General features: G+C 38.9%; 1 protein-coding gene and 1 long non-coding RNA gene across 2 annotated transcripts; one reads left to right on the forward strand and one right to left on the reverse strand.

Moving 5' to 3' along the window:
* Positions 1-5012: 5012 nt before the first annotated feature.
* On the reverse strand, positions 5013-172931 carry LOC136712643 (transmembrane protein 132C). Its single transcript, XM_066689323.1, has 9 exons — positions 171793-172931; positions 125626-126517; positions 87547-87690; positions 54660-54846; positions 33351-33494; positions 17556-17761; positions 13306-13579; positions 9595-9786; positions 5013-6657 (listed from the first exon to the last, which is right to left on the reverse strand). The coding sequence occupies exons 1-9, from the start codon at positions 171869-171871 to the stop codon at positions 5449-5451; spliced, it is 3327 nt and encodes a 1108-aa protein (XP_066545420.1). The 5' UTR covers positions 171872-172931; the 3' UTR covers positions 5013-5448.
* Positions 132806-147038, forward strand: LOC136712540 (uncharacterized). Its single transcript, XR_010804843.1, has 3 exons — positions 132806-132936; positions 133207-133249; positions 146869-147038. It is a non-coding gene; the product is annotated as an uncharacterized LOC136712540 (long non-coding RNA).
* Positions 172932-230387: the final 57456 nt, after the last annotated feature.

The raw sequence follows: 230387 nt of genomic DNA on the forward strand, positions 1-230387 counted from the left end.
AAGAACTGAGAGTCTGTGATCTTAACTTTAAATCTTTCGGATTTTTCTTCCATCTCACTTGATGCCATTCTGTTTAAATTGTGGCTATTATTGGGATATTGTTGTTTCCATTTCAGTAAATCTTTGTGATGTACAGTCTCCTCCAGAATTATTGGCACCCTTGGTATAGATGAGCTAAAAAGGCTATGTAAAAGCCCTCTCTCACATTCTCCTTCAATTTGGAGAGACTGAATCCTTTCCTGGGATAGGTGCCTCACATAGTGACATAACATTTTAAAGATGAGAACAAACCCTTTTCTTCATCAAACCGTAAGTAGGTCTTTTTCCAGGGGACCCAAGTGGATCTATTCAATTCACTCTCAAAGACCGCCTGATTAGTTTGTGGCATTTTGATGTGTACCACTGAACAGCACTTCACAGGATATAGATACCAACAAAGCCAGCCAGCCTGTGACCAAGACTGGATCCTGCTTAAGCAATTCATTTGAATAACTTGCCAGCTTAAAGTTTCATTAAAAGTATACAAAAGATTGCTTTCAACTCGAAGCTTGTTTACTTATGCGAAGATGCGATAAAATACAGTAAGTGTATAGAAATAGATTTGATTCCCTGACAGCCATACTTTTGGAACATTTATGCCATCACTGGGGTGTTTGTGCTGAAGGATCGAATCTTTGTGAAAATATCATCATTCCCATCTCCATCTAATGCTTCCTGTGAATGTGATCTGGAGGTTAATTAGAGGATAATTGCCATTGCAGTTGTAAATGGTTACAATAATTTTGCTTGAAGGGGCGATAGGAAAATGTCACATTAACATGTAGTAAAATCATTATTTAATTAATCTGCCCTTTCACCGTGGGAATTTATGTCGTTATCCCAAAAAGTACAACTAATTGTCTAAAGCGGCAGAAATCGTGCCAGATTTAACGCCTCAGAACAAATCTTTTGTGCGACTGTAGCTACTGTGTCAACATGTCATAGTTAATACACCATACGGTCCAATATCAACGGCAGACATTTATACACGGCCTTTACAAGCTGGGGCAACTCGAGGTAGATTTGGGCCACAACTGTCAAGAAGAAAATGAAATCTAATCATATTAATCTGAATGCAGCTGCCTAACTGTGATTGCCGGAATACGGGTTGTGATTTTTCCAAATTTCTAATTATGAAAACAAGCCAAATATGGTTACCAGTATTCCTACTTTGAACCGTTTTCTTCATAGGCCTGCTAGTAGTGAAAATTGTTTACTCATTTTTGTGCATTGATTGTATTTCCTTTTCTGTAACCATTTCCAGTGGGTTTTCTTTAACAATGCATATATTTATATATTAATTAGGTGAGCTCTGTTGCTGTGGGAAATCTCCTTCTTGCCTGCTCCAGCTGTAGCGCTAATTCAGAGCTGTTGGCTGGCTGTGCCACCAGGGGAAATATGCTGGATTTGGCATAACATGACATGCTTAAAGTACACAGGCGATATAATAGTAAAAAAAGGTGTATGGAAATATGAAGTGCATGTAATCTTGGGGGGGGCGGTTGACAGCATTAGAGAAAGATTGCTATCTTTTAATAAGCCTACCTCAACATCAAATTATTATATTAAAGAGGCTACATCACCTTTGTTCTTTTAAAATCCCCTCTTCCAGCACCGCCGCAGGAATGTCTTATTTATATCTTTCCCCGGCACAATGTAATTTCATAATTAAAATCGGGGGACTCTCCGGGGATTTAGGAGATAATTTCTTAACTTGCCAGCCTAATGAATTTGCACTTCTGTCAATTACAGTGACAGTCCGAAAACACGGCGGCACTTTGCGTCCCCCATACAATCAATCTTCCGTGCTCCTCATTTAAGTGAGTGCAAGTAAACCAGAGCTCGGGCACCAATCCGAAAGGTCAGAGGGATTGAGTTGGATTTACTTTACCAAGCGCATAATACAATTGAGTCTGCCAAGGCCCCGAATCACAGGCCTGGAAGTGTGAAACTGCTCTCCCTGTTTCAAATCAGGCTCTCTCTACATGTCTCTCCTGGACTGGCTGCTCGTACATGTGCTCTGGGAAATGCCTTGCGTTATACTGCTGTTTATTTGACCTCCCTCTGTTCTGACATTGTGGAGCATAGCTGGATTGATGCACAGTAGGTCTTATTACACAATAGGTGTTATTGCACTGCCAGCTCAGTAATAACAATGATCTAAGTCAGGTAGTCTTTCTTCTCGGCACTAGCAGTGGACCAAACTGCACACAAGACTGCACCTTTGTGTGTCTCGGGGATCCAGGATTCAGGGGCTCATGCGTTCCTGCTCTAAAGTGCCAGAGCTTATTTTGGGAGGCATAACTTTCATTGATTTGATTGCATCCTGAAATTCATTCCAGTTCCCTTTAGTGTTCTTTGCACAGCATTTGAATATGTCCTATATTTGCAGTTAATTAACATATCCCATTTGATGTGCCTTATCACTATAACATTTCATTTTGCAAGTCGACCACAGAGTTTAATTGTTAATGATGTGAAAACTTTTACGGTCAGATTATGAATGAAAACCTTTTCCAGCCCATGAATGCAAAATGCGATTGTGCACAAGATAAAAGTCTTTCCCCAGTGTATGCAAAACCCTGTTTAGATTCCCCAAATGAAAGAAAACAAATTAATTTCTGTAAGACAATGTTGACTATGCCGAGGAATATAAAGTAAGCCAGCAAATTAGAATTCAATGGAATGAAATGCCAGCAAGGGGGCAGCGACATTTTTAAAGACTCTTTAAAGCTATCAAGAGAACATTGTTCATTTCATGGAAGAAGGTACTTCTTTTTAATTATATCATAAGTTAGCCAGGATTAATCTGAACTCAGGGTTCATGGGGCTCAGATGTATTCATTCTACAACAATCTACAAGTTTTCAGCAGAAATAAGACTCGATCTTACCTACGGCCACAAGGCTTTAAACTGAAATACAGTCTAAAGTACTGGGAGGGATATAAAACCCAGTATAGCACAGTGTAGAGAAACATACTTTTCATAAAAATAAAAAAATAAAACGCTTTTTAGCATGCTGCGACCGAGTCAATTGTCAAAAACACTTCAACAATGTGCATTTTAAGTGTCTGAATAAGTTGCAGCTCTGGCAGTAGCACAATACACAGAACACCTCTGGGACAGAAACAGTGGACACATTTAACATTTAATCTAGTGGTACGTCTGGTGTATCCAGCACAGATCTGCTTCTTGTTAGTTCTGCTTTCCTTTATTACACTTTGAAACACAAAGTACTAGACTTGTGATTTGCTAGTTTCAGTTTCCACATTCAGAGATATGAAAGGATGAGTTCTTTAGTATAGAAAAGTACATTTTCTTCAAAACAACAAACACCTAGGTATAAACACAATTCACAACTGCCTGTGTTGCTCCACACATGTAATTAAAAAAAAGGGGGAAGAAAAAACACATTCACAATGTTACCTTTCTTTCATTATTTAAGACGTAGTATTAACAGCCGACTGAAAAAGAGAATTGATTCAAAGTTCATCGAATTCTGCACGGAGACGGCACAGATGGCTATTTTGGCATGTCTGGGTCTAATTATTACTTACAGGATCAAGCCCATTTCTCATTAAATTCTGCAATGGCAGCCAACAAAACTTGAGCGGTTGTTTACTTCTGTGGCGCTTCAGTACAAAGCAGTTTGATTTTCACATCGCAGCAAGGCAGCAGGGTTTTTTTTTTCCACTCACAACCCATAGGTCAGACAAAAACTTGTCAATTATCGTGACACACTTCAGTGTTAATGTTGTATCTGCTTTGTGAAAATAACAGCAGAAACCCAAACACTAGCTAAAGCTAAAGGAGAACAAACAAGAGCTTTATATCCCACACCCTCCAACTACATCTGAAATGGAGCAACTTTCTAAAACAAAGGGACTCAAATTGAAGTTGAAGGTTCATCAGTGATCTGGGATTCATGTATGTTTGTCTTAAGTGTTATTCAGTATGGAGTCATTGCATTACTTGACATGTTGTGCTATTCTTTTTATCTTACAAACTCCAAGTCACAAAACTATCAAGACACTTCACAAAATAAACATGACTTATTACATGGTCCTAAATACGTATTGATTATGTATAAGCGAGATGTTCTAGAAAACGTATGCTGATGGGCTTTTAAACGAATTGCGTTGTTTTGTGTTCACTGTCTAGTTGGTTGATATGTGCTTTCAATTTTGTGATTTTAATGACATCGATAGTCTTATTTAAATGGATTAGGCTAAAACTCTTCCTCGAATGATGTCTCCTGCTAAACAAGACTGCCGCTTGTTAGTCTTGAGCAGTTTGTCAGCCCGGGAAAATGGTTGATTTATTTTCGTTGTCATCAAGCATCAAAAGAACATACAGGGCACACATCTTAACAAAGGGCCACAGTATCTATGACTACGGCTACTGGAGATGCATTGCTATGAGTCTCCTCTCTTAATTTCAGACATACTAAGCATAGCCAACATTTTATTTTCTTGTTATGTATGATTTATTTTTTCTCAGCACCATATGGGGAAGGAAGACTTATTTTCTTTTACTGTGATGCATTCACACAGCATTAAAACAATGCTCCAGTAAAACATATAGGGCCTACTATATTTGTAAAAGACTCCATGTACTATGCTAGTCTGAGTAAATACTGTAAAGTGCCCTTCTGCTAAATGTAAGCACCCCTTACAGGCACATTGTATAAAACTGCCTAAAACATATATTTTCTTATGGGTTTAAGGATTAGGAGGATGTTATGGGACAGTAACAGAGAAGTACAAAACAACGGATCCCAAACAGAAATGTAATCTTGTCGAACCATTCTATGTGCATTTTATTTACAACTCGTATATTTATCAATATTACATTCTTAGAATCTACAATTCATCATCTGCATATTGTTTATAACATACTGTAATTGTATTCAGTAAATTTGCAAGGTGGAGGTGGGAGGGTCGGGTCAGGTCGGGGTGGGGTGGGGTGGGGTGGGGTGGGGTGGGGTGGGGGGGAACTGGAGATTTGATTTAAACTACAGCATGGACAGTAACAAAATAAAAACAAATGCTGCATGAAACTTAGGAGAAAATAACAAAAGCAAGGTCTTATTCAATAAATGATAAAAATAACAAATAAAAATGGAACAGACAACCGTATTTATTCACATGACCACAGTTCTCATATGCAGTTTTGTGTTTTCCACAGGCCGTCTGTGGCTCGTGATCTTTCTTCTTCATTTTTAGGTTATGATAAATGGCCCTTTGGCAGTTCCCATGGCAACAAGGTACCATTGACGTTCCACCATGTTGTCATGATGAGGCACCTCCTATTTCAGGTTCAGTATGACCCCTTTCAAATGGGCAACCAAGTCCACCTCCTCTTTCTGAAGGCAAAAGGGTGAGTTATTGTTTTTCCACCAACACAGAACTATGCGATGTCCTTGAGCGCATTGTCATTTAGCCTTTCCATGTAGTTTCTGAGTTCTTTGGAGTCGCCCAGCTCGATGTCCTGACAAACCCATTTAATGTCATCGTCTGGGCCCAAGATAATGGGGTTAATGGATGGACAGCTGTCGTCGGGCGGGATGGTGGTGAACGTTGTGAACTTCACACGCTTCCTTTTGGTTGTGGGGGAATTGAGAGATTCGTTTTTGTGGTCCTTCCCGTTGGTGCAGCAGCCGGAGTCCGCAGACCGGTGCACCTGGCCCTGGACGTTTTTCTGGATGGAGCCGCCGTTCAGGAGGTGGCTGCCTTCCTCAAAGCTGGCCCCCGTATCAATCATGGTCGTGTGCTCGTCTTCCTGAGGGGACAGGCCCGGGTGGTTCTCCAGCAGCTCGGCCTCGTTTCCCAGCCACACCCAGTCATGGGCGTGGTTCAGGGTCTCTTGGCCTTCCATGGGCATCTGTTTGTGCCTGTACTTGAGGGCGTAGGAGATGCAGTTAATGAGGAAAACCAGTATAGCCAGACAGAAGACCCCGAGGAGGGCGTACATCCCTATCTCCAGGTCTGTCAGGCCTCGGGGCGTCTGGACCAGATCGCTGTTCTCCATGTCCCTGTTCCGGGGGAGGTCCACCTGCGCGGGGAAGTTGGAGAAATCGATGGGGATATTCTGGATCTGGGTCCCGTCGTCTGAGAGCTTGTTGCCATCTGCCTTCCTGGTAATGGTGGTCCTGGTGGTGGTAATCTTCTTCATGATGCTGTCCTCCATGTCAGAGATGGAGCTCCCATAGTAATGAGCATCCATCCCGGTCCTGTCCTGCACTGAGGGTTTCTGCCTGCGGTCACTGGCATGGTTCTCAAGCTCCTCTCCGTCCACACCGTAGTCACTGACACCCGCTTTGGAGCTGCCATCGTTCTGGCCAAACTTCACTTTGACGTTCCCATTGCCAGACGCCAGCACGCTCCTGCGCTTGGACTTCTGGCAGGACTCGCAGATGGTCATTTCCACCTTGATCAGAAGCCCCTGCCCTTCCCCTTCAGTTAAAACCACAGGCCACTTCAGCAGTGAGTCCTGCTGGACAGACACCACGTCTTCATCCAGGGAGGTTGCCGTGAGGAGGAAGTAGTCTGAGTTGTAGATGTCCAGGGGTGCCATGGAGCCGTCGCTGAAGTGGATCCAGGCACTGATCACGGCCTCCTGTTGGAACATGAGCAAACAGATGTCATTCATTTCGGTTACAGAGTTCAGGTACCATCATTTGAAATTCTGATCAACAGAAAATATACACTGAAGAAATGAGTGAGTATTACATGGATTATGTGAAACAATGTATTTATAAAAATGCTGTAAATAACATTACCTGAGTTCTTTTGAGTACATTATTTTTAAGTACACTCTTGAGATATAGAGTATATAGGGCTTCACTTGCAGATTTTAGGTTTTATTGATATGAAAGAGAAATTGTTGTTGAAGTAGATGCTCACAATTAACTTTCTCAGCTAGTCACATTGCTATTAGCAGAGACAAACGTAAAGGAAAGAACGAAGGAATTAATTAATAAATAAGTATAAGAACAAATTAAAGCTGAAAGACTTTTTTTTTAGCAATAAATACAATAAAAATACAATAATTACACCACAATAAAATTGTAATAATTGCCAAAATCTCTGCAAAGTCCTTTTAAAAGCTTCAACATATGTTTGACAGACGTTAACAAATTCCCCAAGTGTCAGCTGTATGGTATTAGGTATAAATATGTATATATAGTGAAATGGAAAAGAGAAGCTATAGATCGAAGCAAGTGGAAACATCCTGGGGAGGCTTTCATCCAGCAGTGGGTCGATATAGGCTGATGGTGAAGATTATATATGATCTTTATTCCACCTTTCACTTTAGAAATATCCCCACATTTACTTATACATCGCTTCCTTTCCTTTTCTATGTGATTTGCAAACAACGATCTGTGAATATTGTACTTAAACACTGGTGGAGAATAAGCAATTCAGTAGGACGTACTTTTCATGTCACGTGTATATGATTAATCTCTGTATAATACATGTTAGTATTGGACTGAAAGTCTAGGTTTAGTGTCGGATTGTTTAAATGCTAATTTACTTAAATTATTTTCTCCCCCAACAGAAAGGAAATGTGGAGATGCAGTATAATCACTTTGTCAGAAACGTGTAACAACTGACACTGTCTGTGTGTGGTTCTGATGATGAGCAACAGGATGAATAGTGAAGGATAAAATGTGAATGTCTATAAGCATCAGGGTCGCTTACTACTGGAACTGTATCGTGCTTTCACTCACATTGGACTGGAAGCATAATAAACTCTTGGCACTGACAGAAACAATTGATGTCATATTTCTAAAAGGCTTGCTGTCCCCCTCTTTAACAGTCATGCCGGCTTTTCTTGGAATTGAACAACCAAAAACTTTCAAATCATATCCCATAATAAATGGTTTCATGCTTTGCCTTGATTTTATTTAAGGAATCTGTGAATGTTACACTGCTGCCAAAGACACACAGAAAAGAGGGTCCGTCAATTTGGGTTTGAAAGCGACCCATTCAGGGCAAGACACAAAGGGCATGCTGGGATTTCAGAAACAGTTAAGCTGCGACTCCGAGCAGTGGCATCAAAGTGATCTGCTTTTTTCAATCCTATCTCGAAAAGGACGAAGATTATAGATATGGTTAAAAAAAAAAATTGGACTCTTATTAGTTGAATTTTAATGCAAATAAGGATTTAAAAGTAAGCATCCTAAACCCTTCTCCATGTGATTTAGCAGTTTACTCTAATACACCATCACTACAAATCCTTAGGACTTCATCAAGAAATCCTCTCCATTCCCTGACACAGTCCTCTAATTACTAAGAAAGCGGGAGAATTAGTGCCTACTTAGGCGCACAGTGGACACTCTTCCCAGGGAGATTGTGGAGATAAATGGGGCTTTAGTCCTTCCTTCATTTTCAGACACACACACAAAAAAAGAGCAACATGGGTAACTTAAGCTGTAATTCTTGTTTTCTTCAAACTTCAGAAATGTCCTACTTATCCTCCAGATTAAACATTTCTTTCTCTCTGCCCGCCCTAAGAACACACATTCTGCCACACTTTGCCTTGACTTTGAAAGCTTTACTGTAAGTAGGTTAGAAAACCAGTGGAAGAACAAGACGAGAGTTTGACGGGTTTGAGGATCGATTTTAAGTCTCTGCTTGCAACTCCGCATTAAAACTTGATTTCATACTAGATTTTGACTTGTGTTGTTTAATAATAACAATGAAAACAATTGGAAATATAATGCAAGAACAGAACACAGACTGTCTGGGATTGTGTTTAATTTTTTCAGCTCTTGTTGTCCCAGGTGGCACATTAAGAAACACAAATCAAGGCCGTGCAGAAGAAATTTGCTGAACCCTACAGAAGTTGACAATTTTCTTCTCACAACACTTGCTTTGCTTAAATGCATTTTTAATTTTAAACTTTTCCCCACCATTTCATGAAATATGCATTAGATGAAACCAAGCATTACGGTTCTGAACAAAAAACAAAAGAGAACAAATAAAATGAGGTTACTCTGCCTATAAAATTGCTTTATTCTTGTACTACAGCAGAAATTACAAAAGAACCAGTAAACAACAACCCTGCATCGGAGGGAGCTTCGGGTTTATTGAACCATGTTTATTAAAAAAAAAGAATTAGAGTTATTCAAAATTATAGTGTACTCTGCACTCTTACGCATTATTGTATTTACAAATTATGGGCTTACAAAAGAGCATGTTAAAGATAAATGCACATAAAAGCTTGTGTTAATTTTAATTGTTTGTTCAACTAATTAAAACAAAGATTTCTGTATGTTAAAACCCTGCTATACAATTAGCCGAGATACAATCTTTTAAATGCACTCCCCTCGCCTTCAACTAAGAACACACTCTTGACCGCATAACCACTCAAAGAAAAGGCCTTAAATTCTTGACTCAATTGTTCAACAGGTTTCTGCTAATGCACACAATAGCCCTGTTGCATTACTTAGGAATGTGGACACATGATTTCACTTCTAGCGTGAATAGAGCTGTTTGTTGGCACTGAGGAATTTTAAAAGATGGGCTCTTTAATGCAGACGTTGCATACCTGTTTGGGGCTGTGCAGCAGCTCCTGGGTGGTTGTTGTGGCAACGATGGCCCTGTTGCTGCCCGGGCTGAGCTGGAGGGAGAGCGAGAGACCCGTCACCAGCTGCACCCCCAGCTCTGTGATCGCCACCTTGTCATCCAGCACCGTCACCGTCTTCTCCGCCAGGATCGAGTCTGACAGAGGGGACAGCACCTGCCAAGCAAGTCAAAGAAATCAGTGAAGATCAGACTCGAGGGTTAGTCCCATTCGGAGATAATGTGAAGTAAAGATGACATTTTAATATATAAAACAATATGAAGACACCACATATCAATAAGCTATTTAAAGAGTCTCAAAACCGCATGGAGCGCACAGTGTCTTCACAGTGTTCTTCCCAACACAGTTTTGAGGTGCTTAATGGAACCATGTTTTGGGTTACTTTGTCTAGATACACATGAACTTGATTGAAGGCAGTTAACCTGAAGAACTGTGGCGCCCCAGGATGATGGCTGGAGATCACTGAGCTACTCTGCAGTATCCTCAGGTGATGTTATCATTGTCTGGGCAGCTTCCGCCAATATTTAGACCAGTTCTGAATTATCATAATGAACCTGCTTGTTGTTTTACACATACAGTGAGAGCACATTAATTTATTCATAATTTTCAAATTACAATTTGTGTTAATGAAAACACAACTCCCCAAGACAATAAAGGGGATCATTTCAGCACCATCCTTGATGCTCTATTTGAGTAGATGGTGTTGAGGTGTTTTCTACACAAATCTTGCACACTATACTGTTAGCACACAATTGCATTGGTTACGCTTTAGTGTAGTGCAGTGGTTGCTATTCGCTATTATAAACACTAAGCTATTAACCGAAGGCTGCATTAACAAAGCCACTGTACATGAGGACAATTTACCTTTATTTAATAACATTAAGCTATGAATATATTGTTGGCCATGAGGAATGTACAAGCACAGATTGCAAAGCGCCATTTAAAGCGTTAGTATTTCATTAAATTATTTAAGTGCCTTTCAGATTTTCAGAGTTACAGCTACATGCTTGTCATTTCATCTGGAATATAAAAACCAGTAAAATTGTAACAGATTTCATTAATCAAGGCTTTGTCATAGCTGATGAATAGAACGATCCTGCTGCTGCTCAAAGGCCACAGAACCGCAGATGAACTCTCAATGGTCCTTTGAAATCCGAACAGCCAGCTCATGCACAAGGCCTCAAGGACTTATAGACTGGACCGCTGTACTGGGCTTGAACCCTAGTGACACATCTAAAATAAATACATTGATAAAGTCAAACAGAAGAAACAAGGCTCTGTTTGTGTACTTATGGTATTTATGTTATAGGATTTTAATTTGTGTCATTTGGATCTGATCTAGATTCATTCGTTCGGTGTGATTCATAACAGCTCCTAGGCCCGCCTCTCAATCAATATACAATTTTGCTATTAAATACATTTTTGATGCCTCTAACAGCATAGTCGATACTTTATCCTCACAGCGGAACAGGGTGAGAAGGACAGATATTGAGAGCTATAGTCCTTTTTAATAGTGGAAGATTACTGTTATTTAGTGCTGTCAATATTTCTTATATATATATAGAAGAGGGCAAAGTACTCTAAAACAATGGGAGACACGCTTTTATAAACCCCAACATTCAGACATATACAAATTTGCTGAGAGGCCTGGTAATGTCTTTGCAGCAGACAAATGAATGACTGCACAGTGTAGGAGATGCCAACTGGTCTCACACCGATGTTATTAAGGAGCTGCTATTTTTCCAGCCAGTCATAAGAGACAGGCAGATGAAAGATCCCTATTCATGAGCAATGACACGTTTTTTCATTCTCTCCTCAAGGGAAATCTTGCATATTCCGTCAAACTGCTCCTGTTAATGATAGAGGTGCATCGCTGTGGCCGTCATAGTGCGTGGCATTTTAAAGATGTCAAATCAATCCCTGCCTAAATAAAAGAGCCATTTTGTTTGCCTTCCTGTTAGCTTGGCTAACAAACACCATCGACATGCAATGAGTCATTTCAATGTGTATGTTTTTGTCACAACCTAAAGGGCTACACTAAAAGAAAGTGGAATCTCAAACAGGAGCATCTCGAGTCAGGAATGGTCTAACTCAGTGATACCCAACCTGTGGGCCGTAGAGGTACTGCAAGTGGGCCGCAAAAATATATTTTTAAATGCTTTTAAAATACGAATATATTTTTTGTTAAAAAAAATATAATAATTAGGCCTCTCTTGGAAGGTTCGAAGGTTCGTTTGGTCTCCAGACCTTCGGAGGTTTTGAAGGTTTGTCATGTGACAATCACATCATTTTTTTTCTCTTATTGATAGAAATTGGCTGTATTCGAAACCGCATACTACCCATACTACACGTACTACATACCACCATTTCAACATTACTGAAATGTTGGTATGTAGTACGTATAGTATGGGTAGTATGCGGTTTCAAATACAGTCATTGACTTCAGATGTCACTCGTAGTCTATCTATATTAAAACATTTGATTTGTATAATGCCCATTACTTAAATAAAAGTTGTAGAATATAACAAAGTTAAAAACCAGGTATTGGACCAGATTAAATTTAAACAATGTATTTTGAAAATGTACGATTACACTGATAATTTAACTATTTTTTTCTTCTGAAATAGTACTATCCCCCATCTATCAGCATACATGTGGACCACTCTGTGTTATTCTGCATTATTGTTTCTTTATCTGCCATTGTGCAAAGTGTTGTGCAATATAATGCAAATGTAAAAAAACTAAACAAATGTCTCGAAAAACATCTGCTGTTTGGGATTTTTTGCTAAATGCACAGAAGACACCCAAAAAGTTGAATGTAAGCTGTACAACTGAAAAGTGGTATATCACGGAGGAACTACCAATCTCCGGGATCATTTAATCAATGTAAATTTAAATTAGTATGCATAATTTATTAGGATAAATGGGTCAATTGCAACGAACTGAAAGCAGCGCACTAACTGGAGATGATCCTGTGGTTAATAAACCGCTCTGTACTAAGTTCATTGCAATTTACCCATTATTATTATTATTATTATTATTATTATTATTATTATTATTATTATTATATACTGAAAAATATATAATGTTGACACAAACTGTAGAAGGGAGTCTTTTTCTTTAGTTAACCCAACTATTAAGGTTACTGTGTTCCAGTGTCTTTCGTATTTACTACTTTCAGTATAGTTGTCTTTTTTTACACCGTTTTAATACCAATTTGTTATTTCTGACACTATTTTCTCTATTGAATAAAATACAAATGAAAGATAACAGGCATACGTCACCACACATACAGTTTATTAAGAGTAAAGTGCTTTTACTGGAAGGTTAACATGTTTCATGCAAGTTAAATCAATAGCCTACCTATATATAAACCGTGTGCTTGTAAAAATAAATAAAACACGATTACTGTTCGACATAACACATTTTAAACTAGGGGGATGTTTTATTTTGTTTATATGGATTAATTCAATTCTATACACTTACTAGCTAACTGTGACGCCATTGACAAATTATGCAAATGTATTTGATGTATTTAAATTTAATTAAAAATGAGTTTTCGAATAGATTTTGTGGGTAGTGGGCCTCAAAGATGTATGATGTTGATCAAGTGGGCCTTGGAATGGAAAAGGTTGGGAAGCCCTGTTCTAACTGTTTGGTCTCCCTCGGTCATACCTGGATGGTGGTCATGCCCACGTCCATCCCCATGAGGACCCTGCCATCCTGGAGCCTGGCTATCTGAGGGTCTTCCACCTTCAGGAAATCGGACACCAGATCTGTGATATCCATCTGCCAATCAGTGCCCAGCATGTGGGTCAGCTGACCCCCGGGGTCCGATGGCTCCGCTACAAAGTGCGTCAGGACGCGCACCATGGCATTCTGGTACTGCAGCATGCAGCCTCTTCCTCTCCGGTCGTCATCATCCTCATCATCACTGTCCCGCGCTGACCTGCAATACACGGGACAGTCAGGTACCAGAACACAGTAGACAGTAGAAGTATGAGATCATTATATGTAAATGTTAATATTTTATAAGCAAACTCATCTGTCCCTGCCAAAATCAAAATGGAGACCTTTCACATCATACAACCTCCCAGCCTCCACACCTGAGGATTTAGTTATTCGATTAACCAAATTATTTGCTCAATTGGACATTTTACTTCTCCACCACCCCCCACCCTCCCATTCCTGCCATTCCAGCCATTCCAAGTAATTAAATTATGAACAGATAGCTCTGAATACAAGTATTTAATTATTAACTCATAATCAGCTGGTTTCAACGGCCCTTGGACTACTCTACCTAAAATAACATTGGGTAGTCCAAAACAACTGCTAATCTGGGTCTGTAAAACCATCCCAATATGTTTTCATTTCATTCTTTATAGAATTCATTCATTCATTTTCACAATCTCAAATTTCTGGAAACGTATAGCCAACATTGTCCTTCAAATTTGGTTAACTCAAGTCCTGGAGAATATATTGATGCATATAGGTAGACTTAGCCTCACAAAAGAGTCCAGTTACAGAGTACAAAGTGCCTTCCATAAACATTGTGTTAGTTTTCAGATTTCAGCTGGGAGCCTCAATCATTTTAAGAAAGGCAACCCACTGGAGAGTCCAGGTATAAAAAGAAATTAAATTGACAGCCTCCATTACATTTAATGAGGAACAGCTAGTCACATAGAAAACAGAGGAAGGTTAATGCCACAGCTTCAGCTTGTGTAAAGACCATGTTACACAAAGGGTTGGGGCTAACAATTATGACATTTACTGCTTGTAAGTTCAAAAGGACACTAGCTGAACATATGAGACTGCCAGTGTTCATTTTCAACATAATGAAGCCTTTTCCACACAGGGGGAGCTTAGAAAGTTTGTCAGAAAAGCTCAATTTGGTTGACATAATCAGAACACATATTGCATTATAACAACCCAAAATATAAAGAGAGACTTAAGAAAAAGGATTTCTCTATGTGAGTCAGTCACAAATAAAACACGAGGCAGCAGGAGTCAGTGAGGGTGGCAGACATTTTCACTCGACTCATTATTGAGCCGCTCTGAGACCGGGCCTTTGAAGCAGGGACTCGGGGACAGAGCGCTAATGGAGTAGAGGCAGGAGGTTGAAGCAGGTTGATATGGTTCAGGAGGAGAAACAAAACGGGGGAGGAAGCACACACACAGTGTTGTGTCTGTGCCGAGGCGATGATGGGGTGGCGTCGGGTGATCGTGTCTGCATTCAGGGGATTTTCAAGGAAAGAGAGAATGGTTACAACCCTTTTCTATGAATTGGGGGAGAGAGATTTTTGATTTTTGATTAATCTCAGAAAGGTCTCCAAACCATCTCCCTTATGAGGGAATCCAGGAATTTGTATGTATTTACTTTCAATCTGCAATCAAGATTGCTTTCAACAGGGGATTTTAGCACACGTGGGATAAAGGGAATAAGGATCTACAGCAAGCAGATAAAATGAGAGTTTTGTACTCGCTCGGAAGTAAGAGGGTAGTGGTCATACAAGGTCACAGGGAAAAATAAATCAGCGGCCCCAGGGCAATGAGACTGTATCAAGATGCCCTAGAGGGGCTGGATAATAGAGCGAGCAGCACTTTCCGTGAAGCAGCTGATGTGTCTGAGATGCACTTCCGGCTGGAATCTTAGTTATTGCCCTGCTTTAATCTTTAGGACAACCACACGCAGAGATTTAAATCTAATGAAATTAAGGTAAATATTGCAGTTTAGTGGGTTTTCACATTCTTTGTATGCATTTATTTTTGTTACATGCATTCAAGTTCATACATAGCTAAATACTGTACTCTGTACTTTATAAATATTGATTGGTGCTATAGTAATGGATTTCAAACCCCATGAATGAATAAAAAAAAAAAAAATCTGGTTATACGACATCTCAGGGCAAGGTCAGTGCTGAAGTGTACATGTAATTTTAACATTTAAATTATACAAAATAACAAAAAAAAACATCGTTCATGTTTGTTATTGTGAACACTAAAACTATTTTCCCACGGCATAGTTACTTCGTCTCTCTCAGAAAAGCCTGCTAGAAAAACAAAAAGTAAAATTGTGTCAGGAAGTAAACCAAAAAATAATTTATGCCCATATCCCTTCAGTACAATAATTAATTCCAACAACTGCAAACACTTATCATGTCATTATACCAAGTGAAGGAATGAACACTACATAACAAGAAGAATCCTGGCTCTTTCCTCACTTAGTGGCTATGTTCCATGTTTTGCCTTCTGTTCAGATCGCTTGGCAATCCATAAAAAGAAACTGATTCTCCACACTGGCTATTGTAACAGCCTAAAGCAACACATTTGACTGTCATGTTCTCGGATTGATTGTCAGAATGTGGCGCACAATGGACTGTTGCCCACTGTCACTAGAGTTCTGCTGCTACTTGCAAGGGCACGCCTGTTATTCCCTGATAAATATTGTTGCGCAAAGAGAAGGAAAAAAAAACAACCGCCTGCTTTGCCTTTGCTGCCCAAGACAAACCAGATGCCAAAGAAAAACACAAATAGCTTTTCTTCATGTATTCTGCAAGAAGCTTTGCAAAACACACTATTCATATACAAAAAGATAAATAAATGCAGCTGTATCGCATCCAAACGGCACAGGAGCAGAAGGTATTTAAAAAAATGCCTTTAACTCCACGATGGAAATATATAAAAACATGACTAATTACACATTAGTGATTACTTGGGTCATGGGATTTCTTCTGAATTAACTGATGCTGTTAATAATTATACGGGTTTAATGAATCATAAACCACATTTCTAAAGAAATGGGAGAATGTAAATGGACTCACATGGCTGGATCAGGTGTTGGAATTCAATATCCTCAACAGCTATGTCAAATCTCAAACAACTATAATTATTCTAGTCCTGCCAAAGGGTTATATCACACGGATGAACAAGATGTATGGTACGGTATATGAGCCTGTCACAGTGATATATAGCACAGGTAGTAGTTTTATTGTAACTCTCATCTCAGCGCTCCTCCCTAATTTAGCCTGGTGGAGCGACAGGACTGATTCCAAAGGCAGAAGAGAGAGGATCTTTTTGTTTTGATGATTCTGAGGCATATATCTACTAGACCTCTGACAGCCCAGTGCTAAGAGCCTCACAAATGTCCCCCACACCTCTCGGGATGGCTCTCACAAGGTCAGGGGTGTTGCTCACCTGCAGAACCAGCACATTTTGAATTAGAATGAAAGACAAGTCATCTCAGTCCAACCACACTGGTGACACGGACACAGATTTTCATTTGTTTCATGGCATCCAACAAAATTAAGCCCAGATCACTACTCCAGACTCAGTTCAGACACCAAGTCTACCTTCATTGAAGGAAGGGGGTAGATGTTACACAGATACACATGAGGCACAAGTGGTTTATATTCTATGCACACTCAAGCTAGTTAATGGGTCTTGAGCGCTAATGTGGTCCATTGAACATTTTCTGTTGAGTTTGATGGCAGCCAGTGAAACTGAACACAATCCAGGTGAGGCATCCAGGCGCTGCTATCCTCCTGGCTGCCTGTGTGCTAAATCAGGGCTGGATAATCTGTCTCTCTCGGAGAGGATTTATCAGGATCTGGCTAAAACCACTCAGGTGTGTACAAATAATTGAACAAAACGATCATGTTCTTTAGAAGTGCACCCTTGGGGTGGGATACGTCCTAACATAACTCACCTGCTGCGAGGAGTTTGAGTGAATTAATGAAGCATGGGTTTAAATGTCCAGGCCTGCTCTTGGTTGATTATAGGATAAATGCCCCAAGTCAACAGACAAACTGTTAGAACAGAGGGGGGGAACAGCGAGGCGAAAAAGTAGTTCTGCACAGCTGAGTGTAATGGTCTCGTAATAGAACAAGAGTCGTGCAGACTGCATCATGAATGCACTGTTGCCCTACCTCTTATTGGTGGTGATGGGCACCCTCCAGCCCTTGACCTGGCTCAGCTCTGTGTCAGACACCTCTATCTGCAGAGGGAGGCGGGGGATCCACACCGTCATCTCCAGCTGGGCGCTGAGGTAGGCATAGGAGAAGTTCACTGCCATCCTCACCCGCCCCCTCATCTCCTTCCCGTTCACGAAGACATAGTCACACCTGTCGGACACCTGCGCAGGGAAGAGGGACAGAGTCTTATAAAGAGCTAATAATGAAGTCAACTGGGCATACATTTACATGTAGATTACTGACAAGATCTATATTCTAATTCAATTAAGAAACCAAGTCCAGAAATCATGGCTACATAAATATAAGTATTGTACATTCAGGACTGAGAATGGGAGGCAGTTTAAAAAAAAAAAACGCTGTGGGTGTGAAAGAAATGACTAACTGCAGCACAGAAGATGAATCACAGGATATTATCAATAAACACACTGAAGGTGTTCTTGGACACTAAGCTAGCAAGCAAACAAAAGGTGGGCAAAAGCTTTGTAGTTGGTCAGTTTTCATTTCTAAATACTTAAATTTTCATTGAACGAGTCATCTTTTTAATTTTCCAGCTCTTGTTTATGTAAAACCAATTTATGACACCACTGTTTGAGTGTCTGAGGTGCAGCATAGTGGGTGGCCAGAGTGATTGGTATTCCCAGCACAACAAGGGTACGACAAAACTATGCTGAAAACAAAACCCAACAAAGTGTTGTATTAAGCATCACTGACACTGGTAACAGTTAGGGGGCAAATAACTACAGTAAAACAAACACTGTCAGTAATTCATGCTAAACACCCGCGAGTCAACAGGAGGCCCACTCAACAGCCTTGTTACTCCACAGGCCATCGATGCATACAGCTCTAAACAGCTGACACGCAGGCAGAGTGATTACCAGGGAAGATCCCCTCCCAGTCCTAGAGCATGACCAGTCTGCACATTACCGATGTGGGGTGAGGAACATCGCCCGGGAAGACAGGCACTTGAAATTGTCATGACATTGTGAAGCAGTGTGTTCACATCGCACACATTTCTCAAGCAAAAACAAAAGCATGCTGCTCAGACCAGGCATCTTTAACAGATTTAACACTCTCATTCTCGCATTAAAACTGATTTAAAAAGCAATTCCACCCAGAGTGGGAATTACACCCAAGACTCCTGAGACCCATTTCCTTGGTGTAACCTCACAGTACTCCATCACACGAAAGCCATAACCGAGACACACGTAGAAAAAAATATTGCAAATGCTGGAAGCCTCCATGGCAAAGTAGTAATCTCTCCTGCAGATACTAAGCAGTTATGGACATTAAAATACCCAATCTCATATATTACTACATTTAATCATTATTTTATCAGTAGGGCCCTTTTCCCTTCCTTTATCAGTATTGGCAAACATTACATTTTCCTTGACATGTACGGACATGTAAAACATCATGCACAGCCTCTTCCATATTCAGACAGCCATTAGCTCTTCTAAAATCTAAGCATGGTATATATCAGATTAAAATAATAATAATTTAACAGTTGTTTTTGCATTAGTCAACAGCTGACATAATGTAATCAGTTGAGATGCCTGTTTACATGGCATCCATTTCTAAGGGGATTTGCTCATTGTGTCCATGCACCTGTGACGAGCTCTTCTCAGCGCTTGCAGGGGTATATTCATGAGCCTTGCCAAACAGGGGAGAAAGTTGGACATGTGGCATTTGTCAACCAGCATGGTTTCCTCAACACCCACTGCGCTTTCATCACTCTGTTTCTGGAGTCTTGTGATGGGTCAGTCATCACATTAATCCTCACTTTTTACATATGCATTCTTGATTTTTTTTCATGGGGGTGGGGAGGGGGCATGGCCTTATGTCCATCATCCCTTAAATATGAACATAAAGTAAATGAAGCATGAGAAAATATATTTCACCATAAGAAAGGGGCTAATTAAAGCTTTACCCTGTCGCAACTGGTGCCTGTAAGAATTTATTCAAAACTACAAAGGCAGGAGAAGAGTGGGAGGTTGCCTTTGAAATAAGAATCGGGCTTGTAGTTCTCCAGATTGGCGATGCTTGGCCCTAGAGCTAACAAGAAGCTCAACAGATGGGCTATAGCAAGAGCAAGGTCTCTTCACAGATAGAGATGCACTAACAAAATACTGAAAACCATCTGCTCTGCAAAAAATAGTAAGGTAACACGGCAGCGCTGGTTTGAGTTAAAAATGCAGGGATTCAAAGCACCTTCTGATATCTGAATGATTGATTTCCACGCAGTTCTTTTTAATCAGCCGCCATGATCCCTGTTCCGAAACCAGCTACACTTCCTTAGACTGGCACTACAGGTCCAGCATGAGCATGAGATGAAAAACCCAAACTCTTTCCTTCATACTGTAACCTTGCCTTTCAAGACAGACATGTTTAGTGTTACAGTTTCAAAAGTTGATGACAACCTTGTCATACACACACACATCTATAAACAAACATACATATATATAATCCAGCAGGCCTCCAGTCTCCTGAAGACTAGAAGCTGAAGCATGTTCAATCACAGAAGTAATTATGTATTTAACGACTCTGCCCATGTCCTGACCAGCATATCGCGTTGGGACTACATTTCCCAAACTTTATTGGCACTGCACTGCACTTCAGGCTCAATCTAAACTTTGCAGAACCCACAAAGCGCTCCATCAACAGCTTCCCCTCTATCTGTCGGGCAAATTGCAGGTTCACTGTCCTAGCGGGAATCTGAGATCCACCACCGAAATCTTGCTGTTACAACCACGTTTCAAACAAAACCTCTTTGGAGTGCTGCATTCTGGGTACTTGCTCCTCAGATCTGGAACACACTATAAATGTTGAACTCCATTTGACCTCCGAACTTCTCGCATTCCATTAGAAACTCAAAACATTTATATTCTCCATGATACACTAATTACACTGGCTTGGGTGTTCAATATTGCCTACTGATTTATCTCTTCCTCACAGTTTTTTCTTTTTCCTTTTCTTTTCTCTATACTTGCTTAATACTTTTATGATACATTTTGCTCTTTTCAGTTTCTATTTAACTTGTTCAGTGCTCTATATATATACAAAAAGCTGGTCTCTCTATCTATCTATCTATCTATCTATCTATCTATCTATCTATCTATCTTTCTCTCTATCTATCTATCTATCTATCTATCTATCTATCTAGGTATCTATTAACCTACCAAGGAAAACAGAAGTATTGTTCACAGTGGATGTTGAACAGGGAGAATCTCAGCATGACAGGAAATCATCTTTCCTACAAAATGGCACCATAGAATCTTTACCTTTCTCATGATGTACATATTGTATAATTACATTTTAATCAAATTGTATACCTTTATAACTGTTTCCTGATTTTATTGTCTTTAAATATTCAGTAAATTAATGTTCAACTTTGATTTCTTCCACTAGTGGAAGAAGACTTAACAGTGATTTGCAAGAAACAAATCTCAAAAAAGCCACTTGATTCAAGGAGAAAGAATGACAGGTACAATCCCGTGATTACTTTTATATCTGCAATGAAACGGCAACCTAGTGTTTTTTTAATCATTTTCAGGATGATATATTCAGAACAAGAGAACAAGCATCAGCTATGTTTGTTATCTTTCAGCATAACCAAGGGGAAATTCATGAGGATATTAAACAAGGTCAGAAATTAAATACTGCCTTAAGTCATCAAATAAGCTTTAACTATTATTGTCTATGAATATAAAACAAACACAATTTACTAATGTGGAGTGAAATCAATGTTCTGTACAGAGAGCTACTGAGTTGCAGATATAGGGTTTTGTTCACATTTATTAACCACTTCAAAAGACATTTGTTTCTGCAATAGTGCTACAACTTTTCCAATTCTATAATATTTTAGTAAGAGTGAAGATTTCACAATATTGTGGAACTCATAGAAGGCTTGGGCTGGATGTGGATCTAGTATGGATGTCAAAAAACAATAGTTTCTTGAAAGAGCCACCTTAAAAAAATAAAAATAAAGAAAATACCTTAATTTACTGCCCTCCTTCCAAACACAGCACTACATGGCATATCCCTTTATAACACCATTCAAGCCAACTTGCTTTTAACCCACTGGCTATCAAACACTGAATTTGCACTACAGGAAGATGGCTTTCGATGCTTTCGAACAGGGCAGGCTACACTTTCTTCAAACAGCAGTGGGAGAAACTGACAGATGCTATTTTTTTTCTTCTTGTTTTATACATGCCTTTCTTCCACAGCTGTGGCCAGATCTGAAGGGCTACTTAAGCTTTGTAAAGACTTATTATGGCTTTCTTCTGTCTACCACCAGTTAAAGTCTTTATCCTTTCCCATAAAGATTGCACTGCAACAAAAGCTGCCTGAAGCTAGCAATCATCACAGTGGACTGCTTCATAGAGATATCAGAAAGTCATTACTTAAGAGCAGATATTTAGTGTGTCCTTAAAAGTATTTTCCACTTATTATTGACCTCAGAAAGAAATTAGAGGGTTGTACAGTACTACATTTTCTAATGGACAACTGGAGTGACCGATAAATGTATGTCTTGCCAAGGGTGTTACAACAAGGGCGGCAATTGGCTACAATAGTGTAGTAGTGTAAATGGATGCACTCATTGCGCTTTAAAGCAGTTGAATCTTGGTTTTCCCACTTGAATGTTTGAATGTTGTTTTTTGGTGCATTTTAATAATGGGACTCAATACAATATCATTTAAGTGATATTGGTAGGAGACAAACTGCGTGGTATATCATTAAAGATCTATACTGTTCATACAGATTCTTAGGTATTTTTATTTAGTACTAATTCTTTGGATGGCAATCATCATTTTTATACCTTCCAGTTCAGAACCATTGATAATGAACTTGATTCATCACTGCAAGCCCAGAGCACATACAGTGAGGGAAAAAAGTATTTGATCCCCTGCTGATTTTGTATGTTTGCCCACTGACAAAGAAATGATCAGTCTATAATTTTAACGGTAGGTGTATTTTAACAGTGAGAGACAGAATAACAACAAAAAAATCCAGAAAAACGCATTTCAAAAAAGTTATAAATTGATTTGCATGTTAATGAGGGAAATAAGTATTTGATCCCCTATCAATCAGCAAGATTTCTGGCTCCCAGGTGTCTTTTATACAGGTAACGAGCTGAGATTAGGAGCGCTCTCTTAAAGGGAGTGCTCCTAATCTCAGCTCGTTACCTGTATAAAAGACACCTGTCCACAGAAGCAATCAATCAATCAGATTCCAAACTCTCCACCATGGCCAAGACCAAAGAGCTGTCCAAGGATGTCAGGGACAAGATTGTAGACCTACACAAGGCTGGAATGGGCTACAAGACCATCGCCAAGCAGCTTGGTGAGAAGGTGACAACAGTTGGTGCGATTATTCGCAAATGGAAGAAACACAAAATAACTGTCAGTCTCCCTAGGTCTGGGGCTCCATGCAAGATCTCACCTTGTGGAGTTTCAATGATCATGAGAACGGTGAGGAATCAGCCCAGAACTACACGGGAGGATCTTGTTAATGACCATAGTCAGCTGGGACCATAGTCACCAAGAAAACAATTGGTAACACACTATGCCGTGAAGGACTGAAATCCTGCAGCGCCCGCAAGGTCCCCCTGCTCAAGCACATGTACAGGCCCGTCTGAAGTTCGCCAATGAACATCTGAATGATTCAGAGGAGAACTGGATGAAAGTGTTGTGATCAAATGAGACCAAAATCGAGCTCTTTGGCATCAACTCAACTCGCCGTGTTTGGAGGAGGAGGAATGACCCCAAGAACACCATCCCCACCGTCAAACATGGAGGTGGAAACCTTATGCTTTGGGGGTGTTTTTCTGCTAAGGGGACAGGACAACTGCACCGCATCAAAGGGACGATGGACGGGGCCATGTACCGTCAAATCTTGGGTGAGAACCTCCTTCCCTCAGCCAGGGCATTGAAAATGGATCGTGGATGGGTATTCCAGCATGACAATGACCCAAAAACACAGCCAAGGCAACAAAGGAGTGGCTCAAGAAGAAGCACATTAAGGTCCTGGAGTGGCCTAGCCAGTCTACAGACCTTAATCCCATAGAAAATCTGTGGAGGGAGCTGAAGGTTCGAGTTGCCAAACGTCAGCCTCGAAACCTTAATGACTTTGAGAGGATCTGCAAAGAGGAGTGGGACAAAATCCCTCCTGAGATGTGTGCAAACCTGGTGGCCAACTACAAGAAACGTCTGACCTCTGTGATTGCCAACAAGGGTTTTGCCACCAAGTACTAAGTCGAAGGGGTCAAATACTTATTTCCCTCTTTAACATGCAAATCAATTTATAACTTTTTTGAAATGCATTTTTCTGGATTATTTTGTTGTTATTCTGTCTCTCACTGCTAAAATACACCTACCATTAAAATTATAGACTGATCATTTCTTTGTCAGTGGGCAAACGTACAAAATCAGCAGGGGATCAAATACTTTTTTCCCTCACTGTACAGCAGAGTAATTGTGTGGAAGGCATGAATAATGCATTGCAAGATCATGGGCACCATTCCTGGCAAACCAATCTAATACAACAAGTTGCCTTCAAAAATACAATGCCAAAATCACTAAGCTTTTGATATGGTCAGCATAATAAATTGGTCCATTACATTTGCATTTTACATTATGTTGATAGATTATTAATTTGATAAAATACAGATTTATAAATTAAGGTCAATATAGCCTAGTACACAATTTTCTTTTGCATTTAAAAGGAAAGCCAAGACCTGGCCAAGTGACAGCAGCGCCATCAAAAGGAAAACACCCGTGAAATCCCGGAAGTGTACAAATCTGTAATTAGAGGGTGGTAATGTGTGAGGAGTTGGTTTAGCAATTTAAGGCAATGGAAACCTAATTTTATCATGTAATGTGCATCAAGACTTCCCTCTCTTTTCCAGGCTGAGTTTAATTTATAGTGGGGAACACACTCTTGACAGAATGGAATAAATTTAAATCTTTAGGACTGATTAACAAGCCATAACTCATCGTGATGGTTTTCACAGCATTCATGCTGTGTTATCCTAATCTACTCAGAATACTTACATTTTCAATAAACCACACTGCAATAAAACAATAGCTAAGGGTCTCAAGACTAACTTGCTCCTACAATACGTGAGAGCTTACTTTAGCTTTGTGGGAGCTTTATTAATAATACTTTTGGATCAATTTACACAGACAGTCTATTGACTACCACGTTCACAGGAAAGGGAAAATCTGCTTTGATAAAAGCACAAGAAAGGATGGGAAAGGTATGAATCCACTCTGAGTTATAAACTCATTGTCACATCCATTCCTTAAGGTATCATAAATGTCTTGGAGAATCCTGTGTCACATTAATCAGACACATTAAGCGGCTAACAGGAGAATACTTACCAAAGACATTAAGGCTGTCTCTGGAGCTGCCCTGGAAATTAATGACACACCAGACAGATACAATCAACACAAGATATGAGAGATGGGATTATAAAGCATGAAGGTGGGCTGTCTATGTGTTAAACATAGAGTCAGCTTGACAGAAGCAATTAACCAGTCCACAGACCATATCAACCGAGCTAGTCATTTCAGTGGAGTAAACTTTCATCTCTCCTTCTGACACACGATTCTTCAGCCAAAGGATGAGCCTCAGTTTAAACACTCACATCTACATGTTGTTTGCGCTGATGCTTCTGTACATAATGCTCAGTACATGCACCTCGATGTTCATTACATATGGCTCCCAAGGGCAAGAACAAAACTAGGCAGGAAAAATATATAGTATTTTCTATGATTTCCCATCTGACTGGCTCAGAATGCCAGATACCTAGCAATGTATTCCATTTCTTTAAGTAATCTGGATGACGTGACAATACGTCCAGACTAGGCCATAATGTATTGTTCATCATCTTCATTTACAGCGAATTGATGTCAAATGTTCTTCCTTATTGTGTCCAAAGGGGTCAGTAGCAGGTCCAACAAAAGTATGTTATACATCACTACAACTAACCCTAAAGTGCTCGTTTCTTTTCACTGTTCACATCCTGACAAGTTCATAAACCCATAAGTTATAACATCGAATGCGCTCACTTCTATTCAGACCAGCAGAGCGTGTCCTCCGAGCTGCTGTCTGATTGATATGCAACTCATGGATCTAGCAACCCAGGGTGAAATTTGGCTTTTTGTTTTCTGAATAACCACTACTCACTCTCTTAAATGTATTCATTATTAAAAAACATTTTCTGAAGGTTTTAATACAAAGTTTGTATAGTCTAGCTTCTCTACTATCCATCTCTCCCAAAAGCGCTGTGTAAAGTGTGTCTTACCCTTTGCAAACACACCATAAAATGGACTTAAGTTCAATAAAGTAAAAAAAAAAACAATTCAAATTAGTGAATACTGGAATCCTGTTTGCAAAGCACCCCCAAAGGGACTGGTTGTCACGCATTGTAGGATTAGCAACGATAGAGTGCTTCATCTCTGACATGAAGCCAGTGAGCCTGAATCTTGTAAACACATCCCAAGGGGGCTCATGTAAATAGAAAAGTATTGTGTATTATAAGGAAAAACATCACAGGAATGTTGTAATGTAAAGAAATCTAAGACAAATTAAGTAAATAAAATAAAAGTTATATAAATAGTCTGCAGAGAAAGAGAGAGAGAGAGTGGGGTGGGGAGGCATTTTCATAAGAAAAATCTTCGATAATGAAGTCACATGCATTTTCTTATGACGTTTTCATGTAAACCAACAGTTTTTGCCAGTTTTATTCTTTGCAATTCAGTATAATTCAACTGGGTTTTTGGTGACTGCCAGACTATATATTAAAGTAGAAATAAACACACGTACTTATTCATTGCATAAGAAATACATTTTTTATTTCCAAATGGACAAAAAAATATACAATGTCGATGCCTAAATAGAAAACTAATATATGTATACTTTCAGTGCTTCCATGGGTGTCTGGAAGGTTGGAGAGAAATTATATTTTAGTTTATTACACATTGTTATCACAATTGATTTCCTCTTTGCGTTTCCTGTCTGGGTGGGGGGACTAAAAATATATATTCAGGTAATTTAAAAAAGGAAATTCAATGCTGAAAACCTGACTAGCTAACCATATATGTAGCATTCTGCTTATTGTTTCAGCTTCTATTAAAAAAAAAAAAAAAAGCATGATTTTTCGGATATCATAAATCATGTATATTGCTTTTTCCATTCTGTCTTAATGATGAACAATGGATTTGTTCTCCAAAAGCCTTGGTTATTAGTTAATAGCTCATTTTTAATATTTAACTACAGTGAAAGCTGAAATAGCCCACAATCTCTTGTATATATTAATCTCCCTTTTTAACAAATAAATACATATATTCAGCATAAAGCAAAAGATATACTTTCATTCTGATTAAAATTATATTGTTTTAAGACTGAGATCTATACTCATAGGCATCATTAAATGTGTATATATATATATATATATATATATATATATATATATATATATATATATATATAAAAAAAAACTGAGTTGATATGAACAACATACGATACGCAGACAACGTCATATTTGCATAAACACCTAAAAAACACAGCTGAACTTCAAATTCAAGAACTATCAAATGCCAGCAAATCTGAGAAAATTTAAGTAGATCAACGGATACTTTAAGAAGTCACAAAGGAAACCCCCCCATTTGCCTGAAGAGGAAAGTATTTGATCATTGCCTACTACCAGTGCCTACTTATGGCTCTGAAACCTGGTCACTAAAAGCTTACAAGAGTTATAGAAACTGGGATCGACACAGAAGAAAGAAGCATGGAAAGATGCCTGCTTGGAATAACAAGAAATAGAAAAATAAATGGATGGATCGAAGAACAAACAAAAATATTTGACATAATTGAAAGAGTGAAAATGTTAAAATGGGCCGAACACATAGGAAGAACAGATCAAAGCTGGATAAAGGAAGCTATCAAATGGATCCCAAGAGATGAAAAAATACCCAGACGATGAACACATAAAAGATAGGAACATGAAATAATACATTTTGCAGGCATGACATGGAAAAGAGAAGCTATAGATCAAAGCAAACATCTTGGGGAGGCCCTTATCGAGCAGTGGATCGATATGGGCTGATGATGATGGTGATGTTGAGATATACACTCACCTAAAGGATTATTAGGAACACCTGTTCAATTTCTCATTAATGCAATTATCTAACCAACCAATCACATGGCAGTTGCTTCAATGCATTTAGGGGTGTGGTCCTGGTCAAGACAATCTCCTGAACTCCAAACTGAATGTCTGAATGGGAAAGAAAGGTGATTTAAGCAATTTCGAGCGTGGCATGGTTGTTGGTGCCAGACGGGCCGGTCTGAGTAATTCACAATCTGCTCAGTTACTGGGATTTTCACGCACAACCATTTCTAGGGTTTACAAAGAATGGTGTGAAAAGGGAAAAACATCCAGTATGCGGCAGTCCTGTTGGCGAAAATGCCTTGTTGATGCTAGAGGTCAGAGGAGAATGGGCCGACTGATTCAAGCTGATAGAAGAGCAACTTTGACTGAAATAACCACTCGTTACAACCGAGGTATGCAGCAAAGCATTTGTGAAGCCACAACACGTACAACCTTGAGGCGGATGGGCTACAACAGCAGAAGACCCCACCGGGTACCACTCATCTCCACTACAAATAGGAAAAAGAGGCTACAATTTGCACAAGCTCACCAAAATTGGACAGTTGAAAACTGGAAAAATGTTGCCTGGTCTGATGAGTCTCGATTTCTGTTGAGACATTCAGATGGTAGAGTCAGAATTTGGCGTAAACAGAATGAGAACATGGATCCATCATGCCTTGTTACCACTGTGCAGGCTGGTGGTGGTGGTGTAATGGTGTGGGGGATGTTTTCTTGGCACACTTTAGGCCCCTTAGTGCCAATTGGGCATCGTTTAAATGCCACGGCCTACCTGAGCATTGTTTCTGACCATGTCCATCCCTTTATGACCACCATGTACCCATCCTCTGATGGCTACTTCCAGCAGGATAATGCACCATGTCACAAAGGTCGAATCATTTCAAATTGGTTTCTTGAACATGACAATGAGTTCACTGTACTAAACTGGCCCCCACAGTCACCAGATCTCAACCCAATAGAGCATCTTTGGGATGTGGTGGAACGGGAGCTTCGTGCCCTGGATGTGCATCCCACAAATCTCCATCAACTGCAAGATGCTATCCTATCAATATGGGCCAACATTTCTAAAGAATGCTTTCAGCACCTTGTTGAATCAATGCCATGTAGAATTAAGGCAGTTCTGAAGGCGAAAGGGGGTCAAACACAGTATTAGTATGGTGTTCCTAATAATCCTTTAGGTGAGTGTATATATTAATATATATATATATATATATATATATATATATATATATATATATATATATAGAGAGAGAGAGAGAGAGAGAGAGACATACACATCACTAAATATATATACACACATATAGTCCAGTATTTTCAACTCCAACCCTAACATTGATTCATGAGGGTTTTGAGTGGAAATGAAAACTGCAACCATCATAAATGTGTCCTAGAAATGGATGAAAAAGTAGACAACACAGCCAAAAGTTTGAACCTGTTTTGACAGCTGATATTAGTTGAAATAACTTCTTGCTAAGCACCCATCATTCTTAAAGAACAGCCTTATGATGCATTTAGCCTATAGAAAATCCTATTCCACAGACAACTCTTTCTGGGCATAGTACTGAAATGTGGGATTGAGTTTGAAAAGCCAGTTCTTTCAGCCTTTGTAGTTGAAAATGGAATTAATGTGGTCGCTAATCAAGTTACACTAAAACTTTACAACAACTTGATAAATCAGCCTCTTATTCTTATGAGAAACATGAATCAACAACAACAAAGTTCCTTAACATGGAAAACTAACAATCAAAGCTAACCTGGACCAAAGAATGGGGATTTACTCTCAATAGAATAGGGAAAATGCCAAGCAATGTGGTTTACTGTTTTTTACTTTAACTACTGTACCACACTTTTCTGAGACTTGGCCGTTTTACAAATCCTTCAATCCTCATTTCCAAGATGAAGTGCTTTAACACGCGTTTCAAACAGGAAATAAAAAAAGAAATAACCATTTTGTCCTGCAGAAATAGTCTTTCAGCGCCATATTCAAGATATCAAGAGTCCATTACTGTCCCTGAATCACCATTCCAAGCTGATAAAGAGAGACCTGGCTGCAGTTGTATAGAAAGCTTCAGCTTGAAAATTGTTCTGGGCCCCCGTCCAACTTCAGCAGTCTCTTCCTTAATTGCTCTCTCGTGTGAACAGTGTTGGGTCAATCAGAATATTCACAGCATGCAGAGCTGGCTGAATAAATAGGGCTTCCTTGGTGGGCAGAGGAATAACCATACAACCGAGCATAAATAATGGATGTGGGGTAATGTTCGGTGTTTAAAACGTTAAAGCTCAACAGCAGCGGGTAAGCATCAAGTGAAAGAATATACTGTATTAGTCTGTCTGTCACTGAATAATCAGTCACTGGTGGAATAGCAACAACCACTATAAATACTCTGTAATGGACAGCATTCGTGTGATGTGCACTAGTGTGGATGCGTGGCTACCTGGCCACTCAGGAGCTTCCTTTAAGAACATAAAGTTTACAAACGAGAGGAGGCCATTCGACCCATTGTGCTCGTTTGGTGTCCATTAATAACTAAGTGATCCAAGGATCCTATCCAGTCTATTTTTAAATGTTCAAAAAGTTTCAGCTTCAGCCACATCGCTGGGGAGTTTGTTCAGATTGTGACGCCTCTCTGTGTGAAGAAGTGTCTCCTGTTTTGAATGCCTTGAAGCCCAATTTCCATTTGTGTTCCCAGGTGCGTGTATCCCTGCTGATCTGGAAAAGCTCCTCTGGTTTGATGTGGTCGATGCCTTTCATGATTTTGAAGACTTGAATCAAGTCCCCATGTAGTCTCCTCTGTTCCAGGGTGAAAAGGTTCAGGTCCTCAGTCTCTCAGTAGGACATTCCCTTCAGACCAGGAATAAGTCTGGTTGCTCTCCTCTGAACTGCCTCTAGAGCATCTATTTCTTGAAGTGTTGAAGAGTCCACATAGACTCCTAGGTCTTTCTCATGCGTTACTTCATCTAGTTCTATTCCTCCCATAGTGTCATCTAGTTAAATTCCTCCCATAGTGATGGAGTCCTAACAGAATTATATACGCATCACTTAAAACAAGACCCTGTTTACGTCATGCAAAAATAGCTTTGTAATGGCATTTCGTTCCAATATTTTAGGATGACTGAATTAATACAGAAGCTAGCCATACAGTGTGAGAGACAAAACAGGCAGAATTACATTTAGAAAATACAAATAAATTAAAGTTAATACGGAAGAAACTCTGGAAAGGATGCTACATTAATAAATGCTATTTAAAGTAACAATTTGAGCTTCTTGTTTTTTTTTTAACCTTGATTCTGAATAATGAATCAAGTTGAAATTAGTTGGTACAATTAATTGTTCAGGCTAAACGCCAGTTGGTGTTTATTTAACAGGCAGTCTCCGAGCCCAAAGGATATTAATGTCAGTTTACCTCAATAATCTGAGCCTATGTCTTGTAAGAGAGACAGTCTGTGACAGCCATGCAAAGCTTATTTATTTGTTTCTGACTCTTCATCACCTTTCTCAGCGATGATCTTTAAAGAGTTGTCTCCCAAGAAGGACATATTCATTTACTTTAATCCCTGTCGATCATTATGGTTGTCAATGTGAAATCTGCTAAATAGGTTTGCATTTAAGTAGCCTGTTTTGTAATTCAAATGGAAAACTGAATGTTCAACTAGCCCTCTGAAATCTGAAATTCAATACCATATTCAAAAAGATTAAAGATACTTGCTAGTACTTGCTGAACTAAAATGACATTTGTATTTTTTTAGTGTGCTAAGGGCTGGTTTATGTTTTTATTTTTATATATTTTATCACTAGTCCTGGACTATGCAGTGTTATTTTAGGTAGGGTAATCCAAGACTAATGTAAATCAGGGCCAGTGAAAGCCACGGTTAAAGTATAACATTGTGACTTACAGTACTTAATACTACTTACAGAATTTCTGTCTACAGAAAATCTTTGAGTTTGTATTTGACATAAGAACATAAGAAAGTTTACAAACGAGAGGATGCAATTCAACCCATCGTGGGGTTCTGTAAGGACACTATACAGTCATTTTGCAAGTAGTCATTTGTATTATTTCAAGAATGTTCCAGGGGTCATGACCTTTTAAGGCACCAAAAATGTGCATGTCAGTCTAATCGAGGTTATCCTGTCTGAAGAATGCATGCAGAGCTATCGAATGATGCATGCGTACAATTGGTGGGGGCGGCGCTGGGGGCAGGATAGTCTAGCTGAGGGCTTCAATGGGGTGTGCAGAGTTCTGGAAGTATGCGATTAGCTGCAGGTGCTGGCTGTGTGAGTCTTAATACACCACGCATTCGAGCACAAACTATGTATTCTCATCATTACCAAGAGAACTCCAAAATGCTACAATACTCTTCACCAACTGCAAGGAGTTCAGCAATAGGCACAGTTTATTTTGTGTGTCACCTCTGTATAATACCAGCCTGGGAGCACGACTAGAACAGAACGGCTTTGAAATCCACTTGGAATCAATGCACGTCTCTAACAAGCAATGATCTCAGATGAAGTTCAGGTGGATAAACCGGAGGGGGAAAAAAATTGCAAACTCAAACGAATGTGATTGCTGTATATTCCTCACATTCTTTACTGTGTAAGACACATCGTCACAGACTGAGAAATGCAAATCAGAAGAGACAAAACAAAATTCTTTCCCTAAGTGTCAGCTCCATTTAGATGGCCTTTGCGTTCTCACTTCCATGGTAAATCACAATGCGCCCAGCTGACAGTGCAAAATGCCACACGGAAGCCCATCAACCCCTGCTTAGAGTATCAAATTACTGGAGGAGCTGGCACTTGATGTTTTTCCTTAACATTCAATTTGGGCTTAATTACAGAGGCGTGTTTCAATTACACAGAGGAATCTACCGCGCGACTGCATTTATCAGTATGTTTGTGACACACTAAGAGGGGAAAGTGAAAGAAAGACAGCGGAAAGCAAACCTCTCAATCAGCGATCTTATTCTTCAACAGCCGAAGTAAGTGTCACTAAATACTTAACTAGCTTTGTAGTTGTACCCAAAAAAAAAAAAAAAAAAAAGAAATCTGACAGATTCCAGAAAACCACCGAGGGAGTTTTCTTCTTATTCTTCCTTAAGACTGACACAGTATATGGAGATGTTCAGCGGATAATTAAACCCAGAAGGAATTAGAATAATCGTCTCCCTGAAACTGTCACTGGTTTTGAAGTGGGGGCAATGAGGCCAGCAAACTTTGTAAAGTCTTAATTCTATCTCTGTACATCATGTTTTTCCAATCTAGCTTGAGCACGTTATTTTGGAAAAAACTATTTCATAGGTATTTGAAATACCACTTCTTTTTATATATGTATATGTCGACTGAATGTTTTGTTTCCTGTTACTTTCAAATTAATACATAGCAGTAACTTGGGATAGATTAACTAGAGGGATTAAACCTTCACTATAAAATGCCAATTATGTAACAAAAAGAGCACCTTGAATGAAAATAATCTTTTCAACCCTCAACTATGAGAGCTCCAGGTCAGACCAGAAGACACTGTGGTTATCCAGGGACTGACCCTTGCCTGAGGGCATTCTGGGAACCAACGTCTACCCACCTTGACCACATCCTCGTCGGCTGAGCGACACTCCACAGACTCCGACACATCTGTCACAGCGCTGTCCTCGCCCACTGACACCACCTTCACCGGCACGGCCACAGTCTTGCCCGTCAGCACGGCCGTGTTCAGGATCTCTGTGTCCTGCAGAGAGAATTGCATAAAGCTCAGGATCAAGGGTGCAAACCTCTTCTGTATATGAATGCCAGATACGTAGGGTTATATAGATCAAGCAGCTTGCTTTTACTGAAGTTTAAATTCACAGCATTATTCTACTTGTGGCAAACACAATCACCTGTTTCAATTCACTGTAAATGGAAAACACAACATATTGAAATAAAGCAATCTGAATTAATAATCATAATTATAATAATACAGGCTTTGTACAGTTTGTGTAAAATAAAAGACACAGAGAACAATGACATGAATTATACTGGCCCAAATTCATGGATTACAGCATAACAAACTTTTTCAAAAACAAAACAAAAACAAACAACCTCCAAATGAGTGCTAATAAAACCACCCCCCCCCCAGCAATATATCACTGAATAAACAGGACAGAATAAGCAGACACACGAGAGTGTAACCCGTATTCAAACCAGAGTTAAATAAAGTTGAGATTTGCCCTAGAAACAGACAGGTCCATTAAGCAAACTGATTAAGCATACTATAATCAGCGAAGGGCACAAGCCGTGGTGAATGAGGAAATCACTACATTCAGGACCTCGATGTCCTCAGAAAGACCAACAAACATTAGCCTATTCAATAGCGACAGTCTCCCCCTGTCCATTAAAGCATGAAAACTGTTAATTCACTGCCCTGCCAATAGATGCACTGGCATTCCCATCAATAAACAGGATCCCTCATCATCCATTATGGCAGGCCACCAACCACTGTCGTCGTCACAAACAGGGAGTACGTGGAAGATTACGTGATTGACCTCGAAGGTTCTCTACACGGGCAGCCGAGCACACAAGATACACAGAGGATAAGAAATACGATTGGGGTGGCTGCGGCTTTTGGGAGATCATTCATGTTTTCTTCTGTCTCTCATTGGAAATAGATTCCAGCCACTCTGTGTTCACAATGACTTTAAAAGTCCAACCCATCACTTCCCAGTGTATCATGGAGCATCGAGCATACTGTTGGACCAGTAAATCCACAACAATCACTTCAATACCCCGTTCCCCACAAAAAGCTTTAGAAGTTTTAAAAGCAGAGCAAGAAATGCTTCACGTTGTGTTGATTGGCGTGCACGGCATACAGAGTGAGTCAGGGCTTTGCTGGGCCATCAACAGCTTTGTCCTTAATGAGGTATTTGGCTGGAGTGCTGTCTCCCTGGAGCTGTCTCACTGATTGATTGACTACCATGAGAATACAGTGAAACACCTCTCAAAGCCCGCACTGACCATCAGTCAAACAGACGCCAGCGGTAGACACTTGCCACTATTTAAGGCTGAGTACGGGGTCGTGTCCAATGAAATCAGACCAATGAAATCAGAGTGCCTCAGTGCCTGGTGCCTCAGTATTTTATTCATATCTGTAGTCCTGTACAATTTGAACCACTGTGCCTTATTTTGTTTTGCTCTCCTGAGTTCCCCAAAATCCTTCCATGGAAAAGTGTGTATTAATTTTATTGTTCAAATTAAACTCTCCACTATCTTTTTGATCCCCGCTTGGCTGAACCTGCCAAACAAGCACAGAGCTTCTCACAACACAATCTATGGCAGCAGAAACAAAAAACTAAGTAACACACTGCGTTAGAGAGGGAGGAAACAAATACACACACAAAAACCTGCGCAAAATGTGAGTACAAATCTGCCTTTCTTGGTTTGGAGAATAACGGCACGAGGGAATGAGTTTCCCTGCAGGGCAGTACATTTTCAAAGGGAGGCAAGACAATTCACACATATACACTTCCTTACCCATCTGCTTCCCAGAAAAGAAAAGAAAAGAAAAAAGTAGTCCCCTGGAGGGATGTGATTGGCTATACGTATTATATTCATATATCATCAGTGTGCTTTTAAATGAGTCAGAATCAGAAAGTTTGTCTTTCATATTACTGTCTAATGGATTCTTCTTTTGTGCTGGAGTGAAATGGTTTGGCTTTGTTAGCCCAGTGGGTAGACATGCCTGGGCCACTGCCACTACTGTGAGAGGTTCATTTCCAAAAGACGGTATAAGGGCATAGCCTCTCATTACAGTGACAGAACAGATAATTAGGACAATTAAGACAGGCATGAGTAAGTCCCCATTGTCCTGAAAATGAACACAGGATCATTTAATTATGCAGCCCGTTCTGTTCAATACTGCTCCTTTTCAATTAAACAGTTAATAAGGCTAAAACCCCATTATAGGTGGGAAGCGAAGACAGAGTCTGTCTTTTACCATTGTATAAGGTTTTTTTCTTCTTCTCCATTCTTTTGGAGAAACCCAGATAACATTATTTAATGCCATTAATATGAATAATGAAATTTCAAGCTCACTGATATAATTGCAGTTTATTATTATTATTATTATTATTATTATTATTATTATTATTTTGGTATATTCTACATGAAGTTTTAAGAATTTCAGTTAACTGTAAAGCTTTTCAATACGAGACAAAGGAGCTGTTTTGCAGTTTTCAGTTCATCATTTCAAATTTACGTTTCCTATGTTCCAGCGTTCCACTTACAATATTTTTCTTTTTTTTAATTCCCAAATTATGATAATGGCAGTGTACTGAATAGACCATGCTTTGAATGCCAATAACTAATTCTGACAGGTATTTTGACAAGGAGTAATCTTCAGTGTTTGATTCTGTCAAAGCTTTCACTTATCAAGCCAAGGAAGAAAATGACAAATATTTAGCACCATTCTTTCTAAAACGGAAAAAGAGAAGAAAAGATTTTAGTGCTAGCAATCTGAAAGTGTAACCCTTTATACCGTGTGAGACTTTCTTTCATCTACAGTTGAATCTACACAGATATAACATGGTGCCAATACATTTTCTGAGTATATTCTTTGATGTACATGCTCTATATCTAAATAATTTACTAAAATCTCAGCTATATGATCATGCTTCAAGTCAAACATTTAAGTGCATAAGTGTATTTTCATGTTTGTTTTTATATTATTATTGTTACATTGCTTTTTAAAGTTTTTTTTGTTCTCCTTTATTGAGAATTACTGTAGACTCATGTACAGTTTTTGTCTCCATTGAGAGTTCAGTATCACACAGAGTCTAAGAAAAGGATCTAGTTTAAAAAGAGCTTTTATTTTAATAGCATTAATTCTATTAAAAAATGTATGAGGGCAGTCTTAAAAGATTAGAAAACACGGTAAAAAAAAAATAATCTGAATCGTTTTGGAAGAAATTAATATTTAACCAGCACAAAGATACCTATGTATCAAGAAAACACATTACTTGAAATGCACTATGCCGAAATGTCTTTTCATTATATCTGTTTTTTTTACACGGAATCTGCTTTATAGGGTAAACCTTCTTAAGGGCATGGATTCAATTTCTCTAAAGAGGAACTGAAATAAATTAATTCCTACTCTGCTGGGATTTCCCATTCCAAAGGGTCTTTTACAATACACGTCAGGCTAAGTGGTTCAGGCCCACTGAAAAGCGAGGCCATGTTAGATTATGGAAGTTAGAAATGACCCAGCAGGCACAGAATTGCAGGATATTACAGATCGGGTTATGTCAGTAATAAGCCACATAGGGATACAGTTATAAGGTTTCTATGATCTTCACAGCCAGAGACACATACTGCAATTAAAGACAACGGCAGGATAGTTGGCAGACTACAGCGCAACAAACACTTCATTTGACAGAGGCCATGCTGGACAATTTTTGTGTGTCCAGGGGGAAGAGAAGGTTTGTATTACAATGCACAAAAGTTCTTATTCTCAATATACAACACTAGAGCCGTGCCTGGGTTAAATTTTCAAGGCAAGAGAGCACTTTTATTTATTTATTTTACCTTGATATTCATTACTGTAACTGGGCAAGTATTCAGTCCTGTGCTGGAACACATAGTTAGCATATCTCAGATTTCATATACATTACTAAAGAAAAAGTTACAAGCAAGCCAGGCTTGCTAGGATTACATGTGTTAGAAATGCCACAAATAGCTATATTCAAAGCGACTAATTCCCAGACAAAGTTTAAGCTCAGGACCCAGGGATGTTTAAGAGCTGTGCATAATTAACTCCCCCCTTCAAGTCCTGGAAGACAGGATAACCAGCTCAGTCTGCCTTATTTTTCTAATACTGGAAGTTAACATTCAAGACACACTAGGGAGTGATGTGGTCTAAAGCACAATCTCTTCCTGTGTCTGGCCCCAATCTAAAATTAAATAAGTTTTATTGTGTTAGCACAAGTGATGTGCTCTGCATTAATAGTCCCCAAAGCTAAGGGCAGGACCCCAGCCTCTGAGTATCTACATGCCCACCTATGACCCACACACTTGGCCCATGTTGGCATCAAGATATGGTCCTACTAGGTCAGTTCAAACTGGAGGAGCAGCGCCGGGCACCGACGCATTATTCATGTTGACAAACCCAGAGGCACAGTGGTGAAAATGCTAGTTTTACTTCTGTTTATTGTAAATGAAATGATTTCTTCCTTTTACTGTGAAGGCCTTGCCAATTGGCAAGATCAGAAGATTTACAACTGTGTACTTATGCAAACCCACGGAGCAGAAAAGAAAAAGAAAAACAATGAAACGGTTGTGGACACAAGCAGTCTGTGAGCTGCAGGGTCAACGATCCACCCATGTTGCCCTACTAAAGGTAAAAGTCCTCTTCACTGAGCCTTCCAGCTGGTATCTATTTTCCTGCTGATTGTGTAGCACGGTATTGATTGCTCTACCCATTTAACCATTAGAATCCATGCAAGAGAAAACCTTGTTAACACAAACCTTGCTTTTCCTGCATGACACCCTATAACACAGGTATACTACCAAGCAATGACTTACAGTACAGGCTAAGATATTCAATAATGTGGTTAATTTGTCATCTTTCACATTAGAAACTTTAAATCTTTATATTTAAACAGTTGCCATCACAGCAGGAACCTTGTTCAGCCTAAAAGTAAGGCTTCTAAAATTACAGCAGCAGATAAATACATAGACTGTAATGGTATTTTTCTTTCTTAATGCAAAGGTTATTATTGGGGTGCATATGTTTATTGCCAGAACGTTACCCCCCTGTGGATTTGTCCACCCACACTGAGAGGACACCACAGGTTAGCACTTAAACACACTGTAGAGTTATTAAAAACAAATTTCTAGCTTTCAGGATACACTGCATATCTAAGGGGGAATGTATAATATCTTTTTAAATGGTAATCCCAACATAACCTAGCTTTTGGCTGTATGTTTGTTTAAAACAACCCTTATAAGAGCTATCACAAAGAATTTTGAAATTACACTTAAGGATGTAGACCTAACTGGCAATTGTATATGATTGTAGTTATTTTAATACTGTATGCATTGTGGGGATTGGATTCAGTTGTTGCAAGAGGATAGAATTATGGAAACGATATGCAGGCAACATAATTGTATGTATTTATTTATTTTAAGAATGCATTACTTTATTAATGCACTAGACATTCATCTTTCTCAGGAGCGAAATACATTTAGTTTCGGCACCATGCATGGAGCTTAAACTTGTAGAATAGGACTTAGACTGTGTGAATAGAGCCTCTTGCCTGGTAAACAGAATATAGAGGGAATCTGTGGAAAACAGATTTGTTTGATACACAAACATCAACATAATAAATGCATACATATTTATATAAAACCCTGCACTTATACATCGGGGAGCTGCTGACTGGTTAAAAGGGTAAGTGGATACATTAACTCTAGAAACTATAAAGTTTTTTAAACCTTTTAATTTCACATCTATGGTGTTTTAATTTGGAGAAAAGGGGGACAGGAAGCAGGCTGACAGACATGGTAAGGCTATGGACAGTGATACATCATTGCATGACAGTGTGTGGAAATGCCAGGCAGTCAATGAGATTAATCCTTGGCCTTAATAGAGTACCCTCTCCCCTAAGAGTTCCTGCCCAGCTTAGGACCTTAATGGCCAAAGAAGAAGATTGTTCTGTGACAGCATTGCAGGTCGTTCGTAAAATAACTCCACTCGCCCCTGAGTGTGTCTTAAAGACCAATAAACACTGTCAAACACAATTAGTGGGACTCCAAGGCAAACGCAGGGGTCGGACACATGGTAAAGGTAATCCCTGCCAAGTAGAAAGTATAAGATATTGCCAAAGCTTACAGTAATACGGTAACCACATTCACTGAAGAAATGGGAGCCGTGGAGTATTTACTGAAGAAATAAAAGATTTGCTTAAATTACACAATCTGACAGCAGGGGCTTCACAACATTTAAATCATATGGAAAAGAGATAAATCAATAACATATTTTAATGCCGGCAGTTAAGTCATTAAGTCACTTGAACTGAAGGGACTCTGGGGTTTGCTAAACTGTGATAAAATAACACAGGCAGCATGAATCACTGTAATGAGAGAGAGAGAGAAGCAAATAAGGCTGTGACTTTATACACTTAACTGTTTTCCCAGATTCCAGGACAGATGTAGACCTATGCACTGTATATCATAACAGCCTTCATCACAGCCTGATCAGCACCAAACAATTGGACATAAGTTAACAAAGGCAGCCCAGCAAGACTCCTTTCTGAGACTGCGGCTGCTCAGAGGAAGGGGTCATGGGATGCGCGATGAGGCTTGTGCTGCTCAATTGGAGTTTGCAATTAACAACCTTAAAACCCACAGCTTTGCAGGGGGAAGTCATGTCTTAACCTCCATTTGCTCTTTCTAGCCGCTTATATCTGTCCTTGCCCTTGCACCCCCCTGCCCCAGCTTTAATATATTGCGTCTCTGAACGGCATCCGAGGACATTGAAAAACCAGACTAGACTAGACAGTTCTTTTTTAAAACATGTGGCTGGAGGCTCCTGTTTTGAGGCTTCCATAGCTTAGGAGACATTTTAATTATTTACTTTTCAAGCAAGCTTTTTTCTTGTTATAAGAATCCTCCACGTCCCTTTGTTGTTCCTTGTAAGTCTGTTATCAGACTTTCCAAGTACACATTAAATATCGATGAAAAACCAATTTAATTAAAAACAACAACTAACTAACAAACAAAAACATCTCAAGGTTTATACAGAGAGGGTGCAGAGGGAACTTAATTACTGTCAAACAAAGTTTATATTTTAGGCCAGCTGTACTACTAATAAACAGTGTGCCATTATTCCCACAATGTTCAGCAAGCATTGCAAATTGCCATCTAAGCAGAAACTACAACAGTGAATAAAAAAGTGCACCAATTAATACATCCAATAAGAAGTACAAATAGGCTATGATTGTACGTTTTTATTTTTACATACAAAAATTATGAAGGTTGTATTCTAAAAAGCTTTCAATATGAGTCTGACAACTTTATTTTTTCTTACTCAACAACATAGGGCATAAAATATAGAACAAGTCCTGAAAATGAAATACACTCTATATATATAAGTAAATACCCTTTACACTGTACCATTGCAGGTCTTTTTAAAGATGCATCAAAAAGATGGATAACTTTTTTTTTTTCTCCTAAGAAGCTTTCAATTTGCCATAATTAAGCAACAGAAGAATGAAGAACATTTTACAGAGAAAAAGCAGGAGATCTTCAAGGCCATTTCTGACTAGGCATTACATTTGTGTTTAAGATTGAAACCTTCATTATTTTATTTGTGAAATTGCCTCTGCAGGTGCAATATCTAGATAGCCTACTATGTCCCCAAAAGTAGAAAATAAAATATATAATAAAATAATAATAAAAAGCAGTACCTGTCATGGTCAGCTCTTGGGCAATTAAGTGTTATTTAATGTGACATGTCCCTGGCAATATTGATAAACCAGTCACATCAGAAAATATTGTAAACAATGCAGACTATACACTAGCTGCCTGTTTTTAGGTATTTCTGTATGGTTAATATTTTATGAATAAACCCTTCTCCTTCCCTGTGAGTTTGCCCTAAGCAGTCTTTTTATTATTTGTTTTAAAGGCAAGCTTATTACACAACCTTGAAAAAAGAAAACGGATATATAACAAGCAGCAGATGTTTCATTTACTTTACTGAAATGGAAAAAATAACACCATTTCTATCCATTTTGGGGGGCTAGAGTTATTAAAAGTGAATAATTAGTTCCTTTATTTACCCTAAAGTAGGCTACTCACTTTTGCGCTTTCTAAAATTCTCAGCCTTTAGGAGAATGAGCTCCCACATGAAAGTCATTTTCCTCTTCATGATAGTTAAATATACAAGTCTTCTGCCAGACATGGCTTTAATTAATGGTTCTCTAGGGTGCAGGGAGAAAGGAGAAGGCTAGCTACTTGCTTCAGCAATATTCAGATCCATATTTAGAATTATGCTCAAAAAGCCCTATTTATCTTGATGACAGGTATGATCTATTTTGACCTTTTCAAATTAAATTGAAATGTATTTTTCTGTACTTAGCAATCCTTATTTTATAACAGCTAATCATTAATTGGCCTTTTATCTGATTTTATTTTTGCAAGGAGTGTGAGGTATACATTTAAAGCTCATAAATAATACAACCTGTACTGAATTTATACACAACACATTTATATAGAAGTGTTTGTTGACAAATCTTCTGATGCATCAAATAGGAACATCAATAATAGCATTGAATAATGTTCATGGTTCACATGCAATGATTAGTCTGTAAAATAAATAAACAAATACATGTAAAAATACAAATATTCTGCATATTTCTGTTGCTTGGGAAAGGACAAAGTATGCTTATCCCATTATCAGAACAGATTGTTCCAAATCTTAGTCTTTAACTGACTATCCATAAGATACATGGTATTTTTATCTTTAAAATACAAACAAAAAATCTGCAATCAATACCAAAGTTAAAAAGAGATTTTTTAAATTACAACCAAATGCAATAATCCATATCTGAGGTTGACATACTGGTAGGTGCATATATCTAGACTATTTTCCCCTGAAGGATATACCTTTTAGTAGTTTTACTGATCAGTCTTAAGGAATTTTAAGCACAGCAACTTTTACATATTAATACATTCTTAGCCAAGCAGACACGGTTGAAATATTACAGTACACATGTGTAATTCTGCAGAATAATTGACTTTGTTGCATTGTTACAATGTTTATCTTGAAATCTGCAGAATAATTTAAGGTTGAAACAGATTGAGAGCCACCACGGAGTTGTCATATTATAGCAAAACTGGAGCTGAATTCAACTTCAATGCCATAATCTCCTTAAGGACAGGAAATCTGATTTTCTCAAACTTTAATAACATACAAGAAGATCTGAAATTATGCTTTGTAAACAGAGCCACACTTCACTATATTTATATCATAGAGTTTTTCAAATAAAGGTGTACAGACAGACAATAATATGCATAGATCTAAATCCTTTATATTACAAGAAAAGTCTTAGGTCAAGGTTTCACAGCCTCTACAAGACACAATACACAGGCATCTGGAGATAATTCATAAAAAGAGATCTACCATTTTCCTCTTGATGTGAAGGGAAATAAAATGATTCATAAACAGCACACAATTTGAAAATGCAATTAAAGCCTTAATAGAAGCCATAAAAGTAATTCTTTAGGCAAATCTGTAACAAAAAAAAGATTGAGTTGTTTTTTCCTCGCAGAAGAGTGGAATTAAATCGAGAATATAGAAGCAGGCAAGGAAGATTAAAAAAATGCTTTTGTTGGCCTATAAAGGCTAAACATTTAATAGTCTTTGACATCCAACTTTATCTGCTTTATAATGTCTAAACTAAGATTAATGGCTAATGGCATGGTTTCTGATATGGCACGCCAAAGAAGCAGCCATCTTGTCTCGTTCACTCAGAGCAAGAAAACAAAAAATACCTTAGTGAAATCAGTTGCAGCCTCTCATTGTACTGAAATCAAATCCAAAGAACTGTATTGCTTAAAAAAAGCACATTAGATGAAAAGTAACTTTTTATATTAGTTGTATGGTCTCTTGTCATTTCTGCATAGATTTGTACTGGATATATCTATAAGAAATAGCTTCTGAAAAAACTCCTCATCTCTGTCTACTAGAGTCGAGTTTTCCCTGAGATGGAAAGCTTTATAAAGAGGCATCATGTTCCCTCTTCCAATATATTTTCTCTAATTAGTTTTTATAAAGCATTGTAAGCATCACATTGGGGTTACCCAAACTCGGAGATATACAAAATCAGACAAAACTTTCCATCTAACATATATCCCTATGTAGTGTTTCAGGTTTTTTGCTTCTGGGTTCAGAACTTACAAAAACAACAAATAATAAGACAGAGTGTGGGTTCCGGCAACAAATTAATTTATCCGGCTTTTATGAAGCAACACTGTTCTGGGGCTCCCTCTAAACTACTTCTGCCCAGCAGGAACTGGGGCACCCCTATATATCTCCTTGTCCCCTGTGACTGGCTCCCCAAATCACAGTGTCCCCCCTGTACCCAAATGGTGTTAACTTTCAACCCTGGAAACTACAATAATTCCCCTCAATAATCAGATCCCCCAATGAACCACCAAAGCTCCCAACACACAGAACTGACAGACAGACACACAACACTGCAGTCCCTGCATATAACATGCCCAGATCAATACAATATACTTTTTATTCTTTCTCAAATAACAGGATAAGTATGACAAAATAACAGAAAATGACTGGGTATACATCAAATCATAAATTACATTCAAATTAATTTAAAAAATAAATTACTTTAAAGTTGGATCTACTAAATATAGTAGGAAAAAGGCAGTGAGTGAGTCCAATAAGTCCTAAAGTGAAGTGAAATTTAAATTACATTTACCTCATCATAAACCTGGGGAACACTTCAGTATAGATTGGATACAGGGTTTTTAAGCAGTTAAGCTTCAGCATGTAATATCCAAAAGTGATACTGACAGCCACTTAAGTGCTTCTGTGATTATTAGTGCAGACTTTAATGAAAGCAAAGGGAACCCCTTCATTACAGATGAATGTTCGCAAGTATGTGCGTCCGACAGAAGTAGAGCGATTGTGAATAAAAGATGTCAAAGAACTGATAGTATCTATTAACTTCATAAAATGGGACCCCCTGCGATGCTTGTGAATAGCATACCTGCAATTCAGTTTAGATCAATGGGTCAGGCGCAGAGGTGCAGCTGCCGCTGAATATCAACTAGAAAGAGGCTGTGGAGCTCGCTGAGGCACGCCAAGGTCAGGACGGAGGAACGTGAGGGACATTGCAGAACGTCTCCAGGGCGGGGGGATTCGGCTCCCACTGGGATTATAAATGCCAAACTGCAATATATCACATTTCAGCGCACACACAGAAGAAAGACATGCTGTCCATACTCTGAACTGCCTTTGAGCGAGGCAGAGGAGTCTCAGCTATATCAGCCATCAGATAGCGGCCTCTTATCCGCCCTCACATGATCGATAGTGGGATCCGAACCTGGTGCTAGGTAGACATTTGAGGGTTAAGGCGATAAACCTGGCAGTGATAGCTTGTGATCTGTCTTGCCAGTTTCCTGGTTTACTTTCATGGCATTTAGCCTGCACTCAGAGTCAGTCTTAGCCACTTGATGGCCGATAAGTGTACACTGTTTTTATGCAGTAAGGGCAATACAAATTCAGCACAGTTTTACTTTGAAGTTCTTTTGTATCTCCCTTTTGAATCACACTGGCATTAATAGAGCTTTTCTTTTCAGTCCTTGTGTTGCATATAGATCTTATTCACCCTCAGCCCAATGGGTTCTACTGAGTAGTGTGAATAGAAACCGATGTGGAGTGATCCCACAGTCAGGTACAATTTCAGGAGTGCAAGCATAACAATATTATAAAAGAAACAACCACAGGCAAACACGTAGGTTTCCAGCAGCTTCTATATGTTCAGCAGAAGGCTATCAGGTTGTCACCTTTGGCTTAGAACATTTCAAAATCATTGTGATCAATTATCTAAGAGGTAAAGCCCCCTGGGTGAGAGATTACTGTACACGAATTTTCCTAAATGTTGCATGGATGAATCATGCTCCACTATTTCATTTCCCCTCAAGCAACTGTCAACTCTTTTTCTTACAGAACTGTTCAAATACAGCACATTTCAAAAGATTTACTGAAAACAACACACACACACACAAACACACAAATATATATATATATATATATATGGTGTGTATGTGTGTGTGTGTGAGAGAGAGAGAGAGAGGGAGGGAGGAAGGGAGGGAGTGAGTGAGAGAGAGGGGAACAGAAAGAAATATTCCAATTCAGTAGGTATGGCAGCTTCAAAATAGGATTTTATTTACAACTGATATTCTGTCCCCACTTCCACACTCATTTATATAACAGCAAGCCATGGATCTGTGAGAGATGAAATGAGACTGGAGGCATCTTGCCCTGTGGGCTGACAATGACTTAATGAGGCCATGATGCACGGCTACAAATAAAGGTATCGGAATAAAGAAGGCTGTCGCGTGCAAGACAGATATGATACCGCTGACACTGTTGGCAAAACAACATGTCAGTCTGAATGCAGAATGGTGAAGTTGATCAAGGAGACATGGAGTTTTTATGCATTCTCAGAAATCTTGCAAACAGCAGCCTGAACCGCTACACGTTTTACCACACTATGACAGCTTAAGTGTTACTTATAGAATGTTATGGTTAGCAGCTCTATCGTAATTAAATCAACCATTGAATAAGGTATGGTGACTGTCACAGCGCAACTTGCGATCACATTCGTATGGAAGCTGTTGAAGTCTGCTGTACCTGTTAAAAAGGAAAATGTCTAGCTGAATGATAGTTTTCTTCTTTTAAGGGTGTCTTACATGATGCCATAGGCAAATGCCAGAATTCCCAGTCAATTTTTTTAATTCGGTTGGCCGGTCGATTCCCATGTGGGCCAGTCGGCCCGTGTGGAGACCTGGACTGCACATCGCCAACACCCCGCCCCTCGGACTGCACTTTATTGGGACTCAGACTTCAACAGCTGTTGCCCCCCTTGGTAAAAGTCCAGAGCTGATTTTTGGTCCCAGTCCGCCCCTGTATGACACTCTGATGACTTCAACTAACTGGTACAGTTTATAGTGCTAATTCAGCCCTTCAGCCATGCTTATGAAACTTAATTCATTAAACACGAGCTGTGTGCTACACTCATCTTTATAACTCTCACATAAGTGCGGCTCCATAAACCCTGATGTGTGAATCATACAACACATAGTATAATGTCACATTGATTTGCATAAAATAATAGAAACATAAACAACCTGTGCTGGATGTCAATTTTTTTACAATCTTACAAAAATCCTTTTAAAAATGGCAAAATCGTTCAACATAAACAATATCCTTACAATTGTATTAGACTGGGCGATGAGTTAGTTGGTTCATTTGTACAGAGTCTTACTGAGAGTATAGACAGGGTAATGAGTATATATATATATACACTCACCTAAAGGATTATTAGGAACACCTGTTCAATTTCTCATTAATGCAATTATCTAACCAACCAATCACATGGCAGTTGCTTCAATGCATTTAGGGGTGTGGTCCTGGTCAAGACAATCTCCTGAACTCCAAACTGAATGTCTGAATGGGAAAGAAAGGTGATTTAAGCAATTTTGAGCGTGGCATGGTTGTTGGTGCCAGACGGGCCGGTCTGAGTATTTCACAATCTGCTCAGTTACTGGGATTTTCACGCACAACCATTTCTAGGGTTTACAAAGAATGGTGTGAAAAGGGAAAAACATCCAGTATGCGGCAGTCCTGTGGGCGAAAATGCCTTGTTGATGCTAGAGGTCAGAGGAGAATGGGCCGACTGATTCAAGCTGATAGAAGAGCAACTTTGACTGAAATAACCACTCGTTACAACCGAGGTATGCAGCAAAGCATTTGTGAAGCCACAACACGTACAACCTTGAGGCGGATGGGCTACAACAGCAGAAGACCCCACCGGGTACCACTCATCTCCACTACAAATAGGAAAAAGAGGCTACAATTTGCACAAGCTCACCAAAATTGGACAGTTGAAGACTGGAAAAATGTTGCCTGGTCTGATGAGTCTCGATTTCTGTTGAGACATTCAGATGGTAGAGTCAGAATTTGGCGTAAACAGAATGAGAACATGGATCCATCATGCCTTGTTACCACTGTGCAGGCTGGTGGTGGTGGTGTAATGGTGTGGGGGATGTTTTCTTGGCACACTTTAGGCCCCTTAGTGCCAATTGGGCATCGTTTAAATGCCACGGCCTACCTGAGCATTGTTTCTGACCATGTCCATCCCTTTATGACCACCATGTACCCATCCTCTGATGGCTACTTCCAGCAGGATAATGCACCATGTCACAAAGGTCGAATCATTTCAAATTGGTTTCTTGAACATGACAATGAGTTCACTGTACTAAACTGGCCCCCACAGTCACCAGATCTCAACCCAATAGAGCATCTTTGGGATGTGGTGGAACGGGAGCTTCGTGCCCTGGATGTGCATCCCACAAATCTCCATCAACTGCAAGATGCTATCCTATCAATATGGGCCAACATTTCTAAAGAATGCTTTCAGCACCTTGTTGAATCAATGCCACGTAGAATTAAGGCAGTTCTGAAGGCGAAAGGGGGTCAAACACAGTATTAGTATGGTGTTCCTAATAATCCTTTAGGTGAGTGTATATATATATATATATATATATATATATATATATATATATATGTATGTATATATAAAATTAAATTGAACTTTGGAAATATTATGTGCTACCCGTTTAACAAAATCACCAAAAGAGCAAGTTTAGACATCACCACCCCGACAAAACCCTGATGTTTTGCACAATGAGCAAAGGTCTTGGATTGTACAGAGTGAACACAAACTAACTTCCATGCTGTGGATTAATCACATAGCTCTCCTGGATAGATTGGGGTTCGTGAGCTCCTTTTTAATGCTGGATATTCTAAATCATTTTTGCTGTGCAACATTAACTTTCACTTTAATTTGTCCTCAGGATCATAGCATGATTATTATACTTCAGAAGCACACAATGTTTTATTCATGTTTTTACTAAATTCTGCACATGGAAGCAAAATGCAGACCCATTTGACCTATCAGACCCATATGTTGTTTGACTGGAATAGTTTAAATGAGAGCCTTTAAAGAAATATGGCATATGAAAGAAACCGATGACATAAAAAAACTAAGTAATAAAACACCATAACTACAGAAATAGAGAAATAAGAAGAATAATATAATGGGTAATCCAGGTTTTGTTTTTTCAGGTTAATTTTCTCTGACTTCTTTCTGTCATGATTCCATTGATGATGATGATGATGATGATGATGATGATGATGATGATGATGATGATGATAATGTGGGGATCTCAGTGAACGGGTCAGAAATGTATCAATTCTGAATAGCGAAGATAATGGACAAACCCCCTACTAGGTTGAAAAATAATATCCAACATAAATTACAGGCATTACAATCCATCTACCTATGGCCTATAGATGTAGCAATATGCTGTACTGTGTGTTAAATAAGGTGAGAAATGTCTGAGAGAGAGTGATGGGGCTGAAAGAGCTGTCAACCATGTTGCTTTGCCCTCCAGGACTTCGCTAAGAGCTTAGTACTGATAGCAAACCCATTTTCCTGGATTAAACTAAGTTTGGGCCCAAGTTTGAGCCATTTGATCGAAATTGAGAAGATGTATTAATTAATGCTTAATTGATCAGTATGTCACTTTTATACCACACGGTCGGATTAGAGAGGCATTGTTTTCAAACAGTTTCTGCAAACAGAAAATAAAATACAATTACATAAAATATGTGCTCACAGGGATTGCTGATATACAAATAATGTCCCTTCCAAACTTATAAAGTAACATTTTCTCAGCTAATCTCTTGTTCTCAACTCAGAATTGTGCCAAAGATTTGATCAAAATCTTTGAAATCACAATCAACATGTAGTTGCTATGGTGAACTGATTTGCTACTGCAAGTACTTATTGTAACTGTTGTTTCTACTGCGTCTATTGTCTGAATATTAAGCATGAAAACAATCAAGATAATGAATCTACCTACTGTTAAAAGTACTCTTAATTGAACACCAGCCCTTCAGCCCCACAAGGTTGTTTGGCAGAATCCAGTATTTTTTCTCTTATATTCTTTCTTTACCTGTTTCTATTAATGTAAGCAATGCATTTGCAACACTGTGCTTCATTGCTCTGAATGAATTTAGCATACAAAATACTGCTAACTATTCATCCCGCAGAGAAGTGTGATGACAGACGGACACTCAGGGAGAGCTGGGATATTACAGTCTATAATGGGTCTGTTTTGGATGCAGTGGGTCTCTCAACTCATTTTCATTTAACCCTTGGTATTATAAATAAGGGATGAGTCTTCTAGTGTCCTCACACCTGCAGTATTCTCTGAAATCAAACAAAAGGAGACAGTGGGTTTGAAGTCTTCCTTGGCTAATAAACCATAAATGTGATCAACCCTGGAGCAGGCCCTGCAATATTAATTATCATTATGGTGATTATGTATAAGCCTATACACCGCCATAATGTATGGATTCTTCTCCCAATTTAAAAGGATTTTATTAGGCTTCAACTCAATTACCTTTTCAGTCAAGGCAAGAGACAATATGGCCTATTAGCCTAATTAGAACTAATTATACATGAAAGCTTATGCTTAACCAAAGCAATAATGCATTTGTTCCAGCAGATGTCTACCACCCGCCCGCCTGGCGAAGTCTGTTCTGTTCTTGAGGAAAGGACTAAAAGGAGCCCTCTGAGTATGACGTTTTTATGACGTCCTAGTCTCTTGGGTTACTGCTGCACTCTAACCTTTGCTTTCCTCATTTGGATTTCTCATACAAACCAAAACCATTGCATTGGACAGATCACCCATACCATAGTTTAGAATGTTTCTTATTTACCTAGTTTCTTATTTGTAGCACAGTAAAGCTCTCAAGTGTGTCTAAAGAAAAAATGCAGTAGTTCGACAAAGCAGAATGATAGATTGTAATAATGTTCTGGAACAGCATGTCAAACAATGTAAGGCACTAAAACTACTTAAAATACATACAATAGGATTTGCAACCATGTATTTACAAGCAAATTGTAGATCATTTAACTGTGCTTTTTCACTGCAATTATTAACATAAAATCTCCAGCATTTTGATTTTGATTGATTTCATTTTTATCTCAAATACACACGGATTGATTCCATAAAAAAATTACCTGCATCAAGAAATATTTTGTTAGATTGCTTTTTAGAATGATCTGTGTTCAGAATGAAGCTCTCCTCGTGACTAGACATTTCAGATCTATGCACAGTCAGACCACGAGTATGTCACTTATAAACTGTCGCCGGCCTCACAGATTAATGCCATTTTATTACACAAGCAATGAAATTATGGGAGGGAGGTCAAAGCATATCTTTTTTAAATAATTTTTATTTCACAGGCTAAGCCTCAAAGGTCACTAATTCCTTTTGAGATCTCAGGAAGCACAATAAGGAGATAATAAGGAGTCAACTGCACAAAGAAAAAGGCATAACACATTAAAGCCAGTAAGACTAACACGCAATGTGGGAGACTGCCTTGAATGCAATGAGGCAAGTGGACCTTACAGCTCTGAAAAGCAAAGCTGCTGGTGAACAGAGCATGTTCCCTAGTGCCAGCTAAAGGATGTCTCTTTGTACCTCTCTGAAAGGTGAAAATAAATAGTATAAGCAAAAGGGAGCCCCTTCACAATCATAGACAACAAAATAGGATAAGTTTGTTTTCTTTGTCCAAAGACATTAGCTAATAAATACATAGGGCTGCAGTGTTCAGTTACCTTATAAGGTCAACAGACCTGTGTTAAAGCTAGTTAACATCTCCCAGATCATGAGGACATATCTATAACACGGTAATTGTAAGAGTGGGATGGATCACACCTAAATATTTTCACTGCTGTGTAGTATCACATTGCAAATGTGGTCCAATATAGAATCCAGCTCTGGAAACCTGGATCTCAAAACCTAGACTTTGATCATCTAGACATCTGTGCACAAAATGTATTTATTTATTTGATAAGCTTTCTATGGTATGTTTACATTTCCAGTATATGCAGTGTACCCTATGAAAGAAAGAGAGGGCTTCCATCTATGTGAACTGATATTCTCTGTCTAGTAAACATGACTTCAATATGGAACAGCACCTATGCATCAAATATTATGAAAAGATACAAGACCTATTTAATATCGCTCTAGTGAGTCAGAAGGCTTTCAGTTCAAGGAGGAATATGATTTCCCCCTGACTCATATAAGCAGAGCAGCAAAGGCATGTAAGCTCTTTCAGTAACATATTTTTTCACCATCAGCACAGTGTAATTGGGGACTTCAATTTTTGACTTTTGCTCCAGTGGTTTAAACGGTTTAATCAGTTTCTACATCAGTGTACTTGTATGCATTGCTTATGCAAGTACATGTATACACGGGAACACGGGAGAATTGAAGCAGGGATTTATGGAGGGGTCAAGAATCCTACAGGGCAGGCCAATGCAAGTACAGGAACTGTTTGCTGTGAAACACAGACCCCGTGCTGGAATGGGACGTGTTGCTGGGAATTCTCAGATGAGTGGATTAACCATATGGCATGAGGGACATCCAGGGACTTTTCTGTGATATTTCTGTGCTTAAAGGTCAGTTTTAAATTATCAATGTGATTGATTTCAGAGGATCAAGAGTTATATTTCTTAAAATGTGAACGTGCCCTGCATTTTTGGTGTGAAAACAAAAAAGATGTATGTAAAATGTACAACCCCCTCTGAAAAAAGTTCAGTTATATTTAGTTTATTTAAAAGGACTAAATGGGACAGTTTGCAGCGAACAATTTCTCAATGTAGCAAAACTAGGCTAAAGACTTCTCAACCTAAAGCCCTAGTTGAGCTCAATTACTAATGGATATGGAAGGCCTGTGCTGAAAAAAATATTCTAGGTATAGAGTAATGATCAACCTATCATACCGATCCTATGAACATTATGATCATTTAAAGCTCTGCTTTCGATTTACAAGTGGCTTGGTTGTGCTATAAAAACAAATGATAATACTGATTTTGAAGGAATGTGAAGTCTTTTCTTAAGATTCTTTTTTAGTGAGGATTAGAGGCCTATAACACATTTCGAAATGCTATAAGCCTCAAAAACACTTTAGCAAATTTTAAATTGAACAGTTTGCAGCAACGAACTTGATTGACTGATTGAGTCACACGGCAGCAGGAGTTCTCTTAATCAGTCTTTTCTAGGCTAGAATAAACTGAACAGAGATGTGCTGTTTGAATGGAGTTTTCACTCACAGTATTTTAAGCTGCCACAGGGGGCTATATCTCCCAGCTCTGCACAGAGGGAAGTGTTTCCACAGTTCTTCAATGGATGGAAGGAGGCACAAGCAGACTCGTAATGAAGAGTCCCACAAATAGGGGCTCGAAACCATGATGATCGCAGCTCTGTGTCATCAGAGTGGAGAGCGTTTGCCAGACCTCAAGTTTAGAGAGCCCTGTCTATACAGCTTGGCTTTGTTTTTGCTTTATAGGTTTCCACAAATCATGTGTGCCTGTAGTCTGTAGAACATACATGATTACATCTGCTGCTGAGTGTGACCCAGGCACTTATAAGTCCATTTCCACTAAAAGCTATGATCTATTGTCATGGGATCATGGGAGGGAAGTAAGTATATAAAAGGAGGGGACAAAAAGTACAGCTGAAAGAAGTGAAACTGGCCTACAATATTTTTATAGGATATTTCTCAGGATGCACTATTAAACCAAAACATGCATCTCAAGGTCATGATATGAAAAAAGTACATATATGAAGTCAAGCATTATGAATATAAATAGATATAACATTTTTATTTCCCCAGTTTTGTTCAAACTGGTTTTACATTCTAAAGACAAGAACGGCAGAATTTTTATATAAAGTTTGGAAACTTTTTGAAGTTAAAAAAAAAAAACATATTATATCTACCTATTTAAACTTGATGTGACACATGGATTTAAGTCTTACTATTGTACTCCTAGGCTTTCTTTGTTCATGCCTCTGCCTTGTTATTATTCTATACCCTGGAGATAGCCTTTGCTTTTCCTCTCATTTCTGACTGTTCTGACAGGGATACTTTATCATTGATTGAATTAATGTTTTTCAATTGCAGGGAAAAGCTGTGGTGCACATGCAACATGAAAATTATTATTACCTCGGTATCCCGGAATTGCTCAATATTGGAAGATTTCTAAATCTGTTAATATTTCCTTGAGTTGCAATTAAAACCAATTTCACCAATTAAACTGACATTAAACACTTAAAATAGACATTGTTTATGGATGCCTGTATGCATGCATCTTGCAGAGGGAATGTTTAAATTTGTAATGTGATTTGTTCAACTTTGTAGAATTAATCTTACTGCAGTACTTCTTCCCTCAAAAAACTATTTTCAGAAAGTAATTTGTTTGAAAATACTGTGTGTATTCCATGCTTTACTACTAAATTAATTATTGTCTATCTTTATTGTTATTGAGCATACTCTTTACTAAATTTGCTTCCACTAAAAATCCATATTGTGAATGCAATATGCACGATGATTTCACCATTAAACCAAACACAATTAGAACTGATTTGAAAGTTCTGAGGTTGTGAGTAAATAATTTAGACTTTGATCATATAGTCTACTCTGCTGGGATTAATACTGACACAAAGATTTTGCTTTTAATGAAAATGCTTTTGGAGTCTTTGGGAGTGCAATAGAAAGGTATTGTTATTATTATTATTATTATTATTATTATTATTATTATTATTATTATTATTATTATAGATACATTGTGCTTTTTCATGATTAGTGTACTTCAAAATACACACCAATAAGGATAGGAAATAAACGTCTCACTTCCTCATTATTGTAAAGATCTGTGAATGGTTTGGGTAAATCGTGGCATGGCCTGAATCTTTTGAATGATTTAGCTTTTTCGATAAAAAAAAAAACAATGTCATCAGGATAAAACCAGCTCCTCAGAATCAAATCTTTGTTTGTGTCAGAGCTGGCCAATCCTAGTCTGGGTGGGGGGTCTTTGGCATTTGGTTCTACATAAGTACCTTACAAAAGAATCATACCCAATTAGTGTCGTTAGCTGGTGAAAATTCGTGTTTGTCGATTTGATTTGGCATGATGAGCATTGCCACTTTAGGTACAAGGGTAAACTGCACTGTTGTAAACCCGTGCTCTCACCATGGCCAGTGGCACAATGCCCCCCAGGTCTTTCTGTGCCAGGAGAATCTCCGTCTCTGCCTCCTCTGTTAGGGTCCTTGTGCTTGGGTACTCCACCTGCCACGTTATAGACTTGGTCCCCAGGGGGCCCAGGAAGCTGTCCACTTCCAGATCGACCTGCAACACCTTCTGTAAGCCACTTTCCACCCTGCAAATACAACCAGAGACAAGAGACAATGTCAGCTACAAATGGACTAAACACAGCCTGGTAAAGGGAGAACGTATTTTAAATGATGATCTTGGAGGCCAGCCAATATAAAGTCAATATTTATGAAATGTATCCTGTCAGAGGTCAATTCCTTCACAGTGACAGGTGAAGAGAGCTCCTTCAGTCCAGAATATAGGTCACATTTGCATACTTTGGAAAACGAGAAACCACAGGTACTTTAGTAACGGGTAGAATAATACCCCTGGGGTTTTTGCTTGGGGACTTCTCATTTAAAACTTTACAATGTTTATAGTAATATAATTAGACAACAGTACTGTTCGGTAGAACTGAATTAAACCTGACAAACGTACAGCATGGATAATAAAACACTCCATGGCAATATAACTCTCTTGAGTATTGAGTTTAAATATAGCCTGGAGGTAAGAAAGGTCACTATTACATGTAAGCTAAGGGAGATGCCAAATGGCATAAGATCTATCAGCTCAGTCTTGTACAGCGAGCACATAAGTCTCAACCAATAAAAGCTCATTGGCTGCTCCATGCCACACCGGTGTTAAAAAGCATCAAGTTGATAAGATGGAGGTTAGGGAGCTCTCGCAATAAGTCTAGGAACATACTCTCATTTCTTGCCTGTTGGAAGAGAATGGCTTTGGTTTGCTTGGAGATATTATTCCAGTGTAAAGTTCACACCTCACAAAGAAAAAAAAAAAAAAAACTATTTACTTTACTGTGCATTGAAGGGTTTACATTCCCAGTGGCTTGTTTTTCAAATAATACATGCTTTATTATTTGTATCATTTATTTGTAAACTGAAAGGATTTTCAAACCAATGGATAGAATTTCAAATTGTATCTGATATGAAAAGCAGATCCTAACGGTATGTGGATAAAATAAAAAATACAGTTGTTGAACATTGGTTTAGTTATTTTCTTCTGAAATTAATGTTACTTTTAAACTATTTTAGATATTGTAGAGCACAAGAAATCAATTTGTAGGTGAAAAAAATGTATATATTTTATAATATAAACACACAACCTTTAATTCATTTTATAACATACTACAAAACTCATTGGTTGTGAAACAAACATTTAAATACCCTTATATGACAGATGATCTATATCATTTTTCATCACAGCAGATGCCAGTTCAGTTTTGAGTAACTAGACATCTTCAAAGTAAGCAGCTGTACTTATATATAATCTGAAAGCTTTAGCAGTTTTCAGATCATGCGAGAGATTACAATAAAACCAATATATATATATATATTGCGTGTCCACCGAACGAGATGGCAGAGACTTCATTAATTCTTTATTTTAGGAAAACAAAGCAAATGCAGGCAGCTGAAAATAAGCAAGAGGTCACCTTAGGGTTTTGAACTACAAGTTATGGTTACTGAGAGTGTTTGTGTTTGTGTGCAGAAGCCTGTGTATGTGTTATGCCTCTGGCCTGTAGACAGTGCTTCTGAAATAAACAATATCAGTAAGACTGGGCTTCTAAATTATACCTCTAGGCTGCTGTCTTCCTTAGAGAGTGACCTTCTTTTCTTTAACTAATTTTTTTATCCCAAAGTAGTTTTATTTTTTTCCTTATAACACAAGTAGGTGGTTCTCAGATCTGTAGGGTTAGCATTTCATATTAAGGTAAAGGTAAAACTGTATTTATCATACAGAGACAAACAAGAGAATTGATAAAGAACGAAAACCTGTGAACAAACTAAAACCCAAGCACAATATGTTTCTAGATCTGTGCAACTGCATTCACATATTCTGTGTAAAGACCCACATAAAGGCAGTAAAGAGAAGATGTTCTGACTTAGTGAACACCTCGGGATGTCATCAGTTGGGTGTATGACTTACAGTGAAAGCTACACCATGTCCTGAATGCACCGTTCTTGGGAAAGTTCAGTGTAGAGGACAAGAGATATGCAAAAGGGCATATAGAGCTGAGAGTGCTACAACATACCAGGGCATTCTAGCCTATCTTCCACCAAAGCTACACACTTGTGAGGCCTGATGCTCTTGAACTTGAAATCAGGTAAGTGAGGTAATTTCAACCTTCAGGCGGCATGAGATTCAGAATGACATTTCCCAGGTCTCACAGGATTGTGTGTGTGAACTTCCTGACTACCTGTACTTCCAAACACATTAGAATCTAACCCACATCAACCGGCTTTGAATTGCAATTGCCTCCCAATGCGATGTGGGGGAAATTAGTAGCCTAGAGACTAGGTCATCTGGTGCATTCTGGACTGATGACAATCACAAAAGCATGGCCCTCTCCTCTAGGACTCAGAATACAACCTTCTAGTTTCAATAGAGTAGTGTAAAAGCAATGATCATTGTGGCAGAATGAACTTTATTTCACTGTATTTATCCATTTATTTGTTTTTTTGGGATCCAGACATATCAGCTAAGTACAGGCACCATTCTGCTGTCAGTATGAATCAATCTCTGCACTACAGGGAGGTTGGAAACGTAGGAAAGGTATGCTGGAAGGGAACTTGGAGCTTTGTCAAAGTGAAAATGTTCATAGGATTGAACCTTTTCTTAAAAAAATGTCTTCCTGGAAAAGTCTGATTGTTAAGGGGGAATCGTCTATTTTTAACTAAATTATACACAATGCCCAGATGTGCCGACACATGTCATGTCAATATAGTAACCTGGGCATTCCACAAGACAATGGACTCAAGTCAATGAGAATGAATAAATTGCAGATCATGTGATAAAACACCCCATTTGAAATCATTTAAGCTGATAGAACAGCATTGATTCAGACAAGTTAGATCTCTCACTGAGAATAAACCGCGTAAATAAGTATTGACACCAAAGCAGCTAATTGTTTTCTCAAGCGCCTTCCTTCATTTAACAAAAGCTATTGTATGCCTCCTCGGAGAATCGATATTCAGAAATATGCCAACTGTTTTCTGTATATTGTTTGTGACAGTTGTAAGGATAATATAACCTATTTCCTGTATGCAGCACCCCTGTATGCATCTGAAAATGAAGCTAAACAACAAACGCTGTGTTACATTAAAGATTGCATATCCTTTTGAAGCTGAATAACTTGTACACTCTCGCAGCATTTGCAAAACAAAGACCTTTGCCTGCAGTTGTTATTATACATGGTGTAGGATACCTGTTTACAGAACTCCGTGCCAGCTCTCATTAAGGATTCGCGAGCAGCATAAGCGAGATATCACAACGTTTTCTACCATATCTGAATCCTTTTAAAGGTGGCTAACTTAAATGCATGTTCATCCCTTATTATTTATTCAATGTTAAATGCGTGCCGTACTTGAGTTTACTTCAATGAAACACACAAAGCACTTGTTTGTATTGATTCAGCTATAAATATTGGTTGTCAGGATGTTTGTGTGATAAAAGCATGATGAGATTTCAAGAACAGTTACAGTGCAATCTGTGACCATACAGCTTGGAATTAGGTACATCGACAGCACCATAATAGCAAGCCTGACATTTCCTACCCCTAAGCTTCAAATATGGTCAAACATTAAACTATTAAAAATCTGATGAACATTCAACACTGCCCAGGACTGTGAGAGACTTCTCTGAGCATGTTTACACTTTAGAGATCATTGCTTTGTTGCATTATCTTATGAAAATGAAAATGATAGGCACCAGAGAGTACTGAGTGCAACAGAAATCACAGTGGGATGAATGACATTACGTTAGGGGCATTGTGGGTAATTCAATGTGCACAATATTATTGACTAACATGAGTCTCTTTCTGCACAAATTGGCCTTTTAGACAAAGTAATTATTGCCTAGCATTGTCTCATAATTTGTTTAAGCTCATAATTTATGTCTCGGTATGGGAATCTCTTAGGAGCACGGTGGCCCCCAATTAAGGTTTTAGGTGAAATCAAATAGGAGGCATAAGAGGTCACTGGAGCCATTTCGTGATTGGTTTCCATCCTCTGGGAGTCCTATTGACATTGTCTGCATTAACCCCGGTGACTCTATATTAGACACACATTATTAGCAATTATCAATCATCTAAGACAATCCAGCCCATCCTCCAGCAGTCTTGAGTCTGCTGATATATCCATGAAAGTCACAATCCTTAACCTCTCTCTATAACACTGAGCATAGGCACAGAAATAAATTATGAGTGCCAGTGGACAACACATGCTGAATAATGTAAATGACCCGAGCTCTGGCGTGGGCAGCCGTGATGTAATTGCATCAGTGTTTAACCATCTTGCAGCAAACATCCAGTGGAGGATGCATTGTAAGTGCTACAGAAACCAGTAAATAAACAAGAGCCTCCGCGCCTCCCTGCCTTTTACTTGTTGTTTCAGCAGAATTCCTCAATCATGAAAACAGAAACAAAGCCGCATTTGCATTCAAAGCTCTCCCACTCCACTGCCACCGAAGAACCCACCGGCATCAGCTCTGTAGTCTGACTGCCGCTATAGACCACTCTGAGTTATTGGTGCAGATTAAGGTTGAGATTTCCAGGTGCCGCAGAGGACTCCTGCCATCTTCCTCCAGGGTCCTTTGGGCTGCATTGCTATTCCGCTGGCTGAGTGCAACTTCTGCCACCTAGCAGCAGTGTTGTGCGTGCCGAGCTGGAGAGAGAGCGTGTGCTGGTGTGTGGGCAGCAGAGGGCACCATCCTGTTGCACTTCCCTCCCTCCCTCTCCCTGTGTCAGATACAGCAGCTGGCGCCAGGATTAGGGGTCTAATAAGACACTCCCTCCCAGCTGGCAACCAGCCAGTCACTCCTGCTTCACATGCAGTAGCCATCACTTGTAAATCTGCCTTGTTTGTGGAGAAGAAAAGAGTTATTAATATCTCGAGGGCATCTCCAGACTACTCATGGGCCTTGCACTTAGTTATCTTGTCAATTAGGTTTTATGTTTTTTTGAGGTAAACAAACCCATGATCCCACAGATGGGCCTAAGTGCAATGTGCCTGGATTTTAAGATCTCTGTCAGTCCGGCAAAAAATGAAAAAGTAAAAAGTAGATGATTCAGGTGTACTTAGTTAAAACCCGTACAGAGCAGTAATTCATCGGAAGGCCAGGAGTGACTCGTGGAGGTCATTGCTAATGAAGGCAGTCCTGTATAAGATGAACAAAAGCAAACAGGATAAATGGTTGGCTGTCAGATGTTAGGACTATGATGTGTAGTTTACATAACAGTGGATCAAAGGAACTCTAAGAGAAAGGAAAAACTGTGAGAAACACGTTGTTGCTGAACAATGCTTTACCCCGCCCTCCCATGCAGTGTTGCTCTACAACATGCATCACTCTGAAGCATTCGTGCAGCGCAGTTACAGAAGACTCACATAGATAAGTTTGAAACCTCCCGTCAAAGGACTTGCTTTTATATTACAGCCCAGCTTATACTGCCTGATCACCAAGGAAGCTCATGCTGTCTGACACACTCCAACAACAGCGCTGTAAGATGACAAACACCAAGTCAAGAGACATCTACCGTCTCTCCATGACGTCTATTAAAAACTTGAATAATAAATAAATAAACAAACAAACAAATAAATAAAATAGATGAATAGATATTTGAAGATAGCTGCCCTTGAAATGAGAACATCTCTTCTGATGTGTACTTTTGGAATAATTAAAAGACAAAATAATAACAATATCAATAATAAGAGTAAGTCCTTGATATGTCAACAAAAATGATGCAGTAGAAGATTAAGATATACAAGCTAGGAAGGACTCTTTGCATTTTTATTGGAATAGAAGAAAATTAATCGATTGGAAAGATTTAGAGGTTTATAAACAAGGACACTGCATAATACCCAAAGAATACCCCCCAAAATATACTATGCGATATTAATTTTTCAGTGCAATCTACCAAATTAAGTAAATCCATCAATGTCATTGACTCAGTACATTCATTTACACATCTGTCTTGTGACATGAGAAATAAATCAGTAGAAACCCAATCCCCGATCTTTATTTATTTATTCTGTAACGCTTTTCTCATATTGATAAATATGGACATGATTATTTCCCAAGCAAATGGTACAAGATTGATTGGATCATTAAGTGCAAACTCACTCAGGGTTACCACATGAGTCAAATCAAGTTTGTACCCCTCTCGACTCTAGGCTAATGACAATTACGAATGGGGAATAGCTGTGTGCCAAGTATCGTGACCACCGTACCGATTTCAGTGTCTTTCTCTTGGTTTTATTGTACCACAGTTGAAGACCTACAGGAGTAACTGGGCCCAGACCTGAGCTAGGTAGAGAGCAATCTTTAATGTTGGTTCTCTTCACTGTGGCTCTCAGTGGACACAAGGGAAATACAAGATCTCTGTTGCCATGGCTAATCAGGATCACAAAGATCGAGAGACTATAATTAAAGAGATGATTGATAAGGAGGACACACACTCTCTCTTGTCCTCTTGACTTCTGGTGGTACAACTGTATTCCAGTCCTCTTTCACTCATTTTTTCCTCCCATAATTTGAGGAAATTAGTTGTATCAAATGCATAGTCATACACAGAATGAATATATACATAGACTTTCCCACAGTATAATTTCTTAGCATGACATTTTGCTTAAGAATATACATATATTAATCTCCTAACACAGTTTCTGTATAATTTGGCTGTGTCCATGGAGAAGCTGTGCTAATCCAAGTTTATGTCCTCGTGTGGACTTTTGTCTTCTCCGGATGATGTTCAAAAAGAGCTTTCAGATTTTCTCAGCTGCTTTCTCAGCTGTTTAATTCCAACAATCTCTCACAGAAAATAAATCTCACCTGCTTGTTTATGCTTGTTATCAGTTTTACCTTAGATAGCAAAGTGGTGCGATTAAAGCCTGACAAGATGAAATAGGGCTCTGATAAGCATTTGTTCTTCAATTTGTGCAGAATTAGGCTGCATTCGACAAACCAACACAAAAATACAGAGACCAGTGCGTGGGTCTGGCCTCTGCACGGGCGCACCTAATTATGAAGCTGGCTTGTAATTAAATTTAACCACTATGCTAAAAACATTAACATTTACCTGAAATATATAAACCACCAGTCAAAATATGCCACGTCTGTGAGAGCAGTCTACACCTATTGAGTTTAAGCTGGCTATTTCCCCTCAAGGCTTCTTCAAGAGCTGGAATAAGAAAGATTTAAATGTCATGGAGAATAAACTGACAGAAAAAATAAACAATTTCACGACTGAGGTAATTTATTTCTTGCAGTCTTCTCCTGGGAAAGCCATAATTGAAACTGGCTCCATTGTCCTATTATCAGGCCCAATGTTTCACTGTGACACTTTCATTTAATCATACAGAAAGATCCGATATGGCTTCTTCTGCTTTCCATCTAACACCGCTGGGGTTCGTGTAGAGCTACGCAGGAGAGTTTTTTTGTGTGTTTTTTCCTCTGAAGCCTTGGCATTTGGACTGGTGCTATCTTCTCTCTCAGATCTTAAGGGCCCTACAAATACATTTCAATGTGTCTTCTCTTCGCAGCTCGGCATCTGCTTAAGTATGAGGCGTGCAGTGTCTGTAGAAAGACTCTTATCCTCCAGGAAATCACGTTAAGTGCTTCTTCTTTCTTTATCTTGGGTTAGTTTCCCTTGTTATTATTATTTTGTTTAAGTGTTTTTTTTCCCATTTCTTTTCATTCACAAACAATAAATCAAGCTCTATTAATAATGTGCTAAAAGAGAGCATTCATTGGGGGAGAACGTTGAGGCCACAAAACAAGTGCACGGACTGTACAGATTGTGTGTGCGTCTGAACCACACGTAATTTGTTTAGTAGAGAGCTGCAACCTTAGGAGCCAAGAAAAGAATACATCCCAAGTGTTGCAAAAATACTATCAGGCTAAAACCAATTGCGAAGAAAGAATAATCTAATTTTGAGCTCTAACAGAGCTTACCAACAACACCCATAGCAATTCTCGGCTTTTGCTTGATTGAGGGAGGTCATGTGGGAAAAGGAATAACACAGTAATGATATTCACCTCAATCTACATATAATTTTATTTTTTACCACTTAGCTGGAATGCAATCTATTTTTTGTTTGTTTGTTTTGGTAAGATGCAACTTTAAAATTCCCGCTGCCAACACATTCACACCATTTCCATCCGTTAAGTGAGATGCTAGCTTACTCTCCATGTAACTGGCTGTCTGAGTCTTTACAGAATAAAAATCGTGATTCATTTCTAATCTTCCCAATCAGGCGGCCAGTGAATAAGCCTTAATTATATTAACTGCAGTCTCGACATATACATATTGTAAAATGGAATGGCAACACATACCGCAGTATATTACATTCTTTGCATTTCCCATTAATTAAGATTTCAGTATATAGGTGCTTAATGTAATTACATTTTCTTTCTTTCTTTTTTTTCAATCAAATTTAGAAAATTGCAAGATATTATGATGTATTGCATGACATTAACTGGTGTGTAGTCTGGTCCAGGTATTTCATTGTTTGATAAAATTGGAGTACTGCAGTGCAATTTCAGCATTCCATCACTGAAGTCAGTTTTAAAGTACATGGGGAAATAAATCCTAAACATTGTTACATATTTGTTCCACATGTTTCTGCTTTGCTGTGAAAAGCTTTCATACTACAACCCAGAGTCTAAGCTTGTGTAGAGTATTCTTCTTCTTCTTCTTCTTCTTAATAATAATAATAATAATAATAATAATAATAATAATAATAATAATAATAATAATAATATCATTGTTATTATCATTATTATTAATTTGTATTCGTTAGCAGATGCCCTTGCCCAGGGTGTCTTTCATTTGTCACAAAATAAACACATTAAAATAAATGCAAAACAAATAAATTCACTTAATTTTCAAAGTAAAAGCAGAAATATGGTAATGGTAAAAACAGAGCTACAAGCAATGGGGACAAAGCTGGGATAATGACCAGTGTTAGAGAAGTTAGAATAAGTTGCTTTAAAATGCAAGAAAAAGTTAGAAAGTTAGTATGCAACTTGGTGGCTGGTGTATTGAGGTGCAGTAATACAAGTTAAAGAGAAAATGTGTGTTATGTATTTATATACACCAGTGGTTCTCAATCTTGGTCCTGGGGACCCAGTGTCCTGCTGTTATTTGGTATTTCAATTCAAGTTCAAGTAATAATTGGCCTACTTAGAGCTTAGTAAGAATTTTAAACCATTGGATACGTCAGGTTGAATACAAAAGTATATTAGGTTCCCAAATTCTCCAACTTTTACTCATTTACATTTCAAAAGTCAAATAATGCAAATTATTAGTTCAATTAAGGTTTGAGTTCATTGAGGGTGGATCAAAAACCAGCAGGACACTGGGTTCACAAAATCAGGATTAGGAACCACTGCCATACACAAAAGTAACATTTGGGTTTTTTATTTTTTTATCATCATCATCCACAAATACTTTCCATTAATGCTATATTTCAGCATTTCATTGCACCTCTTTTGGCTGGTGAAGGAACCAGGCCTGTCTTACTGCAAATCTTTTTGAGTTCATATATATGCAAACTACAGCTGAGTTGAAGGCCAGCAGTGATAAGAGCACACACACACACCTCCATGAAGTGGAAGCTGTTATTCATATAATAAGCTCTGTGTTTTTTAAACAGTTGAGATCCTGAAAACACTGGCCAACTTGACATATTGTAGAAAAGTTGAGGTTCTGCTGGAATTCTCCCTGCTCAACAGCCACTGTGTACAATCCTTGCATTTTCCTTGGTAGGTTAATAGGCAAATACATAGATAGATAGTGAGAGAGACAGATAGACAGACAGAAATCCTGTATCCTGCCTCACAAATATACACTCACTTAAAGGATTATTAGGAACACCATACTAATACTGTGTTTGACCCCCTTTCGCCTTCAGAACTGCCTTAATTCTACGTGGCATTGATTCAACAAGGTGCTGAAAGCATTCTTTAGAAATGTTGGCCCATATTGATAGGATAGCATCTTGCAGTTGATGGAGATTTGTGGGATGCACATCCAGGGCACGAAGCTCCCGTTCCACCACATCCCAAAGATGCTCTATTGGGTTGAGATCTGGTGACTGTGGGGGCCAGTTTAGTACAGTGAACTCATTGTCATGTTCAAGAAACCAATTTGAAATGATTCGACCTTTGTGACATGGTGCATTACCCTGCTGGAAGTAGCCATCAGAGGATGGGTACATGGTGGTCATAAAGGGATGGACATGGTCAGAAACAATGCTCAGGTAGGCCGTGGCATTTAAACGATGCCCAATTGGCACTAAGGGGCTAAAGTGTGTCAAGAAAACATCCCCCACACCATTACACCACCACCACCAGCCTGCACAGTGGTAACAAGGCATGATGGATCCATGTTCTCATTCTGTTTACGCCAAATTCTGACTCTACCATCTGAATGTCTCAACAGAAATCGAGACTCATCAGACCAGGCAACATTTTTCCAGTCTTCAACTGTCCAATTTTGGTGAGCTTGTGCAAATTGTAGCCTCTTTTTCCTATTTGTAGTGGAGATGAGTGGTACCCGGTGGGGTCTTCTGCTGTTGTAGCCCATCCGCCTCACGGTTGTACGTGTTGTGGCCTCACAAATGCTTTGCTGCATACCTCGGTTGTAACGAGTGGTTATTTCAGTCAAAGTTGCTCTTCTATCAGCTTGAATCAGTCGGCCCATTCTCCTCTGAAATCTAGCATCAACAAGGCATTTTCGCCCACAGGACTGCCGCATACTGGATGTTTTTCCCTTTTCACACCATTCTTTGTAAACCCTAGAAATGGTTGTGCGTGAAAATCCCAGTAACTGAGCAGATTGTGAAATACTCAGACCGGCCCGTCTGGCACCAACAACCATGCCACGCTCAAAATTGCTTAAATCACCTTTCTTTCCCATTCAGACATTCAGTTTGGAGTTCAGGAGATTGTCTTGACCAGGACCACACCCCTAAATGCATTGAAGCAACTGCCATGTGATTGGTTGGTTAGATAATTGCATTAATGAGAAATTGAACAGGTGTTCCTAATAATCCTTTAGGTGAGTGTAGCTCTTTGGATAAGAGACTAAACAACCTCAACATTACATTTATTCTTCCCTTTATGCATTCTTGAGTTTTTTTATTTTTTTATCTGTTTTCTTTTAATACTGGGTCTTTTCATGTACAGCTGCAATTTCGTTAGCTCCGACAACAATACTTTATCAGTGAAATTGAATCAGTTCTATACACAGGAGAGAAAATAGGACACAACTAAAAAAAGCACAGCACTGTGTGAAATGTGCAATTCTGATTGTTGAAACCCAGCTTAAATTTCACTAAGCTGTTGAGGAATTTAATTTTGCAGGCCTTTAGATGTCCATTACAGAAGGCCTTATTATGCAGGTTTTCAGCAATGCGGTGAAAGTCTCTGGTAACATACTGCATTGTGTAACAGGGCCCTTACAGTGCAGACATGAAATATAATAATGGAGTTAACATAGTGCCAAGGGCTGAGGGCACTTTTAAGAGTGCCACCTTCTGTTACTGTTGCAAGTACAAAATAACAAAGTAAACTAGAAACAGAATAGCATGCTTTTCAATGTCCTAATCCTGTGATTGTGGTTGTTTATATGAGAAGATACAGGGGTCCGAGAGAAAGAGAGAGAATGAAAGAAAGGAAGAAAAGAAAACAGAATCATATGTGAAAGGTTTGTTTCCTCTCATCACTTGGGAGAAGATCTGCTGATACAACAACAAAGGCGGAGGGCTGTGCGAGGAGCTTGGCGCAGCTCAAATCACACTCTGGTCTCCAGTGGCTTTTCTCTATTGACAGAACCATTTCGAACAGCTCTATCTTCCACCCAGCTTTAGCCATTGGGGAAAAAGGAGTGTCCTGCGCTTACTGTACCCCTTAGAGCACTTCAATAGGGTTGGACAAAACACGTGAGAACCAATACAAAAGTCAAAATGTAAAATCCCACGGAAACACTCTGATGTAAAAGGCAGACCATCTTAACATCCATTCTACAGATACAGTAAGGTAATGACTCAACAGCGAGGAGTTACAAGTGAAAGGATGGAGAAAACTCCAAAGTTACGGAAAATTGTGGTGAAGTTTAGCCTGCCTGTATCAAACCTCATCCCACACCACTTTGATTCCTTACACTGGTGCTGAATTACACACCCTTGGCAAAAAGGGTCAACCAGGCAATCTTATTTTTCCATCTAGTATATTAAAGCGCTGAGGTCAAACAGCCAGCCAACAGAAAAAGGAGTTTATTTATAAACACTTACATGTCAAATTGCTACCTGTTATTATATTGGACATGAATATCTGAATAAGAAAATTAAATAATTAACAACTGTGTTCTGAATTGCAATTTTGTTTTGGTTTTAACATATGCAAATGAGCCTGCAATTCAAATGAAAATGAAGTGTGTCACTTCAGAGAGACGTCAAAACGAACGTCTGGCAGGCATTGTCAGTGAATGATAAAATGAGTGCCAGCACAGCACACCTGCAGTGACAGTGTATTTATAAATTGTTCAAAATTGCAGCAACCTTTTGCCAAAGCGACATGGGTTATAATGACATGGAAGTATCCATCATTCAACTGCAGGTAACTATCAAATAAATGGTAAGTAGACCTCATAAAAATGCTAGACGTGTTATTATATTAACATATTGCAAAAAAATACATGTATTGTATGTGGACAGATCAGGCATCAATCTCTGAGAAATAATCTGTTAAGAATATGTATTTAAGAGTAAGATATCCATCCAAAACAGCCTTTTGTATTAAATTTGAGTATTAAGTTATTTGTTGCTTACAATTATTTATTTGCAAGTTACATAACTTGTGTGGTAGTTGAGGGATGGGGCTCCTCTTTGTTGAGCTTCAGATTACTTGTAAATGTTCTTCTGTGGTGTGTAGGAGGAGAGAACGTGCTTTCATGTTTGAATTTAACACAACACTGATGTTAAACTGAACACTTCACGCTTGAAAACTGACACATAACACACAAAAAGGCCTTTATGATCTCATCAACGTGCAAAGGAACAATAACAAAACATATATATTTTGGACTGTGTTATAGATATAGTAAACAACATGCAGATGTCTGGTTTTTTTTTGGCTGTGCTGCCTGCAACACAAGCTCAGCATTTTTTGTTCCTGCCGAGGAGAGGAGTGTGGTTTGGAAAATGAAAAGGTTTGGTCTTCTGGTCTCTGGATGACACTGATTTGAGGCATAGCTAATATTTCACCAAAATCAAAGTTAGAAGATGAAGTAGTGGGATGTGAGCTGTGATATCCTTCTTCCCAGCTATCATTTCCTCTGAGATGTTAAACTAATACGCATGATGGATGGCTTGTCTGGTGCCATTCATTTGGCCCACTTTTACACGAACAGCATTGCAAAAAAATAAAATAAAACAGAATATTGAATTGTAGCATCCAAATGGGCACGCTGCAATAACGGTTGCCTTGGTAAAACAGATGATGTGACGCAGCTGGCAAATAAAAATAACTTGTTAGAGGCACTGACTCGCTGAATGTACACCATACTACAGTGGACATCTCATCAAAGTGCTACCTGACACTGCTGAGTACATTTGCCGCCCTTGGCCACATTGGTCTACAAAGCATGTTTTCATTCCTATTTATTTGCATGCGTATTTTTCTTGAATTATGAATCATTGGATATCACTACCGGCTCGTTAACTGGTTTTCAACCCTGTATTTGTATGTGTGTGTCACACAACTTTAAGAACAACTTGTACGTCTGTTGAACACACAAGGCAAATGTATCCACTATCAGTTCTGCTATATTATTATTTATTATTATGTATTTCTTGGCGGACATACAGCTTAAAGTTTGCACAAGACATCTAAGTATATGAAGTTCATTAAGAATTGTTTGATCATTAATAAAGCTGACTCCAGTTATTACAACAGAGCTTTGTAGATCTCAGTAGATCTGTTTAAATTGCAACAACATGGTCATACTTCAGCTCTTAAGCATGCTGTAAATTAGGCATGCAAACTACAGACACTGTGCATTTATAGCATGCTGGATAAACACAAAGATCCCATCCTATGTCAGCAGCAAAGTGCCTTTGTCTGAGTTCTGTGATTATGTGCATGGCCACATAAAAAAATAAAAATAAGAAAATCCTCAGAGTCCTTCTATCCCAGTGTTAACCAGGCATAGTCTTTTCTTTGTTTATGAGATGTGACAGGATCAGGCCCCAAGGTGGCATGGTTGCAGGTATCACAGCCCTGAAATCACCATTATGAACTGCTGGTGTTCTTTTATGGGGACAGACTGAGGGAAGTGTGGTGTGTGAAATACAAAGAGGAGACCCCAGCCATGAGGAACAGAAGAATACCAAAGGGAAGCTGCAGGAGGTGTACAATTCAGTTTAAGCTTAAAGTGACTTCTGCATTATAGGCAAGGGTCAAGAGCTATAACCATTATTCATAATAACTGTATCCCATTGAAAATGGAAGATCGAGGAAGCAATGATGTATGAATGCAGGTGTCTCTGATCAACATATCAAATCAAAAAGAAAAACAGGTTTTGCGTTTACAATCTTTAAGAAAAGAACGTCAGGTCAGACGTTTAACTGGAAAAAAATAAAACATTTCTAGTGATATATGACGGACTTGACAGATGTTGATTAGAATCTCCTGCTGCTTACAGGGTGATACGTCTGGAAAGCAAAATATTACTCCTTAGCAATGAAAAGAGAAAAGTGCTTTGGTGAGTGAAAAAAAAACTAGTTTAATCTGGTTCCAAAATAACTTTAAAGAGGAACTGACTTATAAAGTGACGCTAAAGTAAACTATGGATAAATGTAATTTATATAGTCTTGATTTTAATTTTTAGTTTGAATTTTAGAACAAATGGCTCCAAAAATAGGATAATGACATACATATATAATGTGTGTATGTATGTCCAAACATTTGAATCTACAACAAATCTCTCATCTTAAAAGGATTCTTTAGATAAAAAAGAAAAGAAGATGAATTGAATTCCCATCTATCGTATTCTCCTGTTACATGTAAAATAGATCTGGCAATTAGATTCGGAATAAGTTACTGTAGTAGAATTAAACTGTTATATTAATATGCATTAGATTCTTCTAAATCAATCATTTATTTTTCATTCTTCTTTATTTCAGCTTATCAAGAAAAGCCTAAGAGGTATTAATTATACTATTATAATGAAGCTTGGGCACAAATCTAAAGGGTTTTAAACACAAATGGCACAGTGTATATTAAAAACAGGGAGGAAATTAGATTTTCTATTAAATTTGTCATGCAACACTGATCACCTAACACACACACTGATGCCTACGAAGTCTGGACAGCATGTCTGAGATTCAGCATGAGTTAGCGCATGACAAGAACGGCCGCACATGAAGTCCAGCGTAGGCTAATCTTGGCACTGTAAGTATGTACTTTGCAGTCAAGACATATGCAGTCTAGAACCACACAGGCTTGAGGGAAATTTGATTCAAGTCTTCTGAAGGGCACCGACAAAGTCATCATCCACATACTTCACACACAGACCAAAGAGCAGGACCGTAACTGGAATGTAGGTTAAGATCAAGGTCCAAAGGCAGCCCCCCCACCAGTTTATACTTCAACTATACTCAGGCCATGATACAAATTCAGCATCTCTAAAATCTTTTAAGAATCAGATTAATGATATCTCTATAACAGGGGTGTCACCCTGCATTCCTGGAGGGCCACAGTGTCTTCTGGTTTCTCACTGAGGCTTAGTGAAGATATTTTGATTTTATTTTTACTGCTGATAATGCTGGTGACTCAAGATGGAGCAACCACAGAACTTTATAAAGCCTGGAGAGATGTATTATGGTAAATGTACTTCAGCATTAGACCATTAGTAACCAAGAACTGGGCTGGAGCAAAAAACAGAAGGCCCTGTGGCCCTCTAGGACCAGAGTTTGACACCCCTGCTCTATATCAACCAGTTCTCAGACCATGGCTATCTGAATGGGATTTTGTTTCTGTCTGTGAAGGGTTACTATATTCCTATCTGGGAATGTGCTTGAAAAAAGAAAAAAGAAATCTTTACAGACACACATACATAAAACTCTAGGGAAACTCAACATTCAGGGCTGTGTGTTTTGTAAAACGAAATATCATATGCTTGTGATCAGTTTACCTGGTATTGGCTATGCCTCAGTCAGTGACTTGATTTATAAAAGTGACCAGGGATATTGTTCTTGTTCTCCCAGACTGTATGTTGGAAATACAGAGATTGCCACAAACTTTCATAGAAACACGCTATTGTACTCATTCAATATTCAAACACTCCTGATAACAACAACTGTTTATGTGAAGTTAAATGCACAAGTATTAATTTCCAAAGATAGAAGGGATACAGAATGACAATGGGAGTGCCACTGACCTCTGACCTTTGATTAGTGATGTCATTAGTACCTCAGGAATATATATACATTTTTTTGCACTACAACTGCATACATAAATATTCTGAAAGCTGACTGCGCTTCATCAATGCATATGTTTGTTGTATTTTCTTGTTTAACAATTGCTAATCACAGTTAAGACTGCATTGTGCCCCTAAAGGCTAATTCATCTATTTATAGATAGTAGATCTCATGTTAATGGTACATTATGAAAGAAGCATTGAAGGCAGCATGAAGAAATACCCTGAGAGAATATGTGAGGAAAAACTTTAGGACCTTTAAATATGAATGCCTTCCTCGGGCACACTGCCGATTTATTTGTTTTATTGCTTATTAATTTTGTACTTAGAAAATGAAAGGAGAATTTACATTTTCTTTTAAAGTCATTCCATTCATCCAAATTAGAGAAAGACATCTAGTGGTCTCTATCTTCTGCGGATTGTTGTTTTTCTGTGAGTGCAAATTATCCAAAGGCATCCACTGTGAAACTGCATGTACTTAATCATATTAAAATTCAACAAAGGATTACAAAACAGTATATAAAACCTATACAGCACTGGTTTATAAGAATTAAATCTTTATTTAGAACCACACTGATCTTTATTTTCCGTGGTAGACCGGTTTTTATCTCACTTAGTATTTTTAAACTGTAGGGACGGTTACTGTAACACATAAACCATTTCAATTATTTGACAAAGAACACTAACATGCACTTAGAAAACGAAACCCAGTGCCTGATTAAAGCATCAGAGCTGTCCACAAAGAACATTAAACGAGTACCTGGACCAAATCAAAACCCTCGATCCACGAATCAATGGCAAATTAAAAACAAATATTTGATTGTATCTGGTAGAAGGTAGAACCTTCCTGTGAAACTAAGCCACCATTGGGTCCTGTGATTATAATTTGCTATTTGCCAGTTGATTTGGTCTGGGCTCAAAATGAAATACTTAATTGCCTGATTAAATGGAAATAACATTGTTTCCAGGTCTAATTAGAAAATACATTGCTCTCAAAACAAAGGGAAAAAGAGGGAGATTGAAAAAGTAATTTCAAGTGGTACCTTCAGTCTCGGCAGACCAGAAACAAAAAGAAAATAAATAATGCTTTTAAATGTAAAGTCAGGTGTTAGGATGGGAGGCTCTTGCTGTACAATTGGCCTGGTGTCAACAAAACAGCTACAAACAATTGAAATGGCTACCGAAGTTGGATGACCTCCACTATTTTATATATTGTCATGCTGAAACCTAATAAAATCTGATACACAAGAACTAGGAACTGAACTCAAATGGTTTTAAAGCTTTTACACAAGTCTAACAAATATGGATATAGTAGATACAGGTAAACTCTTCTGTCACTAATAGGGGAAATAGACTAACACACAATCTCCCAACACTGATTGAGTTGATGGGAAGGAGAATGTACTGCTCAATCAAAAAACAAGAAAGTGTATAATAACTGTATGCACAAAATCAACCAGCATCTCTACCACCATCAAACTCAGTTTGTAACTAGCATGGGATTCAAGATTATAAACCCTCTTAAATGTATCTCTGCAATATTAAGGTACCTTTTCATTCTATAAAAAATGCCAAGGGATGAACAAAAACAAGATGAATCTTTGGCAGAATATATACTTTTAACAGGAATTGTGTTCCCATTACACACAAAAAAAAAAAAAAAAATTACACATTTTAGTAAAGGTTCTCTTCCTTCAAGCATATGTGCCTGTTTGAATGGCTGCATTACACCTACAGGATTACTATTCAGCTTCTTATAAAGATGTATTAACCCTTGAATGTTTTTGGTTCCAAAAGTTGAGAATAATGTTATTAAAAAAAAGAAAAAAGAAAACACATCTTTTATTTCCATTTTAATATAGCCTGGGTCCCTCTCCACTGATCACTGAAGCAGTGACATCAATTCCAGATTAAAGAGCCTTCTGGCTCCCAGCTCTCAAAAAATCTGCCGTCTGCCAGAGCGTAAAGTTAACAGCACTGTCTGTCGGTCACATCGCCAGCGAATGATGGCTGCTCCCAGATTGACATTGATTTGTGTCTGAGCTGCCTTGCAATATATATCACAGCTCCCAGTCCCATGCGCACAGTTCAGCCCAGTGACTGCCAATAACTCCGTGCCCCAGGATGCGGGATAGACTGACACAGCATAACTGGCCTGCCAGCTACGGTCCAGGGATTTGTTTGATCATTCAGTCGTGATAGATACTGTATAAGATACATTCAGTGTGAAAGTTCATCAATATCGTCCCCAGGGAGGGCATGGATGGGAAGGAACGGAATTCTACTTATTTCCTTTGTTAAGAGAAAAAAAAAAAAAAGATTTTTCTAGAGGCACACAGAGAATTGACAAGTGCCCTGAACTTTTCCTTCTCCCTGAGGAGTTGCACTTGTTTTTTTTTTATGTACACATCCTTATAAATTGTATCCCAAGGCTTAAAATCCATAAAACATCACCCAAGGACGTAGGGGGGACATACTGTAGATTACAGTACTCAAGTACAAAGATATTCTGTTTAGTTTAACATTACAGCAGCTATACAATATGGGTCAAAGGAAAGTTCCCAATAATGGCTTTTTGTTGCTGATTGCCAAATGGCATGTTCTGTATAGTCTGACTCATTTTGTGCAGAAAAAGAAAGAATAAGTCAATTGTGTCTGAGAGAGAGGAACGCCTTAGGACTGCTGACATAACCTGAAGTGTCCACCTCTTACAATCGTTTTTGTAGTTAACAAACATCACAGCAGCACTGGGCTTCTGCTGTCAAGCAATACAGCACTTTTCCTATAGGTGTCACTGAGGAAACCATAAGGCTCTGCTGGAAAATAACTTAACACCATGAAGGGGAGAGAATTTGTTGGCCATAAACATTACTCCATTTCTGAGAATGTCTGTAGTTTTGTCTCACATGGGGCGTGCCTGTCCAAGTGGTTAATGAGGCCTTTTGTTAAATGTTTATTGTTATCAACACTACAATGATTAGACTTTCATTAATTTGAGAGACACAGGAGGAACTAAAATCTATGGTATATATATATATATATATATATATATATATATATATATATATATATATATATATATATATATATATATATATAGAGAGAGAGAGAGAGAGAGAGAGAGAGAGAGCGAGAGAGAGAGAGAGAGAGAAAGAAAAAGAAAGAAAGAAAGTTCAGCAGGATAATTAGAATAAGAATTAAATCACTTTCAGTTCAGTTGAGGTTATCGCTCAGTCTGGATTGAGCCCTAGGGAAACGGACTCTGTTGTCTGATACAAGAAAACAGCAGAAAGAGACAATCAATAGCAACATCTAATATTAATTAAAAACGTTTGAAAAGTACACACTGGTCAAGGCAAAGGGAAATAAAAACAGTGCTGAACGAAAAAATATTTGAATGTAGCTTAAGCAACTGCTGTCTTTCTCTAAACATACAGTGTTTCTATTTTCTTTTCCCAATACAAGATGTTTGTGCCTTGGAATAGAACCAGCAGTTTTAAAATAACTTATTTTAATTTTGCTGCAAGGGGAAAACACAATACGAACCTGTACCAGCCTGGCATTTGCTGACATTCTTAAATACAACCTACGTAACCCACTGCATCCAAAATAATATCACTGTTTGTATAATGAGTCCAATCTGAATTCATATTCAAACTTTCCCAGTGCTTAAAATAGATCCTTCCTGCCTGGACAAAAAAAAAAGTGGAGAAAATGCAGAAATGTGTTATTGGTTTATAATCATTACAGTAATATAGCACTGTCAAGGCCCCAGCAATTCTCAGGCAATACCTCCTGGTCTTATTTTCTGTCAGTGTAGCTCACACACCCACACTGACTCGAGTGTCTGGACCTTATTCATCTTAGCTTCACTCTGACGCTACGTGATCCTCTAGAGTCTGGCGAGTTCTGCCGTTGCGTCTCTTTAAGCATCTAGACCAGACGCATCTTCAAGCTGGTTTCATTCAGGCACTGCATAGTATCTACCACATCAGATGAATATGTTTACCAATCTCCTCGTGTGGGGGGCATTTCAAACTATGTTAGGGAGAAACTTCAAATAAAATGTGTTTTTGCCTGAACTACGGGTCTAAATCAATTACCTCAAACATCAATCCTCAGTTCACTTCATATATCATTGCCTGATACTTTGAAATTCTGACTCATATGTGGTTTTATTCATATGTAACAGACACACATTTCGAATGAGCTATTCAGAAGCGGCATGTATTGAGCTGAATATTTTAGGTCACTGCTAAGGACTCCCTTTGCTATCATATCAACTGCTCTGCTCTGGTGTTTCAATAATAACATTATGTGTGTATATTTAACAGCATGACTGGCTGGGCAAATACAAACACACTGCATGTTCAATAGTCTTTCTACTCTCTCACAGCTGTGGTAAGCTCAGCTCTGCAGCACTCAGTAGCCTGCTGAGACTCAGACGGCTTAGACGTCTTTGTCGCCTGCCGCCCCTATAGCCGCAGAGAACTGACGCCTTTGCTCTGTCCCCTGTGGCAGTTTCAGTCTTCCCTGGAATACGTTGATTTCTCAGAAGACACTTGATGTATCATCAGTTTTATTCTTGTCTAAAACACGTCTTCCACCTTAACTAGAATTAATTCCTTATTTTACATAAAGGCAGTTAACCTTAATGGGTACAGATTGATGGTAAGAATGCACATTCCTCACATTTCATTGTTGTTCAGCAGAGAGAGCAGGAGTTCTGACAATGGTCTTGTGGAAATTATTCTGCTGTTATAATACTGGGAAGAGGAGGGGGAAGAAGAAAAAGAAACTAAAAAGAACAAGAACATGAAGAACAACAAGAAGAAGAAGAAACTAAAAAGAACAAGAAGAAGAAAAAACTAAAAAGAACAAGAAGAAAAAGAAAAGGGAGGAGAACTAGAAGAAGACAGCAAAGATGAGATAAGGAAGAACTAGAAGAAGAACAATGACAAGAACAGGAAGGACAAGAAGAACAGGGAGACCAAGAAAGAAGAAAATGGAGAAGAACTAAAAGAAGACAACAAAAAAAGGAGATAAGGAAGAATAAGAAGACATAAGAAGAAGAAGACAAAGTAGGAGATAAGGCAGAAGAAGACGACAAAGGATATATGGAAGAAGAAGATGACAAAAAAGGAGATGAGGAAGAAGACGAAACTAAAAAGAACAATAAAAGGAACAGGAAGAACAAGAAGAACAAGAAAGAAGAAAAGGGAGGAGAACAACTAGAAAAAGAGCAAAGATGAGATACGGAAGAACAAGAAGAACAACAACAAGGACAAGGACAGGAAGAACAAGAGTGCATAAAAACACTAAAACAACCAATTTAAATAAATGGCTATTATATCAATGGAAGGAAAACTTTCAGCACTAAAGCATCAGTATTTTAAATCTGTTTTTCTAGTAGAGAAGTCTAGCCAAGAAGTCTCATTACACTGTTTACTCTTCTTATGTGATAACGACTCCTCAGTAGAAGACAAACAGCTACAATAATACATATACATCATATTTGTGTATAACTGTAACCTTGCACAGAAAGGGAAGATAAAGTGTCCAGCCTCGCCTTCAAGAAATCTCTATAGTTTTCAAAATATTCCCATACAGAAGACATTAGACATTGAGCCATGGTGATATCCATTCAGTCATAACATCTGTGCACTAATAAAATAAACAAACAATGAGTTTGGTTTCTTATTCAGTGCTAACACACAGAACAAATGTCTAAATAAAAGACACTGTAGATGAATCATGACTCTACACACAAGACAGAGAACATCAAGCAAAGTTGTCTCTGGGGTACTCAATCCTCTGAAAAAGAAAAAGGAATGGAATAGGCCGCAAACAAATAATAATTTTGGGGGGATAAGATTGATTGTTTTCTTATAAAGCTACCATGGTATATTTAGAAATTACACAAGATTAATGTAATATTTAAAAACAAATACCCACAGAGTATTAAGAAGATCTAGAAACTGCCTGCAGGTATTAAAAAACGAATTCAAGATGGGGATCACCAGGGACGGCAGTTTGCAGTATTGTACAAAAATGGTTACAGGCGAGACTCTAACAAGGTAGGTCAATGCAATCTTTGATTAAAATAATGATTTGCATTATTAATTAAAGTAGTGATAATGTCTTGGAGATAAATGGCTTTGTTTATTTTTGGAGCGTTTTATATTTATTTAATTTGCATGACATTCGAACGAAGTAAGAATCCAATTTGGTGAGGGGCTTTTAATGATTAAGTGTTTTTTAGCCAGAATTATATACACAGCAATTTATAACTCATTTATATAAGATTGCACTGTGAAATTAGTTTTTGGATGAGAAGGAATCCTTTATGTTGAACAGGAGCCAAACATTCCCCCCACCCAAAATAAAATCCCCTTGGGTAACAAAATGGTCAATTAGACTGTCAAATGTTATTTATTTGTTTATTTATTTATTAATTCATTCATTTTTCTCATTTCATTTTTATTATGTTGACCTTCTCCAGTCTATTTTATATAACAGCAATTCTCTTTCGCTTCACATGACATCACTGTCAAAAATGGCTTCGGCTACTTGGCAGCTGTTGAGGCTTTACACAGAGCGGAGAGTGACATGTACAGTATGTGACATTTCATTTTGCACAGCCCTGCCTTAAGAGCAGACCCTCCAACCCCCACAGGAGGCAGCGCTCTAATGATGAAGCACGGTGCTCAGGAGTCAACACAGAAATGCAGTACACCTCCATCTCCTAAGTGATTAAACGCCAGGACCAGTAAATGGCTGTGAAATTGGTGCACGGTGGGAAATGAGAGGAACGTTTAGTGCTTGGGTATTTACTTTATTCCATCAGTGAGCCTCCAGTTCCATCGGTTAACCTCTGTAGCCAAAAGTAATAGGATGGGAATTCACTTTCTCTGACAGTGAATGAAGCTCTTTAACTCGGAGACAGAGCGAGAGTCAAAAGTTCACTTCCGAAACACTGAAAGAGCCTCCATATCTATTTCCAAGAGCCTCTTTGCAGTCTAGGAAGAGAAATAAAAAGCAAAGCGCCTGTGTGTGTGTTTTCTTTTTAGCAGTTTGGTTTTCGAAGTAGCGGCCAGGTACTGTAAACTGATGGCGGTCAACTCAGTAATCAAAAACAGGACACTCCTCTTGAGCAGCTTTCCAAATAAACATTTAATTTATGGAGAAATGTTTGTATGCTATACATGTCTTCCAGGCATGCACAGTCTTTCTGTAACCTCTGCTCTCGTAATCTCATAGTTTCACATATCCTTCTCCCAAAGCTCATGATTCAGTCCTTTGTTACTATGACATATTATTTGATATCCCTCTGCTTATTTTCTGTGAAATAAATGGCCTTCACTTAATAGATACTTGAATTTATCACTGGTTTATAGACCAGGTCAAATAAAGGGACTAAAAAGAAAAGAAAAAACAGCAAAAGCATGATTAATCAAGTGTAACATGAGAAATTCTGGGAATATATTAGATTGCACACGATTAACCAAATTGTAATAACTCATCTTTTGAGCTAGCTTCAAATGTACAAAATATTACTTGAGGTATTCTGAAATGAATTGAGAACTGTAAGATATAGAGAAATAATTTACATGGCAGGTTATTTCCTTTGCGGACTCAAAAGGTATATTAGCTGGTGAATTAATCTCAAGAGGAGCTTCAATATTTTTATTTCATGTGCACAACATCTGATTATTTAATTTAAATGAGTAATATTACTGATGCTGATGAGGTATACCTACACATTTTGAATTAATTTCATTTTAACCTAATTCAAAATGTGCGGATGCTTAGATATTGCATGTACCAGATACAATTACATTCAAATTGATGGATTGTACCTTTAATATGGTAATATTGCAGCCAGTGTTAAGGAAGCCTAAAGAATATAATCCTTTACAATGATGAAACATTCTTTGCTTTTTCTTGCCATAACAAAAGGCTAAAGGTCTATATGAAATATTTCCTTTTAACTAAAAAGCCCAGCATACACAAGGACTACATTCTTCATCTGTATTAATATCAGCCAATGCTAATTTTAAGTTTAAAACAATGAAAACAAAACCCACACTCAGGGCAACAACAAGATAGTATTCATATCCATATTATTATTATGATTATTATGATTATGATTATGATTATTATTATTATTATTATTATTATTATGATAGGAAATGTTAAAGGCAGAGTTTGTTTTATTAGCTTTCCCACCACCCTACACAATAAGCTCTTCTGTAGTATACATGTAAAATAAAAACTGTTATGCAACAACATACAGTGCTTTGAAAGCGTGACCATTAGGGTGTGATATGAGGTCTTTTCACTTACCAGCGGTTTGTAGCAGGGTCTGATTTCCTCTCACAAACCCCGAGCTACTGATACGTTGTGTAAAATGAGAACAGACTGTACAATTTCGATAATTTTATTTAAAAATAAATAAAGTCACCACGGGGCATTTTTGAACATTATGCATTGTATGTTGGCAGCTGTAAAGGAATGCCACAGGGGAATGGGCCACAATAAACCAATTTTTGTAATAAATATATTACAAATAAATCTTGGCAGGCAACTACATACCAATTTTGTAAGTAGTATTTGTTTAGTCAACAATAACTGTAAAAAGAACGAGGATATTGTCTTTACTTCCAGTCAGTGCAAAATGTATCTGGTGTCAGTGGAAGGAATTTATTTCTAAAGGGAAAATACAAAACACTTTACCTCTTCGTGACACAATACAGTACAAACCACTGGGAAAATCCTGCCAGGTCAAGAGATTACCCCGAAATGGGAGGATTTCCTGAATTCACTCTAGTTAACCTGATAAACCCTTGTAAACCTTTAAAACTGTTTATTATATCATACCTCCATAAGAAAACTATGAATAGATTACTGACAGAATTTGCTTTTTTCTTTTTTCAGTGAGGGCAGATTTGTATTTCGGGGATTTTTTATGGACCTCTGTGCTAGATAAACCATGCATCGGTCCTTTAGACAATACATCTCCCACTGCAATCTGAAACCCGCCCCCATATTACTTGAATGTGTCTGTGGTCACAGTAACCCATTGCTCATTGGCAATCAGGTATACCATTTCAAGGACACAGGTACGAGTAATTGCGTGTGATAGCTGTAATCAAATGCTGGGGATGGAAAATATCTTGTCTTACATTTTTGTGCTCCTTTCAGATTTTCTATTGACCTCAGCAAAGAAAAGAAATCACACATTACACACAGTTTTAAAGGTGGTTTACAGGCCTGCCCACTGTTATCTCTATGAAAACCAATGCACTAAGAAAAAGATGCACAATCTGCCCATTTTTAATATATTATTTCCATAGGACAATGAATTCCACTAACACTTATTAGACACACTGATCAGGCTTTATTTAAATGTTTGTAGATCACATGTGTAATTAACCATACCACGCACAAGCCAGTAAAGAAACACATACACTGTTCGGTAGTTGAATGAATAATGAATAACAATGAAAACTAACTGAAGTGAACAGATTTGTTTTTTACAGGCATTACTATAAATGAAGTCCAACAAATGTTCAACGAACCCGCTATTCAATAAATCCATTTATCAAATGATTTATAACATGTTTATAAGCAAAAACCCTGTGACTTCCATGACTAATTCATCTCCAATTCACTGTTTCTGCATCACTGAGTCAGTACAGGTAGCTGCGGGTGAACGAATATCATCTGGGACTTCAGAGAGGCTCTTGAACCTGTTTACAAGTGATCTGTTGTGAAATGACAGCATCAAACTGCTCTGCTTTCACAAAATTACAATAACAAATCCTACACAGTGTACACAGGCACTCACTCTTCAATTCTAGATAAAGTAGACTCTCTAACAGTCCCCTCATAGTGGGGGTATTCTAGGCTATTCTGCCACACAAGACCAGTCTACATACAGTTTGGTGTGTAGAATTACAGGATATATCCCCTCTATCTGTGACGCAGGTCCTGTCCCTATGAATTAATTTGCAATAAGTTCTGGGGTACAGACTCATTATAAAGTGAGTAACTTTCTAGATATCATACCACATACACTTGCGTTTGTACTTTTCACAACTTTGTGTCTTCATATTTGAATGTGCATATTAATATATAGAGGAATTACTGTTGCACACCTTAGTGCCTGAACAGGAATGAATTAAATCTCAGCTCCGCTCCATAACCTTTCACCATGAGTTGAGCATCTGATTGCACTGTTCTGAAAGGATTATTTCCACTCCATATAACGTTGACCTAACGGAATGTTTTTTTTTTTTAATAATAGCGGTGAGACTGTAGAAGTGGGGCTGGGTCCTTGGAAAGCCAGAAGGATTAATGAACTAATGCTTCTGAAGGAGGAGCATCAGGTCGCTGATCTTAACGAACCGCACCCGCAAGCATTGCTTTTATATTGGCAATAGGAGAAAGATCTGCTTCGAGAGGTTAATGACGGTGGGGGGGATCATTTTTAATGCCATGGTTTTAATGGCCATCTCCCTCCATTCTAATCCCACAAAGTGGTCTCTGAGTCACACAAGCTACAGGAGGAGTCACAGGCCAGGCATATGATTGGTGAAGGGCATGGGCTGCTATTGTATAATAATAATAATAATGTAATAATAATAATAATAATAATAATAATAATAATAATAATAATAATAATAATAATAATATTTCTACCTTTTAAAGAAGTAGTCATGATTTCACCAGAAGTAAAACAGTTCAGGCAGTAAGACTTGAATGTGATTGAAATCCAAGGAAAGAGCTGAAGGGCTGCTGAAAGCATATTAATTAAAACTTGACATCATCTTTGGAAGTCTCCTGGAATTTAGTGTTGTGTAGTATTTAAATTAAATCCTGTTTAATGAATAGATCTGGTTGTACAGCCATACCGAGAACATGCTGTGTGATCTGGGGAGTGTCTTTGGCAAACATACAGACCAAGGCGCAGACCAAGCACACTGCATTGTAAGTCCCACCTAAACTATGTGTTTCTTATTAAAGCTTCTTTTACTAACCATTGGTAACTGAAGTGTGTCTGGAAATGGGCTCAGTCCAGTTTAGTAAAGGCATAGAAATAAAATATAATTGCTAGTGTTTGATATCCGAGTGTCCCAATAAGGACAAATTATAAAGTTCCATAAAGGTCACAGTAATTCCTATTGCCAAAATATGGCTTTAAAGAATAAAAGCAATAACACACATTGTCAATAGCTGTTTCGGGTAAACTAATCTACTAATAAACTACTGCCAAAACTTGTATTGTTAAGCATTAGATAAGGCTCTTACATTACATATACATTACATTACAATACATTACAGATGTTTGCTTTGTTTTGTTTCCTCAGCAGACTCGCAGAAGATAATTTTCAGGTCAGTTCAGATGGCTAGGGGTTATGAAATAGTTTTTAGAGTCTAACTCTAAACGAGCAGGCATTATGTCTTCTACAAAACCATTCAGCTGTCGAAGCTGGAGGGAAAACAATCTTGAATACATAATAATAATAATAATAATAATAATAATAATAATAATAATAATAATACAAAAAACAGGATTAAAAAGAAAAAGTTGCATTGTTTATTATAATAACTGATTCAGCCTTTTGCTGAACAATTACAGTTTTATTATCATGGCTGTGATCAAAACTATGCATCATTGCTCTACTTTACAAGACTGCTTATATATCTGAACAATATAAAGCCTGGAGAAACTTTAATCATTGTATCTTCCCAAAGAGTAATGTTCACAGGAAAATTTGAGTACAAATCTGGCAGATTTCTAAGAAACTGAAAATAGCTGGCTTTTACCAGGACTCCAGCCACGGCTGTATCAGAGGTTAACTGATGTACCATTTCCGACATGGCATGGCTCAATAAACACTGTTTGCACTGTTGCAATCTTTTTTAAGGGTAAGATGTGTGTGTGTGAGGGGGGGAGGGACAATAACAGTTTTTTTGTGCTTTCAACAGCAGTGCAAAAGCAAAACCTTAATAAACCAAGGGTGAGCAGCAACACAGCGGAGGTAATAACCCCATTGAATTTCCCCTGGTAAAAAGATGTAATAAACCAGAACACATGAGCTACAGTACAACTTGACCGACCCGGGATCACAATCCTGTCTATTCACATGTGATCTCTCCTGTCTCCCCCAACAATGAAAAAGAGTAAGTAACAGAAACCAGAAAAAAGAGAGAGAAAGGAAACCTAAAAAAAGAGGAAAAGAGAAATGGATGACAGCACAACAGATGAGGCAGCTGAATCTAATCCCTCCAAAGGAGCTTCAATACAAAGAAGAAAAAAAGAGGAGGAAAAAATATATATCATGTATAGACTTAAGTTCAGCTTCTTAGGAGTCTTTATGAAGCCCCGATGACAGCTGGGGGGATTAGAAATGAGTCCAGCAACAGAGCCAAACAGGCCAGGATTAGATATAATATGTTGTCTCTGGAAGCCCCTTATTCCCACACTTAAATCAATAACAGAACCAAGGGTTTGATATACATGCAGTACATGCTGCAAATACCTCACTTGTATTTACAGCACATTATTTATCATTATTGTAGCAACAGGTTACCGTGTCAGTAAATGTCAGGAATTATGTCACTTTGTTGTGACATTTTCAATCTAATGCCTCGCCACACACTTTCTCAGGCATGTGAATTAATAAACTCTCAGGTGTTCTTGTGTGTGGCTTGTATTCATCAGCAGTATATCTCTTCAAGGGTGTGCCGCTGACTACAACTTGAAACTTTTTTTGGTGTTCAAACTACCTTCATATGATTTCAACAATCTTATACTTAGGCCTGTTATGCACTGACAACAGTGACAGCATCAAATTATAATAGTCATGAAAAAAGTTCATCCAACTGCAAATAATCATTCCATAATTCCACTGAGGAGTAATAAAGCCCCCTGTGCCAAGCAGAAACAATTTGTCATTGTCACGGGAATTTTCACTGTGGAATATCACCTATTGCGTGTGCACAACTGTGATGTATGGTGATTGTCACCAGACATGGTAGCACAATGAAAAGATTAGGGAAGCCTTTTTGTTGGAACAGCTACAGCCTCATTAAAAACACTTCTTATGGTAATCTGAAAACCCGTTTCTGTTGACATACATTAACAATTACACACAGATAATATTACTGTATTATTTGTGCAAACATGATAACCAGAGACCTGAAGTTTTGAATAAAAGCATGTGAAATAATTCTGCTAACAAATCAATAAGATGAAACGTTTATTTGAACATATTGTATTATTATATACAATGTTGAAATAAACATTTCATCTTATTGATTTGTTAGCAGAATTATTACAGGCACAAATTCGTATACTCATCAAACTAAGATATGCATTGCAATTTGAGTACTGGACTGTTTATTTCTTTGCTAAACTGTTTAATCTAAACCGCCTGTTAGTGTACAAAGCAGCTGCAGTAAAGACCCAATCATAAAGCCACGAAAAGCTGTCATCTGGGAAGGCAGTTATTTAATGCTGTCAGATACCCAAGGCTACACTAAACTGAAAATAATCACACATTGTGTCAAACAGAAAATTGACCACAAAATTAAAAATTAACACCCTGCTGGGGAAGATAATACTTGCACACAAATCTCATTATGATAAACAACTAACAAGATTCTGATTCCTACAGAATTAAAAAAAAAACAACAACAAACAAAAAGACTTAAAAAACCCACATAAGTGCATGGAAGCTCTGGGCTTTTGCGGAGAAAGTTTACTCGCCCTCATGCATGTTTCACTAATCCGTAAAATTACACCTGTCACTGGAAGTTAGATTTATTAACACTATTTCCTGATCCATAGAAAAACTATTAAAACACACAAAGGCACAGGATCTCCAGTTAATTAACATCACAACCCTCTTTCATTCCGGGAATCGGTTTCTTATTTATGAGATTAATTAAAGTATATAAATACCGTTAGGAAATGACCAAAAGATTTAAAAGTATTTGGCAGCAGGCAGTAAATATGTTAATAAAGGGACTGCGATTGATGGGCCGGTAACCCCTTTTTTACCAGGGCAAGAAATAAGATGCATGCCAAGAATAGGAAAAAAAAAACAGAGAAAAACAGAAAAAAAAACAGGTTTAGTACACCTTCCTAATCACAAGGGTTTTGTCAGGTTTTACTGATTTATTACAACTAAAAAATATATAACAAAATACTTCTCCATAAGTTGCTGTATGTGAGGAAGCAACATAACTGTGATTTTAATTTCCACATTCAACATCATGACTACAGAAGGGCTGAAATCTATCTGCAACTTCTCTCATTTACAGTGTTTTCAGTGCAGCCTGGGCAGATTAAGACGAAAATGTACTTTGCCTTTGCTGTTCCCAGTGATTTCATGGGTCATTGTCACTGTGTTACCAGTTCACAGACAGGGGCAAGAATAACAGAGTAAAGTACTTTCTCAGATTTTAATCTTTCTTCAGAAGGGAGTCAAAGGGCACACCAGAGGAGTCTGTCACACACCAATTTAGCAAAGACACAAAAATGAAATCTTGAAAACACAACTAAGTGGACTTTCATCATAGAACTAGCTGTAAGAATGGTGGATTTGAAAAATAAATATACGCATACATTATATTTGAACATATACAGGTTAATGTAATGCTGAACATTTCAGAATAGTACAAATTGCTAATACATAAACAGAACCACAAATATGAGAGAAGAAATTCCATCACTAACTCAGTGTACCTCTCCAGCATGTGTAATATATAATAGACCAATGATAAAATAGCTTTATGCTTTGCTGTTTTATAAATAAGGAATTGTTTAATGTAAATGTTTAAATCAACCAAAATAAGGCACGATATTGTAGAGCAAACTTAACATTCAGAAAAATAAACATGTACAATTTGCTCAGAGAAAACTTTAAAAAAAGCAATTACTTCTCTCACCAGACAAGGGGGGAGATGTCCATGAAGTACTGTAGCTTAAGGAACACAATTAACATGCTTCTAGATGAGTACTATTGACCGTTTTATTTCTCCTCCTTGAACAACAATCAACAAAAATATGTACAGCTCTTGTATGATTTTGAGTCTATAAAAGCAATTTTAAACAGACACGGCATTGGCGTGTTCTGCATTTTGAACAGAAATATGAAGGTTTGGATCTACAAGTAAACATCACTTTAGCTTCAACTCAAGTCTATATATCAGGAATCCAGGGAACGGAGAACGACAATTCTGTGCTCTCCTCTACTCAGTATGAACATCATATTGTGTTCCCAAACTTCTGACCTGCAGCATATCATAAAAGTTAAGTTTACTAACTTTTGCAGTTTCTTAGCACAAATCCTTCCTTTAAGTGTTTTTTCACTAGCAAATTGGGCCTCGCTTCCATACGCTCTTGTAATAGTTAGCAGGCTACAAACTCACCAAGATATCTTAAATTGGCTTCTTTATACCAATGAAATAAAAAAATACAATAAAAAAGAATTGGAAAAGACAGGACTGGCAGAAACCAGGTCAGTGAAAGAATATATTTATTTTATCCACATTCTGATTTGTTCAATACTGCTGGAAAAGCTGGATCATACCGTGTAACCTATATAGCAATGATTTGTGGCAAGCAAAGGAAATAATATTCAGACCCTTGCTAGTTAAAAGTTGCCTTTGGCAGGAGTTTGCCCCTGTGTTCGAGCTTCTTCAGACTTGTGCCTGTGAATCATGTATCCTGGGGGACTGCGGGGTGATTGCTTTAATGAGCAACACCAAACCTCGCTGACCCGAGGTTAAGTGGTCAGGCAAGCTTTTTGCTTCAGGAACGAGGCTTCATTGAAGCCACAGGAGGCAGTTAGATCACCTTGCAAAGCTGCTAATTATGACATCATCAGCACAATTTCTCATCATTTTCCCTTTTTCTCTGCTGTCTCTTCCGATGACCGTGTAGCTGGACTATATGGTTTCTGTTTAGGAGCTAAGGACGTGATACAGTCCAGCATTTATTTGACATTTCTACATCACTGGCAAAGAGAAGGTGCAGGGAAGATTCTAGCAACTACTCATAAACGACACTGCTATTGATCAGAAAGCGGCAAAATGGAAAGTACAGCTACAAAACAAATTTAAAAACAAATTTCCATATTCTGCCATGAACAAATGAATTTCTACCATTCGATCCAGAGTGCCTAAGAAGATTGGCAGCTGAGAACAATACAAAATACAGTTTTCCTTACTAGATGAGGGATTGTACAGATACCTACCTCTGAGTTGCACTTGATTCTTTCCTTCGGCAGTGGAGAGTAATCACTCTGTGCCCTTCACTCCTTGTGTCCTGGCTGACTGTCCACATGCCTGGATTACTGGGTCTTGCTCCCAGGAATGTTACCCCTTCTTTTAACTTCACCCTGTTCAAAGAAATATTGATACTCCATGTAAAACAAGTGTAATCCCCAACATGTGACATTTAAAAAAAAGCAGGACAGGTATTTCATCATGTCTGTGTATATATATATATATATACAGTGAGGAAAAAAAGTATTTGATCCCCTGCTGATTTTGTACGTTTGCCCACTGACAAAGAAATGATCAGTCTATAATTTTAATGGTAGGTGTATTTTAACAGTGAGAGACAGAATAACAACAAAAAAATCCAGAAAAACGCATTTCAAAAAAGTTTGAATTGATTTGCATGTTAATGAGGGAAATAAGTATTTGATCCCCTATCAATCAGCAAGATTTCTGGCTCCCAGGTGTCTTTTATACAGGTAACAAGCTGAGATTAGGAGCACTCTCTTAAAGGGAGTGCTCCTAATCTCAGCTCGTTACCTGTATAAAAGACACCTGTCCACAGAAGCAATCAATCAATCAGATTCCAAACTCTCCACCATGGCCAAGACCAAAGAGCTGTCCAAGGATGTCAGGGACAAGATTGTAGACCTACACAAGGCTGGAATGGGCTACAAGACCATCGCCAAGCAGCTTGGTGAGAAGGTGACAACAGCTGGTGCGATTATTCGCAAATGGAAAAAACACAAAATAACTGTCTCCCTCAGTCTGGGGCTCCATGCAAGATCTCATCTCGTGGAGTTTCAATAATCATGAGAACGGTGAGGAATCAGCCCAGAACTACACGGGAGGATCTTGTTAATGATCTCAAGGCAGCTGGGACCATAGTCACCAAGAAAACAATTGGTAACACACTACGCCGTGAAGGACTGAAATCCTGCAGCGCCCACAAGGTCCCCCTGCTCAAGAAAGCACATGTACAGGCCCGTCTGAAGTTTGCCAATGAACATCTGAATGATTCAGAGGAGAACTGGGTGAAAGTGTTGTGATCAAATGAGACCAAAATCGAGCTCTTTGGCATCAACTCAACTCACCATGTTTGGAGGAGGAGGAATGACCCCAAGAACACCATCCCCACCGTCAAACATGGAGGTGGAAACATTATGCTTTGGGGGGGTTTTTCTGCTAAGGGGACAGGACAACTGCACCGCATCAAAGGGACGATGGACAGGGTCATGTACCGTCAAATCTTGGGTGAGAACCTCCTTCCCTCAGCCAGGGCATTGAAAATGGGTCGTGGATGGGTATTCCAGCATGACATTGACCCAAAACACACAGCCAAGGCAACAAAGGAGTGGCTCAAGAAGAAGCACATTAAGGTCCTGGAGTGGCCTAGCCAGTCTCCAGACCTTAATCCCATAGAAAATCTGTGGAGGGAGCTGAAGGTTTGAGTTGCCAAACGTCAGCCTCGAAACCTTAATGACTTGGAGAGGATCTGCAAAGAGGAGTGGGACAAAATCCCTCCTGAGATGTGTGCAAACCTGGTGGCCAACTCCAAGAAACGTCTGACCTCTGTGATTGCCAACAAGGGTTTTGCCACCAAGTACTAAGTCGAAGGGGTCAAATACTTATTTCCCTCATTAACATGCAAATCAATTTATAACTTTTTTGAAATGCGTTTTTCTGGATTTTTTTGTTGTTATTCTGTCTCTCACTGTTAAAATACACCTACCATTAAAATTATAGACTGATCATTCCTTTGTCAGTGGGCAAACGTACAAAATCAGCAGGGGATCAAATACTTTTTTCCCCCACTGTATATATATATATATATATATATCTTCCAGAACTCCCCTTCTAATAGTTTTTTTAGTATTTCATGGTAAGTCCACAGTAAAGTGCAGGAAAATCACAGTTATATATAATAAAATCATGGTTATGCACATAGAAGTATAATAAAATATGACACACACCATTAAAAACCATGGCAAAGAAAACAAATGGGGAAACCACTGAAAAACGCCAAAATTATAATGGAAATGCTCATACTAACTGCTTATTACCCAGACGTTAAATTGTGAACTGCTATGATCAGTGCGCAAATTAAGGTGGAATTGCTTTATACTTGTTTGACTGTCAGGAATAGTTCTGAGAAGATTTTGAAAATACTGTGACTGCATTTTTACTTTTACTTTACTTTTCTTGTAATTTTTGATAAAAAAACCTATACTCTCCTTCAAAACATATTTCTGCTTAGGACCGTAAAGATTCATTTTAACTCAAAAGCACAAAGAAAACCTTTGTGGAGAGCACCAAAATGGTCTTGAACAGAAACTGACTTATTTCCCGGGTATTGGGGAATTGAATTGGTAAGTCATTTTTAGAGTTCACCTTGTTCACTTTTTACAATTCGAGCACTGGATACGATTCCCTGATAAAAATATGATATAAAATAAGTTAAAGTGAGAAACCATACTTAACCTAATATGTTATGTGCCTCTGCTCATATAGTAAATTAAGTGAAAGGTAAAGCATACGTCAATATCCATCATGGAGCAAATGTCTCTATCAATATTGTTAAGGATAAGGGTACAAAAGTAATAATACCAAAGTAGGAGGCAAAATTATATATATATTCGAAGGATTATGCTATTCATCTCTTGTTGTTTGTGTTTGTTTTTGATATTGTACTATTTTGGAAAAGAGCCCTAATCAAACAAACTGTAATTCAGCACCTACAAACATATCAGCTTGATCGTTCGGCTTATTTGGTTGTCTCTTGTTCATGTTCTTCTGAAACCCAAGACAGTACTTCACTGATGCTGCTGTTCTCATTATCTCAAAGGAAGTTCAGCTTCTGATACTGCTAAATTAAGCAAGCAGATGTGATGTATGAAAAAGCAAGGTTACAAACATCTGCCTTCTACTTCGGTTTTTACTGTGGCAGCAATAAAGAACTTGCATCACAGCAATATACAAAATGTCTGGTGGATGCCAGTAAATATAAACTGGAAATATAATAGCACCTGCTCTCTAGTGCATAGCTTGACAAGGTGGGCCAGTTGAAATATGAATATTACAAACAGTGCATTCCAAAATCAGCACATGGGCAAAATAAGTGTCAAAGATCAGCCAAGATTGAAAGACAGAAGCAGCCCATATCGATCTACTGCTGGATGAAGGCCTCCCCAAGATGTTTCTACTTGCTTCGATCTACAACTCTTTTCCATGTCACTTTTCTAGTTTATTATATATATATATATATATATATATATACACTCACCTAAAGGATTATTAGGAACACCATACTAATACTGTGTTTGACCCCCTTTCGCCTTCAGAACTGCCTTAATTCTACGTGGCATTGATTCAACAAGGTGCTGAAAGCATTCTTTAGAAATGTTGGCCCATATTGATAGGATAGCATCTTGCAGTTGATGGAGATTAGTGGGATGCACATCCAGGGCATGAAGCTCCCGTTCCACCACATCCCAAAGATGCTCTATTGGGTTGAGATCTGGTGACTGTGGGGGCCAGTTTAGTACAGTGAACTCATTGTCATGTTCAAGAAACCAATTTGAAATGATTCGACCTTTGTGACATGGTGCATTATCCTGCTGAAAGTAGCCATCAGAGGATGGGTACATGGTGGTCATAAAGGGATGGACATGGTCAGAAACAATGCTCAGGTAGGCCGTGGCATTTAAACGATGCCCAATTGGCACTAAGGGGCCTAAACTGTGCCAAGAAAACATCCCCCACACCATTACACCACCACCAGCAGCCTGCACAGTGGTAACAAGACATGATGGATCCATGTTCTCATTCTGTTTACGCCAAATTCTGACTCTACCATCTGAATGTCTCAACAGAAATCGAGACTCATCAGACCATCAGGCAACAGTTTTCCAGTCTTCAACTGTCCAATTTTGGTGAGTTTGTGCAAATTGTAGCCTCTTTTTCCTATTTGTAGTGGAGATGAGTGGTACCCGGTGGGGTCTTCTGCTGTTGTAGCCCATCCACCTCAAGGTTGTACATGTTGTGGCTTCACAAATGCTTTGCTGCATACCTCGGTTGTAACGAGTGGTTATTTCAGTCAAAGTTGCTCTTCTATCAGCTTGAATCAGTCGGCCCATTCTCCTCTGACCTCTAGCATCAACAAGGCATTTTCGCCCACAGGACTGCCGCATACTGGATGTTTTTCCCTTTTCACACCATTCTTTGTAAACCCTAGAAATGGTTGTGCGTGAAAATCCCAGTAACTGAGCAGATTGTGAAATACTCAGACCGACCTGTCTGGCACCAACAACCATGCCACGCTCAAAATTGCTTAAATCACCTTTCTTTCCCATTCAGACATTCAGTTTGGAGTTCAGGAGATTGTCTTGACCAGGACCACACCCCTAAATGCATTGAAGCAACTGCCATGTGATTGGTCGGTTAGATAATTGCATTAATGAGAAATTGAACAGGTGTTCCTAATAATCCTTTAGGTGAGTGTATATATATATATATATTATTATTATTTTTTTTTTTTTTTGAAAGACTGACATTTGGAATGGTCTTATCATAGAGAATGCTGGTAACTAAAGGGATCTTTTCACTTTAATGATTTCTTAGCCTTAGGCATTCCACCTGGTGCTTTTGAAAGTCAGTCATTAATTAATGCACATCTTGCTATTTTTTTGAAAGCACCTGATTAACAGAAGCACTCATCTAATTATTTTAGATCAAGTACATGCATTCTCTTGCTTATTCCTTCCAAGCAGAATTAAACAACAAAGAACATTTTTGACATGTCAGATGTGCACGGTTAATCCATTGACACTAGGACTTGAGCACTGCAGCCTTACACCCCAGCCTGGGCAGAGCGCGACACCTCATACAGGCTAAGGTAAATATTTAAGGGAATGCGGCTGGAATGCAGCAGGGAGTGGGGCCGGCTGACGTGTTGGCACTGCTGAAAGGTGTCATGCAATCTGACACTGCTGCTGTTTTGTGTGAAGTCAGCGAGGAATTTTGCATTGACACTCCTTTCACGGCACATCAAACGGCAGCTGGTGCTGGAGTACAGGAGAGGCTTTCAGCACTGCCTTGAGTTCACACTTGAACTCTGACCTCCTCACTTCACGGCACTAAAGGCATCATGTCCCTCTCGTTGGATACTTAATGAGATACTTGGACTCATGTTCAATTTTCTTTTCATGTTCTGAAACCACAGCACCCTGTTTATTTTCTCTCGGACAACTTTATTTAGTTTTTGGCTCGGCATAAATATAATGATAGTGTTTAAATGTCACAGAGTATCATGCCAATACGTCTCCGTCACAAATACTCACTCAAACTGATCATGTCTAGACAATTTACTATTTGAATAGCTCATTTCACACATAAAAGATCTAACAGCCTTTATGGTTAAGCTCTTGTAAAACTATCAAGAAATCAAATGCCCTCTAATTTGAAAGACGTGTGATGTCATAATGACTGCCATAGGAGTGAAAACTAATTTTCTCGCTAATAATACGCAAATGTAGTAGAGAAACAATTCAGTTCCAGTGATTGGCAATGGTAGCAGACATCTCTGGCATGTCAGCCAAATGAAGGCCATACTTCGCTAGACATAACATACAAGATACATAACATTGCAAATGAAAAAACACCTGCCACTGAGAAACAGCAAAACAAGAGGGATTTTTCGCTATATTGTCATTATCTTAATCTCGTGAAGGTTCACATCACACGGAGAAAACAAAAATACACATGGTGAGATGGATACTAGGGGTTAATTGAAGAGACGCTATACACAAAATTAGATTTTAGTGGTTAATATTTCTGAACAGTTAAGTCAAGTCACCTATGGCAGAAACCAATTTAACAAGAGGTCTGTCTTCCAATGCATCAGCACATGGATGTAATGTAATTCTTTCTTAAGTAACCTCCACATTAATTAAATTATTATTTACGATGCAGAATCCACAAGAGGGGTCAGCAGGCACACAAGCAATCAACCAAGATAAAAGAGGCTGATTTTCTGTAATTGATTTTAATAATATAGATGGACTAGTATATCCATCATTGTTTTACTTCCAATGGCCTTTGAATGCACTCAGCTCTGAAAGGAATGTTCTTCCTTTCATATCTTGCAATACACACCGGGATAACAATTTTCATTTCTTGGCCTAGGAATCTGGAGTGAGGTGCTTGGCCTACCAGTTAACTGTAAAATAGGACGGCATTGACTAAGTGTGTAAGAGAGCGTGTTTGTTTTGTTGTAGGTTAGATGAGAAGGCTTTGAATGATTCTTTTGAATTGGGTGGCTTAAGGTGTGGAGTGTCTTATCATTCTTGAATGGAAATAAAGAAAGCAAGGGGATTTGATTCAAGTGTTAAAACTCCTCAATGAGCCAACTAGGCTCACTAGGCCAACCCAAAGGGCTAATCCAAGCTCAGCAATGACACAAAAGTTTATGAACTGAAGAGGAATTTAAGTGCAGGTGCTTTTAGGTCTTAAGATAGGAGGCACTTCATTACACAAACAGTCTTGGGTATCAGGATAGAAAAACACAACAAAACACAGCCATGTTGTTGGTGAAGCCAACTCTCCAGCATCCCTCAAGACACTGGATGAGATTTTGGGATCAGGGAAGACAGGAGAAAGCCAGGCAAATTGTTTTCTTTCTTATGTTCTTAATTAAGAATGAAAAGGAACCTGTCATTATTTATGCAGCAATATTGGTACAGCATCCAAACCTGAACATCTGCCAGAACAAGGCAATCTTTTAACATGACATTCTTTATTTCAATTAGTCATTTAAATGAATGCTACACAAAGTGGTGGCTTCCTAAAATATCGGTCGGAATTAACAGCCACAAAGATGAAGTTGACTTAAATATAAAGATACAAATGAACTACACATTATTGTATGCATTATATGTATTTCTATAAATGCATTTCTTTCTTTATACAGATTGAGAAATCATTTTGAAATATCACCATTTAATGCAGTAATCCTTGATGCACAGTGAAGCATTGAGAATGGATGGGAATTTCACTGGGTATTCTTCAGATGTCCTTACAGAGTTTCAAGCTGTTTGTGCCAACTGTGTTACAGGCCCAAATCTGGAGGAACATTAAACGACAGTAGTCACAGAAACTGTACTGCAAACAGGCAGGGGAATTACAGAACCTCGAGCAGCACAAAATTAACAGGCCGTGAAGTTAGATGCAGAAAACTTGGTTTCCATTAAACAACGGTTTCAAAAACCTCCCCGAACAAGACACAGGCTGCAGCTGCACAGAGACAGACTTAAAATATGAATCACACACTGAACTCAATTCACTCCCCCTATGAAACCCCAAATTCTTCTATTATTCTAAATACAAAACAGTCTACATTACGATCATATTTTCACTGTCTGCTTCCACCTAGTTCAGTAGAATGTCAAGGTTCCATCTAAATAACTAACACATTGAGTCTATCAAAAGCCATGCAATGCATTTATCGGCAAAATATCTCCTCCAAGATTTTAATTGTACTGAGAAAAAGAAGACAAATTAATTTACCCTCTAAAACACAGTTAAAAATACTGAAATTACAGCTGCTGTCAAATATCCAACTAGGTGAAATGTTTACAATAAGAAATATTTACAATTTGCCCAGGGGGATGAAGTAGATTTTCCATGATCAATTTGTGTGGGTTTATTGTACAAAATCAGATCTCAGGGGTTTACCAACGTGCATTTTGTCCCCGTGTTACAAAATTCTCTATTTGAATTTGCAAGGAATAAGTATGTTTTATTCCATTGCACAGACTTAATTTACAGCCTCATTGAATTCTTCCAATATTGGTGCCGGTGACTATTAATAATTTCCTTGATTTTGCCGATTTCTTACTTGCTGCTGAAAGTATCCTCTGTATATCTGCCTTTCTTTTAATTCAAATTTCCCAAGCCACTTCAGGCTGCACATACATATCAGCATTTACAGTCCTAATTCCAAAAATAAGTAATTCCACGCTAATTCCAGGTTTAATGCACCGACACCATTACAGTGAAAAGCTGGCGACACCTTCATTAGCTGAGGTGAAAAGGCTGTGAACTGAATTTGACCACAAAATGCACTGCAAATGTTGTCCTTGTCTATAGAGACTGGCACTGCACCGCCACATGCAATTCCTGAATAAATAAAGACTAGATAACTGGAAATGGAAAGTTGTCTCTCAGTGGAGCTGTGAAAAATAAATATCTTCAGATGAAATCCAATAAGCTAGAGGCTCAGAGCATTCAAATCCTGAGCCGCAGTCCCCTGGCTGGGCTCAGACTTGCATCAGTTGAGAACAGAGGGTCGGGGCTCTGAGTTGCTGCGTTCCTGTTCATTAATCCATCAAGTCCAGCATCGCAAATCATCAGGCAGCTCCGGATGTGGGACGCATTTTCAGCAGGGCAGATTTAATATTCGTTGACTACAAATAAAATGAGATGTTACAAAATATTCAGTAGTGACTTTGAGGAAGAAAAGGAAAAAAAAAAGCATCTATATTGATTTTCATTAATATTTTTTGGCTGGATGTGTGTCATAGAATTAAAATTGTGCTCAGGCCTCCCCAAGGGCTGGAGCAGCTGCTGCCTTTCATACGTCTGTGGTACTGGCATTGCCCTTTTGATACAGTCAGAAAAATAACAACAGGCCACGCTGATTTGTATCATTTTCTGTTGTTTTGCTATCTGCAGGTCACCAAAGCTTTCTTCCTTATTCTTATTTTCCAATTTAAATGCACTTGAGGAGGGGGGTTAAAGACAACTGATATTTATTCTGCTTCAACAAGTGGCCTCACAGTATGACCACAACCCCAGGCAAATTGGAACTGGGCAGATTGTGCTTTGTGTGTGTGTGCTTGTTTGTGTGTGTGTCTGGAGGGGGGCAGAGGTTCCACACAAAGCAATTGAGGTGGAATAATTTATTTTAAGAAAAGAGGGCCTTAGAACAAAGCTCTTTAGGGCTGTGTAGTGTGACAGATCCAAAGAGTTCCCCTCCACCCGATGCCCAGCCTCAGAATTCATCTCTATCGACTGCGAGACAAGGCCGTGGCTCCTGCTCCCGTACTTTGGCATCTCAATCAGCAGCTTGTAAAATCAATTTGTCTCCCTGTTTGCCTCTTGTTTCTCTTTGCAAAACAAACCTTTTCACAGAACGTAACGACCAATAAGAAGCCAAGCCAACTGAACGAGAGGCAATCTCCATTTTGCATCACAACTTTCCGGTCTCAGCTTCTGCTGATAGCAGACGTATCCGCAACACTGTGTGCTTGTTTTCTGGTTTGTTTGTTTGTTTCTATTCCCAATGGTAGTTTAAAAGATGTTTTCTATTAATTTACAGGCATTCACACATGATCCTGTGGGGAACACAGAAGTAAAAGAGTATGGATTACTATGCAGTTTTAAAATGTTTAACACACACTTGGATTTATTTTGTGACTCAGAGTTTCAAAGTTGCAATGTTGGGTAAGTCCCAGTGGTCATAAGCAGTATTTTGCACACATCAAAAGGATATGAATTTAAGATTTCAGACCCAATTAAAATATGTGAGTGGATATACTTTTCTCCTTAAGCCACTGTATTACTCTCTCATATTTTGAACACCTGAAAAGGACCTATTTCAATATTCTACCCCTCTTAAAAAATAGAAGGCCCACGCACAGCAAATGAAAGTCAACATCTGCAATGAAATACACAAAACAGCATTCAAATAATTATTGGATGCTGAATCACACAAAAGGCACACAATAGAAAAGTTAATTAATTTAATTCTAACATATTAAAGTGACTGCAAGTCAGAAATGAAACTGGCTGTACTAATGTCTCGATAATTGACTTGCAGAGTGGCTAAATAAACTATATTAGACAAATGCAAATAAACAATCTAATCAGGCATGCTTTTGTATGAAACTGCTATTGTAATATGAAGCAGTGTTATGATTCTAAATAAACCTAAAGACACCATGATGCTTCGTATCATCCTCTTATCTTTAAAAATATGTGATGTTCTCCAGGTAATAGGTGGTTAAAATGTGTTCAGTGTAATTAAAGAAGTGTCCAGTGCTAAAGGAACACAGGACAAATACTGCATATCACACTACAATGTCTGTATTTGAATGCTATCATTAGATCTCTTTAGCAGTGTGGTAATGCACTGCAACAAGCTCTATGATTAAATGTGCTCTACAGGACTCATCAACAAAACATTCAATAAACACAACTGCAATAGCCTAAATGAAAATCTGTGTGGGGGGGAGCTATTATAAAGATGTCTACTGGCATGCAGCCCTGTTGAATTTAATGACCAACTTTATCAAAAGCAAAAAAAAAACAGGACTGTTAATATATAAACTTTCAATCGAAATAGGTCTTAAGTTTAATGTTTCATGTGGCTTTTTTCTGAGCTATTAAAAAACATATTTTCTGCTTTAATTATATTTAGATTCACAAAGTTGCCATGGACATAAAAGGGATTCATTAAAATAGTTTTTCATTAGTTGACTAAAATCTTAAAAATAATGCTTTGTACAAGCTAAATCGAGTTGCGTTTCTTTTTTTTTACAGAACACAGAATACAGAACAATTTAGTACAAAGATTCTTAAGTACTCTTGGGCCTGTGAATAATAGGGCCACTAAAGAAACATTGATTTATGTTTTTCTTTCTTTCTTTTTTTTCTTTCTCAGATCTGCAGCCTAAATACGGCCAATGAAGGAGACTTCTGTATTGCGAAGATGTTCCCATTGGCTGAGTCTGATCTTTGGCTCCACTACAGTGTCCCCCATTTACACAGCATTGGTAAGAGTTTGTAATAAAAAGCAGGAAAAGTAAAAGGCCATGCTGGAGATGAGCTTTACTTTACACTATTGTTTTTGCAGCAGCATTGGTTATCTCCGGATGACTCGGCAGGTGTCTTTCCAGCGAGTCCTCTGGCTCAGCGCAATGCGGTCAAATTCAAGATTCGGGGAACAATTAATATAGTCAATGCCACCTGATGGACTGCACTGGGTTTTGTTTTTGTTGGTTTTGTTTTGTTTAAAGTATAAAACAATTGTAAAAAGGGTTTGGTGGGAAGCACATGTGCATAGCTGTGACCTAACTCTCGTCTCTATGATAAGCCACTCTTGAGAAATAAAAACAAAGTATCTTGGTGTTAAGTGTTTTGTCTTCATCTCACACAATCAAAGACAGTGAGGTCATGAAGAAATACTATCCACCTCTTTTCATTTACACCTAGCATTTCTGACAAAGAAAGCACAGAAAACAGTGTAATTGTGGTACAAAAAGGTTGCCTTAAAAAGTCCTGTTTTGCGCTTTCCAAAAGACCTGCTTCAACATGTTGATTTGCAAATAATGTATTTATCTTCTGAATATGGGTAATCATAGCTGTCAAAATGTAGAATATGTCAGTTAAAGAATAGCTTGATGTTTTTGGATGAGATTATTTTTTAAATTAACCACTAGTAGAAGCAGTAAGTAGTCTTTTTAAAGTATATAGTTGTTTACACTTCCGTCTTCCATTACTGAATATCTGCCAGGGAATAAGCCTGAAATATGTCATTTTGCATTCAATTTACAGTCTTAAAGCAAAGATCCCATCTAGCAGGGCTATTGTTCATCTGAGTGTTTTAAAGGAAGAAGAGAAAGTTATTTTGTATGGATCAGTGTTCAAATTAAAATTACAAAGCCCTTTGTTAAAATGAAGTGTACACAACAAAAAGAAAGCTTTTAAAACCTTATTTAGAATTAATTTACATGCTTTTATAATGCACTTTGTTTTGTTGTGGAAAGGAGAACATGTTCTGTAATTAGATTTTGAAAGCTGAAAGGGCCAGACATTGTGTAGTGTAATTGTATTTAATATTCATATATATATATGTTGTCAAGGCATTTGCATAAAATTTCTGCTGAGCACATATTGTCTGATTTCAGGTTTTTCTCTCAAAATTAATTGTATGATCTACTGCCAGCTCAAAAACTGGAAGGATTTCTATAGTAGATAATACTGGTGGTGGTACAGTGTATCGAAGAGTAAATTATGTGCATCACATATATTCGTAAATAAAATGCAATGTAAGTTAGTATTTACTAAGGCATAGTAATGTTTGTATCAAGAAAATAAACAGATAGAGTCTTTCTTTCTTTCACTCTCTCTCTCAATGGTTAAATTCACAGGTATGGCTTGTACTTACTGAGCATTTTAAGATTAGCAGGTATAGAGAGAATTCTGCAGCCCATGTTTCAATGTTTTCCAGCAGATGCTGTTAATCTGCAGGTAATGTTTGCATACTGGTTACAGACCCATCAATTACAGCAGAGCCGGTGCAAGAGCGAATGTGGTGGCACTGAGCTGTGAACAGCAGATAATACCAAGAGATGAGAGAAACTCGGAAGCTAATTTGCTCCTGCAATTTATTTATTTTGCCCTTTTTCTTTTTCAAATGTCAGGCAGAGCCACACTCTTGATCAATTTGACGACAGAAAATGCTAGCCAGTCCTTTGGGGGGGAGAAACACGTACTTATTAATACATATATTTTATATTTACTTCTGACATATATCATCCTCCTTCCTGCTGATGAGGTAAGTGGTGGTTGTGTGGGGAGCAGAGTGGCGAGGGTTATGGACAGAAGTGATGCAGAATCTCAATGACAGCGCTGGAGAAGATGACACTTGGTATTCCACAGGGTTCCCGGCACTTTTCACTGCTGTCAGAGACTAGGTTTATTTATACCAATGGCTTCCTTTTAGCCGTATCGCTTCCCCTACAGATCCCCCCACCCCCACAAGCCCGGAGTGGCTGAGAATTTGTAAAAGATAAGCATTGTCTAATGGAGTTGAATACAGACGCTGCTCCAACAACAAGCCGAGGAACACTGCGCTAATGCTCAACACGTGATGAGAATCACAGATAAACATACAACAGTAATAAACAGGCCACTATGACATGGGAACCACAGGCCCGGGGTTTAGCTTAGTTTAATACTTGGAAAATTGCTTTTAATTGCTGGATAAGAATAAATCAATACAGACCATGCTCAGAAGCATGCAAAGAAACCAAAGCCTCTTGTACACTTCAGTCAGAGTGCACCCACAGTTTGGCAATGAGAATCATGCTTGATACTGGGTTTTTGTTACATGACATAACTTTTAAGAACAGTTTTTACAGTTTTGTACTGTTAGAAAACTGTTACTTAAATTAATTAATTTAATACACTACAACATAGATAAAGAGGATAAATGTGATAGAAGTATCGAGGTTTTGTTAAGTTATTGTTAAACAGATAACTGTTTAGAAAAGCGTCCTTTGATGCCAGCACTTCAGGATCCTGTGAAGAACGAGTGTGAAGTGTGAAAGAGCTGGCTGCCTTTCTCCTCATGACAGTAACCCCAGCTCCAAGGGGAAGCGAGGGAAGTCGGATTCTGCCTCGAAAGCCGAGGTGACTGTCAGAGTGACTTAGAGAGAGAAAGGTGCGGTGCAAGACAGGTGGGAGAGAAAAGATATGCTAAGCTGAAGTCACAAAATACACTTGTTCAGAAAGGACAGAATTAACACTCAGATAACTTGAGATGAAAAAGACGACACATTTTGAGTGGCAGGGTGAGGTTCTCCACTGCCTATGTGTGAGACTGATAATACCCAGCAGCCCATAGGGGAGGAAACCTCTGGGTACAACAGAACAACATCTCCTTGAAAGCACAGAGTCACAGGTTTGATATAAATCCCCAGTTTGGAGCGATCTCTGTGCCATTTTTAAAATACCAGACAACCTGACCTTTAAAAAAGACAAATGAAAGTAACCGAGACCACCTTCAGCAGAACTCAGAGCTGGCCTGTATATAAAATAAATCTCAGACACTAAAAATACAAACTGATGACAATGCAGGTTGTTCGGGATCATAGAAAAAAGTTCTACACTAACTTCGCATTGAATGAATATTGTACTGTGCCAAAAGAGCAAAATTCAGAGTCTAACATACATTAAGCTGGAATAATCATAAATAAAATAAAGTATTACTCTGTTTAAGAACATAAATAAGCCACAGCGATTATTTGTTTTTTAAAATAACAGCATTTCATTTCATTTAATGCCAGAAACTGTAATTTTTAGCAATCAGGTGCAAAGTAAAATCTATAAAGCCTAAACATTCTCTGTTATTGCATTTGCTGATTCCTGGTGGAAGAGATTTCTTATCCTCTATGCTAAGCAATGTAAGTTTCCTGACACTCCCTTTCTTTCCACAGGGCAAGTAGGATTAGAAGGAAAATAAAAGCACTACGATGTTGCCAGCACTTTTTAAATCATGTCAAACGGCTAATAGCCTAAATGTGAATGTATGTTTGAGTCAATTAAAGCCTGTTTAATCTTCTCAAAATGAGAAAGGTGAGCATTGGGAGGCAAACAACAAGAAAGTTAATTTAAGTAATGAATTCCATACATTTTTTTTTTCTCTCTCTTTCTTCCCCCCCTTATTATTATCCTTGGTAAATCCTCCGGCACTTTATCCATGCCATTTCATTACGGCATTCTTCTCAACATTAAAGCAGAAGAAGGGGAAGAAGAAAAACGTAAGAAAAAAGATTAACATTGTTAGATTCTTAATCCCTGCCGAACTAATCCAATCACTACCCAAGCATTCGGATTCTCTCCCCCTAAGCCTAACCATGAACCTTGACATGGATTAAAAGTGAAGTTGCAGTGCTTCATTTTACATGCTCCAGAAACACCCTCAGGCTAACTGTTACACATGGCTGTAATTAAGTCTCCCAGTGTACAAATATTTATCCAAAGTCATCATAAAAGTAGAAGGAGCCTTAGCAAAATAGCACATCTTAGCTTTCATAACAATGCGTTTTCAACGGTGCATCATTCACCCAGGGGTGGAAAGTTAATCAATGGACTTCACACTATGTCTATTAATTTCAATATTTATTTTTAAACAGTGGACCAGACCTGAGCTGCAAAATTAAAATAACATTTGTGATAAATTATACCGGAAGATAGATTGCAAAAGCATGTTATACAAGCATGAACAGATACTTTTAAATATACTGTAATTGAAAACATTCCTAACTAACTGACCATTAACACACCACGATATGGCAAGATCAGGGTCTGCAGGATATCCCCATTTAGATGGAATGCAAAGATTTTTGTAATGTCCAGTAATGTGATTTTTTGGGATATTTAACAACAAATACATAGTGATTAACAAATGTACAGGCAGTTTAAATAATAAACTATTTAGGCTACTCTGTGTATTTTATTAGTAATTGGCAGACTGTTGTGTTTTTCGGTACCTGACTGAAACCAGAAAATGATATAGCCCAAAAAAACTTGCACAGGCTTTGTTCAGTGTACCAAATCCTTATGGGCATACAAGTAACTGTAAACACCGTGTGTGGGTTTACCAGCACGGTGCCACCTCTGAGTTGGTTCAGTGCCAGAGTAAAGCGTGACTACATTTCAGCGTCATTTTCCCTTTCGCACTGAAAATCATAACGCATCAGTCCTGCCACAGATATGGAAATCTGCTTGTGCGTGAACATGCCTTAAGAGAGCATTCAATCGCAGCAGAACTGACACATGGCTACTTCAAACAGCTACAATGCGATAACTGAAAAGAAACAATATCACAAGAGGGCTATATTTTTGTAAAAAACAAAAACAGCTTTGAAGTTTTCATATTTCTTGTTTGTTTTGAAAGTTTCAGAGCTGTGTGATGTAAGGGACATCAGTGGATGTTTTGATGTGAAATCGGATTCATTTGCATTGACCAAATTGACATAAGGAAACGGTTTTATTTAAATGGAGACTAAGTATTTCAGTCATACCTTCTTTTAATGATTATTTATTTTAAAGCAGAATAATGTATGCTCTAATAAGCCATTACGGAGGTCTACCTATTCCCAGCAGCCCAATCCAGACTCAATAATAAGCTGGTACTGAGATCATTGGTCAAGGCTTTGAAGGACAGCCCATTGTTCCCGCTTCCTGGATACGAATCATTCCCTGCGCTTCGCTATAGGATCCGATACCACACAGCTGATATTGTTTTTTGTGTCAGTGGCTTGGATATGAGTACAAAGGCTTTTTATTTGAAGAGAAGAGATGTGTCTCCTTCTTTTCTCCCCCCCTCTCTCTTTGGAGCTATTCTGTGAGCTGAAACAATGAGGGCTTGATTAGTAATGGACCCCGCTGAAAGGAGAGGTGAACTCAATATCTGGGCTGAAAACGGTCTTCTACATTAAAGGATATATTACCTCTTTGAATAACCTGAAGTATTCCTACCATACAGATAAGCTGGGGAATGTGTGCAGGTTGTGTATGTGTTTGTGTTTTTAAATAAATATATTCACTCCAGACATGGGAGTATGCTCTAAATATGATCTCAGGAACTCTATTTTTCCACACTAAAGCTTTGTTGGGATCCAGTTTTCTGAAAACAATAATAACTATTATTATTATTATTATTACTACTACTAACTTGGAATTTGCCCTGTAACGTAGCTAGACACCCACCCACATATAAAAAAGCAAAAACATAAAAACAGAAGACTAGGAAAATATGTAGTCATGTTTAAAGGATATAGTAGCTGAGTAAGCCAGCCATGCTTGTTAATATTTATCAACCAGCAGAGATCACAAGGTTGCCGAGGAGCCAGTCCATGACATCTCCCCTGTCCCTTCCTCCGTACCTCAAACACAATATTCACACAGTGCTCTCATGCTTGAGTTCCTCTAGAAATGGTGAGAGATCAATGGCTACATTGACTGAGTTTATCTGATTCCCTTCTTCCTGCATTGAGAAAGTGCAATGTACTTACCAAGTACAGAAAAGAAAAAGAGGTGTATATTAAAACCTCTTGTATATAAAAAAACAAACCCAAAAAAACAAATACAGGCCTTCATCTAGCAGTGGATTGATCAATATAGGCTGATGGTGATGATGATGATATATATATATATATATCTAGATATATATATATATATACTCACCTAAAGGATTATTAGGAACACCTGTTCAATTTCTCATTAATGCAATTATCTAACCAACCAATCACATGGCAGTTGCTTCAATGCATTTAGGGGTGTGGTCCTGGTCAAGACAATCTCCTGAACTCCAAACTGAATGTCTGAATGGGAAAGAAAGGTGATTTAAGCAATTTTGAGCGTGGCATGGTTGTTGGTGCCAGACGGGCCGGTCTGAGCATTTCACAATCTGCTCAGTTACTGGGATTTTCACACACAACCATTTCTAGGGTTTACAAAGAATGGTGTGAAAAGGGAAAAACATCCAGTATGCGGCAGTCCTGTGGGCGAAAATGCCTTGTTGATGCTAGAGGTCAGAGGAGAATGGGCCGACTGATTCAAGCTGATAGAAGAGCAACTTTGACTGAAATAACCACTCGTTACAACCGAGGTATGCAGCAAAGCATTTGTGAAGCCACAACACGTACAACCTTGAGGCGGATGGGCTACAACAGCAGAAGACCCCACCGGGTACCACTCATCTCCACTACAAATAGGAAAAAGAGGCTACAATTTGCACAAGCTCACCAAAATTGGACAGTTGAAGACTGGAAAAATGTTGCCTGGTCTGATGAGTCTCGATTTCTGTTGAGACATTCAGATGGTAGAGTCAGAATTTGGCGTAAACAGAATGAGAACATGGATCCATCATGCCTTGTTACCAGTGTGCAGGCTGGTGGTGGTGGTGTAATGGTGTGGGGGATGTTTTCTTGGCACACTTTAGGCCCCTTATAGTGCCAATTGGGCATCGTTTAAATGCCACGGCCTACCTGAGCATTGTTTCTGACCATGTCCATCCCTTTATGACCACCATGTACCCATCCTCTGATGGCTACTTCCAGCAGGATAATGCACCATGTCACAAAGGTCGAATCATTTCAAATTGGTTTCTTGAACATGACAATGAGTTCACTGTACTAAACTGGCCCCCACAGTCGCCAGATCTCCACCCAATAGAGCATCTTTGGGATGTGGTGGAACGGGAGCTTCGTGCCCTGGATGTGCATCCCACAAATCTCCATCAACTGCAAGATGCTATCCTATCAATATGGGCCAACATTTCTAAAGAATGCTTTGAGCACCTTGTTGAATCAATGCCACGTAGAATTAAGGCAGTTCTGAAGGCGAAAGGGGGTCAAACACAGTATTAGTATGGTGTTCCTAATAATCCTTTAGGTGAGTGTGTATATATATATATATATATATATATATATATATATATATATATATATATATATATACGAACATTTTAAAAGCAAAAATAAACTATCAGGACTTTTTTAAATCAACATGCAGAAATGTGTCACTTTTTTTTCTTTCTTATTTCAGGCGTAAATATGTGGTAGTAAAGAAATATTTATCCAAGTTTGATCTATCATAGCCGCACTAAAAATTGCCCATGAAAAATCGAGAAGGCAGAGCTTTACATGAAAATCTATTTGAACGTAGTCCTTCGCACATGCTGTCTCTGGAGTCTGCTTAGAGATTCAATTATGGGTCTGATCTACAAATGCATTGGGGACTTTTTGATGGTGTAAAGTGAAATCATTACTGATGTAAGCCTGCCAGTAATACAGCCCAATACTCTGGGGTCTGATTATTTCTTTTAACTTTATATTATTTTATTTATTGAAATTTCTAGGTCAGTTTTATTGTGAGTTTTAATTGCTTTAAATATATGCTGAGAACAGTACGATTGTGTTCATAAGAAAATTTCATATAAATAACACCATTATAAATAAAAATTCACCTGTATTTACACACACATTATTTTGTTAAATATTTATGACTATACCTGTTCTTTTAACATTCTTCTTAATTCTGCATGCAAGTGACAAATACACAGCAGTCTTATGCCTAATAATGCAATGATCAGTTAAGGTGTGCTTCACTTTATCATACATGGTGTAAAGTCATTTGGCAACTTACCATTTGTAAAAATTTCCCTGACATTTTACTCAATATCTCTTTGAGTTCTCCCAAGAAGTGAAAACTCAAGGTTGTTCTCAAAATAGCATCTGTTTAAACTACATTAAAAAGTTCAGGCTTTATATCCTCATGAATCTTCGACACATCCGGCATCCTGCTTTGTAAGCGTTTTGTTTAACACTGTCATTCCGTTCAATGCATTTAATTAAAGACAGCATTTTTAAACAGACACCATCCATGGGTGCAGTTAACTCCAGACTATCCGATTGCTGGAGAAAAACAAAACATCATTAAACAAAACAAAAAACCTGGTTAAACAGAATTAAAAAAAAATGTTTGTCAGGCAGCAACTAGAGGGAGAATAAACATGAACTGCCTTCCTCTACTTTAGTTTAATCCATTCCTTTCCCCAGTACTCGTATTTGTTTCTAAGTACTATATAATGAACTATAAATATACATTTTGTTCAGGAATATAAAGACATGTATTCTTAATCTATTCCTAATACGGACTTTGCATTAAGGCTCTGAAACTGAAGTGTGGTGTCATGCGAAGTAATGCCAGCTCTCAGTCCCAGGGCTGTAGGTACTTTGTGAATGGACCAGGCCTCCAGTTGCAATGCATCACTGCGGTACCATGCAAGTGTTCATGGCAAAACTCCGTAGAGCTTTTTTGGGGGGCGGGGGAGGGCACAAGCCATGGCCTCCCAGAGACAAGAATACAATTAAAAGCATAAAAATACGGCCTCCCCTCTCACATCAATAAGTACATTTTTACAGTTCACTGATGCCATACTTCGCACACAGCTCACACTCCAGGGCACAGTTTGTCAATCTCTGACACAGCTAAAATGATTTCCTACCTAAGGGTGCTACTCATGACAGGCCACAGCAGCAGGGCGATTCAAGAAACAATTGGATGTCACCCAGGGGCGTAATGGTGTGCAAGCAAGGGAAAAACTACATTTGGTTTAACTTTTTTTATTTATCATTCTGTTTTATGTTTATTTTGTTTGATGTTTAAACTTTGTCTTGTATTCACAGCAGGTGTATCCAATGTAGTTGTCCTCTAGCAAAAAAAAAAAAAAAAAAAAAAAAAAAAAAAGTACTTCCTACAATTCAATCAGAACAGTGTTCCTCGTTGTAATTGCAAATTTCTCCTAGAGCCCTGATTCATAAGAAGATACAGAAAGGCTTACAGATGTGTAAACAGCATTTTATTCTGCATTTGTCAAAGTGACCTCCTATTAATAAAGCGAGCATTGCGATTTATTTGCATTTTCCCTGTACATATGCATATATGTATGAATATATGTGTGTATCATTATCATCATCAGCCTTTATCGATCCTACGCTGGATGAAGACTCCCCAAGATGTTTCCATTTGTTTTTATGTCTCGTGTCTCTTTTTCAGGTCACGGCGGCAAAGCTTCTCATTTTATCTTCCTATTTTTTTTAAAAGGCTCTGGGAAGCAAAATATAAATTGTTGCGTACCATGCCATGACTAGCTCTGATGTGGAAACCAAATTCAGAAAGGAATACTGCATCATGTTCAGTACAGCACATTCCCAGGCCGGTATAGTGAATGTATCAATATTAATATATATACATATATAGTTCACTATAGTGGTCCTGGGAAAGGGGTATACTAAACATGATGCAGTCCTCCTTTATGAATTTTGCTTCCACACCAGAGCTAGGCATGGCATGGTGCTATATGGAGCAATTTATATTTTGCTTCCCTGAGCCATTTCAAAGTGGAAAATCCTCAATGCATTTACAATTAACAAATCAAGCCATCCAGCCTCAGTCCTTCTTGCATCAGTGGTGTGGAAAGGGGCTTTCACAGCTGAGGCGAGGGCAATCATCTTGCCCACAGCTATTCTGAATATCTTAGCAGAAATTTCCTAGATTTATCTCTATTTTTTGCATCTGTCAAAAAATCACAAGAGGTCCCCATGTGGTGCGTTGAGTAATAGCTGAAACACACACGCAGACACGCAGACAGGCAGACACGCAGACAGGCAGACACGCAGACGCAACATTCTTTAATGAGGAAACATATAGTATCTCTGAATTAGGTTAGTGTGGTACTTTTCTTTCTTGAAATATAAAAGTGTTTCTTTTAAATTTGTTCCCCCCACCAAGAAGAAAAGGTTGAATAGATCAAGGTAAAGAGACAAATTCAAAAGGAAAACGCTATAAAAAGCATCAACTGAAACCTATGATTTAGTGTGTTTTTTTAACCAGATTCACATTTGCTTGTTTCCTGAAATGCTTTATCTCCCAAACATCTCACGGTGTCTCTGAAGAACATGTCTTTGACCCAAATTTCACAAACTAATGCTCACAAAGCATGTGAACACATTCTGTTGTTGTGTAAAAGCTTGTTTTTCAGAACTGTAACTCCCAAAACTCCAGAACAACAATGCCCACTGTGTCTTAACATTAAACTGATTTCACTGGATTCCTGGGGCTCTAGAACCTCTGGCATCCCCTTTTGGCTAAATCCCTTCTAATGTTTCCTTTGAAGTGTAAGGTAGAATGTTGAATCTCAGTACCAAAGTGGTGTGTGCGTGCGTGTGTGTGCGTGTGTGTGCGTGCGTGTGTGTGTGTGTGTGTGTGGCCGTGCGTGTGCACGTAGGTGTGTGCGTGTGTGAACAGAATGTAGGTAAGGAAAGTGGCAAAGCCCTGGTATCAGCATCAATATAAGATACCATTCTTCATAGCCTGGGAAATGTGCACAGGGTAAATTCAATGTAAATTATAGCCCAGGCTTAAGTAATTCAGCTACAAATAAAACAGAGCAGGAAGAAAAAAAAAATACTTTGCAATAAAAAAAATCAGGTTTTGTTAAGAAAAGCCATCATTACCGTTTACCTTGTTTTGGTTTAATTATATTTTTCTTTATAGGTATACACTGCAATTCATGTATTCAACAAAGCAAACTGTTAGTCGCAACAGTGCCTTTGCTTTTCAATGATGAGTGTGGTACTGTATGAAATGGCAATAGATTTCACGGCTCCGCTGCGGACAGACAAACCAACACAGTGCATGTTGTCCAAATGACGGCGCACGCTTCAACGAATTAGCAACATACTGGCTGTTGCTTTCACAGTAAGATAAGGCAGTGAACTGAGAGGTTCTGGCGGGGCAAGGGAGAAGGACCGTTCCTTCAGCTCAGGCTGGCGTCTGTTCTAGGATCACCTCTTGTTCCTCCTGCTTCCCTGCCGCTCACATGGCCATCTCCCGCGATCAGCAGAAAGTGTGATGGATGACGGGTGCAGTGTCTGCAAACAAGGCTCTTCAGAGGCTGTCAGCCACAGTCTCGTTGTCCATTTGTCTTCCATTTACTCAGCCCCAGGCCAGGCACCCCGCTCACAGATAGTTTTATTTTCTGGTCATTGATGAATCCTCAACCTTTCTCCTTAAGAGCAAGCCTACCATCCCCACCCCCCTATTGGAGATGGCTGAACTTGGACCATTTTCCTTTGTTGTTGACTTCTTTCTGACAGTAATGCCACCTGAGGAAAGTGTGGCGAGTTGTTACACATTGTTTGTGATGTGATATGCAATGCTGCAGACATGGCAAGAAGGTATTTTTGGATTAGATTAAATGTAATAACATTTTGTTAGGTGCAGAAGAAAGGTAAATTGCATACAATCAGGGCCTATATATAAGGGCCTAATTAAAGGGTTCTCTCTAACATCTCTTTAAAATAAAAGACTTCCTAGTAAGAGTTGTGAAACAAGAAATCTTTAGTTCAAGGCTTTCATGTGGATAGTTAACAATCTTTGTTTGGATTTGCAGACTGAAGTGGCAAATATTAATCAATGCATTTAAAAATAGTGAGATATATCTAGGCAAACTGTATTTTTTATTATGTGTTGTATAATTTCATTGTTTGTTTTTTTCAACTTTAAGTCTTGACATTTGTGTAATTAAGTTTCAGTATTGTTCTGAATCATTTAACGAATTCTGCTCTGCAAGTCAACATAGGTAACCTTTATATTTCAAAGATATTTCTGCGGTCTGTGTTTGATATGTTGTCTTCCAATTTAAGTCAATTTCTATATATATATATATATATATATATATATAGCACCACAAAAACAAACAATCCAAGTTCCAATCGACCGTCAAGTTAAAAAGGGTGCTGAAATACACCATAGACCCTCACGTCCTCACCAACCTGCCTTAAAGCTCAAACCACGCTGGAAAATTACATTAGCACAAGCTGATGCCAGACAAGGAAAAAGGGATCAAGGCACTGGAGGAAAAAATAAATTCTGAGGCAGCAAGCAGCAATCCATCTTTAAAAATGGACGGAAGGTTGCAAGGGTATAGGCAAATAATTCTGGTTGGTCAACATAATTTCAAATGTATCCGTTAGCTATTAATTGTGCCTGTCTGGTATAAATGTAGGACATGTTGCTGACCTTTTAATGTACATTTCAGAAATGTTAGTGACCGGCTGCAGAACAAATACCATTTAGAGTAGACCCAGCTTAGTACCCTAGAAGGATCCAATACACTTAAATGAAAAACTGCTGGAGCAGTAAAATACCTGTTCTCCAAAGGGAGATCCAAAAAATAAACAGACAGCTGTGTATTTCCTGGCAAGTGGGTTTGAAACTGTTCTCCTTTTCTTTCAAAATCGTTAATTCTATTTTCAACATCAAAACGTGTATTTTTGTTTTTATTTTTTTAAATTGAGACAAATATAGTAAAGGAAAGAAAATGTATAGGATCCTTCCCACCAAATCTCCACATTTTCTGGAAAATGACACATCTAAACGTTATAAAAGTAATGAGAAGCGAAGTAGTTAGAGAAGACAGAACCGAGCACACCACAAAATTAGTCACTGACTGTAAATTGCAAATTACCCCATGCCAACGTCCAGTCAGTTCGTATCTGGAGCAAGAATAAAAAAATCAATTAAAAAAATCTAAAAGCTAGCAAGTGAAATTCTAACCTGACAGAATCCCTTCATAAAATTAAGAAACATTCATAAAAGATTACCTTGCCACTAAGTGTGTGTGACTTCAAGCAGGAACGGTCATATTAAAGTTTCATGATCCTTACGTGTTGTTGAACTACTTTCAGAAAATGGACCCGATTTATGCTCTGAGATCAGATATAGATCTGCGTTATACACTACATTTGCTCTGGAATACCATAAAAATGCCATCGGAATCCAAAAAAACAGTAACATAATCTGTGACTGACTGCTGTGAAGAGGTATCTATGGAAACCAGAAATCTAATGACAGAAAATAAAGCAGCATCTGCTTGGGTTAAATATGAAAATAAATTATATATTTTTTAAAGGCCGCAAACCACTAGGCAAGCTGCTACAATGTCAATGCTAGTACACAATTGATTTTAATTATGGGCCGCACAAAGGGTACCACTTTCCATTTTCCAGCACAAAGTTATTAGATATGTTTGGCTTGACTGGTATTGCATGCTACACTTTGCATACTGTAAAGACAAAGAAAAAAGCATCCTGGTTTTGTATGTTGGTTAAAATCTTACACAAAAAAAACTGTTCAATAGTTTCCTTTTTTGTTAAATAATTTATTCTCAAACTGAGAAAGACCTCAATGTTTAGCAATATTTCTCAGAGGTTATAAGTGCCAAAGCTAGCCTTCATTCCTCTGTCATAGATATACCTGACATGCTGTTGCTTAACTTTAACTCTGTGCCATTAATATTCAGCTTCAGCCATCACTATGTGAAGGTTGATTCATGCCTCCCAATTAGCTTTCTCTTCCCTGCTATTTGTGCTGTATTTTCTCTTTTGAAGTTATTGTAAAACTGGGTGAGATGATTGATAGAGGAGAGATAGGCACCCAGCAGTGAGGGAGCACGGAAAATGACGGTGAATGTCTTTACATAAAGAAGCAGTGCACAAACAACAGGTATGTTCATCAACACACTAACACCAGCAAAACTAGTACTCAGTCTGGTGCATCATAATTCAGGATTTAAGAATTACTTTGTTCAAGTTTTGCAAAGCCATAGTAAATGAAACTACCTGAACCACTTATAAATATATTTTTTTGCATCAGACACTTTAATATTTAAAATTCCCTTACCCTTTAAGGTACCTTCATTCTTTAGAAATCTGAGGAAATTGTGTATAATTGATTCAATTACATTAGTAGATAAGAACAGAATACAAAATCACATACTTTTTCAATATGATAGCAATGTAATATGGAATGTAGGGATGTCTAAATAGGACAGCTTTCTGGAAGACTAATGTTTTATATAGTTTCAGTACATCCACAATTTTAAACTACAACTTTTAAAACCCATTTGATCCCATTTTTACTCTAGCCAAATTAAATATGAAATCTAAATTAATCTGTCCAGATCCTGCTCAAAACCCTGTTCATTAAAATCCCCAAATCCCGAACTCCTATACATATTCCTCAATTGAAAACTATTCGTAAACCTAATTACACTGATTGAGTTTGATGAACGACGTTCCAGCAAGACATGGTATAATCTACGCAAGATGATCCAGAACCAACAAATGTGTCAGTTGGTCACTCAAAACATAAAATGTAAAATTGTTTTATACGAAAAACAAAATTCAATCACAAGTGCTTAGTCGTTTAATGTGGCAAAACATTTGAAAAATAGGTCAGAGAAGAAGAGGAAGTTCCATATCATTGATAGCTTGTATATGCTTGGCTGGTTTTGCAGGATACACAAGGTAAAAGATAATACACGGATCAACATCTTTCATCATAGTATGGTAAGTCTTTCATGACCTTGGGCCAAAGCCCAGTTTAAAAATGGTGAATTTAGATCATACATTCTGGGCTAAGGTGGATCATCCTCAAAGATCTGATGTTTACATGGGGTTTCAAGAGGACTTTAGGGACCATAAGCTCCACAATTGAACAGATTATGTCTAAATCCAATGTCAGACAGGTCACACTGAACAGCAAAACATCAGATTGCAAAACATCAAAGCCAACATGGCCTCCACAGATCGATAGGAAATGGCACAGAAGATGATTAGTGATATCTGAAGCATGTAGTGACCTGGTCCATTTTGGAATTACATGTCATTAGCACGCCTCATTCTGTTAAGAACTAGAAAGGTCTTACAGCAGATTAAGAAGATAAAAGCTACTATGTAATTTGTTAATGCGCCTATATTATTAACGTGATTCATTCACCAATACAAAACACCAAGGATTTTCTCTTGATAATACTGTCGCAGGATGACATCCTATTTGGTTTAAAGAAATTAATCATACTATAAAGATTGCATAAGGGTTTCATTCAGTGGGGAGTGACAGAACATAGAAGTCCATCTCAGAAATCAGTATGCGTACAGAATTTCTTAAGGAGCTCAGGAGAAAAAGGAATCTCTTTGGCCCTCTACAGTATTACAGCTGGAAGTCATGGTGAGCTCACAGTAGATGTGATCAGTTCCCAGACTCGGTGAAGTCATCACATATAGAGTTTAACAGGGCACATTTTTAAAGGATGATCAAATTTGGAGGTATAAATGGAATAAATACATGAAAAGTTAATTAAAGGCATTACCGAAAGACACTTAATCAGTGTTTACATTATTCAAAGGTTGATTTATACTTTAATTTCAAAATTCAAAAAGTTACTTAGCAGAACTTATCAGTATGCTAATACAGAGCAACAGTCAGGTCAGTGCTGGGTAATGCTGATAAATCCTACTGACCTTGCTTAACTATACTCAAGGTCTGTTCCCAGTATTATTATACTGTTTTATGAAAGAACATCTGTCAGAGTTTCAGCACTGCCTGGACATCGAAGGCCTTTCAAAGAAAGCAATGTCTGTATCTTTAATTGACATGATTGATGCTGACAGAAAGCCATTTTTGGTGTTTTTATTGGTAAAGGTACAACAAATATTTTACTTTCAAGCTAATCAGGAATTCTCATACATCATGCAGTCTATTTGGCTTTGAACACAGATACACTGACCTGAATATGTTCCTCAGTATAAAGCTTTTCTTTAAATATGGAGATAATTAAAAGACCCAGTATGAGTCCCATATTTCAGTCCCATATTGCCTGTAACTTTTCATTCCTTTGGGAGACTGAGTAAGTTGAAAAGAAGTGCATGGCCAGAAACACAACAAGTAAACATGGTACAGGGAAAAATGGCAAAGACAGGTATAGAGCTGAAAAGGGAACATTATATAACTGATTTGACAGGAAAACACTAACAGATACTGGAATACTTTGCTATTAACATACTCTAATTAGGAGAACATTCACTGGCTTCTGTGACCCTGTAGGAGAAAGTTATCTGTGTTTGGAAAAAATCTAAAAGCTGTAATCAATCCCACTGATTGTAGCATATTGTTTTTTTTATGGATAGAACAATAGAGTATAATGTCTATCATATAACTGAACTAAGAAATAAAAATGTTGAAAATCCAATTTATTAAAGGGAATAATAAGTAATAGTGAGCAGCTTGATAAGTCACAAAGCTGTAGCTCCTATTGGTAGTACTTTCTTGTGAGAAGCACCTGAGATCGTAGTCAGTAGTTAAAGCCATGATTATTTGATAACAAGATCTCAATGGCATATTGGCCTGTGCATTGACTACACTGTGATCCAATATGCCATCTAAAAAAAAAGTTTAAGATCTTGTTAAGCTAAATTCCAATAGATGTGCTCAGCAGAAATCTCCAGAGTTTTGACACTTTATACTCTCTTTGTGCTGCCTTGTTATTGAATACGTGAGGGGAATCATGCCAATAAAAGAAGATAAATCCAAGCGAATTCTGAAAACTGTTACACTTGCACTTATTTAAAGAGCATTTTAAACATGAATCACTGCCCGAATATCCATTCAATATAGAAGAGGAAGAAAAAAAATTACATCAAATAAAACATGTTTCTCAAGAACAAGCAGAACCAAGCACCATCAGATAATGAAGTCGAAACATCTCCATTTACAAAACTCTATTTGACAATGAATCTCCTGGGTTAAACTCTGCCAGTAGCATAGTAAACAGACCCCTGTCTGTACACAAGTAGGATTGGGAGGTGTTCCAGATAATACAGATAAGAACCTTATTCAGCATTATTGTCCATCAAGAGTAAAGGAAAAACCAAACTGTGTTATTCTAAGACAAAACTGGTATCTTAAACCATCCCTCAAACATGCTCAAGAATGACGCAAGTAATGGAAAACGAATGACTTCATATTTGTAACACAAAAACTGCTGTAGCTAAGGTAGTTCTGCTGCTTTAACAGTGAAATTAAACCCAGACCTCTGAACTGGTGACCCCTTCCTCAAACAAGAGAATGGTAAATATTGAATGTCAAATCAAATTCAGTGTCTGGGGATCGAGAAAGGGTTTAAATGTCCTTAAAAAGAGTTTGTGTTAGAGCAGCACCAAGCCAGAGACCAATCTCCCTAGAATACAGACCAGTGGTGTTTAGTACAATTCGCTGTGAAGCTCAGCACAGGCTGTCCTTCAAAAACATGGTTTCATTTAGTCCCTGGAGAGACGTAACACCGAGAGAAACAGTTTAGCAAAGTGCCTTGTGTTGCGACACCTGGAGCGCAACATTTCCGTACTAATGATTTTTTGGTTGTGTAGTTAATTACTTCCAACATGTCCAAAACATAATTGTTTTTACTAATGGAAGTGACAGGTGCATTTTGTTTCTGTGCATCATGCTTCAATGAGTCTTCTACTGGTTAAGTCTTTCCAGACCTTGTCCTTGCTTATCTCTATAAGTCTTGATTAAGATATTATATTTTTTTTATTCATGCAGGGCTGCTTAAATACTCTGTTGAAAGGTACACTACAGCATGTCAGTAGCAAAGCATGCACAACTCAGAACAGGAAAGGTCGTGTTCAGACGATGTGTTACAGACAAGCTTATCAGGGGGTCCCTCACAGCCACACTGCAAAGGAGAAGCGACTATACCAATAATCGGCTAAAGATATTTCTGCTACTCGTCTACGCTAGACAGGACTGTCACACTGTTTTTAACCCGCTGGTTCCATAATGTGTTTATAATAAAAATAAAAATTGACCCTAGTTTCTCATCAATCACACACAGTACAATATTCTTACTATATTTATTTAAGTTAATTTGAAATGCCCACCTCCTTGAACTGCAATTTAGTCTTGTTTCCCTGAAAAGCTGAAAAAATATGCTCAGTGGTTTCAAATAAAGGCTGTACAGTAATCAATGATACAAAGCTTGATTAGATGCTTGTGGACTGCGCCACTTTCTGAAGGGTATAAGGGCCAAGAGGGTCTGATTAACTGCTGGGGCGAAATAACATGGTAAAAGGTATTATTTTCCTTCCACTGCAAATGACAAAGTTGTGTGAAATTAACTAGAAACAATAACCTTTTCCATTAAACAATGAGGAGGAAAACATAACAAATAAAAACAGCACTATCGCAAGACTTCTCGATTTCTGCACGGCTGAAGAGAACAGAACAGCGGCGCAACCACAGACAATGGACTTCGAATCATTAGAGAAGGCTAAAGCCATGAAAAAGGAGGTCTATGTACAACAAGGCAGACCGTGACTCTCTCAAGTGCTTTTCACAACAGGCCTCTCTCGGTGTCTGTGACCCCGAGGGCCAAAAACACACAACCTGTGGTTATTTGAGAAAGAAATGAAAGCCTTTAGAAGAATGGAAAACGCAAGACATCTAAAGGATTGAGCAAAGACCCAATACAGAGGGGAACGGTATTTAAGGAGATGAAAAAAATATATACAGATGAAAGGGGAAGCTGTGAAAGCGTGAACATTTAGGAAAGGGCACAAGCTGTGAATGAATATCATAAAAATAATGAGAAATACCAGGATTGAGAGGCATGACAGTGGTGGGGAAGACATAACAATACCCACAACCTCTGGGATCAGAGCCACTGCAGGGCTGTAAAGAGGTCACTAAAATTAGAAGAAACGCTGAACTGCATAGCTGTGCTGTTATTGACCGTGATCAACTGCCATTGAGGTTAATGAGATTTTAAATACAGGGGCCTACATGTAACTACTGATACATTTATCTGGTCTCCATATTGAGCTAGTGTCAGCGAAGTTCCCTTTTTTGGGAAAGAATTCTGCTTTTTATATTCGCGCTCTCTTTCTAAAATGGCACAAATGATGGGATCGTGAAAGGGAAAAATGGGGTTTCCTTTCACCCAATTTTGGAACTGAAAAAGCTCCACAGTTGGAAAAAAAAAAGATCAAGGCTGGTGGTTAGTCAATTCAGTTTCTAGCCTTTTTAAAACAAATGAAAAGGTGGAGAAAAACATTTGAAAAGAAGGAAAACTAAGTACGGTTGGAGGGCTGAAGATAATAGCGAGGAATAGAAGTGAAGCAGGGTGAACAAAGGTGAGGACAGATAAGAGTGTAGAAGTAAATAGGAGCGGATTCCTCCCAGGATCTTGGCACCGGGAGCCTGTCAGCAAAGACAAGAGGGATGACAGGCTACACTTACACAGAATCACCCTGTCTCAGGCTTAAACACGCTGGGATTACTCCAAGAGAAATAGGTGCCAGGCTGCTCCAACTTGCACCTGCTGTGTTGTCACCGCATTCTTCTGCGCATTAGTGCAGCCGTGTCCATCAGCTTGCATAATGAAGCGTATTAGCAGATAATGTGCTCACTGATGCACTGGCTTTTAAAGATGAAGCAAATTGATTTTTTAAGTCCTGATAAAGCATTATGACAATAAATATATGTGCAGTGTATATACATATAAACATTCATCCACTTTCAATTAGTGAAAGTGAAAGGCCTAGTGGGTTAGATGTATTTGGTTCTATGCAATGAAAAGAACATTAGTTAGTGAGTTTTGGGGAAGGAGAAAATTAAGTGATAATAAAATAAAGGTTTAAGCAACTGTAATGACTTTTTTTATAACTTAAAAATAGATCAACCAAATAGAAAGTTTTATAATTTTTCTTTTCTATTTCTCAGTATGATAGAGGGATTAAATGCATTTTTCAACAGTTTTTCCTTTTTTAATCTTTGTGGATCCACATTTGTAACTACCTGGTATGGAGTATGTGGATGTTTTCAAACGGGATTTGAAAAGACTCTTTGGAAAACTGGATTTCAATTCTCAACCTTTTTCATTGGTGTGTATTGAGGGACACTGCGTATGTTAACTTAAGAGTAGACTAGATACTGTATGAACAGCTGAACAAGCAAACAAGTTATAATTCAGGCTAGCAAACCGCTTTCATCCACCTTATGCAGGACATAAAATGGCTGCCGTATAACCTGCCTGTAAATTTAAGTGGCTCCTGCCATAAACATTGCATAGTGCTGGTCTTCCAAACAGAGCTCATAACACAATCGGTGACTTCTGAGAGAACTCAAGTTGTCATGGGAACCTAAGTGACAGTATGGTGGCATAGAAATGTCTAATTATAACCCATACTTATCTAGCCTGATTGCAAACCTGGGAAAGTGTCCCTGCAGAGGTTCCAAATGGCTCGTGATTTTTGATTTTTTTTTTTTACTCTAAGGGGGTAATCCTTTCAGAATCCTTTTTAAAATCATGCATATTATAGTAAGTGCCAAGGTTATGTTATGGCATGTCCTCTTCTCTCTGCCCACTGCAATATGTTCAGTCTGTAGTGAGTTACTTCCAACTGAAGGACCCAAAGATTGTGACCCAAACTGCTAAGAGCTGAACAAGACAGGAATGTTTATGAAATCCTGTTTATTATTGAAAGTTCAAACGAAGAGTTTTCTGACTTGGCTACGATCAATACTAATGGGAGGGTACCGCTTTATTGTCAAGGCCTTTCTGTATGTTAAAAAAACAAGTCAAACAATTGACCTTTGTCATGAGCTGAATCTGAAATGGTATGTGCACTAACAAACCAATTAGCAGATAATTCCCATCTCCATCCAATCGGCTGGCTTCCTGACAGAGACTAGGACATTCTGATTCAGGATGCACTTTCTTTTCTCCATGTCCTCCAGACAAAATATCATTTTACATCTGATTTCTAGCTTTCTTTATTATTTAATTTGCATATAAAACTGCCTAATTAGGAAGCATAATGAATTATCAAGGAGTTGTAGCAAGCCTAATTACAGTTTTTCAATGATGGCTAAAAAACAAATTATGTTAATGAGTTCAGATAAGTATTATTTGCATATAAAATATGTCGTAGTTCTCCATCTTTTAAAATTGAAATGCAACTTTACTATTGCTGTTTTTCTATTTTCTTAATTTTTCTTTTTCATTTTAGCACCATACAGCTCCTGTGGATATACAACAATACAAAGACACTTTTTAATGTTATTGTTTTTGAGGGGGATTTTTTACATAAGAAATGGCACACCCTTAATACTACAAGAAACCTAATTGGACATTCAGCTGTTGACTGCTGCAGTCATCGGTAACAGGCACACAGGTGTGCCCCCTGAACAGAGGGCATAACCGCATGTGCAAGAATGCAGTGTATTGTCGGCGACATCGTCTGAAGTTTACTTTGCTGGAGATGCAATGCACAGCTCAGATCTCTGTTTCCCATATTGCTGATGAAAGCTGTAAATGAAGCAACTGACGCAGGTCATCTATCCCCTTTGTTTAATGGGGTTTGTTTTAGGAGGGCGAGTTCAATTTGTGTTTCGTTTGTTTGCTGGCCTCAGTTTAACTCAGAGGGGAAGGCAGTCTGCAATGCATTGCCAACACATGATTTGGCAGAGCACTGGAGGATGGCTGGGAGCTATGAGACTAGGCTTCAGCAGCAGAGGAAAATGTATGTTCAGCACTGAAGTGCTCTATGAGAGGTTTTTTTTTTTTTTCACAACCTGTCTATTGGAATTGCATCTCCTGTCTCCATTTGTCCTTCTCCTAAGAGCTCTAAAAAGTACAATAAGAAATAAACACAATCATATAATATTATGCTTTCCCAGCCTTGTAGACTTCCTTCTCATCCCAGTGAACTCTATATCTTGAACTTTCAGCAAAAACAATTCACAAAAAAGTAGAAAGCCATTCTCTCAGTTTCATTCGTGGAGGGGGGGGTGTATTGTATTCTCTGTATACTATGTGTACAGCTCAGCATAGTGCCTACTATTCATGGAAATGCATACTGAATGATATAATCAGTGTTATTCTATTTGAAGTGCTGTTTAGAGGCTAGTACAGTGGTATAAAAATTGAAATCCATTTCACCCCGTACTTTACAAAGTACACTAAGGCACACCTTTATGAGAGGGAACAATCTGAACAACAGCCAGATTGTGCCTCAGCTGTTGCTTAAAAAAACACACATACAGGTGAAAACATAATATTCCCCATTGTCATACCGTACTCTAATGAGTTCACATAGTGCCCAGTTTCAATCCAACTCAAAGCCCTTAAGAAAACAATTAATGCTCTTTAACTGTTAAATGAGTTTGAAAACTGTCTCCGACACCCCTTTGTTCGCCCATCTTGCCAGTTAAGCCATGAAACAACAGAAAATGTATTTATCTCTATAAATCACAGTGCAGATGTTCCTAAACATTTATTCATAGGAGGTGCAGTATTTAAATGCGTTTGAGGAAAAATAAATACGATTGTTCTCCACAGGCGTCTTGTGTGACAAGCTGCATGGCCCCGAATTAAAGCAAGGTCTATGCATGAGATTCTCACTTTCCAGGAATGCTAATTATTTATTGATGAGTAGGTGAAGATAATCTTTTCCTTCAAAGCAAACATGGGCAATCAGTTCCAGGGGACTGAAATGAAACTGGGAACAAGCTCTTCAGTGAAAAGACTGCAATTCCAGTGAAGAATGTTTCATTCCAGTATAAAGCTCTATGAATATAGTGAGCTGTGATTTATGCATACATACTATTGCCAGCTTTATACATTCTGACATTTCATGACAAAAAAAAAAAGATTGATTTGATCACTTTAATTATCCAGGATACCAAAAATATACAGCAATGACTACAATCATTTATAACTACTTAATTTTAAATACAGTAACAGTAAGATGAATAGCCAACCAGGAGCTTGGTCTCAGTGCGTTTTGTCCCTTTGCAGCAGTTGAGTGCTGAACTGCCAATGTTGCACACTATTACAGTTGCTTGCTGTATAATGTGAACCCCTCTGGGGATATATTGCAATATGTATGATTGCTCTGTGAATATTGCTGAAACAGTAGATAGGCTTTTTCTTTTGAAGAAAACTCAGTGGAAGGTGTTCAATTTTAATTTGTATTTTTGAAGCTAACATATATATATTCATACACACACAGTGTTATTGCATCCCAGCAGGTAAACGAAGCCCATACCTTTGTGGCAGAGTTGTACATTTTAAAGGGGAATCTGAAGAGAAACAATGGATCAGAAGTCAAATCAGCTGAATTTAAACTGCCTGTATAGTCTTGCAAACTAACACACACACAAACAAATCTTGGTATATAGAGTGCCTCTCTCACAGAACTAATAGCACAATTATTTCATTCATGGGAATAAAAAGGCACTTTTTTGCAAACAGTGTTGGCAATCAGCTCTCCATTTGGCATATTGGTTATCCACTTTTGGCAGAGAGAGAAAAATCACAGAATTATTTTTAAATATGTTAGAGATGTGATCAGTTGAAATACTCGGAGAAGAGACATGATCAGATAGCTTAGCCAAAGAATCAGTAAGATAGAAACTCCTAAGAAGTCACTACAGTTTTCTTGTATGCATGTTTTTCTTCAAACTACCCCCATTTGTTGTAAGAGTTCATGAACATGCTCAGTTTAATTAAAGGTTAAAAACTGCCTATAAAAAGATTAGTCCGACTGCCTTGAATTAGTCAACTGATTTGAAATTATAATTAATGTATTTACTTAATGTGATGGCATATAATGTGTTCCTCCTTTTATAAGCACTAATGTGCATGTGCTTAGTCTTTTTCTCATGTCATGCATCTTTCTAAATACCTGCTCAGACAAACTCACGTCTAAAAAGATGCTGGGAATGAATGGCTGAGGTGTATCAGAGTCAGTGGGCCTTCACAACTGTATACGCTAAACTTTGTGGATTGCCTCCAGGAGATATTTTTTATGGCATATCTAGAAACATCAACAGAAAACACATGAAAGGGATATGTAGAAAAGTAAGAATGGGTGTATAATGCTACATGCCCACTCATAGCTCACGCAATCAAAATGTCCATTTCATTTCAATGTCTTCCCAGTCTGTTTTCAGTTAATAAGTTCATATGAAACCTACAACTTAGTATTCAAAGTGCAGTTATTCACACATTTTCCAAGGTCAAGGTTAACAGAGACAAGAAATTGTGCCTGATATTTCTATTCCCTCCTTTAGGGGCGGTTTGAAAGACACGGGTGCTGTGTTGATTCACTGAGTCAAACTCTGTTTATGCTCCTAACAAGTAGTCTAGCACAGAGAAGGAGCAGACAGAAGAAGATCACTAATTATTTCAGGTTGGAGAGATATTCTGTGCTCGTTTTTTTTTTTTTTTTTTTTCACTTTGATTTGCCAAAGCATAACTTGTTATTTTAAGGAAGAACATATCAATGCTGTATTAATGATGTAAGCCTGGATTTTTAAGCTGACCTTGTTGTGTTAATAACATTACTTTAAAAAAAAAAATGTACTTCCATATGGGCACTACTGAAATATTATTTTTTTATCACATTTTGAATAGATGAACAGCACTGTGTCATGGCTTTGATGGCAAAGGCCTATTTATTTATATTTTGCCTGCCAGGAAAAAAAAACATCAAATGCTCAAGATGCGTTTATCAAACCTGTGACAGTAGTGTTTTATTTTGATGGTATTAACTGTTATGTTATCTTACCTTTCTACCAACCAAAATCTGTTACTTTTAAATTATAACTGAACTATAACTGGAGCAAGGGTTATTCACGGTCTATTGATTTGCATGCACCTGGAGAAGTAGTTTGATCTTGATTAATCCATGCTGTTGAATGGAACACAGATTACACCTGTGTGAATTAAAAGATCCATTCCATCTGAAGTCTCATCACTTGAGCAAATCAGAACATCGCGACACACTTATCACCTGATCATAAGCTGGAACCTGAAATTACAGCCTTCTCCGTATCAGCAGAACTCAGCTGCCCAGCAAAACCATTGATCCTGAACCTACACACTGCAAAAAACTAAATCCAGCCTCTCTCTGGAGAGGAGAAAAGCGAGTTTTGAATTACGGTAAAAGTGTCGTTGCTGTGCTTGGCATTGGGGAGAAATCAAAACAGTGCAGTTTATTTTATACGATGCGTTGTGATTCTCTCCGGTCGATTTTAGAAATAGTCTAGGTGCAAGGGAACATCAAAGTTCAGAATGTACAGTTTCATACATAAATCCACACACTGCCATTCCCTGGAAATTAATGATAGGGCTTTAACACACTTTCCACAGCGCCGGATAGAGACAAAGGTTTCAGATAGGAAGCATGTGATTATGTGTGCTTAAGTGGCCCATGGATGTATTTATTATTCTATGACATGGGCTGAAGTTCGCTCAGATTTAGTAAGTCCAAGATAAAAAGGTGTTTTACAATTAATGCAATCCCTGCCTTGAAAGGCTTATAATGAACTCAGATCAATAGCCCTTAGATGTATGTGAATGTTCGCACAACCCAGACAGCGTGTTGCTGCTGTCAGGCTGCAGTTTTTAAAGACACTTCAAACTGGGACAAAAGACACGACAATACAGACAAGGGAGAAAGTTACAGGAGAAAAATAAGAAAAAAGTTACAGTCCTCAAAAAGATTTTGAAGCTAATAAAGCCATGCCAAGCTGATTAAAGTATGCTATATGTCTGAAATGGCCATTAATAAAGATAATTCTCAATGAAATTGAAAATACACAGTTTTTCAATACATTGGAGGTTTGAGGACATTCAAATGATTAAGTGAGGTGGCATTTTACCACAGTTTAACTAAACAAAGTAGGGTTAATAAAACTGGCACACAGTTTATTAACTACAGGGACAAGTTTGTCCCAAAGTTGCCTTTGTGAGAACTGGGTCCTGTTTGTGGGGTATATTTAGAGAATCTCTAGACTCTAGGCAGAAGACAACTGAAAAATCATCTAATTTGCATCTTCTCAGGTTGATGAATTAGCCTGACCCTTTGTCATCGCATCTCTTATGGCTTATAAATGTTTTCACCCACTGTGATTAAGATCAGGCTTGCAGTCATTAAGCTAATGGAAATGCATTTTAATTAATTACATCCTCATTTGCATTACGTGTTAATTATCTAAATCACTTAGTCTCATCTGCACATTCTAATTAGGACCCAGAGCTCAATTAATCAGATGATTTCCCTTAAATAAAGATGTTTGGATCATGATTTGCAGAGTCAGAAAACTGGGTTAAGTTTCTTCAGTGACTTGTTGTTTGTTTTTAGATTGACACTAACCTGACAGTGAAATACAATAGTGATCATTTACCAGAAAAGAATGACTCGCCTTAAACAAATTACCTCAGAACAATTATCCATACGCACTCTATTATGATTAATAACCTACAGAATATATGATTGATTTATGGTTTTATACAGTACAGAGTGCCACAAAAGCTATATTTTAGAACAGTCTGTTTTCTGTGTAACATGCATTTACTTTGCTTTTGTATTTCATATTTACTACAGTGTGTGACATACTATAACTGTCCCTGCTGTGCCATGATTTCACTGTGCCATACTACACTGTGCTTTTTCAATGGAATATCACAGCCATGTTGTAAGTTTCTCATCTCTTTCTATCCCTGACAAAGTTCAGGGCACCACTCAAAATAAAAGTCTTTCTTGAAAGGGAAATATTTTACCAGGGTATATTGCGTAGGCCATGTGTGTGTTTATTTTGTTTCTGAGAAGCAAAATGTCAGGATTCGTTTTTTAGGCAGACGATATGTGAAAGGCATCAAAAATGCCCTTGAAGTTCAGACACATCTTAAAAATGTAAAGCTCATTTTGACAACATGACACCATTCCCCTGCTCTGCGTGTGCTCTCCCTGTCACCCAGGGGAGATACAGAAAGCACTGTGACTTACCTCAGGGTAAACATCTCCACAGTGGAAACGCTGGCTGTTGTCACAAAAGCGGTAACGGTATCCCTTTGTTTGACAGGTCTGGAAGGCACCAGGATGACAAAGTTACTATCCAGCCTCAGCTCGGAGAGAGGCGGGGCCCTGGGGCTCTGGTACAAGCGGACACTACCAATCCGCTGCATGGGGGAGGTGGTGGACGAGCCAAAGAAGCTGTCCTGCTCAGAGCGGATAGAATTCCCCTTCCTGGAGTCGTCGGAGTTACACTCCCCGTTCTCCGCAGACTGCACCACGTAGTAGAGCTCCACAGGGGCCCCCTCGGACTGGTCCAGTGTCCTCTGCCGACCTGGGACCACACTGGGCGGATTGAACCAGCTTATAAGGGGCTCCAGTTCCGCCACACACAAACCCAGCTCCCCCTTCAGCCGGCAGGTTCCTCGGACCTCCTGGGTCTCACGGAAAGCAAACATTTTGACGCAGGGCAGTTTGTCAATTGTGCTGTAATCGTCCCAATCCCTCCCCGCGATGTAGAACAACACCTGCACTTTGGGCCGGTTAAAGTAAATCTTATCGCTGATGATGTAAGTCTGTACTTTCCAGCTGAAGGTGAACATGGAGGAGGCCACGAAAGCACGAGGGCTCTGCAGGAGCTCCAGGGGAACGGGCTGCTCCACTGACAGGGGGCCGTAGCTGGCATTGATGGAGGGCATCTTCCTGGCCTGGTAGATGAAGAAGGGCTCAGTCCGCGCCTGCAGGCTGGAATTGCGCATGATATCCTGGTTGGCCTCTTTGAGGAAGAAGGCCGACTCGGCGTTTAGGATCTGGTAGTTGACGGGGAGGTAAGCCGGGGGGGATGAAAACCTCTGCATGCCCTCCAACACCCCTCGGCTGTGCACCACTGCAAGACAAGAAAAGAGGAGCTCTGTCACCACACGCTGACACTTCTACTTCAGCCTCGGCCCTATCCTCCCCTATAAGAATAACATGTCAACAATACTAATGCTAAAATCATACAAAAATAAAATGATATAATACAAATAACAAAATAATAAGCATATGTTTTTGTGCTTTTAGTCTGAAGTTTGTAGCCAGCAAATTATAGCAAAGATTACTTAATATAGGCTCCGGTGGATTAGTCCACTTAGACTTGGTTCAAATAATTTCACCTCATAGGCCAAAATGTCTAGATAGTCATGCCTTCAACACTGGGACCAGGCAATTTAAGTATTTTTTGGTTTATGTTCTCATCTTTTGTTTGTTTGTCTGGGGTTCAAAACCCTGATATTTAAAAAGTAAACAAACACTTCTTGGGTAAAGTCCAACATTCTTGTCCAAAAAGCCCAGATTTTAAACACAGAACCATGTGTTATCATGATATTAAATATTAGTCTAGAAAGCGCGCGTGAGAAGAATTCAATACAATAAAATCCATGATCGGCAGTTGCTTGACTGTTTTAAATGATCCCAAGGCAATACATCTCTCTTTTTTCCCTCTATTGCTGTGCTATTGTCCTGTGGATATTTTACGTGATGTGGTTCCGTGTAAGGACATTGATTTCACGTCACGGCCAGACGCTGGCACTGAGAGTGAGACGGCAGTGATTTATGTCGGGCGGTGTCAGGCTGTCAATCAAATATGAAAACAAACCCTGTCCTCTGAGCAACTCTCCCGTCACCTCGCAGGCGACGGATATTTGTGAAGCCAGCCATGGAATCAAGTTGAGGAAGGCTGAAATATTTGTGACAATGATAAAGAAAATCTAGATTTCATGCAGCGGTATCTAATAACATTTTAATTTTGAGAATTTTCTCAATTGAGTACTAGTATTGATTACAAATGAATAGCTACTTGGTTCTTGAAATTGCTTAGAAAATGAGTTCAGTTTATTTTGAGGCCAAACACAAATGGACTGATGAAGAAACAAGGGCACACGTGGCTACATTTACGGACAGCCTCCGAGGCTACAAAGGAAGGTTAAGATTTCGTTCCTTATCTAAAGGGCAATAATAACATTTACAACAACCATTTTTCGTGGGCAGTAATTCCAAATATGGTTAAGGTAATTCTTGATAACTTAATTTGTCATGGCACGTCTATACCATTTCTTAAGACATGAAAGCCTTTACAGGATTTGTGGAACCATTCCAAATCCAATGAATCATTAAAAAGCATTTCATATTAGCTATATATCATGCCCAGTGACAGGCTGTCGTTTGGGTTTTTGCTCCAGTGCAAAAGTTGCTGAGGATTTTTTAACTTCCAACGTAAATTGGGGAGCAAAAACAAATCCAAAACTATGTTAAGCTGAGAATTACTGGATTTATCATGCCTATAATATTCCTAATATTTCCTTAGTGCCCTTGTAATTATTTTTGACACTCCTGGCTTCTGTAATATTTGGCTTCCGTTATGTTGTGATTAATGCAGCTTGCTTTTTTAACATTAGGGATTTTGCTGGATTCTCCCACGTTGATATCCATCGGGTACACTTTCCAATATACCTTTCATCATTTACAATTAATGTATTCGCTTTCTTAGACATCTTATTTCTGCTATACTGTTCTTTTCCTGTGCTTCCTTTGTATTGGTATTAGCTCTCACTGCAGTGCCCCTTTCTCTCTCTGAGCCCCTTTTCACTTGAAACTAAAGCTCATTGTACTCTGTTTCATCTTAAGGTCAAGGTCCCCGCCTAATTACCCTATGAAGTTTTCCTTTTGTTCTTGATATTTGACTTAATTGATCCACTCAACCAATTAGGCCAATGTTTCCAAGACACTGATTTGTGTATGTTTTGGGATTATATTTTTTCTGTACATATGACAATATATTTTTCATGTTTCTGCAGAGATCTGATCCTGATGTTATTTCTCTTAGCCTCAGTCTCAATCCTTCAATCTGTTTCTCAAAATAGCTTAATAGGCTCATTCTCATTCTCTGTTCTTCTAGTTTCCACAAATTACAACATTGCTTCATAAGTAAAAGAATGTATAATTGTATTCCATGCATATAAATAGTACTGCTTCGGGGGGGAAATAACCTTCCACTGATACTAACTTTTGTTGGACTAAAATAATAATAATTATGTTTCAGATAAGATAATTTGTTTATATAAAGGGCAGAAAATAAAACACTCTTTCTGTCAAAGAAAAACAAGGGACATATGTGTGGAACTTGTCATCTGTCTATAAATACCAGCCTTCCACTGTTCAACTCTCACTATGATTCTTACTTTGTAGTTTTTGAAGAATGGAGATTTTTTTTTACCATAAGGGGAACAGAGTTCTTGTTATTGAGAGGTTACAAAGCCATGCCACATTTAAACCGTGCACTTAGGGCAGCTGGAAAAAGAAAGTCAGTGTTACAAACAGGGGGACAAGGAAAATCAATTGGAAGCACAAGGTTAATGCTAATTATATTGAAAGATGAGGTGCAAAGAGTTAAACTACGCATTTGCCAAAGGGAGTTTCATTCTAGCTCGAAATACACGTTCAATAAAGTGTTCTGCTCAGAACCTCATGCGTGTATTTAAAAGCCCTGCATGTACAGAAGATTACAATCCTGCACAGCCTGATAGACTGGGTTTTCCTGATGAGGGGACGTGACTACATTCCCCAGGCTATGCAACCTTCATTCTCCAAAACAAAACATGTAAAACATAATTGTGAGACTTTTCTACTCAGTCAGGGACTTTCATCCGTCCATCTGACCTTTAATCTGTTAAGGCCTATGAGCTAAGTAAAACATGCATGGCCGACATACATGGCGTACAATCCAAGCAGAGAGCCATATCTGGGTTTGAACTCCTTCACTCGAGCATCTGTTGGTGTTTTTAAGTAAACCAACAACATGCAGGCAATGGTAAAACACCAAACACAGAGCGATCTTGCCACCTTGCCACCATCTCCGTTTTCTAGGTCAGGCTAAAAGTATAGCAAAAGTAGCATTAGTTGTTTCTGGTAGTTGTACAGCAATAAGCTAGTGTGTGCCTCCTACCGTTTCCACATGTAGGGGTCTCCTGATGAAAGACATTGATTTTTCAGACTTCACAGTTGACCATGGCGAGTAATACTAAACTAAAGACTAAGACTAAACAATTGGCAAACAAAGCCATTTACTCTGTCCCTCGGTGGTGATGCTGTAACTCACTTCTCATCCCTTATCTAAAACACACAGTATCCTCCACACAGGCTATGGCACACTGGTTATTCACAAGGTAATTATTATTTTTCATTAGGTTGTCCTAGCTGAATGAATCATTTCCATCGAGTTGTGTCATTGCTAGGCTAAGAAATATTATGTAATGACATGCACTGATAACAGGGGCTCCATTTAACCACAGTTAATTTAATGTATGTATGTACTTATCTAGTGTTTTTATAGGAAATTAATACCTTTTTAATCCCAGTTTAGAAATTGATATGCTTGTCAATTGGTAAGAGATACAGTGTCATGCATACTTATCTCACCCACAAAATCCTATTCACCATAGTGTGTAAAATATACTCTCAAGGATGTTAGGTGAAGACCAAGTTAAAGTCTCTGTGTCTCAACTGGTACCACTGGGAGAGCACACACAGGCACACATGCGCACACATACCATGGGATGGATTAAAATTACTATGCTCCCTATGGGAACATATGAAAACTAAATAGCTTTCAGGGACATTGAGATTAATTGGAAAAGGATGTCGTGTTAACTAGAGAGAGTAACTGCCTTTTGGAAAGACTGAGCTTGAACTATGACAGATTATACACAAGAAGAAAAAACATGAACAAACCCCATAATCACTGGTAAGGCACTTTGACAGGGAAAGCACACAGGGATTTCCAAATATGATAAATTTAAGCACGTCTTAAAGCACGTATCACTTCAATGGGGAGGAGCACGTTAAAAACGTGCTAATTGCACTAAAATTCCCTCTTTCATTTTGCCCTTTGTTTTTACTACCAATCATCTCAAAAAAGTGCCTCCTGCCTGTTTGAAACTCATATAGATTCCCTGTTCATTTGAAGATGGCTGATTGCTGATCAGGACTACAAATTATTTGCTGCAAAGGCGGTGCATCAAGCTCTGTGCCCGAGGGAGATTTACTTCCTTTTCATCTTCTTCACTTGTTTACTCACGGTAAACTGGATTGATAACCGTGGGCATTTCTACACAATTAGGATGCTGCTGTATACATTTTATCTCCACAGTTATATAATATAAACACAAAGGTTACTGCACGCCGGCATGCAGTGCTGGATCAACTAACACTTGTAGACAATTAGCATATAAATTAGCCCATAAAAAGTAACATAAAGGTCTGTGTGGAATGTCAGAAGACATTCTTCTATCAACGATTGCAATTCCACTGTCCACAGCAGGTACACTGAAAGGCTCATGTGTGTTGTATGTGATATTCCATGGTTTAACCAAGACATATCCCTTTATATCCAAGGCTGTTAAATGCTATGACCCACTGCTCTCCATGAAACCAGTAAAGACTTAATGGGCATGGAAACAAAACTTTAAAAACATCATCAATTAATGTACATGGATTTCTTTTGCTGCTGTGGTTTATAAAGTTAGCAAATGTCTTTTCCCAACTATCACTAACATATGCTGCATAGTTGCATGACCTTCCCAAAATACTGGATCATTAGTTTATTTCATTCTTCCTCACACTTGGTGGCAGAGTCGGGGTTCAACAATGATACAGAACATCACTGCTGCGATGTGAGACGCAGTAAACCTGTGAATGTGTGCCTGAAAATGATTTAAGGGAACCTATTAGGAACTTGATATATTATGGTAAGCTTCATTGGTTTTTCTTAATTTCCACACACTCATTCAATCCACTGGTAAACTGTTGATACAATAGGAAGAAAAAACAATTAGTGGGAAATTAATTAGCCCGAGTATAATCACAATTAAGCATGGATGACACCTCCTGAAAAGGAATGCACTTTTCAAAACCATTTTAATCTGTTGTTAGAAAGCACTTCACTATACAAATTGGAAGACGAAAAGCCTCCGTTTAAATAAGGAGCCAAATGCCAGACATGTAAGGGGCTCGAGAGTCTTCAAATAGCTGAAATGTTAAATTTCATTGACTGAGCAAACTCCACGAAAACCGCACCAGCAAACATAAAAGTGTAGAGCAGTCAACAGTGTGAAGAGGCACATAAACCTCCATTGAAATACGCTTTCATTTCCATCTTGCACTATTGTAATCAGAGCCCTTCAGATTTAAATAGATGACTTTTTGGAGAACTGTCCAAATCATCCAGCAATACATTTAACACTTAGCCTAACCTATTTTGTCCGATTAGGTGGATTGTCACTGTTGACTTTCCCATTGATAATGTGCACAAATGAGTGGGTGTGCATACAATTAAATTAAAAGAGCTGCATTTTCCACCCTTTTAGAAATGTAACCAGTGCAGTGAACACAAATATTGAAAAATGTTACTGTACATAAACAGAGAAAACATAAAACTCTGACTAAGCTTCTGGAAAAATATTCTGATTATCATGTAGGTCGTTGCCAGATAGCTGACTCCACTCAAACAAAATCCTTTTTATTAAAAAAAAGTGTGAACAAGAAATGATGGAGTAAAAACAAAAACTTTGCTAGAAAAGTTATTTGCAAGAAAATTGCTAGAACACCAAATACATCACTGAAGATAGCTGCCAATATATATGTGAAATTTAATTAAACTGAATTTATGTTCAGTGCGGAACTTAGGTTGTTAATGTTTACATCAATAGCTTTATTTTTCTATAGTGCAGAAGTCTTCTTGGTATTAATCATTCTGCCTGAATAAACATTTCGGGCTTGTAAAGAGTGATGGATTGAGAGAGAGAGAGAGAGAGAGAGAGAATGGTGGGCAAACACATTGTTCCACATAGACAATCTTGCTGGGATAAAGCTCCTTTAGCCCAAAAGACACTTCTATCACCTTTCAAAATGTATAATCTCTGTAGGTTATCATTCAAAGTCTGATAATGACCTGTTACTTGCATCCAATAAAGCCATGCAGTTAGCAATCTTGATCAACAGAAGATGTTTTTTTAAAGGGTGTGGTCTAGTTCTGTTGCCCCTCCTTCTTCTCGGAGGCATTGGCAGGGGCTGAAAGTATCGCGATCCACGTGGTCTGACAGGTCGATACATCAAAAATAGAAAATAAAAACTGCCTCAGTCACAGCACTACTACTTCTCAGCTGCATCGTTATTTAAATAAATATCCCTACATTCACCCTTTCATCTGCATAGAAGAGCATCACCCTGTATTGAAGGTGACTAAGTTTACAGCAGAGCACAGGCGGTTCAGTAAGTCTCTCAGTTTTATTTGTTATTCAGGTCACACTACAGCAAGTTGCAGTTCTCCATTCTTCTTTTGTTATGCAACGGCAGGCACATATATCTTAGAAAGATCAATAAGTTCAATTATTTTTCTCCTTTAAAAAAATGGAGGGAAAAAGACGTTTAAACTACAGAAAGATGGATGAGGCGCTGCAAATGTTTTTATGGACATTAGCAATAAGTCTTTCATCACTCGATGATGAGATTTTCTTTTTTCTTTTTTTCCCTCCATTGCAGCTCATAAGAGCATATCTCCAAATGGATCCCATCACCCTGTACGGTACGTATTCTTACATTCAGAGCATACTGTGTAATTCTGTCTTATAAACAGCTTGAATATGTCTCCGCAAATTACAGACTGCATCAGAAAGAGAGAATTAGTTCTGAGTATATAAACTTCAAAAGCTGAGCTCATCAGGTATGTATGAATGAGGAGATTTTTTTTTTTTTTTAAACATCCAGATTCAGACAAGCAGCACAGAGAATGACAAAAACATTTCAGAATCCCGACCAAATCATCTGAGCACTTCTTACAGGGGTCTAGAAATTGACACATAGTGAATAGTGATGAGTTTTTAAACTCTAAGAGGCCTGTGACATCCGTCTATTGAAAATGCTTTCGTTAGGAGGAGAAATAAAGACAGAAATTGGGCATGCAAATGAAAAGAGAGAATACTGATAATTTGACAATTAGGCATGAATTAAAACTTCAACTTCAACTGTCATAAAAAAAAAAAATTATACCGTTAAAAGAAAGAAGTAAATAACATTAAAAAAACTGGCACAGATAAGCCTATCTGGATCAATACTTGATCTCGTACAGCTCAGGTTTATCAATAAAAAGAGCTGAATCAAGCCTGAACTGCCAGTGGTGCGTGTACATAAAAAAAAGACATTAATCCAGCGTACACCCTCACACCCCCAAGACTGCCAGACTTCATAGTACATTCGAATGTCCTGCATAGCTTTCATACCAACTGCATGTTACACAGCAAGGATGGCTGCTTCACAAGGGATGACCTACAGCCTACATGGTATGTCTTTCTTATGCCCACCGAAGTTCTCTAAAAGGGGAAGTGTTTTTAATTGATGGGTAATTGTTAAGAGCACTCTTTCAGAAAAACAGTTCAGTTGTTTTGAATAAACAAATAAACAAGTCTTAAAAAATATACATACAATATACAATATATACACAAACATACCATAGACTACTGTGCAAAAATCTCAAGAAATACAATACATGGATGTTATGAGCATCAACAAATTACTCAAAGCCTCCACTACTGTTTTCTAGTATTATAACAACATTGACTTGTTATAACAGCTTAGCGTGGGTGAGAAGAAACCATTTAGCCATTCAGCAATATTAAATTCACATTGGTCAGAATCTTCAAAAAATGTCTGATCACAACACCTCAAAGGAAACTACACAAGAGGCTCATATAAAGAGTTGTATTATCCAATCAATCACATTTATTAATTCAAATTCATTTGATGACTCACTGTGGAGTGTTCCTACACATCCATAAAGGTAAAAGCCTACTTTTCAAACTGCCGAAAACAGATTTATCAGGGTTAATATTTAGCATTCAAAAATTTCAAAGAATTCAGTAGAAGTACAATGGAAGTGTTGAACAGCACAAAGAAGGAAAACAAATGAGTGAAATTAATTTTCAAGGTGTGGTATTCGAGGTATAGTCAACGTGTACAAAGAAACATCATCTGTAATTGACAAATGCAGGACTGGAAAACCCACAAAGCTGTCTAACAAGGATGAGCAATGCTTGAAGATAATCTTTAAGGAATAGAAAGAAGACAAGTGTTGAATTGACATCAGAACCGGCAGATGGCTCTGTGTCGTTGTCCATCCATCAACAGTGTGAAGGTCTCTCTTGAAATCAGGACTTAAAGGATGTGTTGTAGTTAAAAGAGGATCTACTGCTGGATCAAGGCCTCCCCAACATATTTCCATTTGTTTCGGTCTACAGTGTCTCTTTTCCAGGTAACACCAGCAAAGCTTCTGATTTCATCTCCTTATCTTTAAAGTGATCTTTTTTCATCTCTTGGGATCTATTCCACAGATTATTTTTCAATGATGTCACTTGTCCTTGGATCCATTTCTTGTTTTTCTGTCTCATCTTGCCATACTTCTTTGTGTTGTCTGCAGTTTTTGCAGCATTCTTGCATTTAGTGACCAGGTTTCAGAGCCATAAGTGGGCACTGGTAGTGTGCATTGATCAAATATGTTTCTCTTCAGGCAAATGGGCAAATTTCTTTTCAATAGTGTGCCTTTCCGAATATACTACATCCCATTTTAACTATTCTTTTGATTCTTCCATAAAAACAAAATATATGCATATTTAAAAGAAAAACAACATTAACAGGCACCAGGTCATGTGTGATTGATGAAATCATTGCCACATAAATTATAATAATCATGCACTGAAGCTTGACAGCATTACATTCTGTCAAAGTTATTGTGAGAAGTATACAATCGCCCACAAAAGGTGGAAAGCATCGGCCCGTTTTATGGATTATTAATGATTGGGGGGATATGTGTAAAAACAAGGCTGATTACAATCGAGTGGATGTTAGCATGTTTTTTTGGCCACACATTTAAGATGTTTGCCATGTGTTATTTACCGCACATTGCATCTCTGCTGTTAAAATTAGAGACTTCAGCTCCAGCTGGCTTTGTCGTGTGTGTTGCCCCATGGGGCAGGTGAATGACACCAGCTTCTGTTCCTCCTCACATTGAGTGTAAATGATAGTTTGAATGCATGTCATTGCTTTGTATCTCACCCCTCAAGTGCTCCTAAGTGCATTTCTGGAGCTTAACACTGCATAATGCTCAGCCACGGCATTTGAAAATAATGCACACACACATACAAGCACACATGCAAAATATATATATATATATATATATATATATTTATTTAGAAGAGATTTATGGCAGAGCTAAAAGGGAAAGGTCTAATTTTACATGAATGGTCAATCAGAGGGATTTTTAATATCACTTTGCAGAAACGTCTTTAATATAGCAATTGGTCCCTCACTGCTGAAAGACATCCAGAGACAAGGGCTGGGGTATAAATCACTAGCTACCTACAGAAAAAGCTTCCTGTCAAAATGCAAGGAGTGAAGCTCAGACATAGAGCTGAAGAGATTTTTATTCTTAGTACAAAGGGACACTTATAAAACCATGAATTATTCTGCATTTTAATTTGATTGTTTTTTATTTCTTATCTTTAGGGGTGATTTACCTTTTCAATATCATACAGGAAGATTAAATATTATTAACTAAAATTGCCATCTCAAGAATCAAAAATGCAAGTTAATAAATATTCAATCATCAGGATGTATTACTGTGCATGAAAATGTCATCTTCTGAAAAACCATCCTAGACCCCAGATCAGACACACCACTACAGAGCCTTTTGTTTAATTTTCAGAAATACCATTCTGTTCAAAAAGCTAGGCGTACCGTGAAGTTAAACAGATAAAAGTGTGCACTGAGCTTTATTGTTGCGTATGTGTATTAATATGCATTAACATATAATGTAATCCCAGGACATGACTAAATACTTCTGGGTAGGTGATGGGAATTATTTGAAGGACTTCAAAGGTTTTAGGCTTGTTAGGCAATAACTTATTCCAGCATGAAGTGAACAGCGAATGTTACAAACAAATTATGCTGGTGTTCAATTTAAGCACAGCAAATGAAACACGCTTCATAGCATAATTAGTAAATAACTTTTGGTGTCCTTCAGTTAAAGCAGGAATATTTTGCATATAGACCGAAGACTATTTCATTTTGAAAAGGTTATATATTTTGAAGCATTTAACCCCAAATTGTGAAAAAAAATAGAGCACATTTGTTTGTCTGATGAGAACACGTTAGACTAAAAGACATTAAGAGTGATTTTAGGTTGATAAACATGATAAACATGACACAGTATTGCTGAAAACAGCTCCAAAATAGCTGTGCTTTTAAAGACATTGTCCAGACAACACAGTTGCAGCTTGGGTGCATTCGTTCCAAATTCAGTTCCAACTTTGTACATTCATTTTTATAATTTTGTAACCTTCTTTGGCGTATGTCCTATCCCCGTGGTGTTTAGAGCGAGTCATTTTACGCGCAGTTACACAGTAGTGTGGCCATAGCTATAGTGGTTAGTAACAGGAAAAGTGTCCTTCCTTTTTTCTTTTTCTTTTCAAACAGCAGTCTGGGTCATCTTTCAAGGGGCCGAGTCAGTGTTCACAGTTCAGCTGGTCTGCTTCATGACATCCTCTCTGTTCTCCCTCATCTGTGATTGTGAGGACCCAGCTGGCAGTCTTCTCAGACTCTGAAGAGTCCAGTGTCATAGATCACAATGTAAACCCAGACACGCCAAAGGCCACTTGTCACCTGTAAAGGGTCTTCGAATAATTACATGTCACTGGTGACTGCATAAGGATACCGGGGAGAGGGAGCTGAAAGACTAGGCTCATTTCTGTTCGCATAGATGAAGCCAACCTATCTTGCGTGTTAATGATCTCCATTGTTCAAAGACAGGCCTCTACAGATCCTGCAAGACCCCTGCTAACAGTGAAAGGATAGGGGATCATGCCAGATGACAGCCACTCAGAATAGTACAGTACAGCATATCCACATGAGATGCCTCATTTGCTGCATGACGGATAAAACTTTAGAACTTTGTAATCCTTTCTTACGTTTCTTTGTAATTCTTCCTGACATTCATCGCTGAGCTCAACAACCCTTTCTTTCATCTTTCTGGAACAGTGCTTTCAAATAAAGTACTCTTCATACTTTGAAATGGATATATAGATTAATATTAAAAAATATATACGATATGCGCTGGTATTATCACATATAAAACCGCTAATGCATTACTCTTGTATCACCTAACATTATCAACTCAATTCAATCAACATGTGCTTGGCAGGCACCACGTAAAAGTGCTTTAAAGAGGGTCACATTACAACGGGCCGCAGTAAACGTTCAGTGCAAGTAAAATAGAAAGTGCAATTAAGTAATTATACCGTTTCGACATTAGTCTGCAGTATAATGAGCCTGTTAACACTGACGTCACTCGGGGTCTTGAGAGGGTAAAAATAAATCCTCCAAAGACAGGGATCAGTCTCCTGGCAAAATAGGCTTTTTGCTCATTTGGACTGTGTGGTTCCAGGGTTGTGAGGTGCGTCTGTGATGGTGATTCAAATCTAGGACCTGGCCACACACACTATATTGGGGCCCAGACTTGGAACAAGAGTATTGATGGCAGTTAGTCACTGATATTTCAAGCAGGATCCCCTGGTTAGAAACTGGCATTTTCTGGAGCAGTTACATTGCTGCTACACTGTAAAATAAAATGTATAACCACTCAGACCCCAAATTCAAAAGCCATACTTCTGAAGACACAAGTCAGCGTCTAACTGTATATGCTACACCGCCTTCCCAGTAAATATTTCATAGTGAGGTTAAGATGCAGTATATATTAATCACATCAGAGTCTCCACACTCTGTATAAAAATAGTTTTGGAAACATCTGTACAATACAAGCCTTGACAGAGGTTTTGCCACCGAAATGTGAATGTGAAAATGAAAATAATACAGATAAGGGAATAGGTCTACTTTATTAGGGCTTAGATATAGGACAAATATCACAACAGATATTTATTTTGTACAGCATGCATATACTGTTTGTTTAAGTTTGTACACTTTAATTTTTTTAATTGGGAGCAACACACTGATATGTATGTGTCTGTTCAGTGGCCAGACTGAATGGCTAGCAATTATTTCAGCAGCCCACTTTGGAAATTGATCAACAGATCTAAATAGTTCCAATTAAGGACAACATCCTGAGTGGTTTTTTTTTTTTTTTTTTTGCTGTTGGTCTAGTTATTTATTTATTTTTCCTTCTCCAACTGATCATTTTTCTCATGAAATTCCAAACCAGGCTATGACGCTGAAGTAGTAGCTAGGAATTGCTGGCCCTAATGGATGATGAAATTTAGGACATCAAAAGTAATCAAGAGTAATCATTATACTGTCTCCTTGGGGAAGGACTGCTCTCGTGTTCATTTGGAAAATCACTGTCTTGTGGTTAAGGTGTATTGACTGCACAATAAACATTACACTTATCAGTTGTCTGTTTAACTTATCTGAAAAATCAACCCTCTCACCTAATGCTTGTAATGCAAGAGCCATTCCAGAATTAAGCACCGAGAACAGAGAATTACGGTGAGTGGGTGATAAATTTGGAAAAGCCGACTGTTTCATAAAAAGGCCTAAAAAGAGGACCAAAAGGGGGTGCTTAATCAGTAATCTGATTTTCTATCTCCTAAATGCTGTATACACTCAGAGCTGTACATGTGAGGTGTCACAGATTTATTTGCCATTTCCAACTTTTATTTTAATTGTATCTGTTTGGCAAGCATTTTTCTCACTGATTTCAGGCCAGCACCATTAAAGTACAAATGGAATAAGCAAGTTTTTCCTTGTAAAACAAAAATGTACTTGTTAATTGGAAAATGATAAAACAAAAAAACTATCATTTTAATTATCCTGGTTTAATTAGTATAATATTAACTGATAATCACATTGAAACCAGGATCTTCAGGTCTGTTACACCCAAATTTCTGTGTCCATGATAAGAAGGGATAATACAGAGGTGCTATGAATAAAACACTGCACTGACTGAATCACTCCAGTGTGTGTCTGGTACAGCAGTTTTCATAACATGATTTCCATTGTACTGTGATCTGTTTCTACCAGCACCTTGACCCAATCAAAACACAACATTTATCAGTTGTTGCTTTTCTATTCTGAAAAAACAAACAAACAAACAAAAAAAACATCATCACAGGATTATTGCTCAGTGTTTAAAATAAATATTGAAAAAGTGAAACTCAAAACCATTTGCAAGCATACAATATAACATTTTAGACTCCAGGGGAGTAATGATTTGAATTTGAAAAACACACACAATCAACCAGGAATATGTGAATGCCGTATGCTTCGAAATGTATCTTTAATGCACATGCCAAATTGTGAAATATATTCTAGTCTTTGTACTCACTCTAAAAGTTTTGACAGAGAAAGGAGGTATAACAGTTGGAAGACCTCAAATGCCTTTGCAGGGAAAAAGTAAGAATAGTAGGATTAGTTAAAAAAAAAAAAAAAAAAAAAAAAAAAAAACTGCTTTTGGCACAAAATCCAACCTAGCTGGCAGGTGTATCAGATATTACTGGGTGAGTTCCCATACACAAGGGAAGGCTGAGCGCAGGAAAGTGAGAGAGAACAGAGCTACAATATGGCTGAGTTTGTCCTCACTTGATATTTAGTTACAGTATAACTAAAATCACGAGCACTCAAAGAAGAAGCTACAGAAAATGTTACAGTTTATCCAAAAGTGTATCCACAACAACCAAGCAATTTTACTACAAATAATCACAAATGCCTTTGTGGTTTTTCTGCGGTAACACAAAATGCAGACAAATATTTGAAGTAATACCAGGGTCGTGTTATCGTTCACCTATTCAAAGGGAAAAGTGCTTTGATATCTTTGAGAGGGAATACTTGAGGTTTTGATAACAGGTATATAATTTTTTTAAAACAATCCATAATCCCTCGACTGCTCTGGCCTCTTCTCAGTGTATGCATCCTTTCACATCGAATCTGCCTTTATTGGAAAGCGATACCATTAATCAGCTGAAATATGGCACCTCTTGCCGGGCAGCTCAACCCTGCTGGTTTGTGACCACTCCGAGGCACTTAAAAAACAGGCAGTGAGCCTTTGCGAGAGCCGAGAACTTAAGGAACTTAAGGGAAAGTGTTCAGTCATCACAATGCCATTTAGGAAGAGGCAGAACACAGAAGTCATAAAATTAAATGCGGCAACGTTCTGGCAAACATAAAAAGAAAATGAAGAAGAAGAAGAAAGAGAAAAAAGATTATTGTGTCTTCAAAGAGTAAGTGTACCATTACTGTGGCAGCAGCCAATTTTTCACATCACATCCTCACTTAGACTAGATTCGGGAAAACAGACTTTCAATTCCCCAAAAGCTCAGACTCCAAAAAACAGCCTGCATAGCTTTGTTTGGTTTAACACATACAGAAATCCAGACAAAAACAATGGAATTGAATGTTTCAAACCATGAACTATCCTTATCTAACACCAAAAGTATTTACTATAAAGAGTACATTTCTGTTTTTCCCTGTTGCTTCTTACAATGGGAATCAAAGGATTTCTTCAGAATAAAACATACATTCTAAAGCATGCCTACCTATTAAATTATGGAATATCTTGGATTTCACAGTAAAAGATACATTGATGCATTTGTCTTTTGAATCTAAAACACACACAAAACTTTGTGAGCAGGTACAGATTCTGGGCACAGTGTCACCGTCAGATAAGACAATAAATCAGGGAAAAAGCCAGGGAAAATATTGGGTTTAATCCTAATAGATTCTCATCTGGTTGGAAAGTTGCCTAAATTGGTCCGAATTCTAGTTTCAAGAAAAAATGCTGATATATGAAAGTGTTAAACAACAATATACCTCAGAGTATATGTTTCCACAGGAAACGAGATATATCCAAAGCAAATTACAATAATTGTAGAGGAAATTCCACCGTGTTATACTGTACAAGAATGTGGTTTTGATTTGGGCAAAGGCAGTAAACGCTGCCATGCTGAGCAGCTCATCATAAATAGTGCTGGAAAAAAAAAAAACATTTTCAAAAATGAACTTTAAAAATGAAATCGACAGAAATGAACAGGTGCTCTGGCACATGTTGTGAAAGTTCAAAACAAACTAATCTGAGACCCCATCCCCGCACAAAATGATGCTTCTTTTCTCACTTTTGTTAAAAAGAGATCAAAAAAATATACTAACTGTTTCTCAGCAATTGACTGGAAATACAAGAATACCTTAATTAGAAGCTGATCTATTAAAGATATTAAATTAATCTAAAACAGACAGATTCAGCCTTTTCCACAGCTAAGGAAAGAGTTGTTCAATCACTATCAGAGAAAACACATTAATTAGTGCACTGGAAGTGTCTGTGTGTGGGAATACACTTCATTTAGAGATGGCCAACTCATCTATTAAAAAAATACAATTACCTAATGCTGCCTCACATTGCTGCTGTGAGAACGCTTTCTTAAAAAAAAAAGTGTTCCTTTTCATTTTATACTATATAAAAAAAAGCATGGAGCTGCTGTAGTCCTATGTTTTTATTTTTTATAAATCATTCCCCCACTGCCTTTCATTAAATGTTGGTAAACTTTCCTCAAGGTCATTCAGCTGCTGGTAATAAATTCCATTTTGAGATTACCTGACAAAAGTTATTGCCGCACTGTACTGAGAGAGGGGCAGAAGTGTTGTAGAAGGCAAGTCAATTTCTTTCAGGCTTGTTCGTCTTCTCTGAGTATCCCCTTCCACCATGCCTTTGACCCCGCTTTTCTTGCAAACCTTTTTAGGTCTGAATGGGCTTAACTGAAGCCAACTGGCAGCAAAATACTCCATATCGTTCCCCCAGGAATATATTTTATACAGATATGTTGTTTTTTTCTCAATTGAAGATGCCGATAATTAAATCTATGACTTTGCTTTAACATCAACATGTGGTGGGGGAGGGGGGAATCACACAAAAAAGGACTTTTGTTATTGCTCCCAATGAGCTAGCCAAGGAATCTACTGTATATCACTTTTGTAACCCAAAGGCTGTCAGTAGGGGAACTAACTCTAGGTCCAAGTAACTCTATTTAGGTCTTAGAAATCAAAGCCATTAGAGCTGTTCGAAAAAGAGGAGAATCTATTTATTACTGGGACACAAAGGGAAATGCAGTTCTGTCTGGATTCTGACAATGTCTTCTAGTAAAGAAAAATAAAGGGGGTGAAATATTTGCCAGGAAAGCTTTAAAACAGACAGGGTTTTGTTTTCAAAGCGTTCCTGTCTGATTGCCAAGAAGTAAGGTCAATCAGAATAGTCCACAGGAATTCCACAGCGCCCCGCCCCCACTCCGGCGCATTGTAATATCTGCACAAAACACAATTTCAGTTTATAGATGCCATTTAGAGAGAATGGCTTAATAGATTACATCACATCATAGTGCATTCAACAGTGCTATTAGTTTTAATGAAGGCTTGTCCAGATGTAGCTTTCCTGAGGGATCTGTGAGAACCACGACTATAAAAGCACAATAGTTTTGCAAAAAGCAATCATTACGTGACAGTAAAATAATTAACAGAGCATTTTTAACTTCAGGTGTCTTGACATTTGGATGACAGCCATTTGCTTTGATAGGGAGGTTAATGCAATAATGTAAATGTTGTTTAAGTGCCACCCAGCCTGCATTAAAAAATAAATACAATGCATTTCATTCACACTCCGGAAATCAATCGGAAAATGAACTTGATGCTTTCAGGTTTACTGCATTTTTTAGAATGTCATGTACACTACTTATATTTTCGTTGCAGGCCTGCAAGAAATCATCATTTAATTCTTGGTCAAATTAACTTTTCTTTTTTTTCAACAGAATGAGCACTAGTTCAGGAGAGAGAGCAGGAGAGGAGATGTAAGCGATTCAAGTAGGAATGAACGATAATCGAACGACCTTAAAATGACAGCAAGCCCATTTCTCCAGTAATAGCTCAATCTATAATAAACTTTTTTCTTTGAGCAGATGAGAGCCTAGTTATAGCTCTTAATAACTCCAACATGGAAGTCTTTTATATAACCGGACATTTATATTGAACAGACAGAGGAGAGAGATTCGGTGTGAGGCAGGGATCGCACAGACGGTTTTAATGAGGGCTACCAGAGGCCAATGGATCAGCCACAGCGCTGAATTGCTACAATGCTTTCCCAGGCCCGGCCAAATAAAAACTTCCTATTCTGCTTTTTATCAGCTCATTAAATTATTCAACTTGAGCCCCATGTGGGGGCTGATTGTACTTTGTTTTCCTGCCAATGACACACTGCTGTATTTGGCTTCTAACTCCATGAGTCAGAGTTCGCTTCCTCAAGAAAAAAAAACTTTCTTCAACAGGTCAACCCATTTATTAATTTGATTTTTTTCAGAAATCATAAATTACTTCAAAAACTATTTTCATTTTCAGGTTAATAATGCTTCTCTGGGATCGTAATTCTAATTTCTGTCATGATACAATGATTTCATTTTGCAGGCTGCAAGGCTGGCTAATGGGAATTGACACTGCACTTTAGCGGTAACACGGAGCACAGATGAAAGAACAAAATATTGCAGGCGTTTTTTGAGTGTGCGGAGGGGACACTAATAAGCTTTGGTAAATGGAAACATTATCGACAAAAACAGCAAGGTAATTTATGACATACCAGGACAGTAAGGCAGTTAAACTGCAATGAAGAAAAGTAAAGCAAATAGCAGATTAAAGGGAAGTGTTCTTTTTTGTTTATTGTTCACATGTAGGACTAGCACTGCCACTATGGCCACTAGGGAGTTTAAATCTTTTACAGGTCCAATCTTTAGCACATCAGTAATCGTTGTCAATGGCTTTTTAATGAGAGAAAACAGAAATCTAAGGCATAAGGTGTATATTTATTTTGAAGGTTTCTAAAATGGAACAGGCACTTCAGTAACTTTAGCAACAATCACTGCAATGCCATTTCAAGGAAGAGAAATCCACAAAGCACAAAGATGTGGCATTTATATTCTGGAAATGCTTACACACTTGTGTGGGTATCATAAACGATGCTGAACTACTGCACACTTCAGTTCAAGGTGTAGTATGGCTATAAACATCCTTTTATCTAAGCACTGCCAAGCAAGAACAAGGGAAAGCTTTCTGGTCACCATCCATCTTACCACACAAAAACCAACAAGAGTTAGTATATGTCTTTGGTTTTGGTTTTGGTTTCTGACAACGAAATTTAATGTTCTTATTGTACCGTGTGTTTAATTTAAAAACTTGGAACATGCAGTGCAGGCGATTTGAGACTTGCTGTGCGATTCGCTGTCTTTTTCAAGAAAAGATGCCCAAAAGCAACAGGAAGAAATACAGTTACTCTTCTCCCCTGATAGTCTGATCCTAATATTTGCTATTTTCTTCACCAATTTGGAGCACTTGCCATGTCCATATGCTTCTAATTACTAAGCTATGGGCATATTGGCATTGAACATGATTTCTTCGGTTAAGTGCATGACCTTTGTTTTTATCACTTCTGGAAAATCCGCAATCGGTTAAACAATAATGAACTGAACAGTAACCACATCTTTGTGTAACTCTTAAGGCACAAATGCTCACTTCACATGCACTGCAACTCGACTTACCTCCTTAAAGGTCAATCATTGTTGATCTACTTGCGCGATTTGTACCAAGCCGCCATAACACTCACTGCAAACTCCACAAACTGACTCCATTACCCAACTGCATGAATATTAAAGACAAATTGATTGCTTGAATTATTTATTAGAACCAAAACAGACAATGACAAAGGAAAAAAAAACATTGCAATAGGGCCAGAATGGATGAAAACATTTGAATTCTTACTCACCTTTTACCTACATTTGAGACCTCGGGCTTGCATTCACATTAAAACTCCAAAACATGCTGTATTGTTCTTAACTTTCACAACATTTGACACAATGTCCAACGATAATAAACAATACTGCTCAACAAGCATTCCAGTTATGCATTTTGTTTTGACCCTATTGAAGCATCAATTCCTTATGTGAGTTGCAGCTTAGCAAAGAAAGTTCTTTACATATTTTCTGAAACATTTTAAATAATATTTATTTGGAGAACAGAAACCATGTAAACATACGCAATACATATTTCAAGCAGTTTTTCCACATGGGATTCATAATAAATATGCTAATCAACTGACCCACATTACTGGACCATTTTGTATGTTGATATGCATTTGTTTCTATTTTAAACCTTTCTGTACCTCAGTGATTATAGGCTTTGCTCATTTGGTACTTTTGGTACATTTGGTATCTACTTGCATTAGATATTTTCCCCTCTCTAAAGAATATAAATAAGAAACTTCATCTCTGCATCGCAGTTGCCCTTTCCTATCTCCATTCACAGGAATATGTGAACAAAATTGAGTATGTTACATGAATAATTATCTTATTTTGAGACAAGTGACTCATTCTGGCAAAAAGTACTTCTTGACATGCAGGTCAGAACACTACCTATTTCCTGTCTTTAATGGTAATAGTTCATGACTGAGTGACAAGAGAATATTATTTTTATACTATGTTTTCACATTGCAAACTCCAGGCTTTTTTATTTTAAAAATGTTTTTCTGTAGCTTGCTTAGATGCCAGAGATTCACGCTTTTGTCTGTGATGTTTTTTTTCTTCTTGTTTTTTTTTTTTCTTTTCTGCAGCAATCCAAAACCGCTATGAATACTGCATTACTGTATTCTGGGGTAAACAGTGAAATGGACTGAATTGCTTCAGTCATTATGACTGAATGGGTTTGTGGCTCAGTAGCATGAAATTCTGTAAAAGAAATCCACACTTGAGCAGTTAAGAAAAAAACTATGAAAATAAAAACTGCTGATGCTATTGTTATCTGATGTGAAAACAGTATGTTTAAGTTCAGAATTGCTGCAACTGATATACAAAGACCAAACACAATTGTTAAAGACAGGTTGCAATGTTTCATTAGTCTTATTGAGCACTAAGAGTCTACAGGGAAAATATGCATCATTCTGTGACGACTCTGAAGAGTCACAAGCATGTTAAACAGTGCAGATGTGATTCACCATTCAAGATACACAGGAAAAGAATAAAGGCATGAGGCCACCATGGACAGTCACTAATTTACCATGGCAGCTAGTCTGTTTGAATACGTAATTCAAACACCAGGGAAAACGTCTTTATTTCCTCTGGTCAACAGATGCAAAGCTTGCTCAGGGCTGTGTGGAACATTCTGGAGAACGGCCTGTTCGGAAGATTTCCATCCCTTTCTATCCCGGGGGAATCACAGAATGAAAAACTTAACACTGCACCTGGCCTGTGCGGTCTTTCACCTGTACACATTCTGCAGAAGTGTATTTGGAATGGAGTCACTTAGGATTGTATCTGGATATTTCATTCACGGATGCAGGACTACAATACCACACTATGGAGGAGGAAAACCAAAACATGTACTTTACCAGTGGTTGATGTCAAAACATTCAATTCAAGGCTTAAATTAACCAAAATAAAGATAACGCCTGCATATTGATAATGGAAAGCATTTTCTTTCAGAGAATGAGTCAACAAGGTATTCATCTGTATTTATAGAATAGATAAAGACTAGCAAGACTGCATTACATACACAAAACAAAGTATAAAATAAATAATATAAATTGAAAACTGTAAAATTAAACACACGATTATTCCAGGCATTTGGTGTAATAAGGCACGTTTTTTTAAAAACACAAAATCCCATACAGAGCGTTTAAAAGAGAACTAAAATGTGTAGTAACAAATCATATAAAACCACTTGAAAATAGTTTCAGTTAAGTTCCCTGCTTGTCTTGTGGGTTTTTAAAGGATTAAAAGGTGAAGAAGCAAGCAGCAGAATTAAACAACCGCTGTGTGCTTGTTTTAAAGGCCAGGATCAAGTGTACATCAATTATTTCTTAGTAAATATTTCTACACAGTTGAGGGGTAAACAGTGGCATGGCTGGTTTGTCTTATCCATTGATTCCAGCTGGCAAAGCTTTTAGTAAATACTGTCAAGTGCCAGTTTGATGGAAATTCTCCAGCTCAAAGCTACTGTGCCTCAACCAGAAAACAAATTTAACAGGCTGAAAGAAAAAAAGAAAGAAGAAAGAAAAAAAAGATTGCTTATTAACTCATTGAAATATCAATTGTATTATAAAACGGGAAATGCAATTTGTAAAACTGACACCTTCCCCCAATGCACTACACAACAACTTAATCTTTGATATATTTCGTATATGACAAATATACAATTTTGCCATGTAGGTTCTATGTTAATTAGTCACATTTATTTAATTTAACATTGTCTTTTATAACAGAATGATCTCTCTGGGCAGTTTTTATAGATTTGATAATCAAGTTATTTTCAGAGTCTTTTAGTTATTATTATATAAGATCTTCCTACTTCATAGATGATAACAAGAAGTCTTGAGTGTGCTTTCACTATAATTGTTATAATTACATTAAGTACAGTTTACAGCAATAAACAGCCATCCAGATCTTATATCACACCACCAATCTAATCGTATTAGTGCAGATAAGGCCTGTGAATGTGTATAATCATGTTCAATGAAGGATCCATCACATACCTATGTACACTGTAAAAGGCATATATGGACAATTGGTCAGTCAAGCAATAAGGGTCTCATACCGGTGGCTAGAGTGGAAACGTCTGATAGCTAGAACAATCACTTACACTGATGCTAAACTAATCATGAAGACCATTGTGTTTATCTTATCATTGGAGGTTCCCATGTGTGTGGTTAAATGTGCAGATTATACCACTTTCACGTAACCCCTTCACTGTAGGGACGGACGCACAATGCACCAAACTCAGAACAAAAATTCAGATTTGAAGAACCTTTCTGTATACAAATACAAACTCCGGCACAGAAAAGCATCGCTTGCCTCTTAACAGCAAATTCCAAAAGTTCCCTTTAACAAACCAAGTCCGCTAGAGATTCTGGCTGAAAAAACAACGATTTGCCAAAAACCTAATCAGCACTGGCAGGCAAAAAGGACATGCAAATCCTGTCAGCCAGTAAAACAGCCCCAGTGCCCTGCTATAGCATAAGCAACCTTGGGAAAATTAACGAGAGACACGGAGAAAAAGGAGAAATCTATCCGCCAATTCAGAGAGGAAACTGGAGTGACAGGACAAGACCAGCGATGAAAGAACGTGGCAACTACAGCTGATCTCTGCCCAGCTCCAAAAGAGTGATATTAATTAGTCAGGATTCTACATTGCGGGAATAAGGGAGAGTGAAACAAAAGCTGGGTTTGTAAAATCCAATATAGCAAGACAAACTAGAGAGAGAGAGAGAAAAGGATGCTTATTAAACGTATTATTGTGTTTGGCATCCACAAATGAGTATTTCTGTAGACCACAAAGATTAACTGGAGAATGAAACTAGAGCATGTAGCTGGATCCTTTGTTGCAATTCATAGCACCACTATTATGTTATTGTTCCCTACATTGATGGTTTTCCCTACAACCTCTGTACAGTCTTCTTTTTTAAATAAATGTCAAGATTTGCTATTTCAACAGTCAAAGGCTGAAAACACCAGCCGATTTTCCTGCATATCTCCCAACTGAACCATTCACATATGCACAAACTCTCTATTGTGCTACTGGAGTTATCAGTTTTCTTAACAGAGTCACTCCCTTGCAGAACAAAAATGCCTGGCAAATATGCACACGCATAAAAAGTGTACAGGTATGGTCATGAATGACTTTTGCCTCTCTGTGTGAAACCGCAAATACACCAGTACAATACGTCTATTGTTACAGTAATCAAATGCCAGAACTTGATATGGGTTTTTTTCTCGGTTTGTTTAAGAATGCTATTTTAATATGCTGCACACTATGCATTGTTGTTGTCTGTGAAATCGGATCTCACAGTTAACATGAATGGACTGCAAGACAAGACAGTAGGTAATCACGAATCAAACAAGCTCTCGCTGCTTCCACCACTTCTGGGCAAGGCATGCAGTCACGTATAACATATCCGGGGATGGATGCCAGTTTGATTTGTCTCTAAATAGATGCCCAATTGCCAATAGTTGGTGAGTCAATAATGGGACACTCCAACCACAGGAGGCTCATTAGAATTGGTTCTCTGTACAGAAAGCATCTCACTGCAGGGAAAACACAGCAGAACACAAATCAATGAGTGCAGCATCAGCACGAACGGGATACATTGAAGGTAATAAAGTTAGACACAAAGAGGACACAAAGCAAAGCAAAACACACAACTACATTCTGACGACTACAGAAGGTAGATGAAGAAACGTGATATTCTTCCAAAACCGTGAACATTGTGTTTTCAAACTAACAAACAAGCAAAAGCTCCTAGCCTATGATGTGCTTCCAGATTGATATCGTGTTTATTGACTGCAGCGGTCTGGCAGTCAACAACAGAAACAAACAAAAATCAAAAAAGGGACGTATAGAGAGATTGTCCGTGACGAGCTTATAGCTAATATCACCCTGAATGCCTGAATATTTTAAATTGGAAATCAAAAATGCATCGATTATGTTATTCTTCTATAATATTTCCCCTCCATATTACTGAACTTTCATGAGGTGGTACATGCAATTCGGCCAATTGTGTGGAAATGAAAATGAAGTCAGTACAACCCAACAAATAAAGCTCTTCCAAATTGAGGATTTCAACAAACTATTTATTTTGTTGTTTTATATTTTATATTTCATCAGAATTAAGTGGACTAAAGCTGTCTACTAAAATACCAATTCTAGATGCAGTTTGCATCAATTGCTCGCACTGAAGAAATGCCTATATACATTGAACATTATCAATATTTGAGATCAATAAATCATACGATTTACCAAAAACAAAGGCTTCAATTTAAAGTATCCCTAAGTTGGTTTGTTCATACACTTCAATGAGAATGTCACTATTTCCATATACACTCACCTAAAGGATTATTAGGAACACCATACTAATACTATGTTTGACCCCCTTTCGCCTTCAGAACTGCCTTAATTCTATGTGGCATTGATTCAACAAGGTGCTGAAAGCATTCTTTAGAAATGTTGGCCCATATTGATAGGATAGCAACTTGCAGTTGATGGAGATTTGTGGGATGCACATCCAGGGCACGAAACTCCAGTTCCACCACATCCCAAAGATGCTCTATTGGGTGGAGATCTGGTGACTGTGGGGGCCAGTTTAGTACAGTGAACTCATTGTCATGTTCAAGAAACCAATTTGAAATGATTCGACCTTTGTGACATGGTGCATTATCCTGCTGGAAGTAGCCATCAGAGGATGGGTACATGGTGGTCATAAAGGGATGGACATGGTTAGAAACAATGCTCAAGTAGGCCGTGGCATTTAAACGATGCCCAATTGGCACTAAGGGGCCTAAAGTGTGCCAAGAAAACATCCCGCACACCATTACACCACCACCACCAGCCTGCACACTGGTAACAAGGCATGATGGATCCATGTTCTCATTCTGTTTACGCCAAATTCTGACTCTACCATCTGAATGTCTCAACAGAAATCGAGACTCATCAGACCAGGCAACATTTTTCCAGTCTTCAACTGTCCAATTTTGGTGAGCTTGTGCAAATTGTAGCCTCTTTTTCCTATTTGTAGTGGAGATGAGTGGTACCCGGTGGGGTCTTCTGCTGTTGTAGCCCATCCGCCTCAAGGTTGTACGTGTTGTGGCTTCACAAATGCTTTGCTGCATACCTCGGTTGTAACGAGTGGTTATTTCAGTCAAAGTTGCTCTTCTATCAGCTTGAATCAGTCGGCCCATTCTCCTCTGACCTCTAGCATCAACAAGGCATTTTCGCCCACAGGACTGCCGCATACTGGATGTTTTTCCCTTTTCACACCATTCTTTGTAAACCTTAGAAATGGTTGTGCGTGAAAATCCCAGTAACTGAGCAGATTGTGAAATACTCAGACCGGCCCGTCTGGCACCAACAACCATGCCACGCTCAAAATTGCTTAAATCACCTTTCTTTCCCATTCAGACATTCAGTTTGGAGTTCAGGAGATTGTCTTGACCAGGACCACACCCCTAAATGCATTGAAGCAACTGCCATGTGATTGGTTGGTTAGATAATTGCATTAATGAGAAATTGAACAGGTGTTCCTAATAATCCTTTAGGTGAGTGTATATCCCTAATTCATTGACAAGAAACTGCAACATCCCTGAGTTAAATCAAAAACAACCTTTACGTAATGGCTGTACTGACATGCAAGGAGGGAGGCAATGGCTGAAAAGCTTTGGTAAAACAATTACATCATTGCTTTGTGTATCTCAATGTGTTGGTGAAGTTTTCTTTTTTGTATAGTGTCTCCCAAGCCATTTTTTGTTTGCTGATAGAAAAACAAAGACAACTTATTCTGCGCAAAAAAAAAAAAACTGTCTTTGTCAGTGTTACATGAGCTATGTGTAGGAGTCATTGAGAGTGGATGACAACTTTTTCCTGGCCTGCTCACAATCCCAGAGGATTCACTCCTGTTAATGAAGATTAAACAATAACATTCTGAACGCACCCACACTGATTATACTTGAAGGTGCTCATTATCGCATCTCTGATTAGAAGCGTGCGAATGCGTTCTCAGTGATTGAACGTACAACAATATTCCGCAGCTTTTCAATTATGGAGAAGAGCAGGCGCTCACTGCTGAGACAAGAGTTTGCATTTGGCTGCATGTCATTTACATGATTGAAACGTAATTATTGTTTTGGTTCAATTCTTTCTGGCTTTTTATGTTTTTGTTGTTGCATCTGCCTAATGAAATAAAGAACCCATTGTTCCTCTCCCGTAACACAATTTTTTCCGCACCTGCGATGCTGTAGCATACCTCAAAGTTTAGCATGCAAAGAAATCTTTACCCAAAACATTCCTTGGGGGATAGTAATTCAAGCTACATAATAATAAAAAAAAACTTTATTACATAAAACTAAGAAAATATCTTATGAAATTAATACAGCTTTACCAGGAAGCTTGATATCAATTAAATCTGTCAGGAGTATCCCTAGATAAATTGATGGTTTTGCAATATAATTCCAAATATATATGGCTTTTGTTATGCTTTGTATCAATTAGCACCCAAAATGCTTATAACTTTGAATCTAATATGCATTTCAGTGCCATTTTAAAATGGAAAACATAGAAGTTTCCTTTTTATCATCATTACCTGCTACTTGTTGACTGTTGAGAATCATATTAAGCTACTGTACCTTTTTTAATCGGTGAGGTACAGCTGAGGCTCAGGAGAGCATTGTTTCCCATCATCTGGCTAAGAAATTAGCATCAATATTGGTGCTGCATATTAATCTAGAAAAACAACGAGCCCATCAAGGTACTTTGTTCCTCATAAACATATGCAAAAAATATTCCAAGCAGTACCTCATTTGAATGCGTAAAAATCTCTTAATCTCTGGAGTTATACTTCCCACTCTAATTAAAAACATGATTATGTCTTTAAGGTCGTTCCTGCTAAGATTTTATTTCTGGTGACAGAGAATGATTGACAACCTTAAACTTTGATAAACCCTGCTTTTTTGTCATTCACCCATATGGTTTATTGATGAAAAACAAATCTTCCATTGTCTCCCAGGGACCTGTATTCATTAACCAATAAACTTTCATGGCATGCCAGCTGTTGAATGATCTCTATTAACTTTGAAGCAGCAATGCCCGCTGAAACTCAAACAAGTCACCAAGAGAGTACATTTAGTAAGCCTGGGGTTTTAAAACAGCACTGGCTTTGCATAGCTAAGAAGGGAAATGTCTCGTTTTTATAATGTAATCCCCATGTATTCAAAGTTAAAAGTCTCTCAGCAAACCCCCCAAAAAAGAACATTGCATGTAATTCAAACCCAGTTCTGTGGGTTAATACTTTATTCTAGATGTATACTCTGCACTCACATTTTAATCCAGGTCAAATAATTAAACAGGGAGGCATCAATTTTAGAGGGAAAAAACAGCTTTCAGCATGATGGGAAAGTTGATTTAATGCCTCTGCCTTGTAAAATTACATAGTAAAAAGCTTAACAGCTGTTTTATCTGACTCAACACCAGTGGTCTCTCTCTCTCTCTCACACACACATATTTGAAAGAACAACAAAAACACATAGAGGTATTAACCTCTGGTATTTTTATAAACCCTTAAAACAGCAAATCCTCAATCTGCTTACTGGTCAACATTTGTTTTCCCCATGACTGTACCTACTTCATTCAGTAGCACACATGGCCCATCTGACTCTCACAGTGCCAGCCCACGGTCACCGAGCAGGATGCGACTCTCCGCACATTCTGCTCCAGCAGCGAACCTCTCATTTGAACTGGGGCCAAGGGTCTCCTCCACTGGGTGGAACCTCTTGAAAGTCCCAGTGAAAGGAAAATGACCTGAAGTGAAAGCTCAAAGGATCGAGGAATCAGGTTTTCCAAATTATGTCATGTTTCATAGACATCTAGGAAAAAAAAGTCTGCAAAAAATAAAAATGCCTACATGCATTAAGTCATCAATTTTAGGGGAATTGGAGAGAACTACATGCTGAACACGGTCGGCATTTAGTGTACCATGACATTGAAAGGCAAACTACATTAGGAGCCCATACACTTTGTATGCAATTGGCCTTACAAATATACCTGCCTGCCATTATATCTCTGTACACAAAGTGCCTTTCTGAATTCTTGAATGGAAGCTTAAAAAAGCCCACAGAACCCTTCAGATTTTTAGCCCTTTGCGGGCCCCTTTCTCTAAACACCTGGAGTTTATAGTATCTTCCACCTAAAATGTATTTAATATACATTTAAATTGTTGAAGGGAACCATTGGGACTAACTTATTGCAATATGCAAGGCTTTCGAATGTGTAATTCAAATGTTTTCTTCACAGTTTGAGTTTATTTTCATTTAAAAGTAATAAAGGGCAGATTTTAGTCATTGTGTACAAAATATAGCAGGACTAACTTACACTACACTTTCAAACACAGGATGCTTTTTTTTAATGTAATATTTCCTGCATCTAAGTTGGCTCAGCATCCCCCCCAACACCCACCTCTGCCCTCCAGTAGCTTCCTACAGTTCAGTTATGTTTCTCTTTCAGTGAAATAATGAAAAAGGTGCGTTTACCCCAGGTTTCACTCAGAAGCATTTGCAAAAGTACAAAGCATTAGAAAAGCTAGGTGTCCATTTCCAACTATCTTTAAGATCCAAAGGCTTAATTTAATAATTTCCTGAAGAATTACTCAAGACTAAATAGCCCTTCTCAGAGTTTATTCATTTAATTAGTCCTCTCACTACTTCAGGAGTAAACCAAAGCCTCTCATCTCTTTCCCCTCTGCTTTGTCGGAAGCTACACATTTGCCCTTAAGACTGCATTTCTGTGCAGGACCTGATGCAACAGACATTCACCTCATGATTTTCAAGATCTTAGTTACAGCTGCCCTAGGCATGCCCTGTCCTAGGAAGAACAGTTTCAGTTCCTTTACTATACAGCTGCTATGGGTTTTTTTTTTCCTATGATTGTTCTCTTTAGATCTAAGACATTATTGTCATTTAAAAATCCAAAACTGAACAAAATATTCAAAAAGGGGCTTTACTGATCTAAAAGCAGTATATTCAAGCATTCAGTTGGCATTCCTGCTTGCTTAGCCACATAAGCTGGTAGAAAATTTCACCTGCAATGACAAGACTTTGTATTAGCAGTTTTCCCCCCTTGTTATCATAGATAAGGTAGAATTCTTACATTCTTCACAATGACCTTGATAAAGTGTGCTTCGCATGCATATCTATATGTCACATATGTATATATAAATGCCCTCCAGTTAATATATTCAGTATTTTGCATACAGCTAGACAATCACAAAAGAAAGATCTTGCCGTTTATCTCATGAAAATAATTCATTTTGCAGGATTTTCCTGCCCACATAATAAGGAATCCTGTTACTTGTAGAGATAATAAGATGTCAGCACTTCCTTTTTTAAATACCTTTTATTAAAAAAAAAAAAAGTCCTGTCCTAGGACAGTGAAGCTGGAGAACTTGTCTGAGGTTCTTTTATCCAGTGCCAGAAATCCATAACTAAAGTTCGAAGAAAGCTCAGAGAGTGATTTAATCAAAGCACTTACTTTTATTCTCCGCCTCCATGAAAACCAGATTGCAATCCATTCCCAATGTCACTATAGAACAGCACATCTTAGAGAAGCTTACACCTACACCCAATACCCGATCATTTAGACACTTCTAAAGCTCCACATAGTGCCAACACTTTTATATTCAATTTATTGAATTATTTACTGATTGAATGGTTTTAGTTAGACTCACCATTCCAGTTTCAAGGGTGTCCCTCACTGGTTAGACTTTGAGAAAACGTTTCAGGACAGTTACAGTCACACACGATGCCAGTTTCACATCATTACACATCATTACAAGAACAAGGCTTTCAATGATCATTTGTACTAGAAAGGAGTTCTGCGTCACTGCAATATCATTACTAATGATTTTTTTTTTTAGATGAAACTGCATACTATTATCCACAGTGTTAACCAAAATTAGGAACTCAGAGGCAAGCAAATTAACTTCACCAGCAGCTGCATGTATGAGTAATATATGAAGCAAATTAAAATACATGTATAATTGTGTTAAAAAAATATCAGATAGAATGAGAATGTATACCTACTACACCATTTTAAAGAAAACATCAAGCTTAATTAAGTATAATTTACATACATACAGCAAACAGCTGCATGTATTTGCACAATATACAGTGTACCTTTTGTGAAGATTGTCTTTTTCCTAGATTTATCAACTGAAAGAATGGAAAATAAGATTATTTACAGACCCCGTAGTAGTTGTTGTAGTGTATCAACCACCTGAACATTTATTGCCCTTTTTATACATATGATACGCACTATAAACCACAGCTGGATTTTTGTAGCTAGGAGGTTTATTTCTACCGCCCCCCACCCCACCACAAGCAAAGCAGGTGCACAGATGGAATTAAAACACAGTATCTTCTGAATGGTTCCCTGGTTTTACACAATTAAAAATAGACCTCTCTGCAGCAATGAGTGAGCACTGCATAGAATATAATGTTCCATTAATCTGATCAAAGCTTGAAATAGCTTTGTACAATCAGCCTGGTTAAGCTGGGAAGCAGTTCAACACAGATTGTTACTGGCCTGAAAATTAGCTGATAAAGAAGAAAAATAAGCTACTACCTATCTGCTGCAGCTCTATCTTGAAATTATTGCCAGATTTAGAAAGGCTGCATCCCAAATTAGTGCATGTTATCATTGGATAGTTGATTAATATCGCTTTGTAGCTATTAACCACATACTCAAATAGTAATTATACGCACAAAACAATAAATCTATCATTGAAAATGTATCATGGTGTAAAGGTTATAATATAGATAGAGATATAGATATAGATTTATAAATGTGAAAAAAAACATCTCTATTTCTTAAAATATTGATAAACGTCTGTATTATCAGTGGCTTCCAAAATTCAGTTGTGTTGCCTGGTGTACATGGCTGACCGAGTTTGTGGATGTTGAGAAGCCTCTGCTAAACAGATTACATTCTAAGTAACATTATAGGACAGAGAGAATGCATTTGGAAAATATCTATTTCAACAGCATAAAACTAGCAGGCAGGAGCAATTACATTATTACTCTCTGGATGTCAGCTTTGCACTGGAAGAGACGCATTTTCTAAAAGGTCCTGCATGCTTGTGTTACTCCAGACTGTCATACACTAACAATGTTAAGCATCATTATTGCAGATCGTAATCATTTCAAGGAGTGTATCAACCGCTTTGGATTTCCAAACACAGCCGCACTGAATATTGCCACCCACCTCTCTTTTGCATAAACTGCAATAGTTCATTCGGTAACAAATGAAGGTATGTGTAAGATTCCAGGTAAACAAGAGATGTCTGGACCAAATCGAAACTTGCCAATAGCGAACTACAATACCAATACTTGACGGCAACATGAAAAGAAGACAGGGGGAGAGGGGGGGGCGATATCACAAGAAGGTTTCTGAAGTGAGTGTGAAGATCAAACTCAATACAGTCAAAAGTGCTGAATTTCCCCATCTGATGGTGAGAACCCTCCAGCACAGCACTTCTGCTTAATCACAATTGAAAAGGCTTGCCACTACATCTTTGGTGTATATTCCCCAAATGTGCAGGGTGAATAAAATCAAGTGCTCAGGGTGAAGCCTGTGAGTTTGTGGATGAACGCATGTGATCTTTGGCCCTTGCAGGTCATCAAGGGAATGCAACGGAGAGTCAGGTAGAATGTCAATTGACGAGGCCCGATTGTGAATAAGAAAGAGGGCTTAAAACCTAACAGACTTGATCTCAGACACCATATCTGGGACTTTCATTCTTACCCACTTTTTCATACTGTAGTCTAAATATAAAAGTATTATAACTATATGTTAAACATTTGAAGGATAATGACTGGGGAAAGTCAAGGAACAATAATTATAGTGTACAGATAATATACACTGATTGTTCATCAGAAGTTAAAATTAAATAACTAAGAAAACTCAAGTCCACCCACACTTTAATACCATTATAATGATGAATTAATTAACAGTTAACGCTGGTATTCATTCACTGTTTATTATTACAAAACAGACAGAACCTCTAAAACATTTCATTACATGTTCTTTTGAATTACTGGAGATAGAGGAGTATTGTTGAGGTCAGTTTAGCAGAGTGTCTTAATAAGGTCTTATTTTTCACTCAGCTGGCACAGAGTTCATTATCAAACACAATCTGACAAAAAGTTCACATGAGTTGTAACTACATTATTTCCTGTAAAAGGTTGAGGTTCATAGACATTGATCTACACTTTAAAAAAGGGGGGGCTTTGTCCTGGCACCTATTTTACATGGTTTGGTTTGAGTTTCTCTATAACTATGCTCAGACTGTTGTATATGTTTGATGTTATGATATAGAGTGAATGAGCATACTGTTATATGGTTATGAAAAGGCTAATAATGCCTACTAAACACATTTAATTAAAAGCAAGTAATCCTTCAATGCCAAGGCCAATTGCTTTTAACCAAATAAATGTGTTAGGTAGACCTTATCTGCCTCTTGAATACCATATAACAGTGTGAGAATTCACTCTAGAGTTTGTGTTACATTGCGGGGGATTTTCGCACCTGTGATATATTATTATATTATTGAAGACTTGAGGATTAAGGAGCACAGCGATACATTTGTACACTTCCTATACTATGATATTTAATAAAATGATACAATATCAGATCACAGAAGTCTGTCAGTGTATGAAATTCTGGATTGTTCAGTTTATTAGCCTGACAGGGAAGGGGCAAGCTGCTGGTGCTCAATAAATACATAACGAAATAAATAAATAACAGCAACTGACTTTCAGTTTTCCCTTCATGGAGATCCGTTTGCTGCCAGAGTCCTTTGCACTCAATCACGAGAAAGTGTACAGATGGATGTCCACCTACTCACTGGGCTACTTCATATGACATTCGTTAGCTAATCACAGACTCAGCCATGAACACACACAACTGAGATTCACAGCTTCCTCCCTTCATCTACCATCTCTCTCACACTTCTTGCAATATTGGAAACCCAGACTTCCCAACACAGTCTATTTGCATTTAAAAACAATATGGGTTTAGTCATATAGGTGGAGGTCATTACACTTGCGTTAATTCATGCTCATTGACTTCAAATTGACTTTAAATTTAAATAAGTTAATTAATTTGAAGAGGAAACTCAACCATCAAATGTGTTTTTTTAGATATGAATTGAAAAGAAAAGGCAATTCATTTTCAAGACACAAAGTATATTTCAAAATGATAACGTACATCCAAAATACATTTTAAAATCACATGATAACAGGACAGCGTTAGAGAAACCTGTAGTGGAAAGTCAATGAATTGTACCATAATATGGCACAGATAACAAGTCTTACTGATGATAAGGCTGCAAATCCATTCAGATGCCACTAACCATTCAAATACACATTATAGCCCTGTCATCAGAAATCCTTCCAATATACACCTGCACGTGTCAATGGCTTTGACTGCTGCAATGGATCTGATTTAGTTTCCTGCTCCCCTCTGAAAAGATGAGCTTACCCAGCTGCATTTACTGTAATAAGTAATACAATCATGTGTATCCATGATTCAGCACACAGATGCACTACAATATAGATTTTACTAGCTGAAAACTTTTGCACGTAAATTTGCTGTTTTCAAATGACTGCAAGATTATGAGAATAATTAGGGCTTTCATTGTACTTCTCGTGTGTCACCATAATCTCCGGAGATAGTACATTTGCATTTGGGTTGCACAAAATTGTCTTGAATATCAATAATTGAAGAAGGAAAAAATATCCACCTAATTGCCAATAAAGTGCACAATTAACAGTGTTAATGGAGAAAGGGAGAGACATTTCATACTTTATCTATGCCCCTAGAACAGTTATTCATTAAATCCAAGGTTAAATTGCATTACTGAAGTAAACACTTTCATCAGCAAGTTTTTTCTTTTTGTTCTCCTCTTCTTCTGCGCGGTAATATCTTGGTACAGTAGAATAAGAATAAATGTAAAGAGAAAAGTCTTCGATGTGATTGATGTCTTCTATTCTGGGAGCTTCTCTCTGTGTCTTTTTTAATACTGTAATGAAACAGTGTCTTATGTAACAGCGAGGCACTTCTTGAACTTGTCTAAGAACTGAGACAACTATTATTTCAAATAGGCCAGAGTTGGTGCTTGGAACACAGGCAAGCTTTCTTGTGCAAAATACACCACTTTCGCTGTGTTACTGTAAGATACAGACCCATTTCATAGTGGTTAAAATCCCTAAAGGTTTAAATCCCCCAAAATTGGCGGAGTGCAGGAAGTGAAATACGACAGCTTACTCCTTTTTGCCATGGGGACATATTAAACTTTTGCTCAAAGGAGGCTGCATACGTTCTTACAAGAAACGAACACATTTCAGCATGCACCACATCTCCAAAATTGCTACTAAGAGACAAGGTGGTCATTGTGAAGATTATCCCTAATGGAGGGCTCTGAACAATTGATGGCTCCCATAATGGTTGTAGATGTACAGTGTACCTTTCTGAATCCTTTGTCAGCAATTGCATTATTGATGTTCTATATTTGCTGTAGGCTCCTTTTGCCTGTCCACAGTGGCATACTTTCTATATAATCCCACTCAGCACTTTGGGGAATGACAACTGAATCTGCTTTTTATAAAGAGATGATCAACTCAGACCAATACCGCACAAGACTGTAAGGACATTAATATGACAGAGAAGTGGTTTCGTTGTTGTTACGTCTTATTAAGTTATTAAGCATCACTACCAAATATTTAATATGTCATTAGAGGGTTTTTAGTTTTTTTTGCTTGTTTTACATTTTCATTTACAACGGAAACTTGTAAAGCTTGCAATTAAAGTCATATAGCCTGAGGGAGGTTTAAAGTGGCCAGGCAGTTCACATGCAGGAATCATTACAGCATACCAGTGTGGCACTTAAGCCCCCCGTTTGGGACCCCAGTTCAAATCAAGCCCGATCCTCCAAATCACAGATCAGGAAGATGAGCGCTATCATATCTCTGAGAAACGTAGAAGATGTTGGCAAAGCTTTCAGCACACAAGGCACAGGGCTGCACTTATCTCTGTCTACAGTTGTGTTCCCAGATAGCAGGCCAGTAGACCTTACACATGCCAGGGAGAGGGTGCAGTCATTCCAGCCCACCACTTCTCCACCACCACCCAACCGCCTCACCAGGGGCAGAAGGTTTCAGATGTGATGTGGAAAGCTAGGACGCACACGCCAGTTGTCTGTCGTTACCATAAATAATACCAGCTATTAATAACTCCCCAACAAATCGTTTGAAAGTGGAAAACAGTGCATTATGGAGATTACACACACAGAGAGACCCCAATTACTGCCTGCGAATGTACGGAGGCTGGTTTCAAATTCACAGCGTAACAAAGGGGATTTAACAGCTGTCTTTTAATCCATTTCCTTTGGACAGGTCTTCTTCCTGCAGGCTGCTTTCAAAACCATTTTTACCTCTCGTTTAATAGAAGGATACAGGCCAACGCAGCCTGGACTTATCAGGGTTGTCAGAAGCAGTCCAGAACATATTGTGTTGGGACGTCAGGAACGAGAAGGTGGGGGGGGATATGGCAAGTATGTTTGAATCAGATAAAAAGGTCTGTCAGTAATGAAAGAAATTATGGATCCCATTTCTATGCCACATGAGAATCTGACCTTTGCTTGACGTTTAATGCACGGCGTAATGGGACTGCATTATGAACGACAATCTATTGAGTAACACAAAAGCGAGAGGCAGAAAAAATAAATTGCCTAGTTTGTGCTTTGTCAAGTATAGAGAGACAAACTTGCATACATAAATCATCTCCATTCATTTCCTTGCTATTGCATGGGCAGGACAGAAAAGCAAAGATGTCATCATGTCTTACACGGAAGGAGTTTATTTTCCCTTTTGCTAGCCTTCACTGTTAGGATAAATACATGTGACAGACAGCCTGCTCTGATGTGCTGCAGTGGTTAAGTTTGCGATAGTGTGAGACACCATCAATATCTCTGCACATTTGCCATGAATGCGACTTGCAGTTTCAGTTAGTGCTGCCAAAATTGTACTGGCTATGGGTAATACAATCCACATTTTTATTTTTTTTCCCTGCAAAGTGTTTCCTATAATTTTAAAAACCTTGCAGGAAGAATAAAAGGTTAATGAAGGAATGTTAATTGTTCAGTCCTCTCTTGGGAAATGCTTTATGGTTCTTGTAATATTGCAGTAATTCAGTGAAAGAGTTCCAGTGATTTCCTATAGGTCTGCAAAGCTTTAGTTGCGAAATGGTTTAAGAGGCAGTTCCTTCCTGCAAACTGATCTGATCCTACAGGCAACGCTACACGTATTTGTAAATTGTGTATATATAAGCCACCGTGGTAATACAATCCAATGCTGCTTATTAAAAGCATATTATTTAATTTGCCACTATTATCTGTGTACTTGTACAATTTTAAAGGAAGAAATTTCAATATCATAATTAATTGCCATTTATTGTGTCTCTAATTCCCGGCAGTGGCAGAAGCCTCTTTTGATTTAAATGAAAGGCCACACACATATACACATACACACACATGCAAACCATACTACAAGAGCTGCCTTCAGGCTACCTTGCTCCATTCCAAGTTGGAAACCATTTTCCTGTAGCGTGCAATTTCCTGCCAAAATGAAGGAAAATTACAGGCTTCCAAAAGACACAATGCCAGTGCAGGTATGAGGGAAGCTGACCTATGGGCAACAAGCTGGGCGAATGAGATGTCAAGGATATATTCTTGAAGGGCTCTTTATCCAGGGAGGTTATCTGTTACGACAGACAGATGTTATCCATTTTTGATTTCTTGATATTGAGCCCATTGATATGGATGAAGACTCCCTACCATCAGTCCTATTTGTCGAAAAATGTCTGCAGTTTGGAATGGAGAAAACAATAAATATATATTGAATATATAGAAAGAAAACAAACTGTAATTTCAGCTATTTCAGGGGTTTTTGGACATGCTGTCAAAGTTAATGACATCAAATCCATTCAGCCTTCACTATCACACAAGCAAACAGTCTTTCATTCCTGATGGAGGAATTGAAGGTTTGTTTCAAGCTAAATTACAAACTTCCCACAACTTGTACCAGAACCGTATCACACAACCCCATACTGGCTCCAGACTCCACATCAGTATGTGTCGCTTTACCTGCCCCCAATTCACCCTTGGTTCATAAGACTTTTTTTTCTCTCGTAAGCGCCTTTACGAGGACTTGATATGAGATTAATAATTTCAGTCTATCATACAATTAAAAGCACAACGCGCCTTTCTTACTGTACGTAAAACGTTACTTAATGTACATCAGAATAATTGACCAACCTAATGAAAAAATATTTTGAAGATACATTTCATGTGTGCTGGTTTCAATTTGCAGTATAATTACAAACTTGCCTGTCAATTAATGGTTGTCATAGACTTAAAAAGGAGTTTTGAGCCACTATCTTGCAATAGGAAAAACATTTGTAGATTATACTGTAAAAGCGTGGAAGAGTGCTGTGGATTTGTAGGTTTTACTATACCACAGTTAGAACTATGTGGAATTTTAATGTGCAAAACACTAGTGTAATACCTTCCCTTGGCTTGATTCGAGCACATCTGTTCTGAATTAAACTAATTAATTTGAGGGAAACTCATCAACTCATAGTAAAGCTGAGTTTCTTTCATCTGTGTGCAATGGAAAGAATGAAAATCGCAAAATAAGAACACTGGCTTTCACTAAATTATTAGCCTGATATCACCTATCTGTCATAAATCTGCAACATTAGATACATTTTTCTTTCCTGCAGAATATCAACCTGCACTTGCCCTAGAAACCTCCAAGTAACATAAGTTCTGTCTGAATTATTCTTTGCCTATTTTGTCTATACAAACAAATTAATTAAACAGCTACGGAGAAGATTATAATTGTTTGGACATTATATATATTTATATATATATGTACAGTATTCGGCAAAAGTTTTAGGCAGGTTTAAAATGGTGTAAAGTAAGAATGCTTTAAAAAATAGATATTTTAATAGATTATATTTACCAATTAACTAAATGTAAAGTGAGTGAACAGAAGAAAAATCTACATCAAATCCATATTTGGTGTGACCACCCTTTGCAGGGATGGACTGGGACTGAATAACGGCCCTGGACTTTGACCCAGACCGGCCCAACACAAATGGCCCAACGTTTACACACCAGCCCATAATACTACCAATGAGTGCATCACAGCTATTGCTGTACAGTATGCAGTGCTATTGTTATACACAACACATACTGAATTGTCAACATCCAATCTTTATCTGAAGCCTAGATTTAAACAGAAATGGTTTAATAGCTAGAACAGCAGCAGCCTGTCCATTTGATCAAATGAATTAATAATAATAATACTAATAAAACTTTATTTGTATAGGATGAATGGGGCGGGAGAATAGTAGCTTAACACAAGAAGTCAGTTGTAATGCAGTTGTTTTAGCGACATATTATAAATATAGCAACATAGTGGAAACAATAGCTTATACTCAGGCTGAATCATCATACATTTCATGAATAAATGTGTCTTATATATTTTTTATACATAAATGTGTCTTATACATTACAGAGCGTAACCTGACACCTGCTGCCTTATCAGCCTAGCTCCATAGCTGATGGAGGGTCTTTGGATTGGCTAGATCTTCAAAGAGTCGCGGTTTGTGATTGGGTAAAAAATATCAGCTATCAATGGCTGATGCCCACAGTAACGTCCTTTCCATTGGTCAATACCATGCCCATGTTCTGCATTGCACATTGAAATGCCAACGCCAGGAAGTACGTGATGTAAACCAAACGCACATGGTTCTACTCAACTAAAAAGCATGACTCTATCACAAATCGTTTCCCTATGAATTAATACTTAGTAATAGATGCCGCAATTTTGGGCTTATCCACCCAATTCGACTTCAGAATACAGAGAAAATAAACGTTTATCAATTTGTTAACGTTTAAAATGTAAACTAGTAACATCCCTTTTAGCAGCACTATAATATTGATATTGTTATCTGTCTCCCTCCCTGCCCCGGCCCCCCATTGCCTACTGCTCTGGCCACAGCCTGCGGACAGCATCATCCTCATCGGCACTACAAGTGCCACCGAATAAGTCAGTTAACTTCCTACTTGATGCAGCTTCATTCTCAAGCGACTTCACTTTTTTCTCCCTTAGCTCTTCAGCCCCCCTTTACGTTTTTTATTCTGTTTGGCTTTTTTATCCATGATGTTTTACAAATCGCAAAGGACATGTCGAGGCCGCGTCACTGTCAGTGTGTCCGAGGGGGCAGGGGGGCTCCGGGCTGCAGGCCTGTGTCGCTCAGGGATGTCTGACCCGAGCCCACGGAAGCCCCGGTTGATTTTTCGGAGGTAATACAGGTACTGGACCTGCCCAATGTAATATTGATTGAGTGGGCCGGCTCACTGATTAAAAAAAAAAAAAAAATTAACAAATTAGGTTTTTGACCGGCCCACCAGAATTTCTCATGGTGCTACAGATGGCCAGTCCGCTACTGACCCTTTGCCTTCAAAACAGCATAAATTCTTCTAGGTACACTTGCACACAGTTTTTGAAGGAACATGGCAGGCAGGTTGGCCCAAACATCTTGGAGAACTAACCACAGTTCCTCTGTGGATTTAGGCAGCCTCAGTTGCTTCTCTCTCTTCATATAATCCCAGACAGACTCGATTATGTTGAGATCAGGGCTCTGTGGGAGCCATACCATCACTTCCAGGACTCCTTGTTCTTCTTCACACTGAAGATAGTTCTTAATGACTTTCACTGTATGTTTGGGGTTGTTGTCATGCTGCAGAATACATTTGGTGCCAATCAGATGCCTCCCTAATGGTATTGCATGATGGATAAGTATCTGCCTGTACTTCTCAGCATTGAGGAGACCATTAATCCTGACCAAATCCCCAACTCCATTTGCAGAAATGCAGCCCCAAACTTGCAAGGAACCTCCACCATGCTTCACTGTTGCCTGCACACACTCATTTGTGTACCACTCTCCAGCCCTTCTGCAAACAAAATGCCTTCTGCTACAGCCAGATATTTCAATTTTTGACTAATCAGTCCAGAGCACCTGCTGCCATTTTTCTGCACCCCAGTTCCTGTGTTTTTGTGCATAGTTGAGTTGTTTGGCCTTGTTGCCACGTCGGAGGTATGGCTTTTTGGCCGCAAGTCTTCCATGAAGGCCACTTCTGACCAGACTTCTCCGGACAGTAGATGGGTATACCATGGTCCCACTGTTTTCTCACAATTCTGAGCTGCTGGCGCTGCTGAACATCTTCCGATTGTGAAGGGAAGCATGATGTGATTTCATCTGCTGCCGTAAGTTTCCTTGGCCGACCACTGCGTCTACGGTCCTCAACGTTGCCGTTTCTTTGTGCTTCTTCAAAAGAGCTTGGACAGCACATCTGGAAACCCCTGTCTGCCTGGGAGAGACCTTGCTGATGCAGTATAACTACCTTGTGTCTTGTTACTGTGCTCAGTCTTGCCATGGTGTATGACTTCTGACAGTAAACTGTCTTCAGCAACCTCACCTTGTTAGCTGAGTTTGGCTGTTCCTCACCCACTTTTATTCCTCCTGCACAGCTGTTTCTGTTTCAGTGTTGGTTTCTGTTTCAACCTACATATTGAATTGATGATCATTAGCACCTAGGTGGTAGTATTAGGGGCTGGTGTGTGAACATGTGTGTCGGCAGGGCCAGACGAATATCCGTGGGCCATTTGTGTTGGGCCAGTCTGGGTCAAAGTCCAGGGCCTTTTTCAGTCCCAGTCCATCCCTGCAAAGGGTGGTCACACCAAATATGGATGTGATGTAGATTTTTCTTCTGTTCACTCACTTTGCACTTGATAAATATAATCTATTAACATGTCTATTTTTGAAAGCATACTTACAGCATTTTTCCACACCTGACTAAAACTTTTGCACAATAATATATATATATATATATATATATATATATATATATATATATATATATATATACACATACACACATGTTTCTCTGTATTTTAATATTTATGTGGTAGCAAATCAAAACAAATAGTGTTTCACCATTTGTTAATTCCATCCCCATCTGGATGAGCCATTATCAGTTCACCTGTACTATCCAGCCATTTCCTCCCTTCATAAAAATAAATCCCACACTCCCTCTGCCTCTGAACTGCTGTAACATCACTTCTCAAATCAACACTCCTCTGCTAATATGCAGTAAGATGCTCTGAATAGAGTCAACAGTAAATGGTGTGGTTTTGTTTTTTAGTTCTTTCACTTTACACACAGCACCACAGGATGGTTATATGGAGTTACCTTGTGCTCTTCAATTGGGCACTGAGAATAATTTGAAACCTCTTGATCATCACTAATTTGAAATGTGAATAATAAGAGTGATCTTCCACAAGGCAAACCGGTACTCGTATTATGAGAGATAGTTCTAGCAATGGCTAATAATAAAACAATCTTGAATAGCCTGATTTTAGCAAATGATGGTCTTGTAAAAACACCTGCAGAAATTCTCAATGTTTCCACAACAGATTATTTATTCTGCCATCTTGCTACATATACAGTGTTTGATTCCCATGCTACAGACCTGTGTCTCTCCTAAAACAATATCTTAAGCAACAGGTTTTTTCTCATTATTATTTAAGTCAGAGTACTTCGGCACAATATTCTTTCCATCTGAGAAGCACAAGAGTCCCCTAAATATTATTTGATTAGGTATGCTGAAGGGAAAAGACATTTAAAATTGCCTTTCATTTATTTATGATTTAATATGCAGCGTTAATTTGCAGAGGCGCAGTCTCATTAGTGTCCAAAACCTTCCTTGAGATTACTGACTTTAGCAGTTCTGACATCTTTCCTCCAAGTGTGCCCGCAGTTATCAAGCGAACTACTAACTGGACAGAGGACATTCCGTTTCCGCGCTCATTCTGAAAAATTAATATGTGTACAAGGCTTCTGTAAAGTAACTCCCCAAACATGGTGTCGGCTAACCAGACAGCACACCACAAAGTTGTGCACAGAATAATAGTTTTTGTAAACCAGCTGGAGATTAGACTGACCTTTTTCTATTCTGCTGTTCAATAAACTATGTGTTGCGCTTCCATCATTTAATGTATATTACTGACATAAATGTAGCACATGGCTGCACAAGCTTTTAAAATGGTCTATAATGATAGTTACATTAATACACACGTGCCAGTTTGATTATCTGTCATTAGGTGTGTTATGCAAATTAGACCTATAGCCACTTGAATTTCTGATCTATTTAAAGAAAAGCAACAGAGTACAGACCAGGTTGCAGCTTGACTCTCTCTTTGGAAGTCTTTTGTATACCTCTGGGATACAGTCATAACTTTAAGGATTATGAGATATTTTGAAAGTAAGGAGTTTTCATTACTATTGTAATGTTTAGTATAGTCAGCAACATTTAAAGCCAAAGAAATTGCAGATATATATATATATATATAATTCCTGCACCTTATTCATGGAAGTGTTATTGTCTGAGCAACAGTTATGGTCTCAGCAGTTCAGTTTTCTTTCATACCGTCTCTTATTTTATCAAATAATTAAAACTTGCCACCAAAACATTGTTGGTTTTTGTAAATGCTCAAATGGTAAGAATGTAGGGCTCCTGCCTATCTCTCCAAACATCTCCAAAAGTAAATATGATTGTCGAAGTAGATGTTACCATATCCTTGTACATAATGCCAAGATGATATCACTCAAATAGTACACTACAGATAATAAAACAGACACAGTGATTCTGAATAAAATCTCATTTCTACAAAAAGGATGTAAACAAACATGCATTTTCTGGCAAATAGAAAAGCCGATGACTTTTCCACTTGGGGGTAATTAGTCAAAGCCACTGAAAAGACCTCCCTATTATGTATTATTTGATTCCAGTGACAATCACACCAAATATATAAGATGCTATCTTGTACTACACTGTAATTATTTTTAAAATGATTGCCTGTGATGCATTAAACTTGACAAAATTGTCATATAATCATCCTTAAAGTTTTGAGCTCCTTATTCTTAACTTCAACAAATAAAAAACTATATATTCCATTTTGTTTGCATCAGTAAAAGTAGAAAACACTGCTTCTTTCAAGGGTTAGTGGAAATTCAATTCCAAGTTTTTTTTTATGGTTTGGTATACAATTGTTGTCTTGGCCTGTTTAAAATGTTTGGCAACATTTGCTACACTTTCTCCAAATCCTTGACATAACTATGGTGAATTTTGCTCCAAAAGTGTTTTTACAATTACTTGCAGATAATGGGGAGCAAAGCTTAACCTGGATCTAAAAATCTCCCTGAAAAAGTGTTTTCAATCCTGTATCCTGAATGAACGTACAAGCACTAGCTAGTATTCCACAACATGTTAAATCAATCAATTTCTCCCCCCACAAAAAAGACTAATACAAAATGTAGCATAATTACACAAAGACAATGTTTTGTGTGTGAAAAAGGGACAAAAATACTGAAATGTCTACCTCACACAATCCACATTCCCAATATCGAATGTTCAGATAAATCACTGGAAAAACACTGTTATCCAAAATAACTAGGCACAGTCGTTGAACTTTTTGCTTTGAAGTGGAGGCTTTAGTTTATACTATGTTGCTGTGTTTATTGATTTTGTTTCAGCACACTGTCAATCCACAATGGAATTAATAAGATTACCCCACTTGCTGTTAGTAGACATCAAAATTGCTTTTCAAATGTAAAATGCCTTTCATCAAGGATTCACAAAACTCTTCTATTCACTCTACTGTCTCTCAAATTATTTCCAGGTTTTGAGTATTCCAGCGTCACAGAGAAACAAGCTGAATGGTTTGGTGCATGTTTTTTTACATACTGACAGAACAGTTCATACTGAAATGAAACAAAAGCAGACGTTGACAGTTGCAATGTATTCTACTATATCAATTAAATACTCCATATTAATATGATTAAATGCTTTGGAATGTTTAATACTCTACTAATTACCAGCTGATGCATGAAAATACATTTATTTTTTGCAATCTGCATTATTACAATAAATGATTCTAGAAAGGTATAGCATTTAGCTTGCAAGGCTGTTGCCAAGTTTGGGTATTCAGATTAAGCCCAGTTTTAGTGCTTCACATTAGTGTAGGGCTGATGAAGAGAACCGAATCTTTTGTGCTTCAAGTGACACTGTGTAAAGAAAAGTTTTACCTAAAGAACTTCAAAGTACCATTCACTTATTGATTGAATGGCGTGACCAATGTGGGGTTGTGCTTTCAAGACAAAGACCTATTGAGGGAATTTCCTGTTGGAGGCTGGTATATGAATGGTAAAATCTAAAAGTCGACGGACAGCAAGCTTCGCCCAAATCGTTGCTCTTTTCCTGTGGCAACTGTGTTGAAGGGATTCCATCTGTTGCAGTGCAGAGATGTGATTTGCTCTGTCTGAGTTCATTCTATACATCTTTTAAGACAAGAGGAAATCTGAATCCCCAGATACATGACACATGTTAAAATCTGTGACAAGTTAAATAAGGGAGCAGTGTCCCAGAAGAGCGCGATTGTGTCATGAACTCAGTGTCAGATCAGGGCAATCTGGGCAGCTGTACATTAGGATTCACAACTGATGGAGTTGCTGTCTTATCAGGAACCATTTATCTCCTTTATATGCACAAAGCTTGGGGGTTGCAAGTTGTAGTTTTGTATTTTGTTTTTCAGCTATTTTCTAGGGGGAGCTGTTAATGTGCAATAGCAGGACTCCTGCAAGTAATTAAATTACATCTACTGCAATTCCACAATGAAAATGCCAGAAAAAGCTTATATTAATATTAGAGCTACTCTGCCTCTTAAGTGAGGAAATGAACTGCTACATTTTCCTACTGTTAAACAAGGACACTACTACAGTTTAATCAGACATTGATTTATGGTTTATGTTTCATTAATGACTTATAAATGATTATTATTATTAGACTTGTATGTATTTTAAATGTAAACCGTGTGATTCCTAACATTTAATACCAATGATTTGTTGACGTTGTTTCTTCTGAAATGAAAATGAATACGGATTTGCTGAAATGTGAACTGGATGTCGACTCTATAGCCACAGAATTGCATTCCTGCTCCAACTCACTGAATGAAATCTATACAATTACGAATTATTTTGTAATACAAGATTAACGCCTGGTCTCGTTTTAGCAACATTTTTAAAAGACTACAATAGTGGGGATCAGAGAAAAAAAAAAACAGGGGTTTTTGATGTATTCCGTGTCCTACAGTGTCAGTGGGGGGTTTCCACCGTGACAAACTGCATTTTTAAAGTAAATCAAAGTGGGTTTAATATTAGACAGGGGTCGTATAGTAGTAGGACTAAATCATATTGACTTTCTTTGTAGACCATGCATAAATGCGTTTTATTTCAATATACACTTGATGGAATATATGAGAGGCTCTCTCTTACCTCTGCAGAGCACAGCCACGGTTATCTGCAGCGCACAGAGACGCAACATGTTTCTTTCTGCACACTGGAAAACTTCCATTAGGCTGGAGAAGACAGTGGCACCGGCCAGGTGAAAGAGGAGCACAAAGAGCCCCTTGCTGGCTGTTTATAGCGGCTCTCACATCCACAACACAGTCGATCACTGTAATGATGTCAAAGGAGGATACTGAAAGTGGCTCGGAAAGTTCCCATTGCTTTATTCTCCACAAATGTCCCCATCACTCTGGAAGTGAGCTCATCGCTCCGGTTTCGCGTCCGTATGAGCAGAAATCGCCAATGCTTTTTTTGTTTTCCTTTCACAACGAAACTTTATCCAGATATTAGAAAATCCGACCGCTTCCTGTGAATGTCCACGGGTTATGCACACATTGCGCCTGGGGGATCCTCTAGATCGGCAAGTTAGCATCGACTTTGAAGGCAGCCCCAGTGCCAGCGGACAGCCTGCGCTCAACAGCGCTTCCTTGAGCAGCTGTCAACACCTCCTTCAGTAAAAGCGAGCTGGGTTTCGCCAGCGAGGGGAAAAAAAGCAAGTCCACCCCATTGTGTGCTTAGGTATGTCGGATTTAGATTTCCCTCTCGGGCGGCACAGCTCTTTGTTACCCAAATGCGTGGTATTATGATCCCGATGGGCAGTCTTTCATCCCTCATGCGGGAGCAGTCCAGGAAAGAGACCCACAGATGCCCTGTCCTCTCCGCATCCCTGGGCATTAAGCAGGGCGCCCGGCTCCCGCGCTGCTCTCTGCGGGTTTGGGCACAGGGACCAGGCGGGGGTGTGGGATGCTGTGGCTCTGGAGAGACACCCCCAGTCACTCGCGTTGCGGCTGGTTTTGTGTCACATACCCCCCGCACCAGTGTGTGGGTCAACGGTTTTTGAATGCCGACCCCCGTGGGCTGCTGTTCAGGCCCCGGGCCACAGCAGGGATTCAAACTTTTTGGTGGGATTTCTTCGGAAAGAGCAGGTAGAATTGAACTGGGCGAGTGCAGGGGCTCGTCGCATCTGTGGCGCTCAGGATCAACAGCGGTGCATTAGGCGCAGGGCATTGTTGTTCCCCTGTATTATTAAGAATAGTCTTTTGTCAAAAATCAAACCAAACCACCGGCAGACTGATTCTTACTCTTTGGGGGGGGGGGGGGGGAGAGAAGTTGGCAACTACCAAGATGTTGTGAAAGTAATCCCAGCAGCTCTTCAGTGTCGTATTCCTCAGACGTGTTCAGGCTGGATTTCGTTGTTAATCACCAAACTTCGTGGGTAGCCTACACCAGCGACCAAAAAACACCGGCGATGTGTTGTTTTAAAGCTGAACTCTCGGCGCACATAGAGGGCAATTTAATACGCTATTTTGTATCGCATAAGGAGATGCAGCTGCGTGTAGCCAACCTGGATTGGCACATGCTGGACCAGAGGCGTGTGCTGCGACCGCAAACCAATGGAGGAACATCGTGCTTGATACTTGAACAATGCGATTGCGCTGCTAGTGATTTAGGGATTGTAACTATTATACATCATCGACTGTATGACTGCATGTATGCATTAATCAGAAACAAAGACGTTTTACATATTGCAGCCCACAACGTTACCGATGAAGTCAACAGGATCTGCATATACAATTACTCTGCAAGTCATTTTGAGGATGCATTCAATGTTGGCGTCACAATGATCTTTGAAGTAAGCATAACAGACCCTATAGTGCTTTCGCAGCACCTGTTGCAAACGTAGATCAGTTAACGAAACGTTAAAGCACCCCCCCCCCAAAAAAAAAAAAAGAAAAAGAAACAAATGTGCAGAGATTGCTTAGAGTTCACACACAAAGACAAAACAAAACAAAACATCGCATGTGATTCCAGAAAATAAAATTAAAAACGCACCCTCCAGGGTACAGGATGTCAAAAACCTGGTCACAACGGTATATCAGAAAGAATGTTGTCACCTCTATTCTTCATACTTAGTAATCATACATACATACATACATACATACATACATACATACATACATACATACATACATACATACATAAAAGCGATTTATATGGATAGAGCAGTGCAATTACACGTTCAGAGAGAGACATTGTGAATGCATCAGTGGAGCAGTCTAGGTGAGGCCAGGTGTGTGCTGTCTGTTACTGACACTATCTGTATTAGCTATTTTTCATAAGAAATGGGGAAGGTATTGTAATGTGCATAAGAGTTATATTTATTATATTAGCACTTATTATGCTAAGGAACATTACTCAAGGGGACGATCATTATCCTGAACTTTTTCATTCAAGACTTTAGGATTTGATGAAGCTAATGACCGCACCGGAGAGCTGTGGGACACCGTGGGCATCACAGCAACACTCGCCTACCAAATTGTGATTTTGGAGACATGACATAAAGCACATACCACCAACTCGAAGCACGACTTTTTGGAAATGGCTCAGAAAATATATATTTAATGCTGGGTAAGGTTATATATATACATTAAAAATACATACATTTTCTTAACCATTTCAAATTTCAAGAACCACTTTGTCAACTTAACAAAAATATACATTTAACAAAATATTGTATTGATTGAGTGGCTATATATATATATATATATATATATATATATATATATATATATATATATGATGTGTATTTCATTCTGTTGTACAGTTTTGAATAACTTCGCCGTGTGTAGTCTAAGTGTACATTTTTCTTTCACTTATAATAATAAACGTAATGAATCATAACATTGTCATGATCATTATTAATTAGAGAACAGATTTGTAACAATTTATACATTGGTTTCATGTTCCAATCCACGGAGTAATGAACAATGTAATTACTTTGTCCAAATATGTATAAATTAAGACTATATCGAAAGCACTGAATTTTACACATAATGTGCTGTGATCAATAAGGTATCGATTAATTGTCAATTTATCAAAATTTTCGTATAAAGACTGCGTGAAATATTGATATTATACCAACATGATACAACACATTTAAAAATGTGACATTCATACATTACAATAAAATGCCTGAGTGTAAAGTGTAAACGACAAGAGTGAAACCACGTTGCTCGTTGTTAACACTATATGAAATGCAATATATATGAATATTATGCGCACATTCAAATAAAGGCGTATCTCTAAACACCTTTACAGCCTTGGCCATTATAACTATTTCCACATGCAGTTTCATATTCAGATCAATATCAATACCTGGCATGTTGCCTGGCATTGTTAAAACTTCATTGTTAAGACTTGATAGAAAAGCAACACTGACCCCTTGTGGACAGTTCCATATGAGACCAGAATCAGCTCTGTGAATGAGAGCCGCTGAACCGCGCAGGGATTATGATTATTTGATATGTTAAAAACTCATGGCCTGTGGAAAATAGACGCAATCATATTAGTTCTGGAGCCCCGAAGTGATTGAGCCCTAAAGCGAACTGCACGATTTCGACAAATGATAAACGCAAGGGAAAATATGCACTGTGCTGGGCTGTTTTATTGTCTTTGCCTTTCCAACAGAACACAGTTTTTACATTGTAGTTGTCGCCTTTGGTTTTATATGCCTTCCTTTACAATCGGACACTGTAATCTTTACCTTTACTGAGAAAATAAATAACCAATATGACATTTTGTAAAATAAATACTGCCATAGTCTTATAAAGTACTCTGGAATTATGTTAACATCACAACAGAGTAGGTTAACGATTGCAAAATGTTGTGTTCCCTAGATGAAGGATGAACCTTTGCACACTCCAGCAACTCTGATACATTTTCAAACACTTCAGTCTGAAAACTGCTTTATTTATCTCTCGCCCAAGGCAGTCGCTATGTGCCCCTCCTGTCTCTTTCCACTTATTGAAATGACGTAAAATCTATCCCATTACAATGTATAAGGGCTGCAAACTACGACAGGGTTTCCCCTGCAGCAACATAATGTGAGCAGTAAAAATTATAGTCAATAGGAGTAAATAGTAGGACACACAACTGTGGCGAAATCCATATGTTTTGCTAAGCATAGCCAAGTCACCTGGATTGGCTAATAAATATAGATGTAGGAGTGTTCATTAGCCTCCTGCTATAGGTACAGAAACGTGTGCATGCACACACAGAGACTGCCATGCAGGGTCTCAGAGATGTAGCAATTAAAGCACAATGGGAAATGGGAAACTGTTACATTTACAGACAGTTGACATAATGCCCTTCACAAAACAAATGATCATTTGGAGGTTTAATGTTTTTTTCTAAAGCACTGTTCTGGAAATCTAAGCATTTGATGTGCTTTATCATTAGTTCCCTAACAGAACACTTTCACACATTTCACAGGCGTGGGACTTTTGAGGTTTTAAATCATTAAGGGACGCACAAAGAGTATGTAAAACATGTTTTACTGCATTCATGTTATATAGTAAAATGTATGAGCTTTTTTCAAAAGCTCAGGTTTTGCTCAGGCATTCATGGAGGAATAACATCTATCATCTTTTCTCTTGTTTGACGATTCCATTTATTTCTTTATTTTTAGAAATCATAAGGATGGAGATTAATATGAAAGCTGGATGTTAAAAGAAAAATCCCATCATATGAAGCTTTAAAGGAAATATACAAACGTTTACGGAAAAAATATGCACAATCCCTTGCCAAGCCTCAAAAGACAAGTCAACATCAGAAGGACTGTCACCAAAGCTGTCAGCACTGATAATGATCAAATACATTGAGCGTATCAAAGCAACAACAAAGTATGTATATGACATGGGCAGATTCAGGGTACATTAAAGGAGGTCAGGAATGCAACTTCTTGCTTCAGCTGAAGCCTGTGTATCTGCCGAGCGAACGGTGACCACAAGCCAAGTGAAAATACCCAGCATAGAGTTGATTCTTGGGGTTTTGACACCCTGATGGAAAGATTTATAGATATCCGACACCAAGGAAAATGGAAAATAACTCCCGCTGTCAGTGCTGATGCTTTGTAATTTGTAAATCACTGCTATTTAGGGCAGATTAGGTCAGGTGAAGCTTGCTTGCCAATTACCGTCAAATTTCTCCCATTCCTCCACTGGACTGTGGTTAAGTTTTCATCCCCCCCTCTTCTGTGGATAGGGTCAGTGTCATTCCATCTAGTCTGGTAGCACTGCAGTTAATGGTCTGACACTAAAGATGGGACACATGATGCTGAATTTAGTGTGGGGGAATTTTCATACAACGGAAATGAGAATACTGCCGTATAGAGGATCATTTACGTTTCCGTGGGGGCTTCCTGAAATACAAGAACAAGGGTCATTGAGACTATGAAACATGCAGTTAAATTCTAGCCTTCCCTATCAAGTATAATTGTAAATTCCCACAAATCTGTTACACAGAAGCCCACGCCAAGAAACTGGCACCAGTGTTATCCTGTTATTGTATCTTCACCACGTGATGGCTCGTGCCGGGCACTCCAAGTGACTTCCAAGTGATTTGATTCATTGTCTCCAGCATGGTGCTTTATGGACCCTGAAAGCGTAACGCAAATGGTACCCCACCTGCTGAAACTGATAACCCTATTTATCAGCCTTCCTGGCTGGCCTGCCTCCTCCCTGCTCAGCTCTACGACCTTCCTTGTGCCTCTAGGAGGGCCCTGTTAATTGTTGTTCTGTTGACAGGGACAGATGGGCTTGTTCCAGTCCCATTCATTGTGACATGTTCATTCCCTCACTGCGCCGAGCTAGGAGGGGAGTGTATATAATGTCTTGAGGACGTAGTAGTGTAGCAAATTTAAAATGTGCTGCAGCACGTCGTCGGGGGCAATTTCCACCAGAAAAATCAACAGATTTCCTCTGCTCTCAGGTAACCAGCTGTGTTCGGCCTAAAGGAAGTTCCCCTGGAGAATTGCATCAGTAAAACATCCTGTAGTGTTGCAACAGGGCCATTTGTTATACCGCAGAACTGTGATTGGAAGTATATGAATGCACCCTCTCGCCCCTTCCTTGCCAACCGAATATAGATCCTCAAAATGTTTGTAGGCAATGTCAGAAAAGAGGGGGGAAAGTAATGCATCTCATCATCACTGACGGCCTTTGAAATGTTTTGAAAGCTTACTCAGGAACTTTGTTCTCGCATGGCAAATTTATTATGTGCTGTACAGTTCTTTCATTGATTTCTCCACTTCTCCATTCTAAATCCCACCCAATCACGTTGACTCCTAGACAATAATACCCCATGCTCTATTGTTTGGCTTCATCTTGCCCCCCTCCGCCCACACACACACACACACACACACACATTAATGGTTTCTACTGCATGTACAGTATCCTACAAAAAGCTAAATAAACAAACTCTTATTTTCCATGGAGAGGACTTATTTTTCAGTGTTCCCTACAATAAGCTCAAAGCACAATGGTTTCTGTAGCTGTGTTAGGTTTCCATTTCTATTTGTTTTAATAAATATGGATATCCATGCTTCAGCAACAGATCAGGAATTCATTATTTACATGTGAAATCCATTTGTAGCCAAAAGTATGCAGCTTAGTTTTCAATGGATAAACAAACAGAGGCAAAACAATGTATTAGTTTTAGGGATCTGTGGATTTTTGTATTCAGTAAAATAAATATTAATACAAATAATGAATCAATATTAATATAAATTAAGAAATAAAGTTGTAGGTTTTTGTGCTATTCAGAAATACAAAATGCGGTTTGGATAGCTTAATCCAATATTCAGTTTTATATTATACATTACACAACTGGTTGCAGTATTTATTTATTGGGATAATTGATGAGCTCTATTATTGTTAAATATTCTCATTTGCAGCGATGAATATTTCTCCACAACTTCAAAAGAGCTGCAATTATGTTATTTAGCAGATGCCTTCATCCAAGCAGAATGTCATTGTGTTATACAAGCAAGTATCAAGAAAAAGGTCTAGTTCATTCATTGGTTTGTTTTCACCGTCTATTACTGAATTAAACAATTGGTTGGTGTTGAAATTGTCTTAATATATTTAATCAATAGTTAAAACTTGTCGCTATTCTGTCAGTCAGGAATTGTCACCATTTGTACATGTTTGTACATGTTTACGGCACGAATGACAATAATCTCAGATGCATACATGGCGTAGAGAGTAGTCCTAATTTGCTGTGTAAATGACTTCTAACAGATCTGAGCAGATAAACACACAAACACATCTGGCACTTGCAGAGGTACTTGCAGTTTATTTTGACAAGCAGGTAAGTGCTGTGTGAACACTGAATCTGGGACAGATACTTCTTAGTTAAGAGGTTTACAACAGCTCTGCCTGTTACGACATTGACACAACAAAACAAACAAGATGCTCTGTGGCATACTGATCCAAATTATGGAGTTTCAATTTATTTCATTTCACTCCAAGGGTTAAGCATGGTATTCTAATCCCAGAGCCCTGATGACCATTAAAGTACACAAGCTCTTATATTCAGCAGCCTCTTACCCTCCAATTTCACCAAGCAACCTCAAAGCAACACATCTGTGATCGGGTACAGTCAGACAGACACACACATACACGAGTCTGACCGATAATAAGCACACCCAGATGGTCAATGGACAGTGTGCCCCATTGGCCTTTATAGGGTCTGTTTTCAACTGAACAGAAAATAAGCCTCTGAACTAACCACACTAAGTATAAAGGAAAAAGATGACTTATTTTCCCATCTCCTTTAACAGACAAGCTGTGTACTGTAACAGCTGCACAGGATTAAGGTTTGTCTGCTCTTAATAATGTATTGTCATCGATGACCGCTTCTGAATTAAAATAATGCTATTCTTTGTGATGACTGACATCTCTGTGCTATGCCTGTTACATCTGAAGTTATTTACCATGTCCTGGGAAACCACAGGGCCCGAAACAACAGTCAACGATGCAGATTTTCAACAGATGACATGGTAACACTAACGCTGAGCTAAGACGCTTAATGCTCCATTTTCTTGTATCAAATGCATGCAGGCCATTGCACTGGGATGGAGGCTGGAGGCTGGACAGGGAATGGAGTTCTTCTAGTTACAGAAAACATCCCATGTGATCCACTTTCACAACGTATGATACAAAGTACTGGAGTGACACTGAATCTGAACCCTGTTAAACAAAGGCAGTTTAATACCAAAGAAACATCTACTTATTCAACAGGAGATCTGGCATATTCCAATGGTTTGAGCAATGAATAACTACATTTACACTCTATTAAAACACAAACAAAAAACCCACGAGAAAGCATTCAGTATTTATCTCCACTTCACGCTTCCCCCCATAAGTAAACAAATAATAGCAATTGATGATACTTTAAGCCAAGGGTAGTCAAGGCGGAACGCCAGACGCTTTTTTTACCTACCAATTCACAGAACTGTGTGTGTTGAAAAGGGTCATTTGAAGGTGCGAATCCCCCCCTCTGATGTCTGGACATTGTCTATACCTTGACCAAGAAATCTGGACCCTGACACACAATAATTGACTACTCCTGCTTTAAGTTAAAAGCAGCTCTGCAATAGACAGAGGCCATTTGATTGGTTAATTTACTTTAAAAACTAAATAAACCTTAGCAAACAAATACACAATACATCATATTTGATTTCATAAAACCTATTGCCTTAATATTAAAATAGAATAAAATAGAAATTACTTATTGATTGGCAATTACTGTGAAGGTGCCTGTGGAGCATCGGCATGTGATACGCGAGGCAGTGGAGACCGTGGCCAGGAAAGAGGCGCTGCCTTGCCCACTGAAAGTGATGGCCTCGATGTCACGTTGGGGATCACTCAGACGACCGGCCACGAGGTGCAGACTCTCGATGCCCATTGCGCCAATCAGGTACGTCATCCACAGCCTGTTCACACTTTCCACCCCTGCCCACAAAACAGAGCTTGTGTTTGTTTGCTGATACACAATATGGCTGCCACTGTTGAAGGCCAAATGGATCCGAGTCCTGAGGGATCAGGCCCGTGGGTCAGACCTTTTCCCTAAAAAGAGAAGGATGCTCACATACAAAATTTCTCCTGCAGACTGATCTCTACAAGAGAGTGATTCTCTGCTATGGGTTCATAACCATGCAGATCCCCAAAGCAAAACCGCAGGAATACCTGAGGTAACACATCTTTCCCAAAATGCAGGCATTCTTCACCTCCAAGGTAGGAAAAATATGTCTTATTAAACAAGAAAACTGTGTGATTGTCCAAACCTGCCCGTTTCATTGCTGGTGACGCCCTTCAGAGGCTGAGATGCTGTGTCTTCCTCCTCCAGGTCTGCTTCAGCCTGAGCATCATGGCCCATTCAATCGGGAACGCTGGGGTGTTCTTCCCTTGCAAAGCGGAGATGCTCATTGTGATGATGGTCAGTGTTTTTTTTTTTTTTTTTGAGTACTGGATTTGTATAGATGGTTGTCTGTACAAGTATGTTGTGTCTTCAGTCTCAGAAACCCGTTTTCTTTCACCTCCCACAGAAATATATCAGGGATCGTCCCTTGTACGCTTCAAGTCCGTCCTACTGCCACCTGCACACCTGCACACCTGCATCCATCTGAGGTAACGCTCCCTTAGAGACACACCCTTCACTGCAGCCGTCCGGCACTCACTGTCGCACATGGCTGAGGTGTGTTTTGGAGCAGAAATTGGAGTCCAGGGAAGAGAGATTGGGCACAGAGTTGTAACAGGGTCGTGGTCACAGTCATCCAGAAACGACTAGATCAATATAACGGCATTAAATATGATTACAAGTGTTCAATTTAAAGACCTTCCTTAAACGTCTGTAAACAGATTGTGTCTATCTTGTGTAGGAGGTGTTCTTAGGTGACACGTGGCCTCTTTGCCCTGCTCACAACCATGAGTCAGGACGTCACCCCCGACACACTGGTGGATCTGCTGGAGGTCAGCCATTCACCTCGCCTTACAGTACTGTGACCGTCGCGTTATCAGCTGTCCAAGAGACCAGATTATTGTTTCATGTACAAATTACAATAGGACAGCAATTGATGCTGAGCTTGTTCAGGTGCCTGTGTCTAAATACACCATTGCTTAGTGAGGGGCAGTGATGTTTAAAGACTAATAGGGGTGCTGTAGATATTGTGACTCCTTAAGTGGCGCTGTGGTGTTCCTACCTAACCCAGGGAAAAGCGTGTGTGAAGTATAAAGTGTCCTGTATGCGTGTCTCCAGGTCCCTCAGGTGCTCCACGCATTTCAGGGCTTGTCCGGTGCTGAGGAGAGTGTGCAGCAGAGCGCGAAGGAGGGCGTCCTGCGGCTGGTGTTCCAGGACAGAGCCTTGGCCATTAAGTCCCTCGTCAGCCACCCGCTGACCAGTGAGCATTTAAAACATCATCCTAACCATACTGTGAAGACGAGGGATACGATTCTCTAAAGGAGCAAACATGTCTCACAGCTTGTCAAATGATTTTAAAATGCTTTGATCGTGCCTTCAGTATGTGTCCAATATCCTCACGTGTCCATACAGTGTCCACGTGCCATTTCAATCATGAGCTCAATTCTATCGAGTGTATGGCATCTCTGTCCTATTAAGAGTGAGAAACGGTCAGCCACGGTGCAGGTTGGCACACACTGAGTGTCTGCTTGTGTTTTCCAGCGCCATTCAGTACCAGCAGTGACACAGGGCCAGCTGCCTGGGCCCCTGGACGTTCAGGGTACTGGTTGAGATGCTCCAGTCGGTGACCAGAAGTCACACCTGGGTAGTAAGTGTCCAGAAAGCCCCACATGACGAGGACATGCACAGCGCTCTCCCTCCAGACTCCGACTCAATCTGCTTGTCTTTGTCGTTGTCAGGCCTGTGCTGTACTGGGCGTTGTGACCGAGCTCAGCCTGGAGGTGGTGAAGTTTGCCGAGCTCTTCGCTGCCTCTCCTGGGTGCTGAGAACTCAGACACAGGCTTTGCTGTCCAGAGGTAAGAGCACGTGTGGGGAGCCACACATGCCCTGAGCGTCGCACCAGAACAGAACTGCTCCCCGTGTAACGTGTCTCCCTTTATCTCCGCTGACGCTATTCCTCCCTCTGTCCAGCTTCGTCGTGGAGTCGCTGAGAGTCCTGCTGTCCAGAGCACAGCTGGGCGAGGTGGCTCAGGAATGGGGCCTGATCCAGGAACCAGGTCAGGAGCCAGAGGGGATCTTCTGGCTGACCAGGTAAGATGAGCCGGGCCCAGGCGTTAGACCCAGAGCAGATCCAAAAACCTTCAACATTAATGTGTGATTAATACAGCCGATAACTGTGCATAGACACCCTTATAATCAGCCCCCAGCAGGGAGACATTGATCATTAGAGTAAAAAACATGCAAAATCAATGACATGGCAGCAAAGCAGGTGTGTAAAGAACCGACCCTGATCCTTGTGCTGTTGATCCACAGGGCTCTGAAGACGTCCGCCCTCCCTGTCCTCCCCGGAGGTGGTGCAGCTTCTCTGGCAGCGATACGGCAGCGCAGACCGAGGCCAGAAGATCTGCATCGCTGCCTTCTTCTCCGCAGTGAGTGACACCGCCCCCGGGACAGTCATGTGATCCTGTCATATGTGTGTCCAGTGAATGTACCGTCGTCTTGAATGTACTGGCTTCTGCAGCAGCCACACCTGACCAACCGCCTGCCACTCATGGACATGAACCGGACGCTAGAGATGTGTGAGGAGCCCCTGGAGGGCGTCTGCCTTCTGGCCATGCAGGGACTGAAGGTCGTGCCCATGAAGGAGGTAAAGAGAAATGACCCAGCGATGGTCTCCTCTCTCTGGGGATCATATCTGTCTGCAAGAGAAGGAGAAGCTGCGAGTCTTTCATCCACCAATCATGCATCTAGGCTCGTTCTTTTCATTTTGGTGTCATTTGGTTTTGACTGGGTGTGTAGCGTTCCTACCTCAGTGCTGTGTTTACATCGATCCTATTAACACACTCTTTTGCCGTGTTCTTACATTTTCTCTGCTCAGATGCACAGATACGCCATGGAGCAGCTGAAACTGCTGTGTGGCGCTCTGTACCAGTGGGCCGTGGAAGGGAAGCCAGTCATTCTGAGGGCCGTCTCCAGTCTGGGCACCATCCTGCGGCTCTGTGTGCATGGCACGGCTGAGAAGATCATCTCCAAGATCTACCACACGGCCAGGGAGTGTCTGGAAAAAATAAGTCTTTATTATTCATTGCCCTTCATTTCTGTGGTTTCATTAATGAAGAAGATGGTCATTTTCCTTGAATGTGGTGGGACTGAGAGACGGCTCGGTGCTGACGTGCCGTGTCTGTGCTGTGATTGTGTTGCAGCCGGACTCCGAGATCCGCGGGGCCACCGTGCTGCTGCTGGGGCAGCTGGTGACGGCGGCCTACAGTCCTACAGAAGCAGTGCCATGGCCCGCTTGCCCGACTGCTGCTCCACCTCCAGGACCCGCGGCCGGCCATCTGCCAGGTAAACTCAATCTCATGATGGGGATGAGGGGTTTCTTTGTGCATGGCACCGTGTGGAGATGGAATATAAAGAACACTGGTGCCTGAATGAACAGTGCGGTGTTGTGGTGTGTCCCCCAGGTGTGCCAGTGGACCCTGCGGCAGTGCGCTCTGGTGCTGGGTTGCCCGACTCTCACCGAGTTGATCGAGGGGCACCTGAGCAAGGAGACCTTCAATTTCACCTCCCTCATGAGGGACTGTGGCCGCTGCGCTGGTGAGTCACTGTGGGTTCCTGGTGAGTCTCGCTCATTGTGTGTGGGGAAGCATTCCCAGCCTCACTGTCTATACACTGACTCTTGTATCTCTTGCTGAATCCAGTTATTGTCCCCGCAGCGAGCGCAGTTCCCTGGTACGACGGCCGTGTATCAACGCTGTGCCCTGCGCCTCGCCAAGAGTAGCGTCCATCACATCTGCGTCGGCGGCACCGTGTCCATCGGTAAGAGAGCCAGACAGAGCTGGGTCCGCAATGTGGCTGTTTTAATTGGCGATATTAAGCGTGTCCTGTGCCACTGTCCCGCTGCGTCTTGCACGGCTTCACACGTGTTGTTTTTCCGTGTCAGGGGCTCTTCTCGAGAACATGCACAAGACCACCTGCGGCTTCTGCACCTTGAGGAGACTCAAAAATGGTACCAGAACGTCCGTGGCTTCGAGGGCCACACTCTCACTTACTGTCATGCCAGAAGTTTCCATGGTTACATGACGTGAAAGAATAAATGGCAATGAGGAAGTTAATTTACAACAGAAACAATAATCTGTGTCTCCTGCTGTCGTCCCAGTTGTGTGATGAAACTAAAGCTTATATAATAATAATAATAAAATAATAAAATAATCCCCAACGAAACAGATATGCCCTGGTGACACTTGTAGTGTGAAGCTTCTGATTTGAGACTTCAGTGCGAGACCCTCTCATTTATCCATGTTTCTCTCCTCCCATGTCTCTCTGCCCTTCTGAAGGTCTGTGACTCACGGGTCCAGAGGAAGGCAGCCGAAGTCAATGTGACACACACAGGGACTTCCTCGTCACCGGGAGACTGGACCCCTACGTGACCTTATGACCCTTGGGCAGAGCTTCCTATCTCAGATGACCGGGGCTGCGTTCGCAACCCGTCGTTATCCGTCAAGTGGGAAGCACTGCCCCGGGGGGGTTACTGTGTGACCAAACCGTTGCAAGGGAGGGGGCAGCGAGCTGGTGAGGGAGTGTGCCCCGAGGCGTACCCACTAGGGGGGCCTCGCTGAACCAGCTCTACATAGAGGCCACAGGGGCCCCTTGGGAACGCATCTGGGCTACCCAGGAGTGAGCTCTACTGGGAACAGTGATTCAACAACTGAGTATAAAGCAGGGCAACAGAAGTCAGTTCTCGTGCCTCCTTCTCCCACAGTAGCAGCGGCCTGTGTTAAAGATGCTGATAATATCCACTGCAGAAAGTGAGCGGCTGCAAACGACATTCTGACAAATATCAGAAACTTGCTGTCGCTGGAAAATACATCCAAGCTTTTAGAAACTGCTGGTCCCCCACTTGAGCATTTCAAACAGGAAAGGAAACGCGCAAGTGTTACAATACTAAACCACAACTCAGATGTCCCACTATCTACATTTAAACATTAGATTTGTATACTGTGCATTACTTAAATAAAAGTTAATGGATATAACTTAATATAAAAGCTCCCCAATTGCACTGTCGTGTCAGCCGGCATTGGTCCAGATTACATTTAAACAATATATTTTGGAAATACACAATTACACTGATAAAAATCCCTGGGACCACTCTGCGTTATTCTGCTTTTTTGTTTATTTGCGATATTTACTTCAAAGTGTTGTGCAATATAATGGAAAACAGGGGACAGACTAAAACGAATGCCAAAACAGAATGACTAATTGACTATAATGGGGAGTGAATGCCCATAGACTAAAATGGGGAAAACAGAAGGATGGTCTATATCTACAAATCCCACACAGGAATCCTAAAATCCTCTATACACTTTCTTTAAAATAACCTAATATATAAAACAATAGAGGAATGACATGGAATGGCAGGCCTGGAATACAAGAAACACACAAAAAACATAATAGGATTCTTCTCACAAAACAGAAATATTTTGATTTACAAGCAGGAAGTTTGGAAGTTTTATGGTGTTTGTTGAAAAGCAAGCTCCATGATACCACTTCCTGCATTGACAACAAAGAACCATGCAGTTATCAGTTGAAAAGTTGCCGGAACACAAGTTATCTGCACAGGTAGACCATCTGCTGTTGTCATGGGTAGTAATTGTAGATAATAGTGCATCAGTGATTTTTCTGTTAGAGGCATGCACAAATCTTTTGCCTCAAGGGTTTTGTGCAGTTTTGAATAGGAACATGAAGTTATCATATCCTGCCTTCTGCACTTGCAGTGTTTGTGACCTAAAATAATCACTGCAACCCATTTACATACAGATATCAATATAAATATCAATATATCCATACATTTTACCTGTGATTATTGTAAATGCATTTAAAATTGTGTACAACCCACAGTCATTGGAATTATTTTGCTGCACAGCATTGGAACACAGGATCACATGCCACTCATCTTTATTGAAAGTTGCATCGGCTATCTGGTAGCTGACGGCAACAATACGCAGCAACACTTCACCATGTGCTTGGGATCTTGATTTGTTTTTCATAGAATCAAGAATGACTACTTAATGTGTAGAAAAGATTACCACACCAAAACACCAGTGAAACCCAGTCCCCCAAACATCAGTGCTGAATGGAATTAACAAGATGTCTTTGTTGAGAGCTGCAGTTCTTTCCAGAAAAGGATAGAAAATGTCAGGTGTATCAGCTTTCACTCACTGATATATATATATACACACACCGAACAGCCATAACATTATGACCAGGTGAAGTGAATGACACTGATAATCTTGTTATTATGGCACCTGTCAGTGGGTGGGATATATTAGGCAGCAAGTGAACATTATGTCCTCAAAGTTGATGTGTTAGAAGCAGGAAAAATGGGAAAGCGTAAGGATCTGAGCGACTTTGACAAGGGCCAAATTGTGATGGCTAGACGACTGGGTCAGAGCAACTCCAAAACTGCAGCTCTTTTGGGGTGTTCCCGGTCTGCAGTGGTCAGTACCTATCAAAAGTGGTCCAAGGAAGGAAAAGTGGTGAAACGGCGACAGGGTCATGGGTGGCCAAGGCTCACTGATGCACGTGGGGAGCGAAGGCTGGCCCGTGTGGTCCGATCCAACAGACGAGCTACTGTAGCTCAAATTGCTGAAAAAGATAATGCTGGTTCTGATAGAAAGGTGTCAGTGCATCGCAGTTTGTTGCATATGAGGCTGCGTAGCTGCAGACCAGTCAGGGTGCCCATGCTGACCCCTGTCCACTGCCAAAGCGCCTACAATGGGCACGTGAGCATCAGAACTGGACCACGGAGCAAATGGAGGAAGGTGGCCTGGTCTGATGAATCACGAGTTCAAGGTGTTGACTTGGCCTCAAAATTCCCCAGAACAAGTCTGATCCATGGAGGCCCCATCTCGCAACTTACAGGACTTACAGAATCTGCTGCTAACATCTTGGTGCCAGATACCACAGCACACCTTCAGAGGTCTAGTGGAGTCCATGCCTCGACGGGTCAGGGTTGGGACCTACACAATATTAGGCAGGTGGTCATAATGTTATGGCTGATCAGTGTGTATGTATATATATGTTGGGCTTGCTAAAACATTGCTGTTATGCTTTGTATTGCAAACAAGAGCTGAAATTGCATCTTTAATCACTGAAGAATTGAGCCAGTTTCCAGACTGTAATGTTGTAATGTAATGTCATTGCTTTGCAGAATTCCCAGATATTTAATGCTGATTTCAGGAATGTCTCATGCAGGGGCGTCGCAAGGGGGTAGGCATCCTAGGCAATTGCCTGGGGCCCGGGGAGCCTCGCTTTCACGGGAGAAAACTCCACCGCACCGCCGTGCCACGCTCTCATGGGAGAAAACTCTGCCGCATCCCCCCCGCGGCATCACCGTCAGGAATTATTTTGCCTGGGGCCCCCACATACCCTAGAATCGCCTCTGGTCCCATGGAAAGCTATTCTCATTCTTACTGGCTTTGGTGTGTACTGTTTGATAACTGGATTTTCAATTCATTTCATTTCACTGACGTCAAAGTGTCCGGTTTCTTCTTAAAAGAAGCTTGTATGTGATGCACATTCAGCTATTTGACTGAAATGTAGTGTTTCACATTGTACTTGCTTGATTTCCTGTGTGGGAGTTAAGCAAGCAGAATGTAGTGCATTTCCTATGCTGAGCTTTGACTCACTTCTGTTCTGCTTGGGTTTAGGGTCATGCATTGTGTCTTCACTTTGTTTGCTCTTCATTGCTCCCTTTGAAGACTCTGGTGCTGGTTCCATGTCATAATCATAGTCATCTTTCCTGGGCTTTTTTTTCCCAGTCTGGTTTGCTCTTCCATGTTTTCTTTTGAGCAGCACTGAGAGTGAATATGTGCGCTTATCTTCAGCTTCTCAGGCTCAGGTAGAAGCTTTACTGCATGGAAATGTGTTCCATCTATTCTTTTTACTACAAAGTGCTACTTTATGCACAGAGTGAAACATTTCCAGAAGCTACACAGTATGTGGCAAAAGAGACGTTTGTGACATCCGGTACTGTTGTCTTTTCGCTACACATGCCACTTGTGTTGCAGTACTACCTTTAATCTGTTCAATGATCGTTTCCAGAGGATACAACGCTGGTAGTGACATGTGAATAGGACTCTTGGCCAGGTGCTGAAATCTCTTTTTGAGTTCATAATTTCCAAGCTCACAGTCTGATCTCATGGTTGTAATACATGTAGAACATTGCCAGAACAATGCTATTGACAGGCATGGTTTTCCAAGCAGTTTGCTGTTTTATCACTTTATGCATGCTTTCACTAATATTGTTGGTCGCAGTCATATTGTTCTGGAAGGCAGCAAACCTCTCTGTAACAGTTTGCAGCATGCTGTGCGATAGGATTCTTGTTTTGTTGGTCAAAATACTCTTTAAATGGAATGCTCCATTCCAGACAAAAATGGTCATACAGCTCTTGAAATGAATCCAATGAAGAGTTATTTTACATGATCTTTAAAACAATGTTGTCATCCTTTAACCCTCCATGCTGTTTGATCCAGTGTTCTACATCTGAAATGATGTGATTAGAACAGAAGATGTGTGGGAGGTTTGGGTAATCTTGCTGAATGGAATCTACAATTCCTCTCTCTGTTGCTCACAAAAGGAATGGCATGTATTTTGTCACCATTCAGCAGGTCCAAAATATACCTCAGAAAGTCCTGATGAACTTTCTTTCATGTAACAGGAAGGCAACTGGAATCACTGGATCCCCCATCAAAGACACTTTGAGAATTACAAAGGGTGATATGTAGAAATTGCCAAGATTAAATGTTATATCATATGACATGAGCAGAGGAAGAGCAAGATCATTACTGCAGGTTTCAATGAGGACCTGAGCATTGTTTATGAGTTGGGTGCCCAAATGCAACAAAAAAACTGTGGGTGATCCACAGTGACGTGCATGTCAGAGCCTGTGTTTGACTGTGTACTGAGAACTTTTTGATATATTTTACGAGGCACCCCTTGTGATTTTGCTGCCTCCTTAATGTGTGTCAGGGTAGACCTTCATGGTAGGGATGAATTGTTTTTCAGAATGTTTTTGTAAACCGTGTGGTGATGCTTTGTATAAATCCTCATTTCCCAAGTAATGTATGACATGTATGTATGTATGGCTCTCGTAAACAGTAAATATGATGGCAAAAACCAACAATTGAATCTTTTCCTTTTCCTTTGCTGTCTTTTAAATAATAATACAATTTCAACACAGCTGGGACATTTATTCATCTACAATGATAGATAGAATGATAGATCTTCTGGATACCCATCTATACTGGTCAAAATGGGCATCAAATGCATTCTCAGTAGAAGAGGATGCTGAACAATACACATCCACTTCTCCTCCCTTTGGTTGTACAGAAGGCAGATTTATGATCCTAGCATCATTAAAATCTGTTCTTGTAAGCATGCCATGCACCTGTTACATAGACAGATCCCTTTCTTGGTTGAACATATATGGAGTATTAAAATGTGTAATTTTGTATAATTTTCTCTAGTTCTCGAATCTTTACACCATACAAATTAACTAATAAAATACCAGAAAGTTGAGCAGGTGAAGTGAATTTATTAGATTTTATTCTGTAAAAAAACTACCTTAGAATATTTTACATACAGTATAATGCAGAGAAAAGTAAATTTATGTGATAAATCTAAAATTATAAACCAGTAGTTTTTAGGCTTAAAATGTAATACATAAAAAAATATATTCACTTATGTATAAGCCAATCCAAATGAACTGGGAATCTAATAGTTCTTAAAGACAACTACTACTTGCTGTGCTGAATACAATATGAACACTGTTCTGAAGAAATAACTTAAAACCAAAACCAGCTCAAACAGCTAAAATGTTAGCAGAAAATCAACTAGATGAGGATAAAATAAATCCTTACCTTTAAACTATCCCTACCCAAAACAAGATGATAATATTAATAATAATAATAATAATAATAATAATAATAATAATAATAATAATAATAATTAGAAAAAAAAGACTGCAGTATCTAGAATTGTTTTGTCTTTTCTTTTTTTTAACAATGTTTTTGTGCACCTAAGGACTTCTCTTTTTACAGTGTTCACAACAATCTGTAGATAGTGGGTACAATTTGATAATTTTAATTATACCAATTAGTATAAAAAGTATATGCCATAATGAGCCTAAGCAACTTATGCTGGGGTCACACTAACACGATTTCTTCAATCCGACCCGATTTTGTGAACAGTGGGCAGCTCACAGTTAACGACTATTTTGCACCGGATTTATGTCTTGTGTGTCGTGAAGGAGCGCACACTACCCGATCACTTATGTACAAGGAACACACACTTCGAGCGACCCCTGATGAGTAATGGCTGCCTTCCTTTTTCAGGGAACCGGGGTTATGATGATAATAATCTATCATTCCTTTTCAAATCAAAAGACAGCCATTACCTAATGGGAAGACTACACCAGAGCTGTCACGAGTCCTGACACCTGACTAAGCCTATGACAAGGATAGCAGAGCCTCATGGTGCTTGAGGGCTAGCAGTTTGAAGTACCTGGGAGCCCAAGCTTGGGCACAGCATCTCCACCACGTCTTCAAATGTGGTACCGTGAAAGAGAGCCCACGACGTGGCTTGTCCCCTCGTTGAGTGTGCTGAGATGTGTTCAGGCATGGGAACGTTAGCAGTTTCGTAGGTGTGCCGGATCGCAGGATTGTGTCCTGTATTGGTAGTCTCAAGCATTTCATACCTTTCAGAAACTGGATTGCCGGGAAAGGACTCCCGGGGAGACATTGTCAATCTTATCATGGCATGCCAAGATGGCAGCCAGATAAACTTTAAGTGTGGATGCAGATTTCCCGTCTTCAAGCAGCTGTTGCAGGAAGCACAGGATTGTCGATATGGGGCACAACACCGGATCCACACGTCTCTCTAGACAGCAGTTCTGGAAAGCTGACCACTTATAAGTGTATTGCGCCCTGGTGGAGGGGGCCCTGGCCAACTGCAACGTTTACACAACATTAACAGGCAGCCCCAGAGACATCAGGCGACCACAACTGCAGCTGTGCTGGGTTGGGGTGCCACAACATTCCCTCTGCTTGGCTCAGTAAGTCCTGTCGAAACGGAAGCTGCCATGGATCTGCGCTGATCATCTATGCCAGCGTAGGGAACCACAATTGTCTCGGCCACCGGGGGGCAATCAGGAGAACTTGAGCTCCTTCCTGGCAAATCCTCTCCAGTGTCAGTGGAAGAAGTGGCAGTGGGGGGAAGGCATACAGCAGTTCCTTCGGCCATGGGTGAGCAAAGGTGTCCCCTCCCAGGGAGCTGCCTCCTATCTCCAGGGAGAACCACAGAGGACAGTGGGTCGTTGCCTGTGTAGCGAAGAGGTCGACACAAGCTCATCCCAGCCTCTTCCAGATCTGCTCCACCACCTGAGGATTCAGGTGCTGCTTTGACTGCCCTCCCATTACAGACAGCGCCCCAGCCTGTTCCAGAGGCATCTGTGGTGATGACTTCCCATCTGTGCCGGCATCTGAGGGGGAAGCCGAGGCGCAGATTGTTCCTATTTCTCCACCAGGACAGTGCCTGCCAGCACGTTGAGGTCACTGTCAGTGGGAGGTGTCTGTGTCTCGCTGGGTGCAGGTTGTGGGCGTTTACCCAGCGTTGCAATGGGCGCATGTGCAGATAGCCCAGGGGGAGAATATTCGAGGCGGCTGCCATCAGCCATAACAGATTTTGGAAGTTGACCAGCTGGAGAGTCGATGCCTTTCTGAATGACGCCAGACATTTCTCCAACGACTCGATTCTGTTTCTGGACAGGTAGGCAAGCATTTTTTGAGAGTCCCGCTTCATTCCCAAGAAGCCCACCCTCTGTGTGGGTTCAGGGGAGCTTTTCTCTATGTGAACTGCGAGACCCAGTGCAGTCACGTGACATATGACCTCTGCTGTATGTTCCTCCACCTGAAGCCTGGAGTCTGCACACACCAGCCAGTCATCCAGGTAGATCCTTATCCCCTTTGTCCTGAGGGGGGCCAAGGCTGCGTCCATGCACTTCGAGAATGTGCAGGGAGCCAGTGAAAGGCTAAATGGCAGCAGACTGAACTCATATGCCTGGCCGTGGAAGGCAAAGCGCAGGTATTTCCTGTGCGCTGGGAGGATGCAGACGTGGAAGTAGGCGTCCCTGAGGTCTACTGACATGAGTCAGTCGCCCGGCCGGACAGACTGGAGAATACATTGCACAGTCAACATGCGGAAGGGTCTTTTCTTCAGAAACATGTTAAAGGCCCTCAGATCGAGAATGGGCCTGAAGCCTCCATCCTTCTTTGACACCAGGAACTATCCCAAGTAGAAGCCTGCTCGAGAGTCTTCGTCAGCCACTAGTCGTATCACTCATTTCAAGTTGCCACAGAGAGACACAGGAAAGTACAGGTGAGAGGCAGCCATCTTGTTGTTGACTAGTTTCAGACCAGTCTTAGCATTGCTTGTTTTGTTTTAAGTTTGCCTAAATTGAAGTTAGCATTGTCTGTAGTTTTCCTAAATTGAAGTCAATTCAAAGAAGAAGTCAAAGAAGAAATGGCAGGGAGCTGCAGTCAGGACTTTTCACAGACGCCGGGGTCGGGTCTTCCTCCTGCCAGCAGGGCCCCTATTGGGCAGCTCTGGTACATACTTTCAATGATTGCCAAGTCAGAAAGCTCTTCCCCTTAGGTAATGGCTGTCTTTTGATTAGAAAGGGAACTCCTACATCAGCAGCGGAAACAGATGATTTCCAATGAAGACTCATATTTCTAGCAGGCGCACAAATCTAGAATGTGTATCCTTTACATTTACAATTTACCCACCAAATAGATCTCTGTAATTGAAAAGCACCAGAAACCACATCTAGTTTGACTCCATAATGTCATTTGATAAGTGATTTTACGCTGGTGATATGTGGTTGTGAAGCAAAGATATTTTTAAGTCCAAATCTGTCTGATTTCATGTAGATTTTGAGCTATGCTTTTCGACTTCGAAATGACTCAGAATCGCACATTTCAGGTGTCCAATTGTCAAAATCTTCTGGGGGAGGACCCCCAGACACTCAGCCCTGAATTACTCAATCCTCTTTGCCCTCATTTTTCAACATTAATTTTGTGTAGTGCATAGTGGGGCAAAGGGAAATGTTAAAGACTTGAATCTAATAAGAAATGCTTGAAAGTTTATATTACGTTTATCTATACACCTACAATAATCTTTAACAAATGAAAATTAAAAGTGGTCTGAAACCATTTTAATATTAATATTTACATTTGTTTAAACGTTTTATTTTTGTACTTTGTCAAATGAATGTACTAAATATAAGCAACGGGGTATATTACCAATTCACAGAATTGTGTGTGTGTGTGTGTGTGTGTGTGTGCGTTAGAAAGGGTAATTTGAAGGTGCGATTCCCCCCCTCTGATGTCTGGACCTTGACTATACCTTGACCAAGAAATCTGGACCCTGACACAAAATGACTACTCCTGCTTTAAGGTAAAAGCAGCTCTGCAGTAGACAGAGGTCTTACATGAAAATAAGGATTTACTACACAAGATTATGATGTATTAAGATTAATATTAGTGAGTAGAAAGAAGTTAAAAACTAGATGATATGTTCGAATTAGCATTTTCCCCATTAGGAAGCATGGAGAAGACCATTCATCAGTGCCAGCAGTGTGACGAGCGCAGACCGGGGCCTGAAGTCTGTCTGAAGAGAAGCATTATGCCTCCCAAGCTGTCAGGGATCTGTCAGTAAAGACGGTGTGTTCTAAGTAGGACATAAGACTCAAAGATGCATTTCAGATTCAGAACATCGCTTTGATTTTATTTATTTTCTGTCATTTAGTTTCCTGTTGCTTTCCTCCTTATCCAGAGGGCTTTTCCTCTCAGGCACGCTCTCCAGGTAATTAACATTTATCATTTCAGATGGAAACCTTTTCACTGACACAAGGGTGATATCTAAACCAATCTGCTCTTTTGAGCTCTACTCAACATACATTCATTATCATTAAACCACTTTACAGCACAAGCAGTTAGTTAATCTTGAGAAGGTCGTCACAGCTAACTATTAAGGTGAACATTAGAATGGCTGATGCTCGAGCTGGAGATGGAGATGCAATAAACAGTAAGGGTTTCAGCTACGCATGTGAAAATGATATGATGTTGAATCTCCACTAACGTGTATCAGTGATAAATACAATGTTATCAAATACATTCCCTGAGTTTGGCTTCTTTAAACGGTAAACGTGATACAAATTTTATTACACCAGTTGCAATATGTGCAACTGGTGTCCAAAGGTATTTTGCCACCTGGTAAAATAAGCATCTTAAAAGAAAACTCAAAAGCTTGAGTGCTTGGCATGGAGATGCTTTTTTCACAAATTAAAAATCCTTCCTTGCCTAAATAAATAGGTTCCAACAAGCTAAGCCATGCAGTTTAAATCAAATTAAATAAATCTCTTCTCCCTCTGTCCCTCACCCTAGAGGCATAGGCAATCCATTAAAGCCTTACCAACTCAGGCTGGGATTAAATAACTTTACAATTAGGGACATAATCACTGCATTGCACAGCCATGGTAGGCACACAAACTTCAGAAGGCCATGGAGAAGGAGTTGGGTTTTTGTGTCCAGAACATGATTTGATCCACCATATCTGCTCATCTGATTTTATTTTGTCTTAATGAGCTCAAAGCTATATCTATATCTATATAGCTTATATCTTAAGCCGCTTACATTTTAGTTAATGTGATTTTTGCGTGTGTGTGTGGGGGGGTGTATTTGGGGGGGTTCTTCTCAATTCCGAAAGATCTTCATTAACCGCTACATGCAGATGGGTCCATAATGATCAAGGAAATAAAATGTAATGTTCAAATTATTATTTTCTTTTCTTTAAATTAATTGTTTATTCATTGTTTTCTTTAAACCCATTGTTTAGCGATTAAAAAAATAAATTAGCTTTTTGTCAAATCAGAAAAGCCGTGGCTTCACTCAGACACGTAGCTTGAATTGTAAGTAATTCATAAAAATGAAAAAAAAAACTATTGTACTAAACAATGTCATTTTTAGACAAAAATGGATTGGCTTTGTGTGTGGGTTTTTTTCTTAGCTCTTGTGCAGCACATCATTTAATTTCCATAATTTAAAAAAGCAAGAATATCATGTTAATAGACTGCACTTATTTTGTCCCCACCAATGAAAACTAGGTGACCATCCCTATAAAGCTGTAGAGTAAGATAGATGTATCTAGGTTCAGAGCTATAATTGAAATTAGTGATATGTGCTATTATAGATTTCTAAATATGTTTATTTCATTAAGTGTTATATAAAAGCAGAAAACCCTGATTGCATAAGCTAATTAATGCAGTGCATGATCCACTATTTAATTTGCATATTAGTGCCTATGGCAACTCATTTGGTTTCACAGATGGAGAAAGCAAATCTATTAATTCCATCTGTGGAGCATCATTAGGAGGCTTAAACAAGCTCCTAATGACTAAAGTGGGGCTTCAAATGGGCAATTCAAGGGCTCCCTGTCTCATTCACTGCTTTCTTGGCTTTTGCCCAGTCACTTCCCTTTTGCTTTTCCTTAAACTGCATTAAACTCAAATATTCATTTATACTGTAATATTGTACAATGTTATTGTATTTGAAGGGCATTCACAATCTATCCTGTTTTTCTGTATTGCTAAGAGAATGTAATTATAGCAGTGTTTAATTCTATAATTTATTTAAAACAAATTGAAATATTTATAATCATTCTAATTCTATACTATACTAATTCCAATGACATTTCAAACAATAATACAGTTTATGTCTAAAATAAAAAAGCTCTAGTACTACTTAATTAATATTATTGTGTATTGTATATACACAAACTTTACCTCTTTTTTAAAAGTATTTTATTTTATCAAAATCCCCTTTGACATTAAGATCGAAGCATTCTTATCCTATATACATATATGCTCATCATCAGCAACCTTTATCGACCCACTGCTGGATGAAGGCCTCCCCACAATGTTTCCACTTGTTTTGAGGTACAGAGTCTCTTTTCTCTTCTCTTCAAGGCTTCTTATTTCATCTTTCCATCATTTATGTGGTCGTCTTCAAGGTCTCGTTCCATCTCTTGGGCTCCATATACTATAGCTTCTTTTGTCCATTTTTGCTCTGTTCTTCTTGCACTGTCTAGCCCGTTGCCATTTTAACATGTTCTCTTTTTGAATGATGTCACTCTACATCTGTCTGTGCTTCTTTGTGTCACTTGCAGTTTCTATATCGTTGTGTTTAGTGACCAGGTTTTGCTATAAGTGAGCACTGGCAGTCTCAACTGATCAAATACTTTTCTCTTCAGACTATTTTGTGTTTGTGTGTGTGTGTGTGTGTATATATACACTCACCTAAAGGATTATTAGGAACACCTGTTCAATTTCTCATTAATGCAATTATCTAACCAACCAATCACATGGCAGTTGCTTCAATGCATTTAGGGGTGTGGTCCTGGTCAAGACAATCTCCTGAACTCCAAACTGAATGTCTGAATGGGAAAGAAAGGTGATTTAAGCAATTTTGAGCGTGGCATGGTTGTTGGTGCCAGACGGGCCGGTCTGAGTATTTCACAATCTGCTCAGTTACTGGGATTTTCACGCACAACCATTTCTAGGGTTTACAAAGAATGGTGTGAAAAGGGAAAAACATCCAGTATGCGGCAGTCCTGTGGGCGAAAATGCCTTGTTGATGCTAGAGGTCAGAGGAGAATGGGCCGACTGATTCAAGCTGATAGAAGAGCAACTTTGACTGAAATAACCACTCGTTACAACCGAGGTATGCAGCAAAGCATTTGTGAAGCCACAACACGTACAACCTTGAGGCGGATGGGCTACAACAGCAGAAGACCCCACCGGGTACCACTCATCTCCACTACAAATAGGAAAAAGAGGCTACAATTTGCACAAGCTCACCAAAATTGGACAGTTGAAGACTGGAAAAATTTTGCCTGGTCTGATGAGTCTCGATTTCTGTTGAGACATTCAGATGGTAGAGTCAGAATTTGGCGTAAACAGAATGAGAACATGGATCCATCATGCCTTGTTATCACTGTGCAGGCTGGTGGTGGTGGTGTAATGGTGTGGGGGATGTTTTCTTGGCACACGTTAGGCCCCTTAGTGCCAATTGGGCATCGTTTAAATGCCACGGCCTACCTGAGCATTGTTTCTGACCATGTCCATCCCTTTATGACCACCATGTACCCATCCTCTGATGGCTACTTCCAGCAGGATAATGCACCATGTCACAAAGGTCGAATCATTTCAAATTGGTTTCTTGAACATTACAATGAGTTCACTGTACTAAACTGGCCCCCACAGTCACCAGATCTCAACCCAATAGAGCATCTTTGGGATGTGGTGGAACGGGAGCTTCGTGCCCTGGATGTGCATCCCACAAATCTCCATCAACTGCAAGATGCTATCCTATCAATATGGGCCAAAATTTCTAAAGAATGCTTTCAGCACCTTGTTGAATCAATGCCACGTAGAATTAAGGCAGTTCTGAAGGCGAAAGGGGGTCAAACACAGTATTAGTATGGTGTTCCTAATAATCCTTTAGGTGAGTGTATATATATATATATATATATATATATATATATATACACACACACACACACACACACACACTCACATAAACGCACAAACATTTAAATGCTATAGTAACAGTATTATAGTAAATTAAGTCTCAACCCATCAAACATCAAATATATATAATGTACTAAGAAAGTAAATTACAAAATAAAGATAAGGGAGGTAATTGGATAAAGTGGGGCTTAAATCCACAAAATTAAACAGAATCTGCCCTGCCCGGAGCAATACCCTCCAATCACTGTCCATCTTTCATGAGATACAACCTTCTCAAAAGAATGTGACAAACTAATTAAAGGAGGTATGAAAGGTGGAAGACACTGCAGATGAAAATTAGGATTTTTAAAACAAAGAAAGCATGAAATATAGAAAGTTCAGCCCCTGTGAAGATAGATGTTTCCATTAAGAAAGAGATGAAAACTTTTTTTTGCCAAATACCTCTGACCCCCATTAACCATTCATCCCTTGTGTTTTGAAGACTGTTATTTGGTATTGAAGTCACTAACTTTTGAAGCGCCACTCTGCAGTTTAAATTAAGTCTAAATCAATTCGACCCAGAGTGGCTCCAGGTGACTGCTGAGAAAGGTGATGACAAAACTATATACTGTCTTTAAATTACATTGTAGAGACAATGCATGCAGAGATGACATAACTGCTGTGTACGTGGTGAAAGTCTGAGCTGAATTTCCACAAACAGTTTGCTTTGTCTAAGCCAGTCAGTCAATCACTCAAATCAATCAAAGACAGGATAAAAGTGATAAATTACCTCACCTTCCCCACCCTCACCACAGTCTCCTGCTTTATTTCATAATATAGAACTTGTATAATCACTTGTTTAAGATAAGGGGGAGCCTCCTAATTTCAGATAGCTATGCTGACCCTCAAGGCAGGTAGGTAAAGAGATCAAGTGCACATCAATCTCCATTATCTGTCTCCATCCATTGCATTCTCCTAATCCTTTGAAATAAAGTTGAGATAAGCAGGAAGTTTACAAAGGCCCCAATTTCACTGCAATTAATGTACCTAGTCTTACAAAAAATACACAAATAAAAATCGAACATTCAGTTAGGAAAAACATCAGTGCTTTGATCAATCCTGAATATTTCCAAAAGGAATGAGAACACTAAATGAAAACAGACATTGGAAAAGTGAGTTAATTTTTTTGTGATCAGACAGGATGCAGGGTACGAGTGAAAAACAAGGCAAAGTCTGACGGACAAGGTGTGTCGTTTTGTGTTAGGTAGAAAAAAAAACACAGACCGATTTAACATCAAGAGTATCGCATGGTCAGTTGGGGATTATGTTAAATCCGCTGATGAAAGACTGAAGCAAAACGAAGGAATGGCTTGGAATTTCCTGGGTGTGTATTAAATACCTACCTCAAAGGGAGGCATAGAAAAAAATCCCTGCAGCCCCTACTTTTATCTTCCCAGAGAACATGGTTTCCTAAGATCTTGGTGTTCTGACATCCATGACCGCCTCTCAGAGCACTTAGCCCTGGTGACCAACAAAGCTATTCTGGGAGGAACTATTTTATGTTTTGAATGTCATGGTGAACGGCTTCCTATGAAAACGTAAATAACATAGTATGATTATGATACTACTACTACTACTACTACTACTACTAATAATAATAATAATAACAACAATTCACAAGAATACCGTCATGGAAATGTGTTCATGACTCCACAACTGCACTAACATTGCACTGACACACTTTAATTGAATTAGACTTAAGTGATCTTGAATTATTTTTTAATAATGTCAATGCCGTTAATAATATGTTAATTGTTTCCGATTAACTAGAAACATGCATCTGCTTCATATAAACAGTCTGATCCTCATGTAAAAAAATAAATTAATTAAAGCAATATATTTTCTGCTTCATTGCCTTTTGGAAAAGACAAAGACCAAAAGGTCCATAACAAATTTTTCAAACCAGTAAATCTCACTGACATTGTATACACTGCTGATTGTGTTTTTCTACATATAAATAAATAAGCTGATACGAATGCCATATCAGGCTTGGGCAGGCGACAGAGAGAGGAGAAAATTACTCTTTCAATCAATGTGATAATCATTTGTTAAGCATATTCATGAACCTGTTCCCTGACAGAACTAATTTGCCATTCTCCTGAGTGATCACGAAACACAATTTGGGAAGGCACATCAACTTATCCCAGATAAATAAATCATCAACATGTTTAATTGTTATAAATTTTAATTTAAAATGAACTATCAGTGGGGACGTCAATATCAGAAGCTAGGCAACATGGACAAAAACATTTTTCAAACCCATCTTTAATATATATATATATATATATATATATATATATAGAGTAATTGAGCTACACAAAAGCCTCAAAAGATATTCATCTTGAACTATAGTGCAGCTTAATTCTTTCCCTCCTTCTCACATGTAAAGTGACTTTCAAATGTTCCTTCAAATTGCTATGCAAATATCATTTGCTCAAGCCCCTGAAGATCTTCAATACACAATAACTGTATATCCTAAACTTCGTAGAAATTGTCAGTCAAAATAATAATCGTAATCCTATCAATGGAATTACTAACACAAAGCAAACAAAATTTCAGAGTTTTCTGCTTTGATTTATATACATACACACATTTTTTGTTTAGTCCGGCTTAGATGAGTTGTCATCTCCGATTTTTATTATAATTAATGGTCAGATATGAAATGGATTGATTTAAACAAGTACAGAAGCTGTGATGATGGAGAAAAAACATTGTAACTTTTGAATTATAAATGTTATATATTTTTTGGATGTATTCCTGGGGAACTCCCAGTGTACTGAGAAGATTGTATAAAGGGAAAAGCACTATGCCTTACTACCTTCTCCATAACATGGTGCGCCTTCACTTAGCACTGTCACTGCGTGCAGTTTATGAGCCAGATCTGCAATGCGCCAGCTGTAATTTAGCGGGATTTATCATCAATGGCCTAGAGATGGGTCCAAATAGATCACACCTTGTCCTTACTATCGACTAAAAGGACAACTTAGTAACCCAATCAGTCATACTTAGTGGCTGACAACTCATATCTGAAGTGCACTTACAGTCCCGTTTTGATTTAGGTAACGGGAAGCAGGAATAACACACTAATGTTACCGAGGGATTAGGGATGAATGATTTTTCACTCCAGTCAGGTGGACAGCATACTATGCCAGTTGTGTTCAGATGGAGGTCTAAAATGTGCAAGAACTTGGTGAGGCAGAGCAGAGCATGCTGGAAGTTCACAATGGAATCCTGGGCCACATGCAAAACATGCATTGCTTGTATGTTTATTGGTCGGTTATTTTGTATGAACCACAACAAAGTCCACCTCAGGACCAGCATTGCCTCCACTTCTTTACATTTTGAATTCTGTGTTTGTTTCTTTACTGCATGCCTGCATCTACCTATTACAATGGTTTCAGCAATACATTATCTAAATATTATTATCTAAACATGCTTAGTATTTAATGCCAAACGTGTATATCATTGTGTTGCAGATGGTGCTCAAGCTCTCTTATTGGTGTTAATGGGTTAATTAATTATTGGTTGATTTATATAATTGTATTTTTGGGTTGGTTATTTTTCTTTGGTTATTATGTATGTTGATGCACTATTGTGTTTATCAACACTCTTGTAATGTCTTTTGTTTCTGTTTTCATTACCTTAATTAGTTGATTGATTGCACAGGTTATTTTTGCTTATTTATGAGCTGTTTAGCCCAAACGCAGCGCACCTGTCGCACTGGGTATTGGTTCCCTGACCGACCAATCCTTGCACCTTTTCCCTTCCTCCCCACCTCTCTGAAACAAAGGCAGTGGACTTTAAAAAGCATGCCTGTGGAGCAGTGTGGACGGGTTCCATTTTGTTTCTTCCTTTCTGGAGAGACGCAACGGCAAGCAGCACGGCAAGCAGCACGGCAAGCAGCACGGCAAGCAGCACGGCAAGCAGCACGGCAAGCAGCACGGCAAGCAGCACGGCAAGCAGCACGGCAAGCAGCACGGCAAGCAGCACGGAGAAGCAGAAGCTGCGGTGGTCGTGAGGATTTCAGACCGGGAGGAGCTAAGTGTACTGTTGGAATTTATACTCTCATTAAGAATATATGTGCTGATCTAGTTGGAAGCTGCCGCTTGTTGCCCGACACTTCCCCCACCTGTATGACTTGTGTGTGATCCCATGATCTGTATGATCTAGACTTTTGTAGGGTCAGCGAACTTGGGATTCTTCTACAGCTCCTTCAAACTGGAACTGTTGGCATTAAAATGGGCAGTGACTGAAAAGTTTAACATTTTTCTGTGGGGGGCTAAATGGGTTGTTTATACAGATCATAACCCCCTTGTCCATCTCAGCACCGCCCGCTTAGGAGCTGCGGAACAGCGGTAGATGGCTCAACTTGCTAATCACGAGCTAGATTTAAAATATGGGCCTGGGCGGAACAACCAGAATGCAGTTATTTTGTCCCGATTACCCGGGGAAGCTGGGGCAGAGGAGGAAGGCTGGGCTCAGGCGGTGGTAGCCGATAGCCCAGATGAGTGGCAACAAGAAGATCCTGCCATTTGGCAGGTACGGGACTGGGTGTTGTCTGGGGACTTCCCTCCTAGGGCTGTGCAGCGCACCCTGCCAGTAGAAACTAAACGAGTTTTGCAGGAATGGGTCCATCTTGAAGTACGACAAGGTCTGCTGGCACGAAGACAGACGAGGATGGGGGAAGGCACGACCCAAATCGTTGTGCCTCGACGCCACGGGAAGACGTTATGGACTAAGTACCACGAGGCAGCCGGTCACGCAAGTAGTCTTCGGACTTTGTCCGTTTTATGAAAAAGTTACTTTTGGTATGGGATGGGGGAGGATTCCAAACGATGGACGGCCGAGTACGCCCGGTGCTCCTGGGCGAGGGCACGGCTGGAGGTGAGTGGCCCCTTGACTCCGGTAGTGACCTCTTACACCTTGGAAATTGTGTCCCTTGATCATCTGTCGTTAGGATGGCCAGGAGATTATTATCCCTATATCCTAGTAATGATAGATCTATTTACTAGGTACATTTGGGTGGTGCCAGTACGGGATCAGACGGCGACTACCACTGTGAAGGCGGTCTGGAAGGCAGCGATTCATCCTTTCGGGTGTCCGGAACGGCTACACAGTGATCGGGGGCCCAGTTTTGAGTCAAAATTGATGGCAGATTTGGGAATTTATATGGTATTATATGGTAAGTCGAACTACACCTTATCATCTGCAGGGCAATGGGGCATGCGAACGCATGAACCAAGCTTTATTGTTGCTGCTAGGGGCTATGGGAGAGGAAGAGCAGAATAATTGACCTGAGAGATTACCTGAATTAGTACATGCTTATAATAACGTTGTACATGAGAGTACCGGCTATTCACCCTTTTTTAAAATGTTTGGCAGGCAAGCTCGACTCCCCGTGGATGTGGCCATGGGGGCTTTACCATCTGAGGAGCCTCAGATGTTGGAAGGGTGGGTAGCCGGGCACAATCAGTGCCTGTGTAGGGCCTATAAGGCAGCTGGGGGAAAAAGTTACAATGTCGGCAGAATAGGGGGAGTTGGGTCCCAACCAGCGGCACCAAAGAGGGTCCCTTCCTCCCAGGTGAACGGGTAATGGTGCGGAACTTCCGGAGACGGGCACAGGGAAAACTGGCACCACACCGGGTCCCCGATCCCTTTGTAGTCGTGGCCCCGTTGGGGGAGGGGAGCCTGGCTTTCCGTATCCGCCCAGAGGGGAGGGAGGGACCTGAGTGTACTATTCATCGAAAACATCTGCGAACGTGTAGTGTCCAGATTCCCCAAGTTCCAACAGCAGTACAGGTGCCTCCTGCGTTGGAGGAGAATATGGGTTGGTACCCAGTACGTATGCGGGTATTTCCTCAAGCCGCACCTGCTCCAGCACCAGAAATCATAGTAGATCCAGGTGGCGAGCCAGGGCCTGCCCTCCTTCCAGGACTGTTAGAACCTGTCTGTAGGTCACAACGGTGAAGCTGAAGCAGCACAGCAAGCAGCACAGCAAGCAGCACGGCAAGCAGCACGGCAAGCTCTACTGGTGGTGGATGGTCGGAGAAGTGAAAAGCCGCATTGGTCGTGAGGATTTCAGACCGGGAGGAGCTAAGTGTACTTTTGGAATTTATACTCTCATTAAGAATATATGTGCTGATGTAGTTGGAAGCTGCCGCTTTGTGGACCTGCCCTCATTGCCCAACGCTTCCCCCTCCTGTATGACTTGTATGATACCGTGATCTGTATGATCGAGACTTTTGTAGGGTCAGCGAACTTGGGATTCTTCAGAAGACCAAAGAAAGATGGAAAGGGAGGCAGCGGTTGGAGCGGCGAAGACAACGCGGGACACCAGAGAGTTAGCCCTGGTTCGAGTTTCCCTCGCCAGAATATTGAACGTGACTGTACTAGGAGGGAGGAAATACAGAACACAGAGTGGTGCGTGACTGTATCCTGGACAAGGAAAGATCAAGGAGAATCTGCAGTGGACAATTGACCGGGGTACTGGGTATTAGAGCTTGGGTTAGGGTTGTTGTATTTTATATTTACATTTAGTTGGGCTGGTTTTATGAATGCTTTTTATTAGAATAATTAATTGCCCGTTTCCTTAGTATTTTATTTGTTTTCATTATTGCCCTCAGATTAAAGGCATTTTAGAATAGTTTATACCAATTTATAGCTTAGCTCTTGAACTTTTGACCCTTTTGAAATACATGTGCAATGTTGTTGTAATAAATTGCTTATTTCTAAACCACTTGCTGCTATTGGTGTGTGTGCCCAAGATTCGAGCCAAGCCTGTGCGGGGAAAAGGAGGTTGTTCGGTCCCCCTCCTCACTATAAATAAATCTGGGGTGGCGTAGGTCACAGTTGTTTTATATATGCACATTAATTTGGAAACAGGCTATACTTGAGTATAAAGAGTTGTTTGTACTTGAGGGAATCCCCTACAGTTCTTTCAGATAGAGCATAAAATCCCAGTCAGCACTGATCTGCCCAATAAAAATAAAATATAAATAAAAATTGTCCTTGAGGTGACAACAGCTTCCCTTTTGAAAGTTTCAGAAGGTTTTTAATCACTGGGATAAAATGATTGCTCTGATTGCAAACATATTACCAAGCTCTTCCCAGCCTCACATTAGTGATTGGTTTTGTCATTTTTATAAAATGTGGAGGCTCTCTGTCGCATGTGATTTTCGTTGCTCTTTTGAGCTAATTGTTTTAAAAAATAATAATAAGGGTAAATCCACACTGTGATATCAATGAGACAGCAAATTCCTTTGATGAAAGCAATGATTAACTGGTTATTTTTTTAACCGAGCCAGCTTCTTTGTGTTTGGGAATATCCAAAAAAAAAAAAAGAACTAAAAATTACAGCTATGACATGAAATACATTCTACTCCCATGCAATACTTTACAGCAGTAATTACAATGCCTTACACAACTTCCAAAGATGTACACGTGCAAATAAAAGGAATTTCACTCGCTTCTCAACATGAAAGGGACTCTGAACTGCAAGGTGCCTGTGATTTAATAGATGTAAATGTGTCAGAATAGCTCTTGCAAATGTAAGATTCTTCTCTTTAGTTGATTTGGAAATCAGAGGCAATTAGTGTCTCCTGCTGCCAGCGCACAGTTATAAGATCTGTAAATTTACTTTTAATATTGTATTTTTTTTACTTCACTGTCATCTAATCCTTGCATGCATTTAAACCACCCCACTGACAACAAATTTAAAAGGTTCACTCAAATATGAATGGATTTGCAGGCCATTTCACAGCAATCTGCGTTTCATGGAGGGGAAAATCGGAATGAGCAAAAAAAAAAAAAAAAAGACCTCACATATTTTAGCTTTCATGAACTTTGAAGTAATGTTAGACAATACTGCTACCAAATTCTAATGCTTTCAAATTGATTACCACTGCAACTTCAATAACTGTGCTTTTATGTCAGCTATCACGGAGAGGATGAGAGAAATTATTATATTCAGACAGAAGATCCTGTGGTAGAATCAGAGCCATAACCTTGACAATAGGGTTTACTTCTAAAGGACATTCACTACAATGACACTTAAATATATATGTATGTATTTATTTTAAATATATAATTTGACATTCACACTGCACTGATATTCTCTCTGCTTTCTTTGACAAATACAGTACTGTGCAAAAGTTTTAGGCAGGTGTACAAAAAGATGGAATACTTTCATAAATAGACATGTTAATAGATTATATTTATCAATTAAATACATGCAAAGTGAGTGAACAGAATAAAAATCTACATCAAATCAATATTTGGTGAGACCACCCTTTGCCTTCAAAACGGCATCAATTCTTCTAGGTACACTTGCATACAGTTTTTGAAGGAAATCAGCAGGCAGGTTGGCCCAAACATCTTGGAGAACTAACCACAGTTCTTCTGTGGATTTAGGCAGCCTCAGTTGCTTCTCTCTCTTCATATAATCCCAGACAGACGCGATTATGTTGAGATCAGGGCTCTGTGGGAGCCATACCATCACTTCCAGGACTCCTTGTTCTTCTTCACACTGAAGATAGTTCTTAATGACTGTCGCTGTATGTTTGGGGTCGTTGTCATGCTGCAGAATAAATTTGGGACCAATCAGATGCCTCCCTAATGGTATTGCATGATGGATAAGTATCTGCCTGTACTTCTCAGCATTGAGGAGACCATTAATTCTGACCAAATCCCAAATCGGGCAGATTTGTCTTTGTGAAGGACGCATGAATCAAGCCACGTACAAGGTTGTCCTGGAAGAAAACCTGCTTCCTCCTGCTCTGACAATGTTCCCCAACTCTGAGGATTGTTTTTTCCAGCAGGACAATGCTCCATGCCACACAGCCAGGTCAATCAAGGTATGGATGGAGGACCACCAGATCAAAACATTATTAGTATTGTGTTGTTTAAAAATGAACATTAACTTATTTTCTTTGTATTATTCAAGGTCTGACATCACTGCATCTTTTTTGTAATTTTGACCAGTTGTCATTTTCTGCAAATAAATGCTCTAAATAACGATATTTTTATTTGGAATTTGGGAGAAATGTTGTCAGTAGTTTATAGAATAAAACAAAAATGTTCATTTTACCCAAATACATACCTATAAATAGTAAAACCAGAGAAACTGCAGTGGTCTCTTAATTTTTTCCAGAGCTGTATACACAAAACTTAAACAACATGGGTCTAGTTGGACAGTTTAAAGCTTGAAACAATCAGAATTCCTTTCCCTGAAACATGGCCGTAGATTAGATCTGAGAAACATACTGGTAAGTGTAAACATGTGGATGTCATTAGTAGAGAGCAGAAAAACACACAGAACCTTATGCATATTGCCCTCAGGTTCCTCCGTCCAAGACAAACAACATTAAATATTCATTTCCAAACCTATGGCTAACTGTAGTTTTCTTTTACTGCCCTGAAGATAAAAATGACTAACTGTATTGTACAGTACTGATGTGAAGAATGGGATCTTAATGCCAAAGTTTAGTACATCTCTTTGGTAAGAATAAATAAGATATGACACTCCTTGTTAAACTAGAACCGGCTACCTGCTTTTGACAGCAAGCAATTCCTCACAGATGTGCAGACTATTTGTTTATATGTGCCATGTACCGCATATTGTGAAATCTATTCTAATTTTTGTTCTCAGAAAAAGTGCCTCTTCAGGTGAGTAGAGATCATTTATAACAGAGAGGACATCAGCTACTGACAAGGAAGAATGTCAACTTGGTAATATGTGCTTCCTTTCAGCAAATGGAAAATCATAAAGAGACTACAGTGCTACAGTGTCATTAATATGTTTCCATCACTTCTCCATCTAATTGTATTGGAGCTAAACACATTTTTTGAAAGATGCCACCCACAGGTCCACTCATATAACCCATATTTTTTTTACCACAGCTATCCTTTTGAGGTTGTTAATGCACTCCACTCCACTCCCCCATGCTCAGTGCTTGATTTCAATTATCGCATTTGTTTAAAAGGACCGGGGAATGAGTTGTTTTCATCATTGACTTATACGTCCGTATACATTTTATGATTAATTAAGCATAAAAAGCATTCAGTTTATTAAAAACACATTTATAATAGGGAGAAATAGTCTCTTTGAAAGACAACAGGAAGCTCTTGAAAAGCTCTTTAATATGGAAACGACATGCAAATAAATGTGCTGTGTGGTTCACTTGCATGCTTTTATCAGCCTTCGTGGCTTCGTTTCTTCATCTCAGCTTTGATGTCTCAATTTTGCCTACTTCCAATAAGGGGAGGGTGGGTTTTAGGATTAGTCTGCATCGACAAAAACAATCCCATTTCATACAAAAGTGTGCCTCGCATACATAGCAACTGTAAAACTGCACACTTGGCAGGGAGGATCAGCCAGCACGAGAAGAGACAGACAAAACTCGTGTGTTTTTGTGTCCGTTGAAATTAAATGTGTACTGTCCATAATAATTGGCCAGGAATCAGATATGATGGGGGAAATAGGATGTCTTTCTCAGAATTCAGATTACTATTTTGTAATACAGACAATGTAGCAAACAACAGGATGACTTCCTCAAGAAAACAAAGCGTAAGGAAAATATAGCACGTGTGCGAAATTACAAACCCAAAGGATCTACCTACGTTAACTGCTTCTCTAGGCCTTCCTTAAGTAGCGTTCCAGTTTATTCAGAAAAAAGGGCAGTTTTAAACTCAAGAGGATAGTGATGTCCCGCTTTATCTTGAGGCTGATATTTGAGAACCCATAGTTAAACATTTAAATACAACTATAAAATGTGCTCTTTAGTCTAATGGGAAACGACTTCAGATCCCCTGTATAAGAGCATGTACAAAACACCATTGACCCTTCCCAGTCATTTTAATGGAGGTGAAGGTATAAAGCATCACTTTTCACATGCTGTCAGTGGAGACACTGATGGAGGTGTCATTATCACATTCCAGTGCTATTCCTGGACTACAAAGTGCTTCAACATTGACCTTAAAGAGGTAAAAGATTATATTCATTCCATTAACCAATACAGATGTCTGTCTCCTTGCGTAATGATAAAAAAGTTAAATTAAATGTGAAAGACCTGACAATGTTAGCTCATGTTGGCGCTTAATACTGAACTAGCCTGGGACATGTTGAAAGTAGGGAGAGAGTTCAAACATTGGTAGCCAAGCGATACCAGACAGAGATATTCAAAATGTGGATGAAGGAAATAGCACTGTACTCAGACATTAAGCAATAGGCCTTAATAAGGATTCTGATGTTATAATAATGTGTCTAGCTTTCTCTGATTCTAGCAATTCTCCCCTCATTTCCAAGTGCAACCATTCCAGATGTATGGGGTCAGTTTCACAAAGACATTCAAGCACTTAATAAGTTCCCATCTCACAAAAAATGCCTTAGCTGCCCCTGCCCCCAGGCCAGTCAAAATAATCCTGTAAGAATATTGAATCTGTATAATTCTATAAGATGCATTTCTATCACTGACGATGCGGACACAAAAAGTTGAAAAGGTGAAGTGGAAGGAGGCAGCAATGGTCTGGATCTTTAAAAGTGTCTTTTCCTTATATAATTCAATGTGAAAAAAGAGCACTCTCACAATACAGCTGATGTTGCACATGAGTGGTCAATAGGGATGACACAGGAGCTTTTTCATGAATAGTTTACAAGCACAATAGGTTAATCTCCAATGAGTAATTTAAATGTCTAGAAGGGGAGGGTTAATCCTTTGATTCATGGAAGTAGCTTTATCAAGCTATTATCAAGTGTACAATAGGTTTTCCCAGAGAATCTTTGGAAAGATAGATTGCCTACTTCAGAAGCATCATTTTTGTCTACATAGAGAATCCCTGGCGCTAACAACTGAAGTTAATTACATTAAGGCACAACAAGGACAATTCCTTTGGTATTTGTCTATGTACACATATGAAAAAGAAGTACAGTTAAGTACACTACAAGTATACTCTGGTATACTTAATGTTAAATTATAGTATACGTAACTTTTTACACTCAGCCCCATTTTTGACTGGTTTGAACTTCTTAGTCGTGCAAGTTTTTAATATGGACATACAGGTATGTGACACCTATCAAATGAAAATAGACAAACTGTACTATAATATTCTGCATAGTTGATCATGGTTAAACAAACTTTATTAAACTACTACGAAGTTTTTTCACAAAAACAGAAATGAAGAAAATTATTACCTTTTCCTCCATTAAAGTCTATGGGAAAATTTTAGATGACTATTTTATGTTGGAATACCACTTACATTCAAACTTACAGATGTTGTTGGTTGAAAATAGCATAAGGAATTAAGGAGTAATGTGCATTTGAATGAACCTTTGAAAATGTGTACCACAAAATCTGCGCAAAAGGTGCCAATATTCAATTTTAAGGGCCAAAAGCATGTGGGACCATTCAAGTGAAAGCATACAAACTGCAAAATCAGTTTCTGCATTGTTGATCATGATTAGACACACTATATTACAACACTACCACCTTTTTGTTCCAGAAAATACCATCATTGTGAATTATGAATTCATTATGAACTAACCCTGCCTCCTCTCCACTCCCCTTCCCCCAGAGCCCACTCCTTTTCATTCCTGGCCCCAAAGTGGTGAAGTCACTGAAGTCAAAACAGCAGAGTCCCTGACCTCCTTCTGGCAATTACTCAAGATGCATCTTTTCAGACTGTACTTGTAATTTAGTCATTTATTCTCCTGTAAGATTGCAGTTATACAACGTTTTGTCATACTTCTTGCTTTTGCATTACTAGTACTCGTATTGTTTATTATGATTTCCCCTATGCTCCCTTTCCCTTGGCCCTTGACTGTGACTGAACATTTTGTCTGCACTTATCAGCTTTTACAATCTAGGATGTAAGGTATATTATATATTGTTTACTGTATATCTCATATACACTTGTGTAAATTGGAATTTGTAAAATGTATTATGCCTTGAACTGCACTGTATTACTGCACTTTGTATTAATCATTTAAACATACAACATTGAACTACTAGTCAAACTACAACTTTTAAGACAAACTGTGTGAAAATTGGATGCAGATTGAAGGAGTTTGTATTTATAAAAAATAGCAATTCTTGAACCCGAGTACATTTATTTATTTAATTTAAGTCAATACATCTATTAATAACTCTGGCCAGATATATCTCAACCTGCCGGCGGTTTGAAAACAATGTGGCTGAGTGTAAAGTGCTAAGTATAGTCAGTGACTTAACTGTAATGTTTCTATATATCTTTCTACATTTAAACAAGCTGCTGTCATCCCACTGCTCAAGAAACCAACCCTTGATGCCACCTCTCCTCAGAACTATTGCAGATAGTTGCAGATTGCAACTACTCAGGGGATTGCAGAGGATCACTCCTTGATCCTCTGCAATCCCCTTCCTCTCAAAGACTCTCGAGTGGGCGGTCCACCGTCAGCTCCTAACACTCACTCCTTGATCCTCTGCAATCCGGCTTCCGCACAGCTCACTCCAGTGAGACGGCTCTCCTGGCAGTCACTGACTCCCTCAGCTGTGCTCAGGCGGCCTCCCTCTCCTCATTCCTCATCCTCCTTGACCTCTCCACAGCATTTGACACCGTTGATCACTCCATCCTCCTCTCCTGCCTCGGACCTTGGAATCTCTGGGACTGCTCTCACCTGGTTCTCCTCCTACTTCAGCGACCGGTCCTACAAAGTGACATGGCGAGGCTCCTCATCCACCCCCCAACCTCTCCTCACAGGCGTTCCCCAAGACTCCGTCCTGGGCCCGCTCCTGTTCTCTCTCTGCACTCACTCCCTGGGCCCCCTCATTGCATCCCATGGTTTCTCCTACCAATTCTACGATGCCCAGATCTTCCTGTCTTTTCCCTCTTCCGACCCTCTCATCCCCTCTCGCATCTCTTCCTGCTTGTCTGCTATTTCCACCTGGATGCACTCGCACCACCTCAAGCTCAACCTCACCAAATCAGATCTCCTGTTATTCCCCCACTCTTCCTCACCTTCTGCTGACCTCCCCATCTCGATCCCCTTGGAATCTACCACACTCTCTCCTTCTTCTTCTGCTAAAAATCTCGGAGTCACCCTCAATCCTGTGCTCTCCTACACCCAGCACATCACCACGCTGACACGCACCTGCAGATTCTTCCCAAGAAACATACATTGAATCCGACCCTTCCTCACCGACTACTCGACTCAGCTGCTCGTCCAGTCACTGGTCCTCTCCAGCCTGGACTACTGCAACTCCCTCCTGGCCGGCCTGCCTGCAACTACTACCCACCGCTCCAGCGCATCCAGAACTCTGCGGCTCGTCTGGTATTCTCTCTGCCCCGATTCACACACGCTACTCTACTGCTCTGCTCCCTCCACTGGCTCCTGATACCGGCACGCATTCAGTTCAAGACATTGACCTTCACCTACCATTGTCTCGACCACACTGCACCAAGTTACCTTCAGACACTCGTCTCTCCATACATTCCCTCCAGACCACTGCGCTCCTCCAGTGCCAGAAGACTAACTCTACCTCCTCTCCAGTCTCCTTCCTCCAGAGCCGCTCCTTCTCATCCCTGGCCTCTAAATGGTGGAACGACCTGCCCACCGAAGTCAAAACAGCAGAGTACTTGACCTCATTCCGGCGCTTACTCCAGACGCATCTTTTCAGACAGTACTTGTAATATTAGTCCTTTTATCCCCGCGAGATAGCACTTCACAGTTTTATTATGCTTCTTGTGTTTTCGATTTGTTTTCCTCATTGCTCCCTTTCCCGTAGCCCTTGACTGTGACCCTACATCTTGACAGCACCGTCCAGGATGTAGGACCTCACTTACTGTACTTGCCTGTGTAAATTGTAAATTGGAACTTGTAAAATGTATTTTATATTTTGAATTGCTTTTGAATTGAAAAGTATTAAAATGTAAGTACCAGTAAGTATTGGATTTATCTATTTATTACCGATAGTTGATTTTGTAAAGTTAGACATCTACACACTGATCATACTAGACACTACCTGCTATAATATTACATCTATAATATTACTATCTGTTAATTGCTTGTGTATCACTTATGTCATTGTTTACATGCATATCCAAAAATGCATATGGAGGGGGGAAAGGTATGAAGACTATTTTTATCCATGAGTGTTTTATTTTCCCATTTATTAACATTAATACGGTAATGCCAATTTTAAAATTAAATTACTTTACTGTAAGTGTAATTAATTATTGAATGCCCTAATTGTATCCCTATATTGAATGCATTTGAAGTTTGAACAATTGATGAAAATGTTTAGCATAATCAGATCCACTTCAAACTGAATAACAAGAGCAACTCATACAGAAATAAAATTGTAATTCCATTTCCTGTCCCCTTCTCTGTTATCTAGAGACTCTGTAATCCAGTGTTTTGCATAATTGTAAGGAAACCTTCCATGTTTTTAGACTGAGAAACTTATGTGTGAATTATATTACCTGCCACTGAAAGCAATAACAGCTGCATATTTTACAAAAGCAAAACACATCTACCAAAAAACAACAACACTGCCCATATATTAGGTATTGCATTTTTTGACAAAACTGTTATTAAGGCAATTGTGAAATGTTAAAGATAGTATTGGAAAACTATTGCCAGGAAATGTATTTAGTTACATTTATTAAATTGTGATCAACATAGCACTGCATGGTTTGTCGAATTCACCTTGGCATTAGGAGATGGCTTTTACCTCTAGGGTGGTTAGAAAATGTAACTTCATATGACAGTTACATGCTGGTTTAAAAAAAAAAAAAAATTGTTCACATCACAGTTACATGCTCCCATGTTCTTCAGTGGAGTGAACGGTTCAATATTTCGCCGTTATGGATAATTCATTTATGGGAAACTGTTTTATTAATCAAAACCGCAAGCTGGTAATGTTCCTAGCTCCAGTAACAATTGCAAGATGAATAACTTGCAGAGATTACCTTTCAGAGTAACTGATCCTGCCTATGAAACATGCTGCCAAGCCTTGTGTTGTAACTAACCATCTAAGGAATATCTTTGGCCTCAAGTTTAACTTTAATGAAATGGGGGCTATTTTACGGTGTCCAACTGCACTGTTCCTGAAGCTTTGCATTTTAACTTCCATATTATACATGATTGGACATGATTAGAACATGATTTGTGTTATTTTTATTAATTTTGTTAATTTTATGTTTGCCTAAAACTAAAATATAAAACTGTGTCACAAAGCTGATGGAACTGCATACAAACTGTGCGTGTAGTATTCAGATTGTTTAATGCCCAGAATTAATTAATTCCACATATTACTTAGCCAAAGACTTAAACTGTCAGAGTGATTCTGGCACTTCTATTTAGCATCTTTAATCTCCTTTGTATTATACAAAAGGAAACAAAGAGAAGGTGGTTGTTAGTGTCAATACTGCTTTTCAGGAATTCTTTGTATCTCCTGTATGCATGTATTATAAATACATAACTTGTCAATCTCTAAGCTTTGAAAATAGAAACCAAATAATGACATTTAGTATAGGATACATATAAACATACACAAACTCATAGACAAGGGGTTTCCACGTTCAAAATGTATATCTACATGCAGACTTGAAGTATGAACTGAACCCCATAAATTCCATTTAAGTAACTCCATTAAACGGATAACTTTTTCTCAAACATATTAAGTTACTAGCTAATGGAAACAGCATTAAAATGTCACAAGGCAATGCACCATGCAAGGAGGAAACAATTTTTTTCTTTTCTTTCTTTTTTTTTTTCCTTTTTTCTGGAGGGGAAGGTCATAGAATATATAAAACAGAAGTTAAGTCCCCTCTCTCTTTCGCTCAAGTGCCCAAAATTGATTTTGCAGTAAAGGGTGGAGTGGGGGAGGGGTTGCGCCAGACTACAGATTGTTGCAGCATATGAAATACATTTATAAAATGTTCTCCATCTGGAGGAACAATTAAGTTTTTAAGTTAGTAATTCAACCCCTATATTAATACAGTCCTGCTCAGCTAGATCCTTTTCATTCCACTGCTTTCTTTGAAGGTGTAAGCTATCCAAGTATAAAGAAGAAGCTCTCTTACTCACTGTGCTCAGGTAAAGCAGAGCGAAATGGAAAATAATCCAGTTTATGTGCTCATTGTATGGGCAAGTACAAGTGAATAGCTTGTGAACCCCCGTGTATTTAGGCCCCTTTCCAAAATTCTCACATATAACTAGACATATAATTGAATCACAACTTACAATTGACTCAATTTGGCTCAGGGAAGGACATGGTGAAAATACTGTGGGAGCGTTCTTGGTCCCAGTACTCACTGTGGATGCTTAACACCGTGAGGTAGGCACTGTGAAGAAAACTTAGACTAAAGGGAAAAGCATATGTTAAATCCTATTTCTACCTCTTTATAAATCCCATTCATATCTAGAGGGTGCAGGGACTGAAAGAATGGCAAATTGCCCTGCAGTAGTTCAAGCAGCACCATATTGCACACTCTGTTCTAATGCACTTCAACCCAGCACTGTTCAGATTTAGGTTTTCTCGGAGAGAAAATAAAAACACATACAGGCACTGGAGGCCAAGAGTTAATGTATGAGGAAGTTTGCATTACGCCAAGACATAGATATAGACCTGAACACCCTTAAGGAAATCTGGCAAGCAGTAAATCCATAACACGATTTTAAATGAAGGTTCTGAATCCCTTAAACTACCAGTGCAGGATTTTGCTGGACTTCATTACAACACTGGACAGCAGGATTGCTGGTGGGTTATGTCTGTTCAGTTTAAACTGCAGTTACGCAAAATCTTCTGGTAGAAGACAGCTCATGGCAAAACTCCCCAAATTAACAAGATATAGTGAAACACAATAATTGCAGGACACCAGTAATAGGATGTTAAATCTATTTGATTTTCAAACACTATTACGAATGTCAATATTTATCCAAAAGATTTTCCTGTTGTCAGAGAAGCTTCAGCCAGTCCTCTACAGCAAAAAAGCTCCTATTCAACTCCATGCATACAAAATGTATAGCAAACTAATCCAAAGCAGCTTTGTGTTCAAATCATAATAATAGCCTGTGTCATTACTACCTGTCACAGCAAAGTTCTATTACATTAAAGTAGCAGAATTATCCTTGATGGGATTGGCAATTATTCACATTAAAAATATGACCCGATTCACATGAATTTACCATTTGGCATCTCTAGAAAAATACAATTTCTACTGTGTGTAACATCTACAGTGACAAACTGTAAACATACAATGGATTTTCTCCACATCAAAGAGTCTTCATATTAAAACAATACAAATTAAATTAACACTGTACAAAACTTTCTGATTGAAACCTACAGTAATACAAGCCATTTTAAGACACTAGTTCCAAAACACCACCTGGGCACCAATATGGAGTATATTGTGAATACCTTTTAAACATGATACCCAGGAAGGAAATTGATTCATTTTCCAACAGCTGCTAAAACAATCAAAATAATAATATATTAAAAAATAATTCTGGAAATGTGTGAGGTTTAATTTCCTTTTAACACAAATGTGCACCACTGTCTCATGCATGTCTGTTCTTGGCTTTGACCCAAGTGTTGTTCTACACCAAGTTCAAAGTGGCAATCTGGGAAGTTAATACAATACTAAAAACCATTAAATTGCCAAGCGCCCACTCAAGAGGTCCAGACTGAGGGGCTGACCTTCTACTCTTACAGTGGCGGTAACTACAGAGAATTAAAAAAAGAGCTATATTGCTGTGTGATTTCCCATTTGCACATTTGTATTAGAAAGTGTCTCTCTTTCCCTCACAGCTATTCCTGATTTGCTTTGTCTTTATGACATTTGTATTTTATTAAAAGGTGTTTTTTCATGCAGACTGCTTTTTCAGACAAGCTGTCACTTGCAACATATTATTGAATTAAATTCCAAAGCATTAATTCAGAAAACACCTATATAGATATATATTGTGTGTGTATGTATTATCAATTAACACTTTGTAATTATATATATATATATATATATATATATATATATATATATATATATATATATATATATATATATATATATATATATATACACACACACACACACACACACACACACATAGTTAGGTCCATAAATATTGTCATCATTTTGGCTCTATATGCCACCACAATGGATTTGAAAGGAAACAATCAAGATATGTTTAAGTGTAGACTTTCATCTTTCATGTGAGGGTAGTTAGATCCAAATTAGGTGAACAGGATAGGAATTACACCCATTTTTATATGTGGTCCCCCCTATTTTAGGGGCTCAAAAGTATTTGGACAAACATAATCATGAATTAAATTGTGAGTTTCAATACTTGGTTGCAAATCCTTCGCAGTCAATGACTGCCTGAAGTCTGGAACCCATAGACATCACCAGATGCTGGGTTTCTTCCTGGTGATGCTCTGCCAGTCCTGTACTGCAGCCGTCTTTAGTTCCTGAGTCTTTGAGAGTAAGGGGAGTAGGGAGACAGGGCGTTAGTTCTGAGGAGAGGTGGCATCAAGGGTTGGTTTCTTGAGGAGTGGGATGACAGCAGCTTGTTTAAATGCAGAGGGGAAACAGCCAGAGAGGAGTGAGGAGTTGAGGAGGGAGGAGATGAAGGGGAGTAGATCAGGAGCGGTCGCTTGGAGGAGGCGAGAAGGGAGAGGGTCCAGGGCACACGTTGTAGGTCTGTGACGTAGGAGGAGAGAGAGTCCGAGAGAGGTGAGAATGAAGAAAAGGAAGCTTGGTCGGTAGGAGGTTTGGGTGTGATGGGAGAGGAGTGGGGACTGTTGATGAGCTTGCGGATGTCTGCAATCTTGGAGGAGAAGAAGGAGGCAAAATCATCAGCAGTGAGAGATGAGGGAGGAGGAGGGGGAGGGGGGCATGCATGATTATGTTAGTTTGTCCAAATACTTTTGAGACCCTAAAATTGGGGGGACCACATATAAAAATGGGCGTAATTCCTACACTGTTCACCTAATTTGGATCTAACTACCATCACATGAAAGATGAAAGTCTACACAAAGCACATCTTGATTGTTTCCTTTCAACTCCATTGTGGTGTCATACAGAGCCAAAATGATTACAATTGTGTCACTGTCCAAATATTTATGGACCTAACTGTACACATACACTCACCTAAAGGATTATTAGGAACACCATACTAATACTGTGTTTGACCCCCTTTCGCCTTCAGAACTGCCTTAAGTCTACGTGGCATTGATTCAACAAGGTGCTGAAAGCATTCTTTAGAAATGTTGGCCCATATTGATAGGATAGCATCTTGCAGTTGATGGAGATTTGTGGGATGCACATCCAGGGCACGAAGCTCCCGTTCCACCACATCCCAAAGATGCTCTATTGGGTTGAGATCTGGTGACTGTGGGGGCCAGTTTAGTACAGTGAACTCATTGTAATGTTCAAGAAACCAATTTGAAATGATTCCACCTTTGTGACATGGTGCATTATCCTGCTGGAAGTAGCCATCAGAGGATGGGTACATGGTGGTCATAAAGGGATGGACATGGTCAGAAACAATGCTCAGGTAGGCCGTGGCATTTAAACGATGCCCAATTGGCACTAAGGGGCCTAAAGTGTGCCAAGAAAACATCCCCCACACCATTACACCACCACCACCAGCCTGCACAGTGGTAACAAGGCATGATGGATCCATGTTCTCATTCTGTTTACGCCAAATTCTGACTCTACCATCTGAATGTCTCAACAGAAATCGAGACTCATCAGACCAAGCAACATTTTTCCAGTCTTCAACTGTCCAATTTTGGTGAGCTTGTGCAAATTGTAGCATCTTTTTCCTATTTGTAGTGGAAATGAGTGGTACCCGGTGGGGTCTTCTGCTGTTGTAGCCCATCCGCCTCAAGGTTGTACGTGTTGTGGCTTCACAAATGCTTTGCTGCATACCTCGGTTGTAACGAGTGGTTATTTCAGTCAAAGTTGCTCTTCTATCAGCTTGAATCAGTCGGCCCATTCTCCTCTGACCTCTAGCATCAACAAGGCATTTTCGCCCACAGGACTGCCGCATACTGGATGTTTTTCCCTTTTCACACCATTCTTTGTAAACCCTAGAAATGGTTGTGCGTGAAAATCCCAGTAACTGAGCAGATTGTGAAATACTCAAACCGGCCCGTCTGGCACCAACAACCATGCCACGCTCAAAATTGCTTAAATCACCTTTCTTTCCCATTCAGACATTCAGTTTGGAGTTCAGGAGATTGTCTTGACCAGGACCACACCCCTAAATGCATTGAAGCAACTGCCATGTGATTGGTTGGTTAGATAATTACATTAATGAGAAATTGAACAGGTGTTCCTAATAATCCTTTAGGTGAGTGTATATCACACACACTGCATGGTCAAAAGTATGTGGAGACTAATTAGTGTATTTGGCTATTTCAGCCACACCCATCGCTGACAGCCGTGTAAAATCAAGCACAGAGCCATGCAATCAATTGAACTGTTCGTCGGGAGCTTCATGAAATGGGTTTCCAAGGCAGAGCAGATGCACACAAGCCCACAAGCAAGCACACAAGTCCAAGCATCGGCTGGAGTGGTGTAAAGCTCGCCACCATTGGACTCTGGAGCAGTGGAAATGCATTCTCTGGAGTGATGAATCATGCTTCACCATGCGGCAGTCCAACGCATTAATCTGGGTCTGGTGGATGCCAGGAGAATGCTACCTGCCCGATCGTATAGTGCCAACTGTACAGTTTGGTGGAGGAGGAATAGTGATCTGGAGCTGTTTATCATGGTTCTGGCTCATCCCCTTAGTTCCACTGAAGGGAAATCTTAACGCTACAGCATACAATGACTTTCTAGATGATTTTGCACTTCCAACTTTGTGGCCACAGTTTGTGGAGGCCCTTTCCTGTGTCAGCATGACAATGCCCCCGTGCACAAAGCCAGGTACATACAGAAATGGTTTGTCGAGATCAGTGTGGGAGAACTTGGCTGGCCTGCACAGAGCCCTGACCTCAACACCATAGAACACCTTTTGGATTAACTGGAATGCCAACTGTGAGCCAGGCCTAATTGCCCAACATCAGGACCCGACCTCACTAATGCTCTTGTGGCTGAATGGAATCAAATCCCTGCAGCCATGATCCAACAACTAGTGTTTGTGTTTAGTGACCAGGTTTCAGAGTCATAAGTGATCGTGAGTGTGTATGTATATATAATCACACACAGGCAGTGTAATTTTCTTCCTACAGTGATACATACCAGGCACATTTTGAATTAATGAGGAGGGTATGCATTAATATCAGAAATATTTTACATGCACCTCGGCAGCCTGGCTGTGATACTCAGTACAGCACAAAGCCAGAACACAAAGGTCTGTGTAGAATAGCGTATGATAATGTGAAAAGGATAGTGTGCAGTTCCAATAAACAGCAACATTAAAAGAGAGAATGGGTTGCGTGGTGAGAATGTCATCTGAGCACCAAGGCAAAATTTATAAATCTAGAAAGTGGAGGATTTCAATTAAAACTAATAAGAATAACTGTATGGCAAATTAAATGTCACAAAGCCTTCCTCATTCAGGCATAAATACATGTTCAATGTAATGCATTTAATAATATCTGCCAGATGAAATCTCTATCAGCTCTTAAATTAACTGAAGGAATAGTCTCCCTTAAAGGAAAATGGAAACCTGTGAACAAATTTATCTAAATCAGAGTTTCCTGCTCTGATTTACTCAATGGTATGTTAACTGAATAGACTGTATAATTAGTTCACTTTAAGATTCACGCAAGGATATACATAAGACCCAGTTGACACATATGCAGCTGAAACGAGACTTCTTATTCAAATGCAGTATTTTTCTTCCAAGTATTCATTATTCAAGCAAACTTTCCCCCACATCCACAAAAGAACTTGCCTATTGCAGCTCTTAGACTGTCCCCAATCATGTGTTCTTCTGCTTTTCTGTGTTGACCTTCCAGCCAAACTTTATACTCCAGCATTTTCCCAGCAGTCATGTCCTTCACAGCTCACCCCTGCACACCTCCCCTACAGTCACAACAGCTGTATAGCCCAGCCTTCAGTGCATAATCCATCATCCCTCTTCATTTTAGACAATCTATCTGATCTATGATAGTGCTAATAATAACCCCCACAGGAACACCTCGGTCTCATATGATGCAGGGCACACCTAGAGCCCTCGAGATTGTTTTTCTCGATTTGGACCCCATTAAAAGTGTATTTACTTATCATTTTAGTCCATGCCACAGCTTTGTTTACCTGCCAATAACCCATAAGTGAGGCACAAAGTGACCTTCTCTGTCCAAAACTACAATGTTCCTCAAAGTGCTACTCAGTACCAGCTATGATGGGTGAATAGTACAAAATGAACTTATTGTAGTCACCTACAGATGTCTCATTAAGAGACTGGAGTTGAGCTACTGAAATATCTTCAAAGCAAGATTAACTGAGAGAAAGAAATTGACAGAGAGATTAATAGAGACAGATACCTATTATTTATCAGAAGAATATGAGAAGAGCATAAATTCAGATGTGCATTAATTTTCATTTTCATGGTGCAAATAACAACTGTTATTCTACAAAATAACAATATGCTGCAATTACAATTGTTGGATACTTGCCTGTATCCCAATCAAACCAGACCATGCGATGTGCTTGACACCGCTGATGAGGAGAAACATCATGGTCATGATCCTGATATTTAGAAAATGTCACATTCATTAGGGTGATAAACAACACAGTTATGTAGGAAGCGGAATACTAGTTACTTTGTTTTTTGTTTGTTTGTTTGTTTGTTATTGAGACCTGGAAGTCTAGAAGTACAGCACTCTACAAAATAACTGTACCAACAACTTGTTGTTGTTTTCTCTCATTTTCAAATAAGCAAACACAGTAATAATTCATAGACACTGACATAACTACTTTCTTCTCTGCTAAAGGTTACTTAATGGGAAAGTGTTGTGTGTTAGCGAGGGACCAGGGAGAGAAAGAGGGAAAGGTTGAGGGGTATAACCCAGAGTTTCAGAGAAGATCAAGTCATCGTTTAATCCTGTAAACTTGTGCTCCTATCTCGTTCATCAGCCCGGCCTGCTAGACTTTTCATAGCCTGCCATGGATCACTGGAGGCACATTAAAGAAAACGCCACCCTGACGTGGCTCTGGAATCCACAGCCCTCCATCAAATTGGATATGGCCTGTAATTCACTGTGGGTGTCAGCTGACCCCATTACAACACTAAGTTAAAATAATAATAAAAAAGATGATATATAGGGATGTCTGTCACTAGCTCTGCTCTCTTTGCTTGGAGCAACATTGTAAATCAGGTTCCCACTTTGCTAACCTTCCATTTAAGAAGAACAAAGAACAAAAGAATAGTTTGGGAAAATTCCAACATGGCATACAGAGTATTCATTCAGGGGTGAGTGGATGGCTTTGGTTTTTTTTTCCACATACAGTGATGAAAACTACATGGGTGTCCATTTCAGAAGGGGGGTAGAAAGGGGATATATGGGCATCATTCAACACTGTTTTGGATGGATAGCATTAAAAATACTCGTAAGTAAAACACAAACACAAACCTATATCTTGATAATGAAAAAATACACAAATAAAAAAACATTTCATGACATCCATCTTTGTTTTAAAGCCTGTTTAACATAGTAGTTTACCATATTGTTAATGCTGTATCACTGTTAATGCTTTATCAGATATGTCATCACATTGGTTGATTTTCTACAGTAACCAACTGATTCTTAATCTTAAAAATAAGGCATTTACTTTCTTTACATTTCTTAGCATAGGCTTAACAATGGGCTTGGTTATCTGATAAAATGTTGTACTAAATGCTGTCGAAATAACTGCAACTACTGGAGAAGGACATGGCAGTCGACAGCTAGTCAATTATTTTTCCGATATTTTGACTGGCGGTTGCAGCAATTTTGATAGCAGGAACAGAAATGGATAATTTGCAGAGCTTTCTTTTTTTCTCTCTCTCTCATACTCTTGCTTTCTTTCCCTGTCTGTTTTTCTTATCGGCAAGTGGGAGTCGTGACCTACTTAGGGCACGTTTAACTTTTTCTGACCTTTCATTTCTGTTGATAATTTGACCACAGATTCTCCTCTTTTCAATATGCAGTCTGCCAGGAAATTTCTCTCCAACGCCAAGCTGATAAGACCTACCACTTGCAATACAGAGCGAGAGGAGGAAAGAGTTTAGAAATCAGTTTTTCTGATTATAATTTCATTGCCATCACCTTTACTGTGCCAAGGGCAGACACATGGTCTGATTAATGGGAACTGGGCAATGTTAGCAGCAGTTTTAAGGTGGAAGTGTAAAATTGGATTAACATCTATTAATATCTACAGGGATGGGAATAAGCCAATCTAGTAATGAAACATTTGTTCTTCCTTGCAAATCTAGGAGGCAAGGGTAAAGTAACTTTTATTATTTTGCTATTTGTTTTTCCGAATTGGATGACAGAGTTCTCAGATCCAACTACAGAATATACTAAAGGCTTTAGGTTCCCAAGGTCAATATATACATTTAAATTGAACTATTCTGATACCATACAAAATGCTAAATTATTCTGTAGACTTGGCTCCTACATTGGTTGAATATTCAATACAGCTGAAAAGAGTCCCCTCCTAGGCTTTTCCAGTGCATGAAAAAATACATAAATTTAGGAAATGGAGAAAAAAGAAAAAAAAGAAAAAAGCACACAGTGAGAACATGATAAAACCAATTACAAAAGGCACTCTGTTGCTCTTGTGAATGGCTCTTTTTAACAAAACTCATGGCCTAAACTTTTCTCACTTTGTGCAGGGGCCCGCTATCAATGTTAGAAGAGTAAATGATTGTCTAATGGGTTCCCGCTGTATTTTTAGTAATCTGGTAATCAGAGGTTCAGGGGGCTACATCGATCACTGAAGGAACAAATAAAAGTGTTAATAAATCCAACTTCCCCTCTACCCCATGAGAACAACTGAACCAAATTAATGACGGACCAGTTTCAAATCAGACCAGAACCATTGGCTCAGTTTTTCTGGCAACGGAGCAATCTCGATATCTGTATTGATAGATGGGACCGAAATGTAATAAAAGACCCTATTTACCAGCAGGCTGGATAAGAATGAGATTGTAGTCATTTACTCTCCATTCGCCTGTGCACACTTCAGCCAGGAATGGGAAGAAAAACTGTACTGCACAAAAGGATTTGAAATGGCCATGGGCTTCTTTCTTATCTGCACTAAAGTCATTATAGCCCTTCAACACATTTCTGGACACATTTAAGGGGATGTGAGCCGTCAGCTGCGCATGCAGGTAGTTGGTAATGCTATGCAGTAGTGTTCTACAAGTTCTAATTGACCGTTTCAGAAAGTTCTGACTCTGGCACACCAGACAGAGGCAGAGGAAAAAAACATTAAAACGGCACTGGAAGAACACAGAAACAATAAGATTGATAGTTTGGAAAAAGCCAAACCAACAGTGAGAATTAAATACTCTCACAAACCTGTGATTTTGTGATTTTGTCTCACATGTTGTGCTTGGCATGACAGCTCATGAACCTTTGTCCTTGAGAATTCTCTGCTGACAGACCTAATTCACCTGGAAGGTCTTGCTCTTGTTGCTACGCAAGCCATTAAATACCTCTTCAGTGAAAACACTCAGGAAAACTTGTGTCTGCAAATTAATACAGTTGCTTTTTTCTTTGGTGCCCCATTTCTTTGGCTTTTAAATTCCATTACTGCCTGGCTGAAGGACATGCTTTACTCTGATGCCTGCTTTTCTCGAGTATTTAAAACCATTGTTGCCTCATTTATCAATAATCTCATAAGCCTTTTGACTGATTTCTTGTAGAATTGGACAGAAGGATTGCGATAGAATGGCATTTCTACCTTAACTGAAGTGGAGACAGAAAATAATTAAGCATAAGCATTGTCAAAGCTTGTTCATGTGCTTTGGATAAAGTGTCTATGTGCCAAGGGCAAATGGGACACAGGACTTTTTATCACAAAAACCAATACACTACTTATTTTAAATTTTTAAAGTTCTTTCTTATGATTCCTGTCGGTGGGCCGAAATTAGAAGACTGTTTAACGCTATCAAATACATGGACCAGAAAGACAGGGATTATTGTTATGTGCCATTCTAATCATCATCATTGTGTAATGTACCTATTCAGCAAATGTTACAGACATGGTGAAGCTCTTTACCAAATGTGTTTTCCAGCTTTTGTTCCAAATGAGCCCTTCATTGCAAAGTTAAACAATGATTTATCATCCAAGTTATGTCAGTTTATGGTCACCACATTATGCAAACATTGTGTCAAGGGCCTCTTTCATTCAGTTCACATTCACCATAAATAACAGTTCTAAGCAAGAAATCAATTCATATCTCATACAGCATGTTCTCAAGGTAAGTAACATCTCAGAGTACTTTAGAATGAGTCACAAGGACATCCTAAGAAAGTTATGCTGCAAGTTAAATGAAGGACTTAACATGTTTCTAAAACTAAGTACATGACATTAACAACAGACAACATAAAATACTCAGTTTAAAGCATTAAGGTTTGATGGATTTACCAGCTAAACTTTTCTAAGCCATGTTACAGTACAAAAAAAGGACATAATTAATTATTAAGTAGAGACACCAGACTGATCATTAGATTTGAACAAGCAGACAGAGTCAGCAGCTCTAACTGTAATTGGCATTCAGTTCTTCCGTTATCATTTTCCATAAGACATCTGATTTAAATTCTTTCTTCCCTCATATGCTGAGGAACATTTCTATTACGCAATCGATTGTTCTTTACTTCTCTTGGATTTATCTCTTTTTGCTCTCAAGTTTAATGAAGCACACATTTCAAATTCAGCAAGTCTTTACCCGTTTTTCCCCCCTCAGTCACGTATATGAGCACATGAAAGGTATTATTTCAATGAGTTTTAAGTGTTCATCAAGTCAAGCACAAGTCTGAACAAGTTATCCACAAGGCTAATGGGTAATTAAACTCAATAAAGAAAAATGAAAAACTTATCACTGAGATGGAAACAAAAGAAAAGGGATCTGCTCAGTTAGCGTCTAGTGTAGATTAATGATTGGACAGTTTGAAGTGTAGGTACCGAACCCGAACCATGAGTGTACATTAATACATTTAACTGGCTAGAGGCCATACATTCTTTACATTTAGGTAAAATATTTAGGTTTACTTTGCTTATATAAGAGTAGAATCCCATATTTAACCCAGCAAAAGAGCACTAAGCAGCATTTTATCCATTATTAATATTATTATAATTTGCTTGGCATTAGCTCATTGCCTGGCCACCGATTAAAGGAAAACACCACATTTTATTATGTTTAATAGGAGATTAACCTCACTTTGTGAAAGACGCTCATTCTGAAAAGCACCGCCTCCATTTCTGGCTCTGTGGCAAAGTATTAAAAGGGGCCAAGTGATCCATAAAGTAAAACACTTTCCCACTCACCGTGTCTTATGACCAGAAATAAGGTCAATACAGATCTACCTAGGATTTGCTGAGTAATGCTGTTTTTCAATCCCCTTTAAAAAAAATGTTTGCGTGTGTTCATAAATTTTTCATGAAGTATGCATTTAACAGAAGAGATGTATCGATTTATGATCTTATAATCTTATTTCTGAATACTGAAAATGACTAAAATCAGATTGACCAGTGACGATTTTCTCATCATGATCAGATTACAGCAGACAAACAATAACACCACACTCTGTTGTCTTGATTACATCTGTTTTACCAATTAAAAATACACATATATACACATCTCTATGCAGGTACTGTATATGTTTGTAGCACCATCCTCTGGTAATAATATGCATTTTTAAATGTAAAGCAATGGCACAGCTTTCCCTTTGTAGGAAAACGTATTTGAAGACCACCATAAACCTATGAGGGGCCATTCAATAAAAAATAAAAATAAATAAATAAATGATAAACCAAAGTGGACATGTCATATAGCAGAGAAAATAAATCATATACCAAAGTGGATATATCATATAGCAGAACAAATAATTAATATAGCAAAGTGGATAAATACGGAAGCGTATTGCTGCCACACAGCATTTTCGTATTTTGGGAGCGTGTTGCTACCAAGGATTCTTTTTTTTTTTTTTTTTTGGAGGCGTGTTGTTACCACAATTGTTTTTTTTTTTTTGTCCAAGACCATTTGTAGTTCTTATGGGTGACCTCGCAATATGACAGAACTGCATAGGAAGGATAGAAAGTTAATAAACGTACTAATATACTACTTGTGTGAGACATTGTAACACGACTCCTTCAGGATCCAGTGAGTGAAGAAGATGTCTGGTGGCTTGAGTTTCCACAAAGCCTTGTTGAAGGCATTTAAGGTGCATCATTTTATACCCATGTAGCTTCCCGTGTTTACATATTTCTGCCATCACAAACAATACTACTTCAAGTAAAGCTGACATGTTTTTCTATTGAAACCCTTCTGAAAGTTATTATGCCAAGCACAGTTCCGTTTACGTGACTCAAACATTTTAATATACACTCACCTAAAGGATTATTAGGAACACCATACTAATACTGTGTTTGACCCCCTTTCGCCTTCAGAACTGCCTTAATTCTACGTGGCATTGATTCAACAAGGTGCTCAAAGCATTCTTTAGAAATGTTGGCCCATATTGATAGGATAGCATCTTGCAGTTGATGGAGATTTGTGGGATGCACATCCAGGGCACGAAGCTCCCGTTCCACCACATCCCAAAGATGCTCTATTGGGTTGAGATCTGGTGACTGTGGGGGCCAGTTTAGTACAGTGAACTCATTGTCATGTTCAAGAAACCAATTTGAAATGATTCGACCTTTGTGACATTGGTGCATTATCCTGCTGGAAGTAGCCATCAGAGGATGGGTACATGGTGGTCATAAAGGGATGGACATGGTCAGAAACAATCCTCAGGTAGGCCGTGGCATTTAAACGATACCCAATTGGCACTAAGGGGCCTAAAGTGTGCCAAGAAAACATCCCGCACACCATTACACCACCACCACCAGCCTGCACAGTGGTAACAAGGCATGATGGATCCATGTTCTCATTCTGTTTACGCCAAATTCTGACTCTACCATCTGAATGTCTCAACAGAAATCGAGACTCATCAGACCAGGCAACATTTTTCCAGTCTTCAACTGTCCAATTTTGGTGAGCTTGTGCAAATTGTAGCCTCTTTTTCCTATTTGTAGTGGAGATAAGTGGTACCCGGTGGGGTCTTCTGCTGTTGTAGCCCATCCGCCTCAAGGTTGTACGTGTTGTGGCTTCACAAATGCTTTGCTGCATACCTCAGTTGTAACGAGTGGTTATTTCAGTCAAAGTTGCTCTTCTATCAGCTTGAATCAGTCGGCCCATTCTCCTCTGACCTCTAGCATCAACAAGGCATTTTCGCCCACAGGACTGCCGCATACTGGATGTTTTTCCCTTTTCACACCATTCTTTGTAAACCCTAGAAATGGTTGTGCGTGAAAATCCCAGTAACTGAGCAGATTGTGAAATACTCAGACCGGCCCGTCTGGCACCAACAACCGTGCCACGCTCAAAATTGCTTAAATCACCTTTCTTTCCCATTCAGACATTCAGTTTGGAGTTCAGGAGATTGTCTTGACCAGGACCACACCCCTAAATGCATTGAAGCAACTGCCATGTGATTGGTTGGTTAGATAATTGCATTAATGAGAAATTGAACAGGTGTTCCTAATAATCCTTTAGGTGAGTGTATCTTTATGCTTAAGACCAAGGTTAAAGTAAAAGTGGACAATGTCTGAAACACTTGCAATTCCTGTTTAGCTAGTGAAACGGGGCTCATATGGTATATGAGCACATTAAAAATGACTTAACCACCCATCAAATAAGTCAGTACAGTGTTAATTCATGTTGTGAAACCAGGATTTTTGGTGTAGTGGGCTTAATACTCTACTGTGCTGGAGTGGCTGTGGTTCCTGTGGTTTGTGGTTCGAATCCTGAGCAAGGAACTCCAGTTACACTTGCCATTAGCACTTTGTCTGGTACATGTTTCTAATTAGTATATTTTGTGGCAGCATTTGGTTTTTGTTTAATGACAACACAACACAATGAAATATATCAGGCTTTTAACTAAAGAGATGCATTTTTAGAATGATTTGCAGGAGCAATATAGTTCAGTTCCTATTCAGTTCTGTTGAATCGCGAGGTCACCCATAAGAACTACAAATGGTCTTTCTTTTGTGGCAAACAACATGCACCCCCCACTGGCAGCAACAGGCCCCCAAAATTCAAGTGGCAGCAATATGCTTCCATATTACATCCACTTTGGTAAATGAATTATTTTTTCTACTATATGATATATCCATTTTGGTATATTCATTGTTTTTTGTGCTATATGATATATTCACTTTGGTATATGATATATCCAATTTAGTATATGATTTCGTTTTTCTGTTATTTATTAATTGAACGGCCCCTCATATAAACCATCATAAAAGCATAAAACACAATCCACAACATGAAAGTTATTGTACTGACAATCCTAAATTAGGTGCATAGAGTAAACATAAATTACCATCATAAATAAGTTATACACATGAGGTACATACATTTATTGAACCACTGCATTTAATTTCTAAACTAAGATAAGTCTGACATGCTCTCAAAGGCTAATTAATTTACTTTCCTTGTCAATATGAAGTTATTTCCATTGATTACGTTGTACAATAACCATTATTCAAAGTGATGTTTTTGCCAAATCCAGCATCAACAATGTTTTGCAAGAAAAATTAATTAGGCATGTGGACCTGTCTTGTGCTGATTGGCAAAGAGAATTTAAGGCTGTCATCAGCAATTAGTGCTTA

This window comes from Amia ocellicauda, chromosome 17 (assembly GCF_036373705.1).
Source record: "Amia ocellicauda isolate fAmiCal2 chromosome 17, fAmiCal2.hap1, whole genome shotgun sequence".
Classification (NCBI taxonomy): domain Eukaryota; kingdom Metazoa; phylum Chordata; class Actinopteri; order Amiiformes; family Amiidae; genus Amia; species Amia ocellicauda.

Bases quoted from the DNA above. Each gene is read 5' to 3' on its own strand.
- LOC136712643 (XM_066689323.1), bottom strand. From the start codon at position 171,871: ATGGAAGTTTTCCAGTGTGCAGAAAGAAACATGTTGCGTCTCTGTGCG. The intron at 126,518-171,792 runs GTAAGAGAGAGC...CTTGTCTTGCAG, and splicing joins CGTGGCTGTGCTCTGCAGAG to TGGTGCACAGCCGAGGGGTG. The intron at 6,658-9,594 runs GTATGCAACGTC...ATGTTCCAACAG, and splicing joins TGCTGCACAGCCCCAAACAG to GAGGCCGTGATCAGTGCCTG.